General features: G+C 34.7%; 3 protein-coding genes and 2 pseudogenes across 5 annotated transcripts; 3 read left to right on the top strand and 2 right to left on the bottom strand.

The window, feature by feature from the left end:
* Positions 1–3,662: 3,662 nt before the first annotated feature.
* On the bottom strand, positions 3,663–76,376 carry IntS14 (integrator complex subunit 14). The gene is made up of 9 exons (XM_089097138.1): positions 76,188–76,376; positions 66,692–66,862; positions 65,039–65,263; positions 60,764–60,874; positions 53,740–53,881; positions 50,754–50,869; positions 38,711–38,822; positions 12,172–12,392; positions 3,663–4,563 (listed from the first exon to the last, which is right to left on the bottom strand). Exons 1-9 carry the CDS (start codon positions 76,338–76,340, stop codon positions 4,339–4,341), a joined length of 1,476 nt encoding a protein of 491 aa, XP_088953264.1. The 5' UTR covers positions 76,341–76,376; the 3' UTR covers positions 3,663–4,338.
* Positions 76,377–84,284: 7,908 nt separating this feature from the next.
* Abcd3 (ATP binding cassette subfamily D member Pmp70) lies at positions 84,285–175,594 on the top strand. Of its 3 annotated transcripts, none has more exons than XM_089096594.1 (16): positions 84,285–84,433; positions 105,995–106,031; positions 116,173–116,363; positions 119,605–119,674; positions 122,998–123,024; positions 124,952–125,022; positions 128,742–128,922; positions 134,326–134,538; positions 135,844–135,913; positions 142,860–142,954; positions 152,457–152,637; positions 157,316–157,539; positions 162,432–162,533; positions 167,075–167,248; positions 170,309–170,470; positions 175,394–175,594. In XM_089096594.1, exons 1-16 carry the CDS (start codon positions 84,324–84,326, stop codon positions 175,469–175,471), a joined length of 1,986 nt encoding a protein of 661 aa, XP_088952720.1. In that variant the 5' UTR covers positions 84,285–84,323; the 3' UTR covers positions 175,472–175,594. The 3 variants fall into 3 exon arrangements, with proteins under 3 accessions (XP_088952720.1, XP_088952718.1, XP_088952719.1); XM_089096592.1 differs by lacking the exon at positions 142,860–142,954 and adding an exon at positions 137,891–137,985; XM_089096593.1 differs by lacking the exons at positions 84,285–84,433; positions 142,860–142,954 and adding exons at positions 90,514–90,670; positions 137,891–137,985.
* Positions 143,300–146,665, top strand: LOC148946775 (general transcription and DNA repair factor IIH helicase/translocase subunit XPB pseudogene; annotated as a pseudogene).
* Positions 149,761–150,615, top strand: LOC148946774 (general transcription and DNA repair factor IIH helicase/translocase subunit XPB pseudogene; annotated as a pseudogene).
* An 11,243-nt stretch (positions 175,595–186,837) lies between the features above and the next one.
* Positions 186,838–235,844, bottom strand: stx (ubiquitin-like domain-containing protein stuxnet). Its single transcript, XM_089096591.1, has 7 exons — positions 235,582–235,844; positions 222,356–222,443; positions 205,711–205,767; positions 194,289–194,612; positions 192,282–192,366; positions 190,127–190,303; positions 186,838–187,637 (listed from the first exon to the last, which is right to left on the bottom strand). The coding sequence occupies exons 1-7, from the start codon at positions 235,809–235,811 to the stop codon at positions 187,348–187,350; spliced, it is 1,251 nt and encodes a 416-aa protein (XP_088952717.1). The 5' UTR covers positions 235,812–235,844; the 3' UTR covers positions 186,838–187,347.
* Between the last annotated feature and the right edge of the window lie 11,387 nt (positions 235,845–247,231).

The following is a 247,231-nucleotide window of genomic DNA, read 5'->3' as shown; positions in this document are numbered from 1 at the left end:
AAATTGTTTTTTTTTATTTAATTACTTTCTAAAACGAAACAACAGAGGACTAAATGTAGCTTGGACTTGGCTCGTTTTTACACCATCTAAGAACTTAAAAATAAATACAGGAATTGTTTCCTTCCAATGTCGTACAGGCTCATGGGCCCTCACAAAGTCTCCTCCCTCTGGAGAAAAATAGATTTTTGTAAAACTTAGGACGGTTCTGCAGCAAGGCCTGTATCAACGGAAACGGAGCACCCATTGAGGCAGTGGTGTACAACTTTTTGAAACGAATAAATAAAAAGCATTGTTCACAATCCAGGGAGGTTAAATTTGTTGTCTTTTCAATTTTACTATTCATGCAAACTATTCAATTCTTAAAAATACCACGAACATATTTTTTTTTTTTTTTTTTTTTTTTAATCTAGGACTTGCAAGAAAAACAAATCTTGCAGATAAAATGCCCACTCCGCCAGTTGACACAATTAGTATTGATCAATAACATCAATTCATAAAAATTGAAGGTGCTAGGTCATATCCTGTGCCCCCTCCCCCTCCGATATTTCTGTCTGATACGTTAAAACGTAACGCAATGTATTAAAAAAAGTTTTTGATGCTTTATTACTAACTTTTTTGTCCCCACCCCCCAAAAAAAAAAAATTCTTGAAACGGTCCTGGGGAGGTTGGGGGGGTCAAAAGAGTATTCTTCATAATCCAATGAGGGAAAATTCGTTTTTTTCAATTTCTTTAACAAAAATACGAAAAAAAACAAGCCTTTTTTCAAATAATAATAATAATACCACGAAAATTTTTTCTTGAATATCAGAGAGGAACGCAGAAAAAATCTTGTAGGAAAATACCCTCCTCCCCCTCCCTCAATTGAAGCTACTGGTATTCATACATGGTACTTGGTAATAATACAAGTTTTACTGTGACAAAAATGGCTATATCCAAATGTTGATCGAAAGTGTTTGGGGAAATGAAGGGTGGGTTGGGGGGGGGGCATTCGTCCTCTGACCGCTTTTGACTATTAATAAGGGCACTAGCCCTCTCAATTCCCAAATGAATGAGCCATTTTTGAAGTTTCTACGAAACTTTTTTTAAAGACCTTATATGCCCTCAGGGCATAACTTACAACTTTTGCCCTGGGGGATGTGGGGGGCTTGCCATCCTCAAAGACATAATTTCCGGACCTTTCAACTACGTTGAACAAAATGGCTATCTCAAAACTTTGATTGAATGTGTTCGGGGAAATGGTGGACGTGAGAGGGGGTTAGATGCCCTCCAATCACTTTCGACTATCAAAAAGGGCACTAGCCCTTTCAATTTCCAATCAAATGAGCCCTTTTTGAAGTTTTTACGACAACACTTTCTATAAAAACCTTATATGCCCCCAGGGTGTAACTTACAACCCTTGCCCTGAGGGTTGTAGGGGGGGGGTGTCATCCTCAAAGATCTAATTTCCAGAACTTTAAACTACGTTGAACAAAATGGCTATCTCAAAATTTTTATTGGATGTGTTTGGGGAAATGGTGGGCGTTGAAGGGGTGTTAGTTGCCCTCCAATCACTTTCGGCTATTGAAAATGGCACAATCCCTTCCAATTTCCAATCGAATGAACCCTTTTCAAAGCTTGTACGACAACTCCTTCGATATGAAGTGGTCTAAAAGAAACAAACAAACCAAAAAATAAATAAATAAATAAAACATTATGCCAACATCCTTCTTTACTTAGGCAGCGCTATTACGCTGCCTATGATTTCCGTTTGTTTTGGCTTTCATTTATTTATTGATGGTGATTTGTGATAGTTTTACGCTTGGAAGACAATTTCACTTTATTTCTGCTCATTTATGGTTAAATGGAGGTCTTTACTTTTCTTTGAAAAACTCGTTTTGCGGAAAGCTTTTTTTTAAAATTAATTGCAATAAAAGTCAATTAAGTTCCTGTATTTATATTCAGGGCAGAGCTCGTATTCCAAGAAGTCACCGAAAGCATGCAGCATGGGCTTATTCCGTTTTGCACCGAGTCAGAACATGCCTTTATTCCTCTGAGTCAAGATTTGGCTTGTTTTTGCTAAATAAAGACTTACCTCAGTTTTTGCAGGAAGTAAGTCTGGTGCTTAGCTCCGTAATGTTTTACTCTTACTCAGGGCTTGAGTTGTTTTTACCCTGAGTTAGTACTTGCACAATGTTTTACCAAATCAGAACTTAAGCTGCTTTTCACCGATAATTACTTCCTTTTTGCACCGAAAAAGTCGGCAGATTAAATTTCAGCACTGATTCAGGACTTCGCTGGTTTCTACACTACGGCTTCAGAAATCTGAAGCTTGAACACAGTCCATTTTCCATCAAGTAGGGATTTAACTCGCTTTTGTGCTACGGTAGAACTTAGCTTGTTTTGTACCAAATCAGTCTGCAGCTTGGATTTAGCTCATTTTTGCACAGAGGTTGGACTTATGTTGGTATTACATATTTAACCTCAGGTCCTAAAATTATTAGAAAACTACTAAGAAAACAAGCACAGGAGTTGGAGGTATCTTGGGCACGTGATTGGCGAGCCCAAAACCCGACTTCGCAAGGCTGTTCTTCCCTGCCAGCCATGGGGCTCCAGATGAAGTGGACGTCTAAAAACACCACATGACGCAGCTAAAAAACCTATATACAAAATCTCAATGCCTCACTTCAACCTGACTGGGAAGCCACGTGGAAGGCCGCATCAATGAGACATAACTGGCGACTCTTCTTGGAGACTAAACGCCTCTGAAAGGTCTAATATAAGACGCAAAGGTGATTATTTTGTAACCTCAGAGAACGATTTTTATTTACTATTCCCGTATGAAAAAGAGATTCAAATCCTAGCTTTACTTAAATCCTAGTATTAAATCCTAGATTTACTTTGACTTGAGTTCCATCCATCCTCGAAGGTCGGTTCGGCGTCCCTTCTTTCGCCATTCCATTTATGTTATTCCTACAAGAGCTTCTGTTTTCTATCAGGCGGAGAAAGAATAGCTTGTTGAGCGACGAAAAATCATCTTCCTATCTTTTTTTGTGGCTCCCTCTAGGGCGAAAGCCGTGTACAGAGCCTTCAAATACTATTTTCGGGAGACGAGTGCTTTCCATGTGTTCGGTGTGTTACAGCCATCTAAGGTATTTCAGTTATATTCTGTCAAGGATGGTATGTTTGACCATGAGACTTTGGAGAAGCTTGGTGTAGGAGACTATCATGGTATGTAGTACCAGCAATATATTGTAGTGATTTTGTTTCAGAAGACAATGATGCGGCACTGTCTTCCAAATTCTCACCAGTTTTAAAACTGGAGTTCGCAACTTTTAGGTGTCTCGCGAATCTTTGGAATTGTTTTTATCAGAGGTGAGTATTAAATAGCTAGTCTGATATTTTTAAATTTAATTTAATAATTTATACTTTTAAATGATTTATGATTAATTTCCTGCTTTAATGTCGGGCACCTCTTTCCATCTTCCTCACTCCACCGAATTCATTTAGCTTGTATTTTTGCAGTTTAAATACTATCAGTTGATTACTAGTTAAACTCAAAGGCTTTCGATTATTTTCTAGTTGTACATTAAGAGCTAAAAATATAATGGATATAATATAGAAGAAAAACATGGGAAAACGTAAAGTTACGTCAAGTAGGTAAGTAGCAGTGTGAACTAGTTTCCCGCTCAAAATGTGAACTCGTATGTCAACTAAAAAACCCTCCCCACTCCCAAAGAAGAAATATAAAATATTGGGTACCGCCCTGCAGAAATGCTGGCTTATTTTTGCTTATAATTTTAGAGTTCTTTCCGTTTAACAAGAAACAGACAAACCTAAACAGTTCGACAAAAACCTCCTCCAAACAACCATCAATGTTAAAAAGAAACAAAAAATAATAAATAAAAATTGTGGACTATCACCACAAAATCGAGGCAAATGAATACCGAATACCGAAAATTCATTTAGCATAATAATTAAAACAATTTTTTTTATTTGTAAGCCAAAAGACATTCCCCCTGGAAATTCGTGTCCCTGCCAACCGCTTCATTCACTCCCTCGACTCTCATGAATTGAGTTCTTGTTTCACTCAAGCCTATGGCTCTGGAAAACCAATTTGATTATGGAGTGTATAAAGTGTCAAGATACATGATTTTACCAAGTCAAGGCTCAAATAATAACGTATAAATTTGTTATTAACTTTTTTTCATATTTTTAGGCTAAATGTTTGACATTTTCATGTTTTTATACGAACAACACATTTATATAACTATAATTTTTTCAATGCTGATCTGTCAATATTATAAAGCCTAAAAAAAATAAAAATTTATTTATGATTAATGTGCGCAGCAAGAAAAAAATTTATTCATTTCCATAAGAAGTCCTCATAGGAACAATACTAGCGTGTCGAGGATCTTTCCCAGAAGGAAGTTTGAGTTGCTGAATAGCATGACCTAGTTGCAAGCTCGCCTCAGGATGAGCCGATCCCCTTAATATTTGTCCTTCTCGTTCCAGAAGAGAGGCAAGACTATCGAGTAACTCATGAAACCCCAAGGTTAAGGCTGCCTTTCTCAATTTATTCAGCTCCTGCAAGAAAAAAAAATTGTTTATCGGCTAACATTACTACATCAAGCTATAGAATCGTTTAAGCTGTATCATGGCTCGTATAGGACTAAAAATCCAGCGCTATATGCCGTAAAGTAATGCCAAGTATAAATAGATAAAAAACTAAAATTAATTTGATTTATTGACTGTTCTAAATTTTTAGTTTTATGTTGAATTTTTAACTCCTATAGATATTGGGCTGAATATTTTGACCACAAAACTGAGTTACAGACGAAGAACAATTATCAGCAGGGGAAATCGATATCACATTCATTACAGTTTATAAGTATATATTCAATTTAGTTTCATAAAATTTATTTAATCGAAACCAAGTCATCTTGGTTTCTAATATTTTTAATCAAGTTTCTATAAGCAGCTTTAGGTTTACTCTGAGATGTTAGAAAGCGTTGATGATCTTTCCCAGAGACTGACATGATCTAGTCCGAAAGCCCAGAATAGAAAACTTACTGTCTCTTGGCTTGAACAACAAGAGAAATATGTTGGCTTGAAAACAAAAAAAATTGGCTGAAACCACTGTATTCTGCATAAACGGCATCTTTTTTTTCTTTCTTTTCCTGCTCAGATAGCTTGGCACTTGAACATCGTAGAGAGTTGTTTAATGGCTCATTTTAAAGGAAATTGATTAGGTAAAACCTTTTGTAACATTTTCTAATAATAAAAATTTTTTTTTTTAATAAAATCAATCTTTTACGAAAAACTGCATTTTCGTATAAAACTGTAGTAGCTTATGTTATTAAAATCAGGAATTTGTCACATCTACGTGTCTTTGTAATTAACAAAAAAATATTTAACATAAAACTATAATAAGGAACGAACTCTAGCCCATAGTAACTAAATACGTTTGACACGTAGGCCTACGTTTGAAGAAGATAAAATTTAAAAAAATTCAAATGAATTTACAGAAAAAAATGTGCATTGCCAGTTTAATAAACATATGCTGATATTCATTCCTTAAAATCTTAATTAATTTTTGATTCCTAAAAGTTATAAAAGTGAAAATATTTAAAAGAAATGTTTTAAGTAAAGTACAAATAATATTCTGGCTTTTAGAAATCCTAAGGTTTAGAACCATACTCAGATTAATTTCCGCTCGTTTTGAATTTGACTTATTTTAATTTCTGTTTGTTTTGGGTTTCATTTATTTATTGATACTGATTGGTGGTAGCTGTATGCTTGGTAAATTATTTGATTCTATTTTTGTTCACTTTTGGTTTTATGGAGTTCTTTACTTTTTTTTTCGAAAAACTTCTTTAGCGCAAAAAGTTTTTTTTGATTAATTTCTGTTTGTTTTATACTGACATAGTCTTTTTCAGGGAGAAACACTGAGTCTCTCCTGAAGTTAAACAACCATCCCTTCCATAAAAAATTGAAAGGGCAATAGTCCTTTCAATTACCATTCGAATTAGCTCTTTCTGAAATTTTTACAACAACACTTTCAATAAAAACATTATATGGCCCAGGGCATAACTTACAACCTTAGCCCTGAGGGCTGTGGGGGGGGGGGGTGTAATCCTCAAAGACCTAATCTCCAGAACTTTCAACTACATTCAACAAAATGACATTCTCAAAATTTTGATTGGACGTGTTTGGGGAAATGTTGGGCATGAGAGGGGGGTTAGTTAACCTCTAATCACTTTCGGTTATTAAAAAGGGCACTAGCCCTCTCAATTTCCAATTGAATGAACCCCTTTTGAAGTTTCTACGACACTGCTATCTATACAAACCTTATATGCCCCCAGGACATAACTTACAACCTTTGCCCTGTGGGCTCTGGGGGGGGGTTGTCATCCTCAAATACATAATTTCCAGAACTTTCAACTACGTTGAACAAGATGGCTATCTCAAAACTTTGATTGGATGTGTTTAGGGAAATGGTGGACGTGAGAGGGGGATTATTTGCCATTCAATCGCTTTCGACCATTAAAAAGGGCACTAGCCCTTTCAATTTCCAATCGAATGAGCCCTTTTTGAAGTTTCTACAATATCACTATCTATAAAAACCTTATATGCCCCCAGGGCAAACTTACAACCCTTACCCTGAGGGCTGTGGAGGGTTGTCATCCTCAAAGACATAATTTCCAGAACTTTCAACTACGTTGAAAAAAATGGCTATCTCAAAACTTTGATTGTATGTGTTTGGGGAAATGGTGGCCGTGAGAGGGGATTAGTTGCCCTTCAATCATTTTCAACTGTTAAAAAGGGCACTAGCCATTTCAATTTCAAATTGAATGAGCCCTTTTTGAAGTTTCTATGACAACGCTTCCTATAAAAACCATATATACCCCCAAGGGCATAACTTACAACCCTTCCCCTGAGGACTGTGGGGAGGGGAGGGGTTGTCATCCTCAACGGCCTAATTTCCAAAACTTTCAACGACGTGGAACAAAATAGTTATATACAAATTTTGATTGGATGTGTTTGGGGAAAAGGTGGGCGTTAGAGGGGGTTTAGTTGCCCTCCAGTCACTTTCGACAATTAAAAAGAGCACTAGCCGTATGAATTTCCAATTGAATGAGCCCTCCTCAAAGACCAAATTTCCAGAACTTTCAACTACGTTGAACAAAATGAATATCTCAAAATTTTGATTGGATATGTTTTTGGAAATGATGGGCGTGAGAGGGGTGTTAGTTGCTCTCCAATTACTTTCAACTATTAAAAAGGACACTAGCCCTTTCAATTTCCAATCAAAGGAGCCCTTTTTGAAGTTTCTACGACAACTCTTTCTATAAAAAACCGTATATACCCCCAGGGCATAACTTACAACCCTTGCCCTGAGGGTTGTGGAGGGGGGGGATTGTCATCCTCAAAGACCTTATTTCAGAACTTCCAACTACGTTGAAAAAAATAGCTATCTCAAAATTTTGATTGTATGTGTTTGGGGAAATGGTAGGCGTGAGAGGGGGGTTAGTTGCTCTTCAATTACTTTCGACTACTAAACAGGGCACTAGCCATTTCAATTCCCAGTCGAATGAGCCCTTTTTGAAGTTTCTACGACATCGCTTTCTATGAAAACCTTATATGCTCCTAGGCCATAGCTTACAACCCTTGCCCTGAAAGACTGGGGGGGGGTTGTCATCCTCAAAGACCTAATTTCCAGAACTTTCAACTACGTTGAACAAAATGGCTATGATTGGATGTGTTTGGGGAAAAGATGGGCATGAGAGGAGGGTTAGTTACCCTCCAATCACTTTCGACTATTAAAAAGGGTACTAGCCCTTTGAATTTCCAATCGGATGAGCCCTTTTTGAAGTTTCTACGACAACGCCTTCTATAAAAACCTTATATGCCACTATGCCACCAGGGCATGACTTAAAATCGTTGCCCCGAGGGTTGGGAAGGGGGGGGGTGTCCTCCTCAAAAACATATTTTCTATCTGGAAATCAACTACGCTGAACAAAATGGCTATCTCAAAATTTTGATTGGATGTGTTTAAGGGAATGATGGGCATGGAGGGAGGGAGGGCTAGTTGCCCTCCAATCACTGTCGACTATTAAAAAGGACACTAGCCATTCCCCAATTTCCAATCGAATGAGCCCTTTCGAAGTTTCCACGACAACTCCTTCGATACGAAGTGCCCTGGTCTGAAAAAAATAATACATTTTTGTAATGTAGTGTGCCAACATCACTCTTACCACCATTAAATGGTGGGCGTGGAGGGGGCGTTAGTTGCCTTCCAATCTTTTTCGACTATTAAAAAGGGCACTAGCCCTTTCAATTTCCAATCGAATGAGCTCATTTTGAATTTTCTACGCCAACGCTTTCTATAAAAACCTTATAAGCCCCCAGGACATAACTTACAACCCTTGCCCTAAGGCTGTGGGGAGGAGGGGGGGTTGTCATCCTCAAAGACCTAATTTCCAGAACTTTCAACTACGTTGAACAAAGTGCCCAGGTATGGAAAAAAAATAATACATTGTGCCAACATCGTTCTTACCATCATTAAATGATGGGCGTGGAAGGGTTGTTAGTTGCCTTCCAATCACTTTCAACTATTAAAAAGGGCACTAGCCATTCCAATTTCCAATCGAATGAGCCCTTTCGAAGTTTCAACGACAACTCCTTCGATACGAAGTGCCCTGGTCTGAAAAAAATAATCCATTTTTGTAATGTAGTGTGCCAACATCACTCTTACCACCATTAAATGGTGGGCGTGGAGGGGGCGTTAGTTGCCTTCCAATCTTTTTCGACTATTAAAAATGGCACTAGCCATTTCAATTTCCAATCGAACGAGCCCTTTTGAAGTTTTTAAGACAGCGTTTTCTATAAAAACCTTATTTGCCCCCAGGACATTACTTAAAACCCCTGCCCCGAGGGCTGTGGGGGAGGGGGGTTGTCATCCTCAAAGACCTATTTCCAAATCTTTCAACTCTGTTCAACAAAAGGGCTATGATTGGATGTGTTTGGGGAAACGATGGGCATGAGAGGAGGGTTAGTTACCCTCCAATCACTTTCGACTATTAAAAAGGCACTAGCCCTTTGAATTTCCAATCGAATGAGCCCTTTTTCAAGTTTCACGGACAAAGCTTTCTATAAAAAAAACCTTATATGCCCCCAGGGCATAACTGACAACACTTGCCCTGAGGGCTCTGGGGGGAGTGTCCTCCTCAAAAACATTATTTCTATCTGGAAATCAACTACGCTAAACAAAATGGCCGTCTCAAGATTTTGATTGGATGTGTTTTGGGAAATGATGGGCGTTGAACTGGTGTTAGTTGCCTTTCAATCACTTTCGACTATCAAAAAGGGCACTAGCCATTCAAATTTCTAATCGAATGAGCCTTTTTCGAAGTTTCTACGACAACTCCTTCGATACGAAGTGCCCTGGCCAAAACCAGAAAATATAAATAATACATTGTGCCAACATCATTCTTTACTTAGGCAGCGCTATTGCACTGCCTATCATTGGCTATCGGTTATACGGTGAGATCTTAAATGATTCGATGAGTGTCCCAAATCAAAACACTGGAAGTACATATGTCATGCATGATGTTTTATTTGAGGACTTTTTGAAGTTACCGATCAAAGCTATAGGGTTAAAATACAATTTTGGCCGGAGACATGTCTGCAGTCCCCTGATTCTGACCCCCTAGTAATGCAAATAGCGAGTTTTAAACAAAATCTTCATTAATAAATTAACCTCTAGTAAAACAGGGGGAATGTTACGCCTTATAGAAACCAAAGGCATACAACAGTGTTTAAACTGTTTTGTTTGGGCTGCAAGTTGGGCCACTGGTCCCGTGTACCATCCCACACTCTCCAGCTTCAGATCTATAGACATATTTCACATATTTCGACACACGGTCATTCCAGGACTATTTACAGGATGGTGTTAAATGATTAGATGCTAATTATTAAAACCGTAGTACGACAGCCCTAAATCAAAACACTAAGTACATATTTCAAAATGTGTTATATTTCAGCTAGAGTAGATATTTAAGGTTTTCTGAACCTATTTCTGAGAAGTCTACTGCTTACACAAATAATAAGAAGTCACTGCTTACACAAAAGTTGGTATTTCAGGATCTCTTATATTGTTGATTGCAAATTCGAGGCTAACATTACAATGAAGAAGTCGAAGACATGACTTTCCTTTTTAAAACGGCACTAATATCTTTCAACGTCTTTGTCCTTTTAGACCCATTCCATAAAGCTTGTTTACTACTGTTAATACTGTAGTCATTATTGCTGTTAATATTTACAATAGTATGTCAACTGAAAAAGGCTACAGAACAAGCTAAAAAGAAAACACCGTTTTTCCATGAATAACTAATAAGGGCAATTATTTATACAAAAATTAAAACAACCAGAAAAGACAACAATGAAGAAATGAATCCAATCCGAACAGAAATTACAATGGCCAAAGAATTCAACCTTAAAACGAACGAGTCGCCAAAAACAAATGTGATATGCTCCCCCCCCCCCTCCTACAAAAGAAGAGAATATCGCTTACACTTTATTGACGACTTAGCTGATTGATTAGACTGAAAGTTTTGTTTGACTAGTTGATTTTGTCTATCAAATTTTGCAACTTAAGGAGAAAAACAGTGAAAAAACAAGGGTTTTTTAAAATAGTAAGACTGTATTAATTGTCAAAAATCTTTTTATGTTTATCTTTTTCTTTGAAATTTCATTAGTATTTTGTCCTTTTTTTCAATTTTGGTTTAAAAGTTCAATATCAATATGCAATGCATGGCTTAGTAGATTGCTTCAAATATTACCAATCGAAGTTTCTTTAAGTCTTTTTTTTCCTCTTTTTTGAAAGCTAAAAAAATTATTACGTATTTAAAAGAATGGAAGTTAAAATATAAACTCTTTGATGAAATGAGGGCCGTGTTAAAAATCTTAAGACTACATTGATTTTCACAATATAATTTACATCGATAGATGTTTTTGAGTAAAGTTCGAATAGTTTCAGATTTATTCTTTATTTTAATTTTTCCATAATGAGCAGAAAAAAGGAAAACTGTCAAAAATATACTTAGGTTTTCAATAGAGAGTAAATGGCAGGCAAAATCCTTGGGCCAAACCCTAAAAGCCCAGTGTAAAATATCTTATGCAGAAATTTGCGCTACTCCTTTTTTATTCAGTCAATTATTTCAGACTTTTTTATGACCTTTTTTTCCACTCATTGTAAGATTTATGAACATAGCAGCCAGCATAGGCCATTTTTTTCATAACTATGGAATTAATGAATTGGAAAATACTAATTCACAACTCAAATTGCTAAAATATGGTAATTTTTAACTAATTAATAGAGTGTAAAAAAATACATATACAATATATATTACCGTGAATGTTGGAGATTAGTAAATGTCGACATTCACCGATGAATGTCCGAAATTCCTTTTTCTCTACTTGAGTTCAATTAGCTTTGCGAATCAGGTTTTTCAGTCTTATGCAAGTTATTATGGTAAAAGTTAAAGTTAGGTTAGGTTAAATTTTGTTAGTTTAGGTTCGGTTAACCTAACCTGTTATCATCAAACCTTGCATTAAACTGAAAAAGTTGATTCGCAACGCTGACTAAATCCAAGGAGAAAAAAAAAGGAACTTCGGGGATTCACTAGTGAGTTTTGACATATTCACGAATTTTGGATATTCAAGATCAGATCTATTCTACAGTATAGAATATATATTTGTACGAGAGGGCCAGCGAATTAATACATTTCGGTCTTTGCTTCTAAGTGTTAAAACCGGCGGTTGTTTCTTACTTGTTACCTCTTCCCCAAAAATGTGACATAACTGGAAGAACCACCATACTAGGATACATGGAATCAATGCTAATACCTGTTGCCTGCATTTGTATTGGTATTACTAAAAAGTAAGTTGGTTAACGGGGGCCCACCAAGAAGATTTTCCCCGTGGCCCAATGATAGTTATCAAAGGCCTTGAAAAGTTTTCGCCAAATCCCAATTTTTTGGGATTTTTGTAGTTTTTGGTGCTTTTCGTATCAAAACTACTATTACTACTACTAATGGTTATTCGTTGCAGCACCAAGCCGCCTTAGGCCAACAAACACTGCTTTTCGCACGCTTACTATTGACACAAAAGTTAAAGAGCTGTCTTCCTTACCTTATAAAAATTATGTGTTTTTTCAGGGAGTTTCCGAGCATGTCTTACAACTTTTTGTACATCAGCTTGAAGTGAGCCAGGGCGGGACCAAGTAACAACATTAGTGGCATAGCTCCTCTTTTCGGATGGTCGCACAGGAAAAGGAGGATTTTCTAATGAAGGCAAATCACTAAGTGGGCCGAGTAGGTTCATGTCTCCATACCAAGGAACACTCCTTGATCCTATTGATAGAGCATCAATGTTGAATTACTTATTTCTTTATTTAAATTTTAGTTTTTCAGAGTGAAATCACACATCTATCAATTCATCCTTCATTCGCAACTACAAGTTTCCAATAGTACTAAAATCATACGAAAGTCTAAAAAGATTAAAGAGCCCAATAAACTATTGTGATTAATAACATAATAATATCAATAGACAAAAAATCTGTGTTATAGCCTATTTTGACATTTCTCCAAGCCATTTAAATTATGATTAGTGATTACCGCATAATCACACGTAACTACAATTGCGCCAGATAGGTTGGGTTGCACTGAGGAAGTTTCTTTTATTTTTTTTGTAAAATAGGAGCATACGGAATAACAGGTGTGTCTAGCCTTTAATATAATAGTAGGAATAGTACCATATTAAAAACATCAAGCCCTGGGGTAGGAGTAGGAGTAACCCGAAATTCACCCTCATACCCAACCCTATCCCCCTCATCCCCAACCCAATTTCCCCTCATCCCCAACCCATCCCCAAGGAATATAATGCTAAAGAAGAACTGACTCAGAAACTGTCGACATTTGACTGGCAAGTGATGAACAATACGGTACAAAGCACTTTACTAGACTTAGCATACTTTTTTTTTCGAGAGAGAGAAATAATTTATTAACCAAAATGACGTTTACATAATTATACGGGTAAGGAATAAGGGTTACTTTAAAAGGGGTAAGGGTTACGAAGTACCAGGTTATTTGGAAGACAAGTGCTTAAGTTTTAAATGTCTTATTGAAATCATGAACACTAATATAATGAAAAAAATAGTAAAAATTGCCCCCCCCCAAAAAAAAAATACATCAACTCTCTAATATTATTAACTTTTAGGCTTATTTGATTCACTGTATTTACGTTAACTTTTTCATTTAAAATGCAACAGATACGAGCACTGAAGGGTGGCAGATGGCATACTCAGATAACATAATTAGACTAATGTTCGAATTTTGTTCCAATGCTTTAACATTGACTCCTGAATCACAAAGGCCGTTTAATTAGAATAAATAGCTCTTTTGAAACTACTAATAAAAACTTTAGCGTAGAGAGCGAGGTATTGACGAAGGGGCAAACCGCCTTATTTACGTAATAATTTATGTTCGGTTTAAATTTTATTGTTGCTCCTTACTTTCAGTTGGAAAAACTTGTTTTTTGTTTTTTTTTAGTTTCTGCTCATTTTTTAAATAATGCTGGGAGATCCGGCGCACCCTTCATCAAAAATTCCCTTCCTCCATGAAAAATTCCTTCATGGAAAGATCCTTCCACATAACCCCTCCCCTCGCCCCCCCCCTCACCAGAAAAAATCCCCCCTGAAAACGTCTGCATACTTCCAATAACCAATACTATATGTAAACTATGGGCAAAGTTCATAACTCGCAGCCCTTGCAGACTCAAGAATATACTTATTAGGTTTGTCGACTACGCTGAATAAAATGCTTGTCTCAAAATTTTGATCGGGTGACTTTGGGACAAAGTGAGCGTGGAAGGGGGCGTAGTTGCCCTCCAATTTGTTTGGTGACTTAAAAAGGGCACTAGAACTTTTAATTTCCGTTCGAATGAACCCTCTTGCGATATTCTAGGACCACAGGGTCGATACGATCACCCCCGAAGGAAAAAAAAATCAAATAAACACGCATCCGTGATTTTTCTTCTGGGAAAAAATGCAAAATTCCACATTTTTGCAGATACGAGCTTGAAACCCCTTCACTAGGGTTCTCTGATACGCCGAATCTGATGGTATGATTTTCATTACGATTTTATGACTTTTAGGGGGGGGTTCTCCTTTTTTCGAAAATAAGACTAATTGTCTCAGGCTCGCGGCGACATAGTGCACCAGGCACTTTGACGATAAATCCTTTCAGCCCAGTTTTTATTAAGAAAAAAAAAATCACTCAGGGATAATTTATTGCGCCCCGCCTGGCATTATGTGCCCCTAGGCCCGGGCCTAGTGGGCCTATTGGTAAATCCAGGTCTGGGTGTGTATTAAAAAAAGAACAAAAATCTCACCTAATACTTATTTTAATTTTAGAATGGACTCAGCTATGCGCATGGAAAAGAGGAGGGAATTCAACCCCACACATCTAAAATTTTAAGATTATTATTTTTGGAAACAACTTCTAGTATTATTCATATAATAACTTTGCGTTCTTTTTCAATCCCCCTCCCTCCCTGAAGACTTTTGCCCATGAGACCCGACTGTTTATTATGCAGATATATATAGCCTGTGACAGCTTCAGAAGCAGACCTCGAATAATAGGCAGCGCGCTAGCGCTGCCTAAGTAAAGAACGATGTGGGCAACATGTGTTTTTTTTTCTCCATACCCAGGCACTTCGTATCGAAGGAGTCGTCGTAGAAACTTCGAAAAGGGCTCATTCGATTGGAAATTGGAGTGGCTAGTGCCCTTTTTAATAGTCAAAAGTGATTGGAGGGCAACTAGCCCCCCCTCCCCCACGCCCATTATTCCCCCAAATACGTCCAATCAAAATTTTGAGACAGCCATTTTGTTCAGCGTATTTGATTTCCAAATAGAAAATAACTTTTCGAGGAGGACACTCCCCCACAACCCACAGGGCAAGGGTTTTAAGTTATGCCCTGAGGGCATATAAGGTTTTTATAGAAGGCGTAGTCGTAGAGACTTCCAAAAAGGCTCATTCGACTGGAAATTCAAAGGGCTAGTGCCCTTTTTAATAGTCAAAAGTGATTGGAGGGCAACTAGCCCCCCCCCCCACCCATCATTTCCCCAAACACATCCAATCAAAATTTTGAGATAGCCATTTTGTTCAGCGTAGTTGATTTTCAAATAGAAAATACTTTTTTGTGGAGGAAACTCCCCCACAGCCCTCGGGGCAAGGGTTTTAGTTATGCCCTGGGGGCACATATAGTTTTTATAGAAGGCGTTGTCGTAGAAACTTTAAAAAAGGCTCATTCGATTAGAAATTCAAAGGGCTAGTGCAATTTTTAATAGTCGAAAGTGATTGGAGAGCAACTAGCCCCCCCCCCACACCCATCATTCCCCCAAACACATCAAATCAAAATTTTGATATAGCCATTTTGTTCAGCGTGGTTGATTTCCAGGTAGAAAATATCTTTTTGAGGAGGACACTCCCCCACAACCCACGGGGCAAGAGTTTTAAGTTATGCCCTGAGAGCATCTAAGGTTTTTATAGAAGGCGTTGTCGTAGAAACTTAAAAAGGGCTCATTCGATTGGAAATTCAAAGGTCTAGGGCCCGTTTTAATAGTCGAAAGTGAATGGAGGGCAACTAGCCCCCCCCCCCACGCACATCATTCCCCCAAACACATCCCATCAAAATTTTTAGATAGCCATTTTGTTCAGCGTACTTGATTTCCAGATAGAAAATATATTTTTGAGGAGAACACTCCCCCACAACCCTAAGGGCAAGGGTTTTAAGCTATGCCCTGGGGGCATATGAGGTTTTTATAGAAGGCGTTGTCGTAAAAGCTTCAAAACAGACTAATTCGATTGGAAGTTCAAAGTGCTAGTACCCTTTTTCATAGTCGAAAGTAATTGGAGGGCAACTAGCCCCCTCCCCCACTTCCATCATTCCTCCAAACACATCCAATCAAAATTTTGAGATAGCCATTTTGTTCAGCGTAGTTGATTTCCATATAGAAAATTTGCTTTTGAGGAGGACACTCCCCCACAACCCTCAGGGCAAGGGTTCTAATTCATGCCCTGGGGGCATACACGTTATATTTATAAAGCGGTTTATTATAATATTATCAACAGGCTAATTCTTTTTTTATTCAAACGGGAGATTACTCTTCTTAACAGGCTACATGGAGTTGATGGACCCTAGCCCCCCCCCCCCTCCCACCCATAAGTCCCCAAAAAATATCCAATCAAAATTTTGAAATAGCTATTTTGTTCAGCGAAGTTGATTTCCGGACAGAAAATATATTTTTGAGGAGGACACTAGTAGAATGTATCTATGGAATTTGCTTGCAGGTATAGGAATTACCATGCTATTTGCTTGCAGGTATAGGAATTACCATGCTATTTGCGTGAAGCTATAGGAAAACATTTCCAGAGCACGTATCTATGGAATTTGGGTAGATTATGTTCCTTCCAATGTTATTGGGGCCTCTACACGTGATTAAAAACATGTTTTGAAACTATAGTCAAGGTTGTATAAGAGAATTAGACTGTTTTTTTTTGTTTTTTTTGTTATTGATATCAATTACACAAGAACCGAGACAAGAAAATCCATACCTTAGACACTACATTTGCACGAAGAAATATTAATAAGCTACTGGCTTTTCTGTTTTTTGGAAGATTACCTTAACTCGAGAGTAGTTCGTTATTAAAAATTGGATAATACAATGAGACTTTTTTGATTGACATTTGAAGAAAGGGGTAAGGGATTTGCGAATTGGATTGTAACTCAAGAGTAGTTTGTTATTAAAAAATTGGATGCTACAATCAGAATTGGTTGATTGACATTTGCAAAAAAGGGGTAAGGGATTTGCGAATTGGAGTGTAACTCGAGAGTAGTTTGTTTTTGCTGTAAACTCTTAGTTTTTTGTAAGAAAATTATGGAAAATACAATTCTCTGGTGCAAATCTGAAACTTTAGTCTATTTTTGGATCGAAAAATAAACTATTTCTGTAAAATCTGAGCTAATAAGGGTTTTTGGCCGCAAACCCGTTTTTTGTAAGAAAATTATGGAAAATGCAATTCGTAGGCTCATAGGTGAAAAGGAAGTCCAGTAATGGATCAAAAAATAAACTATTTCTATAAAATTTGAGCTAATGAGGATTTTTTGCCGTACACTCTATTTTTTTGTAAGAAAATTATGGAAAATACAATTCTCTGGTGCAAATATGAAACTTTAGTCTATTTTTAGATCGAAAAATAAACTATTTTTGTAAAATATGAGCTAATAAGGGTTTTTTTGCAGTAGACTCTAGGTTTTTGTAAGAAAGATATGGAAAATACAATTGTCTGGCTCAAATCTCAACCTTTAGTCTATTTTTTGATCAAAAAATAATACTATTTCTGTAAAATCTGAGCTGATAAGGGTTTTTTGCCGTAAAATATTGTCTTTTCTAAGCAAATTATGGAAAATGTAATTCTCTGGTATAAATCTGAAACCTTAGTCAATTTTTGGATCGAAAACTAATATTTTTCTGTAAAATCTGAGCTAATAAGAGTTTTTGGTTGAGAACTCTAGTTTTTTGTAAGAAAATTATGGGAAATACAATTTGTTGGCTCATAGGTGAAAATTAAGTCCAGTTATGGATCGAAAAAGAAACTTTGTCTTTAAAATCTGAGCTAATAAGGTTTTTTTGCCATAGACTCTAGTTTTTTTGAAGAAAATTATGGAAAATACAATTGTCTGGTTCAAATCTGAAACTTTAGTCTATTTTTGGATCGAAAAATAAACTATTTCTGTAAAATCTGAGCTAATAAGGATTTTTGGTCGTAAACTCCTGTTTTTTGTAAGAAAATTATGGAAAATACAATTTTTTGGTTCAAATCTTAAACTTTAGTCTATTTTTGGATCGAAAAATAAACTATTTCTGTAAAATCTGATCTAATAAGGGTTTTTGGCCGTAAACTCTAGTTTTTTGTAAGAAAATTATTGAAAATACAATTGTCTGGTTCAAATCTGAAACTTTAGTCTATTTTTGGATTGAAAAATAAAACTATTTCTATAAAATCTGAGCTAAAAAAGAGTTTTTGACCGTAAACTCTAGTTTTTTTTGTAAAAAATTATGGAAAATACAATTCGTTGGCTCATAGGTGAAAATTAAGTCCAGTTATGGATCGAAAAATAAACTATTTCTATAAAATCTGAGCTAATAAGGGTTTTTGGCCGTAAACTCTAGTTTTTGTAAGAAAATTATGGAAAATACAATTTTCTGGTTCAAATCTGAAACTTTAGTCTATTTTTCGATCGAAAGATAAACTATTTCTGTAAAATCTGAGCTAATAAGGGTTTTTTGCAGTATACTCTAGTTTTTTGTAAGAAAATTATGGAAAATGCAAAACTCTGGTGCAAATCTGAAACTTTAGTTTATTTTTGGATCGAAAAATAATCTATTTCTGTAAAATCTGAGCTAATAAGGGTTTTTGGCCGAGAACTCTATTTTTTTCTAAGAAAATTATGGAAAATGCAATTTGTTGGCTCATAGGTGAAAATTAAGTCCAGTTATGGATCGAAAAATAAACTATTTCTATAAAATCTGAGCTAATAAGGATTTTTTGCCGTAAACTCTAGTTTTTTGTAAGAAAATTATGGAAAAATACAATTGTCTGGTTCCAATCTGAAACTTTAGTCAATTTTTGGATCGAAAAATAAACTATTTCTGTAAAATCTGAGCTAATAAGGGTTTTTGCCCGTAAACTCTAGTTTTTTGTATGTAAATTATGGAGAATGCAATTCTCTGGTACTAATCTCAAACTTTAGTCTATATATGGATTGAAAAATATTCTATTTCTGTAAAATCTGAGCTAATAAAGGTTTTTGGTCGTAAACTCTTGTTTTTTGTAAGAAAATTATGGAAAATACAATTTTCTGGTTCAAATATGAAACTTTAGTCTATTTTTGGATCGAAAAATAAAACTATTTTTATAAAATCCGAGCTAAAAAAGGATTTTTGACCGTAAACTCTATTTTTTTTTTGTCAGAAAATTATGGAAAACACAATTCGTTGGCTCATAGGTGAAAATTTAGTCCAGTTATGGATCGAAAAATTAACTATTTCTATAAAATCTGAGCTAATAAGGGTTTTTGCCAGTAAACTCTAGTTTTTTGTAAGAAAATTATGGAAATTACAATTCTCTGGTGCAAATCTGAAACTTTAGTCTATTTTTGGATCGAAAAATAAACTATTTCTGTAAAATCTGAGCTAAAAAGGGTTTTTGGCTGCAAACTCTAGTTTCTTGTAAGAAAATTATGGAAAATATAATTCGTTGGCTCATAGGTGAAAATTAAGTCCAGTTATGGATCGAAAAATAAACTATTTCTATAAAATCTGAGCTAATAAGTTTTTTTTGCAGTAAACTCCAGTTTTTTGTAAGAAAATTATGGAAAATGCAATTGCCTGGTTCAAACCTAAAACTTTATTCTATTTTTGGATCTAAAAATAAACTGTTTCTGTAAAATCTGAGCTAATAAGGGTTTTTTGCTGTAAACTCTAGTTTTTCTTATGAAAATTATGGAAAATACAATTTTCTGGTTGAAATCTGAAACTTTAGTCTATTTTTGGATTGAAAAATAAAACTATTTCTATAAAATCTAAGCTAATAAGGGTTTTTGGCCGTAAAGTCTAGTTTTTTGTAAGAAAATTATGGAAAATACAATTCGTTGGTTCATAGGTGAAACTTAACTCCAGTTATGGATCGAAAAATAAACTATTTCTGTAGAATCTGAGCTAATAAGGGTTTTTGACCATAAACTCTAGTTTCCTGTAAGCAAATTATGGAAAATACAATATTCTCTTTCAAATGTGAAACTTAGGTCCATTCTCTGGTTCAAATGTGAAACTTAAGTCCAGTTTTGGATACTCATAATGATGAGGACTGATGGTTCTAATTCAAAACTTTTTTTTTCATAAAAACAAACTATTTTTTTTTAAACTTCGAAATTATTCAACTTTGTTTATTTTTTTATTTTTTTTTTACGTATCTTAAAATGACAAAATATGCTTACGGCTCTAACATTTGAACTCTGTGATTGGTCAGAGACACGATGTGGCTTTCCCACTGGTATTCTATGTCCGGATATCGACACTACCTAGTCTATTCATTGTATTTAATCAGTATTTCGTACGCAGTGGAACAAGAAACACACAAGCCATATCTTTAAAAAAAACTGAAGATCGAGCATTTTAATAAAGTGTGTTCACATGTCAATGTTATTGTAGCATTGAATACCGACAAGGAGAAGTATTTAAACTATGAAACAAGTAAAAATGGTAGCACTATTGGAAATGTATACGAGCATTGTCATGACAGTAAGGAATTTAATTTCTTTGGAGTACCAAAAAAATTCAACTCTTCTTATGGTGGATATGCAAGAGTGAGATATCCAGAGATGATAACACTCAAAGAGAATGCCAAAATAAAAATAATAGTTGATGAAGAGGGACATGTTCTTGCCAGTGCTTGTGGTAACATGTTACCTCTTGTTGCACCCCATCGTCAACTTTCGAGTATTAGCATTCAACGGAAGATCAAAAGAAGACATGCATACTCTTCTACTAACATCATTAGCCATCTCTTGTCTAATTGCCGAAACTGTTACATTTGTAAATATAATGTTGTAATTGACAGTTAAATGGCCGGAAAAATAAAAATGGTGTTGGCGGAAAATATAACTAACGAATATGAAGATGAATTGATGAAAAACAAAGTGCCAGCAAACGTCACTACCATTAATGAACGAAATAATAGCAAAGATGAGATGCATATGGAAATTATAGATGACCCCCCCATTAGAAATGTGTTCACATGTTAGTGTTATTGTAGCATTGAATGCTGACAAGGAGAAGTATTTGAACTATGAAACAATTAAAAGTGGTAGCACTATCGGAAACGTATGCGTGCGTTGTCATGACACTAAGGAATTAAATTTCTTTGGAGTACCAAAATAATTCAATTATACAAATGGTGGATATGGGAAAGTATCATTTCCAGAGATGTTAGTACTCAAAGAAAATGCCAACATAAAAATAATAGGTGATGAAGAGGGGTATCTTCATGCTAGTGCTATAGGTAACATGCTACCCATTGATAGAACCTTTCGTCATCTTTTAGCTATTAGCATTCTAATGAAAGCAAAGGAGAAAAGAAAGGCCTACTCTTCTACTAATATCATAAACCATATCTTGTCTACGTGCCAAAACTGTTACCTTTGTAAAAATAAGGTTGTAATAGACAGTGAAATTGCCGGAAAAATAAAAAGGGCATTGGTAGAAAATATCACTAAGGAATATAAAGATGAATCAATGAAAAACAAAGTGTCAGCAAACGTTACTACCATTGATCAAACAGTCAATGAATCAAACAATACCAAAGATGAAACGTATATTGAACCTGTCGGTGACACACCAGTAAATATTGTGCATGACTCAAAATGGAATAATGATTATTCTACCGATTTCGAGTTAAGAGAAGATAATAGGTACAATATCAAGAGAGAACATGGTGAACTATTTTATGGAACAGATTCAAAATTTGCAAAGTTGATCATAGATATTAATAATGTATCATAATGTATTTTTTTATTAATGTTCTACATTGCATTATTTCATTAAAAATATATTATGCATTACATTGCTATCTGTTCATTATCGTTAGAGAAAGCTATCATATGAAACGTTTAGAATGTCTATTAAAATATTGGAAATGTAAGAAAAGGAATTCGCATACATCTATTGTCAGACACATGGGATAGAGTGAATAAATTTTATTTATCAACATCTTTTGTCAGATACATCATATAAAATTGACAGAATCTAAGTGTCAGAGTGAATAATTTTTTCTTTTATCAACATCCTTTATCAGTTACATCAAATAAAAATGACGAAATCTAAATTTCAGAATGAATAAATGCTTTAACAACATCCTTTATCAGATATGTCGGATAAAATTGACAAAATCTAAGTATCAGAGTGACTAAATTCTATATCAGCATCCTTTTCTCGGATACATAGGATAAAATATCGGATAAAATTGACAAAATCTAAGTAACAGATTGATTAAATTCTATATCAACATCCATTTCTCAGGTGCATGGGAATAACATTGACAAAATCTAGGTATCAGAATGAATAAATTCTTTATCAACATCCGTTGTTGGATATGTCATTATGTCATTATGAAAAAATTGTAAGTAAGTAAGTGAGTAAGTAGGTAAGTAAGTAAAAAACTCTTTCTTGAATTCACCTCTTGGATATACAATACAGAAATTTAATTCAGGAAATTATGAAAAAAAAATTTAGACGGGGTTACGTGCGCGCACGTAACGCATGTTGATAAAGAATTTATTCATTCTTTCCGAATTTATTCACTCCAATGTTTTAATAGACATTCTAAAAGTTTGATATGCTAGCTTACTCTAAAAATAATGAACACATAACAATGTAATGCATAATATATTTTTAATGAAATAATGCCATGTAGAATATTAATAAAAAAAATATATTATGATACATTATTAATATCAATGATCAACTTTGGAAATTTTGAATCTGTTCCATAAAATAGTTCACCATGTTCTCTCTTGATATTGTAGCTATTGTCTTCTCTTAACTCGTAATCGGTAGAATAATCATTATTCCATGTTGAGTCATACACAATATTTACTGGTGTGTCACTGATAGGTTCAATATACGTTTCATCTTTGGTATTATTTGATTCATTAACTGTTTGATCAATGGTAGTAACGTTTGCTGACACTTTGTTTTTCATCGATTCATCTTTATATTGCTTAGTGATATTTTCTACCAATGCCCTTTTTATTTTTCCGGCAATTTCACTGTCTATTGCAACGTTATTTTTACAAAGGTAACAGTTTCGGCACGTAGACAAGATATGGTTTATGATATTAGTAGAAGAGTAGGCCTTTCTTTTCCTCTTTGCTTCCATTTGAATGCTAATACTTAAAATATGACGATAGGTTATATCAATAGGTAGCATGTTACTTCTAGCACTAGCGCGAAGATACCCCTCTTTATCAACTTTTATTTCTATGTTGACATTCTCTTTGAGTACTAACATCTCTGGAAATGATACTTTCGCATATCCACCATTTGTATAATAGAATTTTTTTGGTACTCCAAAGAAATTTAATTCCTTAGTGTCATGACAACGCACGCATACATTTCCGATAGTGCTACCACTTGTACTTGTTTCATAGTTCAAATACTTCTCCATGTCAGCATTCAATGCTACAATAACACTAACATGTGAACCCTTTTCTAATGGGGGGTCATCCATATTTTCAATATGCATTTCATCTTTGCTATTATTTCGTTCATTAATGGTAGTGACGTTTGCTGGCACTTTGTTTTTCATCGATTCATCTTTATATTCCTTAGTGATATTTTCTGCCAATGCCCTTTTTATTTTCCGGCAATTTCACTGTCTATTACAACATACATGTTACTACATGTTACCACAAGCACTGGCAAAAAGATGTCCCTCTTCATCAACTATTATTTTTATGTTGGCATTCTCTTTGAGTGCTATCATCTCTGGATATCTCACTCTTGCATATCCACCATAATAAGATTTGAATTTTTTTGGTACTCCAAAGAAATTAAATTCCTTACTGTCATGACAATGCACGCATACATTTCCAATAGTGTTACCATTTTTACTTGTTTCATAGTTTAAATACTTCTCCTTGTCGGCATTCAATGCTACAATAACATTGACATGTGAACACACTATTAAAATGCTCCATCTTCACTTTTTTTTAAAGATATGACTTATGTGTTTATCGTTCCACTGCGTAAAAAATACTGATTTAATACATGCAATAGACTAGGTAGTGTCGATATCCGGACATAGAATACCAGTGGGAAAGCCACATCGTGTCTCTGACCAATCACAGAGTACAAATGTTAGAGCCGTAAGCATATTTTGTAAATTTAAGATACGTACAAAAAAAAAGTTGAATAATTTCTAAGTTTAAAAAAAAATAGTTTGTTTTTATGAAAAAAAAAAATATTGAATTAGAATCATCAGTCCTCATCATTATGAGTATCCAAAACTGGACTTAAGTTCCACATTTGAACTAGAGAATTGTATTTTCCATAATTTTCTTACAGGAAACTAGAGTTTATGGCCAAAAATCCTTATTAGCTCAGATTCTAAAGAAATAGTTCATTTTTTTATCCATTCCTGGAGATAAGTTTCACCTATGAACCAACAAATTGTATTTTCCTTAATTTTCTTACGAAAAACTAGAGTTTACGGTTAAAAACCCTTATTAGCTCATATTTTAAAGAAATTGTTTTATTTCTCGATCCAAAAATAGACTAAAGTTTCAGATTTGAACCAGAAAATTGTATTTTCCATAATTTTCATACAAAAAACTAGAGTTTACGGCCAAAAACCTTTATTAGCTCAGATTTTACAGAAATAGTTTATTTTTCGATCCAAAAATAGACTAAAGTTTCAGATTTGAACCAGACAATTGTATTTTCCGTAATTTTCTTACAAAAAACCAGAGTTTACGGCAAAAAAACCCTTATTAGCTCAGATTTTACAGAAATAGTTTATTTTTTGATCCAGAAATGGACGTAATTTTCACCTATGAGCCAACGAATTGTATTTTCCATAATTTTCTTACAAAAAACTAGAGTTTGCGGCCAAAAACCCTTATTAGCTCAGATTTTACAGAAATAGTTTATTTTTCGATCCAAAAATAGACTAAAGTTTCAGATTTGCACCAGAGAATTGTATTTTCTATAATTTTCTTACAAAAAAACTAGAGTTTACTACAAAAAACCCTTATTAGCTCAGATTTTATAGAAATAGTTTATTTTTCGATCCATAACTGGACTTAATTTTCACCTATGAGCCAACGAATTGTATTTTCCATAATTTTCTTACAAAAAAAACTAGAGTTTAATGTCAAAAACCCTTTTTTAGCTAAGATTTTATAGAAATAGTTTTATTTTTCAATCCAAAAATAGACTAAAGTTTCATATTTGAACCAGAAAATTGTATTTTCCATAATTTTCTTACAAAAAACTAGATTTTGCGGCCAAAAACCCTTATTAGCTCATATTTTACAGAAATAGTTTATTTTTCGATCTAAAAATAGACTAAAGTTTCAGATTTGAACCAGACAATTTTATTTTCCATAATTTTCTTACAAAAAACTAGAGTTTGAGGCCAAAAACCCTTATTAGCTCAGGTTTTATAGAAAAATATTATTTTTTGATCCAAAAAGAGACTAAAGTTTCAGATTTGTACCAGATAATTACATTTTCCATAATTTGCTTACAAAAAACATGAGTTTATGGCAAAAAACCATTATTAGCTCAGGTTTTATGGAAATAGCTTATTTTTCGATGCAAAAATAAACTAAAGTTTCATATTTGAACCAGAAAATTGCATTTTCCAGAATTTTATTACAAAAAACTAGAGTTTACGCCCAAAAACCCTTATTAGCTCAGATTTTATAGAAATAGTTTATTTTGATCATTGGATTTAATTTTCACCTATAAGCCAACGAATTGTATTTCCCATAATTTTCTTACAAAAAAACCTAGAGTTTACGGTCAAAAACCCTTTTTTAGCTCAGATTTTACAGAAATAGTTTATTTTTTGATCTAAAAATAGACTAAAGTTTCAGATTTGGACCAGACAATTGTATTTTCCATAATTTTCTTACAAAAAACTAAAGTTTTTTGCCAATAACCCTTATTAGCTCAGATTTTACAGAAATAGTATATTTTTCGATCCAAAAATAGACTAAAGTTTCAGATTTGAACCAGACAATTGTTTTTTCCATAATTTTCTTAAAGAAACTAGAGTTTAAGGCGAAAAACCCTTATTAGCTCAGATTTTACAGAAATAGTTAATTTTTCGATCCATAACTGGACTTAATTTTCACCTATGAGCCAACGAATTGTATTTTCCATAATTTTCTTACAAAACACTAGTTTGCGACCAAAAAACCTTATTAGCTCAGATTTTACAGAAATATATTATTTTTTGATCCACAAATAGACTAAAGTTTCAGATTTACACCAGAGAATTGCATTTTCCATAATTTGCTTACAAAAGATAAGAGTTTATGGCCAAAAACCATTACTACCTCAGATTTTACACAAATAGTTTTTTTTCGATCCAAAAAAAGACGAAAGGTTGAGATTTGAGCCAGTAAATTGTATTTTCCCTAACTTTCTTCCAAAGAACTAGAGTTTACTGCAAAAAACACTTTTAGCATCGATTTTATAGAAATATTTTTATTTTTCGATGCAAAATTAGACTAAAGTTTCAGATTTGAACCAGAAAATTGTATTTTCCATAATTTTCTTACAAAAAACTAGAGTTTACGGCAAAAAACCCTTATTAGCTCAGATTTTACAGAAATAGTTTATTTTTCGATCCATAAATGGACTTAATTTTCACCTATGAACCAACGAATTATATTTTCCATAATTTTCTTACAAAAAACTAGAGTTTGCGGCCAAAAACCCTTATTAGCTCAGATTTTACAGAAATAGTTTATTTTTCAATCCAAACATAGACTAAAGTTTCAGATTTGCACCAGAGAGTTGTATTTTTCATAATGTTCTTACAAAAAACTAGAGTTTACTGCAAAAAACCCTTATTAGCTCAGATTTGATAGAAATAGTTTATTTTTCGATTCATAACTGGAATTAATTTTCACCTATGAGCCAACGAATTGTATTTTCCATAATTTTCTTACAAAAAAAACTAGAGTTTACGGTCAAAAACCCTTTTTTAGCTCAGATTTTATAGAAATAGTTTTATTTTTCGATACAAAAATAGACTAAACTTTCAGATTTGAACCAAAAAATTGTATTTTCTATAATTTTCTTACAAAAACTAGAGTTAACGGTCAAAAACCCTCATTAGCTCAGATTTTACAGAAATAGTATTATTTTTAGATGTGAAAATAGACTAAAGTTTCAGATTTGAACCAGAAAGTTTTATTTTCCATAATTTTCTTAAAAAAAACTAGAGTATACGGCAAAAAACTCTTATTAGCTCAGATTTTATAGAAATAGTTTATTTTTCGATCCATAACTGGACTTAATTTTCACCTATGAGCCAACAAATTGTATTTTCCATAATTTTCTTAGAAAAAACTAGAGTTCGCGACCAAAAACCCTTATTAGCTCAGATTTTACAGAAATATATTATTTTTTGATCCACAAATAGACTAAAGTTTCAGATTTGCACCAGAGAATTACATTTTCTATAATTTGCTTACAAAAGACAAGATTTTATGACCAAAAACCATTATTAGCTCACATTTTACACAAATAGTTTTGTTTTTCGATCCAAAAATAGACTAAAGTTTGAGATTTGAACCAGACAATTGTATTTTCGATAATTTTCTTACAAAAAACTAGAGTTTACTGCAAAAAACCCTTATTAGCTCAGATTTTACAGAAATAGTTTATTTTTCGATCCAAAAATAGACTAAAGTTTCAGATTTGAACCAGACAATGGTATTTTCCATAATTTTCTTACAAAAAACTAGAGTTTACGGCAAAAAACCCTTATTAGCTCGGATTTTATAGAAATAGTTTATTTTTCGATCCATGACTGGATTTAATTTTCACCTATGAGCCAACAAATTGTAGCTCAGATTTTATAGAAATAGTTTATTTTTCGATCCATAACTGGACTTAATTTTCACCTATGAGCCAACGAATTGTATTTTCCATAATTTTCTTACAAAAAACTAGAGTTTGCGGCCAAAAACCCTTATTAGCTCAGATTTTACAGAAATAGATTATTTTTCGATCCAAAAATAGACTAAAGTTTGAGATTTGAACCAGAGAATTGTATTTTCCATAATTTTCTTACAAAAAACTAGAGTTTACTGCAGAAAACCCTTATTAGCTCAGATTTGATAGAAATAGTTTATTTTTCGATCCATAACTGGAATTAATTTTCACCTATGAGCCAACGAATTGTATTTTCCATAATTTTCTTACAAAAAAAAACTAGAGTTTACGGTCAAAAACCCTTTTTTAGCTCAGATTTTATAGAAATAGTTTTATTTTTCGATCCAAAAATAGACTAAAGTTTCAGATTTGAACCATAAAATTACATTTTCCATAATTTTCTTACAAAAAACTAGAGTTTACGGCCAAAAACGCTTATTAGCTCAGATTTTACAGAAATAGTTTATTTTTCGATCCAAAAATAGACTAAAGTTTCAGATTTGAACCAGACAATTGTATTTTGCATAATTTTCTTACAAAAAACTAGATTTTATGGCAAAAAACCCTTATTAGTTCAGTTTTTAAAGACAAAGTTTCTTTTTCGAGCCATAACTGGACTTAATATTCACCTATGAGCAAACGAAGTGTATTTCCAATATTTTTCTTACAAAAAACTAGAGTTTTAAACCAAAAACCTTTATTAGCTCATATTTTACAGATAAATATTATTTTTTGATCCACAAAGAGACTAAAGTTTCAGATTTGTACCAGATAAGTACATTTCTATAATTTTCTTAAACAAAACAAGATTTTATGACAAAAAGTCAATATTAGCTCAGATTTTACATAAATATTTTTGTTTTTCGATCCAAAAATAGACTAAAGTTTGAGATTTGAACCAGAAAATTGTATTTTCCATAATTTTCTTACAAAAAACTAGAGTTTACTTCAAAAAAACCCTTATTAGCTCAGATTTTACAGAAATAGTTTATTTTTCGATCCAAAAATAGACTAAAGTTTCAGATTTGAACCAGACAATTGTATTTTCCATAATTTTCTTACAAAAAACTAGAGTTTACGGCCAAAAACCCTTATTAGCTCAGATTTTATAGAAATAGGTTATGACTATTGGATTTAATTTTCACCTATGAGCCAACGAATTGTATTTCCCATAATTTTCTTACAAAAAAAAATAGAGTTTACGGTCAAAAACCCTTTTTTAGCTCAGATTTTACAGAAATAGTTTATTTTTCGATCTAAAAATAGACTAAAGTTTCAGATTTGGACCAGACAATTGTATTTTCCATAATTTTCTTACAAAAACTAGAGTTTATTACCAACAACCCTTATTAGCTCAGATTTTACAGAAATAGTTTTATTTTTCGATCCAAAAATAGACTAAAGTTTCAGATTTGAACCAGACAATTGTTTTTTCCATAATTTTCTTAAAAAAACTAGAGTTTACGGCGAAAAACCCTTATTAGCTCAGATTTTATAGAAATAGTTTATTTTTCGATCCATAACTGGACTTAATTTTCACCTATGAGCCAACGAATTGTATTTTCCATAATTTTCTTACAAAACACTAGTTTGCGACCAAAAACCCTTATTATCTCAGATTTTATAGAAATAGTTTATTTTTCGATCCAAAATAAGACTAAGGTTTCATATTTGTACCATAAAAGTACGTTTTCCATATTTAGTTTAGAAAAAACTAGATTTTATGAAACAAAAACCATATCAACTCAGATTTTAAAGAAATAGTTTATTTTTCGATCAAAAATTCTACCAAAAGTTGAGATTTGAAGAAGTCAATTGTGTTTTCCATAATTTTCTTACAAAAAACTAGAGTTTACTGCAAAAAACCCTTATTAGCTCAGATTTTACAGAAATAGTTTATTTTTCGATCCAAAAATAGACTAAAGTTTCAGATTTGAACCAGAAAATTGTATTTTCCATAATTTTCTTACAAAAAACTAGAGTTTACGGCAAAAAACCCTTATTAGCTCAGATTTTACAGAAATAGTTTATTTTTCGATCCATAACTGGACTTAATTTTCACCTATGAACCAACGAATTATATTTTCCATAATTTTCTTACAAAAAACTAGAGTTTGCGGCCAAAAACCCTTATTAGCTCAGATTTTACAGAAATAGTTTATTTTTCAATCCAAACATAGACTAAAGTTTCAGATTTGCACCAGAGAATTGCATTGTCCATAATGTTCTTACAGAAAACTAGAGTTTACTGCAAAAAACCCGTATTAGCTCATATTTTATAGAAATAGTTTATTTTTCGATTCATAACTGGAATTAATTTTCACCTATGAGCCAACGAATTGTATTTTCCATAATTTTCTTACAAAAAAAAATAGAGTTTACGGTCAAAAACCCTTTTTTAGCTCAGATTTTATAGAAATAGTTTTATTTTTCGATACAAAAATAGACTAAAGTTTCAGATTTGAACCAGAAAATTGCATTTTCTATAATTTTCTTACAAAAACAAGAGTTTACGGCCAAAAACCCTTATTAGCTCAGATTTTACAGAAATAGTTTATTTTTCGATCCAAAAATAGACTAAAGTTTCAGATTTGAACCAGACAATTGTATTTTCCATAATTTTCTTACAAAAAACTAGAGTTTAAGGCAAAAAAACCCTTATTAGCTCAGATTTTATAGAAATAGTTTATTTTTCGATCCATAACTGGACTTAATTTTCACCTATGAGCCAACAAATTGTATTTTCCATAATTTTCTTAGAAAAAACTAGAGTTCGCGACCAAAAACCCTTATTAGCTCAGATTTTACAGAAATATATTATTTTTCGATCCAAAAATAGACTAAAGTTTCAGATTTGCACCAGAGAATTGCATTTTCCATATTTTTCTTAAAAAAGACTAGAGTTTATGGCCAAAAGACCTTATTAGCTCATATTTTAAAGAAATAGTTTTATTTTTCGATCCAAAAATAGACTAAAGTTTGAGATTTGAACCAGTAAATTGTATTTTCCATAATTTTCTTACAAAAAACTAGAGTTTACTGCCAAAGACCCTTATTAGCTCAGATTTTACAGAAATAGTTTATTTTTCGATGCAAAAATAGACTAAAGTTTTAGATTTGAACCTGACAATTGTATTTTCCATAATTTTCTTACAAAAAACTAGAGTTTACGGCAGAAAACCCTTATTAGCTCAGATTTTATAGAAATAGTTTATTTTTCGATCCATAACTGGACTTAATTTTCACCTATGAGCCAACAAATTGTAGCTCAGTTTTTATAGAAATAGTTTATTTTTCGATCCATAACTGGACTTAATATTCACCTATGAGCCAACGAATTGTATTTTCCATAATTTTCATACAAAAAAACTAGAGTTTGCGGCCAAAAACCCTTATTAGCTCAGATTTTACAGAAATAGATTATTTTTCGATCCAAAAATAGACTAAAGTTTCAGATTTGCACCAGAGAATTGTATTTTCCATAATTTTCTTACAAAAAACTAGAGTTTACTGCAGAAAACCCTTATTAGCTCAAATTTTATAAAAATAGTTTGTTTTTCGATCCATAACTGGAATTAATTTTCACCTATGAGCCAACGCATTGTATTTTACATAATTTTCTTACAAAAAAAAACTAGAGTTTACGGTCAAAAACCCTTTTTAGCTCAGATTTTATAGAAATAGTTTTATTTTTCGATCCAAAAATAGACTAAAGTTTCAGATTTGAACCATAAAATTGTATTTTACATAATTTTCTTACAAAAAACTAGAGTTTACGGCCAAAAACGCTTATTAGCTCAGATTTTACAGAAATAGTTTATTTTTCGATCCAAAAATAGACTAAAAGTTTCAGATTTGAACCAGACAATTGTATTTTCCATAATTTTCTTTCAAAAAACTAGATTTTACGGCAAAAAACCCTTATTAGCTCAGATTTTATAGAAAAAGTTTATTTTTAGAGCCATAACTGGACTTAATTTTCACCTATGAGGCAACGAATTGTATTTTCCATAATTTTCTTACAAAAAACTAGAGTTTGCGGCCAAAAACCCTTATTAGCTCAGATTTTACAGAAATAGTTTATTTTTCGATCCAAAAAAAGACTAAAGTTTCAGATTTGCACCAGAGAATTGTATTCTCCATAATTTTATTACAAAAAACTAGAGTTTACTGCAAAAAAACCTTATTAGCTCAGATTTTACAGAAATAGTTTATTTTTCGATCCAAAAATAGACTAAAGTTTCAGATTTGAACCAGACAATTGTATTTTCCATAATTTTCTTACAAAAAACTAGAGTTTACGGCAAAAAACCCTTATTAGCTCAGATTTTATAGAAATAGTTTTTTTTTCGAGCCATAACTGGACTTAATTTTCACCTATGAGCCAACAAATTGCATTTTCCAAAATTTTCTTACAAAAAAAACTAGAGTTTACGGTCAAAAACCCTTTTTTAGCTCAGATTTTATAGAAATAGTTTTATTTTTCGATACAAAAATTGACTAAAGTTTCAGATTCGAACCAGAAAATTGCATTTTCCATAATTTTCTTACAAAAAAAAACTAGAGTTTACGGTCAAAAACCCATTTTTAGCTCAGATTTTATAGAAATAGTTTTATTTTTCGATACAAAAATAGACTAAAGTTTCAGATTTGAACCAGAAAATTGCATTTTCTATAATTTTCTTACAAAAAACTAGAATTTACGGCCAAATACCCTTATTAGCTCAGATTTTACAGAAATAGTTTATTTTTAGGTCCAAAAATAGACTAAAGTTTCAGATTTGAATCAGACAATTGTATTTTCCATAATTTTCTTACAAAAAACTAGAGTTTACTGCAAAAAACCCTTATTAGCTCAGATTTAATAGAAAAAGTTTATTTTTCGATCCACAACTGGACTGATTCTTCACCTATGAGCCAGCAAATTGTATTTTCTATAGTTTTCATACAAAAAATTAGAGTTTGCGGCAAAAAACCCTTATTAGCTCAGATTTTAAAGAAATTGTTTAGTTTTAGATTCAAAAATAGACTAAAGTTTCAGATTTGCACCAGAAAATTGTATTTTCCCTAATTTTCTTCCAAAAAACTAGAGTTTACTGCAAAAAACCCTTATTAGCTCAGATTTTACAGAAATATTTTATTTTTCGATCCAAAAATAGACTAAAGTTTCAGATTTGCACCAGAGAATTGCATTTTCCATAATTTTCTTACAAAAAACAAGAGTTTACGGCCAAAAACCCTTATTAGCTCAGATTTTAAACAAATATTTTTATTTTTCGATCCAAAAATAGACTAAAGTTTCAGATTTGAACCAGTAAATTATATTTTCCATAATTTTCTTCCAAAGAACTAGAGTTCACGGCAAAAAACCCTTATTAGCACAGATTTTACAGAAAAATTTTATTTTTCGATCCACAAATAGACTAAAGTTTCAGATTTGAACCAGACAATTGTATTTTCCATAATTTTCTTACAAAAAACTAGAGTTTACGGCAAAAAACCCTTATTAGCTCAGATTTTATAGAAATATTTTATTTTTCGATCCATGACTGGACTTAATTTTCACCTATGAGCCAACAAATTTTAGCTCAGATTTTATAGAAATAGTTTATTTTTCGATCCATAACTGGACTTAATTTTCACCTATGAGCCAACGAATTGTATTTCACATAATTTTCTTACAAAAAACTAGAGTTTGCGACCAAAAACCCTTATTAGCTCAGATTTTACAGAAATAGATTATTTTTCGATCCAAAAATAGACTAAAGTTTCAGATTTGCACCAGAGAATTGTATTTTCCATAATTTTCTTACAAAAAACTAGAGTTTACTGCAGAAAACCCTTATTAGCTCAAATTTGATAGAAATAGTTTATTTTTCGATTCATAACCGGACTTAATTTTCACCTATGAGCCAACGAATTGTATTTTCCATAATTTTCTTACAAAAAAAAATAGAGTTTACGGTCAAAAACCGTTTTTTAGCTCAGATTTTACATAAATAGTTTATTTTTCGATCCAAAAATAGACTTAAGTTTCAGATTTGAACCATAAAATTACATTTTCCATAATTTTCTTACAAAAAACTAGAGTTTACGGCCAAAAACGCTTATTAGCTCAGATTTTACAGAAATAGTTTATTTTTCGATCCAAAAATAGACTAAAGTTTCAGATTTGAACCAGACAATTGTATTTTCCATAATTTTCTTACAAAAAACTAGAGTTTACGGCAAAAAACCCTTATTATCTCAGATTTTATAGAAAAAGTTTATTTTTCGATCCATAACTGGACTTAATTTTCACCTATGAGCCAACGAATTGTATTTTCCATAATTTTCTTACAAAAAACTAGAGTTTGCGGCCAAAAACCCTTATTAGCTCAGATTTTACAGAAATAGTTTATTTTTCGATGCAAAAATAGACTAAAGTTTCAGATTTGCACCAGAGAATTGTATTTTCCATAATTTTCTTACAAAAAACTAGAGTCTACTACAAAAAACCCCTATTAGCTCAGATTTTACAGAAATAGTTTATTTTTCGATCCGAAAATAGACTAAAGTTTCAGATTTGCACCAGAGAATTGTATTTTCCATAATTTTCTTACAAAAAACTAGAGTTTACGGCAAAAAACCCTTATTAGCTCGGATTTTATAGAAATAGTTTATTTTTCGATCCATAACTGGACTTAATTTTCATCCTATGAGCCAACGAATTGAATTTTCCATAATTTTCTTACAAAAAAAAACTAGAGTTTACGGTCAAAAACCCTTTTTTAGCTCAGATTTTATAGAAATAGTTTTATTTTTCGATCCAAAAATAGACAAAAGTTTCAGATTTGAACCAGAAAATTGCATTTTCCATAATTTTCTTACAAAAAAAAACTAGAGTTTACGGTCAAAAACCCATTTTTAGCTCAGATTTTATAGAAATAGTTTTATTTTTCGATCCAAAAATAGACTAAAGTTTCAGATTTGAACCAGAAAATTGCATTTTCCATAATTTTCTTACAAAAAACTAGAGTTTACGGCCAAAAACCCTTATTGGCCCAGATTTTACAGAAATAGTTTATTTTTCGATCCTAAAATAGACGAAAGTTTCAGATTTGAACCAGAGAATTGTATTTTCCATAATTTTCTTACAAAAAACTAGAGTTTACGGGAAAAAACCCTTATTAGCTCGGATTTAATAGAAATAATTTATTTTTCAATCCATAACTGGACTTATTTTTCACCTATGAGCCAGCAAATTGTATTTTCCATAATTTTCTTACAAAAAACTAGAGTTTGCGGCCAAAAACCTTTATTAGCTCAGATTTTAAAGAAATAGTTTAGTTTTCGATCCAAAAAAAAAACTAAAGTTTCAGATTTGCAACAGAGAATTGTATTTTCCATAATTTTCTTACAAAAAACTAAGAGTTTACTGCAAAAAAACCTTATTAGCTCAGATTTTACAGAAATAGTTTATTTTTCGATCCAAAAATAGACTAAAGTTTCAGATTTGAACCATACAATTGTATTTTACACAATTTTCTTACAAAAAACTAGAGTTTATTGCAAAAATCCCTTATTAGCTCAGATTTTATAAGAATAGTTTATTTTTCGATCCATAACTGGACTTAATTTTCACCTATGAGCCAACGAATTGTATTTTCCATAATTTTCTTACAAAAAACTAGAGTTTGCGACCAAAAACCCTTATTAGCTCAGATTTTACAGAAATAGTTTATTTTTCGATCCAAAAATAGACTAAAGTTTCAGATTTGCACCAGAGAATTGTATTTTCCATAATTTTCTTACAAAAAACTAAGAGTTTACTGCAAAAACAAACTACTCTCGAGTTACATTCCAATTCGCAAATCCCTTACCCCTTTTTGCAAATGTCAGTCAAACAATTCTGATTGTAGCATCCAATTTTTTAATAACAAACTACTCTCGAGTTACACTCCAATTCGCAAATCCATTACCCCTTTTTTGCAAATGTCAATCAAACAATTCTTATTGTAGAATCCAATTTTCTAATAACAAACTACTCTCGAGTTACACTCCAATTCGCAAATCCCTTACCCCTTTTTGCAAATGTCAATCAAACAATTCTGATTGTAGCTTCCAATTTTTTAATAACAAACTACTCTCGAGTTAAGCCAATCTTCCAAAAAATCAGAAAAACCAGTCGTTTTTTAAAATGTCCACGTGTAACGTGTAACACAAATAGCATGGTAATTCCTATACCTGCAAGCAAATAGCATGGTAATTCCTATACCTGCAAGCAAATTCCATAGATACATTCTACGGACACTCGTTAGTATTCCCAGGGTTCGGGGCTTTAAGCTCTAATCTTGGGGTCTAAAAGGCTTCTATTAAAAACGTAGCATTAGGAATTCAATAGAAAGGTTATTTAACAAAAGATACAAAACTCTACGGCACAGTCTCATAGCTGAAAGGGATTGGAAGGCAACTAGCGCCCCCACACCCATCAGTCCCCCAAACACATCCAATTAAATTTTTGAGATAGCCATTTTGTTCAGGGTAGCTGATTTCCCGATAGAAAACATATTTCTGAGGACGACACTCTCCCACAACCCTCAGGGCAAGGATTAAAACTTATGCCCTGAGGGCATATAAGGTTTTTATTGAAATCTTTGTCGTAGAAACTTGAAAAAGGGCTCATTCGATTTGAAATTCAAAGTATTAGTACCATTTTTAATAGTCAAAAGTGATTTGAGGTCATCCAACCCCCCTCTCTCGCCCACCTTTTCCCAAAACACATCCAATCAAAATTTTTAGATAGTCATTTTATTCAACGTAGTTAAAAGTTTTGGAAATTAGGTCTTTAAGGATGACAACCCCCCCCACAGCCCTCAAGGCAGGGGTTGTAAGTTATTCCCTAGGGGCATATAAAGTTTTTATTGAAAGCGTTGTCGTAGAAACTTCAAAAGGGCTCGTTCAATTGGAAATTGAAAGGGCTAGTGCCTTTTTCAATAGTTGGAAGTGATTGGAGAGCGACTAATGTCCCACTCACGTCCGCCATTTTCCCAGACACATCCACTCAAAATTTTGATATATCCATTTTGTTCAACGTAGTCGAAAGTTCTGGAAATTAGGTCTTTTAGGATGATAACCCCCTAAGAGCCCTCAGTGCAAGGGTTGTAAGCTTTATTCTGGGGGCATATAAGATTTATATATAACGTTATTGCATAAGATTTATAGAATAGATTTTAGTCTTTCTCAATTCAAATTTATATAGGTTTAAGAAATAAATGTTGACTTAAAATTAAATCAAAATGCACTGTGATAATGCCAATTCCCAACAATGCTTTTCAGCACTATCCCAAGAACGACTGAGGGTATTATATTCAAACGTTCGGGGCTACTTCTGCCCTAAAAATTTAACCAAATCCAAATAGCGTAAGAGTATCCAAGCTATCAAAGAAAGTAAATAGATTTTTTTGGTATCAAGTTTTCCATTTCAGGTCAACTAGAGGAGTTATGAAACTAAATTAAACAGTACTATTTATGCCAGATTTTTAAAAGGGTGTATGCTGTTAAAAATTGCTGAAAATTTTTCTCCGGCATACAAATAGAAGGCCAAACTATAAAGTCTTAAAAAACGAAAAGATTTAAAGTATTATTTTCTTTTTCCCTGAAAAGACTATGTCAATATAAAAGGAACAGAAATTAATTAAAAAAACTTTTTCCACAAAATAAGTTTTTCAAAGAAAAGTAAAGAACTCCATTAAACAAAAAATGAGCAAAACTAAAATCAAATAATCTACCAAGCGTGAAACTACCACAAATCAGCATTGACAAATAAATGAAACCCAAAACGAACAGAAATTACAATAATTAGCCGAGTCAAACTCAAAACGAGCAGAAATTAACATAAGTTGGGCGCAAAACCCCTATGCCTTCCCAAGGCCAGAAAAAAATTTGCACTTTACTGAAAAAATACAAATGAGTGTGCATTGTCAGTTCAATACACATATACTGACATTTGGTAATCAAAATGTTAATATTATTTGATTTATTAAAGTTATAAAAGTAAAAACATTTATATTTTTTCAGTAAAGAGCAAATTTTGTTTTCGTTTCTTTACCTTTACCTTTCTTTTAGTTTTGCTCATTTTTTGTTTAATGGAGTTCTTTACCTTTCTTTGAAAAACTTATTTTGTGGAAAAAGTATTTTTAATTAATTATAAATAAATCAAATGCTTCAGGAGGCAATAAAATGTGTTGTTTTGTCCACTTTCCGGATAAATGAGGTGCTTTTTTTATTTTTACACTAAAGCTTTGACGATACAATTTTTTGCTGCAAAAGTCAAGTGGATATTGAAATCATCATTGAAATCAAAAGTTAATGGATTTCTTTACCTTTCTTTGAAAAACTTATTTTGTGGAAAAAGTATTTTTAATTAATTATAAATAAATCAAATGCTTCAGGAGGCAATAAAATGTGTTGTTTTGTCCACTTTCCGGATAAATGAGGTGCTTTTTTTATTTTTACACTAAAGCTTTGACGATACAATTTTTTGCTGCAAAAGTCAAGTACTTTAGAGGTGCACGCGGCAGCCATGAACATTAGATAATCTCTTGGACATCCGAGATAATAAGTTTAATCATTATCGTAAATGATCTTTGTCCTGTATGCAGTCCTTTTTTACTGCAACTATTATTTTTTCTTTTCTTACTATCTCAAAGATTTAGTAATACGTCGCCACATTTTTAGTGTCTACAATCTTTTTCTTTTTCAATTCTTTTCCCTCCCTTTTTTGCTCTCATATTATAATTTTTTTTTCTCTTGGTGTATCACCTTCTGTCGTTTCTAAATAAATAAACATTAACGTTTGACAAACCTTTGACAAAGAGAAGGGGTAACTATACCTAGTTCTAGAAGGCCGAGCATGAGATTAGACTTCTTTTTACTATCGGCCCAAGAAAAGATAACCCCAAACCAATCATCAGCAACTTGACAAAACGCAGCCATATTTTCTACCTAAAAAAAACAAAAAAAAAAAACTGTGACTGTTGAATCGATTTATCAGAACATGTGGAAATTTACTTACCTTTTTTCAGAGGGTTTATTTACTTAAGAAAAAAATATTTATTAACCATTAGAAAAATTTTATTAGAAATTTCAGAGAAATTTCTTAAACTCCTGAATAGCTTTTTTTAATTTTTTTTTTAGCTTTATCAAGACAACGTGAAGGCTGAATCCAAAAATCCTGTAAAATCACCATCTCTTTATACTGATTTTTGCCTTCGGTTTTGGCCATCAATGCGGAAAAATAATTATTTAATCATTTTTTCAGTGATTATAAATCAGGGAATTTTTTAAACGAACTATTTTCCATCAGCATTTTTTTTATCTGAATAAGAATTTTCTAATGTTAGAAAAGCACCATAGTTATCATATGTGTGTTCATACAAAACAACAGTAAATTAGTAACGATTTATCTGAATAAAATAAGATAAAAGAAATGCTTTTTGAAAAAAGCTAAAAAGCAATAGTAAAACGTAAAACGAGCAGGAATTAAGTTATATACGAAGTCAAACTTCAAAAAAACATAAAACACTATGAGAAAATAAAGGGAGCCCAAAATGGACATAAACTACGGATTTAAAAAGGAACAGAAATAGTGATGTAAATATGTGACCTTTTAAAACAGGAAAACTATAATAACAGGAAAACTATAATAACAGGAAAACAGGAAAACTATAACAGGAAAATATAAATGTTTTTATTTTTATAACTTTAATAAATCAAATAATATTAACATTTTGATTACTAAATATCAGTATATGTATATTAAACTGACAATGCACATTCATTTGCATTTTTTTCAGTAAAGTGCAAATTACGTTCTGGCCAGGCATAGGGGTTTAGAGCCCTACTCATGTTAATTTCTGCTCCTTTTGAGTTTGACTCGGTTATTTATTGTAATTCCTGTTCATTTTGGATTTCATTTATTTATCGATGCTGAGTTGTGGTAGTTTCAGGCTTGGTAGATTATCGAATTTTATTTTTGCTCATTTTTTATTTAATGGAGTTCTTTACTTTTCTTTGAAAAACTTATTTTGTGGAAAAAGTTTTTTTAATTAATTTCTGCTCGTTTTATATTGACATAGTCTTTTCAGAGAAAAAAAAATACTTTAAATCTTTTCGTTTTTTTAAGAATTTATAGTTTGGCCTGCTATTTATATGCTTGAGAAAAATTTTCAACAATTTTTAACAACATACACCCTTTTAAAAATCTGGACACAAATAGTAGTGATTAATTTAATTTCATACCTCCTCTAGTTGATCTGAAATGGAAAACATGATACCATTCGCAAAAAAATCTGTTTACTTTTTTTGATAGCTTGGATAAACTTACACTATTTTGATTTGGTTAAATTTTAAGAGCATAAGCATCCCCGAAAGTTTGACCATAATACCCTCAGTCGTTCTTGGGATACTGCTGAGATGCCTTATTGGGAATTAGCATTAACACAGTGCATTTTGATTTAATCTTATGGCAACATTCATTTTTTAAACATAAAGTCAAACGGAAGGGTGGGCGTGGGAGGGGGATTAGTTTCCCTCCAATCACTTTCGACTATTAAAAAGGGCGTCAGGCCTTTCTATTTTCAATCGAGAGCCCTTTTCAAAGCTCCTACGACAACTCCTTCGATATAAAGTGCCCTGGTCAGCAACAACAGCAACAACAAAAAAATAATACATTATACCCACGTCGATCTTTACTATAAAAATGTCAAGCCTTCCAATCACTTTCGAATATTACAAAGGGCAGTAGGCCTTTCGATTTCCAATCAAATGAGCCCTTTTTGAGTTTCTACGACAACACTTCCTATAAACAACTTATATGCCCCCAGGGCATAAATTACAACCCTTACCCTAAGGGCTGTGAGGTGATTGTCATCCTCTAAGACCTAATTCCCAGAACTTCCAACTACGTTAAACAAAATGGCTATCGCAAATTTTGATTGGATGTGTCTGGGAAAATGGTGGGCGTGAGAGGGGCGGTAGTCTTTCTCCAATCACTTTTAACTATTAAAAAAGGCACTAGCCATTTCAATTTCCAATGAAATGGGCCCTTTTGATGTTTCTACGACAACGCTTTTAATAAAAAACCTTATATGTCCCCAGGGGATAATTTACAACCCTCGCCCTGAGGCCTGGGGGGTGGTCATCCTCAAAGATCTAATTTCCAGAACCTTCTACTACGTTTAACAAAATGGCTATCTGAAAATATTGATTGGATGTGTTTGGGGGAATGGTGGGCGGAGAGTATTAATTACTCTCCACTAACTTTCGACTATTAAAAAGGACAATTTCGATTTCCAATCAAATGAGCCCCTTTTGAAATTTCTACAACAACTCTCTAAATAAACCTTATATGCTCCCAGGGCATAACTTACAACCCTTGCACTGAGGGCTCTGATGGGGTTATCATCCTAAAAACCCAATTTCCAGAACCTTCGACTACGTTGAACAAAATGGCTATCTCAAAATTTTGATTGGATTTCTAGGGAAATGGTGGGCGTGAGCGGGGGGTTAGTTGCCCTTCAATCAATTTTGACTATTAAAGGGGCACTAACCTTTTCAATTTTCAATTGAATGAGCCCTTTTTGATGTTTTTACAACATCGGTTTCTATAAAAACCTTACATGCTCCCAGGGCATAACTTACAACCCTTGCCCTGAGGGTTGTGAGGGGGATGGGTTGTCATCCTTAAACACCTAATTTCCAAAACTTTCAACTACGTTCAATAAAATGGCAATCTATAAATTTTGTTTGGATGCGGTTGGGGAAAAGGTGGGCGTGACAGGGGGGTTAGTTGCCCTCCAATTGTTTCCTACTAGTAAAAAGGGTACTAGCACTTTAATTTCAACTCAAATGAGCCCTTTTTCAAGTTTGTACGAAAAAGATTTCAATAAAAAGCTTCTTTGCGCCCAGGGTACAACTTATAACCCTTGCCCTGAAGACTGTGGGGGAGTGTCCTGCTCAAAGGTATAATTTCCTGAACTTTAAACTGCGTGGAACAAAATCGCTATTTAAAAATTTTTGATTGGATATGTTTGGGGAAATGGTGGGCATGGAAGGGGTGTTAGTGGCCTTCCAATCACTTTGGACTATTAAAAAGGGCACTAGCCCTTTTAATTTCCAAACGAATGAGCCTTTTTTGAAGTTTCTATGACAACGCCTTGTACAAAAACCTTATATGCCCCCAGGTCATAACTTACAACCCTTGCGATGAAGGCTGTGGGCCTTCCAATCACTTTCGACTATTAAAAAGGACACTAGGCCTTTCGATTTCCAATCGAATGAGCCCTTTTTGAGTTTCTACGACAAAACTTCCTATAAACAACTTATATGCCCCCAGGGCATAAATTACAACCCTTACCCTAAGGGCTGTGAGGGTGATTGTCATCCTCTAAGACCTAATTTCCAGAGCTTTCGACTACGTTGAACAAAATGGCTATATCAAAATTTTGATTGGATGTGTCTGGGAAAATGGTGGGCGTGACAGGGGCGTTGGTCTTTCTCCAATCAATTTCAACTATTAAAAAAGGCACTAGTCCTTTCAATTTCCAATCAAATGAGCCCTTTTGAAGTTTCTACGACAACGCTCTCAACAAAAACCTTATATGCCCCCAGGGGATAATTTACAACCCTCGCCCTGAGGGCTGGTCATCCTCAAAGACCTAATTTCCAGAACTTTCTACTACTTTGAACAAAATGGCTATCTGAAAATTTTAACTGGATGTTTGTGGTGGAATGGTGGGCGTGAAAGGGGGGTTAATTACATTCCACTAACTTTTAACTATTAAAAAGAGCAATTTCAATTTCCCATCAAATGAGCCTCTTTTGAAATTTCTACAACAACTTTCTATGTAAACCTTATATGCCCCCAGGGCATAACTTACAACCCTTGCACTGAGGGCTCTGATGGGGTTATCATCCTAAAAACCCAATTTCCAGAACCTTCGACTACGTTGAACAAAATGGCTATCTGAAAATATTGATTGGATGTGTTTGGGGAAATGGTGGGCGTGAGAGGGGGGTTATTTGCCCTTCAATCACTTTCGACTATTAAAAGGGCACTTGCCTTTTCAATTTTCAATTGAATGAGCCCTTTTTGATGTTTTTATAAAACCACTTTCTATAATAACCTTACATGCTCCTAGGGCATAACTTACAACCCTTGCACTGAGGATTGTGGGGGGGATGGGTTGTCATCCTTAGACCCCTAATTTCCAAAACTTTCAACTACGTTCAATAAAATGGCAATCTAAACATTTTGATTGTATGTGTTTGGGGAATAAGAGGCCGTGAGAGAGCGCTCAGCTCCCCTCAAATCACTTTCGACTATTAAAAAGGGCACTAGCCCTTTGAATTTCCAATCGAATGAGCCTTTTTTGAACTTTCTATGACAACACCTTGTATAAAAATTTTATATGCCCCCGGAGCATAACTTGCAACCCTTGCCCTGAAGGCTGTGGGGGAGTATCCTCCTCAAAAAAATAATTTATATGTGGAAATCAACTACGCTGAACAAAATGGCTACCTCAAAATTTTGATTGGGTGTGTTTGGGGGAAAGATGGACGTGGGGGGGGGGCTAGTTGCCCTCCAATCACTTTCGACTATTAAAAAGGGCAATAGCCCTTCCAATTTTCAATCGAATGAGTCGTTTTCGAAGTTTCTACGACAACTCCTTCGATACGAAGTGCCCGGGTATGGAGAAAATTTTACTTAATAACATATTCAAAATCGGCCGAAATCGCCCGTGCAGAAATGTCTTTTATTCAGGGAAAAGAGGGGGAGTCTCAAATTTTGATTTATAATTTTAGATTGAAAGAGTTTCTTATTAATTAGAGTCCAGGGAGACCAAAAACGATGTCAGAGAAACATCCTAAGCGAGTTCAGAAGGGATGAAAAATCATAATCTTAATTTGTGAAGTAATCGGTGGATTCAAAGATCGTTTCCAAGAAATTCAAGTATTTGAAATAAATATCTTATCTTATTTGTCGCTGAGCGCAACCATGTCAACATCTTAAAATAAACACCCAGGAAGTGCTACTTTGCAGCGGCAGGTATGGTCAGTAAGAATTTGGGGTGGACAAAACTAGTCGCACTGGCCACTTTTGATATGAACAGACGGTGCCAGAGTTCTGGTAAGAATTCGTCAGATCTAGCTCTGTACAAGCGTAATAGAGCCTTGTCGCCTGCTGCAATCAGTTTTTTCTTATTCGTTGAAGAGCGGTAGAACATCTGACTGGCTTCAAAAAACTTGGCATTAGTTGTTCAAGTTCAAGTTCTTTTAATTTCTCATTAAATCACTACAAGACAAAATAACACTTGTACAATATGAATCAATGGAAAAGAAAATATTTACAGAGGGGGCCTAAACAAAAAACGTTGTGGCGTTCAAGATTGAAACTTCGCTAACATCGTGCAATCGCGAAGCATTGTCATATCCTGAAGAGGCATGGACGAACAAAAGCGACTTTGTAATCTCTGATGGTAGCTTCATTCTCAAGTAGCAGATGTCAAAAATCTTTGCAGAGTCAGCAGGAACTCCAGTCTGGAAATAAAGAGGTGCTTGATCGGGTTTTGAATAGTGTGTCAGCAAGACTAACAAGTCGGTATCATTTCCAATCAAGCAAGTCTCTCTCTTCTCGACTGAAGCGTGTGCAGTCTCTACTATTATAATGTCAGCAACACCTTTGGCTTCTTGTGCTTAACACCTGGCTTCCACAAGTTTCCCAGTTATCAGCTTTATGATATTCAACTTATTGCCTGAGTTGAAAAGAGAAAGTAGTCTTCTTTCTTCCAAGCAATCTTCGTGGCAGAACTGAAACTGATGGTAGGGCACTGTTTTCCTTTTGTTTGCTCCTGATTGGCGTGATCTTTGATGGTCGACCCACTTACATAGCCGTTAAAAATGAGGTCAGCTAATGGACAATACTTCTGTATAAAATCTACACAAGATAGGGTACTTCTCCGTAAGTGGATAATTTGCCTCATCCTACCGAATGAAGTAGCCAACCACCATCAACGACATAGTGGCATGTATGTGTTTGCATTAGTTGAATCTCAGTTTTGTGCTGCTTCCATATATCAGCTGCAAGTGCAGCCTTATCTTCCAGGCGCATCGATTGATGAGACTCGAATAGGCAGGTGCAAATTTCGATAGTTCGTATTTGAGCGTATCGGCCAGATTTGAACCATCAGTGGACTATCATTCCTAGTCCATAGTCTGCTTTTCAGATGACACTAGATGACGCAGTCTATATTTGTGTGGGGTTTAAAGTGTGGGGATGTAGGAGGAGCTTGTGTAGCTGTGTTGGCCTCAGACTGTTTGGTGCTGCAGTGAGTTGCTAGTAGCAGTAGTTAAAAGTTAAGGTAGCTGTCACTGCGGGCTGAATATAAATAGGGGAAGAGGTGTCAGTGAAAGGGGGACTTTTGAGAAAATCGGGTTCAGGATAAAAGAGAAGAATCATCAGTTCAGATTTGAGTTCGTGAGGATAAAATTTCAGTGAAATGCTGTTCAGATTATAACATACCAGAAATGGTATTTTTACCCCTTCTGACCTCTATTAGGGGGGAAACGAGGAACTAGATAAGGGGGTTTTTCGATTCTAATGGCATTTTCGGTCTCCCCGGACTAGAATTAATAGGAAACGACCTTACAATCCAGAAAATATTGCAGAAATTAAGATTTTCCCCTCTTTTCCCTAAAAAAAAGGTATTTCTGAACGGGCTTTTTCGAGCGATTCTCGATATGTTATTAAACAATCTTTCTGAATATTTTGGTGTCCATTTGTGTGTGAATACTGCACAGATTAAGATTCCAATGTTTCAGTCCCCTCTGACTTGGCTTAGGAGGGAAATGGGGTACTAAATGATAGATTTTTCGATTCCGATATCATTTTCGGTCTCCTGGGACTTGGATTAATAGGAGACGACCTTTCGATCCAGAAAATATTCCAGAAATTAAATTCTAGATTTCCCCCTACCCCCCCCCCCCCCTAAGTTATTTTTTCCTAGTGACTCCATATACCCCCGGAAGCAATTGTAAAGACTTTTCGCAACTGTTTGGTGGGTTTGAGTAGACCTAGAACATGCTTCTTTCATTACCAGCTTCGGTTTTGGGAATAGCCATAACTCTACAGGAGCCCACCAGAGCTCTAGGGAACAGAGTGCATGGTTGCGCACCGGAACACTTTTATTGCCTAGAAAAGCACGAACAATTTTGGCAGTGTGTCCTGGTATAAATGATAAACGGGTACCGTTACTCGTAATAAGCACTGTTTTTTGCCAAGGTCAAAAGGTAGTGAATCACTACCTTTTCAGAGTTCAGTGAGGTAACACCAAAATTGAATTGGATATTATTCCTGTCTGGATTTATTTTGGTGAGGTCATAATTTATTCCAAGTGAGTTGTTGACCTGAGTTAACTTTAAGAGGATTATAAATTGGAATCTATTTTGCTTTTAGTTTGACCTATATTTCGATATTTATTAATTCAGTATTTTTTCTTGAATTAATATTGAGACTTTTTAATTTGTGTGGTGATTGCGATAGCCATGAAAAGCCCTGACGAAACGCCTGAACTTGTATATTCTCCGGTTCTGAATTTTATTCAAAGCTATTTGCTAAGCGGAATTGAGGAGGATATTATCAAAAGATATTGTATGGAGTTTTTTAGCGTGAATATAGTCAAAGAAGCTAAAAGTTTACTGTGGCAAATAAGTGCACCTGAATCAGATTGCCCAGTACGTAAGGGGAACAATGCACTTTCTAATCATTTTAGTGACATTATTTCTCTGTTAAGATCTCTTGAATGTAGCGACACTTTTGTACAGTAGCGTACAAAGTAGCGACAGTAGCGACATTTTTGTATGTTTGTGATAAAGCGACCTACAGAGGTGCCATGTCTCCCTACAAATGCTTATACTTCTTTACTCTCTAAGTTTAATGAGCTACAACAAGTGGTAGTTGAAATGTCAGGGAAACTTGACAATTATCAGTTGAATTTTCCTCAACTTCCCAAACCTACCCCAGCAATTGACACTCACACGACAGTTATCGTCTCTAAAGTGCCTTCAGGTCTGTCTGATCCGATTAAACGCAAATCTGCCCTCGATCAAATAGCTGGGCATGAATTAGTTTGTAGTGTGAAACCTGTTAATGACAGATGGTATGTCAATACTGATAAATCTGCAACTGAGGATTTTTGTACATCAGTTCAGAACTTTATTACCGGAGCAACAGTTAAAGTGCAATCCAAGCGCTTTTTTTGGATCCTCAGAGGTTTCCCAGTTGATGTCGACCTTTCAGTTATTAATAGACTGCAAGGTATAAAAAGTGCAAATCTACTGGGCCAGACTATGTCAGTCAAGCTTGAATTTGAAGAATCTTTCACTCAGTCTGCTTATTTCAAAGAAGGAATTAAAGTTGGATATGAATTTTTTCGAATTCATGAATTTAAGGAAATACCTAAATGCTGCTTCAAATGCCGATCATACGATCACTTTCAAAGTGCTTGCACCAGCAATGTCCCGAAATGTGCCAGATGTACTGGGCCACATCTTTCTACTAAGGATAGTCCTTGTAGCGCTGTTCCCAAGTGTGCTAACTGTGGTAAAAATCATGCTTCTTATAGCCTGTCCTGCCCTGTATCTAAGGAACTAATGTTTCGCTCCCATGTTTTGCAATGACTTTGGAGTTTTCAATAATATCGTTTAATATCAATGGTACAAAGGATAAGGACTTAGCTATTGATGAGCTCTACAATGATTTTGATTTGGTCTGTTTACAGGAGCATCTTCTTACAGACTTAAGCATTAACGTTTTACGTCGGAGCCTTCATCATGATGTGTTTTTTACTACTGCCAGAGCCACAAGAGGCCGCCCATCCGATGGGCTAGCTTGTGTTTTTAAGCGCAATCCTAATTTGGTTTCGCCGGTGATTTTTTACTCGGATGAGTTTTTTTTGGCTGTTGGTATGGGCACTATAGTTTTCATTAATTCTTATTTGCCTTATGATGACCGTTCTTTCAAATCGATGGCTAGATATGCTAAAGCTTGTAACACGTTGAATTTTTTAGTGGAATAAATTCTTTCTATTCCTCTAGATTATATGATCATTGGTGACTTTAATACAGATATAAATTACTCGTCATTGAGAAGTGATTTGTTGTTAGATTGCCTTCCATCTTATCATATGATGCGCAAAACTCATCCGTATTCTTATATTCACCATTCAGACAGTAAGAGCAATATTGATCACATTATTTGCTCACCTAGTATTACTACATCAACAGTGTTTGCACAGGCTGAAGAGGAAGACTTAGATCATCTCCCTATTTCACTTACTCTTACGCTGAACTTAAACCCTGCAAGTTTTTGTAAAGTACCCCGGTCTTCAAAATGGTTTGAAAAAAGTAATTGGAAGAAAGCTGATGTTCCTCTCTATGCGTTTACACTAACAAGCCTGCTGTCTGCTATACGAGTTCCCTATAATCTGCTTCAGAGCTCTATGCAAGTGAATTGCAAAAAGGACCTGGATTGCTATTATAACCAAATAATTAAATGTCTAAAAGATGCCCAGGCAGTTGCAGTACCGCTGCAACGTGTTAGATGTGGTACGCAAAAACCTATTTGGTCTTTAGATCCTAATTTTAAAACTTTGAAAAATAAAGCAAAGTTTTGGTTAAAAGTTTGTAATGAATGTGAAAGACCGCCTTGTGGAATTGTATCTGACCTTAAGCGTAAGACGCGCAGTGAATATAAAAATATCTTAAGTCAATGCGTTATCGTGGCATGGATTTTCCAGTGTCAAAGAGAGAATGGCGAAAAGTTATCAATTCTGAGTCGATTAAAAGTGATATGCCAAGTAGTGACTGTCTTCCTGCATCTGCTTGGCATGACCATTGCTCGTCTATTTTTTCTAATGTTAATTACCGTGTGCATTATTTATATACTCATTCTCTTTATGCTATTTTTTGTACCCCCCTATCTCAGCATCTTTGTGTTCCCATTTCTCTTTCATCCATAAATGAAGCAATTAAGAAACTCAAATCAGATAATTTTGATAATGATGGTATATCTAGATTTCTCCTTTTATTAGATTGCTCCCCCCCTTATTGGCCATATACACCTACTTCTTCAGATGTGTATTTTGTACTTCTAGTGTACCGGAGAGTTTTTTGTGTGGTATTGTCAGTTCAATTTTAAAGAAGGGAAATTCTTCTTTTATTTGCTCTTCTTATGGACATATGTATATCACTCTCACTTTCAATAAAGCTCTTGAGCTTGTATAGCTACTAATTGTAATTAACAATACGCTTGAGGGGGATAATAGGATTTGACTTTAGCCTAAATTAAGTTTTCAGCATACATGTTACGAACTATCAGCCTTGCTCCTTGAAAATCCTTCTAAGGGAAAGATCTTTGTACTTAGATCTATCAAAAGCTTTTGATAGTGTGTGTCATAGTCAGTTTTTTTCTGCTCTTCGTGGTTGCGGTGTCAATCTATCGGTTATTTTGCTTCTTTGGTACTGGTACTCTAATCTTTTCTTCGGCTGAAATCGGCACCAGCTTCTATTAATAAAGTGAAAAGAGGTTCAAGGGAAGGTGGAGTTTTATTCTCTGACCCTATTTAAATTATGTATTTCAGGATTTCTGGCAAAAATATCGGCTACCTATCTCTCCGGTTTTTCTGATGTTTCATACCTGGCCTACGCTGATGATCTGCTTCTTATAAGCCTTACTAAAACTGGTTTATCTAACATGGTTTCTCGTGTTGCCACTTCTTTTTCAGACATCGGCCTTTCTCTTAATGTAGATAAATGTAAATTTATTTCTTTCAATAACATTTCTAGTACTTCCCTTTGCTGTAATGGCTTTACTATCCCTCTCGTAAATTCTCTTCGATGGCTCGGTATTTCTATTACTAATAGTCTTCCAAGCTTGCGCCAGCGCACAGTCTCAGATATTAATATGAAAATTAAATTAGGATATGCTAAGATTGTGGCCAATAGAGGTAAATATAATAAACTCGCGTTGGCCAAGCTCTACTCAACTTTTTGTGACCATTCAATTGTTTTTGCTTCAGGAATTTTTCTCCTTCTTAAGAAAAATGAGTTAAAAAGAATCCGGATTAATTATATTAGATTTTGTAAATTTTTGTTGTTTCTTCCACCTTGGACCAAAAACCGGGTAATTATTAATAAATTTCTTGTTCCTAATATTACTGAAAAACTGGAAGCACTACACAGAAAACTTTCAAATACCGCTTGTATCCGTTTTTCTCCGCACCCTCGCCTTATCAGGTTTTTTCAGTCGTATGTTATTTTTCTTTTATTTGTTTATTAGTTTTTCTCTGTTTGGTCACTCCACATTTTTTGGTATTGTAAAGAGTGAGTAAAAATCAAATAATGATAATAATAATGACAGCCTGTGTACATATTTCTGTATATTACTGCTTATTAGATTCTGCAAGTTGTGAGCTTTTTTTTCTCTCTTCTTCTTTTCCCCCTCCTTTCATGTTATTTCTCTTTTGTTTTAGTTTCTTTTAAATTTTTATGCCTTACACTGTAACTGGTAATCTTTGATTTCTATATTGATTTGTGTTGCATTTTATGTGTTTTTCCTCGGGATACTCCACGTATTGTACCTCTGTACAGTGTGGGTTAGAAATAAATAATAATAATAATATTGGAATGAATTTTTGAGAAAATAGCAAAGAAGTGTCGCAAACTCAAGCAGAGATTAATTTGTAGATAAAACAGTAGGCGGTCATGACAAGGAACCAGTGACTTTTTCAGTGGAGCATACCTTGCAGATCCGACGACTGTGGCGTTGTGACAAGTTCTTAGGAATAATAATGGTACTATGTCAGAAAGAACACCTACTTTTAAAGATGCATGGAGAAGAACACAAAAAGATGGAATTTTCCCTTCATCTATAGATAGGTCTTCATCAGTACTAGCTTCTGATTTTAAAGTCTCACTAGGTACCACAGATGAACCTGCAAAAATATGCTCTCTATTAACAACTTCATGCACAACTCGTTGGAAATAACATTAAAAATTAACTATTTTCGGCAAATTGAAGTTTAGCTACCAAAAACATAATATTGAAAACCAATACTCACTAGTTTGATTTTAGTTGTGGTTTTGTAGCTTCATCATTCATTAAATCGTTGTTTTTTTTTCATTGTCTGCTACCATTTTCCTCGACACTTTGTATTTATTATTTTACTTTTTATCGAACTTGCACCTTTTTTTTACCTCTGACTCAAGTTGAAGATTTTCTTGTACTATTTAAGATACTTTTAAAATGAATTCATTTTTTCGGCTTTATTGTGCTTGTGATTCATAAGCGCAGAGCCTTAATGGTTGTGATTTTTGTTAGAATTACTTTTTTTAAAGATATTTCGTCATATATGCATTCAAAAATACATAAAAAGACCGTACTTCTATACTACTACTACTACTATCAACTCATCGCAGCACCAAGCCGCCTGAGGCCAACACAGCTACGCACGCTCCTCCTCTACCCCAATCTATTCAAAGCTTCCCTTTTTACACCCGCCCACGAAGTTCCCATTTCCTTAAAATCTTTCTTTATGACGTACTCCCACCCCAGACGGGGGCGACCTGCTTTCCGTTTAGCCCTAGATGGTTGGCCGAAAAGAACAATCTTCGGCAATCTGTCATCCTTCATCCGCACAACGTGCCCTAACCACCTCAACCTTTCTTTCATTATAGACCTAGAGAGCGGTATTGAACCACATTTTTCGCACAGCCTATTGTTTGAAATACGGTCAGTCAGCCGGGTACCCAGAACAATCTTTGAACAATTTCTGTGAAAAAAATCTAGAAAATCTTCATCTGTTTTTCGGAGCGTCAATGCTTCAGAGCCATATTTGACCACTGTCATCACTGTAGCTTCTAATATTCTAATCTTGGTTTGCAGACTTATCTTCCTATTCTTCCAGACTTTTTTTAACTTCACTGCTCCCACCATCTTTACTAATAATACTACCAAGGTAAGTGAAGCTGCCCACCTGATCGACCTTTTCATTACGCAACGTCACCTTTTCATCTTCACTTATTCCTAGCCTTAGTGACTTAGTCTTCCTAACATTAATTTTCAAACCAATACTAGCACCCTGAACTCGCAAAACCTCTAAAACTTGATTCATTTTGCTCACACTTTCATCTAGGATGCTTAAATCATCAGCATAATCCAAGTCCAGGAGACTTTTTCCTCCCCATTTGATTCCGTGGTCTCCCATTGCCTTTCCTGTGCTCCTTAAAACAAAGTCCATCAAAATAATCCATATAAAGGGAGATAGAACACAACTCTGCTTATCTCTTCATTTATTACAAAACTAGCTGTTAACCTCATTGCCTTCCTTAACTACAGCAGTGTTACTGTCGTACATAGCACTAATCACTTTAATGTATTTGTCTCGTATACCATACAAGGATAAAACCTTTACTAAAGCTCCTCTATCAACAGAATCGAACGCTTGCTCATATTCTATAAAACTGAGGACCAAAGCTGTTTGAAAACTCAGGCACTTCTCGATTATTAGCCTAAGAGTAAAAAAATGGTCGACACATCCTCTACCTTTTCTAAAACCGCACTGCTCTTCTCTTAAAACTTTGTCTACGGCATCTCTCAGTCTAAAAAGTATCATATTACTAAGTAATTTGCTACCTACCAGACTATGCTAGGCATAAACGACCAATCTCAAGAAATATTCCAGATTTCTACTATTTCAGGACTTGCCAATAAGAGAAATAGCCCCCTTAGGGAAGAAAACAGAAACTACAATATTTATGTATTCCCTGTAGTTTCTGTTTTCTTCCAAAAATGGGTTATTTCTCTTACTGTCAAATCCCGATACATAACATACAAACACGAAACGTCGATATGAATTTTTTTTTGGGGGGGGGGGGGATTATGCAAATGACATATACCTAACAATATATAAAAAAAAATCAGTCCAAGCCTTTCTTCTTCGCTTTACCCAGCGGATAAGTTTTAAAAAAAGATGAATTCAAAAATTATATTTTTAAATATTTAGTCTATTCAAATTTAGATTGATCAACAACTTCACTAATTTCCCATCAAACTGCAATCTCTTGCTCACGAGAGCTTAAGTATTTTGTCACCTTTACAAAAAAAGGAGACACCTTTACAGTGCTTATCATAGGGGTGAAAGAAAGCAACCTGTACAAATTTGAATTTCTCCTTAATGGCTAGATCGTAGGTAATGAATTCAAAAACTTTAACCTAACCATACAATACAATAATTTCTAAGATACGAGCTATCAAATTTAAAACTTCTATAGAAATGGTTCAGTTGTAAAAATAAAAACGTATTAACTTTAAACTTAATTTATTCAATTCTCGTTCTCAATAATATATTTACAGGCATCATGTATATCGTTGAAAAACTAATTGAGTAAGCTTACTCGAATGCTATAGCAGACTTGCCAAAGATACTAAAAAGAGACAATTTTTAAGGCGAGAACTAAAATAAAAAAAACTTCAAGCCTTTAATGCAAATTTAGAAAAGTATAAGAAATTATGGGTCTACCTGTAATATTTCCTTAAATGAAGTTCATTTTTTCGAGTGAAAAATTATATATTTATTTTTTCTGGAAGTTCCCTTTTTTATTTGAATTTTGACTTTTTTCTAAAGTTTTATGGTTTACTGAAAGTTTAGGAATTAGCCTTTGTAGTCACTTACCAGCCAATCTGTAAAGCTTACAGTATCTAATCTGCTTATATAGGACAGAAAAAGCATACAAGGTTAGGAAAGCATGTATTCAGGTTAAAAATTTAAAGATTATGATAATGAAAGGAAAAACCTTTAAATACCTGATTCAGGCCTTGGTACTATTAAATGTCTTGATAGAAGGGGCGGGTTTCCCAAATCAGCTAGCTGGACAAATCCAATCACTTTTAGATTTGAAGACATTTGAAGAGATCTACCTCCTGTGTCAGATGAAAGAACTGCAGGCTACAAGACAGAATAATTGAACAAGGCGCTTTTGCAACCGGCTTAAAAATAAAACAGCAGAAGCAAAGCCGTCTGAGGAAACTTGCATAAAAGAACACTTCATTCAGTTGACAAGATATAAACATAATGACAACAACCTACGAATAGTAGGGGAACAGCCTTCGTCACAAGTCTCTGAAATGACATCTAAATACTTAAAAAAAAAAAAAAAAAAAAAACAAGCAAGGTTCTATAACAAATGCTTTGAACATTCTTGTTGCCATACTCCAAAGTACATCCACGCAGCTCCTTTCCAGTACTCGTCAACGTAGTCTATTGAGGTCTATAGTTATAGTGCTTAAAGTTTGTCTCTCTAGATCTATGCCATAAGTTATGATTTTTCTAGCCATCTACTGATAGGACTGATATATTTATTTCTGTATATAGAGGCATCAGGCAAGGAGCTATCAGCTCCCCTCCTTTGTGTAATAATAGAGTTATTAAGCCGCAGTAGGTTGAATTACTCATTGGTGTGTTTGGTGGAATCCGTTGAAATTCGAAGCTCTTCTTTCACGTCTAAATTTGATTCAATAGGGGAGGTCGGGGTTGTTTCGAACACGGGTTGGTTCGGACACTGCTATTATAAAATCCAGATTCATCCGAAAAATTCTCCCAAAAATTAAGATCAAGTATTGACGAGTGGCCGACTTTGCGCAAAAGTTTCAAAAGTTTCCGAACACACGTTTCGAAGGTTCCCTTTGAACCACTTTTTAAGATATTACCTTTATTTCCACTAATATGCGCCAGGCTTTGTGGCTGTGTTATTTACGTGAATACATAGTTAAGTGTTGGCAGGTACTTAGCCTTATTATGTCACTGGCTACAGCTAGTCACAATTTGGACTCACCTTAACTATTTTTTTTTCTAGAAGACATTTTTTAAAAACGGTCTTTGTGGGTTGATTCGGACGCCATAGTCGGGTTGGTTCGGACGACTTTCTGAAAGTGTCCGAAACAACCCCGTTTTGTCAAATTAATCCCAGGAGGGGAGAGACAAGCCCAAAAAGCATGTATCGGATGCCATTTATAGCATCCGATACATCGCATTTGTGTTTAGCGCAACGATATAGGCTATGGCTTTGCTGTTGAGGTAAATATGGAGCAATCCCTGTTTCTGACCTGTGAATAAAGTGGACATACCACTCGATGACTTTTTTATGCTCTTTCCAAATATAACACTCGCTTTTGTCGCAATTTCAGTTTTAACATAACCTAAACTTCCTAACCTTACTCAAATATCTAGCCCATATTATTCATTTCCCATGCGTTTACTGATTCTTGATTTCGTCACCGTCGAATCAATTTGCGGGTAGACCGGTTTTAACAAGAGCAAAGCTTACAGTGGTATAGCCTACGAGCTGTATCTAAAATAAGAGAAAAAGGTATCATCTTTTTGGGTCCTTAATAGAATTAAAATTGAATTTGTGACAAAAGTGATTATCATATTCGGAAAAAGCATAAATAAGCCATTGAGTGCTATGTTCATTTTATTATTAGGTCAGAAACTGGGACCGCTCATCATTTACCGCTATTAAAACACAGATAAGTAACCTATTATCATTTCATATGCCAGTAAATTTTCAACGGAAACGTGACACTCCACCACCGAATATGGAGGATATGAAAAAGGCTACAGCAGCAGTTATCCTCGACAAAGATTCAATCCGAAAAACTGCTGAAGAGTTTGGCGTTAAGAAATCTACATTACAGGATTATGTTAAACGTTCAAAGAATTTATTAAACAATATAGCTGCAACAGCATTAGAAGACCAAGTAGGGACTTCCGCAACAGCAGAATCTCAAGCCCCAGAGTCTATACAATCTCTAGTCACAGGGAGAGCACCAGATCTTAACTTCACCTTTTCAGAGAAAATAGTTCATAACAGGCAAGTCTTCAATCCCAACGAGGAGAAGGCACTTTCAGACTACTTTCAAACAACTTTAGCAATGAATCACGGCTTAAGCACCATTGGAGCGCGCAAGCTCGCCTATCGTTTTGCTCAAGCAAATAAAATTAGATGCCCTTCATCCTGGGAAATCAAGGCACAAGCTCCGAAAGACTGGATGACTGCATTCCTCAAGTGGAATAATGAAATTTCTATCCGATCCGCCAAGGCAACAAGCAATAGAGCAAGTGGTTTCAACGAAGTGGTTGTGGGGAGATTCTTCGATAACCTTGCTTTAGTCTATGCTAAATACCAAATCCCTCCGGACCATATTTGGAATACAGATGAAGCAGGTGTTCCAACTGTATTACCACCTCTTAGACTGCTTGCCAAGAAGGGCCAGAAGCAAATGGCCCCGACAACATAACAGTAGAACGTGGTCGAAATGTAATGATGGTCTGTTTTGTTAGTGCGACAGGTAACCACGTACCTCTGGTTTTTGTCTATCCAAGGGTTAATTTCCAACAACGGATGCTGAAAGATGGGCCCTCTGGTGCTCTGGGACTAGCTCATCCAAGTAGTTGGATTAATCCTGACACCTTCTTGGAGACAATGAAACATTTTGTGAAGAATACCAGATCATTAAAAGAAACCGAAACTTTACTTTTACAGGACAACCCTGACAGTCATCAGGACATCAAAGTAGTCAACTACTGCAGAGAAAACGGAGTAACCTTACTTACCTTCCCACCTTACTGCTCGCACCGCTTACAACCTTTAGATGCTTCAGTCTATGGACCACTCAAAGTAGCGTTGAGAAGCAGCTTTAGTGAGTGGTTGAACTCATCCAGGCCAGCGTATTTCTATACATGACGTAGCAGAGCTCAGCCGTGTTCCATAACTCGAGAAGTTCAGCATGAGCAACATTGTAGCTGGCTTCAGAAAGCCCGGACTGTGGCCATTCGACCGCAACACTTTCTGCCATGCTGACTTTTCTGCCGCTTCACTTACAGATCGTCAATCGCTGGACAGCCAGTCTCAATTTGCTGTTCCTGATCCACATGAGCCAGACCAAAGTACTGACGAAACTCAAGGTCCTTCTGTATTCTTTTCCGTAGCTCCCGAGCAACTAAGACCGTTTCCCCGTGTACCACCTACAACTACCATGGGTATAGGGGTAAAACAAAGAGGAAAAACTAAAACACTTACAGAAACACCAGAAAAGGAAGAACTAGAACAAATGGCAGAAAATAGAAAAAGGTCTCAGAAGAAAGCTGTCGCCACCCTTCCAAAGAAAGTAAGAAAACCGAGGGCCGCTGACCAAGGTGAAGATAGTAAAGATAAGTTACAGGAATGTCTATTCTTGGATGATACTTCTCATGAATCTCTACATCTCGGAAAAACGGAACCGGACAATCTGTATGACGTAAATATCCTAGCCGCTAATGACTTTGTGCTCGTGAATTTCGTCGTTGGAAAAGGAAACACTTTTTATGTTGGACGTGTAGAACGACTTGTTGATGACGATGTGGAGGTGATGTTTCTAAAAAAAAATGGGACAAAATTCGTCTTTCCAGATCCTGTTGACCAGGCTTCAGTTTCAAAAATTGATATTATCTTGAAGCTTCCTTGTCCAGTTTCGACAGGTGGTACAAAAAGAGCTGCAAAAGCTCTCGGTTTAATTTTGATTTTTCTAAGTTTAACATTCGCTAAACATGTTTTGTATTAAGAATTTTAATAATAATTGAAATTTTTATATCTATATTACGGGGTGTCCGGAGCGACCCGTGTCATGTCCGAAAAAAACCGCACTCTGGGGTTGTTTCGGACGGTTTTTGTTTTGATTTCTAAACCGTTTCTGAAAAAAAAACCTGCAAAGATAAAAACTGGCAAAAATTCTCGTATGTGTGGAATTTCTGGACACAGATTGGGGTGCTTGAAGCGCCTAGATATATCTGCTAGTTAATGAGATTTTTGAGAAAGAAAAAATCTTCCTGATCAACCCCAACCTCCCCTATATCCTTTAAAAACTTCCCATCTCTGTATATATTTAGAATGAAAAAAAGGAAATTTTATCTTGCAACTATTTTTCTAGGTTTTTCAAGCCAGATAATTATTTATTGTTGTTGTTTTTTCATATTTTTTGTGTATTTTTTTTTTTACCAAATGATTGATTCAGTTTCCTACTTTCAACTATTTTATATGTGTACATGACCCAACAGGGACGTAATGTAACCTCGATAGTGGAGGGGATTGGGAAAAACTATTTATTGCTCTATTCTATGTCATTTCAATATTGCATAACTGCTATTTAATTCGCCTTTACTACAGCTATTCATTTTATAACAGAGTGAAGCAAACCCTAAAGCTAACTCCTCCTCCAGCCCGCTCAATTATGCTGCACAATAATGCACATGATATCCTAAGCCCTACAAAATTGTTTCCTTGGGTCGAGGAGAACTTTTACCGACTGGCATATGCGTATTTAAAGATTGTTTTTCCTTTAATGAGAATTGGAAACACTAGTGTTTGACTCACATTCTCAACAGCCCTTTACCGCTTTAGTTCGGCTTGGTAATCAAGTTTCTATCGCTTCTAGTACTTTTGCTTACAAAGAGCTTTTAATTGCACCGAAACTTAAATCGCCTCGTTTAGCTCTTGTTCAGCATTTTACACATGCTCCGTGTAATTAAGAACTCTTTTTTGCAATAAATTGCACCTTAATGTACTAACACACCTTTATAGTGTTTTATTATCCCACGTATTCTTTCGTTATCTCCCTTATGGCTCATCCTATCAGAAGGGGATAAACTAACTCTCGGTTCTTCTTACCATAAGCATTGTAAGTGTCTTCTTAATCTGCCATCCAGTGGCGTCAATTCATCGAAATTAAGATGAGGCCAAGGCTGTATCCGGAGGAGGGGAATGGGGGTTTAACCACCCCCCCCCCCCGAAAAGGTTTTCCGACTCGTAAAAAGGTAAAAAAAAAATGCATATAAATTTTTTTTTGATGTGTGTCTTAAGTTTTTTTACCCCCTCCCCTTCCGATCAAAAATCCTGCAAACGGCTCTAGAGGGGGAAAATGTATTCTTCAAAATTTAGAGTGGGGGCTATTTTTGTCGCTTTTATTTCAATTTTCCAATGAAAATACTAAAAACGGCATTTCTCAATATGAACACCTAAAAAAGGTAATATTCGAAATCTAAAAGGGGCCAAAAAAAAAACAGGGCGATCATAAGGAACCCCCCCCCCCCAATTGATAGAGCTGCTCCTACCTTGGGCTGATAATTGCGGAGCAACAGCCAGGTATGGAGCAATAGTCCCTTTTGTTGTCTTCATTGACAGGCCAAATAAGTTGAGACGTTTGTGTGATCCAAACCATGTTGTTTCCGTAAAGTGTAATAAAGGAAAAGCATTCAATACTGTTGACTACATAATTTTAAGGCAGAAGCTAGAAAATTAAGGAATTAGAGGAATTGTATTGAAGCTATTTGAATCCTTTTCGAGAGGTAGGACCCAGTTGTAGAAGTTTTCGACAATGGTAATTCTAGTGGTGTACTTTTCATTTCAATCCGATGCTATTTTCAAGTTTCAGGCTCTTTTTTAATTCCTGCGAATATGTCTTCAAAACAACATTTCTCTCTTAAGATTAATCATAATAATAGTCACCATTCCTGAACCAGCTAAAAATGGCAGTTTTTTCTCACTAGAATATATTTTTTTAACGCAATTTTAAATTTTTTGGCCGTGGTTCACTATAGGTTTTATTTTTTAAAACCTAGACTATAAAATTTTAAATTATAGAGTTTAAAATTTTAAACTCTATAATTTTTAATAGCTCTTTTTTAATTCCTGTGAATATGTCTTCAAAACAACATTTCTCTCTTAAGATTAATCAAAATAATAGTCACCATTCCTGAACCAGCTAAAAAAAGGCAGTTTTTTCTCACTTGAATATATTTTTTTAACGCAATTTTAAATTTTTTGGCTGTGGTTCACTAGGTTTTCGTGGTTTACTAGGTTGCAGCTACCGCTGCTATCCGCTGGCAACCAGGATTTCTTGTCAAGTCAATTTTATTTCCTAGTAATAGCTGTGTAATTTGCTGGCTGGTAATTTTATCTGCTGGTAATCAGGATTTCTTGTTAAGCCAATTTTATTAGCCAGTAACCGCTGTGCAATTTTCTGGCTGGTAATTTCATCTGCTGGTAAGCAGGATTTCTAAGTCTAGCAAATTGTATTGGCTGGTAACAGCTGTGTAATTTTCTGCGTGGTAACAGCAGTGTAGTTTTCTGGCTGGTAATTAGCTGCTAATTTTATCTCCTGGCAACCAAGATTTCTTGTCAAGCCAATTTTATTTGTTAATTCCTGTGCCTTTTTTTGGAAACCTTCACTATTTCGTCCAAGACAAAAAGAAAAAAATTGTAGTACGAATGTGCTGCAAATTGCAGCACGAAAGTATTTTCCGGGCTTTTGTCGTCACTCCTGAAATTCTCTAAGGTTAGCAACGGTTGTGTACAATCTAATTTCAGTTTACAATCCTGCTCCCTGTCTATGTGAAGGGTTTTTTTGGGGGGGGGATGGGAAAATCAGAGAATTTCAGGGAATTCTACAAAAATTTACCTTTCAACGATCGATTCCTCTAGAAAAATATAGACCTACACTGATTATGTTTTCATTATGACAAAGAAACCAAAAAACATTATTTCGCTTTTTTATATTTAATATTCCTTTTGATATCATATATATGAATGAAAAGGTATTTGATCCAGTGTGTCGGTATTAAATATCACACAAAAGTATACTATGAAAAGAAATACAGAGACTAAATACATGTTAAGGACTAAAAAAATAAACGAAAAAGGAGAATAAAACCAATAGGTCATTCATGAGGACAGATAAACAGCAACTAAGAACTTATGAAAAAAAAATAAATAAACAAAGAAAAATATAGTCATACCTGAGGTGGCGGACATAGAGAAATAGTTTCAGAAAGACAACCACAAGTGATTGTGCCTGTAAAAGGCGTGTAATATGCTTCACAGATTCGATGAAACATTGACATTACCGTCTGCAAGAACAAAACAAGAACGATAAAAAGAAAATAACAAAATCATATGCAATAAATATAAATGACTAATAATATGATATGAACCATGTGAATGACTAATAATACAATATGAACCATATAAATGACTAATAATATAATATGAACCATATAAATGACTAATAATATAATATGAACCTTATAAATGACTAATAATATAATATGAACCATATAAATGACTAATAATATAATATGAACCTTATAAATGACTAATAATATAATATGAACCATATAAATGACTAATAATATAATATGAACCATAAAAATGACTAATAATATAATATGAACCATAAAAATGACTAATAATATAATATGAACCATATAAATGACTAATAATATAATATGAACCTTATAAATGACTAATAATATAATATGAACCATATAAATGACTAATAATATAATATGAACCATAAAAATGACTAATAATATAATATGAACCATAAAAATGACTAATAATATAATATGAACCATAAAAATGACTAATAATATAATATGAACCATATAAATGACTAATAATATAATATGAACCATATAAATGACTAATAATATAATATGAACCATATAAATGACTAATAATATAATATGAACCTTATAAATGACTAATAATATAATATGAACCATATAAATGACTAATAATATAATATGAACCATAAAAATGACTAATAATATGATATGAACCATGTGAATGACTAATAATACAATATGAACCATATAAATGACTAATAATATAATATGAACCATATAAATGACTAATAATATAATATGAACCATATAAATGACTAATAATATAATATGAACCATATAAATGACTAATAATATAATATGAACCTTATAAATGACTAATAATATAATATGAACCATATAAATGACTAATAATATAATATGAACCATAAAAATGACTAATAATATAATATGAACCATAAAAATGACTAATAATATAATATGAACCATATAAATGACTAATAATATAATATGAACCATATAAATGACTAATAATATAATTTGAACCATATAAATGACTAATAATATAATATGAACCATATAAATGACTAATAATATAATATGAACCATATGAATGACTAATAATATAATATGAACCACATAAATGACTAATAATATAATATGAACCATATAAATGACTAATAGTATAATATGAACCATATTAATGACTAGGCATGCAACTAACGGGTCATTGATATTACAAAGCCTTTTTAACCTTTGGTAGGGTCACATTGGTCAACCAGTTTTTGTAATACGCGTTGTTACACAATGTCAGATGCGTTATACCCGTGTGAGTGCTTAAATTAGCCAAAAAAAACTACACAGGATGCAACAGACGCTTTTCCTGATTCTAAAAATCCAAAATCCTGATTCTAAAAGTCTACGCGATTAGTTTTAAGAAGTAAGAAAATCTTCCTCCTTTTAGAGAATATAAATAGCAAAATTAAAAGTGCAAGTCCCATTATGAAAACATAATTTGAGAGTCATTGTATTAGTCCTCCTCAATTTATTTCTCAAATTGACTTGTCATTCTGCATAGTGTCTAAAAACTGTACCAGCCGTAAAAGTATTAATAGGATATAAATTTGCTGCATTAAAAAAAAAAAAACTTCTATCCAAATTAGATCACACGAAGTATTTAGTTTATTAAAAGAGCATTGTGTACCGCCAAGTCAAATAATTGGAATACCAGTAGGGCTAAAATGTGGAAATGAGCCGAGTACCTTCTTGACTAAGTTTCTTAACTGGTTTGTGAATAATGCCTACTATGTTTTTTTTTCAACTGATTTCGTTCTATTTTCACTGCTCAGTCGGCGTTATAGAAATACTTTATGAGCTAGAAATGCATAAACAACCCGGAAGGACATGTCGAATGTCGAAGAATTTTGTTATATTACCGTATACCAATTGTGCAATTTTTCTGGTAAAGCACCTCTTAAGTCCAACAATTATTCAGGATTTTTCAGGAATATGATTAAGTGCGTCAGAAATACCATTAATAACACCTGGCATTGCCTTCTTTAAAAAAACAGATGGTGTTTTTGCTATTATTGCAGTTAGTTCGTTAAATAAAGGGTAGGTCATTGAAACTCATATTAGAATTGTTATCATATTGAAACACAACACGATCTTTCTCAATATCACATTTCTAATCTTGTTTGATACTTTCTTTAACAGACACAAAACATAATTCTCCTTACTCCTTCTTGCATGATTTTTTTTTTGTAAAATAAAACGGACCTGAAACGTACGGAAAAATTTCTTGTTCAAATTCACAGTTATTTCTTTGTAAATCTCTATTTCACAATGAAATACAATTAAATATCTACTAAAAGAAATAGTCAACAAACTTTTTATGACAAAACTCTAGAAAAATCCGGTACTATGAAGCCGGGCACACTACAAGATACGACAGTGACTAAACCAGGCGGAGACGAGGGTGCAGTTTATGGATAGATTATACTCACATTTATACGAATTTGTCTACCACCAAGACAGTTGCCTCCCACACCACTAGACTTGGGTGTGAATTATACATATCTGTTGAACAACAGCAAAAACAGTCACCAAAAAACTAGCCTCTGGGTGCATTCCAGAACACAATTATCACTAATTATCAATAATATTATTTATTATTACCTTTAACTAAAAATGGGAGATGTCAACAAATTTAGCTCTAAAATACTTAAAATGCATAAAAGAAGATAACACAGTGGCCCATTTTGCATTGATAAATGCCTTAATTTTCTGTTAACTAACCTCTTAAAATAAAATAATTAATTATCATTAATGAGAAACGATTTTTGAACACATCTCTGAATAAACGTATATAATATCATTAAATAAAAATAAAAAAAAACCTAAAAGTGGATAAGAGAAGAAAAGAAAGAAAGAAAAAATTCTGCTCTTCCCTAACTCTTGGTCACAACAACACTTCCTACGAACAACTCATTACACTTACAAAACTATTTTTTCTGTTCAACACAAAAAAGAATCATTTTTGTGGGGAACTTGAGAGCAAATCAATTTCTATTTAACTATACTTCAAAAAGCATTCAACCGGCACAAATTGCTTGTGATAAATTGACAAATTTTTACATTCAGTTTCACAAAGTATAACAACAGATAGCATGGGAAAATGTCTATTTGGGGGATTTTTCGTGTGCTTACCAACAACTTAACAGTTGCGTTCTTAGATTTTGAAATATTTTTTATTTTAGACTAAGTAAGCAGCAAAGAGATGGAATAGGTTAAGCAGCCAAATCTAATGTCTTTTATCACAAAACTATGTAATAAGCAAGTTTTAACTCTCTATTAAAACTTAAAAACAGCTTGTATGTATGCAGCCCAGCAACATCAGAGACATAGCAATAGCATGAATCCACATCTTCCTCTTCCGACTAACAAAAAGCAGAATTTCTCAAAAGGGGATATTAGTACTCTTTTCTATGTAATAATAAGGAATATTAGAAATATACTACCTCCACAACACTTTCTATTTGTAAATATTTATAAGAACAGTAGTTATCACAACTCAAGCCTTTGGAACATGGGAGAGGGAATGTCAAAATATTTTTCAAGGAGGGAACAATAGAAATTAAGAAAAAAGTACTTTTCAGGCAATAATATCTAAATTTTACAGGACAGGATGTCAAAAACAGTTTGGAGGGATTATCACTGGTTGCTACCCCCCATTTTTATAGGCATATATATATATATATATATATATATATATATATATATATATATATATATATATATATATATATATATATATATATATATATATATATATATATATATATATATATATATATATATATATATATATATATATATATATATATATATATATATATATATATATATATATATATATATATATATATATATATATATATATATATATATATATATATATATATATATATATATATATATATATATATATATATATATATATATATATATATATATATATATATATATATATATATATATATATATATATATATATATATATATATATATATATATATATATATATATATATATATATATATATATATATATATATATATATAATTTATAAATTGACAGCTCAATCAAACTCCATTCGATACTTACATCAATAGTTAAATCTCCATTAGGCGAAAAAACAGCTCCTTGTCCAGCTAGCTCAACCATTCTATTGTATGTGTGGATACTGGTAGCATACGTAACCTCAGAAGGGTCAATCAATAGAACAGGAATGAAGCAGAAACTTTCGTTGAAAGAAAACTGGTTTGAAGCTATTTTTGCTATCATTGAATTTCTACCAAACCCCAGGCTCCCGTCGGTAATAAATATAACCTAAAACAAAATGTGCCAAGGGATCTAATAATTTAAACAAAGAGTAACTCAAAGAGAATACAAAACAAGAATCTTATAAAGAGATTTAACTGCAAAAAATGTCACTTGCATAGGTTTTGCAATTGAAATTTCATTATTTATCTTCCATGACAGAATTAACTTCTTTGTGACAGCGCAGGGGATGAAGAACCGCCTGGGAACCTTGGTGACTGTGATTCGAACCACCTTATCACAAGGCCTTTTCTCTCACGCAACCCTTGATTGAAATATGAGCAAGAACTAAAATGGCTTAGTGCTGTGTTGGCTTAAGGCGGCTAAACCATTAAAATATTAAAAGTCGTTCAACCATTTAAATAACTAAAAATTACAATTCGCATGTATAAAATTTTATCATATAGCTCAATCTAATATGGATGTAGGTATAGGCCTATTCACAAAAAGGCCCAAGTCCAAATAAAACAGGCATTCAATTCTTTTTCTCTTTTTTTGTCCTGCAGCAAAAATATTAATTATATTTTCGATTTTATAGCAATAGCCATTCTATTTTGATTTAGCTTAAAGCTGAACGAAAAGATGCTGAGCTATCTTTAGATTTTAATGCGTTTTCTATACTTTCCTTGTGCTGCTCACCAAAACCTAGGAACACGGTTACAGAAGTACAAGAAAAGTATCAAAAAAGGCATTAAAATCCAATGATAGCTCAGCATCTTTTGATTCAGCTTTAAGCAACCATATTTTCGATAATCCAAACTATTCAGTGCTATTCGACGATACAACTTTAATTAGCAATGACATGGGAATCAAAAAAATGTTCGATGAAGTAATTGAAATCAAGCAAAACTTAATAATAATATATCCCTAAATAGAAACTTGGATGAGTACACACTCAATCCTATGTACAAAAAATTAATTATGTAAAATAATTCAATACACAATAAAATAAAATTAGGAGCCAATCAAAATAAAGCCGCTCCCAAAACAAATAGAAGATTAGCAGCACAAAAAGCAAAATTGCAATATGGAACTGTTCGAATTTTTTATCAATCCAGGCAGCTTGAATGAATAACTCTTCTGTTTTATCAGTCTTGGCTGAACCTATGTAAGGTGAGGAGGCCTGGACTCTGTTAAAAAAAAACTATGATTTTAGTTAAAATGTTTGTCTTTTTCGACGTGATTTTTGAGTAAATTTGTTTTCTTTTTATTTGTTTTATATTGTAATTCACTGATGACAGCTGTTGAATATATAGCCGAAACATTCGAATAGATCGTAACACTGTGTTATTTAAACTATAGTCATAATTTAAACCATGCAAGACAATGTGGTCTTAGATGTTAACTCAACTTTAGTTCTTTGGAGCTTGTGGTCAGCATATTTTCTAAATAAAATTTTATCTGAAAAAAATTAACAGCACGAAGAGTATAAAGTACCTGACAATTTCCAAGATGCCCCCATTCGTGAAAAATATAGCTTTGCATCCTTGATAAAGCTTCTTGTATACAGGAAACATCACATGCTTCAATAGTTTCCAAGTGTCTTTTAATTCCATCATAATCTCTGGAGAATGGAAAGACTACATCAAAACTTGAGGAGAATGCGGCCTTAAAAGAACATAGAAGAAAGTAAAAATAGATGCCATACATTCACAAATAAATATTGGATACCTGCTATGACATAAGAAAATAAAAGTTATTTTTTCTTTAAATGAGACAAGTACAAGGCCATCTTTATGGCACTATGGCCCAAATTACAACTGATAAAACTTGCTTAAAGCACCGTATTAGCAAAGAACTCTATGCTTGGGGAAACTCTAAACAAGTCTAAATTTTTTGTTTTAGTTTGGCTGTCTAGGGCTCTTTTTCTTCTAGGCTATGTGTAAAAAATAAGAATATTTTAGTTGACCTGATATTTTGCAAAGAATTAAGACTTGAAATCTCAAACTGTTCATCAAGAGAATTTTTGTTTTACTACTTTAATTATTCTGGGGGGGGGGGTGTCATTCAAGTCAATCTCAGGATGGATTCTCTCCTTTGTGCAGGTAGGAAAAAAATCTCTCAACTTTCCTACTTTTATAGTCGGTAGTTACCCTTAAAGGGGAAGTTAGCCTACAAGTACAGGCCTTAACGTAGGATTTATACATGGACTGCCTTAAAGAAGGCTCCAGGGCCAGGAGATGCAAAAAATAATCTCAGATCGTGCTAAAGCACTTACTGATCCACCCCCCCCCCTTAAAAAATTATAGTCATATTTAGCTTTGGGCTTATGAATAAATGTTAATTTTTGACCAACTTAGGTGTCAAATAAAACTCCTTTATAGAATACCAGAGGATTTGTTGTTTCCATGCATACATTCATACCTGCACACAGGAGGGGGGACAGAAAGAGGTATAGTTTTTATGGAGATCAGTCTTGAGGACTCTACCCCCCAGCCAAAAAAAAACAGCTGAGAAATAGTGGCCTAATTTTACAATTTGATAAAGTATCAGATTAGTGGTTTTTTGCTAACATTAAAATTGCTCTTTTGTCTTACTGGAAATTTGTTAAGAAATGGTAGCTTGCACAGTTGGTGCAAGATTTTCACCTTTTTATTAAAGAACATCTATGAGGTCTCTATTTTCTATAGACTATTTGCAAACTTTTGACAGTGAACATTTTTAAAACATGCTAAACCAAAACAAAGTTACAGGGATAGTTGTAGAAAAGAATGAAAAATCTTGTGACACTTTAAAAGTAAAAAAGCATTTATTTTGTGAGGAAGAATTAGTAACAGTGCTAAAAGGATTAAAAAATAACAAGGCTCCAGGTGCTGAAAGGGTAAATGATTTTTTTTATATATGGTGGTTGTGAAGTAAGAGATAAATTGCTGAAAATTATGAATATTATTTTTGAAAAAGGGGAGATACCTAACGATTTTAGGAAAACGTTGATTAAACCTGTCTATAAGAAAGGTGATAAGAGTGAGTGTGGTAATTATAGAGGGATTAGCTTGGTTTTTGTAGGAAGCAAATTCCTTAATATGACGATACTTTTTAGACTTAGCGATGCTGTAGATAAAGTTTTAAGAGAGAAGCAGTGCTGTTTTTGGAAGGGAGAAGGATGTGTCAACCAAATTTTTACTATTAAATTAATAATTAAGAAGTGCCTGAGTCATCGGACCCCTTTAATCCTCAGTTTTATAGATTATGAGCAAACACTTGATTTAGCTGATAGAAGACCTTTAGCAAAGGTCCTATCTTTGTATAGTATACCAGATAAATACATTTAAGTGATTAGTTCTATGTACAGGAATAACACTGCTGTGGTTAAGGTAGAGAATGAGGCTAGTGACTGATTTCGTTTTTAATCTGGTGCTAAGCAGGGTTGCGTTTTATCCCCATTTATATGGATAATTTGGTGAACTTAGTCCTAAGTGGCACAGCAGAGGAATCAAATGGGGAGGTAAAACTCTCCTTGGCTTAGATTATGCTAATGATTTGAGCATCCTAGTTGAAAATATCAGTAAAATGAATGAATTGTTGGAGGTTTTGAGAGTTCAAGGTGCAAGAATAGGTTTGAAAATTAATATTAAAAAGGCCAAGTTGCTAAGACTGTGAAAAAGTGAAGGTGAAGAAGAGGTGTTGGATAAAAAGAAGACTATTCAAGTGGACAGCTACACTTAACTTGGTAGCATTATCAGCAGGGGCAAAGCTAAAGCATTTTTATTTGGGGGGGGGGGGGCAAGTGGGGGTGCTATTGAAGTAGGTGCTATTCAATCGATAGTGAAGAAAAGTAACTATTTAACAAACGCGCTACTTGGTGAATTTACAAAGATCACGCAATACATTATAAACAATAAACACACATTAAACAATCATAAATATAAATGCTGCTGCTTGGCTTTCACTAAAATTGTCAGCAATCAGCAGCTGCAGACAACAGTGTTATAGCAAAAACAAGCTATTGGTAGGCAAAGGTAAATGTTGTATACACTTGGCTTTTTGGAGCCAGATTCACCACTAATGCTGCAGTACATACTCCCCCTCCACTTCCCCCAAACCCGACGCCCAGCACAGGATGGTCAATCTTATAATTGAGCAAAGCTCCATTCTAATAGCCAGGGATATTCATTTGCTCGTAATTTTTAATGGATTTCGACTCTGTAAGATTTAATTGGTTATACTAAACTTTTAAAATACTTTATTTATTGAAATATTATATATGATTTTCTATTAAGTTGATTTGTTTGTGGGTTTGCCAATTTATATTAATTAATAGCATTGATATCAGCAGGCCACATAAAGTCAAAACAAAAATCATAGGCAGCGCAAAAGCGCTGTCTAAGTAAAGATACAGGGTAAGTCACCACAGATTGTGTAACATTATATTGTGACATGTTCTTCACATTCAAATAGCGACTGTGTTTCAAATTTGAAAGTATTAAAAAAATAAAGTTAGAAATATTAACTTATCCATTGGGCATTGTTTAACAAAAAATATCCAGAAAACTGAACAATTCTTGGTGTCATTGCGGCAGAAACCTTAGATTAATTCAAAAAATGCCAATTACCTTCCCCTTTGTATCTCCGTTTAAAAAAAAACGAATTCTATTGAAATTACACAAAAGTTTTTTTTGTAAATCAGGGTATGGGGTAGTATAACATTTCCAGAGGGGGGTTACAAGGAATATCGTTTTTATGTCTATAATTCCTTTCACAAGCAAAGCTAGGTCTCCTAGTGTTCCATGATAAAACTGATAACAATAGACACTATGAGAATCAGTTAGCACCACTTATACATGCACAAAATTTTAAATTTCTAAATTGTGAGAAAAATATACATATTTTGTTTAAACTCACTTTATTCTGTTCTCAGCAGACATTTCGTACAGCATGCTGTTGCAGAGATAAATGTCCCATAAGCAGGACCGTCACGTATGGGGGAGGGGGGGGGGGGCACCCCCTCCCAATATTTTTGGTCACTCAGTAAAAAAAAGTCAGTAAAATCCTGGCGCTTCACGCCACGATTTTTCCGACGCCGCTAAAATTCTTTGTTCGGTTCAACAAAGACCACGAAAATACTGACATGTCATCTTCAGAAATTTCAAACTTGGTTGGTAAACGCAGCAGTTTTACCGACATCTGCCGTGATTTTACAGATGGTGCCACAATTTTCCAATTTGTTAAATAAACAGCATTAAAATAGTGACATGATATGTACCAAACTCTAAATCTCTATTGGTATTTACCAGCGGTTTAACCGAATCATGCAGTGATTTTATGTATTGTATTTGAAATGGACATTATGGTAATTTTTGACAAAAAACAGTTGGTAAAAATGATCAGCTGTTCGGTAAAATCTCTTGCTCCCCCTCCCAAAAAAAAAATATTTTGGCTTGTAACAACCCTGCCCACAAGAAGTGCTGGCGTTGTGTGAAACTCAATTAATTTCAGTCATAATGCTTAGCGCATTTAAGTTGATTTTTTTGGAACTGGATAAAAGAAATATTTAGAAAAGCAAAAATAGCAAAACATCAGCATGGTATTAAACATAGAGGCATTTCTACATTAATGGGTTAGTATGTGAATCTGGAACCTAAGGAATAGGATGCTATCCGTGCTTATTAGGTGTTTAATTATAAATAAGAGGATTTGGAGCTAAATTGGAGTTGTGATTAAAATATTTGAAGTATAAAATTAAAACAATTAAATGATTCCTGGAGTGGATACCCCACTACCAAATTCCATGATCAAACCACAACCGATTTGACCTATCTAGTTATGGTATGAATATCATTATAAAAAGCACTAAGTCTTATTTTCTTTTCAATGATTTCCCGTTTTTCATTCAGGGTATTATATTCACTGTATATCTACCTTTTCATTCTTCAATGATTCCATTTCTGTTCTACTTGTAGATGTAGAGGGTGTATTCATTTCGACTTTTGAAAGTTTTAAAATAAGAGAATCTAATCTTGAACTGATACATTTTAGGAAGTAAAAGCACCTTCAATAGCAGGGGAAATTTGACCAGAGCAAATGTGGCAAAACAGGAAGAATAGAATATTTTTCAATTTTGCCATTAACCAGGCTGATTATAATGTTTCAAAGGCAGTATATTTTGAAAAATATTAATGTGGAACAGGTTATGAAGTTTAATGGACGCCATATTTATCTCGTTTTCCTTATGTTAAAAACAAGCATGGATTAACTAAAAAAATTATCTGCAAGACTATTAAAAAGGGCTCTAGCCCTTTGAACTACCAATCGAATGAGCCCTTTTTCAAGTTTCTACAACAAAGATTTCAATAAAAACCTAACACGTCACCAGGCATAATTTATAATCATTGCCCAAAAGGCTGTGGGGGGATTGTCCTGCTCAATGATATAATTTTCTGAACTTTGAACTGCGTTGAACAAAATGGCGATCTTGAAATCTTTATTGTATGTGTTTGGGGAAATGGTGGGCGTGGAAGGTGTGTTAGTTGCTTTCCAATCACTTTCGACTATTAAAAAGTGGACTAGCCATGACAATATCCAATCGAATGAGCACTTTTTGAAGTTTCTATGACAACGCGCTATATAAGAACCTTATATGCCCCCTGGGAATAATTTACAACACTTTCCCTGAGGGCTATGGAGGTTTCATCCTCAAAGACTTATTTTCCAGAACTTAAATCTACGTTGAATAAAATGGCTACCTTAAAGTTTTGATTACATGTGCTCGGGTAAAAGGCGGGCGTGAGAGGCGGGTTAGGCCTAGTTGCCATCTAATCACTTTCGACTATTAAAAAAGGCACTAGCCATTTGAATTTCCAATCGAATGAGCGTTTTTGAAGTTTCTATGACAATACCTTCTATAAAAAACCTTATATGCTCCCAGGGAATAACTTACAACCCTTGCCCTAAGGGCTGTTGGGGACTATCCTCCTCAAAAACATAACTTCTATCTGGAAATCAACTATGCTGAACAAAATGGCTATCTCAAGATTTTGATTGGATTTGTTTTGGGAAATGGTGGCCACAGAAGGGGTGTTAGTTGCCTTCCAATCACTTTCAACTATTAAAAAGGGCACAATCCAATTTCCAATTGAATGAGCCCTTTTCAAAGTTTCTACAACAGCTTCTTCAATACAAAGTGCCCTGCTCTAAAGGAAAAAATTAATAAATAATACTTTGTGCCTCTAGGGCATAACTTAAAACCCTTGCACTGAGGCTTGTGGGGGAGTGTCCTCCTCTTTACTTAGTCCCCGTTTCTTGTCTTGTTCTCGAATGTCCCCGTTCTTTACTCAGGCAGCACAATCATGCTGCCTATGATTTATACAACAACTTTCTATATACGTAAACCTTATATGTCCCCAGGACAAAACTTATAACCCTTGCAATAAGGGCTCTGAGGGGGTTATCATCCTAAAAAACCTAATTTCCATAACCTTCAACTACGTTGAACAAAATGGATATCTCAAAATTTTGATTGGATGCGTTTTGGAAAATGGTGGGCATGAGTCGCTATTCAATCACTTTCAAGTATTAAAAAAGGCACTAGCCCTTTCAATTTCCAATTGAATGAGCCCTTTTGAAGTTTCTTTGACAACATTTCCAATAAAAACTTTATATGCCCCCAGGGCATAATGTACAACCCTTGCACTGAGGGCTCTGAGGGGGTTATCATCCCAAAAGACCTAATTTCCAGAACTTTCAAGTATGTTGAACAAAATGGATATCTGAAAATTTTGATTGGTTGTGTTTGGGAAAATGGTGGGCATGAGAGGGGTGTTAGTTGCTATCCAATCACTTTCAACTATTAAAAAAGACACTAGCCCTTTCAATTTCCAATTGAATGAGCCCTTTTGAAGTTTCTATGACAACGTTTTCAGTAAAAACTTTAGATGCCCCCAGGGCATAACTTACAAACCTTGCCCTGAGGGCTGTGGGGGGAGGGGTTGCCATTCTTAAAGATCTAATTTCCAAAACTTTAAACTATTTTGAATAAAACGGCTATCTAAAATTTTGATTGGATGTGTTTGGGGAAAAGGTGGGCATGAGAGGGGGGTTAGTTGCCCTCAGATCACTTTCAACTATTAAAATGGGTACTAGCCCTTTGAATTTCAAATCGAATGAGCCCATTTTCAAGTTTCTATGACAAAGATTGTAACAAAAACCTTAATTGCCACCAGGGCATAACTTATAACCCTTGCCCTGAAGACTGTGGAGGGGAGTGTCCTGCTCAAATGTATAATTTTCTGAACTTTGAACATCATGGGACAAATTGGCTATCTAAAAAATTTATTGGATGTGTTTGGGGAAATTGTAGGTATGGAATGGGTGTTAGTTGCCTTTCAATTACTTTCGACTATTAAAAAGGGTACTAGCCATTTCAATTTCCAATCGAACGAGCCCTTTTTGAAGTTTCTATGACAACAACATGTTCTATAAAAACCGTATATGCCCCCAGGGCATAACTTACAACCCTTGCCCTGAGGGTTGTGGGGGAGTGTCCTCCTCAAAACATATTTTCTATCTGGAAATCAACTAAGCTGAACAAAATGGCTATATCAAAATTTTGATTGGATGTGTTTGGGGTTATATAAGGCGTGGTGGGGGACTAGTTGGCTCCAATCACTTTTGACTATTAAAAAGGGCCCTAGACCTTTGAATTTCAAATTGAATAAGCCTTTTTTGAAGTTTCTATGACAACACCTTCAATAAAAACCCTATATGCCCCCAGGGCATAACTTATCACCCTTGCCCTAAAGGCTCTGGGGGAGTGTCCTCTGCAAAAACATATTTTCTATCTGGAAATCAACTATGCTGAACAAAATGGCTGTCTAAAAATTTGTATTGGATGTGTTTGGGGGAATGGTGGGCATGGGGGGGCTAGTTGCCCTCCAATCACTTTTGACTATTAAAAAGGGCACTATCCACTCCAATTTCCAATTGATTGAGCACTTTTTGAAGTTTCTATGACAACTCCTTTGATACAAAGTGCTGGGTATAGAGAAAGAAAAAAAAATAATGCATTGTGCCCACATCATTCTTTACTTAGGCAATGCTATTGCGCTGCCTATGATAATTAAAAAAAAAATTGCAAACCAACAAAATCAGTAAATTTCTGTATATAGCCAAGAGGTATATCTGGCCTAACTAGGTGGGGTGGGGGGCAGCTGGGATGCAATTGCATTAACAGTGATTATTGTATCAAGAGGTAATATCAGTATGGGAAACACAATACATTTCTTTTCTTCTATAGGATTTCCAATCCTATAAGAAAAATTTATAAAAATTTGGTAAAGTTTTAGTTTATTACTTCTTCTTTATTAAAAATAGGTTTGCTGCATTCTTGACCTGTGAAAATGACTCTGCCTAAGTGAAATCAATGAAACTTTTGGATATAAATTTATTTTAAAACAACTTAAAAATGTAGTAACAATGGAAGGAAACATGATAGTCTGAATTTAAAAAAAAATATGCTGTCCTTTGCAAAATTAGATTTTCATTGCTTTAGTGTTTTCTTCATGTTTTTTATATATCATAGGTTAGTGTAGTAAAAGCAACTATATTATTTGGAAATAGCACAAATAAGGAAACTAATCATGTTCATGGGCATAGGGAGGGGGCAGCTGCCCCCCCCCCTAGATCTTCAAATTGAAATTAGATATGGCTGAAAAAGCAGATGGTTTGGAAAAAGCAGTTGATAAAACTCCATCACACTATTGACTGCCCCCCTAGACAATATGCTGCCTAATGCTGCCTATGCCCATGATCATGCTAATTTTATTTGTTTAGCATATTTCCTTTAGAAGTGGTCAATGACTAAAATTACCATTGTCAGAAAAGTGACCATGACATTTGGAAAGAGAATAAAATGAGGAACCTAAGTTTACTATATTTATTCTTTTAATATTTTTCCTTCAGATGTTGTCAACCACTAAATATTTGACATTATCTTTTCTAGCTTTTTCACAGTAAAGAGCTAGAATTTGTGGGCTCAAAAGCAACATTTAATTAAGTAATACATCAGTTGGTAAATATTTACCAAATCATATTATTGACTTACAAATAAAGTGAATATACCACTCAATGCCTTTTGGTCAATATCTACCAAATCATATTATTGAGTTAGGACTAAAGTGAATACACCATTTGATGCCTTTTTTTATGCTGATTACGAATATAATAAGCATTTCCATCGGAAATTAATTTCAGCCCCCCCCCTATATATGCCAATTCAGGGTTAGGTTAGGTATAGCCTATATAGGGGGGGCTGAAATTTATTTCCAATAGAAATGCTTATTATATTCATAATCAGCATAAAAAAGGCATCAAATGGTGTATTCACTTTATTCCTAACTCAATAATATGATTTGGTAGATATTGACCTGCCTTTTTTTATGCTCTTTTCAAATATAATAATCATTTTTGTCAGAAATAAATTTTAGCCCCACCCCCATATATACCAATTCAGGGTATAGTATTTGCACATTAGGCTAGGGGAGTGGGGTAAAGTTCAAACTTACCTCCCATTTACATCAGAAATAAAATATAGCCTACCCCCACCCCCCTAATGTGCAAACATACACCCTGAATTTGTATATATAGGGGTGGGGGTAAAATTCATTTCCAACAAAAATGATTATTATATTTGGAAAGAGCATAAAAAAAGGCATCAAGTGGTATGTTTACTTTGTTTGTAAGTCAAAATATGATCTGGTAAATATTTATCCATCAGTTGATAACTTTTTTATACTTGTTCTAAATTCAATAGGTAGGCTAGGCTAATTGCATCTGCAGCAAATTCCATTATGGTTGTTTTTGGCCCCATTAAGTGCTCTAGACGGCATCAAGCAATGTCATTATGTTTTTCCTTGATAAAATAAATTTATATATGTACTTACCCTTTTAAAAGACAAATAAATAATTAAACAGATTGTATATATTTATAATGCCTTACCAATGACAATAATTCAAGCTTGTTACATAGACTAATATGAGCAAGAAACTTCTTTAGTCCTTGTAAAGCCAAAGAAAGCTTAGTTTCTCCAGGTTCTTTGATAACAGTTACTGACATAGATAAAGAAGCATCCAGTACAACTAACGTTGGCATTTTATTGATAAATATTTTAGCTTTTCAATTTCTCCAAGTTTTCCTCCTTCTCTAGATTTAAAATTTATTGCTTTTGAACGCCATCTAAGTAACAACTAGGGCCGGGTCTCCATTTTACGTCCTCACAACAGAAAGTGAAGCAGCCAAGTGAACTTGAGTTTGAGTTAAATCTTAGAAGTTGACTACTGTCAACTTCAAATTTTTGTAATCTATTTACCTTGAGGGTAATATGGTGACCGCTACTCGGAATTTTTTACTCTACAACCCAAGCTGCCTTTTCGTACCTCGTGTTATAAAAAAGAGCCAATGCATCATCATGTAAGGATGTTGCGTAAACACTGAAAGATGTCTTATGGAATTTAATTTCCTCTGATGATTTCTGAAATGGGTTGAAAAAATTTGAAACATCTACAATGACAAAATACATACTTTAAGTGTTTGGATCTGGATATAGCTACGTACGACTTGTTTAATGAGTGATTCAAGTAGCCAGTGGCATACTTTAATATCTGTAGCTAGAGCTATTTGACGATGCAAATAGAGAATATCATTGTATTATCGGGCTATGAAAATTGGACTTTTGTAAGATCAATTAAAAAAAAAAATTTCCGAAAAATAATTTTTTAAAAGAAAATTAAAGGCCATTTTAAACTTAAGCTCAGGATATACAAATACATCTTAAAATTCAAACTCAAAACGACCAGAAATTACTATTAAAGAATAAATGAAACCCAAAACGAACAGAAATTAAATAAACAATCAAAGCAAAAAACACACAACAAGTAATAATATAAATGAATAAATAGATCTTAAAGCGAGTAATGCTTGGATTGAATATGAAAATCAAGCTTAAAACGAAAACAAATATTTTGTTATTAAAGTATAAATGAAACTTAAAACGAACATACAATATATATTAATGTAAATGAATAAATAAATCTTAAAACGAGTGAAACTTAAATGGAATATGCAAATCAAGTTTGAATAAATTAAAAAAAACTACAAACAAGAGTTTGGGTATCGCCTCACTGCAGAAGCCTAAAACCTACTGCTTCATTGGTGCTCTACTGAAAACAATTCTTTCATTAATTAAGATTTTATGGAATAAACATCAGCACATGTATATTAAATTGACAATGCACATTTTTTTTCAGTAAACTCATGTGAATTTTTTTTTTCAGTAAAGCACAAATTGTATTCTGGTTTTTAGAATACATAGGGGTTTTGAACTCTACTAACATTAAGATATGTTCGTTATGAGTTTGACTAATATTTATTTTAATTTTTGTTCGTTTTGGGTTTTATTTATTTATTGCTACTGATTTGGGGTAGTTGTATGCTTGGTAGATTATATGATAGTCCGGACGCCAGGTGTTAAAAGTGTGAATCATACCACGACGGAATGGGGCTGCTGCGAGGATTAGCCTACCCTCCACCCCCTAAATTGACCATGCGAATTCAATGATACCAATGGCACTTGCTTGCGAGTGGTGGAACACTCCGAAACTTCACATTTTATTATATTTTGGGGCTCCATGCAAGAAAATGCATGTTCCACAAAGTTTGAGGAGCAGTTCTCCGCTCAAATAGAAATGCTTAGAAACCAGAATGTTTTCATGACAAACCAACACGATTAGTTAGAAAACATGGCAGAGTTAAAAACAAATGGCAAAACAATATGAGTCTTGAACAGTCTTGGAAAGTATAAATAAAATCAAATTGAATATTAGATATATAATGATATTAATTGTTGAAAGATCCATCAGTTCCAGATTTTTTTTTCACTGTAATTTTTATTTTCCAATTTCAATGCTGTAAGAACTGGAAAATAATAAATTTGTAATATACGAGTAATTCGTTTTCAGTGAAGCACCAATGACGCAGAAGGCTTGAGGTTTTTACAGTTAAAGAAGGGACCAGTATCCAAATTTTGTTTGTAGTGAAACTATATTTGTCTTGACTAATCTTGAAAAGAACTAATAAATTAAACTGAATATCTGATGCATAATGATATTAATTGCTAAAAGCTCATCAGTTCAAAATTTACCTGTAATTTTAATATTTATTTTCAATATTAAGTACAAAAGAAACATTTGTAATATAATTCGTTTTCAGTAAAGTGCCAATGACGCAGTAGGTTTTAGACTTCTGCAGTGAGGCGATACCCAAAATCTTGTTTGTAGGTATTTTTATTCGATTCAAACTTGATTTGCATATTCAATTTAAGTTTCACTCGTTTTAAGATTTATTTATTCATTTACATTAATATATATTGTGTTTTTGTTCGCATTGATTGTTTATTTATTTTCTGTTCGTTTTAAGTTTCATTTATACTTTAATAGCAAAATATTTGTTTCGTTTTAAGCTTGATTTTCATATTCAATTTGAGCATTACTCGCTTTAAGATCTATTTATTCATTTATATTATTACTTGTTGTATGTTTTTTGGCTATGATTGTTTATTTAATTTCTGTTCGTTTTGGGTATCATTTATTCTTTAATAATAATTTCTGGTCGTTTTGAGTTTTAATTTTAACAGGTATTTGTATATCCTAAGCTTAAGTTTAAAATGTCCTTTACTTTTATTTTAAAAACATATTTTTCGGAATTTTTTTTTTTATTAATTTTTTTTCGTTTTTGATTACAAAAAGTTTCAAGTTTGTATGGCATGGGGGGGGGATTCTTACTGTCCGATTATTCTTGACTTTAAAAAACGGATCTAGAACTTTCAATTTAAATTGAATGAGGCATTTTTCAAAGTCTATACGATTACCTCTTTGATAAAAACCTTATATATGAACAATAAACAGCTTGCATAACTTGTGGACAGCGATTGACAACAATGAATGGATTGAAAAAATAGCTCCAATAAGGGGGTTTGGACCATTTCACTTGCTGACACCGGATCACGACTGTTTGGAATTGACCTTAAATAGGATTTTGTGTGCCAAAGCAATTTTACATCTATCTCAGAGTATGTATTTTAACCTTATAATTGAATAATTATAATAGATTTCCTATGTGTTCTTCCCATACAAAACCCCTTCCCATAAGCTATAAACCCCCCTTAATAAGTTATGCCCCAGGGCATAACTTACAACGCCTACCCCCGGGCCCTAGTAGGCTGTGTCGACACTGGAGTTTTTTTTTTATCAGAACTTTGAACTATCTTTACAAAATGTCTATCTCAAAATTTATATCTCATGCATTTAGGGCGTGGAGGAGGGGGGCGGGGCTAGTTACCCTCCAATCTCTTTTGACTCTTAAAAATTGAACAAAAACTTTCAATTTCCAGTAAAATAAGCCCTCTCTAAAGTTTATACAAGCATCCCTTCCCTAAGAAATAATGGGAAGGATTAAGAGAATTCTTAAATTACAACCATTGCCCAGAGGGCTGCGGGGGAGTTGTCGTCCTCAGAGACATAATTTTCATAACTAAATACTACGTGTAATAAAATGGCTGTCTCAAAATTTTGATTGGATGGGTTTGAGGAAAAGGCGGCGTGAGAAGGGGGTTAGTTGCCCTCAAATCACTTTCGACTATTAAAAAGGGCACTAGCCCTTTGCATTTCCAATTGAATGAGCCTTTTTTGAAGTTTCTACGACACCTCCTTCTATAAAAACCTTATATGCCCCCAGGGCATAACTTAAAACCCTTGCCCTAAGGGTTGTGGGGGATTGTCCTCCTCAAAAATATATTTTCTATCTGGAAATCAACTATGCTGAACAAAATGGCTATCTCAAAATTTTGATTGGATGTGTTTGGGGGAATGATGGAAGTGGGGGGGGGGTAGTTGCCCTCCAATTACTTTCGACTATTAAAAAGGGCACTATCCCTTTGAATTTCCAATCGAATGAGCCTTTTTTGAAGTTTCTACGACAAAACCTTCTATAAAAACCTTACATGCCCCCAAGTCATATCTTAAAACCCTTGCCCTGAAGGTTGTGGGGGAGTTTCCTCCTCAAAAACATATTTTCTATCTGGAAATCAACTACGCTGAAAATTATGGCTATCTCAAAATTTTGAATGGATGTGTTTGGGGAAATGATGGGCTTCGGGGGGGGGGGCTCGGTGCACTCCAATCACTTTGGACTATTAAAAAGGGCAATAGCCCTTTAATTTCCAATCGAATTAGCCTGTTTTTGAAGTTTCTACGACAACGCCTTCTATAAAAACCTTTTATGCCCCCAGGGCATAGCTTAAAACCCTTGCCCTGAGGGTTGTGGGGGAGTTTCCTCTTCAAAAATATATTTTATATCTGGAAATCAACTACGCTTAACAAAATGGCTATCTCAAAATTTCGATTGGATGTGTTTGGGGGAATAATGGGCGTGGGGGGTTAGTTGCCCTCCAATCACTTTCGAATATTAAAAAGGGCACTAGTTTTTTGAATTCCCGATCGAATGAGCTTTTTTTGAAGTTTCTACAACAAGGCCTTCTACAAGAACCTTATATGTCCCCAGGTTAAAACTTATAATCCTCGCTCTGAGGGCTGTGGGGGATTGTCCTCCTCAAAATTGTATTTTCTATCAGAACATAAACTACGCTGAACACAATGGCTATCTCCATATTTTTATTGGATGTGTTTGGGGAAATGATGGGCGTGGGGGGGGGGGGCTAGTTACCCTTTAATCATTTTCGACTATTAAAAAGGGTACTAGAACTCTTGATTTCCAATCGAATGAGCCCCCTTTGAAGTTTTGACGACGATCCCTTCCATATGAAGTACCTCTGGCAAAAAAAATAAATAAATAATAAATAATAAAACATTGGAGCCGTATGGCCTTTACTATAAACAACGCTACAGCATTGCCTCTGATATGTTAATTTCAATTTTACAAGCTTCATTTAGTGGATAAAATCTAAATAAAACAACAAACTGCCTTTTCGCTGTGGTTGACTGAGATTCTTAAGTAGGTGCTAACAATTTTATTATATGGTTGTTTACCTGTTAAATTAAATGGACCCAGGGTCTCATAAGAGATTTAGCGTTTTATTCAGTTTTGTTTAGAGATAAGATATTTATTTCAAAGTAAAAAAGCCCGAAAAGCCAAATTCAAAATCTGGGGTAAAAAACAAAGGCGGCAAATACATAAAGAATGCAAAAATACAAAGTTTTTACGTTTAAATATGAAGGGGCAATAACATCTATGGTTTTGTTCCTCAGAATCAGAAGTATTCTCTATTTTTATTATATAATTGCTGTTATTTTGTGATCGCTATCAGACTGTTACATTTATGATTTTCTTGCTGTATTTTCCCATCATAATTGTAACGGGACAAGCCTATCGCCTGCTCCGTTTTGCTTAAGATGAAAAATTGATAATGAAATTTTATAAGCTAGCTAAGTAAAAGAGTAAGTTGCAAGTCATCAAAACTTCTTAAAATAACTTCAGTCCTTCAAACATATCTTTGTTTTCGTAATTTTTGTTGTTATGCTATTTTTGATCAGTCAGTTAAGTGTGGCGTATTTCCTGGGACACTAAAGATGACATATCCCATTACCATTACTAAGCTGGCTGATACAAGATTTCGTCTTAGCGCCAGCTAAGACAAAATCTTGCTGTATGCTGTATCATCCATATGCATATGATACATATGTTGTAAGTTCAACGCATTTTTGAGAATTTATCACTGTAAAATCCAAAATAGGGTAATATTTTTTAGCTTATCAGTAATTCAGGCATGATTTAGGAGTTCAATTTTAACTGAGAGGCTGAGATAACATCGGTAAGAAAGAGCAAGATAGAGCTGCGATCATACGTTGGCAAAACAGTCGACTATTAGCAAGTTTATTATAGTGTACTTGGTACTTAGAAGTGTGTTTGGCACTTGTGTGCCGACAAGGTTCTCAAAAAATATTTGACCAGTACTTGGAGCTGAAGTACTCTTGAAAAGATGTATCTAAGTACTTAAAACGTACTTAGTACGTAAAACGGTAATCCTAAATGGATTTTTTTGCGTCTAATTGCTGCCCCAAATGAGTCTGAAAAGATCATCCTATAATCTCAAATAATAAGATTACTTACGAAGCTAAATAACTATAATATAATATGCTAAACTATCAAATGTTATCGATCGAGCTTGAATTCTTCTTCTATTTAACAGCAGGCGGGCTTTTCAATAAAACTATTTAGCCCTTTTCCTTTTGCTTCACTCTGTGGGCTACAGAGCTACTGGCTTGATTGCCTCATATTTATTAGATATATTCAGATATCTTTCAGCAGATCTTTTGACTCTAGGAGTTCAAATATAAGATGATAGATCTCGATTTCTATGCTCTGTGTGTAGGTATAGTTGGCTAGGCTTTTGGCTGATAGTGGGATTTTGTAGTGTTTAAGTTATTTTAACAGTTTAGAAATCAAGTTCTGTTGTGCAGACGTCAGCATATTACATTCAAATAGGCAATGGTTAATTGTTTCATTATTCATATTATAATGCCTGCAAAGAGGGGACAGGGGAATTGAAACACTTGAACTAGAAAGCTTATATGAGAATGCAAGGAAATTTAGTCCATTTGTTCCAGAACGAATTCTATGATAAATTTTAGAAAGATACTTATTGGGAAAGGGGGAAAGGATAGGATTAATCTTATTAAAATTAATATCTGATAGCCTCCATCGGTAAATATCTCTAATTGGGATTGGTCTCCCACTTGGCTGGTCAATATTTATAGCATTTTTTGCTATTTCATCAACCTGATGATTACCACTTATGCCAGAGTGGCTAGGAATGTACTGAAAGTAAGTTTTTATGCCATTTGAAGCAATATTATCAATAATACTGAGACAATGATAAGTGTCAATGTCCAACTTATATTGAGGAGCTGAGGCCAGCAACTCAAGGCTTGATAAAGAGTCAGAATAGATGATAATATTATTCGAATTTTCAATCAAAGATTGGTTTTGCTTAAGGTGTTCTAATGCCATTATTATGGCATTTAACTCAGCAGACATTATAGATAAATTGTTAAATAATCTCTCACCCATTGCAATTTTCAGGTGAGGAAGGAAAACACCACGTACAACCTTCTCATTCATTTTTGACCCATCAACAAATATTTGGAAGTGATTTTTATAGGTAATTATATTAAGTTCTGCAAATTTTTCTGGACAAAAGCAATGGGGGTTAAATCTTTATTCCATTTTGAAAATTCAGTATTTATTATGGGAAATGACCAATTTCATAGAGGGGATTGGGGGAAAGTAGGTACGATAGACTTTGCTGGTACAGGGAACTTCTTTTGAATATTGGCATACTCATCTGCAATACCTCTATACATGGCTGGATTTCTTAACCAATTATGTAATGTGTGTGAGATATTTGATTCAATTTTTGTAAGATGTTTTATCAAGAGAAAGATACGTCTCTCCCTTATTGTTGTTAATAAAATCTACATAATCAGAAAATATATTCTTGTGTGTTTCATAATACCAAATATGATACTTATTATATCATTTTGTGTTCTTTCAATTTTTTGCATCTGGGTCTTTGCACATGCGCCATAGACATTGAGCCCATAGTCAATATGGGGTCTTATATGTGATTTATAAAATTGGAGTAAAGTTTTCTTCTTACAGCCCCAGGGTGTGGAAAGAAGTCTTTTTATTATATTTGCTTTTCTATAGTATTTTTTTATTGTGTTTGAAATGTGGAGGTGGAAATTGAGTTTTTGGTCAAGCATAAGACCTAGGTAATTAATATTATTATCTTCTGGAATAGTTGTTTTATTTAGAGTTAGTTTTGCATTAACATGGTTTCGCTTCCGGTGAAATTGAATTATTTTTGACTTGGTGGGTGCAATGGGTAAATCTGAATGTTGAGAGAATTTGTTCGAAAAAAAAACTGTTCAACAAGGTTATTGAATGTCTTCTACATATGATTCGTAAAGGAAAATATTCACAACTCTTTAAGTGACAACGCTGGGATTTCTTCCTTAGAAGAAGAAAATTTAAAACTAGAATAATCTAAGGAAGCATAAAATGGGGAGTCTAAGCAAACTACTGAAAAAACAAGATGCCCTGCTGATGATTGGAGCTGCAGCAAGTGTTTGCTCTTGGATTTTGCTGTCAAGGAGCAGCAAAAAATCAAGGTGAGCTAATCAGGGGAACTTCATCATACCAAAAAGGCTTAATAGCAAAAGCTATCAATACAAAATAAACAACAGAGTCACTATATTCTTTTAAATAGCAGGAGTTATATGCAGGAATCAAAGGAAGGGTGGTCTGGCATGCATCCAAACTGGATGTAATTCTAAAAATCAAAAGATTTGATTCAGGGATGAAATTGCTATTTGGCGGAAGGGCAACTGCCCCTCCCAGACATCAGTCCCCCCCACCCCAGCTGAAATGTAGTTTCTCTAAAATATTTTCAAAACAAAGATAAGCCTGAATAGGCTAATTCAAGCATCCACAGAAACAGTTTGGTAAATTTTTACCAAGTCATATTATTGACCTTTTGAATAATGTGAATATACCACTTGATGCCTATTTTTCTGCTCTTTCCATATATAATAATCATTTTTTTGGAAATGAATTTTAACCTCATCCCTAGGCCTATTTACCAATTCAGGGTATATATTTGCACATTACGGGGGGGAGGGGTGGGCCATCAGCCCGGATCACTCTGGGCTGATGGACAACAACAACAGCAACCGTACAAGAAAATCGAAATATATTTTCTTGATTATTATCGCTTCTAATCAGTAGTTGTACCAAACCTATCCTGCTCAAGTCATCCTCAGGGCTATACTGTGGTGTTTATCCTTCCCCTAGTATAGTGCAGACGGTTTGATATAATCTATTTTCCCTTCTTATTTTAGTTTTATATTTGTGTTTAAAGCTTTTTCCAATAGGCAATGTTCAGAAGTCCTCCAAAAAAACGTCCCCCCAGATCCCAAATCAAATTCCATAGTGAAAGATACCCATCCTGGCTGGTCAAGCACATTATCTGAAAGTTCTAATGATGGCTCCGATTCGGAGAATAGGACAATGATAACTGTAGGTCCTAATGCAACCATAAATGATGATAGTGGGTTTCTAGAGGTCCTCTCTAGAAGCTCTAAAAAAAGGAAAAAAATCTCCCCAATTAAAAGCATTTCCCCTCTCCCGGCCCAAGATCCTCCCTCCAAAAACTTACGAATTTACCTTAAAATTACTCCCACTACCCCCTTTGAAATAAAAATGATCACTGCAATAAGAGTTGCAATTTTTAAATTGCTAAAATCAATGTTCTCTCTTAACATTAACCGTGATGGATCTCTGCTTATAGCTGTAGAAGATCAAAAATCAGCAGATACAATAATTAACCTTAAATCCCTTCTGAATATCCCAATTATTGCATCTAATTGGAACCCAAAACAATCACCAACAAAAATTGTAGTTTACAATGTTCCCCCAGAGATATCTACTCAGGAGTTAAAAGAAGGCCTCTCAGATAGGGCTGGAAACACAATCCCAGCTGAGGATGTTACCCAACTTGGAAAACCTAACTCTACTGGCCTAAAAACTAGTAGATCCTTCTTATTCACACTAAAGGATAAAATTGATATCCCAGAAAAATTATTCCTATTTGGGCAAATCAAACCACACAAGGAATACAAACCTAAGCCTATTCAGTGTCAGAAGTGTTTCAAACTGGGACACACGACAAACAAATGCAATGAAATTCTCCAAGAGTGTAGTAATTGTAAATCTTTCCATCCTAAAGAGCTGACAACTTGCAAAAACACCCAGCCTACATGCATCAATTGCAAAGGTCCTCATGAATCTACAAATAAATCATTATGCCCTGAATACAAGAAAAGAGCTCTAACACTCCAAATATCAACATAGAAGTCCATCCCATACACCTTTTCAGCAATGGAAGCAAATGCTGCCCAACAATACCAAATAAAGCCTGTAATAAAATAAACAAAAACCCCCAAGTCAACTGCCCCAAATGCATCAAGCACCCCATATAAAACACTATCTTCTAAGCCCCCTAGCTCAAATCCCTATCAGAAGGAATCACCAAGCCAGCAAGCCTTGTTTTCCAGTGAGATGAGGCCAGCCTGGCCCTCCCTCCCAAGAAGAAACAAACCAGAAACACTACCTGGAATCAATCCCTTAACCAACAAACAGGATGCACTACCAAAAATGCAATCCCCAAATATATGCTTATTCATTCTAAACTGTAACGCAGTTCAGGCCATGAACATACATCAACTACAGAAAACAAAAATTATTGCAGAATTGGCAAAAATCTACATCCCAGATGATATGCTCATTCAAGCAAAAAAAGATCTTGCTTTACTTTTAACAAAGATGAACATTGATACACAGTCATATGAAGAATAAATCAACAACACAACATTTATCAATACTCCAATGGAATGTAAGATCACTCACAGATAATAAGCTAAATGAACTAATATCATTTATGAATAATAATTCCATTAATATTGCTTGCCTCCAGGAAACTCATTTAACCCAAAATCAACAAATTAAGTCTCTGGGATACACTATCCTGAGAAAGGATAGATCTTCAGAGAGAAAAGGAGGTGGTGTAGCTTTATTAGTTAATAATAATATAAAATTTTGTGGCATCAATTTTCCAGATTTTGAAAATGATGTTGATGTAATTGGTATAAGTATTTGGCTGAATAATTTAAAAACCTACATAATAAGCTTTTATAACCCTAATGGCCAAACTTCAGATGCCAAGGATTTCTTTAATTATATAAATAATTCTAATATGTTAAAAAACATCATTATTTGTGGTGATTTCAATGCCCACAGCCTTTTGTGGGGGAATAAACCAGCAAATAAAGCTGGTAAATTTATTGAGCATATGATTTCAAATAATAATGAATTAGCTGTTGCTACCCCTCCAAACCTAAATACATATTTTAACCCCAAAAGTGCCAAATTCTCCACAATTGACCTACAAATTGTGTCTTTGAATTTTTGAACAAAATTTACATAAATAAAATTGATAGTCTGTGTACAGACCACTTTGCTATAGTTTGCTCCCTAAATGAACCTGCTGAAAATTCTTCTCATAATTCCAAATATATCAACACTAAAGCAAATTGGTCTATTTTCCAAAATAAGCTAAATGATGAAATTACAAGTTTCACCCAAAGTTCATGCATTTCCAACACAACAGTTGATACACATGCTGAAGCCTTGACATCTTTACTAATAAATACAGCTAATCATGCTATCCCCAGGACAACACCTAAGAAAACATTCCCTCAACAAATTCCTAAAGCATGGTGGACAAATGAGTGCCTAAATAAATGGAAGATAAAAAAGGCAGCTAGGACAGAATTCATAAAAAAACCAACACCTACTACATATTTAAAAAAATTACAAGCAGAATCTAATCTAAAAAGGACTATAATAGATGCTAAATATAAATACTGTAATAATTTTGCAAATAATCTCTCCAGATAAACGCATGAGCCAATTATAAATAAAGTCATAAGCCACATATGTGGGAAAAAGACTTCTTCCAACCCACTCCTGTATGAGCTTATACATAATAATACCCATTATGACAATGATATTGAAAAGGCTAACCTATTTGCAACTCTTTTTGTTAATAAGCTAACATCAAACAATCAAAGCAATCTGTCCACAATTCCTATGAACCCTAGTTACCAACCACGCCCAGGATCCGAGTACATAACTAATCCATTTTCAATCCAGGAATTGAATAATGCAATACATCATATTAGGTCCAAAACTAGCAGCAGCTATGACAATATACACCCTACATGGATAAAGAATCTCACACCTTCATACAAACAAGAACTGCTAAATTGTTATAATCACGCTTGGGCATCCTCTAGGTTCCCCAATATATGGAAATGTTCGTCCCTCCTACCAATCCTAAAGAAAAATAAACCAAAAGATAACCCTGAGTCTTATAGGCCCATAATGATTACACCTGTGATGGGGAAAATAATGGAGAAATTGATTTATCACAGACTCCTCTTGTTTGTTGAGAAAAATAACATGATCCCACACACTCAAACTGGATTCAGGAAATACCACTCCTCAACAGATGCTTTCATTTTGCTAACAAATGCAATAAATGAATCTTTCTCAAAAAATAATATCCTAGTGGCAGTTTTCCTTGATTTTGAAGGAGCTTATGACAATGTGAACCACCAAATCCTTTTAAATAAACTTGCAAACCTTGGAGTACCTCCCAAGCTAGTATCCTTTATTAAATCCTTCGTAGAAGTGCGAAGTTTCATTGTTTGTGTTGGTTCAGCCTCTTCACCCCAAAAGACAATATCCAAAGGCCTACCTCAGGGAGCAGTCCTCAGTTGCCTCCTATTTGCCCTATATCTCTGGGACATGAACCTACCCCACACGAATCTACAATATGCTGATGATCTGGTGCTATGGTCATCTGGCAACACCTGTCAGATAGCACAGTCAAATCTGCAAAAGTCACTTTTCCAGTTTGAAAAATTCTCTCAACATTCAGATTTACCCATTGCACCCACCAAGTCAAAAATAATCCAATTTCACAGGAAGCGAAACCATGTTAATGCAAAACTAACTCTAAATAAAACAACTATTCCAGAAGATAATAATATTAATTACCTAGGTCTCATGCTTGACCAAAAACTTAATTTCCACCTCCACATTTCAAACACAATAAAAAAATGTTATAGAAAAGCAAATATACTAAAAAGACTTCTTTCCACACCCTGGGGTTGTAAGGAGAAAACCTTACTCCAGTTTTATAAATCACATATAAGACCCCATATTGACTATGGGCTCATTGTCTATGGTGCATGTGCAAAGACCCAGATGCAAAAAATTGAAACAACACAAAATGATATAATACGTCTCATATTTGGTCTTAGGAAACCCACAAGCACCAAGTTTCTGCTTATGGAGAGTGGATTAACAACAATAAGGGAGAGACGTAGCTTTCTCTTGATAAAACATCTTACAAAAATTGAATCAAATAGCTCACACACATTACATAATTGGTTAAGAAATCCAGCCATGTATAGAGGTATTGCAGATGAGTATGCCAATATTCAAAAGAAGTTCCCTGTACCAGCAAAGTCTATTGCACCTACTTTCCCCCAATCCCCTCCATGGAATTGGTCATTTCCCATAATAAATACTGAATTTTCAAAATGGAATAAAGATTTAACCCCCATTGCTTTTGTTCAGAAAAAATTTGCAGAACTTAATACAATTACCAATAAAAATCACTTCCAAATATTTGTTGATGGGTCGAAAATGAACGAGAAGGTTGCAAGTGGTGTTTTCCTTCCTCACCTGAAAATTGCAATGGGCGAGAGATTATTTAATAATTTATCTATAATGTCTGCTGAGTTAAATGCCATAATCATGGCATTAGAGCACCTTAAGCAAAACCAATCTTTGATTGAAAATTCGAACAATATGATCCTCTAGTCCGACTCTTTATCAAGCCTTGAGTTGCTGGCCTCTGCTCCTCAATATAAGTTGGACATTGACACTTATCATTGTCTCAGTATTATTGATAATCTTGCTTCAAGTGGCATAAAAACTTACTTTCAGTACATTCCTAGCCACTCTGGCATAAGTGGTAATCATCAGGTTGATGAAATAGCAAAAATGCTATAAATATTGACCAGCCAAGTGGGAGACCAATCCCAATTAGAGATATTTACCGATGGAGGCTATCAGATATTAATTTTAATAAGATTAATCCTATCCTTTCCCCCTTTCCCAATAAGTATCTTTCTAAAATTTATCATAGAATTCGTTCTGGAACAAATGGACTAAATTTCCTTGCATTCTCATATAAGCTTTCTAATTCAAGTGGTTCAATTCCCCTGTCCCCTCTTTGCAGGCATTGTAATATGAATAATGAAACAATTGACCATTGCCTATTTGAATGTAATATGCTGACGTCTGCACAACATACCTTGCTTTCTAAACTGTTAAAATACTTCAAACACCACAAAATCCCACTATCAGCCAAGAGCCTAGCCAACTATACCTGCACTCAGAGTATAGAAATCGACATCTATCATCTTATATTTGAACTCCTAGAGTCGAAAGATCTGCTGAAAGATATCTGAATATATCTAATAAATATGAGGCAATCAAGCCAGTAGCTCTGTAGCCCACAGAGTGAAGCAAAAGGAAAAGGGCTAAATAGTGTTACTGAAAAGCCCGCCTGCTGTTAAATAGAAGAAGAAGAAGAAGCATAAAATGGGGAGTCTAAGCAAACTTATGAAAAAACAAGATGCCCTGCTGATGATTGGAGCTGCAGCAAGTGTTTGCTCTTGGATTTTGCTGGCAAGGAGCAGCAAAAAATCAAGGTGAGCTAATCAGGGGAACTTCATCATACCAAAAAGGCTTAATAGCAAAAGCTATCAATACAAAATAAACAACAGAGTCACTATATTCTTTTAAATAGCAGGAGTTATATGCAGGAATCAAAGGAAGGGTGGTCTGGCATGCATCCAAACTGGATGTAATTCTAAAAATCAAAAGATTTGATTCAGGGATGAAATTGCTATTTGGCGGAAGGGCAACTGCCCCTCCCAGACATCAGTCCCCCCCCCCACCCCAGCTGAAATGTAGTTTCTCTAAAATATTTTCAAAACAAAGATAAGCCTGAATAGGCTAATTCAAGCATCCACAGAAACAGTTTGGTAAATTTTTACCAAGTCATATTATTGACCTTTTGAATAATGTGAATATACCACTTGATGCCTATTTTTCTGCTCTTTCCATATATAATAATCATTTTTTTGGAAATGAATTTTAACCTCATCCCTAGGCCTATTTACCAATTCAGGGTATATATTTGCACACTAGGGGGGGGGGGGTGGGTTGGCAAATTTTATTTCTGATGTAAATGGGAGGTAAGTTTAAACTTTACCCCCCCCTAATGTGCCAATATATACCCTGAATTAGGGTAAATATTTGTCAAATCATATTATTGAGTTAGCCTAGGGTAAAAGACCAGTATCCAATTGAGCAAAATTATGTAAAACTTAAAACCTCATATCTTGTAATCAAATTAGAGTTGAAAAGGTTTGTATAAGCAAATGAAGAGCTAAAAATCTAATCTATACAACAGCATGGTTATTATTAAAATTATTTAAGATCATTCACTGAAAATGATTAGTTTTTTGACTTACCAAGAAAGACCTCTTTTTGGAAATACTGATTATACAATTTTGATGTAAATATCATTTTAGTGTTTCAGTATTATTCACATATTAATAGAAAGCTGATTGTCTTCTGATTCTAAAAATACAACTCTTATTTCTTGATTTTTATTCTATAAATCACAAATAATAAACATGTATTTCTTTCATTTCACTTGCTTGTCAAAACAGAGACCACACATTGGATTTATGATGACAAATTACTCCCACTGGGCTGGTTCTAGTGAGAGATGATTGGGTCTACACTTGCATTGTGTCATACTGTAGTAAAAAAGGGGCAGTCCAAAAACCCATTGCTATTTTTCCAAAATGCCAAAGAAAAGTGGTCTTTCCCCAAAAGAGGTCTTTTACCCTATGACTAAAGTGAATAGCCTATACCACTTGATGCCTTTTTTTTATGTTCTTTATGAATATAATAATCATTTTTGTTGGAAATGAATTTTAGCTCCCACCCCTATATATACCAATTCAGGGTATATATTTGCACATTAGGGGGGGGAGTTTAAACTTACCTCTCATTTAAATCAGAAATAAAATTATCTCCACCCCCCTCCCCCCTAATGTGCAAATATATACCCTGAATTGGTATATATAGGGGTGGGGGATAAAATTCATTTTGATAAAAATGATGGTTATATTTGAAAAGAGCATAAAAAAGGCATCAAGTGGTATATTCACTTTATTCATAACTCAATAATATGATTTGGTAAATATTTACCTGAATCAGTATATAGGCTAGGGGTGGGTGTTAAATACATTTCCGACAAAAATGATTTTTACAAATTGAAAGAGCATAAAAAAGGCAGTGAATTGTATATACACTATGTTCATAAGTCAATAATATGATCTGGTAGAAATTTACCAACAGGTCAGTTTTCTTTAGAATACTTTTACCTTTTTTGTGGTAAAATTCTACTTTAACTACTTTTGGCTATCTTGGAAATGGGTTGGGTTAGGAAAATGAAACTTTCAGGGATGAGTACAGGTTAAAGTATGTCCAGGGAAGGTATTTTGATGTACCTACCTCCACTCCTTCTCCCTCTAGAGGGTCCTGACCTTTGATGACCTGTAAAAATCTGTGTGTTATAAAATTGAAACCTTGCAAAATAGATCTTCTGCTGAAATGAAATACAACAAAATTGTTTTTAGCTTCACAACTTTGCTCATTCCCAATTTATACAATTTTAAAAATAGCCTATGCAAATACATTTCCTAAGTTTTGAAAAAAAAAACTGATATGGCTTAAAATTCTACTAAAAAAAACAGGAATTGTATTTTCAGAACTAAAGCCAGAGAAAAAGAAACTGATAACAGAAAATTAAGGTAAATGTTGTTTTGTCAAAATTTCAATAGGTTACCTGTAATGTTGGCAAATTTCAGGATGCTCCAGAGGGAGATGGAGTGGAGTGGAGATAGGTACTTCAAAATACCTTCCTGGGACACACTTTAAAATGTAAACCTGTCCCTAGAAGTTTCATTTTCCTAACCCAATCCATTTCCAAAGTAGCCAAAGTAGAATTTTCCCTTTTTGTTATTATATGACTCATTTGGTAAATATTGAGCAGTTCATATTATTGACCTATAAATAAACTGAGCATAGCCTAGGCTTACCACTAGATACCATTTTTTATGCTCTTTCTGAATATAATAGAAACTTTTCTTGCAAATTCAGTTTTAAGCCTTTTTAGGATTCTTGAGAATGATAATTTCATTATAAACTCATCTTGTAGGCTAAAAGTTCTATAGTTCACAAACATTGATTTGTGAAGATTAAGCTGAATAAACAAAATATTCAAAACAAATCTGCCATGTTTTCTTCTTATTCTGTTAGGCTGCTTAAAACTGCTCTTTCACCTATATGGCAAAAAAAAATATTTAGCTAACAGAAGAAACATGACAGATGGGAAAATGGAGAAACTGTTTGGAATTTTTATCCAACTTAGTTATGACAAATCAATGCTTTCAGATTATGTAACTTGGACAAAATGGATTTCACAATGACATAGTAAGTTTTAAACCAATGTGTGAACCTTTTTTATACCAAAAATATAGAAAGAAGTTATTATTTTCAAGGATCCAAAAAAGGCTTAGAACTGAATTTGCAACAAAAGGGATCAGTATATTCAGAAATAGCATAAAAAATGGCATTTTGTGTTATCTTCACTTTATTTGTAGGTCAATAGTATGAACTGCTCATTTTTCAGTTTTGACTGTCATTTTTTTTTAAATTGGCTTCAACTCCCCCCCCCCCTCAGGATTTTGATGAAATTACACCACTGATTTGATGGTCAATTTTCTAGAGTATCCTGAGTATCTATTTTGTCCCAGAGTATCCTTTAGGCAGGTAATATAGGATAAGTGTTTGGATACTTTAAGACACCATGTTAAAAGAATAGATACTTTGTTTACTACTATATTCAAAAGGTAGAAAGGGTGCCGGCAGAAAATTTTCCAGGAGGGGGGGGCAGATTCCAAAATATCAGGTGCGGTTGGATGACAGGGAATATATTTCAGGATTTTTTTTCGTAGAAATGCGTTAATTTAAAAATTCTTTTAGTAAAAAACTCAAATAAAAAGGACAGTTAAATTGCAAGCAAAATGAAACAAAATACAGTAAATTTTAAATGACAAGGATTCCTGGTAAAGGGATCAATTTGTTTAATCAATAATATATTTAATTATTATAATTATTTATTATTATATAGATTAAAAAAAACTTACTATCCAGCTGGCAAATTGACCCTCTTTCTTTTTACTATCCTATTCAACTAAATAAAATGAACAGGTTCAAAAGATATTTTGTCACAGGAGAATCTTATTAAATAATTAAAGTAAAAAGTGACTTGGGTCAATATTCACCATAACTAAAAACGGAATTCTCATGACAATTGCTAAACCAGCAGTATTGGCTTTTTATGCTGTATTCTAAATATACAAAATTCTTTCAGTTTATTGTTACCCGACCCAAAGCTAAGAATCTGAGAAAATTTGCCTTATTTTTGAAAAGAAGGGAAACATCCCCATAAAAAACAAGCTATTTTATTCAGAATCCCTTTATTAGATACATCATATCAGAGAACCTTAACATAGAGGTTTCAAGCTCCAATCTTCAAAACATAGAGTTTTGCATTGTTTTTCAGAAGAAACATCGTCGGTACATGTTTATTTGTTTTGCTTTTTCCCAGGGGTGATTGTATCAAACCGAAGGTCCAAGATAATTGGGAGGGAACTCAATCAAACACAAATTTAAAGCTCTTTTTTAAGTGACTATACAGGTTGGGCCAGGGGAAAGTCTTGTTTTCCACCATTTTAGGGCACCAAACTAAAACTTTACCCCAAAGAGGACAAATTTGCAATCAATTTAAAATTCTGAGAAGCTAATCAAATTAAAAATATCAATAACTACATTTTACGGTTCCCAATTGCAAAAGAAGTAATGCCACATGATTGCAGTACCAGATTCAGCCAAGTTGATTTGCTTGATTAGTAATGCAATTAGGCAACATTTGGTGATCTGTAATTGCATATCAGCTATAATGAGGGGGAGGGGTGAGTCATTGTTTGTGTGGGGTTAGGGTAGATTCCTAAAAAAAGTACATTTTAATGGACAAACTGCTTACTCTTCATGAGGGTTCAAATAAATGTTGGAAGTTGTAGAGGGGAGTAGGAATTAATTAAAATGTTTCTCTATACAGCTAAAATGTTACATCCCAAATCTACCAGCACAGAGGTGGAAAAGGCAAGGCAGGCCATCATCAGCCTGGCCAGTAAGTTTCTTTGGGGTGACAAGTACTGCTAGGAACCTAGTTTTCAGCAATTTTAAATGGTAATATTTTTCTTTTTCTATTTATATGAAGTACTTAAATGTATTTAAACAAATTTATGTAATGTATTTATCGATAAGAAAATCCTATTATAGACGTTGCGATGGCTTCAGTTATGTAGAAGATCAAAAGTCTCACAGAATTTTCATCAACATAAACAATAATACTCCTTTTAACCCAACCGAAATTCTTTAGCAGTAATATTAACAAGGACATTTTACCAAAATTACTATTCATCACCAATTTTTTAAGTATATTCAAATTTCATCCAAAATTGAAATCGAAAATTTAAACGTAGAACAGTACTAATCAACGTGCAATTATTGATTTACACATTTTAAAAGCAACTAACCAGGGATTTAAGGGACCAGTACCTCAAATTATATCTTGGTTATGCCTGGGTATGATTTGGAAAACAATCAGAAATTGAATAAAAAAAGAGCTTTTCAACAGAAAGCAAGGAACAGACTTGAAACCTATTTGAACAGATTGTTCAAGATTTTTCAAAGCACTAAAAAACTTTTGTTTAATGAACAAGATGTTGAAATGACCCCCTAAGGTTAAAGGTTTTTAAGTTATAAAAATTGCCCATTAATCATGTATAGTATTTGTTATTGGGAAGTGTGCATACATTTTTTGGGTGGGGAGGGGAGGATAAATTTTCTGCTGGGAAGATTTTGCATGGGAAGAATTTTCCATGGAGAGGGAAGTTTCAAGGGAGTGAACTTCTCAGGGGAAATTTTACACCAGGTAAATTTGCCAGAACTCCTATACAAAATTTCTTGCTATCTCTTTACCAATTCACTTTTCTGCATAGAGATGTTAAGGGTAATTGCCTGGGGTAAATTTTCGCCAGGGTTGAATTGTCCAGCAGATATTTCAGTTAGGTAAGGAGATCTTCCTATGGAGGTGGAGCCAGATTTCCTGGCGTTATTTAAAAAACAATCGGTAATTAAATAAAAAAAAGTTCTTTCAACTTAAAGTAATGTTCTTTTAACATTAAAGCTTAAAGGAAACATAAATTATTACGTATATGAGGGGGTTATCTCCTCCTTGACACCTTGCTCTTTATGCTTAAGTTTAAATTTTTGTCCAAATCCTTTGAAAACAACTACTTAAACACAATATGTGTTTAATATATTAAACACAATATCATATAATTACTTTATAGTCCCAAGTTTCAAGGGGGGCATGCCCCCCTTGCCAGCGCCCATGAAAGGTAGCCTATATGAGTTAGCCTAGGCTACTATGAACAATAAAACTAAATGTTTACAACAGAACTTGAGATAAGCTCTAGATGAGGGTTTTTGATATCTTGGGTAATAGTTAAGTTTTAGAAGCTAAGTTAAGTTTTGGTAGTGAATCCAGGGCCTGAAATATACCCTGGTTAGGAAAGTGTTTTACTTTAAGTTACCTTAAATTGCAGCTGGGAGGGACAAGGGTTTTCTATCCTTATAATGCTCTGTTATGACTTCTCTAGGTTGTTTGATGTGGTTGCTTGCTTCATTTTGGTTGAGAACTCAACAGATTCCCAGTTGTGCAGGAACTCTTGCTGTTGTCATTCTTTTTCAAGATTTTGCTTGAATGCACCTGTCAAATCTGTAGCCACTGTATTTTCAGACAGTTGATTCCACAAGTTTGTTGATGGCTGAAGAAGTAGCTTCTTTCTCAGATTGAGGAGTGTTTCTTGAAGATTTTCTTGGAATGCCCTCCTGTCAGATCTTTCTGGGGGGGGGGGGATAAGGAAATCAGGGAGAATATTTTTGAAAATAATTTTGTGGGCCATAATCATGTCACCATGTTTCCTCCAGTATGTGAGAGTAGGAAGCTTCAAGTGACATAAATGCTCTTTGTATGGCATTTGTTTGAGGCCTATAATCATTTTGGTTGCTCTTTGATGTACTCTTTCTAATATTTCCTTGTCCTTCTTGAAGTAGGGTGATGCCAGGGACATTCCAACCTCTAGGCACAGGCAAACTAGTGCCTTGTAGAGCTTCATAAACACACTTGGGCATCTGCTGGAGATAGTTTTTTTTATCATTCCAAGGGATTGGGGTGCAGATAACAATACAGATTTTGCATGGGTGATGAACTTAAGTTAACAATCAACAATGACTCCAAGATCTATTTCTTCAGAGACTGCTAAAAAGGGGTTACCTTGAAGAGGGTACTGCTGATATGTATTGTGATTGCCAAAGTGGGCTACATGATATTTATCACAATTGAAAGAGAGGAACCATGTATCAGCCCAAGTCCCAAGAATGTCAAGGTCCTTTTGGATAGATTGCAGGTCAGACAGTGTAGCTGCTTTACCAACAAGTTTTAAATTGTCAGCATAAAGAGTGAGGAGGTCTGAGAGAAGATTGAGTTCATCATTTGTATAGAAATTGAAAAAACTTGGCCCAAGAATGGTTCTCAGGGGAATGCTGCTTAAAACAATTGTAGAAAAGGAGAAATGAGGGACACGTTGGTAGTCATGAACTCTTATGACTTGTGTTCTTTCTGAACGGAAACTTTGTATCCACTTGACAATAACATTATCAACAGCTGCTGCTTTTAGTTCAGTGATGAGGAATTTATGACGAACCCTGTCAAATGCTTTTGAGAGGTGCAGGAACACCATGTCAACAGGGAAATCTTTATCCAACAATGATGCAACATACTCATTTGTCTGGATCTTAAAAATCTGAAGCTATGTTGAGCAGGGCTTCCACTTCTAGGGAGATTACCCTATTTTTAGGAAGAAATCACTTCTTTTAGGGACGCTTATTTTGAATCTAGGGACACAGGGAAATATGGGGTAAAGTAAAGATTTTTAGGGAAATCTGGGGTAAAGTAAGGATTTTAAGGGAAAATTTTATTTTTTTCAAACAAAAGGCTGAAAAATTGTCAAAGATTGCATATGCTTGGTTTATGCAATAGCTTTGGTTGGTGCAAACTACTGACATAAGAGAGTATTAGTTAGGCTATGCAGCAATTGTGGGCAAGGTCTATATTAACGAATTATTCAGATAGCTAAGAATTAACTTACCTCTAAAGTCAGAATTGCATCCTGAGTCAAATTCTAATATGTATTTGTGTTGGAAATGAACTTTACCATCACTAAAATGAATTTAGTGATGAATTGGCTGAGAGTCTTACTAACTGTATCAAACAAGTCATTGAAAAAGACTTGATTCCCTAGCAGAATATTGTTGGATTTTTTACAAATACTACTAACGTCAGGTTTGTAGCCAATAGATCTGCTTCAATGCTAATGAAAGCCATGGTGTCCCATATATTGAATGTGAAATGCTCATGCCTTCTTATTCACTTATGTTCATCCTATGCATGCTTGTCACTTCCCAAGACACTAGATGACTTGGTGCGAAATATTTATGCCCACTTTTCCAGATGCGCTTCCATACAAGATAAGTATGCTGAATTTCAGGAGTTCTTTCAATCCAAAGCACTCTCGTTTCTTGCACCAGGATAAGCCTGTTGGTTGTTCCTTCAGGCCTGCATAAAGAGGCTTATTGAGCATTGGGTTGCTATTAGCCTACTCAGTATTTCATAGAAACCACGTTTGACAACCCAACTGCAACCAATGACCTTATCTTGTCAATATTACAAATCAAGTTGACAAAGTCATACCTTGAATCATGGACTACTCTCTTGGCCTCTCCAACGTATTCAACAAGTTTTTCAATTTGAGCTTCCAGTTCTTCACTCCCTAAAGGCAAGTGTCAGCAAACTTGTTAAAGATGTTGTATCTAACTTCATGAAACTGGACTATATTCGCAGTATTCCTTTATTTACTGAACTGGATCCTTACCTTTCAAGTAAGTACCTGCCTTTAAACCAGACATATGTGGGAATAGCTGCAAACAATTCAATGCAGGGACTTGTAGATGCTCAAGGGCCAAATGATAATATTTGTCTCTTTTATCAGTCTTGTTGAAAATACTATATAGTCCTAATCAAGCACATCTAAGACCCTTCCAAGACACTTTGGTTGAACCAAGGAATGCAAGAAATTTGAAACCAAAATCTCTAAGGCCAATGTTTGTGAGATTCTCTGTTCTAAGAGAAAAGTGTTGCCTCCAGAAAATGGACATCACAGGCAATGACTGATGTCACTGAGCTTCACTGAGCTTTGGGAGATGTCCAAATCGAAAACCTGTCAGTTGAGCAGGACTGGATAAAGATATTTAGCGTGGAGACTCGCAGTGGCAAAATCAAGTATCCAGAATTATGGAAGCGCTTATCACTGATCTTCTCTTTACCTTTTAGCAATGTACCAACTGAGCATTTGTTTAGTCCCCTGAAATTCATCAAAAGAGACATTCAAAATAGTCTTGAGAATGTCACACTAGTGTTACCTGTTTGAGTCAATTACTGGTTGAAAAACGAAGATAAAACTTTATCAAATGTCAGCATACCAAAAGCTGTCACTGGCTTCAAGACAAAGGCAAACGCCAAGTGTGATGAAGTGCTGGAGATGACGCCTAATTAAACTTTCTTATATGTTTTAGATAGTGGAAAACATGTTATATATATATCATTATCTGAAGTAAAAATAACAATTTGATTCTGCGCTGTGCAGCATCAAATCATGCAATCATGTAGATTGTGTGGAAATGTAAAGTAAAATATCCCTTAGGAAAAATCAGACCTAAACATAGGGAATTTAAGGGAAAATTGATATAAATACAGGGAAAATTGAAATCGAAAAGTGGAAGCACTGATTTTGAGTGGAAGTGAGAATGTTGTTAATTTCCAAGTGCTGAATTAGAGCTCTGTTGACATATCTCTTGAACACCTTTACAACTACAGAAGTGATGCTGAAAGGATGGTAATTTTCTGTATGATCCTTGGGGCCTTTTTTGTGGATTAGTGTCATATAGGCTGTTTTCCAATAAGACAGTTGTTGTCCATTTTATAGGGACAGCTGGAAGAGTCTACACAGGGGAGAACTGAGAACATTTCTGACAATTTAGACATTTGATCATATTAAAATTAATGGTGCTGCAGGGATAGTTGGACGAGATCATATGGTGAAGGTAGAGGCAAACTGGGTATTCAATACCTTAGCTTTATCTAGTGGCAGTGAGTGGTTTACACCATTATGTTTGAGGTCAGGAATGGTGTGATGGTTGGGGTTTTAGCAGAAACATGTCTCCCAAAGGATTTAGGGCTTGCCTTAATATTTGTGGCAAGCTTCTCCTTATGTTTAGACTTCAGTTTCCTAACTACATTGGAGGCAAGGCTATGAGCCTTTGCATATCTCTACCAATTTTCTAGTGTTTTTTCCTTTGTGTACCTTTTCCAGGCTTTGGTTTTCCTGTTGATTATTCTCCTTGTATCCTTAGTGAGGAATTGAAGTGTTTTCAGCTGTTTTTGGTAGATGACATAGAAGTGTTATTCCTCAGTTGATAGGAGGGCTTTCTTCACATTTGTCCATGATATGTTGATATCAGAAATGATTAGTTCTGACTAATTTACTGAGGCTAGTTCCTTCTGTGTTGCTTGATAGTCAATAAAAGTTTAAGGACAAAGATTAGGATGCGGATGATTATTGAAGGATAACACAGATAGGATGACTGAGTGGTCACTGTTGCCAACTGGAGGAAGAAATTCATTTCGGATTAGGGAATCTGGATTGCTCAAAATTACAAGATCTAACAAGGAAGGATTCTGGTCACCATTATGCCTTGTTGGCTTATCCACCGTTTGATGAAGGAAGTTATCACATAGACAAGACACACATGATGAATCTCCAGTATTATATACTGAATGACCCTGACCATCAATCCACTCGATTAATGGGAAGTTTAAATCACCAAAAATTATCAAGTCCAATGCAACAATTGGTGATACTGAAGAGGCCATTTCATCAATGATTGTTTTGAGATATATTTCACAATCATCAGGACTGGGTGCACTAGGGCTTCTATATGCACACCCAATATGTATTTTTGTATTGTGTTGAAGAGAAATGTCAAGCCATAAACCTTCCACCCATGGTACATTGAAAATTAGACTGTTAATAAGACTAGCCTGGAAACCTTTTCTGACATAGATACCAACTCCTCTTCTGCAGTTTTTCTGCCCCAGATTAGTGAAGCACTGAAATCCAGACAACAGGTATTATAGTAAATCTTGGCAGAATCTCCACTAACCCAACAATATCTGCTTCTTGATCTTTTAAGAGCACTTGGATATTTAGAAGCTTATTTCTAAGAGAATTAACATTGCTAGAGATGATATGCAGGTTACTATTGTTCCAAGACGTTCAAGACCTGTCGGCCAGTGGCAGAAGTACTATAGCTGTGACCACATTTGACAAAGGTAGTGTAGAGGTTAATTCAGAAGTTGCACCAAAGAAGCTTAAGTTACTGAAACTATCACATGAAAAAAAAAGTTTACTAAGCTCATTTTCTAAGAGGATACACTAGGATAAACACTTAAAGTTCTACACAACGAAGATAATAATCGCAAGAAATCAGGGCTATTTACAGGCGGTGAGGTACAAAATATTATATCTCCATTGTGGCAGGGTTCAGTGGTGGCTTTGGAACTTTCCAAACACACTGTGAAGCAATTTTTTTTGCCATAATTTGGCCTGTTGAAAATGGCTTGAAAATGACGGGATGAAGCTAAGACAAAACATAAGTTCCAGTTTTGTATTTGTTTGTGGAACTCTTTAGAGAGCAAGTGATGTCATATAACAGGCCAATCGAATTCGTTTGGAAATTGTTGATGCAAGAATGCAATTTGACCAAGTAGGCAGCAGTCCCCAAGGCAGCAGTCCCCAAGTAAATCACCTTTGTTGGCTACTTTTCCTGGGGGATAATGGTGGGCTCCACGGTGAATAGATAAGATTAACAGCCATATTTTATGGGCACCAGTAAGGTAGCTTGCAGGGTTTACTTCAGTATAGATAACCATAATATGATTTTTGGGAATTCCTAGGAATAGATACTTATCAATAAATTTTGAAACAAAAAAATTATTTTTATTGCAGCTCCTATCAGAGTCTTTTTCAGTACAGCTTTCGGGACTACTTGTGAGGTGTAGAAGATTCTATGAACAAATTTCTTTACTTTTGTTTTGATATAATATAGAAATCAGATAGCAAAAAAAAAGAGCAGCACCATTTGATTCCCCATTCAACACTCTTGCGAAATATGATAATTGCTAACATTATAATTGTGTCTCAGCACATTTATCCTATAAAAGGGTTCCTGTTTTAGCTGATTTGCTTTGTTTTAGGTAACATCAGTATTTGAAATTTAAATGCCAAGAATTTTCAAACAATGGGTCATTTAGTTGGGTATATGATACAGAAGTAGACTTTGGTCAAAATAGGTTTGTTCTATTTCTTGTTCAAAATCTATAGAACTGTATATCATTTCAATGCCTTCAGTGTGCTGCTTATTATTCTGGCCAAAGTATGTATATCTAGACAGAAATGACTGAATAAACCCCTTTTGTCCTATCTTCCATCTCCTCTCAAAGAAGAGGTGGAACAATTGAAGTGATTTCATAGGTTCCTTATACTAAGATTTATCCCAACAAAAATAGATTGCCAACGTTCTAAGCTCACAGGCTGTATAATCTGGTCTGTTGTGCCTTCCAAGTTTGATGCCTCTCAAGACAATGTATGAAGAGTCAGGTTTCGTTTGATCTGGAAACGCAGCCAAAACAACAGTTCTGAAATCTACTTGCCATGGGTTTTCAAACAAGGTTTTCAAAACGTGAGTTGCCACTTGACTGCATGTGAATGCAGTGATGGGTTGGTCCTTTTCCTCTCTCCAAATCTGAAATCTTTGTCAGAATTGTTTTTGTTTGATCTTCCACTTCCTCTCGAAGTCTCTTCTTTACCCTAGAACAATCAAAATGACAATAATACTGCTACTACTAGTACTACTGCTAACAACTCACTTCAGCACTAAGCGGCCTAAGACCAGCTTTGCTGCGCACACTTCTCCATCCCGATCTATTCAAAACCTCCCTTTTTATACCTGCACAAGAAGTTCCCATTTCCCTTAAATCTTTCCTTACAGGATCCTCCCACCCCATTCAGGGATGACTTGCTTTCATTTTTTCCTAGAATGTTGGCTGACAAGGACAATTTTTGGCAATCGGTTATCCTTCAGCTGCAGAACATGTCCTAGCCATATCATTTCTCTCATTATAGCCCTAGAAACCAGGATTGGACCACATCTTTTGTACAGTTTACTGTTTGAGATACAGTTAGTCAGTTGGGTACCCAAAACAATCTGTAGGTAATTTCTTGGGAAAACATCTAGCAAATCCTCCTCCATCTTTTGGAGTGCCCATGCTTCAGAACCACAATTGTACTAAACCATTATCATAAATCTAGCTTCCAATATTCTAATCTTGGTTTGAAGACTTATCTTTATACTCTTCCAAACTTTTTTCAACCGTGAAAAACACCCTGGGCCTTGGCTATTCTACTTTTAAACACTTCATTGCACCCTTTGTGTTTACTAATAATACTACCCAGGTAAGTGAAGCTGTCCACTTGATTGATCTTGTTGTTACCTCACCTTCACTTTCACTTGTTCCTAGTCTTAGGAACTTAGTCTTCTTAACATTAATTTTCAAACCTTTTCTTGCACCCTGAATTCTCAAACCCCCCAAAAAATGATTAATTCTGCTAATATTTTGATCTATGATGCTTAAATCACCAGCATAATGCTAAGTCTGGGAAAATTTTACTTCCCCAATTGATTTCGTGTTCCACCTTTGCCATTGCTATGCTCATTAGGACAAAATCCATAAAAAGAATCATATTAATGGAAATAGAATGCAACCCTGCTTAACCCCTGATTTAATACAAAACCAGCTACTAACCTCATTTCCCACCACAATTTAAAACATAAGAAATTGGATTTTTTTTTTTTTTTTTTGTTCTGGAACTTAACTTACTTGACTCTAGTCACTGTCTAGCCTTTTTGGCTTTATTGGGGTTTCTACTCTTCTTGTAGGAAGCCCAAGTAAAGATGCTTGGGTTGGTGCTAGGGCAGTTCCTTTAAACAAATGGCCACTTTTATTTCTTGCCCAAAATTCAAAGAACTGCATATCATTTGAAAGCTCTCAGTCTGTTGGATATGATTCCGGACAAAATTTCCACATCCAGACAGAAATGATTGAATAAAAGGTTTCCTCTTGCAAACTTTTCTCTAATTTTGAATTTTTGAAGAAATAAGAGGTTCATTGGGGCCAAAAGCTACCTCCCCAACTCTCGCCCAACCACATACGTATTCAAATATGGTCAAGTTACCCCTTCTTTGAAAGCTCTTGGCAAGTATATTTTGAGATCTGTTGTTTTAACTGGGTTTACAGAACAAAAAAATAAAATCCTAGTGTTTTGTCTTTTGTGTCATGAAATTAGTGAGGCACGGTAGTTTATACAGCCTATAAGGGGTGGAACATCTATCATGTATTGCATAGACCTTAGCACTGGGAATCTGTTTTTTTTTTCTAACTGTTCTAGAGTAAAGGGAAAGTGAGAGATAGAACATATTGGAGGGTTTATGCAGCCATTTCTGTGCAGATTTGAAAAACAGTGGCTAGAAGACTAAAGTGTCAATAATGTAAAGTTCTGTATATTTTGAACAAATTACTTTGGACAAAAACCTTCCCTAACACATACCCAACTACGTTTATATTCTGATGTATTCAATTTACATCTCATTTAAGGGCTCTTTGCAAGTGGATTCTGGATACAGGTATTGTTTCATAAAGTTTTTCCATTTTCTTAAGATATTTAAATTTTCACATTTATATTCTTACTTTTATGCAAAACTTTAAAAATAACAAGAGAATACAAAATACACATATATACCTCATTTGAAAGCTGAATGGTTAAGTTATCTGTTTGAAGAAAAACTTTAATTGTTGGACATTGGAGTAAAATTTTTTTGATATGCTAAATAATCCAGGAGATTGTCAGGACAGGGAGAGAGGGACAATTTCACCCCCATAGACTCTAGTGTAATGGGTTTTAAAATCTTGAAAAGAGTTTTTATACCTAGTGAATAAGACTTACTAGAAATCTAAGCTTGTATTTCCATCCCTTCTCTTTAGCTAAGGTTTTAGAGATTTTATGATAACATGTCAAGGTTAAATCATTTGCTTTTTTGCTACCACGTTCCTAAGATTTAATCAAAATCATATAATAAACCAAAGAGAAGGAATAGAAAAAAGTCTTAAACATACCTCAGTATTATAGCCTCTAATATTGACCACAATAGCACAATCAACACCTTCAATCTTTTCAACAAATTAAACGATTTTAATTTAACAATTGCCAACTTAACAGGTAATTTAGCAACTCGCCTGAACTATGGAACAAAACAAGGTGAAAACACTGTAGAAGCTTTTGGAGATAAATGAATTTTGTTGTGTGCATTCCTAGGCATGTGAATTCTTGAAGTGTAATTTGTTTACATTAAACAAATAATGTAATCATTAATTTTTTTCAGAATTAGAAGTTATTAAAATAAAAATATAGTATGAATTCCATATAAATTTTTAAATACCCTGTACAAGTTTTCTTTATCTTCTGTGAGACATACTTCTGTATTTATGTTAATTATATAATATTTGTACTTTTTCTTTTACCTTTTAGGCAGAAAGTCAAAGAGATGCAGTATGTTATTAACCAGGTAATATACACTTTATTTCTTTATTTGGTTAGTTTTTAATCAATTATTATAACTATTTTATGTTAAGATATGAAAATAAGGCTATATCCTACTTACTTCAGAACTGTTATCTGTGCTGGCATTAGAGCTCGAAAATAGGATTTTAAGAAAAATCCTAAATTTTGCCTCTATTATCAAGTAATTTTTATCATTATTCCCATTCTCCTGAAAAATTCCTGCTTATCTGCCTCTCCAGAAGCTAGGCCTGGAAAAAGAGACAAAAATGAGAATAACTGTCACACCCACATATACAAAAAAAAGGAGAAACCAACTTTATTATCAACAGGAATAGACAACAAGGAAATATGCAAATTAAATCAGAGAGATTATTGAATATTCCCAGATCGAAATACTGATAAAGCTAACAACACTATATAAAAGATATTACACATAAATGTTCTAGTTCTTAGCACCCAGAATCAAGCTCAAGAACAATATTATAGGCTATATATTTTAGGGTCAGCTCTTCCCTCAACGTCTCACAGCTTATGACTAAGCTTGACAGGTGCTTTTCTGAAATTATTTTAACACATTTGTGTTCCCTTTAAGTTTTAATGCTGTCCTTTAGTTTTATTTGGAAAATTCCCTAGTAAGAGTGTAACTATCATCCCATTACAAATACATTTATCCCTGAGAAGGGAGCTAAGGTCCATGTTGATCTGAAAGGACTTTTATGGTCAAATTGATAATTTTAGCATCAAACACATTTCTTGACAAAAAGCTAGTCTAAATGTACTTTCTAATAAGTCTTAAAAAAAGATATACTAGCCACTCTCCCTCTGAATTGCTAATAGGTAACTTTTGAGCATTTTATGACTATCAGTATTACTGTATTTTCTGCAAAGTGGATAGATTTTTAGGGACAAATGCACCACCGCATTGGAGTGATGTCTCTGAAACTGGGAGGTTATATAAATAGGTTTTAAAACTGATTAGCTATTGTATAGTTCTGGCTTAATAGAATTTTGACTTAGTCGGGCCAAAATCGTTACTTTGCATTACAATATGGTAGAAGGTACACTGCTGTGGTGTTGTATCTTTTGTAACTTAAAAAGGCAGTAAAACTTTAAATTTACATTTGGACAACACAATATTCTAGGACATATGATTGTATATTCTAGAATTTTTTTTTCTAATGCAATAAGTCCTGGAGAAAAACTCCTTACTAAACAGCCAGAACATAATTTGCACTATACTGAAAAAAATATAAATGTTCTTACTTTTATAACTTTAATAAATCAAATAACATTAACATTTTGATTACTAAATATCAGTATATGTATATTAAACTGAGTATGCACATTCATTTGTATTTTTTTAATAAAGTCAAATTATGTTCTGGCCTTGGGAAGGCATTGGGGTTTTGCACAAATTATGTTAATTTCAATTCGTTTTGAGCTTGATTCGGTTATTTATTGTAATTTCTGTTCGTTTTGGGTTTCATTTATTTATCGATGCTGATTTGCGGTAGTTTCACGCTTCGTAGATTATTTGATTTATTTTTGTTCATTTTTGTTTAATGGAATTCTTTACTTTTCTTTGAAAACTTATTTTGTGGAAAAACTTTTTTTAATTCATCTCTGTTCGTTTTATATTGACATAGTCTTTTCAGGGAAGAAGAAGATAATACTTTAATTTTTTTTAGACTTTATAGTTTGGTCTGCTATTTGTATGCTGGAGAAATTGTTCTAGCAATTTTTAACAACATACACCCTTTTAAAAATCTGGACACAAATAGTAGTGTTTCATTTCGTTTCATACCTCCTCTAGTTGACCTGAAATGGAAAACTTGATACCATTCGCAAAAAAAATCTGCTTACTTTCTTTGATAGTTTGAATACACTTATGCTCTATTTTGACTTGGTTAAATTTTAAGAGCAGAAGTAGCCCCTAAAGTGTGAACAAAATACCCTCAGTCGTTCTTGGGATACTGCTGAGATGCCTTATTGGGAATTAGCATTATCACAGTGCACTTTGATTTAATCTTATGGCAACATTTAGTTTTTAAACATAAAGGCAAATGGGTGGGTGGGCGTGGGAGGGGGATTAGTTGCTCTCCAATCACTTTCGACTATTAAAAAGGGCATTATCTCTTTCTATTTTCAATCAAATGAGCCCTTTTCAATCAAAATGGTGGGCATGAGAGGGGCGTTTGACGCTCTCCCATCACTTTCAACTATTAAAAAAAGGTACTAGCCTTTGCAATTTCCAATCGAAAGAGCCCTTTTGAAGTTTCTACGACAACGCTTTCAATAAAAACCTTATATACCCCAAGGGCATAACTTACAACCCTGGCCCTGAGGACTGGGGGGAGGGGTTGTCATCCTCAAATACCTAATTTTCAGAACTTTCTACTATGTTGAACACAATGGCTATCTGAAAATTTTCATTGGATGTGTTTAGGGGAATGGTGTGCATGAGAGGGTGGTTAGTTACACTTCAATCACTTTCGACTATTAAAAAGGGCACTAGCCCTCTCAATTCCCAATTGAATGAGCCCCTTTTGAAGTTTATACAACAACTCTAACTATAAAAACCTTATATGACCCCAGGGCATAACTTACAACCTTTGCCCTGGGGGCTGTGGGGGGTTTTTCATCCTTAAATGCATAATTTCCAGAACTTTCAACTACGTTGAACAAAATGGCTATCTCTAACTCTTGATTGAATGTGTTTGAGGAAATGGTGGGCGTGGGAGGGGGGTCAATTACTTTCCACTCGCTTTCGACTATTAAAAAGGGCAATTTCAATTTCCAAACAAATGAACCCTTTTTGAAATTTCTACAACAACTTTCTATTTTAACCTTATATGCCCCCAGGGCATAACTTACAACCCTTGCATTGAGGGCTCTGAGGGGGGTATCATCCTAAAGGACCTAATTTCCAGATCTTTCGACTACGCTGAACAAAATGGATATCTCACAATTTTGATTGGATGTGCTTGGGGAATGGGTGGGCGTGAGAAAGGGGTTAGTTGCCCTTGATAAAACGAAAAAACTATTTAAAAAGAAAAAAAACGAGGATTATACAAGCCAGTGAAAAATGTGGACTAAAATGCAAATATTTCGGTCTCGACCTCTGCTTGACCGTCCTCAGTGCGCGATAATAAAATAAAAATTACTAATAAAAATCCAAGGATACTATACAAAATTTCAAACCTTAAAACAAATCAGAACTAAAATTTGACGACCCTTTCCATGTAACAGTGTATCCTTTCACCGTTACATGGAAAGGGTCGTCAAATTTCAGTTGTGTTTTGTTTTAAGGCTTTAAATTTTTTCACTGGCTTGTATAATCCTCGTTTTTCTCTTTTTAAATATTTTTTTCGTTTTATCATGATTAGCCAGTGTGGTCTCGGAAATTATTTAGAAATTATTGCCCTTCAATCACTTTCGACTATTAAAAGGGCACTAGCCCTTTCAATTTCCAATTGTAGGAGCCCTTTTTGAAGTTTCTATAAAATTGCTTTCTATGAGAAGAATATACACTTCCATGCCATAAATTACACCCCTTGCCGTGAGGGATGTGGGTGAGGGGTGTTGTCATCCTGCCAACCATAATTTTCAAAAGTCTTAACTACGTTGAATAAAATGGTTGCCTAAAAATGTTGAGTGGAGGTGTTTGGGGAAAAGGTGGTCATGAGAGGGGGGTTAGTTGCCCTCAAATCACTTTCGACTAGTACAAAGGGCACTAGCCCATTGAATTTCCAATCGAAAAAGCTATTTTTCAAATTTCTACGACAAAGATTTCGATAAAAACTTATATGCCCCCAGGGAATAACTTATAACGCTTGCCCTAAAGACTGTGGGGGGGAGTGTCCTGCTCAAAGGTATAATTTCCTGAACTTTAAACTGCGTGGAACAAAAATGGCGATCTAAAAATTTTGATTGGATATGTTTGGGGAAATGGTGTGCGTGGAAGGGGTGTTAGTTGCCCTCAAATCATTTCCGACTATTAAAAAGGGAACTAACCATTTCAATTTCCAATTAAATAAGCCCATTTTGAAGTGTCTACGACAGCGCTTTCTATGGAAACCTTGCATGCCCCAAGGGTATAACTTACAACACATGCCCTGAGGGCTGTGCGGGAGTGTCCTTCTCAAAAACATAATTTCTATATGGAAATCAACTACGCTGAAGAAAATGGCTATCTAAAAATTTTGATTGGGTGTGTTTGGGGAAAAGGTGGGCGTGAGAGGTGGGTTAGTTGCCCTCAAATAACTTTCGACTATTAAAAAGGGCACTAGACCTTTGAATTTCCAACCGAATGAGCTCTTTTTGAAGTTTCTATGACAAAGATTTCAATAAAAACTTGTTTGCCCCCAGGGCATAACCTATAACTCTTGCCCTGAAGACTGTTGGGAGTGTCGTGCTGAAATGTATAATTTCCTGAACTTTAAACTGCGTGGAACAAAATGGATATCTCAAAATTTAGATTGGATGTGTTTGGGGAAATGGTCGGCGTGGAAGCGGTGTTACTTGCCTTCCAATTACTTTCGACTATTAAAAAGGGCACTAGCCATTTCAATTTCCAATCGAATAAGCTTTTTTTTGAAGTTTATACCACAAGGGGTTCTATAAAAAACCTTATATGCCCTCAGGGCATAACTTACAACCCTTGCCCTGCGGGCTTTGGTGGGGGGGGGGGGTTGTCATCCTCAAAGACCTAATTTCCAGAACTTTAAACGACGTTGAATAAAATGGCTATTTCAAAAATTTTGATTGGATGTGTTTGGGGAAAAGGTGGGCGTGAGAGGGGGGTTAATTGCCCTACAATCACTTTCGACTATTAAAAGGGCACTAGCCCATTGAATTTCCAATCAAATGAGCCCTTTTTGAAGTTTCTATGACAATGCCTTCTACAAAAACCTTATATGACCCCAGCGCATAACTTACAACCCTTGCCCTAAAGGCTCTGGGGAGTGTTCTCCTCGAAAACGTAATTTCTATCGGGAAATCAACTATATCGAATGAAATGTCTATCCCAAAATTTTTATTTGATGTATTTTGGGAAATAATGGACTTGAAAGGGGTGTTAGTTGCTTTCTAATCACTTTCGACTATTAAAAAGGGCACAAGCCACTTCAATTTCCAATTGAATGAGCCCTTTTCGAAGTTTCTACGACAGCTTCTTCGATACGAAGTGATTGAATTATTTATTTCACAATGAAATAAATAATTCATTGTGCCAACATCGTTCTTATATGCCCCCAGGGCATAAGTTAAAACCCTTACCATGAGGGTTGTAGGGGGGGGGTGTCCTCCTCAAAAACATATTTTCTATCTGGAAATCAAAGTATAATCCTCTACTGAACAAGTACTGACAAAACTCTCCAAAAGTGACCCCGCGTACCTCAGCGCCTCTAGACGCAAAATGTTGTACTACTTAATCGCTCCGAGCCAAAGTACTTTGCTCCCAGCCAATAAATTATCCCAGCCAATCGCCCCAGCCAATAGAGCGTGATTCTGGCGACGACTTACCTGGAAATTTGTATTGAATTGTGTAACTAAGGGTCTTGAAAATAACCTAAGGGTCTGTGTAAATTGTGTAACAAAGGGTCACTTTTATTGTGTGGAGAGGATAGGTTTTGTAAGTACTTGTTCAGTAGATGATTATACTTTGCTGGAAATCAACTACGTTGAACAAAATGGCTATCTCAAAATTTTGATTGGATGTGTGTGGGGGAATGATAGCCGTGGGGGGGGGGGGGGCTAGTTGCCCTCCAATCACTTCGACTATTAAAAAGGGCACTAGCCACTCCAATTTCCAATCGAATTAGCCCTTTTCGAAGTTTCTACGACAACTCCTTTGATACGAAGTGTCCCGGTATGAAAAAAAAAATACATTATGCCAAATGGTGGGCGTGAGTGTGGCGTTAGTCGCTCTCCCATCACTTTCAATTATTAAAAAAGGCCCTAGCCTTTTCAATTTCCTATCAAATGAGCCCTTTTGAAGTTTCTACGACAAGGCTTTCAATAAAAACTTTATATGTCCCCAGGGCATAATTTACAACCCTTGCCATGAGGGCTGGGGGGGGGTTGTCATCCTCAAAGACCTAATTTCCAGAATTTTCTACTATGTTGAACACTATGGCTATCTGAAAATTTTCATTGGATGTGTTTGGGGGGATGGTGTGCATGAGAGGATGGTTAGTTACCCTCCAATCACTTTCGACTATCAAAGAAGGCACTAGGCCTCTCAATTCCGATTTGAATGACCCCCTTTTGAAGTTTTTACGACAACTCTATCTATAAAAACCTTATATGCCCCCAGGGCATAACTTACAACCTTCTCCCTGGGGACTCTGGGGGTTTTTTCATCCTTAAATACATAATTTCCAGAACTTTCAATTACGTTGAACAAAATGGCTGTCTCTAAACTTTGATTGAATGTGTTTGGGGAAATGGTCGGCGTGAGAGGGGGGTCAATTACTCTCCACTCACTATTGACTATTAAAAAGGGCCATTTCAATTTCCAAACAAATGAGCCCTTTCTGAAATTTTTACAACAACTTTCTATATAAACCTTATATGCCCCCAGGGCATGATTTACAACCCTTGCATTGAGGGCTCTGAGGGGGTTATCATCCTAAAATACCTAATTTCTAGAACTTTCGACAACGTTGAACAAAATGAATATCTCAAAATTTTCATTGGATGTGGTTGGGGAAAGAGGGGATGTGGATGTGGTGGGCGTGAGAGAGGGGTTAGTTGCCCTTCAATCACTTTCGACCATTAAAAGGGCACTAGCCCTTTCAATTTTTAGTTGAATGAGCCCTTTTTGATGTTTTTACAACATTGCTCTCTATAAAATTCTTACATGCTCCCAGGGCATAACTTACAACACTTGCCCCGAGGGTTGTGGGGGGATGGGTTGTCATCCTTAAATACCTAATTTCCAAAACTTTCAACTACGTTGAATAAAATGGCTATCTAAAAATGTTCATTGAATGTGTTAGGGGAAAAGATGGGCGTGACAGGGGGGTTAGTTGCCCTCAAATCACTTTCGACTATTAAAAAGGGCACTAGCCCTTTGAATTTCCAATCGAATGATCCCTTTTTCAAGTTTCTACGACACAGACTTCAATAAAAACATTATATGCACCCAGGGCATAACTTATAACCATTGCCCTGAAGAGGGAGTATCCTGTGGGGGGAGTGTCCTGCTCAAAGGTATAATTTCCTGAACTTTAAACTGCGTGGAACAAAATGGGTATCTAAAAATTTTGATTGGATATTTTTGGGGAAATAGTTGGCGTGGAAGGGGTGTTAGTTGCCTTCCAATCACTTTCGAGTTTTAAAAAGGCACTAGCCATTTCAATTTCCAATCGAATGATTCCTTTTTGAAGTTTCTACGACAACGCGTTCTATAAACCTTATATGCCCCCAGGGCATAAATTACAACCCTTGCCCTGAATGCTGTGGGGGAGTGTCCTCCTCATAAACATAATTTATATCTCGAAATCAACAACGCTGAACAAAATGGCTATCTAACAATTTTGATTGGATGTGTTTGGGGAAAAGGTGGGCGAGAGAGGGGGCTAGTTGCCCTTAAATCCCTTTCGACTGTTAAAAAGGGCACTAGACCTTTGAATTTCCAATCGAATGAGCCATTTTTCAAGTTTCTACAACAAAGATTTTAATAAAAACTCATATGCCCCCTGGGCATAACTTATAACCCTTCCCCAGAAGACTGGGGGGGGGAGTGTCCTGCTCAAAGGTATAATTTCCTGAACTTTAAACTGCATGGAACAAAATGGCTATCTCAAAATTTGGATTGGATGTGTTTGGGGAAATGGTGGGCATGGAAGGGGTGTTATTTGCTTTCCAATCACTTTTGACTATTAAAAAGGGCACTATCCATTTTAATTTCTAATCCAATGAGCCCTTGTTGAAGTTTCTACGACAATGAGTTCTATTAAAACTTTATATGCCCCCACGGCATAACTTACAACCCTTGCCCTGAGGGTTATGAGGGGGTTGTCATCCTCAAAGACATAATTTACAGGACTTAAAACTATGTTGAATAATATGGCTCTCTTAAAATTTTTATTGGATGTGTTTGAGGAAAAGGTGGGCGTGAGGGGGGGTTAGTTGCCCTCCAATCACTTTCGACTATTGAAAAGGACACTAGCCCTTTGAATTTCCAATCGGATGAGCCCTTTTTGAAGTTTCTACGACAACGCCTTCTATAAAAACCTTATATGCTCCCAGGGCATAACTTACAACCCTTGCCCTAAAGGCTGTGGGTGAGTGTCCTCCTCAAAAACATAATTTCCATCTGGAAATCAACTACGCTGAACAGAATGGCTATCTCAAAATATTGATTGGACTGTTTTCGGGAAATGGTGGGCGTGGAAGGGGTGTTAGTTGCCTTCCAATCACTTTCGACTATTAAAAAGTGCACAAGCCACTCCAATTTCCAATTTAATGAGCCCTTTCCGAAGTTTCTACGACAACTTCTTCGATACGAAGTGTCCTGCTCTAAAGGAAAAAAATAATAAATAATATATTGTGTCAACATCGTTCTTATATGCCCTCTGGGCATAACTGAAACCCTAGCCCCGAGGGTTGTGGGGGTGGGTCATCCTAAAAAACATAATATCTATTTGGCAAAAAACTCCAATGAGCAAAAGGACCATATTAATATTCGGATGGGATGTGTTTGGGGGAATGAGGGGCGTGGGGGGGGGCTAGTGGCCCCCTAGTCACTTTCGACATATAAAAAGGGCACAAGCCACTCCAATTTCCAATTGAATGAGCCCTTTTCGAAGTTTCTACGGCAAATACTTCAATACGAAGTGTCCAGGTATGAAAACCAAAATAAAAAAAAAAAAATAAAAATAATACATTGTGCCAACATCGTTCTTTACTTAGGCAGCGCTATTGCGCTGCCTATGATACACGTTGGAACCTGACATTTACGTAATGGTCTTAACCCGCTCCCTTCCCCATCAAACCTTATGTATTAATCACTGTCTGTTTATTGTCTAACAAGTTTCCTTTGTTAATTGGACATACCCTCTTAAAACTAACCTGCATTAAAATAGTTAAAATAAAGAAATGCTCCTATATCCTGGCAAAAATTTGTCTTTTCCAACATAAACATCAACAACAAGAAGAACAACAGGGAATTATTTTTGCAAGACAGTGAAATTCTATATTTGAACGAATATTTTGATCCTATGTCCAAGGGCTGTCCTCAGCAGAACATAAATATCTAAAAGAAAAGAGACTTATATTAAAATCTGACCATTAAAACTAAAGTGAAAAATTTTAAAACACGCCTTACTTCAGTGAAGTTCAGCCAGGACTGATAAATAAAGTAAGGTGAAATAAGGCAATTCATTGGAGTGAAAGAAAAATAATTAAAAACACTCTTTCAGTGCTGATCTTGCCTTTTTGGCTGCTAACCTTGAAGGTCTTTTTGTAACTGGTTCTGTCTTAGTGTCTACTGGTTTTTTAATAAATTTCGTTAAATCATTTGTAATCAAATTTGTGTAAAAAGCATTTAGTGAATACTCCCCCAAATCTCTATTTAAGGATTTCAATTGCTTCTTGAACAACGTATTTTATGCCTAGGTCATTGCTAGTAAGGGTGGATTCTTCAAAAAGTATGGTGTGGTTGGGGTTATCAAAAACATGGCTACTTAAAGCAGAATCTAAAGAAGTGCAGAATCTAAAGAATCTAAATTCATGGTGATATTTCGGATGTGTGGAAGATAGATTATGTTTGAGGACTTCTTGGGAGTCTTAAATGGTAAAATATCGTTGATTTTACCGGAGGGTTTTCAGTCTACAGCTAGATGTATTATTAATAAAATGGGATACCTGTTTCCAGAAAGTATGTTTCTGATGCAGTTTAATTCTAATGTTATGTGAGAATCGGAACAAATTTTTAGGGCACGATCGCCATTTATGTCTTTTCCAACAATTTTTTTTTTAAAGAATAACGTGAGCTGTGATTAAAGATCGTAGTTCTTTGGTAAGCAAGAGTTATATGTGATTATCATTTACTTTGAATATCCAGTAAAAGGCTGTGAATTTTGTCTTTGTTAGTCTTCAAATCTTTTTTTGAATTTTGTATTTTTGTTTCTTTTTAGAAACAAAGTGGACGTAGTGAAAAAATCCGGTTAGATGGAAGATTTTTTGCCCAATTAAAACATTTACTTGGAGTAGTTATACCTAGTCCGTTTTCGTGTGAGTTCGGGTTCTTGGTTCTTGTTGCAGCCACTCTTGTAAGCCGTTCTATGTGTGACATATGGATCATTCAAAATAGTACAGCAATAGAAAGGTATGTATGAAAGTGTAAACGCTAGAGTCTAATATAGCCTAGAAGATTGCTGCTTGACCCAGCACCAGGTAGTTGACAAAACTTGCAGGGTCACAAAAAAAAACAAAAATATTTTTTGTACATATTGTTTTTTGGGAAACTTTTGAAGAATATGTCAAGTTCTTAAATTACATAAAATCCAGTCCATCAAAAAGCAGATTTTTTCCCAAATTATGCAAAGAAATGAGGAGTGATCATAAACACCTTTTTTGTTGTAATTCACAATGACTCTCAAAAGCAAGTGTTTTAGAACGTCTGTTTGAACTGAAAGATGGAAATTTTTAATTTCTGAATGAGCACTCACCATCTAGGAAAGATTTTATTTTCTATTTAAGGATAGATTTAGTCATTTTAAGTGGCTAATTAAAGTAGCTTATTCTTGTATAATAGGCTATATTTGCTCAATTCTGTGAGTTGAATTTAAATTTGAAAGGCTTTAGTATAAATATCTTCAAATTATTGGAAAGCATTGCTGCCATAATTAAAAAATGATTATAAAACCATCTTTTAAAAGCCAATTTTAAACGTTTTGAAATATTACACAAACTAATTAAGGCCTATGCAATATATGATATAGGAGATTTACATCTAGAAACGTTATCAGTTTTGCGAAACACGGAAGATAACGAGGAAATTTGTGAAGAAAGTGAATACAAGTTAAGCAGATATTTTGGCTATATATGGAATTGAACCATATATTTCCAAGATGGTAAATAATTTAGAAATTACTTCCCATATATTCTGTGAAATAATATATGGATTTAAGGTCCGTTGTCTTTCAAGTTGAAAAGGAAGAAATATTTAAACCCTACTAAACGAAAAGTTGATAATTTAATTAAAATTTTCATTCAACATCAATCTGGAAAAAAGCGTTTGAAAGTCTGCTGCAAATTATTTGTTTTTTCTCGGGCTGTCTAAAAGAGTATCTAAGCGTAAGCAAAAAAGTGATACAATTTTTAGTGCTCTTTATCAAAACTTGTACGTGTGAAGCTTCGTTCTCGGCGTAGGTGTCCTTTAAAAAAATAATAAGCATCAAAATAGATTGGATGTCGAACCTAATTTGAGGTCAAAGTTATAATTATCTCTTGATTCGGGATTATTATTTGATAGCAAGCAACAACATCCTTTGAATTGGTGACAAAACATATAGAATCAAAGTGTACTTCATTACTAAAAATATAAATAGATATAGTGTCTAATTTTTAGTAAATTATGTTTTCCTTGTTTACTTATTTTGAAATTTATATGTATAAAAAGAGCAAACAAATAGATGGATTTTTATTGAAATGTGTAATCTGTTTTGTAAATAAGTATTTATTTTTTTTTGTTCTTGCGGTGGGTTGCAAAAAAAATTAAACCTTTTACAAGGCTGCAGTCTGTAGATATGAGCTACTGAAAACTTAAAAACATGCGTATATGCCTTATGCACTATCCAATGGGGGGCCGAGGTAAGTTATGTGATTCACTGGTTTGATCACGCTGTTTCCATGAGGAATATTATTTGGAGACTGCTTCTTTCGGTTAAAATAGAAAATAATAAATAACTTGTATGATTTCAGTCTTTTTGGCGTTAAGTTCAAGATCAAGCTCCGCATGTTTAGATTGTTGCGAGACAATTCTCGAAAAAGTAAAATACTGGTGGGAATCAGTCAGTCGAAGGCTTCACTTAGACTTGTACATACAAACGCAGAAGTTTTTCTAACTTATCACCATCGATTAGTACGTCAAAAACAGTGGAAAGAGCGTGGGTAATTTTGTTCCAAATTTGAATTCCAACCTTGACGAGGTTGGAATTCCTAATTTGTTTGGCGGGACATTGCATTTTGAATTTGGATGGTTAATAAAAATCCCTTCGAAAAGTCTTAAATGCAGAACAGCTTGCGCTACTGACTCCATAAAAACTTTAAGATTGCAACTTAATAGAAAAATTTCTAGCTGCTTTTCGTACTCCAACTGAATTTCCATCTTCCAGTGAAGAAAATTAAGCAGAAATTGCGAGATCCGCTCAAAATCGGGAATGTCTTTGGCAGCCAGGCGCGTGCTCGGATGGTTTACAGTTACACTTCTCCAAAAGAAAGTCTTGGACTGAGAAGCTTGGTGAGACATATCTTTAACTGTCTGGCTTTCTAGCCATTCCTTTTTAGTTGAAAGGCGGATTTTGCAGACCCAAACACAGCGAGGGTGATCACACTTGGAGTCAAAGCTCTTGCCAAAATTCATATTTCGTTCAAGTTTCTATCTCTGATTACTTGAAACCGCCGTATTCAGTGAACGCCCTCCTGACGGCTAAGTTTCAAAAGATTTGTCCATAGCGTAGGACAGGTCAGCGCAAGATATTTATTAAGATATAGCCGTAGGTCATTTGCAAACACAAACACAGCGAGGGTGATCACACTTGGAGTCAAAGTTCATGCCAAAATTCATATTTCGTTCGAGTTCCTATCTCTGATTACTTGAAACCCCCATATTTAATGAACGCCCTCTTGACGGCTATGTTTGAAGAGAATTGTCCATAGAGTAGGACAGGTCAGCGCCATATATCTATCAAGATAGAGCCGTAGTTCATTTGCATCTTTATGCAGGTGCATGGTAGTTTATCAGGAGAGTGAGGTCAAAACTAAAAAAATTGCATGGAATTATATAGAATAAAAGAAAATTATGGTGGAAATTGCCAAAATAATGATTTGAGGAGGGGGGAAGTAGATCCACCACCCCAATTATATGCATAAGTAAGACCATGCTTCCCATGCGAGCTGTTGAAACCAAGATTCCAGACAACATGCTTGACATGGAATAAATTCCGGTTCTTACATTCCTTCGGAATCCAAAATTTCGATGAATCTGAGTTATAAGGCCTAGAACTAAATTGTTCGAATTTTTAGTGTTGGATATTTTCCGGCCAACTGTGTTATTTTTATTACATATTCTGGTTATTTGAAGATTTTTAAAGTATTATATTTTTTTGTTTGATCTTTCAATCCATCGTTACCAGGTTTGCTTAATTCTAGGCAATTGCCCTTGTTAGTTCTAATTTGACTACCAAATGTTTCCAAAACCTGTCTAGCTGAAAATAATGCGAAACGGTTTGATTAGCCTGATTAAAAAAAAAAAAAAAAAAAAAAAAAAAACACTTGAGCAATTGGACTAAAATGTCCCAATGTGTTTGTCTGAAATTTTAACAGTTCTGTGCTCTTTTTTCTAGTGCGATCATTGGTGCTAACTACGAATTGTTTAAGAAAAACCTTGGAAGGTTTCTTACAGCTATGCCAATTGTAAGTAATTTTTAAACAGGAACACTATTTTATTAGTATTATTGATTTCTTCCATATGATACAAAACTAGCTATAATATCAATTATTCCAGTTAAAACATGTTAGAAAATGTAGCAATCCGGACTGAATTTTTTTTTAATAAGGTACAGAAACAGTGTAGTTTTCATCATTGATCCATAACAGTTGGTTTTCTTGTTAATTTAACGAAGGAGCTAGAAAAAATAAATAAATAACTGTTTGAACTGTATAAATCCAACGCCTTGTTTCTTGCCATGAAGTATCTCTCTGCCTCATCAAGAAACTGTGATATGATAATGTTTGGTATCAGTGGCATTTTGTTTCATTTTATAATCACATTTTTGGCACTTGCATAGATATTCTCCCTTACATCTAACCCCTCAGTTAGAAAACTATTTTACTGCAGGTGTGAGGGGGGGGGGGGCACTAATTAAATTATTCATAGTCTTGTGTTTTCGACTTTATCTTAACCATTTGATTATTATTGTACAGTCTAATTTTAATTGCAGTTGAATTTTGCTTTTATATATTAAGGCAGAAGCACAATTTCTTAGAGTCCTGAGAAATAAGAAGATGGGGAAATTATAGAGCTATATCAATATATTTCTGGTTAGTTTGTTTGGTCTCTTGAAATTCCTTTGAACTATTGGTATATTGGTGATACTGCTAAAAAGATTTACGCTAAGGTTTTAACTTGCAGAATTATTCAAAGAGACTGAAGCCCTTGTTCCGAAGAACTTCAGAATTTCAGCAAAATTTCTTTTTCCGCGTTTACTGAACAAAAATAAAATACTCTAAAATTTGTATAAATGTTTATCCCAATGAAGGTGATTCCTTCGCGAAGTCCAGCTTGGCTTTATTTGCTATTAAAGGAAGTTCGAGCTTTACTTTTTCAAAATTTTAAATACACTGCACTAGGTATTTCAACTAAACTATTTCCTTAGAGCTTTAAATGTTTAATCTGGCTATATTATTATTCCGTCTAAAATGATTTCTGGCCAAAATTTTGTAAGAAAACGGCCATGGAAAGAACTTGGAACCTTAATCTTCACTAATTATAGTCAAATATATGTAAATACAATTAGGGCTGTGATAAGACAAAAGTGAGCTTTAATCAAAAACGAATAAAAGAAAAGCTTTCTAGTTGCTAATGCAAAATCTGATTCAAGAAAATTTTGGGCTGTTTAGAGCGTGATATTTTAAGGGTAAAAAGTTTGGGTTGAATAACTGTAGACATTTGTATATGATTTCGTGTGACATATTCAATGAATCTGTTTATCGCCGTTTTAAATTAATTCCAAAACCAAAATACAGCCGTTATTTATAAAGTAGAGCTTTATAATAATGGATTTGCAGCCATCGTAAACAAACCTTCGGGTTTTTATAGATGGCCGCTGTAAATTTGTTTGTATTTTTTTATGTTAAATAAATTAATTTGAATTAATTTGAATTATAGGACTAAGTCACACGAAGGCAAGTTAGTTGCGCACCCTCATTTTCCATCCCAGTTCATTCAAAGCCTTTTCCTTTTTTATGACCTCTTCTCATCCCATTGGCCATGACACTGGGCAGTGGCAGTGTCATTGGCCAACGTCTAACCCCAGCCGGATAGTCAGACAGCACAATCTTTGGCAATTGTCATCTTTCAACTGTAAAATATAGACTTGTCGTCTTAACTTTTCTTTCAATATAGCCCTAAAAAATAGGATCAAACAACATGGTTCGTACAGTTTATTATTTGATTTACAGTCAATCCGGTGAGTGTCAGAAACTTGTCCTGAAACAATTCCGACGTTTCAGAGCAATACATTACCATTGATATTAAAGTGGTTTCTAATGTTAAAATCTTAGTTTGCCGACTTGTCTTCTTATTTTTTCGAACCTTTGTCAACTTAGAAAAAACACCCTGAGCCTTGCCTATTTTACTTTTTAAATCTTCACTAGATCCACCGTTTTTGCTAACAGCAGTAACCCGGTAAGTTAACCCATCCGCTTGATCGATTCTTTTGTTAACTATCATCACTTCTTCATCATTATTTATTCGATGTGACTTAGTCTTCTCAACTTTAATTTTCAACTCTATTTTTGAGCCCTAACCCTCAAAATATTCAAAATTTCATTCAGGTTTACGATATTTTTTTTTATCTCGGCTACTTAAATCGTCTGACTACTTTAAGTTTAGTAGAGCCTTACGCTCCCATTTGATACCATGTTCTCCAATAGCCTTTGCCTTGTTCCTTTTGGACAAATTGCATCGAAATTATCTATATGAACGCATTAACTAACTAAACTACATACCTTAACTGCAATAATATTGTTCTTGTACATAACACTAATCACCTTAATATATGATTAAGGTATCAAGGTATGAAGGTCTATGAACGGATAGGACGTTCACTAAAGCTTTTCTATCAGCTGAATCAAATGCGTATTTTATTGTAGCCACTCAATAGAATCCAGATGCTGTTTCCAAATGAACTGGCTATTAATGAACTTAAGCCGCTTTTATAGTTTATAAAATAAATAGTATCACGTGGTTTCTTAGTTTTTACTCCATTGACGAAATGTACAAAAGCCGTATCTCCTGTTTTCCCTCCTTGTTTTCTTACAGTTAATGTATATAATTATTTATATAATTATTATATATATATATATATATATATATATATATATATATATATATATATATATATATATATATATATTTAGAATTGTTTCTAAAGAAAAAAATAAATATATAATTATATTTGGTTTCTAAAGAAAAAAAATAAATATATAATTATATTTTGTTTCTAAAAAAAAAAAAAGAAATATGTAATTATATTTGGTTGCCCAAGTAGGACTTAACAAAACCGTTGATTGTTGATCAGGGTATTCAAGTCTAGCATGGCCTCGCCTAGATTGAATAGTTCTTATGCCATCTTAAGTTAGAAGAGTACTTGTTAATGGCACAAGTTCCGACCCAGAAGGGGGTACCCATTTTTGTACGCATTAAATCTAGTAGAATATAGAAGAATGCATGTTAATTTAAAACGAAATCGATTCGTAAGAGCTGAAGATGAACTAGCATGTTTTCCATTACGTATACATTAGGGTGTCTATATTCTTGTGACAGGGGGCTGGGTCCTTTTGGCTACCCCAGTTGGGGTACTGTTTTTAATTTTTAAGAATTTTACCTTTTTTTCTAATTATACTTATTATTGCCTTTCTTACTATAAATTTTAAGCTAATTTTTCACCTAAAATATTGTGTTTAAAAGCGATATTTTGATTCCTAATTCTAATTCTGGTTATTTTATTTTCTAGATGTCTGTAGTAAACAATCTACTTAAGGTAAGGTTTTATTCGTCTATTCATCTTTACTATCTTTTCACACTTTGTTTTCCAAATTTTCTTGTAAATATTCTTCCGTTTTCTCGTATATATGCCTATATGTTTTTTTTTGTACTTTTATGACCGCTTTCAATTCATACTATAAGCGGTGTGATTTGTTGTAGTGTATTTTGCAACACTTTACACTTTAGTTTCTAGTTTATTTATTGTTATTCACCATTTGTGCTACAAGACCATAAACTTTTTGATTTTATTTGTGTAATTTGGATTATAGACTCTTATCTAAATTCGCTTAAGGGATGACGTTTCTTTGTTTTCTTTGTTTCTGTATTACAGGATTATGCTAAATTTTGTTCTTTCAAATATCCTAGCTGCAAAGAAAAGATTATAAAGGAAAAGTATAATCAAAGCTTTATATAACAAATATTATCTGTTATCTAGCCTTGTTCTTAAGAATACATTTAAACTGGAAGTGACTGAAATCGAATAAATTGGATAAAATTGAAATTGATTTCATAAATATTATAAAGTGAGAATTTTGGTGTTACACTTTTAGCGTTAGCTCACTGTTTCCAGACTGAGGACCAGATCCATAGAAAAATCGATTGCAACTCTGGTGAATTGGGAGGGTGCCCCTGTCTCCTTGAAATATGACTAATTTTAGCGATTTTTCTTCGTGTTATTAATGATGCCTTTTATAAGACGTAGCGTGCTCCTATAGACTTATTAACGTCAGTGTTACAAGATATCAGATCCAAAAAAAAAATAGCATGGAGTGAGTCTGAGCCTTTTAAAGCTCAAAGCAGATACTTTCAGAGTAATAAAATCAGGTGTTGGCTTCTCCTTCACGCTTGTACAGTAATCGTAAAACTCTTTGTATCTTCATGTGATACATTTGCAGAAAATTTATCACATGAAGATACGTCCGGAAATTTTCATGTGATGTCCGGAAATTTCCGGACATCATTACTGGATTAAAGTTTTTTTTTGTGTGTTTTAATTGACACTTCTGCATCAACTTGCTCCAGTTGGTGATTCTCATTGCGTAGTTTATGCTGGGTGAATGCTGCAAGGTGTCGTCTTATTACTCATCTGGGGGTTATCACCAACACTGCTGAGTATAGGATCGTAACCCCTCTTTATCTTATGGAGCAATGTGGACTTTCGAGAATTTTTTCTCTGTTGAAGGAGCCAAACACCGATGCTGCGCGTAATTGTCTAATTAACAAGATTAGCGGTATATCATCAAATAATGAATAATACTGCGAATCTTGATGATATAAATAGTTGCTACTTTTTGCTTAAAACAAGGCTGAAAACTTCCATCCTCGCTCATGGAAATTCACAATCGTTTCGATTCCCCCGAGCCCCTCTAAGGTTTTCGCATCCTTTTTCTTTTTGATTACTTTGATAAAAAAAAACTTTTTAGCTGAACGTTTTTTAATCAAAAGACATCTTCCTGTGATCAGACACATTTTAGAATAACCTTACGGAAGATGATCTTTTAATACTTTAAAACGGGTGTCATCCGCTTCGTAAAGTTAAAAAAGAACATAAAATGACAAGAGTAGTCGCATTTCATCGTATTCCCGGTAATATGGCAAAAAGGACCTCCTTCTCCCTCTTGGCAAAATCCTGGTAATGTCTCTAGGGAACCATGATGTTTTTTTCACCTGAATATCTAGGCTTCAGCGCTAACAGCCAATGGAAAGCAATCTCTAAGCCGAAGTTATGTACTGTATTATTTTTTGCAGATAGTATTGAATTGAGTCAAAACAGTGTCTGTAATAAATATTATTTTTTGATATTATTTTCCCTGTGTTCTTGAACCCTCAAAAGGCTCTCATCCATCTTCGGGCCCAGTGTCATTTGCTATAAGTTTTGCTTTATTTATCTTGACAATTAATGTGAAATTTTTGCATTTCAGTATGGACTTGACGAACTAAAGCTGCGGTTTCGAACCCGTCTTACCAACTATTTGTATGAGCAATATTTTAAGTAAGTATTGATGATGTTTATTTTAAATATAACTTTTCTGTGCCTCAGGTATACTCGCAGGAAAGTGGACTTTGACCCCCTCCCCCCTCAAAAAAAAGTATATTGAGTTTAACGATTTTATTTCATTTTTCCTAGATTTCTCATATTATTCATAGATCTTTTGCAGTTCTATTGGATCCACCTAGAAAATCTGGGCCCTCAAAAGGAATCCCTGTGCTTGCCTAGAGCGCCTAAAGAAGGTCCTTAAGCCATGCTTAAATGTCTGGGCACTAGTTCCATTTCTTCTAGTTTATTGACTATTAGGATATTTTTGTTGCTTAGAAGATTGTCCGGATAAAAAGAAATAATAAAAAAAAAATCCGAGTTCTTTCAGGACGCAGGCTACTAGGACTACGGTATTAAACCCTTGAAATTTTTAAATTTTTGAAATTTTCTAAGATTTTTAAATTTGGTGGTTATGGAGTTGCTGAAGTAAGTGATTATAAGGTGCTGACAATTTTAAATGGGATTTTTGATGAAAATGAAGTATCTAGGGAGTTAGTGAATTCTTTAATTAAACATATTATATAAGATAGGTGATAAGAGTGAACGCGGTAAATATGGAGACATTGGCTTGATTCTGGTTGGAAACAAATTCCTTAGGATGATGATGCTTATTAGACTAAGAGATGGAGCGGATGAAGTTTCAGGGAATAACAATTTGGTTTCAGGAAAGGGAGAGGAAGCGTTAACCAAAATTTCCTGCCTAGATGAAAAATTAATTAAGTGCCTGAGTTATCTGACCCCTTGAGTTCTCAGTTTAATAGATTATGAGCAGGCATTTGATTTAGCTGATAGAAAAGCATAGTGAAAGCTTACCTTTGTATGGTATACTATTCAATTACTTTGAAGTGATTAGTTGCACGTACTAGAATAATATTGATACGGTTAAGATGGAAGGAAGGTTAGTAGTTGTTTTAGTGTGGTATCAGGAGTTAAGGAGGGATGTGCCCTATCCCTGTTTATATGGATTATTTTGATAGGTTATGTCCTATGGAACACAGAAAAGGCTATTGGGGAACATGACATTAAACGGGAAGTAAAAATCTTCTTGACTTAGATTGTGAAAATGATTTATTTTGTTTTTTAATGTGTTTATTCACAAAATGAACCCAAAATCAGTGTTCAATTTCGAACTTTCCTAAGGATGAGATAATGTCTTGTGCAAATTCATAAGACCTTTTATGCAAGCATAATAACAATGGTGGCATGTCCTGAGTTAAGAAAAACAAAACGGACTAATAGGTTTTATGTACGATTACGTAGCCACCCAAGTCCTTAACGAGTTCCTTAAACACGAACCAGACGTTGGTATGTCTTTTTGTCCGATCAGAGGTTGATAATGTTAGCTCAAATCCACATGTATCTAAAGATAAGCGCTAGAGACGCTTTAGGAGTATATAATTTTGCTTTGTGGATGAAATGAATCGTGATCTTGCTTTAAAGGCTGGCCTGAAAGCGTACTATGCAGTACTTCAAGTCTTAAATTTTAAGCCAATTCCCAAAAGATGTTTCAGGTGTTTGTCCTTTGATCGTCTGGCTAAGGACTGTTCCAAATCACAAAAGTGTTCTAGATGTTCTATAGTGAAGATGCTGTTTATAATGCCTGCTAAATACGAATGCAATTGCAGTGGAAGTGGTTATTATAATTTGGAAAGAGCATTGATCAGGGAAGGGGAATTGAATAGTAAATTTTTTCTATCTGGTTTCTGCCCCGCACTGAAAACGTACCCATAGAGTTAGCTTTGTTGCTTGTAAGCGATATGATTCTATGTCTGTCATTGTGGCAGGTACGGCAGTAAATGACTACTTTGCCAACATTTCTTGACCTTGCTTATGAGCAAGATAAGTGTAATACTCGAACACTGGAGCATTGAGTTGCTGGCTTCCGCGACAGCTATACTAAACTTGCTCCGCTAGAGTATAGTTGTAACAAACGTAAATTTGCTGAATAGAGATATCTCCCTTCTGTGGAGGGACTATCTATCGAAGACTTAAGGCTCGGTCAGGGTTTTGTTGTTATTTGAAATTTACGTTAAATTGCCTATATGAAATTTACGTTAAATTGCTAAATTACCTATGCAAATATTGCACGAAAGTGCAATATTTGGAAGAGACATCTAGATCATTCGTCCTATTATTTTTTTTCATAATTAATAAGAGCGTTGCTTAGAATATGTTTGTATTCTGGATTTCTGTTGTCAAGAAGTTGTTTTTACTTAAGTTTTTTTTTTATTAATTACCTCGAATGGAGTGAGAGGTGGCAGTAAGAAACGATTTAAGGGAATTAGGAACTTCTCGTGAAAAGCGATGGCGTGAACAGAGTGGGATGAAGGAGGAGTATGTGAAGCTTTTTTGGCAGCAGGTGGCTTGGTGATTTAATGAGTTGTCAGTAGCAGTAATAATGGTACCCTGGGTGTATAAATATGAGCCTAAAATATATCCTTGCATAATTTTTTAGCTACGGTACCCATCAGTCTGGCACTAATTTCTGGAGACTTTTGTAATCAAAAATATTAGAGACAACTGTGTTAGAAATATAACCGAACTGACTCTAAAAGCTGCACCAAATTAAAGCTAGGTGACAGGGTACATACAGCAAACATCCCAATAAGGGGGGAGGGATGACGCTGAAAGGTTTCCATTGCTCAGTTAGTGGATATTTTTTTTTTTTTTTTGAAAACAAACAGATTTCAGTTTGTATCAACGGTAAGTTCCACTCGGCAATCTAAAATCAAAAACCTGTAAAAAAAACGAAAAAAAACAGACATGTGCAATTTTCAATTCGGGGTTACTTAGCTGCATATATATTAGTTGCAAGTATTTATTTCGAACAGGGACAAATCGTAAAGCAGATTTTGTAGACATTGCCTATTTATACTCGTACAGTAGAGCTAAAATCCAAATATGGTCTGTCTAGCTCAAAATGTATTTATAGGGGTGTGTGTTTGAGTTTTGAATAGCCCAACTGAATTGTCATCGACGGGTACGAAAATTGTTATTAACAACTTGATTGAGATGAAATGGATGGAAGGTCAAGGCACGCGCATAACCGGTATTTGCATAGTTAGAGTCATGAAAACTATCAAGACTGGTAGAATATCGCTGTCATTTCTGAATCACTGTCAATGTCATTTCATGAAAACTATCAAGACTAGTAGAATATCACTGTCATTTCTGGCGGAGCAGGTCATTTCAGCAAGCAAAGTATCTGGGCTAAAAAAAAAAACAACTATAAAATACTGCCGTGAAACCATTTTGAGAAACCAAACCGTTTGCATTCTGGGTTCGTTATCCAGTATTTTGCAGGGATAATAAAGGAGGAAATTTCATTGCATTAAATTGAAAAATTCGAGCCACAATTCATCAAAAGAAGGTAAAACATAATGGGTCTTCTTTGGCTGAACATATTATTCCATACTGGCGGTTTTCAACCTACATAGGTGTTTTTTCTTGACTTTTTTTTATAAAATAACATGATTTCTTCTAGTCAGATTATAGTTTCTAAATGCATTGGGTCTTTGCAAAAAATATTTATTTCTGACTCTTGTGTGTAAAGAAGAAAATTCTATGTGACGTATTTTATAGCATATTTACTTTTCTTCTGCATTTTTCATTGAAACTATTTAATCTCTTTGTAACTATTTTATGTTTTTAATGATTTTTTTTTCTTTTTAAAGGGGCTTTACTTACTACAAGATCAACAACCTTGACAACCGTATCGCAAATCCTGATCAGTTGCTTACAGCAGATGTAGATAAGTTCTGTTCAAGTGTGGCAGACCTCTATTCGAACATAAGTAAACCACTCTTGGATATTGTTATTTATGTTCAAAGATTAACTGCCGCCATCGGAGCTCAGGTAAAAAAATTAAAAAGTATATTAAAAGATAAATTTGGTGTCGTTCCTATATCCAAGCCGCTGAAAAAATTTATATATATAAAAATATATTATTTGGATCAGAATTTGTCTATAATTGTAAATAAATGCAAAGGAATTGTAAATGAACAGATATTATGAAAAAATACAAGTGATATATATATATATATATATATATATATATATATATATATATATATATATATATATATATATATATATATATATATATGTATGTATGTATATATATATTTTGCTCTTGCTGCTGATCCAGCTACTGCCCAAGCAATGCTAAATGAAATAGTATATTTATCTCAGCCACTGGGTATGAAGATACGGTCAAAACTAAAGTCATGGACCTAAATGTACAGTTGGATTATCAGCTTGTGCTTTACGGACAGGAATTGTAAAAATGCATTAGTTTCACTTATCTTGGCTCGTTAATAGAGTCTCGTGGAGCTTGTGACCTTAGCGTACAGAACAGTAGCAACAAAGCCCAAGCCATATCGGCAGATCAGTTTGTGTCTATAAATTTGTGTCTATAAAGCGTCTGTTAGATCTGGTCTCTTCTATGCAGTTGAGACTTGGCCACTGAAGGCGCTTCATTTCCATGGTATTAAAGCCTTTGACCACCGCTGTTTACGAAAAATCATGATGATTCGATACTCTGACAGAATCTGAAATGCTGGTGGGCGTCACCGCTGCTTTAACATCCAGCCCATAGCCATGATTGTCAAACAGAGAAGACTTGCGTTGGCTTGGCCATGTCCTGAGAAGACTTAATGACTGCGTCATCAAGCAAGTGCTTCTAGCTGCCCCTCTGTCAGATTGGCGCAGATGTCCGGGCAGTCAATTGATGAATTGGTCGGCTACTGTCAAAAACGACCTCGATATTATTGGTGGATTTTGGAAGTTTACGTCTGGTCCCGCAGCAATTACAAGTAAATAAGTATATATATATATATATATATATATATATATATATATATATATATATATATATATATATATATATATATATATATATATATATATATATATATATATATATATATATGTATATATATGTATATATATATATATATATATATATATATATATATATATATATGTATATATATATATATATATATATATATACATATATTTGATTGAATATTTGTATTCAGTATAAAGGCTCAGTATTAATTAAGATGACATATTTTGGTTCTTGAAAAATGAAACAAATCATAATATTATTTGTTTTTCAATCTCATCATTGCTGTCTTCTACACCAAATTGTGTGGAAAGGCTAGACTTACTTGTAGCAATCATGGTCAATGGGCTCAAGGCAATATCGAGAGGGGGGACGTTGCTAGGTGCCCCCCCCCCACCCAGAATTTTTTGTCCGATTCGTAAAAACGTATAAAAGTACATATAAACAAATTTTTGATGCGTTTTTTAAAGTTTTTTGTAGGCCCCCGAACGAATACCCCCCTGCCCTGAAAAAAAAATCCTGGATACGCCCATGAATGGGCTACAGTTGCAATTATGCTTTTCAACTAGAAACATGTATGTTCAGTTTCACCATTGGCGTGGAAATGGACCAAGTCTTGATATGGATCGTATGTGGATAAAGCACCAATAAAACAGATACACTGTAGAGCAAGTACCGTACATATCGGTATTTAGAAAGCTTCTTATGTCAGGGCTTCCAATACTAAGGCTCTGAAAAATGCTCTATAGATATGGACCATCGGTAAACCGTTGGTTTATGGCTGTAATGACAAATCTTAACCAGCGAGACTAAAAGATCATATGGCATATGTATAACCAATCAGTGGACCCAAACTTTTTATAGACGCAACCTCAACCACTCCCAATAATTCCTGCCAAGTTTAATTAACATCTGACGAATATGGATGGCATCAATGTAGGCCCTTATTCCAAAGAGGTCAAATCGAACACAAACATACAAACCATAATTGTAACTGTTGATTGGGTTTGACTGAGCTCAAACAGCCCACCTAGTAATTAGATTGATGACAAGGTATTTTGGAATGTGCTGATGATGTTCCATTTCCTCCTCCATCACAAAGTTAAAGTCGATACCTGACCCCGAAAAGAAATAAATAGGGCATGTTGCACCTGGTTTGATGCCAATTCATGCAAAGATTTTTATATGTATGATTGAAGGACGAAAGACACGCACTCACTCCCTTTCTTTTAACTGAAATGTTTGGCAGGTTGCCTTGTTTTTTTTTTAAACTGGAATCGTGGGGAATTTTCAATCTTCGAAGTACAAAGTCGTCGTTATCGCAACATTTCACGTTAGCCAGGCAACTTAAGTTTAGTTTCTGTTCAATTTCTGCATTTCGCTGTTAAACAATTCAAAACAACGGTAGAAAAGTTGGCGTAAAGTTTCTATTTTGAATAAACGATGTATGTCACCAATAAGTAAATTTTTGAATAGTCTTTTTGGCAAATTCTCGTACCACATTATTATTTTGAGCTTAATTCTAATTAATGCCTATTTTAATTTGGCTTTTACTGCGAATAATTCATTTTTGTGACGTAGCGTATTTTTCGTCTTTGTATACGTATTCGTTTATTTAAATAGCTACCATAGCACTCAAGAATGAACACTAAATTCTGCTACTTCTTCTACAATCCCAAAGAAAACCCAAAAAAGGGTCACCTCAGTAATTTACTAACGAAATAGGGAACGAAGGAATTTTGCAAATTTGTTCGTATGGCATTTGGCAGTATTGCCCGTAAGTGGTATTCAACCTTTCAGAAGATAATAAGCCTAATTTCGGGGCGAAGAAACATGCGTATCTTATATGTTCTTCAGTTTAATGATTGATAATATAAACTTGGCAATTTGTAAAAAAAAAAAAAATTGCAGCGCGTTCAAGTGTAAATAATTTCTTAGACCACACTGCTTTTCCATTTACGAAAAATTAAGCAAGAAAAACCGGGTTTTAATTTTGATAAAGCAGTGAAAATTACAACAATATAAACACCTAATTAAACAAACACACTCCGAATATTTCGGCCCCACATCCGGGAACCTTTCTCAAGGGAAAAAAAATATTTCTTAATTTACATCGAAAAACAACATACTAAGCGCACAAAGAGAAAAAAAAGAAATATAAATAAATAAATAGGAATCAAAACTCACATATTAAATAACACTTCCATGCACTGGCGTATAAACAAAATCGAATGTCTATAATGATACACACGTCTCCTCACAATGTATAAGTGGAAATCTATCAAAAAATGAAGAATATATTTATACTTGAACAAAACAATAAAGGTCAGCTAACCCCCGGCCCATAACCAGTATCTAAATCTCACAAGTTCATCAACCCATTCATCAAGTCCATCAACCCCAACAAGTTCACCAGAAACAAATTTTTTTAAACCTAAATTTTGGGGCAGATATATGGATGATGTTTTAGTTATTTGGAATTATGGGGAATCACAAATCGAAGGTTTTTTGGAACAATTAAATAATTTGGGATGAGAATTAATTTTTACAATTGAAAAGGAAACAAAGAATAAGTTACCTTTTGTAGATGTTTTGATTCATAGAAATAATAATGAATTAGCGTTTTCAATTTACCGTAAACTGACTAATAACAACCGTTATTTGTCTTTCGCATCAAATCATCCGATCCAAGTAAAAACGAGTGTGGTTATTTCTTTAGTTGATAGGGTATTAAAATTAGCATCACCAGAATACATGAGTAATGAACTAATTTGTATTAAGGACATTCTAGTAGGTGATGGCTATCCGGAAAATAGGATTTATCAAATAATTGAAAAAAGAAAAAAAATGTTAATGGAACCAGAAATATTAGAAGAAGATACAAATTACATTGCATAACTTTGAAAGAAGAAACAAATTACATTACTTTGCCTTTTATCCCAATATTGTCACAAAAATTAAGAAGAGAACTTTCAGTCGCAGGTGCCGGTTTTCTGAAATCTCCAGGTATTTCCTTTGTGATACGATAGACTGTCCGACTGGCAGCTGCCTCTGCTTGTGCCGCCTTTGTCTCAAGAAAGAGCCGTTTGTCAGTTCTGGTAGACCGCTTTACGGCCTTGTGGGCTTCCTTATATTTAGATTTCAAAAAATCTTTGTACTCAACAGTGGACTCACTCTCGCATGATTCCATAATTCTCACATTCATAAGTTTCCAAGATTTGTCGCTGATCCACTGCTCACTTTTCTTTTTTGCATACCCGATGTTTTCTTAACCGGTACCCCGCACACATTGTACAATAGACTCCCATCTCTTGTTTACTGTCACAATTGTGTCTTCAGTTGAAAGACTTACAAACCTATTAGCAAGATTCACACAGTACGCTTGTCGAAGACTCTTGTCCTGGAGCTTCCGGATGTCAAAGGACTTGATAGGGTTTTATATTTCTTCATGGTCTTCAGCTTAAGTTTTGATCCTACAACAGCTATGCATATTGGAGTAATCCGATGTTGAGCAAAGTTCTACAACGACATTAGACACTTCTGTCAGACTAAGAAGAGCATCAAGAAGTGGCACAATATGCTTTTTCCCTATGTGCTATGAATGGAGGGCGTCTGAGACAACATCAACTATCAAATGTTAGAATGTTTGGAATTTAGAGTTTAAATATTACTAATATAACACAGCGCTCTGTATGAATGTCCTGTCCGTAGCACAATTGTCAATTAACACACACAAAATATAGGTTGGAGAAAGACAATGGGTATTTGTATAAGCCCGCTCTGAATACTCGTAGTGCACTAATTTTATGGAAATTGACAGAAAATATCATATTGGGATAAAAAAAGGCTATAAAAAGAATATTTATAGAAACTCGATTTTTCTTTTAAAAAAAATTCATGTCAATAATGTATTGCATTCATGAAAAATTTGGAATTTAATATTGGGTTAGTTTTCTTTCGTGTTTGTAATTTTGATGCCATAATAACGACGAATTTTAAAACTCCTTTGAGAAAAGGTGGGGGAATTGACTGGTTAACGAAGTTCAAAGATTGTCTTTAATGCTAAGAACAAAAAGAAGAAATCCCCGCAGCACAAATGTTACGAGATTCAAAAATAAAGCAGACGGAAAATTGTCATTTTGGATCCTCCAAAGTAATACCAGCAGCTTGTAATATTGGACCGATAATATCGGTTGTAATATTGTACAAATTATGCCAGTTATGTCAGTGGTATGTTATGTTATGTCTTCTTTTTCTTTCCCCATATAAGCCTAGAACTAAGTTATTTGGAATCTTAATTAGGTAAAATGGTGTACTTTGAATTATTTGTTGTAATGAGTTTGTGAATAGGTTTCAATGCTTCTCCTTAACACATTATATTTCGACTCTGTTTTTTTCGCTTTTTTTAGGGGCCTGGATTGATGATTTTATACTTGATTATGTCTGGCATGTTTCTCACTTATTTAAGAAGGCCGGCTGGTAAACTGACAGCTGCTGAACAAAAACTAGAAGGTGAATTCCGATACGTAAATAGTCGAGTTATTACGAACTCAGAAGAAATCGCCTTCTATCAAGGGAACATCAAAGAAAAATTGACTACACTTAGTGCATTCGATAAACTGGTAAGTTTGATGCCTATAAATTGTGTGGGGACTGATTTTTTTTTTATGATAAATTTAACCACTAGCTTCTTTTGCTACTGAAGAACTGTAGTATGTTCCATTTTGTCAGAGGGTTAGTTTCAACTTTCACCGATCAACTGGAACCGAAATTGAAACCGTCATAATTCTATAGCCATTCGGCATGGATATATCTGGGAAATTTTGTGACAACATTTTCAATTTTCCACCTGAGGCTCTACAAATTAAATGACCTTCCGTCGTAAATCTTATAGAGAGTAAAAAAATGGGATAGTGCAATTTATTAGCGAAAATCTTGAATTGCACCCGTGCATGGCCACCTTGTATAGGTATTCTTAAGATGTTCTTATGAGCCATCCGGGAGTTTGGCAACGAAATGATCCTACCGGATTTGTTTAACAGAGATCAGTAAATGAGATTGTTACATAGGGAAACGTAATACGCACATCTTAAATTTTTTTAAAGGTTTCTTTTTATTTCAATTAAAGTACCTTAGTAGCACTTAAATATTGTTTTTTTTTTTTTTTTTTTTTTTTTTGTGCGTGTTTTCATATTTGATCATTTTGAATTCTGTTCCAGCATCAATATTTACGTTTAGATGTTTCATTTTCGTTTTTCATCTGATGCAACGAAATTGAATATTGCCCAGCACAAAGCTATTGAAAAAAAAAAAGAACAGAACCGAATTTCGGGGGTGAAATTTTGTTCCTAAGTGTTTCATCGAAAAAACATAATTGAAGGGAATTTTTTAAACAGACCTTTCTTATTTCGATGTGGAAATAGTTTTTCTATGCTTACAATGAAGTTGAGAGTCAAATGTTTATAAGTAAGACGCCCCCAACCTAGTAATTTTCATTCCTGTAGAGGCTTTATCAGCTGCTCAATTATAAATATGTTTTGAATTGTAGCCATGATTTCCTATTGTGGAATTGCCAATAGGGATAAAAGGTAGTTTCTTAATCCATAATTTCCTTTTTGCTTAATTATTATGGCCAGTAGTCGGACTTGAACCCTAATAAATGCAAAGGGCACTTGGGCTTTAATGTGAGATAATTGAACCAGAAATTTCTAGTCAACTCAGAACTTCTTTGAAGCTGGAATCTAGGTGTATAAGAATCTAGACACTTGGAGACTACCTTGTATTCAAAGTTTGTCCTGTGCAATAATTTTTATCATGCTCTTGTATTTTCAGAATTTTTTTTTATTATTTTAGCTAAAGTATTTCACGATAAATCTTCTGGCAGCAAAAAGTATCTCTTGGTATTAATATTTTCTATCATTTTGTAGGTTGACCACTTGAGGAAGTTTCTTCAGTTCAGATTTTCTATGGGTTTCATAGACAACGTAGTGGCAAAATGTAAGTTGATTTCATAGTTTCTCGGTTAATCATGGTTCTCGGAATTTAGGACAAAATTTGTGCAACATCATTAAACGTAAATAATGGAGCCTAATGTTGCAGAAAGGGGTTTAGCCCTCTAAAATAAATTCAGAAGTTGAGATGTTTTTCTCCCTTTTTTACTTTTATTCCCTCATCCTGAGTTCACACAGATATGTTTTCATGCAAAGTATGAAGACTATCCCAAGAGGGATTTGACCCCTGAGACGCTCATAGCTTCGAAACGTTATTATTCGCTAATTTTTACCCTTTTCCTTCTTTCTAAGTCCAAAGGGAGTCCAATTGACTTTTTCTTTCAATCTAATGTTCTGTTTTAACTGTTTGTGTTTTAACAGATACAATTGATCGATTTGGTGGAAAGAGCTCTGCGCATATTATGCACAAACCGTTTTCTGTTAGAATAGGAACCAAAGATGTGTGAATCCAGGGTCAGAGAAATGTTATAATGTTTTGCTTCCTTTGAAATAATATTTTCGTAAACTATAGATATTCTGTAGCATTTTCCGATTTTATACAAATAATAATAATAATAAATTAGGCTCAACCCCTTTTAGTATGAATTATTCTTTTTGCATTTTTCCGTATAAGTAATAGATTTTGGCGCAAGAAACAATATAGAACCATGTTGTAAATTCGGGTTGGAGTTTCGATTGAGACCTTTTCCACCGGAGGGGGGGGGTAGTCTTTGGGCTGAATAGTAGCTCTTAGAAAATATTTTTCAGACTTGAAATTTTTAACCTTCGAACATCGGATATGAATGAAATCAGTCATACAAGCCTTTTGAAGCCCATCAGGTTGACAAAAATATGCCTCTGTATAGCCGTTTTTAATTTTTTCAAAGAAGAGAGGCTAAGACAGCTCAAGCGTCTCGTTACTAAGCCCTAATCGTGTTACTATCTACTCCATCTGCCCGGATCTTTCCCTGGAAATTCTGGAGACCGTGGTTCAAAACTATCTGTAACTAAATATATCCTAGAAACTGACTTGATTTTGAATTCACTGTTGGCCCCATGTGGATTTGTACTATGATGACATGTTAGTAATAGTGATATTCTCGAAGTGCGCGTGGAGGAGTAAATATACAAAAAGACTGTATGTCACATATTCATATACTTGTAAACTATGCAAAAAAGTTATTATTTGTTTTCTTTAACACTCGCTTACTTACTTTTGTAAGGTAGTCGAAATTTTTTTTTTTTCTACACGAGTCTAGCACCTTGTATATTTAAATGTGAATACGAAAAGAATTCCTTCAATTTCTTTTTTTCCCAAGTATTACTGTAGATTAGTTGTCCTTAAGCAGCCCATACACATGACACGCTATTAACATCACTTCGATGATTTGTGCACAATGAACTTGAGAGAACAACCTTGATTTAGCTAAGTTTCATATCAAAGTTCTAGTTTACTCGGTAAAAATTTATCTCTGTACTATGGCTTGCAATAAACACCATTGAAGAATACATTCTTGATAATATTCTTGAGCATACTGGACCTTAATTACTACTAAATCAGCCTCGGGGGCAGCAAAGTTTAGAGTATATAATTTAGAGAAATAAAGAAAATAAGTAAATGGGCTATAAGTAATATCAGTAAAAAAGCAACGCAAAAATTTTTGTCTGTCCCTCCAAATACTGAAATAGTATGGTGTATAAACCAGTAGGAGCTTTTCCAAATGATCTTTTATTGAACATATCCCCTTATTGCGAAATAATTTCACTTCGCCAAACCTGCCGAATCATAGAAATTACGTCTTAGTTTGTGTTAGATTTAATAAAATTTATTTTCACACTACCTGCTTTTGCATTCGTTCTATAGGTAAGCTTTCTCTTCAAGTTTGTTTATTTTTCTAGATTTAACTTGGAGGATATTCAACTTTTTACAATTTGTAATGCTTATTTTTATGTTGTTTTTTCTTTATTTTAATTTTTATACTAGATTTTGCCACTGTCATTGGTTTTACTGTGGTTAGTCGACCGTTTCTTGATAAGATGAATCCTCTTGCACAGAAATCTCACTCGGAGAGGCTAGAGGTACAGTGTTTTATTGCGAACGTTTGTGCTTTTTATTAACTATGATAGGTATGATATGATTAACAAGCAAGGCCGTATCCAGGGGGGTAAGGGGGTTTGAACCCCACGCCCCGAGAAATGTTTGTCTGACTCGTAAAAACGTAAAAAAAAGGAATCTTAACAAATTTTTGATGCGTTTTTAAAAAAAATTTGTACCCCCCCCCCCCTAGAAAAAATCCTTTTGTAAAATACCCCCGAAAAAAAAAATCCTGGATACGGCCCTGTTAACAATGTCCCTTTTTTACTATTAGCGATGTCAAAAATGGTAGTCACTTTTTCACAGCGCTTTTGTGTCCTCATTTGAAGAGCTGGTTTTGTCTGCAAGACTGTACTATCATATACGGCCATCATATATTTCTCCCTGAATGGGACGGGACCAGGTCATAAGGGAAGATTTAAGGAAAATTGGAACTTCTTGGAAGGGTGTAAAGAGAGAGGCTTTGAATAAATTGGGGCGGAGAAGGTACATGCGTAGCTGTGTTAGCCTCGGGTGACTTAATGCTGCAATGAGTTAGTAGTAGTAGTAATAGAATATATTAGTTATTGTATAAGGTGTACACAGGCCTGACTAGACGAGGTATATAGACTTCTTATAATGCGTATTGCTTACTCTGATGATTTTGTTTTATATAAATTTTATAATAGATCTTGCCATTGTCATTGGTTTTACTGTGGTCAGTCGACCGTTTCTTGGTAAGAGGAATCCTCTTGCACGGAAATCTCACTCGGAGAGGCTTGAGGTAGGATGTCTTATTGCGAACATCTGTGCTTTTTATTAACTATGATAGGTGATATTAACAAGGTCTCTGTTTTTAATATTACCGATATAAAAAAAACGGTTGTCACTTTTTCACAGCCCTTTTTTTCCTCATTTTAAGAGCTTGCTCTGTGTGCAAGGCTCTGATAGCTCCATCATATGTAAGTTATTCTATAACCAGTTGTGCAGGCATTACCAGACGAGAGGCAGGGAGGGCCAAATCCCAGAGCCTGGGCTTCAAAGGGGCTTGGCATATTGGCCGAATTATGATTTTATTTTTTATGATTCTTCAAGTATTAAGTATGTCCTCAAGGACTGGACAAGGCTCCATGGACCTGCCTGCGCATTTGACCTGGAGGGTGGACTCATCCATAAGGTATGTTCAAGATCCTACGTACCTTAGAAACTATTAAGAAAAGCATGTTAAAATGATTGAAGATGAGGATATTGGTGGTTAAAAAGCTTCTTTTTATCCTAGCACCATACCCTTCCCATCAGAACAACCTCATCTTCTCCTCTAAAGCTATATGCTACGTGTGTCTTTGGTTTGCATGTCATGAAGACATTGATATTCGCTGTAAGAACGATGCTCGTACTTTGGTCAGAATTAGTTAGACCTGGGTAGCGAATCTGGTCCGATAGTGGAAAGTACTCTTGGCTAGTGGTTTTAGCGTCTGATTCATATTATTAGCGGGTGCGCTATGGAGGACGCTGTCTTTGTACATTTGCTAATACCAACTTGTTGGGTTGAAAGTAACAACAAAATCAAGTTGATTTTTAAATAAATTGCCTTTCTAGTCAATTTCAACTGCAGTTTCTGTCCCAGCTTGACTTTTTGATGATTCTAGCATTTTAACTTTTCTTATCGCTATGGCATGGCTTATAATCCTGTTTAGGCGTTTTACGGGTATTTTCAGGAGGAATCTTAATAGTCTCTTGGTGAAGCATCATCAACGCAATGCCTTAATGTCGCATAAACTGCCTACTGTGTTTAAACTCAAATGCTTGAAAAACCGCAAAGGTACTTCCACAACGATAAATATAAAAAGAGGTTAGGTCCTTGATTTGTACGAATAGTCGGTCTACATGGAGGGAAACGGGGGTTTACTGATGTAAATTCTAGGGACCTTCGATCCCACCCGTCATGGAGGCAAAGGGAATCAGCGCTGATGTCAAATGACCTAATTTGTCCGTGTAAACTTATAGCTGTTTAGATTCTACGAGGGAAAGGCAGTGCATTTTACCGTGTTTTTTTTGGGGGGGTGGCTATATCAAAAGGTGAAATTTGAAGCTTAATTTGAAACTTAAATTAGAACTTGGCCTTTGTTGTGTATTTACATTGTCAAGCCCACTTGTAAGTTTCAAAGGCTTAACTCTTGGATTAGAGTATTTTAGGAAGCCATTGCGCATACAAAAGGTGTTCCGTTTATCTTTAGGATTCAAATTTATAACCATTTGCAGGGGCTAAAATTATGAATAATGAAAATGTTTTAGTGCCTCCAATACGGGGGTAAAGGTCTATTTACAGATGTTATTGTTCCAAGGCTTTCCAGTTTTTTTTTTTTTTTCACAAAGTTTTCCCTGTCAAATACTTCATTTTCACAGATTTTGCACATGCCTGTGCAGCTAAGTTAGGGTTCATGCAATTTAGGCTTATTTATACTAAGTCTTGAATTATTGTATTTTTTTCTGGAATATTTTTCAAACAAATTGGTTTAATCTTTCCCCACGCAGCATTCCAATTTGCCAAAACAAATTGCAAATTGATATTTAAAATTCCCCACAGCCCCAAGAGAGGGTTGGTGTGGGGGTAATAGAACCCCTAGAGTTTGTATCTATATAGTTATGTGTAGATTTTGCATTATAAGAATAAAGGGAACGTTTTGTACTTATCGGACCAATCAGTTTTTGGGAAATAGTACCAGATACTCCACTCTGAGTACCTTCTGATACAGTTGAAGTATTCAGTTCATGAAGGTTTTATTCCAAGATTGTCGAGATGTAAATAAGCGTCATCAAACAGTTCGTGGTAACGAAATGTAAGTAAGGAGCGACCCGGCTCAATGGCAACCGAAATTGTAGAAAACGGAATTTTGATACCAATAGATACATCAAACGAATCAAATTTTAATGCTGATTTCAAATATATAAGTTTCATCAAGTTTAGTCCTACCTATCAAAAGTTACTTGCCTGAGAAAATTTAGCTGATTTTCGAAAAAAGGGGGAAAGACACCCCAAGAGATATTTAACCTTAATGAAAATCGCACCATAATATTCAGCATAACAGAGAACACTGCTTCGGAGGTTTCAAGCTCCTATCTACAAAATTGTGGAATTTTGCATTTTCTGCCAGAAGAAAGATCACGGCTGCGTGTTTATTTGTTTGTTTGTTGTTTTCCCAGGGGTGATCGTATTGACCCAGTGGTCCTAGAATATCGTGGGAGGGCTCATTCGAACTGAAATTAAAAGTTCTAGTGCCCTTTTTAAGTGACCAAAAAATGGACGGCAACTAGGCCCCCTCCCACGCTCATTTTCTCCTAAAGTCACCTAATCAAAATTTTGAGATAGCTATTTTGTTCAACGTAGTCGAAAATATAATAGCTATGTGTCTTAGGATGACGTAATTCCTCCAAGTTCCAGGAAAGAGGGCTTTCAGCTATGAACTTTCACGAATGTTAACATAAAGTATTGGTTATTGAGAAGCATGCAGACTTTTTTAGAGAGGATTTTTTTTCGGGTCGTGGGGGGGATTGGGTTGGGGGTTTTGTGGGAGGATCTTACCATGAAGGAATTTTTCATGGGAGAAGGGAAATTACTATGGAGGGGGCGCCAGATTTCCCAGCATTATTTAAATAAAGATTAGAAATTATATATAAAAAAAACAAGTTTTTTAACTGAAAGTAAGGAGCAACATCAAAACTTAAAACGATACAAAACATTACGTTTATGATTGGGTTCATCCCCTAGTCAATACCTCGCTCTTTAAGCCAAAGATTATTTAGTACTTTCATAAGAGCTATTTATTCTAATTAACGGCATTTGTGATTAAGGGGTGATTTTTAAAGAATTGGAACAAAATTCGAACTTTAGCTTTAAGAGCAAGGTATTTACTAGGGGGCGAACCCTCTAATATACGCATTAAAAATATAAGAATATAGAGGTTCGTTACGTAAGTTAATTCGTAAGTTACGTATATTTATTACTAATAAAAACGTTCGTAAATAAAATTAAACAGGTTTCAAGAAAGCCATTTAACCAAATAAAAGTAAAATTAATATTCAATTTTTTTTTATTATTCATGTACGGTGACCCAAAATCAAAACTTGCATTAATTCAAAAACGTTCAAAAATTAAATTAAAAAAAACAAGTTTTTTTTTAACTGAAAGTAAGGAACGACGTTAAAACTTAAAAAAGTTTTAACGCCGTTCCTTACTTTCAGTTAAAAAAACTTGTTTTTTTTTATTTAATTTCAAGTTAAGGTCGGTTATGGGCTTATAGTTCCATTTGTAAATGACAATTAAAAAAAGAAAAAACTTGTAATTTCAAGCCTTTTTTGTCTAAAAATTTACTTATTGTCAGAGTTCATGGTAGAACAATAGCAAGTGTCGTATTGATAGGATAAATCATTTTGAAGCTAAATTTTATTTTAGGTATCTTGCTCATATTGATGCTTGTTAATCAAGGGTATGAAACAAAGATAAAAAAAATACCATTTTGTTTACTAATTAACTATTTTCGACTCGATTTTCCAAAAAAGTGCAAATTTTTATTACCTAATTTGTGGGATTAAGTGGACTCTATCATGGGAATTTTGGAATACAATGGAATATTGTTTTGCATATTTACAAATATGTATAACATGTAGTTGCACAGTGTTGCTAGGTATAAGCTGTTAGAAGGCTATTACCGCGTGATAAATCTCGTCTGTAAATGAATAATGCTCAGTCATTATGACTGGCTGATCTTTTCAGAGTGGTTTTCAAGGAAATTTATAATCTGTTGGATGTGCCTGTGAAAAAGTGAACCAAAGACTGTATTTTGTGTAAATAAAAGTTACTACTGCATGCTTTTTCTAGATGTTGCTTTGGTTGTGGGATTTATCACCGTTAGTATTCCATTTTTCTCGCCTACTCATCCTTTGGCCAAACAACCCACATCTAAGCGCCTTGAGGTAGTGTATATTTTTTGTGATTCATGTCTTACGTCCCGAGTGAAACAAAATTTTGAGCTATTGTTAGTAAAACTTGCTATTGAGTTAATTTTTGTAAATCCGTCTGCCATCAAATCTACTGGGAAATTGGTAGTGTCGCCAAAGGCAAATATTGAAAGTATTGTATAAGTTCTTTATGGTGCTTTTAATAATGCTAAACAGTCAGAATATTTTTCATTTGCAACAGATACATTTTGTATTTGTTTTTTTGTTGTTTTTCCTTCTGAAGGAATATTGTGCTACTAATGCATACTGCAGCTTTAAAAATTTATTATGCTAATGTAATATGTTATAAAATTTTAGATAATGCCCTTAAATCGTTCATTATTGACAAGTAGTACCCCATTACTCTAATGCCTAAAGTGCTCACTAGATATACCCGCTATGTCTACCAGTTTATTGGGGGATCTACCCAATAAGGGCTGTCCACTTTGGTCTTATTTATTAGAGGCTTATTTATTAGAGCTTAGCTTCAAAATTCATCTCTTCTTATTTGGTGCATCTACATCAATAGTCAACGTTGGCCGTTGACTATTTTAAACACCCAATTTTACCAGTTTGCGAGTTTGCTTTGCAAGTTTAGTGTGAAAATTTCTTGGCTTGGACTGGTTAAAATAAACATGAAAATATACCCAAATTCTGGCATTTTGGACAGCCATTATTTAAAATACAATGCAGAATAGTAAATAAGGAAATAATGGATAATTTTATGGTAAATAGGATATAAATTTTATTTTGATAGGTCATCTGCGTGAAAATTGTGATTTGAGCAGGGGATAGGGCACAGTTTCGACACGTTCCCAATTTAAAGGGAAGAGGTAGGTAGGTAGGGTAAAGAACCTTTCAGTATCATTAAAGATAAATTTTTAATCAAGTGTTTTACTATGAAGAGCCAAATGCAGCTGGTACAGTCAAAATTGCTTGTTTGCACAAAGGCTAACTTCAAATGCGTAGGATTTTGATGAAACCCTTTAAGGATATTTTCGCTATTTTCAACTTAAAGTTTCTTCAAGATATCCTATTAAGTTGATAAGAAAAATGCAATTTTTTTTTTATAGTTTTCCATTCTATCTAATCAAAAGCCAATAGGATTTCTTGAAAGATTTATCGTATTTGTTTTGAGTTTGTTATTTTATGTTGATTTGAGTAGTTTTTTTTACGGTATTATTCCTCAATTTTTTGTATTTATGAAGGAAATAAAAGTATACTAATTATGTTTTGGTACTTACAAAAGCACATAGGTATTGCAATTTTCTTTCAGATGAGCTCTTAAACTGCTATCTCTGATTTTCTAGGGTCCCGCTAGGAGTAAAGAAGGGAAAGGAGGGAAAAAAGAGGACACATCAGTGCTACCCATGCAAAAAAAAGTGATTATCCTTGTTGTTCAACCCAAGGAACTGTAAGTTTCCTAAAAAACGTTTTTGGCAATGGCAAATCCAATGGGGAACTTTTTTTTAGATCCAATGCCGTTTATGGGAGGCTATTTTCCGAAGTTCCCATAAATTTGTTTTCGAAGCGAATTTTTACTATCGAGATTACTAATCTCGATTACAGTCACCATTGTCGAGAGACTATATAGTCACATATCGAGAGACTAATCGAGATTATAGTCCCATTCCTGAATCAGCTACAAGTAGCAATCTTTCTCACTACATGTTTTTTTAACGCATTTTTAAGTTTTGGCTGGTCAGGGCCTTGGTTCGTTCTTTACGAGGGTGCAGCTGTTGCTGCAACCATGACAACATCTTTCAAATGCTCCCCGTAAGCTTAACATAAATACTTTCTATAACCACACTAAGAAAATAACTAAGAAACGAGGGTAATTTTTATCCATGGGGAAAAAACGAAGCGAAACGACAAAAGCAGATATTTGGAAAGGACTTCCGCCAAGCCGTCCAAGGAGGATAAGTAGAAACAGAAGGAGAATAAGTGAAACCTCCGGCTAGAATTCATCAGAAAAGTGTTCCTTCTTCAATGCTAGTGGGTCACTGGAATATCAAATAGAGCTGTTTAAGGGTTTATTTTAAAGGAAATTGCTGTACCTACATGCTTTTGTAAGTACCAAAAAATGATGCTAAAAATAAGATTCATCTTTCGACAAGAACCGCCTGTTCATATACAACATGAGGAATAGGTTACAACCATAGCTAAACGGAAGTAAAACCGAGAAAAGGGTCAAAGCCAGGCAACCGAAGTATGTACTGGAAGAAAACAGCACTACAACAAAAATACAGATAGCATCCTAGAAATTGGGAAAAACAGATTTAAAAGAGATAAGAAAAAAGTTGCTGAAAGGGACAGTACTTGAGCACACATAAGGATGGTTACTAAGTTGTCTTCTTAGCCTGATTTTCAGAAATTATCAGTTACGGAAATTGGCATTTATCGCGTGGAAAAGATAAAGGTAGAAGAGAGAAAGGAAATGGAAGAGATATTGAAGTAGAATTTGATGAATCTCTTCAATATTTCTATGTTTCTGAGGGTCTTCCTGGAGCTGCGAAACAAGATATTGATTGCATAGATTTTTCTGCTCAAGACGATACATTTATTTCTAAAGGTTATAAAAATGACATGACAATCAAGCCAAATAACGAATCTCGTCCTCTGTGTTCTCAAATGGTCACATTTTCCTTGAGTCTTTCTCTCCAGTGTGCAAACACGCCCTTGTCTTTTTGATTGCCATTGCTAAACCAGTTTCACAACCCAAGTATATAAAAGAGTATAAGTTGACTGTATATTCGTTTTACGCTGCCGTTAGCGTAGGACTGGAGACTAAAGACAATTTAATATTTTAAAAGACTGAGTAAGACAACAGTGCCTAAAGGAATTTAGAAAGAAATTTATGACCCTTTGTCCATTATCCTAAGGCCAAGGTAAGCTTCACTTACCTTGGTAGTAGTATTAGTAAAGATGGTGGGTGCAGTGAAGATTTTAAAAGTAGAATAGCCAAGGCTCAGGGTGTTTTTTCACAATTAAAAAAAGTTGGGAAGAATAGGAAGATAAGTCTGCAAAGCAAGATTAGAATATTAGAAGCTACAGTGATGACAGTAGTCAAATATGACTCTGAAGCATAGGCGCTTCGAAAAGCGGATGAAGATTTGCTAAATAGTTTCCAGAGAAATTGCGTAAGAATTGTTCTGGGCACCCGGCTGACTGTTCGTTTTTCAACCAATAGGCTGCGCGAAAAATGAGGTCTAATACCGCTATCTAGGGCTATAATGGTAGAAAAGTTGAGATGGCTAGGGCACGTTGTGAGGATGAAGGATTACCAATTGCCGAAGATTGTTCTTTTTGGCCAACTGTCTAAGGCTAAGCGGTGAGCTGGTTATCTTTAATTAAGGCGGGAAGACGACCGAAGCATTTTAATGAAATGGGAAATTCATGTGAGGGTGTAAAAAGAGAGGTTTAGCACATGCTAGGACGGAGGAAGAGCACGTGCGGGTCTGCTTGCCACTGGTCGCTGTGTACTGTGGTGAGCTGGTAGTAGTAGTAGTAGTTATTATATGGAGTCTCAGTATATTGATGTCTTTCAGAAGCTGTTGAAAAACCGCAAAATACAAGAAACCCATGCAACTCGAGGTTCAGCAGATGAGGTTATTGGAAGTAGTCAGGAATGAGTTTCAGTCGTGACCTTTGGATCATAGGCTGGTTTGGTTGGACCAAGTAGTGATGCTCTCATTGCCGGCACTGGAACTGAACCTAGACCCCAAATCTACGTCAAATAGGCGGCAGTATAGCGCCGAAAAAAAAACGATGGAGTGCTCCTTAGCTCGCAGCAGCGCACTGTCGCCACCGCGGAGTCTTTCGGCGGCGGCAGCACTCATACGCCGCCGTTTTTTTCTCTGTTTTTTGCTCATCGATATCGACCTCCGAGCTTCAACCGTCATCCTGGCTAATCTGTTTCTTAAAGATAAATACTGTTATCTTGGGCTCGCCATGTATATCGGTTCGTAGGAAGGAGAAGAAGAAATTTTTCTTGAAAAAAAATTCTACCTTCCACTTTAAAATTCTGTTCATTTTTCTTTCTGATTTTTGGATAAAAAGATGTAGGTAAAAGATCATTCGGCAGTTAAGGATTTTATCATAGGTAGCGCAATCGCGCTGCCTAAGCAAAGAACAATGTTGGCACAATGTATTTTTTTTTTTTTTTTTTTTCATACCAGGGCAATTCGTGTCGAAGGAGTTGTCGTAGAAACTTTGAAAAGAGCTCATTCGATTGGAAATTCGAATAGCTAGTGCCCTTTTTAATAGTCGAAAGTGATTGGAAGGCAGCTAACACCCCTTCAACGCCCACCGTTTCCCCAAACACATCAAATCAAAATTTTAAGATAGCCATTTTGTTCAGAGTAACTGATCTCCAGAGAGAAAATATGTTTTTGAGGAGGTTACTCCCCCACAATCCTTAGGGCAAGGGTTTTAAGTTATGCCCTGGGGGTATATAAGAACGATGTTGGCACAATATATTATTTTTTTTTTTTTTAGACCAGGGCACTTTGTATCGAAGAAGTTGTCGTAGAAACTTCGAAAAGGGCTCATTTAATTAGAAACTGGAGTGGTTTGTGCTCTTTTTAATAGTCGAAAGTGATTGGAAGGCAACTAACACCCCTTCCACGCCCACCATTTCCCCAAACACATCCAATCAAAATTTTGAGACAGCCATTTTTTTTAACGTAGTTGAGAGTTCTGGAAGTTAGGTCTTAGAGGATGACAACCACCCTAACAGCCCTCAGGGAAAGCGTTGTAATTTATGCCCTATGGGAATATAAGGTGTTAATAGAAAGCATTGTCGTAGAAACCCAAAAAGGGATCATTCTATTGGAAATCGAAAGGCCTAGTGCCCTTTTTAACAATCGAAAGTGATTGGAAGGCATGACATTTTTATAGTAAAGATAGATGTGGGTATAATGTATCATTTTTGTTGTTGTTGTTGTTGTTTAGACCAGGGCACTTCGTATCGAAGGAGTTGTAGAAACTTCGAAAAGGGCTCATTCGATTGAAATTAGAAAGGGCTGATGCCCTTTTTAACATTCAAAAGTGATTGGAGGGAAACTAACCCCCGTCCCACGCCCATCCTCCCATTTTCCTTTATGTTTGAAAAGTTAATGTTGCCTTAATATTAAATTAAAATGCACTGTGTTAATGCTAATTCCCAATAAGACATCTCAACAGTATCCCAAGAACGACCGAAGGTATTATGTTCAAACTTTCGGGGCTACTTCTGCTCTTTAAATTTAACCAAATCAAAATATCGTAAGTGTATCCAAGCAATGAAAGAAAGTAAACAGATTTTTTTGCGAATGGTATCAAGTTTTCCATTTCATGTCAACTAGACGAGGTATGAAACTAAATTAAACGCTACTATTTGTAACCAGATTTTAAAAAGGGTATGTGTTGTTAAAAATTGCTGAAAATTTTTTTCCAGCATACAAATAGCAGGCCAAACTATAAATTCTTAATTAAACGAAAAGATTTAAAGTATTATTTTCCATTTCCATGAAAAGACTATGTCAATATAAAACGAACAGAAATTAATTAAAAAAACTGTTTACACAAAATAAGCTTTTCAAAGAAAAGTAAAGAACTCCGTTAAACAAAAATGAGCAAAAATAAAACCAAATAATCTACCAAGCATGAAACTACCACAACTCAGCATCAATAAATAAATGAAACCAAAAACAAACAGAAATTACAATAAATAACCAAGTCAAACTCAAAACGAGCAGAAATTAACATGAATAGGGATCAAAATCCATATGCCTTCCCAAGGCCAGAATATAATTTGCCCTTTACTGAAAAAAATACAAATGAATGTGCATAGTCATTTTAATATACATATACTGATATTTAGTAATCAAAATGTTAATATTATTTGATTTATTTAAGTCATAAAAGTGAAAACATTTATATTTTTTGAATAAACTGCAAATTATGCTCTGGCCTTGGGAAGGCATATGGGTTTTGAGCCCAACTAATGTTAATTTTTGCTCGTTTTGAGTTTGACTCGGTTAGTTATTGTAATTTCTGTTTGTTTTGGGTTTCATGTATTTATTGATGCTCAATGGCTCCAGGCAGAGCGAACAAACTCACTTTTGTTGCATCAGTTGTAACTGAAGTGATGTAACCGCTGATTTAAAATAGTTGGTGTTGTTAAGCCATGGTATCTGACTTGTATACAGTGTTTTTTCGATGTTGTTATTGTTTTTTTTGTTTTTTTTTTACTTCCTTTTCGTATGTATTTGATGAACAGGAGATGTTTGAACCTCAAACTTTGAAAGTTATACACACATTAGCTGAAATCATTAACAAGAAGAAAATGACTAAATACAAGATTTTATAGGAACAATGCGATGTTAAACATAAACACAACATAGGTTTTCCTGGGTCTAGTGGCTAAAAATGAGGATTCTACTTGGTCTGATCGATGGTGAACATAAACACTTTCCGCACGGCCCAACAAATTCCTGTTTTGCCATATTGTTCTTGTACGTTCTCAGCCAACCATTTAAAAATTACTATTAAGATCGAGGTTGAAGGTGTTTGGTGAAGTAGAATTTTTATCTTTTTTTAATTAAAAAAATCGGCGCGCCACTAAATAAATTTAAGTACGTCTGGCGGCGCGCCGCCACCAATACTGAATTACACATACGCCACCGTTATTTTGGCGTGGTACGGCTTCGGGGACTAACTGAACCTGATGAGCCTGCAGCACTGTTGGTCAGTGCTGCAGAAATTTCTGAAGATATTTCGAATTTTTATGCAAAAATTGACAAGGACGATGATGACGAATATTTATCCAAAGAAATTAATTCATTTGATATAGATCAGTCATTTGGCAACTGAATTCTACGAAGAACATCTGTCGTCCGAGTTTCCGGTTCCTAAGTGAATGCTGTGTGTGATGAATCCAAATAAGTACAGAACTTGTCAGTTTTTTATCAAATACTATGAGGAGAGGCAAGACAAAATTATTGTTTTCTCTGACAATGTGTAGGCCTGGGCACTCAAGGACTACTTTTTAAAAACCTTTCCTATCTGTCTCTACTTCACAGGCTGAACGACTCGAAGTTCTTCAAGTGTTTAAGAGCAATCCAGATGTAAACACAATTTTCATCTTCAAAATTGCTGGCACATCTTTTGACTTGCCAGATGCAAATATCCTTATCCAGATATCTGCTGATGGTGGTCCTAGACGTCAGGAGGCACAGAAGTTAGGAAAAATTTTTAGAGCCAAAAAGGTGCCGTTTCAGAAGATTATAATGCGTTCTTTTGCACCAATGGTATTCCGTGACACCACCGAAATGGGATATTCTCAGAAACGTCAACGATTTTTGGTTAACCAAGGCTACAGCTACAAGGTCGTTACACATCTTAGCGGAATGGAAGAGGGGTATTCACTATTTAAAACAAAAGAAGACCAGATTATTTTACTTCAACAAGAATTGACCGCTAATGATACAGGAGTTCAGGAGAAAATTTGGGTGGGTGGAAAGACGTTCGCCTACCTGCGGAAGACTGGGGCTCCTTATTCCCTTAGTGGTGCTGATGATGCGATTTATTCAGGAAGTAAAAGACGCGGAGGTGGATCAAAGCATCCGTTGTTTAAAAAGCTTTGGTCAAAGTAACACTTTTACGACTCACTTTTACGTCTTTCAGTTATTTATACGCAATAAATTCCTTCCTTAAAAAAAAGGGATGGCTTGGCGGGGATTCTTGCCGAAATATCGGCTTTTGTCTCTGTTCGCTTCTTTTTTTTCCACTGGCTGAGAATCACCCTCGTTTACTAGGTTGTTTTCAATGATATTATTATTATATTTGCTTCTTTTTTTTTAGTTGTCATGTATAGCCAGGTTTCCATATTTTTCCCGAATCATATATCACCATCAGGAAAAAGACCAACTTTTTCTTAGCTGAATATAGTAAAGAACGAACTCAAGGGAATTAGGCAGCAGAAACAGTCAAATATGACATCATACCCAATATAACATCGTCTTGTATACGACGATGCAGTTTTTGTAAAAAATTGTATTTTGTTTAAATATTGTGTTTAGCTAATTGCAAAAGCACTAGATTTAACACTTTCCTCTCTAGGATATTCCGATGCCCTACTAGCAGTGGAGGAAAATAAAGAGAACACATCAGTGCTACCCATGCAAAAAAGGGATTTCTCTTGTTGTACAAGCCAGGGGATTGTAATTATCCTTTATATAGTTTTCTGTTATGTAGATTCCAAGGGTGTACTTTTCATTTCGACCCGACGCTATGTTTGAGGGATTTCGGTTTTTTTTTTTTATTCCCATAAATTGGTTTTCAAAATAACATTTTAATATTAAGACTAATCGAGATAGTAGTTACCATTCCTGAATCAGCTTCAAATGACAATTTTTTTCTCACTAGCCAGTTGTTTTTTTGTTGTTGTTTTTTTTTTCAAAGTGTTTTTCAATTATTGGTCACTATGGGCCCTGGTCCGTTCTTTACTAGGTTACTGTTGGCTTCGGTTCATCGTCGTCAAACTGCGGCTCTTGGGGAACTATTTCCCATTTTTGTTATCATTTTACATAACCAAAGTGGGAAACAAAAAAAAAGAAGAAAAAACGTTAAAATTTATCCCCACGAATCTGTCAACATGAATAACTGGAAATCGAAGGTACTCCACGAAATTCATATCCATATTTCCATCCCAACGGATTTAAAGTTTTGTTATTGATTTATTTCCAAGAAAAACTGGTGTACGATCCGTGAGCAACATTACTGCTTTACTCTCACATGCATCATCCCACATCGTTCTATTATATTACATATAGGAGAATTTTCGCCTGTAGTTTGCTGGGGGGGGGGGGACGAAAGAAAATAGACCGGGGACGAAGTTCGAGAAGTAGCTTTGAGCGTCAGGTGTAGCAGTCCTACGTGTGTAATAACACATTTTATTTATATCAATAAAATGTTACCGATTATCGTCTATATTTAGTATTAAGTTGAAAATACGTAGAAATTTGTTTGATATTTGGAGGTTTGTTTTAGAAAGGGTTGTGAGCGTTTGGAAACGCAGATGTAAATCATCTTCATACATTTTTCTTACCGGGTCTCCGTTTGTTTAAGCTGGAAAAAATAAGTTTATGATAAATTATCAGTTTGATTATATATTTAGTTTTGATTAGATATGTTTGTCTGATAATTGCGGTTACAAAATGAAGAATTTATACGTTTTGTGGACAATATTTTACATTCTGACTGCAGTTCTTCACTCGTAAAATGGTTATTTGACTCTTTGAGCTAAAAAGATTTCTGATTACTGATATAGGCTATTGGTTTTTGTGAACAAGAAGTTCACAGACCCCCAATTAGTAAAAAAAATAATAATAATGATAATTTTTACTGAGCTAACTTCTGCTAATAGAGGTGAGACTAGATATTATCATATAATAAGCAATTGTCAATACTAATCGTTTTTTTTCTTTGTGTGCAGGATTACTATAAGAGCGGTAGAATGTTAGTAAAATTAGCCGAAGCAATTGGACGTTTAGTTTTGGCTGGCCGAGAAATGACAAGATTAGCGGGATACACCGCTCGAGTTACTGAACTCTCCCAAGTTCTTAAAGAGCTGAATGCTGGCAAATATCAAAGAACTATGGTTTCAGATGCAACTGGTAAGTTAGCTTTATTATATGAAAGTTATCAAACAGTTTGTGGTAACGAACTGTAAGTAAGAATTGAATAGTGGCAATAGCAGCCGAAACTCTTAATAAAAATGAGTTTTCATAAAAGGGTACATATCGAAAGAATTTCCGTTTCATTGTGATCCTAAATAAAAAAAAAAAATATTAAGTTTAATGTTATCCACCAAAAGTTATGAGTCTGAGGAAATTTACTTGAATTTGAAAAAAAAGGTGGAATCTTGGTGAAAATTAAATCGTTAAACTTAGCAACTCACAGAACACTAGTGCAGAGGTTTCAAGCACCTATCTAAAGGAATGCGAATTTGTTTTTCCGAGAAGGATGATCACGAAAGCGTATTTATTCGTTTTTTTGTGTTTTTTTTTTGGCTAGATGCTGATCGTACCGAGTCAAAGGTCCTAGAATATAAAAGAAAATTATTATCGGAACGAATATCGAAATTCTAGTGCTGTTTTTACGTAGGCAAAAGATTGTGCCACGGTAAAGTGTGTTTTCTACCATTTTGTGGCACAAAACAATAATTCTGGCTAAAAGAGGGCAAGAAATTTATCAAGTGAAAAATTTGAGATTGATTATTCTTTTAAAACTGTCGATAAACTATATATTGAGCGTCCAAGTGCTATATAATTGTGCATCAGCTTTTATAGAAAAGGACCTTTGGATCTTTGTGTAGATGGGTTAGGGCAGTGTACCTGAAGCGTCAAAAAGCGCGTTCTATACCCAAATTTTCTAGCTCTTCGTGAACCTTCAGATAAATATAGAATGAGGTTTAAGGGGGGGGTATAAATTATTCTCTATTCTTCTTCTTTCCTTAGAATATTTTTGGACTATGTCTGTATGGGGAGTGCTATGGGGCTATAGTTTCCCTATTTTGCAGAAATAAATTGTAATACTAAAGATTATATTCATATGTTTACCTAAACTAAAGGTAGAGAGGTTTGAAACGAGGTTTAAATTGGAGTATTTTCGATTTCGTGAATACTTTTGATTTAAATGGAAATAATTAGCTTTTTGACATTAAAGGCCCTCATAATTATTGGAGTGGTGCGATTTTTCAAGGATGATTATAACCATCAATCTGATGATTATCAATCTAGAAGCATTGTTATGCGAACATTAAACTTGAATGTAAAAACCGGGGGTTGAATTAAGGAGGAATAGCCTTCCTCGTATTTAAGAGTGCCTTGGATCAAACAGTTCATAGTAATTAAATGCAAGTAAAGAATGACCCTCATCAATGAAAACTAAAGTTTTAAAAATGACGTTTTTGGTTACTATATTTACAAAAATAAATGTATTATCTATGCTGATTCTAAATATGTAAAATGTGTTAATCTTAAGTCTGCTCTTAATTGATTATCCCATGAAAATTTGTCTAATTTATGAAATAGGAACTGTCCCAGAAATAGGTGCGACCATGATGGAAATTATGTAATAGAATTGTGGTAGGGAAGTGATGCATTTTAGCATTTTGCTCTGAATAGGACGAAAGGTTTGATCAAGGGTAAATTCTGAGAACTAATGAAGGGGCACTTGTATAGCTTCTCAGTCTCATTGGCAATACTGGCATGCGATGCCATTGCATGCGCAATATTATTTTACTATTAAGACTAGTTTCAATAATAGGTTTCATTCCAGAATCAGCTATAAATGGAAATATTTTCTCCCTAGTCAATTTTTTTAAACATATTTTTTCTTTTTGTCTACTATGGGCCTTGGCTCTTCGTATGCCACGATGCAGCCGATAAAATGCATACTCTTACAGTTGTTAAAGCGGGTTATGATCGCTTGGTAGGGTCTGAGAAATGTATACAACTAGTAGTATTTTCAGTTTATAATGTCAATCACGGTCAGGACTTAAATTTGAGGCCGGATTTCAGCGCACAAAAATATCTGGGACATAATAAGCATGGATAAGGCTTCAGAAAGAGATTAACAACGGAAAATGCGCCAATGGCCAGGAATTATTTAAGAAGCTTGAGGAAACAAAAAAGAGACATATTTTTAGGGGGTGATAAAGACCCAGCAGACGTCAAACACTTTTCACATGGATTATTTCACTATAACAAAAGTTCGGACCAGTTTATAGGGCATGGTCGAAGATACTGTCAAAAATATTGAAAAGATAATGTCAAAAAATTGAGAGGAAACAGTCAATCTGGACTTGTCCTAGTTAAAGATAAGAACGGGGGCACTGTTTGTGATAAGGAAAGAGATAAAGAGAAATGCCAGAACATTTAAAAAACGTTCTAAAATGTGATAAAGCTACAGAAAAGAAAGAAAGGTTGTGACACTTTGGAACTGAATAAAATTCTATTTCCCGAGGAAGAACTATTCTGGAATAGACCTTGCCTCTGGAAAATGGAAAAAGATGTAAAATAGTCGGAAATTTTAATTGCTCGTTTACTTTAAAGAGCGGGTTGATATAAGTGATGACAACGTGATCAGAAAAAGGGTTTACAGATTTCGGTTCTTTTCCAATTTCTCTATCGCTCCATATTAATCACATGTTCAATGTTGCATTGCGTGTTAATAGTTACCGCAGTATAGTGGCTAGGAGACTCATCAAACCTTTGCAAAAGAGTAGGTTTTATTGTTGTTCAAGTGACTAATAAGGATGTGAGTTCAAGCCACCTTGCGGTAATGATGTCTACGGATTCGTCTTGTCGCGCTAGATTGTACAGGTTGTTGGACAAAAAAATTTTTCAGTCGGACTTTATATGTTGACATTACATTCGATATTGATTGTCCTGGAATTCTATCCCATTAAATTCTGGACATTAGATTGTTCAGGTCGTTGTTCTTCTAATGACGCATCATTTTCAACAATTGTGAATTTGCTTTTTTTGGATCATCCTCTAGGCATATTTCAAATTTTAAACTCTTGATTTGACAGCGTCCTACATAGGTATTGTTCAAGACAAGGAACTGTAAGTTTCGTGGAAAGGGTTATCGGTCAGCGATTCTAATGATGTAATTTTTGTTTCGATTCGCTGCTATCTTTTAGGAATTTCAGCAGGGGCGTATCCAGGGGGGTCAACCCCCCTCCTCAATATTTAACAGCCACCCTCAACATAATATTTAAGATATAATCAATTCTTGGAAAAAAATTACATTTTTGTATAAAAGATGATGAACGGCGTCAAAAACGTAGGTTGCAATCATATTTTATATATATTTATATTATATTTTATAATTTATTTTATTACAACCATGATTTGATGTTGCAGCTTCAGTCCAAATGAACCCTTAAACAATTGTCTGTGTTTTCCAGTTCCCCGCTAGAAGTAATGAAAAAAAGAACAAGAATAAAAGAGGACACATCAAACCCATGCAAAAGATTATTTTTTTTTATTGTTGTTCAACATAGGGGCTGTGACTCTACTGTTGGGTTTTTCGACAATGGCGAGAAGTTTTTCCCAAATACCAAAGTGATTTTAAAAATCTAGGGGGGGTGGAAATTATGAATGAATGCCCCCCCCCCCCCTAGCCCCCTCAATTGGTGCCAAAACACACGGTGCGTGTTTATTTTGTTTTGTTTTTCCATTGGTGATAGTTTTGAACCAATGGTCCTAGAATATCTGGAAAGGGCTCATTAGAACGAAATTTAAAAGTTCTATTGCCGTTTTTAAGACACCAAAAAGATTGGAGGGCATCTAGCACCCCTCCCGTACCCCTTTATTCACCAAAGTCGGTCGATTAAAATTTTGTGATAGCGACATTGTTCAGCATAGTTGAAGGGTGCAATATCAATGTCTTCGGAGATAACATGATCCCCCATAGCCCCTGGGGAAAGGTATTTAAGCTATGAAATTTGCCCATTGTTTACGTAGGGAACTTTTCTGTGGGAAATTGCCATAATTCCTATACAGAATTCTTTTTATTCGTCTTACTTTCTTTTTGCCGAATCAATCTTGCACGTGGAGATGTTAATGGTAACTGTCCGAGATAAATTTTCACCGAGATTGAATTCTCTAGGGGATCTTCCCGTAGAAGGCGAGCCGAATTTCCCGGCATTATTTAAAAAATCGGCCAGAAATTAAATTAAAAAAAACAAGTTTTTTCCAGCTGAAAGTAAGGAGCAACATTAAAACTTAAAACGAGTAGAAATTATTAAGTATATAAGGGGATTCGCCCCCTTCTTAATACCTCACTCTTTATGCTAGAGTTTGACTTTTTGTCCCAATTCTTTAAGAACGACTCCTGAAACATAATGGTCGTTTGATTAGAACAAAAAAAGCTTTTTTAAAAGTACTAAAACACTTAAGCGGGAAGAGTGAGTTATTAAGAAGGGGGCAATCCCTCATATACGTAATATATATATATATATATATATATATATATATATATATATATATATATATATATATATATTTATATATATATATATATATATATATTTATATATATGTATGTATATATATTAAGATATCAAAGAAAATCCATCGAAGTGAAAGATGATCTATAGTTGGTTTTTCTGTTTACGCTGATTACAAAACGGAAAATCTTCTAACAAACCGGTTGTCAATTTTTGCTTTAAGATTGTGCTCTTATTATTTTCGTACAATTTTTACTATTGACGAATGTTCTAGCCCGCTTAAGGAAGGGTGTAGCTACGTCTAAATTCTTCTAAACAACCTTGAATTTCAGATGAAGCGGGCAATAAAATATCAAGGAAAATCCCTCTAATTCCGGGTTCAGGGAAGATGATTACACAGGATAGGATTATCAAGTTTGAGCACGTACCTCTCGTTACTCCCAATGGGGACGTACTTATCGAAGATATGTCTTTTGAAGTCCACTCTGGTATGAATGTTCTGGTCTGTGGTCCTAATGGTTGTGGCAAATCTTCGCTATTCAGGATTCTGGGAGAGGTTAGCATAAAAATCTGTTGAATAACCCTTATTTGTAGTTGTGAAACGATTTTCTGCTCTAGAGTGTATTTTAAGCTATAAAATATTACTGGCTCTATTTTGCCTCAACAAAGCGGCCAATTTAATCCGTGCAGTAAATCTAGATCTGAGCTCTTTATGTAATTTTTATTTTTAGAGGTATATTAGTTTTCAGTAATATGGGTCTCATCATCACAAAATTATGTAAACATGAGTTTTTCTTTACCCGCATGTTGGAAACCCGAAGGTAAATCTTAAGGGCCACATTTTTCTAGGTTATGGAAATCTTTAAATCAATACTGGGGGTGGAACCTTCAACCTCTCCTTCCTTTATACAGAAAAAAAACCATATTACTGGAAGCTACTGAAAGAAAAAAAACGAGTTAAAAACCAGTAGAGTGGGTTTCCCATTCGTCTCAATGACAAATTAACCTTATTAGTTCAGTTCTTAAAATATATATATATATATATATATATATATATATATATATATATATATATATATATATATATATATATATATATATATATATATATATATATATATATATATATATATATATATATATATATATATATATATATGTATATATATGCATTTTAAGAAAGAGAGAGAGAGAGGGGGAGTTAGCGTAGACAGAGGCTGGAACGGGTCCTAAATACCATCATCAATGATAAGCTTTTATTATTTATTCGTAGTCAAAGATGAATGCTATGAGTCATAATTGTACGAAAAAAAATTATCATTGTTTACTAAATGATAAACTTGTTTTCGCCACTTTAATTATACAATTTCATTAGAAGATTACGCAACTATACAAAGGAAACAGGAGGACTAATCCAAGAAAATCCACAGATATGCTAATCTTGTCTAGGGATCGATTACTCCAAATAATGGGATTGTGGGAGGGGGCTAAAAATTGTCTCCTTTTATCACTGTCAGAAACCACTTTGAACAACGTTCAGGTCATAAGCAAAAGAAAACTGTCCGGTTAGATTACGGGCAAAAAAACAAAACAAATAGTAACAGTGTTGAGAGACTGAATAAGCAATATGATTGGCTCTGGAAAAGTGGTAGAGGGCATCAGAGGCAACGCTATAGCGTTGCCTATAGTAAAGGCCATACGGCTTCAATGTTTTGTCAAATTTTTTTCCCAGAGGCACCTCATATGGAAGGGGTCGTCGTATAAACTTCATAGGGGGCTCATTTGATTGGAAATTGAAAGTTGTAATTAAGTTTTAAGAGTCAAAGGTGATCGGAGGGCAGCTAGCCTTCCTCCACACTCCATTTATTTTTTCCCAGAGGCACTTCATATAGAAGGGATCGTCGTATAAACTTCAAAGGGGGCTCATTCGAATCGAAATCGAGAGTTCTAGTGCCCTTTTTAAGAGTCAAAAGTGATTGGATGGCAACTAGCCCCCCCCCCTCCCCCAACCCCTATTCCCCAAATACATCTGATAAAAAATTTAAGGTAGCCATTTTTTTTGAAAATAGTTCGAAGATCGTACAACAAAAAACTCCTTTACGTATGGCCATTTCGTTAAAAATAGTTCAAAGGTCAGATAAAAAAATTTCTGTCCGACGCAACCCCCCAGGGCCCGGGGCAGGCGTTGTAAGTATTGCTCTGGGGGCATATATGGTTCCTACGGAAAGTATGCTTGTATAAACTTCGGAGAGGGCTCATTTGATTGGAAATTGAAAGTTCTAGTTCACTTTTAAAGACTCAAAAGATATCGGAGGGCAACTAGCAACCACCCCCCCCCTCCATGCCCTTTTTTCCTCAAACCCATCCGATAAAGACTTAGAGATAGTCATTTTTTGTTTTTTAATAGTTCAAAGATCATTTAATGAAAACTCTGGGGTCGATACAACCCTTCAGGGCCCAGAGGCAGGCATTGTAAGTAATGGTCTGGGGGCATATATAGTTGTTATGGAAGGGATGCTCGTATAACATTCGGAGAGGGCTCATATGATTGGAAATTGAAAGTTCTCGTTCACCTTCATAGAGTCAAAGAGATTGAAGCGCAACCACCCCACCCGCCTCTCCACGCTCTATTTCCTCAAACACATCCGATAAGAACTTTGAGAGAGCCATTTTTTCAAAATGGGTCAAAGATCATATAACAAAAACTCAGGGGTCGACACAATCCTTCAGGGCCTGGGGTAGGCGTTGTAAGTTATGCCTGGGGGTATATATAGCTGTCGTGGAAGGGTTGCTTGTATAAACATCACAGAGGGCTCATTTGATTGTAAACTGAAAATTCTAGTTCAGTTTTTAAGAGTCAAAAGAGATCAGAGGGCAAAGATACCCCTCACGCCCCTTTTCCCCCAAATGCATCCGATAAAAATTTTGAGATAGCCACTTTTTTAAACCTAATTCAAAGGTCAGATAAAAAAAAAAACTCCGGTGTCGATAAAACCACCCGGACCCTGGGACCAGGCGTTGCAAGTTATGCCGTGGGGGCATATGTGGTTCTTATGGAAGGGAAGCTCGTATATACTTCAGAGAGGGCTGATTTGAATGGAAATAGAAACTTCTAGTTCAATTTTCAAAAGTCAAAAGAGATCTGAAGGCCCCGAGCCCCCCCCCCCCCCCGCGCCTTTTTTCCCCAAACCCATCCTATACAAATTTTGAGATAGCCATTTTTTTAAATAGTTCAAAGGTCAGATCACAAAAACTCCAGTGTCGACACAACCCCCGAGGGCCAGGCATTGTAAGCTATGTCCTGGGGTCGTATATGGTTCTCATGAAAGGGATGCTCGTATAAACTTCAGAGAGGGCTCATTTGAATGGTAATTAAGAGTTCTGGTTCGTTTTCTCAGAGTAAAAAATGATCGGAGGGCAACTAGCCCCTCCCTCCCTCCACTCCTTTGGGTTTATCGGATGGATAAACAAATCCGATAAAAATTTGAGGTGACCATTTTGTTAAAAATAGTTCAAACATCAGATTTCAAAACTCCGGGGCCGATAAAAACCGCCTGGGGCCCAGGGAAAGGCGTTGTAAATTATACTCTGGGGCTATATATGGTTCTTATAGAAGGGATGCTCGTATAAACTTCAGAGAGGGCTCACTAGATTGAAAATAGAAATTCAAGTTAATTTTTAAAGAGTCAAAAGATATCGAAGGGCAATTAGCCCCCCCCCCCTCCCCACGCTCTTTTTTCCCCCAAACCCATCTGATAAACATTTTTATATAGCCATTTGTTAAAAATAGTTCAAACATCAGGTAATAAAAACTCCGAGGTTGACACAAAGCCATTTTTTCACTTTGATGAATATTTGATTTTTTTTTATTTTTTTTTTAAGTGATTTTGAAATAAGGAATTTTTAAAGATTTGAAACTTTTTGCAGTCAAAAACGAATAAAAATTAATTAAAAAAAAAACTTTCCGAAAAATAAGGTTTTCAAAGAAAAGTCAAGGCACAAAAATCACTACAAACAAGATTTCCTTCTCTCTCTGTAAAAGTATAAAACCTACTGCGTCATTGGTGCTTTACTAAAACCAATTTTATCACAAATATTTTCTTTTGTACTTGATATTAAAAATAAACATTAAAATTATAGTAAAATTTTGAACTGATCAGCTTTCCGCAATTAATATCATTATACATCAAATATTCAGTCTAATTTATTAGTTCTTTCAAAAGTTGCTCAAGACAAATATAGTTTCACTACAAACAAGAGTTTGGATACTGTACCCTTCCTTAATTGTAACTAAAAACCAAAAACCTACTGCGTGATTGGCGCTTCACTGAAAATGAATAATATCACAAATATTTTCTTTCCCAGTTATTACAGCATTAAAAATAAAAATAAAATTACGGTAAAATAAAATCTTGAACTCATGATCTTTCAATCATTAATATCATTATTTATCAAATATTAAATTTAATGTTGTTTATACTTTCCAAGACTGTTCAAGACTCATATAGTTTTCAGTAAGGCGCCAATGAAGCAGTAGGTTTTAGGCTTCTGCAGTGAGGCGATACCCAAACTCTTGTTTGTAGTTATTTTTATTCGATTCAAACTAAATTTGCATATTCAATTTAAGTCTCACTCGTTTTAAGATTTACTTATGCATTTACACTAATATCTATTGTATGTTTGATTGCATTGATTGTTTATTTATTTCTGTTCGTTTTAAGTTTCATTTATACTTCAATAGCAAAATATTTATTTTTTGGTTTTAAGCTTGATTTTCATAATCAATCTAAGCATTACTAACTTTAAGATCTATTTATTCATTTATATTATTACTTGTTGTATTTTTTTTGCTATGATTGTTTATTTAATTTCTGGTCGTTTTGAGTTTGTATTTAACATGTATTTCTATCTGCTGATCTTAAGTTTAAAATGGCCTTTAATTTTCTTTGAAAAACGTATTTTTCGGAAAGTTTTTTTTTAATTAATTTAAAGAAAAAAAGGCCTTTTCTTATGTTTCCAGTGTTATTGAGATTTTTTTTAGCGCTTTTGGAGATCAAAGCCTGTAATACAGGTTCAAAACCAGGAATACAAGTGCCATCTTTGACTGCGCGATGCCTGTGTGTTGTCGAATAACTGAATTTATTTTTAATGTTTTTATTCTTTTCTTTTAGTGTATTTTTTAAAATTTAAGGTTGTTAGTTGTTTTATAAAATATCAAAAATATTAGTCCTTGTTCTAATTTGTAAACTAGCTAACCCATACCTCAGGTTAGGTTTAATTTTACAATGAGAATAATATCATTAATTCTACGTCGTAATATTTCGCGGATTAGCTTAACCTTGGTTCGCTCTAAATTCCTATCTTTCTGTTTCTTTTTTGAAGTCAGTTAGTGGAATATTTTCTTTTCTTTATTATATCTTCTTTTTTAACTCACGTTTTAAATTTTAGCTGTGGCCAATATTTGGAGGTACGTTAACAAAACCAGAAAAAGGCAAACTTTTTTACATTCCACAACGTCCTTACATGACGCTGGGAACTTTGAGGGACCAGGTAGGTAGAAGACTATTTTGTGCCGGTTTTTTAAAAACATAAATATAAAAATGTCCTTTCTACTTTAAGAATTTAAAACCCCCTATTTAGGGTCGTATCCAGGATTTTTTTTGTTGCGGGGGGGGGGGGCTACAAAAAAAAATGAAAAACGCATCGAAATTTTTTGGTATTTACTTTTGTTACGTTTTTACTTGTTCGACAAACATTTATTGTGGGGGGGGGAGGGGGGTTCGAACCTCCTAATCCCCCCCCCCACTGGGGACAGCCTTTCCCTCATTCTTTGTACAACCGAATAAAAGAAAATAATTATGTTTGTATACACAATTGGGGTAATTTTTATTTTAATGAAGTTATCTATTACACCTAGTTACTACACATTTTTTTTTCGTAAATAAAGTCCTAAGTTACACTATACAGACGAAGATTTTCAGCCAGGGAAATAAAACTATGAAAGAACAACTAGATATTTCACTAAGAGTCTTTAGAGGTAATAATAATAAAAGACTAAATTTCAAAAGAAACAAACAAGTGATGAAACACAATGCTAGAAAAAATACGAAAAAAAAGATGAAAAAACTAACCACCTTACTAATTGATTCACTACCCCTTTTTGATTCACTTGACCTATTTTATCCTTTCTTATAAGGTAGTAAAATGCACTGTGCCTCTTTTTACTTAAATTTTCTTAGATGGGGCCTTAGGCCCTGCCGGTAGGGTATGGCAAAATTTTGGTAGGTCATGGGTAGAACGTGTAACCTTCGGCTGAAAGCCTACTTAGAGCATTAATGGGAAAAAAAACATTGTTCATGTGAATAACGTAACAATTATCAAAAATGGTACACGATAGTATTGTAATGACATCACACATTTTATAAAAGAGGTGTATTCAGACTATATTTTTCCTTAGCATAAAATATGCCTATAGGACGACGTCGACCCGTAAAAATTTACCAAGCTAATGGCCTTTTAAGCTTCTTTCAGGCAAATAGACGTACAATTTTGAATAACAAAATTTAAATATGAGGAGGGGATCAAGATCAGGATTTTAGATATGGTTAGGTGGGGCATGGCCCAAAATCGGTTTAGAACCACTGCTTTATGTGTTTATCTTTTTGTTTCTGTAAAACATTGTGGCAAACAATTTTCTGTTGAGGCTAATTTTTTCTCATCAAAAAGGACAAAATAAATTGGGTTATCAAAGGCTTCGAAAGACAGTGTAGCTTCTAACGCCTTGTAAGACATATTTGTTTTTTCTATTAATGAATAATGTAGATTGACTCCTTGACTGCCATCTTAACCCTGAAAATGGTAGATGTCTTGAGCGGGAGGGGTGGGGCGATGCTCAGCCCAAAAGACAACTAAAGTGCCCAAATCCACTTGAAATAATGTTATGTTTTCGAGAAGAAGAAAAAATAATCTTAAATAGGGCAAGCTGATTGAAAAAAAAAAATGTAGATGAAGAATTGGATAAAACAGTGATGAATTGCGCTTGTTTTGATTAACTTCACGTAATTACAGGGCTGTATCCAGGGGTGTGGTGGTAGGTTACCCGATAGGAACTGCCCCATCCCGAAATATTTCTCCGACTCGCAAACTGGTCTTTAAAATGCCGGTAAAAAAAAATATGTATTTCTCCCAAGAAAACAAAAATGTTTTCCGACGTATGAATTGCTCTTAACAAATGAAACTCAGAGAGGAATGAAACTAACAAAATGAAAAATAAAATCAAAAAAGGTGAAAAAACGAGGATTTTGTCAGCCAGTGGCGAAACCATGAAGAAGAAGAAATAAGCAAATATTTCGACAAGGACCTCCGCCGAGTCGTCCTCAGTGCTAAACAAAAAAGAAAGAATAGAAAAAGAAACCAACGAAAATCGAACCTTTCGAAGTTTACTTTACAAAAACAGAACAAAAACTGAGTTTTTGTTCACTTTTTTGTTCACATCCTCGTTTTTTCACCTTTTTTGATTTTATTTTTCATTTTGTTATTTTCTCTCCTCTCTGAGTTTCATTTGTCATGTATAGCCAGTGTGGTCTTAGAATGTATTTATGTATTTATTGCTCTTAACAAAAGCGAGTAAAAAAGACAAAACATATTTGAGACCGTTAGACAAGGTCCACAGGAAGTAAACCCCTTCTTCTTAATTCTTTTGGTAACCCTCCGCCTCTCCTACAAAAATGGAGGATATTAGTCCGCTTAATTAAGCTAATTTTGAATTATTTTTAGTAAGTAACACTGCCAGAGGACTGCCAGTAGCACTGCCAGAGTCGCTAGTAGTTTTAGTTTTTATTAAAGGCACATTAAAGCGAGTTTCCTCTTTTATTAATCTCTCAAACTCTGAGCACAATAGTATAAGGAACAAAGTATCAGTATCAGGACATATGTATTTAGAGCAACGGAACGGTTTGTGTAAGTGTGTTAATGATTATAAAAATAGTTTCAGAATTGGAACGTTAATATGCTAAGGTTTATAACATCATAAAATATAATAGTTTAGATATGTGTTTATAGAAATTCAGGTAAAGCACAAGTGCAATGAAACGTATTTAAGGACCACCATTGACCGTTAAACTGGAAGGATATAACCTCTATTATTCAAGAATTTGAACACAATTAAAAATAAACAAAAAATGAAACAAGTGTCAAGTTGTTGTCAGTCAAGTTTAGCGTGAACGTCCCCAGGTTCAGTTTAGTTTAGACTTAGTCTTTTTATCCTTTTTTTATAATACTGGCATTCAATGACAAAAAGGTTTTCGTCAATTCTTTTAGAATACATATAATCTTATATAAATATTAGGTTATATTTATTCGCTATAGTGTGTGACAAGCTTTCTAGAGCTTAAGGCATTTGGTATTTATAAATGAAAGAAAGACAAGTAAAATCCAAAGTAGTAAGCACTACTTCAAGGTCAACACCATATCATATAATGAAAACGTCTAGCAATAAAATTGATAGTTAAAATGGTAAATAGAAAACTGCACAAAGGAAATACGATATCTTTCTGTTGCCGAAGTGAGATTCTCTTTAAGTAAAAGTCTAGTGGCATTCTTTCTAATTGATATAGTTGCCAAGTTGTCATAATAGGGAAGGGGGAGAATGGAAAGGTGAAAGTTCAACAGCAGGCATTTGTGTCCGAACACCATGGCAAGTTTAAGTCGTCTTTTTCCTTGGAAATTCAGATGAAGCAGATATTAGTCATATACATCAGTAGTAAAGGAAGTCCCAAGAATTATTTTAAAGCCCTTTTTTGAATATTTTTAATTAATGTCTAATCTTCGATGAAACATAATTGCCAAACAGGACAAGTTTATTAATGTGAGGGTTAAGAACAATGAATAGTTCCTAAACTATTAGTTGAAATACTAAATACTTTAAAGCCCAAGAACTAAATCTTGGAAGAAAAACGGGTCTATAGCCAGGCAGAAAAAGAAAAAAAGAATTATTAATCTTCTTCCAATTTTTTAAAATTCTTTTTCCTCATGTTTTTCTAACTTTTAAATTTTGAAATTTCCTAAATCCTTTTTCTAATTATTTTTAGAAAAAGAAGAAGAAGAAACAAAAAGAATTTTTGCACACAAGGCCATGTATCACAACAAGGCCTCCCTAGCCTCGAAAGGTGGAAAGAAATCAAACTAAAACAAAAAGAAATAACGAAATTATAAATAATTAAAATCAAAAGAGATTACCGTAAGAGAATCGTAAATCATAAAGTAACAAAATCATAAGAGAATCGAACCAATATGTACAATAACTACTCCAAGCAAAAAATTATAAAGCAAAAAAAAATTATTGTATAATATGTAAAATTTGGCAAAGCAGCCCAAACACAAACTTTGGGTTTTTACCTTAAATTAATGTTGTCATTTATATAGTGTGGATATAGGAGATTCATATCCTCATCTCCATTCTATGCATGGGTGTACCTAGAAATCCGGTCAGGGTAGGGGGCTTCAACTTGTTTCTTAACGAATGTGTTTAAACAAAAAAAAGGCAAAATCGTAAGTAATGCTCAGCTACGCAGTTTGAAGGAGCATATTTTCGATTTTCAGGTCTTATTTGTCTTAAAATAAAATATGGTATTAAAAATTTCCTTGGGGGAAGGGACTCATTTGTTTTGTTTTTTTTCGAATTTTTCTAACCAAAAAATGTCAAATCGTAATTAGTTGTACAAATATGCAGCTTAAAGAAAGCAGTCATTCTATTTTTGAAAATTTTAAAGAAGAATATACTAATAAAAATACCAAAGCACCAAATTTCTAGTATTTGTGGCACATTCTTGAAAGGCAGGTATGGTCAGGGGGGGGGGCGGTGATGCTTTAGGCCTCAAATTCTCCTCCCCAGTCTCTTGTATGCTTTGCTTATCCCAACCAAGATATTTCTCACAGTAAATAAGAGAGTTGCTTCTCCTTAAAGGAAGAAGCCGGTAATGTCTTACTTATCTCTTCTGCGAGCCTCGAAAACCAAAGCTCGGATTCAAAAAACTGATGAAATCGGTCATTTTAATTATACAGTTGTCGGCTAATTTCTTTCTTTGTTTTAGATTATTTATCCTCATACAGAGAGTTTAATGCGACACTGTGGCAAGAAAGATGCTGACCTCATTCACTTTTTGAAATGTGTTGAGCTGGGCTATATTGCTGAAAGAGAAGGTGGACTTGATGCTGTTGCCGATTGGATGGACGTTCTTAGTGGCGGTGAAAAGCAACGTATTGCTGTGAGTTTTTTTCGTTTAATTAAAGCCGTCGTGGTGTTGAAGCCCAAAGCACGTTTGAATTGGTTAGTAACTGGTTTTAATTGGCGAATCGCGTTAAAAAAATCGTCCTTTTTTTCGGCAGTAAGTAAGGCGTATAGTGTTAATAACGTTAAAGTCGTCTAGAGTACCGTTCTATCTATATTCTTATTCATCTTTGTATTGAAGCAATACCTGGCTGCTGCTTTAGAATGGCTATTAGTTCGGAAGAAAAAATGCCATGGTCTCATCTAATACAAAAGATTTATTCATAGCAGTTCTTTTGGTAAATTCCGTCAGCTTACAAAGTTAAAAAATGTTCATAGAAGGAAAACGAGTTACAAGAAGTTCAGGTGTTCAAAAAGCGAAGTTGTAAGCCCTAAATATGATTAACAGCGGTGCATCCACTTCTTTGAAAATATACCTATTAGGTTATCCTGCAAGGCTGTATCCAGGAGGGGGGTAGGGGGTTTGACCCCCCCCCCCCCCGAAATGTTTGTCTAACTCGTAAAAACGTAACAAAAATGGACATAAACAAATTTTATATGTGTTTTTGAGGGTTTTTTTGTGTAAAACCCCCCAATTTTTTTATAGTAAAACCCCCTCCGAAAAAAAATCCTGAGTACGGCCTTGTTATCCTGAAAACTAAATCAAGGAACTAGAAAAAGTGGATAAATGAAAATCACCAAACAGCGCAAAAAAGTTATAAACTTGATTAATATACACAAGAAAAGGGAGAAAAAAAAGAAAAATAATTATTTAGGAAAGGATTCTACCAAAACGGCACTTTAAAGACGGTTTATGTAAGGTGAAACAAAGCTTATGTGTATCCTTCTCTTTTGAGGGAATAGGTTTCAGTTTTGGAATGGGTTGAAACTCTTTTCTCCCAGAATCATGATTCCTTATAAGCATATTTTCCGCGCCCCATGTTGGGTGCCAATATTGGTAAGGTAGACTCGCCATTTCAGAAAAGGAGCTGTAGTACAGCTTGAAGTGCTTTAATTAAAAATCTTCACTTTGTTATAAAAGCAGTAGAGGAAGAAGGAAAAAAAGGAACGAACACTTAAGACTTGGCAGTACTGCTCATTTCATTCTCATTATTTTCTATCACAATTGTGACTGATATTTTATTAACAAACGAACTTTAACAACATCAAACTGCCCAATTTGTCGTTTTCTGTCAGGTAGCCTACACTATACAAAAAAATATAACGTTCTAAAAACATTGTTGCTCTTCATCAGGTACATTACAAAAACATACAGCGATGGTCCCGAGCGGGTTGTCAATTCAAAATGCTAATAAACAAACTGACACGTTAACAATATACGTGACATGAACAATTTTCATTTATTTATGCTTTTAACGAACGCTGGCACAAAGCTCTTTCTGTAACGTTCAGTTCTTGCATTAATAGGATTTAGAACCAGGATTTTTTTGCTTTTGATCGTGGTAAATGGGGCTTTGGTTGGCAATAAGGGGCTGGGAGTAAATATTGAAAACGTGGGTTACGACGCAGATTATTCCTGAAATTACTGTAAAGAGGAATACGTCGGCTCGCCAAGGTAGGGAGGCGGAATTCCTTGCGGAGGAGAATGTAGGGCACTTTGCCCCGACCGTAAATAATTTTCAGGGCTCTCTTCAGGATAATTTATAGCCTCTCAAACTGATCCACCGTAAGGTCAAAATGCCATACTGGGCAAGCATACTCAAGTAGTAGGCGGATAAAAGACAAGTAAAGGCGGAGGATATACGCTTTTGGGCATTAATATTTAGCAAATAGCTTAAGGAGAGACAGAGGCACACTAGCCTTTGATTTTGAATCGCTCGTCAGTATGACCCCTAACAGTTTAGTTTTTAATGTGATTATTTCATTAGGTATTAAATTACTATGTGTTCAGCACCATTACTTAATGTCCTACTAAAAATAGACCTTATTTTCCGGTATATTTTCTTAGAGACCTACTAGCTTTATTGAAGTTTTATACATACTGATTTAATGAAGACCTATTCATTTTACGTAACATTTCTAATCCAAAATTTTGTCAAAATCTCTACTAAACAATATAGAAAATTCTCACTTATTGATTTATAAACATCCACTTAGCAAAAGCACAAGCCGCTTCGGTGTACTAGTGCAACTAAACCATTTAAGTGGCAAACATTAATCACTTAAATCCACTGCATTGCATCATTATGAAAAATAAAATCAATAGCGCCAACAATGGGATTATGCAGAAGACAATAGGGAACAAATTTCCAAATGAGTAGCAACAATCAAAGCGGTGATGGAATAATATGCAACATTAACATTTGTCTTCACAACAATTGTAGTATGTTAGGTTATTTCATTATGTTACGCTATTGGTACACTATTTAGTTCGTTATTGTTCTGCGCTAGTACGATTTTAATGTATCAACTAAAGACAAATATATGGCTATCATTCCGTAGCTCAGGTTCAGTTCTGTCCATCTACCGAATTACATTTTTGAAGTTGTGTTTAAATGGTTTTTTAGATTGAAAGTACGTAGAATATCCGTTGAAAATTGTTGTTATATTTATTAGAATATTCTGTTCTGTTTTCCACTCTCAGTCCCTTTCTTCTTTTTTGAAATATAAAAAAAACATATTGTTGAAAAATTCGTGCGGAGGAAGCCTGAGATAAATAATGGTTTACCGGAAAGTTTTTTTATATTAAGAATAGCTAGTTGAAATGAAACTTTAAAGGTTTGCAGTATTTGATATTTTCTCTTGGGCTCTTTATTTTCTCTGGATTTCCTGGGATATTTGATTTTGTCCTTGGATATTTCATTCCGGATTTTTTTCTGTTCACTTGGCTATACTAATTTCGTTCAAAAATCAAGGAAAGTTTGTCCAGAAAGCTATTCGTCACTCTAAAATTTACCCCGTATGTTATCTAGTAACCCCCCTCAAAAGTCCCAACCCCCACCTACGAGGCCGATGTCCCGCGTATTGAACCATGGTTTAACCTAAATTCAGTGGTCAAATATTTTTTAGTCTGTAACTACTTAATTTTGTGTTACAGATGGCACGTCTATTTTACCACTGCCCCCAGTTTGCCATTCTTGATGAATGCACGAGTGCTGTAAGTGTTGACGTAGAAGGCAAACTGTATGCCTATTGCCGCGATGTGGGAATCACTTTATTTACAGTCAGCCATAGGAAATCCCTTTGGGTTCATCACGAGGTAATAATAAAATAATATCACAGGAGAAGTCATTGTGTTTCTTGTGATATGTTTTATCCACAGTTTATAGAATTAGCAGTATGATCATACCCTATCTCACCCATTATAAAAACCTGGACCAAGGTGTGAGTGCTTCAGAGAACGTTTTTGCAGATATAAACATAAGCGGCATTAGATCTTTTCACGGGTAGACAAGTCAGATTTTTCTTGGACATGAAACAAGTGGAAACCCACTGTTACGAATAATGCACTTTGTAACCATTTCTCATTGATTGACGGAAACAGACTAACCCGCTAATGTAGAAATAAGTTGGAGGAGCTTTTTGTTCGTACCGAGAATGAAGACCCGAAATGATCTGCGATAAACCTACTGGATAATTCTATAAACTGTGGTTTGATTACAGGAGGAGTCATTGTATTTCTTTTTGAAAGGAGTCGCTTTTTAAAAGTTCGCTTTTTAGGTTCTTCAGCTAAAAAGGTGCCTTGTAAGAACGAAGTAAAGCTATCACTATTCAATCTAAGATATTTGTCTATTCACTTTGTTGTATATACTGTAATATTTGTTTGTTCCTCATGAGCTTTTGTTCTCAGTTATCATTCATTTGAGAACGATCATTGATTTTCTTTTTTTATTATGTTTTTAATATTATTATTTATATTTATATATTATATTTTATTATTATTTATATATTATTGATATTTATATATTGTATTTTATTATTATATAAAATACCACTACTCAATCTAATATATTAGTCTATTAACTTGGTTGTATCAATCAATCAATCAATCAATTTATTCAATCAATAAAGTTAACAAAATACACTTCAATATAAACTCCCCCGTAAGGCTCTATGGCCAGGAAAAAACAGGGGAGAAGATAATGTACTATAATGTCTTGCGAGTTCTTCATGAGCTTTTGTTCTCAGTTATCATTCATATGAGAACGATCATTGATTTTTATTTTCATTTTATTATTATTATTTTTACTCGTCCTCTCATTATTTGAAACGCTACCTTGCTTTAAATGCTGAGATCGATTAAAGAAATAAATATTTGCTACTATGTTAGTTTATTAACCTTAGCAAAAGAGATGCTGTGTAGTTAGTTTCTTTGTTTACCCAAAAAAGAGGATACTTATCAAACTAAGCTAGGTTAATACTATTGTAGTGGATCTTGTAGTGTCTTTGGAGTAAAACTATTAATAATGTCACTTTTCATTATATATATTACAAGGATCAACTGCTTAATTATCAGTTTAGATATTGGTTTTTATATATTAAAAAAAATTGGATTTTACAAGTATATTATTTATATAACTAACAAAAAGTGACATATTGATTTTCCCCTCTTTTATAAGAATGTCTAAATATATGCCAAAAACATCTGTAAGTTTTTTTTATGATGTAAGGTCTCTATGCAAGCAGGATATCTTCAGTTATTAAAAATATTCAACATAAGTTAAAATATACAAAATAAATAACTTATTATGTAAAACGAATTTGGTTCTTTATTTTAAATAAGTTTCACCAGGATTTACAGTATTTTAGGATGGTCTCTAGGGATTTCTTAGAAGTAATTGTGGAAATTAAAACTTATGCTAAAAAAAAAAAAATAAGGGCATGTCTAGGATTTTGTTGTGGGGGGGGGGGCAAAAAAAACTTTAAGAAGAGCAAATAAATTTGCTTATATGCATTTTGTTACTTTTTTACCAGTCGAGCAAAGATTTTGAGGGGGGAAGAACCCCGGCCCCCCCCCCACCAGGCTACAGCCGTGCTTATAATGCTTGATTTTGTGGGATACCAAAATTACACAAAATAAAGCTTTCCAAGTTGTACTTTTCCAAGCACCCTCTCAGTAATAAGGTGAAGACTATAACCATTCATCAAAACGATCTTTTTAGACCAGATAAAATAAAACTGCAAAGATCAATCAGGTAAAATTGTATTGCTCTACAACAAAGAAAAAAACAACAAAAGAACTCATATCGGTCTAGTGTACAATATTCTGTCACTATAAGGACTTTATTAGAATTCCTACTAAAAAGAACATTTTCTTGGTTGTATTTTCTTTATGCATTTTTTCATCTTTTTATGTTATTTTCTTCTATCTTTTCTATTTCCTTTTTCTTTTTTTCCCGTTAATAAAAGCTCCAGGCCGCGAAATCGAAATATTCACATGCCTTTAGTTTATTTTTCACCGTCTTATTTGAATGTTTAATCCGTTTGCCTATCTATATTTCATTGTATTTATAAACCCTAGCTGATTATTTCTTTTATCAATTTGTCTTTACTTTTTCCTCACCAACCACGTTAAAAATCACTAACAATTAACAACTTATGGATATTTACAACATGCTGAAGGTTATGAATATAATTTTTGAAAAGGGGAAGTACCTAGCGATTTTAGGAAAACCTTAATTAAACCACTGTAAAAGAAAGGGGATAAGAGTGAGTGTGTTAATTATTGAGGCTTTACCCTGGTCTCTGTAGGTAGTAAATTACTTAGTCATATGATACTTTATAGACTGAGATATGTGTAGACACAGTTTTAAGAGAAGAACAGTGCAGTTTTAGAAAAGGTAGAGGATGTGTCGACGAAAATTTCACTCTTAGGTTAATAATTAAGAAGTCCCTAAGTTGTCAAACACCTTTGGTCCTCAGTTTTATAATTATGAGCAAGCGTTCGATTCTGTTCATAGAAGAGATCTAGCAAAGGTCTTGTATGGTATACCAGACAAATACATTAAAGTCATTAGTGCTATGTACGAGAATAACACTGCTGCGTTTAAGGTAGGAAATGAGGTAAGCAGCTTGTTTTGTATTAAATCAGGAACTAAGCAGGGTTGTGTTCTATCCCCCTTTATATGGAACATTTTGATGGATTTTGTCTTAAGGAGCAAGCAATGGGAGACCACGGAATCAAATGGGAAAGAAAAACTCTCCTGGACTTAGATTATGCTGATGATTTAAGCATCCTAGAAGAAAGTGTAAGCAAAATGAATGAACTTTAGAGGTTTTGCGAGTTCAGGGTGCTAGATTAGGTTTGAAAATTAATGTTAAGAAGACTAAGTCACTAAGGCTAGGAATAACTGAAGATGAAAAGGTGACGTTGGGTAACGACAAGATTGATCAGGTGGACAGGTTCAATTACCTTGGTAGTATTATTAGTAAAGACGGTGGGAGCAGCGAATTTGTTTGAAGTAGAATAGCCAAGGCTCAGGGTGTTTTTTCGCAATTAAAAAAAGTTTGGAAGAATAGGAAGATAAGTCTGCTAGCCAAGATTAGAATATTTGAAGCTACAATAATGACAGTGGTCAAATATGGTCCTGAAGCATGGGCGCTGCAATAAGTGGATGAAGATTTGCTAGATGTTTTCCAGAGAATTTGCCTACGGATTGTTCTGGGTACCCGGCTGACTGACCGTATTTCAAATAGTACGCTGTACGAAAAATGTGGTTTCAATGCCGCTTTCTAGGGCTATAATGAAAGAAAGGTTGAGATGGCTAGGGCACGTTGTGCGGATGAAGGATGAGAGATTTCTGAAGATTGTCCTTTTTGGCCAACCATCGAGGGCTAAGCGGAAAGGAAGTTGTCCTCATCTGGGGTGGTAGGACGTCATAAAGAAAGATTGAAAGGAAATGGGAACTTCCTGGGAGGGTGTAAAAAGGGAAGTTTTGAATAAATTGGGACGGAGGAGGAGCGTGCGTAGCTGTGTTGGTCTCAGGCGGCTTGGCGCTGCAGTGAGTTGTTAGTAGTAGTAGTAGATATTTACGATAAGACGAGAAAACCCTCCAAAATATTAGCATCATTAAAAGCACTTGACTGATATAATGATTTATCTTTGGTTATTTCTACACTTTCGAAATAAAAACAAAAAAAACACTACTCTAGCCATGTGACAGAATTCAACAAATGAAAACATAGAGAGAAAAAAACGGGTATAGTATTTAAACAAAGCAGTGGACAAAACAAAAAAATCTTCAAATATTGGAAATCTGAATATTTCGACTCGACGTCCGGGAGCCTTTATCAACGGAACAAAATGAATTAAGCTAAATTAAACACAACATAAAGAAAAAAGCGCAAATAAATAAAACTCACATCTTAATAACTTCCAAAATCACTATATCAATATCACTTCCAATAGACTGATAGTCGCGGCTGCTGTCTACACTCCTCGTATAATCTATTTTTACCGAAAATGACTTTTTATATGCGTCTGATGCAGTTTTTCATGCTGCGTTGTCTGGTGACAACGAAAAAAATCCATCTCTGATACTTACATGGCAAAATAAGAGAGACACATCTTGTAATATCTCTGATAATTTTATGTCAGAGATATAAATTACACCTCGTAATGCCTCGTAATATCTCTGATAATGTATCGTATATCTCTGATCTATATATATATATAAAAAACTCTGAGTCATGTTGAATTATTTGGTATTTTTATGTAAAAAATTGCACCATCAAATTAGTTTTTATCGTCTCCTGGACAATTTGATTTCTCCATTATACGAGGTGTGCACGCAGCAGCTGCGTAGTGCAAAAAAAAAAAAAACACGAAATAGCTTGAATTTTGCGTATTCGTGTTCTTTTTTTTTGTTCTTTTTTTTTTTTTTGTTTTTTTTTTTTTTTTTTTTTTTGATAAAGGACGTGGAGTCTAAATTTTCGGATTTATGTTATTCAAAGTTTTTTTTTCTTTTTATTTCACTTCTATGTTTAAATATTATACCCGTTTTTTCTTTATATTTTTATTTGTTAGATTCTGTGAACGGAAAAGCAGTGTGGTCATGTGGTCTTATAAATCATCTAGCCATGTGGTTACTTAATGGTGTATGGATTCTTTAATTTTCAATTTTCTTTATCGACCCCAGTTTGAAATTTGAATTCCATTAGATACTAATTAATTCTATTCTAGTTCTGCCTGCATATGGATGGAAGAGGTTCATATGAATTCAAGAAAATAGATGGCGATACCATTGAATTTGGCTCTTAAATTGTAACTTTAATCATTATTTACTGGATTTTTTTTTCTTTCTTGTTCTATTCCGGGACTTTTTAAGCTGTTATTTGTTGTTGTATCATTATATGCTTATTATTACAATGGAATTCTCTGATACTGAAGTAGTATTGTTCCTAGTATTTGAATCAGAAATATTTAATAAACGTTTCGTTTATTTCTGTAAGGTAAAGGACTCCGACATATAATTTAATCGAAAAACGCATGGAAATCCAGTTGAGGGTTCAAACTATGCAATATTGTGCATAATTAATTTTCAAGTGAATCAACTCATTCAAATGAAGCTATTATCGTAAGTGGACCCCACATAGGATTAGGGACGGGTCACGCCATCTATTGCCTCATGTCGTCAGAAAGTGAAGCATATTTTACAAGGGTTTTAGATGGCTTTAACTAATTGGCTATCTTAGAAGTTTGATCGGTAGCATTGACGTTTGGAAGATGTGAGCCTGAGCTATGGGTTATGCTTGATTGCATCTGAAATGTGATTGGTGGACATCTATCTTTTAGGCATTCGTATCACCAAAAAACCTATAAGAATTGGTTATACGTGGAAAAAGGTTTTAGGTCCATCCCCCCTCCCTCCAAAACCTGACGTTCTTTCAATTATTGCAACTGCGATCCAGTCGTGTGTCTTAATACCACGGCGAAATACTGTCAGTTTTTAAACCTCTATGGCGTTATTTAAAGTTTCTAAGTATGGTATATTCACAGATAATATCTAAATTAATTTGAATATTTTAGGATAGAGTAATGTAAGATCGTTAGATGGTAGCATATTTGGTAATATAAACGAAATAAATGACAGTTAGCAATTTCATTTGTTTGATTACTCAAGAACATATACTGACGTTATAAGGTTACCAACACTAATCCCGTCGAAATGTAATTGACCCAAAAACGACCGATATAAAAGAGAACAAAACTGAGAAACTTTTTGAAATACTATTTGCATAATAGAAAAAGACTGAGAAGGGAATGAATACTTGATTTACCGACACTGCAGCTAAACCATTTTGCACTTTACTGAAAAAAAATACATTATAAATGTTTTCACTTTTTTTAACTTTGATAAATTAAAAATCATTAAGACTTTAAGGGATAAATATCAGCATATGTATATTATGTATACATATGCTGTGTATATATATGCTTACGTATACATATGCTGTATACATATCAGTTTGGTATTTTAAACTGACATTGTATATTCATTTGTTTTTTTTTTCAGTAAAGTGCAAGTTATGTTCTGGCCTTGAGAAGGCATAGGGGTTTTGAGCCCTAGTAGTGTTAATCTCTGCCCGTTTCGAGTTTGACTCGGTTGTTTATTGTAATTTCTGTTCGTTTTGGATTTCATTTATTTATTGATGCTGATTTGGGGTAGTTTTACCCTGGGTAGATTATTGTATTTATTTTTGCTCATTTTTGGTTAATGGAGTTCTTTACTTTTCTTTAAAAACTTATTTTATGGAAAAGCTTTTTAAATTAATTTCCGTTCGTTTTATATTTACATAGTCTTTTTCAGGGAAAAAGAAAATAATAATTTAAATCTTTTCGGTTTTCCTGTAAGAATTAATAGTTTGTCCTGCTATTTGTAAGCTGAAGAAACTTTTTCAACAATTTTTAACAACAAACACTCTTTTGAAAATGTTGCTAATTTAGTTTTATACATCCTCTAGTTAACCTGAAAAAATAAAACGTAATGCCATTCCCAAAAAATCATGTGTATGCTCTTTGACAGCCTGCATGCGCTGACACTCTTTTGATTTTGTTAAATTGTAAGAGTAGAAGTAATAATAGAAGAAGGAAACTCTTTAACTTAAACAATTTAAAGGTGTAATCTACCCAATGAGAGAGCACATATAAGGTGCTCTTAGCCAAGGGTATGGATACCAAAGTCACACAAACACGCTTAGGAAGGAAAGCAGTGCTACCATCAAAAAATAAATGACAGGACATTTTCCTTGAAATATTTTTGTCTGTGCTTATGCTTTTTCCATAAGATCAGAGGCGCAAATACAGCTATTGCCATTCTTCAACTTAGGATATGTTTTCTAGATTTGTGACTTTTCAGGTTGTCAACTGTTCATTAACAGAAGATAATATTTTAATAAAATGTACTTTTTGCCAAAAATGCGCATTCACATACAGCATAACAAGATGATTGCATGGGGTTCAGGGTATTTTTTGAAATGCCCATAAAGTAGTTTTCGCAACAAACTTTTACTATTAAGATTAACGGAAATAACAGTTGCCATTCCTGAATCAGCTTCAAATGGTGATTCTTCTTCACATGAAACCTTTTTTTTTAAAACGCGTGTTTAAATTTTTGGTTACTGTGGGCCAGAATCCGTTCTTCAATAAGTTTTGCTGGTTGCGCAAACATGATATTGTGATTACGATTACCATTTAGTTAGAATTTATTCTTGACTACGCAGCTTGTATGAATAAAATAATTCCGAGTTTCAGAACTAATCTTTTTATAACAAAAAAGAAGAACAAATAATGATCACATCGATATTTGATTAACAAAATCTTCTATATCCACCTTGATTATTTTACTTTGAACTATTATTTCATGTTCTTTCTATGACCATGTAAACAGTGAATCATTATTTATTACCAAATTGTAAACAGTGAATCATTATTTATTACCAAATTCGAAACATGTTGCTTTGAAAATAATTCGACGCCTTATCTAAGGAATTTGACCTGTAAAAAAAGAAGAATAAACACCTACTAGACTTTGGTTTTGAAATACGAACGTTTTATAATGAAAAGTATTTGGATAACTATTGCGCTCTTTTTTTTTAAGATAAGACGAAAGTAAATGACGCAATTTTCTCCTATTTGCGCAATATTTTTGATGGGACCCTTAGTAAATACAAATAAAATAGAAATGACATCCATAAAAAAGGTGACAGGAACAGAGCTTTTTGAGTTTTAAGGACTCGATTTTTACTTAATTTCACCGGTTGGATTAAGGGGCTGCTCCAAAATTTCGCCTTGGGAAATTTCAGTTATCATGGTAAGTGATTGTAGGAATAACTATGAGTGGACGCTTGTGTTAGTTTTTGTTATTTAAACCCTTCATATTTTGATGTAACTAACCAACCTAGAGGAAACAGCAACCATAAATCCTCAATGTATGATAAATTGGAAGCTAACTTGTAGTTTCTTTTGAATTTCTGTGCATACACCAATAGACGATACTTGTGCGTTATTCAGTACTCACTCGCGAAGTGAATTTAGGTTAATCCTGATGAAATAAACCAAAATATGTTGAAAATACAATACTTTAGTAACAAAATTATGGAAACTACAACCAAAGAATGGGGGACCGCAGAGAACACATTATATTAAATACATAACCTAACCCAACCAAAATACCATCTCTATGTATTAAATATTTAATCGAAATATTTCCTGCAACGTAGATTCCAACTGAACATGAGCTAATTTTCTTGAATAGTGACAGATATAAACCGGTTACTGTCGGATCTGTAGATCCAAATTCTCAAGTGTATACCATATAATACACAAGTACCTAATAGAGTAACACTGGGCAATAATCCCTTAAACTTCAAATCAGCCAAAGAAATCCTCAGAATGGTCCTTAACCAAGAAAGAAATCCTTGTTTGAAAGCTGGTGTAAAAATATGCCTTTACTGAATAAATAAGCCGTTTTTAGCTGGAAAGGCGTTACGTCTGCCTAGCCTCTTACTTTCTTAGTTTAAGGCTCGTGTGAGTTCAGATGCTAGGTGAGGTGGAAAATCCAAATGCCAGGCGAGGCAGGAAAAGGTACCTGAATAGGTACCTATGTGTATTTATGTCTATAAATACACATAGATTCAAAACATTGTTTTAAACACAACGCATGGTTAGTAATTACGTTCACATGCCATGGTGAGACATAGTTGACTATGATAAACGGGTCAGAGCAAAAATAGTAACGAAACGGAGCTAAATGCTTAAAATTCTAAAAGTTGGAGCGATTATAGGAAACAAAACAAAGAACTTGTCTGAAGACTGGCATAAAAAAGAAGGAAACAGTGTAGGCTATACACTTTTGTGAGGCTGGAGATAAATTATCCCCCTTTCTTAACAGAAAATTATAAGTATCCCTCGTGTTTCAACGAAATGTTAAACGAATTTTTCATAAATTAACTGATTCATATCATGTTTCTAATTCATAGTTGTTCATTATTTTAGTATACATCTATATTTGTTTGTACACATTTATACTCCACTGTAAAGTAGTATTTTGGTTAGTTTTATAGTATTAATGATGTTAATTCTATAATAAAACGCAAGCTATCTTATTGTGTTATTTAATTTACTAAATTCGACAAACATAAAAACATTCTAAACATAAAATTTAGAATCTTATCGTTGGATTTGTCGGATAACAAGGTACCCCTGTTCAAAAAAATAATCCTGACAATAGAGAGTCTTAGCCATTAGCCTATTCCATGATCCGATAGTAAATTCGATAATTCAACGCTGCCCTACAAAACGATTGTCGGATTATCGGGGGTCCGCTGTTATGTCACGATAGGTTTATGTCACGATAAATTTCAAATCTACTAAAGAAGCATCTTAGACCTGCAGCTGAGTAGTTAGTACTTAATTTTTCTCGTTTCTTGCACTCAAATTCTTGTTTTTCGTATTTTCGTTTGTGCACTCATAGTTTTCAGCATTAAGAACATAGGCGATTTCTGCGTCACTGCAGAACAAAATTACTACATATATTTGTTGCAAATAAAATGTTCTACTCTACTATGTGCTACCAACTTTCACAAGCTCGACTTTCTTTTAGGATTTTATTGTTGGGACATAAGGCAAATAAAATAGAATTGTTGGCCAAAATGTGCGCATTGGAATCATTTGAAAAACACGTGTGCATGTTGATAAAAAGACTTTTCACGAAATCAAATTCTATTCGAGCATATTTACGAAGGTTTTTTGCAGACTGTTAATGTCAATTACCGACGTAAAGATATTGAAATTAATGGGGTTTATTTCTTCTGAAAATATGACGTTATATGTGTATGAGTTATTTTAGATTTGACAACATTGCGTTCATTTAATGTTATTTAAATGTCTTTAGTTTTTCAAGTCTTTATTTTCGTAATTCTTAAGTATTCGTTCCATTTAAGCCTTCTCGACCAGTACAGCATCTTAATCGATCTTGCGTAAATTATTTAGTTCAATTACTTACCAGTAAGAAGGCATAAATGGAAAATTGCTAGAATTAGTTTTCTTCTGGAGAGTTAACGTTGTCTGTGTCAAAACTACGTTTTATTTAGCGCTTGAAAAATGTTTTTCGTATTTTCAAGCCTGTTTCTCAAATATTCGTTGCAAATATCCGTCTTTCTCGACCAGTAGAGCATCCTAATCGAGTTTGCAAAAATTGTGTAATTCAATTACTTACCAGTAAGAATGCACAAATAGAAAATTGCCGTGATTAGTTTTTTTTTCTGGAAAGTTAACGTTGTCTGTGTCAAAATGGCGTTCTACTTGGCGTTTGAACATTTCTTTCGTATTGTTAAGCCTGTTTCTCAAATTTTCGTTCCATTAAGTCTTTCTCGACCAGTAGAGCATCCTAATCGAGTTTGCAAAATTTGTATAATTCAATTACTTACCAGTAAGAATGCACAAATAGAAAATTGCTGCGATTAGTAGTCTTCGGGAAAATTAACGATTTCTGTTTCAAAATTGCGTTCTATTTAGCTTTTGAACATTTCTTTCATATTTTCAGGCCTGTTTATCAAATGTTCGTTCCATTTAATCTTTTTTTACCAGTAGCCTACAACATCCTAATCGAGCTTACACAAATTGTATAATTCAATTACAAGTAAGAATGCAGATATAGAAAATTGCTGCGTTTTTTTCTTCTTCTGGAAAGTTAACGTCGTCTGTGTCAAAATTGCGTTCTATTTAGCGTCTGAACGTTTCTTTCGTATTTTCAAGTCTGTTTCTCAAATATTCGTTTCATTTAATCTTTCTCGATCAGTACGGCTTCCTAATCAAGCTTGCACAAATTGTATACCAATTACTTACCAGAAGAATGCATAAATAGAAAATTGCTGTGATTAGTATTCTTCTTCCTTCTGGAAAATTAACGCTTTCTTTGTCAAAATTGGTTCTATTTGACGTGAACGTTTCTTTTGTATTTTCAAGCCAGTTTCTCAAATGTTCGTCCCATTTTAGCTTTATTGTCAGGCTCAGCGACAGTATTAAGGTCACGCAAGTTATTTGATGACTTACCAGTAAAAATGCGTAAATAGAAAAATTCGTCGGAATATTTATTTTTCTTTTTGCCACACGAGCACCTTACAGTCAGTTACAGCAATTTAAAAGGTTCTGTGTGACGTCAAATACTTATAATTTAATTTTACAGCCTTCAAATTAAGCAAGTTCCATTGATTTTTTTTCATTATATTCCATCTTATTTGGTTCTCAGGTTATTTAGAAGTTTCAGTTGTTTTTGTTTCAAAATGTGTTGCACCCTCTTCCCTCATTCACAAACATTGGGAAATGGAACTTCATTTTGCCGCATCATGGATACTTAAATAAGCCTTCAAAGAACAAAAATCCCAGTCCATAATGAAAATAATAAGAAAAAACTTAAGTTTTCTAATGGAAGTAAAGAGCAAAGTCGAAAACTGAAACAAGATAAAAATTATTGCTTCGGGAATTACACGAAATATATCTAAAAAACTAGCTCAAATATACTGACAACATATTTTTCTATACCTATCGATTTCCAAAAACTAGCGCTTTCCTGAAAACACAAAACCGATCTAGAAAAAAGCAGGATGTTTTCTTTGGAGCAGAAAATTCCATAAGTAGCCTTCAGAAAACAGAAGACTAATTTATAAGGCTTTTAATGGTCTTTCACTGAGAATGAGACAATTCCAAATCTATCAAAAAATTCAACTAAGTTGTTTTCAGTAGTGCCATTTTATTTATTGAAAAATATCTCAAAACAGAACCTTTTCGAAGAGTTTCAGACGGTTTTTCGACCTCATAAATCTGTTTTCGCAACAGACTTCATCGAAATAATAGCTACCATTCCCGAATTGACTTCAAACAATCCTTTTAAACGCGTTTTTAAACTTTCAGTTACTATGGACCATGGTTCGTTCTTTATTATGTTAGGTATATCGTTGCAACCCTGACTGTCAAAACACTCGATGCGATTTTTCCACTCTCCTTCAGAATTTGTGTTGAGTATAGCCTACTGCCTTCTGAGTTACCACAGTTTTTGGTTTCATTTAAGCGATTCTTTTTTTATTTCGAGGAATCCCAAAACATTAGGCATTTTTTCCAAAACCAGACGGATTGTGCTTAAAAACAAAAACACTCAAAACAGTTGTCTTGCAAAGAATGTCAACACAATTAGGTAAAATGAATGCCGATGGGGCAGGTGTCTTAATTGCAGTTTAATATTTGTATCTATAAGTAATAAAAAGGGGGTAAATTTATTCCCAATTCTTTTCTAGGTGAAAGCCTCTTTGTGGGACGTAGTATATATTAGCATCTGGTTACTTGTAGAATCGATACTTTGATATCATCTGATGTGTTCTGTACTTATAAATTTCAGTCTTTGAAGATGAATTATAACGTATATAATATTCATTGTCACAAAAGAGAAAAAAAAATTATAATAGCTCACACATTTTGTTTTTCTTTGTCAAATATATCATTTAGTTTCTGAATACCATCTATCTTAGAAGGAAATTACCAGCAATTTTCATTACCGAAATTTTCCTACTGCAAGATTAGAAGTGTCAGAAAACAATACTTGCAAACAAGGTCATATCTAGGAATTTGTACGTGGGGGGGGGGTTACAAAGAACTCTAAAACAGATCAAAAAATTGTTAATCTACATCTTTGTTACTTCTTACGAGTCGGACTTTTTCATAAGGGAGGGAGGGGTCACCACCCCCACCCTCCCCCAACGGATAAGACCTTGCTACCCTCGAAGTATTCTGTGTGCAACAGTTAAAAGGTATTTAAATTAGTATCCGACCGCAAAACCATGTAGCAAATTTGTCTACCTGTCAATACTCTGCTCTCTACCCCTGAGCACAGGTTCCTGGATACGGTTACGGTTCTAGTGCTTCACGATAAAAGCCCCGAAAACTATCACTTAAGAAGTCAGCTTGTTAAGGCGAGGGGGAGGGTTGAAGTTTTACCCCCAAGGAAGTAGGTAAATGCTGCAGGATAACAGATGAAAAAAAGAACCGATTTCGTCGAGAAAGCTAGCTTTTTAAGCGACATGCATTCCAAACTTAAATACCAAACATTCACATGGATTCTAAATGTAACTCATCAAGGCCAATTTCAAGGAATGAAACTTTATTCGAGGTCTGAATCGCTGGTGAACACAAAAAAAAGGAAAAAAGCTTACTCATTTTTCCATATCTACACAGAATAAACATGTTCGATGCTCATAGGTCCTAAAACTATATAGTGAACAAAACACGCCGAAAAAGGCCTATAAAATTCTTAACTTAGCCTATATACAAGATAAATCACGGGATAGCAGATCACTTAATTCTCCAATTTCCCGCCAGAAAGACTTTCATCTGACTACATGAATTTATTTCATACAATCGTTGTCATTAAGAATATCTACCCATACTTTTTTAGATTATAGCACGTTCCAGACCTCGACGATTTACTTACCCCTCCCCCCATGTTTTCTCACTAAAAACCATGAATCTAGAATTTCCTCAGGAATACTCGGTTCTTAAACTAGTCAACCAAGGAAGAAAACCAAGAGTAAAATTCCGCATTTCAGTTATATTTAATTTCTAACTTTTTCGATTATGAGAGATGCAATCAGACTGTAGTTATTCAAAAGGCGTCTTACAAGACTTTTAAGCGAGAACCAAAACTAAAATCGAGTTTTCTTCTATCTTCAATAATAAGCAGTTATCTGAATAAGGGTCGTTTCAAGATTTTGAGATACATCAAATGCAAACTTGGTATCAAAGTCTTCGCTTTTCTTTCACTCCTGCAGAGAAAGAGCACATTTTGGAAAAAAATAAAACCTCCAAGGATCGAAAGACTAATGGATCCTGCTTGTAGTTTTGTTGACAGTGTACATTTGTATAGCCATTATGTATGGTTTTGTTCTATAGAAAATGTAGCATAAAGCCATAGATTACATTGTAATTCAAAAAACCTGGTGGGACATTTTTGTTTATGTTACCTAACATTTATAGCACATCCCCTAAAATTAGCAACTATTTTGACCTTTTTTTTTCATCGGTTTTGGCTGTTCTTTTTTTACTGTTGTCGACACATTAAAAATTTTAGTTTGTTTCAAAATACTCTGAGCGTACTACTTTTATCTACGTAGTACTTTTATCTTCAAATTCGTAAAAAAGTCCAAAAAAGTTCGGCCATTTATCTCGATTTAGCAATTTCGCACACAAGACTCTTGCTTAGCAGGTAATCTATGGAGGTCTTAGTATCAAAGCAAACGTATGTACACATACATACATATATTTATGTATATGTATATGTACACATAGCGTATTTTGATGTACTCAGGTACTTGTGTAGTCTCAAGAGCATACAGCCTTGGGATATTCTGGGAAATCTTGGCCTAGCGAATGATCTCCAAGAGCTGTAAGTTGATCGACCCAGTTGCAGATTTAAATTGACGTTTTACGTACAACTGAAATTTGTCCTGGAAGACTGGTTCAAGGACAGGGGGTGGCTATTATTAACATCACTAAAACTGGCTAGGAAGCGGTTATAAGTAGATTTATACAAAGTTAGAACTATCTGGAAAGCAGAGGAGAGTGAACCTCTGAATAGTTGGGTTAAGGAGGAAAATACGTAATTTTGTTGGTCTCAGACAGCTATGTGCCGCGACGACATCACCCCGTAGCCAAGAAAGAAAAAAAAAAGATTTTAAGCAATTTTTTGGATCTTCATATTACCAAGAGGACGTAAGGAGGAAAACTGAAAGGTTTTGTGGGAAATTTGATTAACGAAGCTCGTATATAGCTTGTCGATATGGGAGGGATGGGTTTTCCAAGTAACGATTTGTCCATACTTAAGAATAGTAAAACCAAAAATGAGAAGTCGTGGTAACCAAAGGCCGTAACTGGTACTTTCTTCAAACAACCGCAACTAAAAATCTGCATTTACTGCTTTTAAGGGAAGAGGCCTACATAAAAACACGAATTGTAAAATTTTTTCTGATTTTTCTTCTCCCACAGTAGTCATATTTGCTTTTAGCAAACAGAATGAGCAGAACTATGCAAAGAAGATATTTCTGAAAAATTGTCAGTTAAGGCAAAAATAGGGAAAATACGTTAGATCGCCATAAGATTATTTGGATAAGTAAGTCCTCGATGTAAGGAACGAGCAGTTCATAAATAATAATAAAAATTCAAAAGATACACAAATTCATAGGACAACTGAAATTAGGATAGCAAATAAAATATGTAGCTCACTGAAAGTGTTTAAAACTGAGCTCCTCAAAGCCTGACTTATCTAGGTAGCGTCAATAATTATATTTATAACAATGACACAACCCCCCCCCCCAAAAAAAAAAATTAAACGCAAATTAAACCTATCGTTCAGAAATAAAAAAAAATCCTATCTGAGCTATGCGCAATTTTTATCAGTTAATTACACCTACCTGATAAGAGGTGTTCTAGATTCTAACTTCCAAAGCCAAATTCTAGAAATTACTACGATATCGTTCAGCCATTACATTTTACAAATATATAAAAATTCACTCAGTACCAAAGACTTCTTCTTTTGTGTTTCTTTTTAATCAATCAATCTCCCATACCTTAAGCTTCAAAATTTATGACTGCATCACAGACATTCGGGCCAATAAGTTTGTTTAATTCGATTTGACCAGAATCCCCCCCCCTTTGAAATAATCTGGCTTCTATAGTTTATAACCACTCTACAGTTCCAATTTGTTCATGCAGCCAACAGGCAAGGAAACCTCACGCGAAGATTCAGGCTGAATTTTCAAATTAAAATTTTAGCGCCTATTCCTGCACAAGGCGGAGTTACAGGTGAGGGGAAGCGGAACCTCTTCTCACCTTGAATTTTCTTATGGAAAAAAACATTAAAACATGTGAAATTGAGACAATTTGGGCTAATATTGCAATTTTTCTTTTTAAGACCCCCCCCCCCCTCTAAAAAAAAAAAAATTAAAACTCCAAACACAAGTTTCGCAATGACCATTTTGCACATTGTAAATTTGATAACCTAACCTTAAAAAAATATGACTATATCTACCAACACAGAAAGAAGAAGTTTTACCCACTTAAAAACTACCCCCCCCCCCCCCCCCAATTAGTCGATTGTGTACACCATACGCTTAATTTTCAATAAAAAAAATATTGCCACATATTCCACTTGAATTACGTTTATTTACAAACAATATTACTTAATGTAATTTCAAAAATAAAAAAATTATGTAGTTAAATTAAATGTATGCAATTTTAAACCAAATATGACCCACAAGGTTGGCAGCAGAACCAAATTGGGTTTAGGGAACCAAATAAAGTTATAAGTTCTTTTTTAATGTTGTCATTTAATATTACACAGTGAAAAACGACAAAAAAGAAAAAAACGGTGGGTAAAACGAATTAAGGCAACACAATACTGCACTTCGTTATGCAATAAACCCAATCACTATTTTCACATTTTTTACACAAAATAACAACGTTCGTTCCACAATAATAATTGATGGTCTAATATTAGAAAGTTGAGACTAGATTGCACTATCTGCAAACTTATGGCTCTTCTACACTGAACACATCTTGGCAGCTATACGAATTTATCACAAATAACTAATTCAAGCTAAAAGTGGCTCCGAGGTCATTTCTATTAGATCTGAACTGTCATTGGTTTCCATTCTACTAGTTGTCTCTTCTGTATCATCACTAACAGCTGCATCACAGTTTAGTGTGGCGGAAAGGGGTGTGGACTGAACCTGAGGTTGCCATTGGCTAGATGGCGAATACGGAGATACTCGTGCTTCTCTTCGAGCACGACGTCTCGCACGGCGCTCTTCCATGATCATTCGAAGCTGTTCAAGTTTTCCACGTGTAGCTTGATTTTCCTCAGCCAATCTTTCTGCTTCTTCTAAAATAGAACGTGAAAAAAAAAATTATACAAACATCAATTTGATGGAAACTGTTTAGAAATCGATAGAAACTGTATAAGCACACACTGCTTTTCCAGTGAGTTTCTTAGATCCATATAATCAAAATATTACTAACCTATATGAACCGTTCAGTAGTCAATTTGACCAACTTCGTAGAGCAAACAGTAGGTAAAGTTAAAAAAGAATAAAGCAGCATATGCATAGGAATAGGCTAAATCAAATTATAAAAGCCGTGAAAAATGACCAAAGGGCTAACCTGTATTGGCTTAGGCTAGCTGTACCTAATTAAAAATACAATTCTTATCTTCTATGAGCATTCCTCTGGAAATATCCCCCCCAGGCTTCAAGAGCTATAATCTGAATTAAAAGCGCATGACCCTCATGTTCTTTGTCAAATATTAACAGAAAAATTATGATAAATATGGTTAGTTTCAAAGTTACTTACAAATTTATGGTTCTAAAAAGCTTTCATTTCAGAATAACGGATGCAATTTTCTACGGCTCAGTAGAAATATTTCAGCGCAGCCGCTGAACCGTTACGACGTATAAAGTTGCAGCAAAAAAAAAACGGAGGAAATTTGATAGATCACACAGAAACGGCCGTTTTTGCGTGAAAATGCATCAGGGGGGACCCAGGGTTAATCTCATTTGTAGAAAATGTTATTTTGACTGTGCAAGGTCAATGAGTCAATGAAATCCTTTGTCGCCTAACACACTGGCAAACATTAAAAACAGTTGGCGTTTGAAAATTTCATATCGTCCCATCCATACGACAAAGGGAACGTTTTAACTTTCTTTCCCTTATGAAATTTGTAATGATGGTCAAACCAATTTTGACATAGTAAGTTTTTGACAGTTTTGTCAGAAATTTTCAAGTCAAAATATTCAAAATTTCTGACAACAGTTTGTCAGTTCTCGGTATATTTAGAAGGAAAAATCTATCGAAAAAAAAACTGGTTTGCGTGGCCTTTTTGAATGAATTAAAAACACTGTAAAATCTGTTGACAAAGGAAACAATTACAAGTGCGCATATATACTCTTTCATAGCATAGATAACAAAAGGAAAAATAATTAAAAAATACTAACATTAATTCTTGTCTACTAAGTCCTTTTTGTCTATGGAAAAATCTGAAGAGTTTAGAAAGCTAGATGTTAAGTTGGCAATTAAAAGTGCCAAATAAATGTACAATAAAATTTAGGAAGCTAGGCCGGTCCTTGGGAAGAGACTGATTTTCCATAAAATGAAGTTTTTTTCTAACATCAACAAAATCGTAGCCATTCAACTAGCTGACAGGCAAAAAAAAAAAAAACATAAATAAGTTGTACTTATTGCGGGTAATATTTCCTCAACACTTCAGGCCAGAATTAACAAGGACAGTTGACAAAAAGTTATCTAGATTATAGTTGACAACGAAATAATAAATATAGTTGTTGTCAAACATTAAAATACTATAAATGCTCTACAACAGAATAGAATCGTGGCACCGGTAGCAGCATCCTAGTGAAAGACGAACCACGGCCCATATTAACCAAAACTTAAAAAACTCATAAAAAAAATACAAGTGAGAAAAGATTGCCATTTCTAGCTGATTCAGGAATGGTAACTATTATCTAAACTAGTCTTAATAGTAAAATATTAATTTTGAAAACAAATTTTCAGTATTAAATCGGCATAACAGCAACGATGTAATAGCAGAGAAAACGAAGCTCATTTATTAAAAAATTGTCTTCTTCAAATATCAGCAAAGAAACTGTGCCATAGAAACACTTGCACTGATGCCAGATACTAGCTTCAAAGTTGGCATCGAGTTTGGAAATGCTTAGACACCAAAGAAAAGAAAAAACTTACAGCCGAATAAATCTATTTTTGGCCTCTCAGTTTTTTAATAGATTTATTTATTGTACCAATTTTGAAACTTTATTTTTGTGCATTTCTTATTGCAACGTCGTTATAATAAGCAAAGTAAATTTCTAATAGCGCGGGCAAAATTCAACTAAATCCGCCGTTTTTTTTTTTTTTTTTTTTTTTTTTTTAGATGTCTATATTTCATTAAAAGTCATTCCCGGGCTACACATTCATAAAAAAAGAAAGAAAAAAGAAAAAACAGCATTAGTTCTTAGATAAAGTTGACTTTTCCTCATCCTCACTCATTATTAGCACGGAACCAAAATAAATGATGAGCTTTTTTCATTAGCTATCTCCAGGTCAGTGGGGGATCCAGGGGGGGCTCCCTCCTAGCGTAGTCTAAAGTAGTGTAATTTACTTAATTAACTCAAGTTTGCGTTAATTAAACTTGCCCATAACGCAAGTTTACCGGATCAACCTATTTTGCCCCCCCCCTAAAAAATCCTAGATTCGCCCCTGCTCCAGGTATAGCTATCCTCAAACCCAAGACCAGTTTAACTAACGAAATCAGATCTACATAGTAACACTGTATATATTCAACATATACAATAAAAAACTTACTTGGTGGAACTTGTTGAGTGGAAGACCGAATAGCTTCTTCAGCCGTTTTCCTCAGTAATTCTCCATTTTTTCTGTATTGTGGTGCTGCACATAAGAGATCGTTCAAAATGTGAATGATTGTACTAATATCACGTTTAGGTCGCCCATTCTTATCCTGTAAGGCTGGATTTAGTGTCCCTGAAATTAAACATTTTTTAGCCACATTTCTCGGTTTCTCAACGTACATATGTTAAAGATGTGGTTGGAGCGTTTTAAGAGAGGTCACCTTCATTGCTAAGGAGTGCAGGTTGGAAGCAGTGCTTGGCGTGTCCTCGATATGAGATGAAACAAGCACAGATATTTTTGTTCGATACAGAGGGACAACCTATTGAGTGGGGGTACGTATGTTTCTTCGCGGATTACTAATAGTGCAAAATGGGCGAAAATCTGGAACGTGTTTGGCTAAAATTTGGTTTCAATACCGGGAAATCTGCTTAGAACTTTTATAAACTCTTTAAAATCAGCTTTTGGAGATAAAGTCCTGACCAGGTCAAATATTTTTATCGGTTTTAACGGATTCAAAGATGGACGCGAGTCGGTCAATGATGACTATCGGTCCGGCCAGCCTTCTACACCAAAAACCGACGAAAACAATGAAAGTTCGCAACTCAATGTGCTCAGACTGTAAACTAAATTGGTGAAATAGCTTAAGATCTGAATTTGAGTATGCGCGGTTCAGTCTATTTTAACTAAGGATTTGGACATCCACAGAGAATGTACGAAGTTCATTCCAAAATTATTCAATCGAGCCGAAACGGACCTAGAATCTTATAAATAGGGTAACAAGTGGTGACAAACCACGGATGTTGCGTATAACACAAAAAGGGACCAATCTTCTCACTGGAAGAGAATAGATCCATCACGACCGAAGAAAGCGAAACAAAGTGGGTCGAAGACAATTGATTTTTATTTTTTCGATTCTACGGGTGTCATAAATCATGATTTTCCCTCAGTCCACAGGGGACAAACAGTCAACCAGGAATGCTAGAAACATCCTTAGACGTGCGTGCTAAACATTTAGTAGAAAATGTCTGCCCTCTAAAACGACAAAAATAGTAACCTTCACCACGACAACGCGCCCGTGTTCTTGATCCAGAAGACGTGGGTCCAATTCAACATTCCAGTGCTTCCGCAGCCTATTATTCCCCTAATTGGGCGACTGCCGACTTCTCCATGTTTCCTAAATTTAAATTATTACTGAAAGGGAAGAAATGACTGAATTGAGGACATCAAAGCAAATACGCAGTCGCACTCTTACCGAAGGCATTTTTAAGGAATGTTTCCAGAAGTGAAAACATCCGAGTCAGTGTGTTCATTCAGCAGGGGACTACTTTGAAGAAAGTCCATCGTAGCAGCCTGTAAGTGCTGCCGTTTTTAGGTTACAGTCCCCGTCTTAAAACTTTCCAAACACACCTAATGATTACCTGATTCAATTAAATTAAATTCAATTTATTTTATTTGTTTTCCATATAATATAGTCAACAAAAGCTTCAATTTGTATCTTGTCAAGCTTGGTTCTATTCTCTTGAACTTTATTTTAACAGCAGGGAATCTACTCAGCACTCATCCACCTCACTCCCTCATCTTCTATTCTTCCATTTTTCAATTAAATAAATATATTATATTTCTTTTCTTCGTTTGTATCAATTCTGTCCATCCTTGCTTAATCTTTCCTTCATTTTGGGCTCATTTTTTGAACAATTTTCCATCTTCCGGTTTTTCCCTTTTTCTAAATTCTTTGATCTAGGCTTGCTTCTTTTTATTTGTCATAACAGACGCCACACTCCCACCTAAAGCCTTACGTCGAACTCAAGCCCGTAACATGAGCTAGTCGAACTTTTAATTGATTTTTACACCTTTGCTGTATTAACATAAACAAATAATTGGGTTTTCTCTAACGTTACGGACACTTAGTAATTATGTAAGGAAAGATGCGTTTAGACGAACATAAATTCACCTGAATGTAAGTGTAAATTACAAACTAGCACGAATTCAATATATCACAAGAAATACATTCAGATGAAAGCCAAACTCGACAACAATAATAAATGCACGAATATGTAAGTGTTCCACAAAATTAAGAAAGTAAATAGAAAATTGAGAGCAGGGATCTAACCTGAGAAAGTCCCTGAGTAAACTCCCTTGCCATGGTGATGCATTGATTCTATAATAGCTCCTTGCTTCTTCCGACGGTTCGAATCCTGTAAGTAAATAATTTAGAAAACTCCTCATTTCAAGGAGGGGCCGAAATTTCAAGGAGAGTCAAATCTTGAAATAAACAGACAGACTATACAAAAACATACTAAATTATAGGCCAATTTGTAACAAAATTACCCCCCCCCCTCTGAGTGTGTGATTCCTATATACGTTATAACTGTGAGGGTCCTAGAGCAGGCTAAAACTCGGGGGTAATCCGATAAGATACTTGTAAATGTATGATTAAATAAAAACAAAAAGATGTGATGAAATTCTTTGCTTAAAATATCTGGAAAATATTGTTATATAAGAAAAGTAATTATCAACTAATTGAAAAAATACGAGGACAGCATCAAAATGTTTCATAGGATTCTAAAAAAAATATTGAAAATATTTGCAAAAAATTTTAAGATAAAAATAGGAATGTGCTTTTTTTATCGGTTTAATTAGTTTTTGGTGCTTGGTACTTTTCCCCTATTTTGCGTGCAGGTGTGGTTGAAAAGGTTCATATTTATGTAGTTTATGAGAATTAAGGTGTACTCAGAGATGCAAAAGATTGCAACCACCAAGGAGTCTGCGAGAACTATTCCATACTCATTTTTAGATAGATAAGGCCAAAGTAAACAATAGGGAGAAGGGAAAACTTCGGTATTTTGATACTTTTTCAAGCATTACATTTCACGAAATTCCTCAAAAAATTGGGATATGTTACTTTCTACATGTTTGAGTACTTGAAAACGTGTTAGGGGACATGATCTCAAGCTGAGGTTTTACATACCCAAAAAAAATCAATTTATAAATCCATCCAGATGTCTCATTTTGTTCTCAATGGCACCCGAAGAATTATTTGCTTTGCCAAACTGCGCTACCTCTCATACCTGCTACGAAGGGAATCCACACTGGGATGAACCCGAAGAACTCCCACACCTGCAGAAACTGAGCATCAGTGGTATAGAATTAATATCATATTTAAAACCCCCTTGTCTAAGGGGGATTATTCTCCCTTCCCCACCCTTAGGGCTCAAACCTACGTACACACATGTTTTCTCTCCTTTTCTCGTTTTGGCAAGCAGTAAAAACGTCTGCTATGACTTGAAGGCAGTGTTGCCACATGTAGCACGAAAGTGCTATTTTAGCACTATTACGGTAAATTTTTTGGCTGTACCACCAAAAATCGCTGTGTAGCATGCAAATTTAGGCAATTGTAGCAGTTTAGGTGGTGGCAAACCTGCTTAAAGGCCTAAGAAACCCTCCTTCTTTAAGCGAATGGTCCATAATAACAAATCAGAAAACTCCTAATTTGTTCTTCTTCTATAAAATTGATGTTTTCTGATTAAACACCTTTTGAATTACCGTAGCCAAAATGTGACGACACATCTACAATCACATTCAAACATGACGCTATCAAGCTGCTTTTACTTTAGTGTGTATTAATCTGATATGAAATCCTAAGAATGCCAGAATACAATTAGGAAGACAGGAAGAAGTCAGCAAAGCAAACTGCTCGAATCAATTCATGTAGGCTTAAGAGGTAAATAATCAATCCGTAAATGTTCCCTGTTAACGACTTACCCTACTGTTAATCAAACTTTTAAGTAATAAGGTGCACAAGAGCTTATGTCTCTGAGTAAACAAAAAGACAATAAATTTATTTTCCTGAAGGGGTTTTTACTGTGCATTTGAGTGTCCCCAGATTCGATGTCTAATATTCAAACACTGAGTTTGGCAACATTGACAAAAAACACTGAGTTTGGCAACATTGACAAAAAACACGATTTGGAACATTTAATTACAGATGTTTGCTGCTATTATGCACATTTAATACTGAAGAGCTACGCTAAAATGATACTGCCTTTTTTGTTGGAATTTCGATCCCACTTTACCATCGTATTACACAAAATCTGCTATTAAGTTAATAAGTAAGCACCTCCGAAGACAGCTGCTTTAGAGTTTGAGTTAAATTTCTTGATGCTTCTGCCAGTGCTCTGCTATCTAGTAACTTCTTCCCAGAGCACTCACTGCATCCGGAGCAGGACTCTACACACGGTGTCTCACTTACACGAGGGCATGGATCATCACTAACTACTGGCAGACTTTGAGGTTGCTCTATTGTCACTTGTCGACTCTTTCTAGATGCTGCTGCCGCACTGCCCGGTGCTACTGCTGACAATTGAAGTTGAATAAGCATCATGTGATCGCCCAATCGCATTGTGAGATTAAGAGGAGCTTTTCCAGATAGAAAATCGTTTACCTGAAAAAAGTACGGCTATATAGATCTAGACGTTCCCTTGTAAAAATTACTAGGCAGACAGTTGTGAAGATAGACAGTTTCTCTAATTTTGGCAATTTTTGTTCATTTTCCGTTTGAATTAAGCTATTTACTTTTCGCTGAAAGACATTATCCTTTATTATTTGTTTTTTATTTAACTAAGAAGAACAATCTTATAAAGTTTATATCTTTTCTAAAGTTTTATCATAATTCTTAGTTTAAATTATGCTTTGACAAAGTAAACAAGCTCATATCTATTCATTTCCTATTTCTAGGGCTTAGACAATTGCATAGAAGACAGTTCTCTATGCCTTCCTTAGCCTTGACGAAAGTGTTTCTTAATCTTCCTTCTAATCAAACTTTTTTACCCAAGGTTTGAAAACATACTTCTAATGATTTGGGTAGGATTTGAACCTATTACAATTTTTTTTCAAATTTAAGATACACTTTTCAGAGTTCTTTAAAACCTTATAAATCAGGATTTATCAAAGTTTGGAAGCTCAAAATTTTTGGAATTGTCTGTGTTTTCCATTTATTTCTTAAAGATTCACAAACTTAACATAAACTTTGTCCAAATTCACCTAAGGTCAGCAGCGCCCGTTGGAGGGGGAAGATTCTTTCACACTTCTTTTGTTTTTGAAGTTCTGACTAACAAAAAAAATAATAAATAAATAAATAAAAAAAATGCAACCTACGGAAATTACATACATTTTTATATTCTTTAAGTGACTAAATATGTTTATATAAAAAAGTATTTAAACATGTATATTAAGGAGAGAATTGAAGAACATACTCGTTATGGATTACAACCGCAAATAGTCGGAAAAAAAAAATAGTTGAAAAAATTTAAAGGAGTAGATTGCGATATCGCCATCCGTATGGGCGATTGCAGGCTCCCCCATGATGTTTGGTGTTGCCCCCCCCGTTATTAGAAGATGTGGACGTCAGAGAACAACACGTGGCCAATTCCTGGAGAAAAAGGCTAGTATAACAAGGATATTTTTGGAAGATATGTGGTTTTGAGCTCTTCAGAAGTCGTCATGGAGAGGCACCGTTGTCGCCTTATGCGCCAGACGGCGTGGGAGGAACTAAGTCCAAGTAAGTCATTATTGATATAGGTTAGCAATTATAAAATAAAAATCTGTAATTCCTTTCAGTAACAAATAAGAGAAGTCTTAAAAGTACAAACAAGTCTTCAGTAGTACAATTCGATAATTATAATTATTTTATTAGGCTACATGGAGATTATACATTTTCATTGAAATCAACCCAAAAACTTAGAAATAAAACCGGTGAGTTAACGAATTTTAAACCAAGAAATTCTAGGAAAGCATTAATAATTTAAAAAAAAATTATTTAAAAATTTCACCATCTGACTAAGGTAATCCAAGATTATTGAACACACAATTTCCTAATCTCATTTCTAGAAAAAAAAGAGCGGAGATAAAAGAAAACTAGTTCTGGAAAGTTCTTCTTAAAACATTTCATCACTTCTAGTTATGAGAATATACGTTATAAAGCAATCAAATCTTAAGCCCCATTGACTGGCATGTTTCATTCATACACTGGCAAATGTATCAGTAATATATTCGGAAGATAATTTCCTACAGGAGAGGATCAGACAAGGCCGTACCAAAGATTCGAGTTGTTCAAGCCATCAGGGGAAGAGCAGTGGCAATAATTCATCGAAATCGAGTGAGGGAGGGGGCAAAATTTATATTCCAAAATCTAGAGGGGGAGGGATTTTGTTGTCTTTCTATTTTTTTATGAAAATACCAAAACAGGTATTTCTTAAAATCCAGGGAGTGGAACACCCCAATTGGCACCACTGAGGGAGGGGAAGGATATGAGTTATGGAAAGTAATCCTTATGTCTATTCTAGTGATCAGAAATTACAAATGTTCTTCACATTTTAGGGAATTTGTTCAAACCGGCGACTAGGACTTCCCCTAACTGAGTACAGCCTTGGGGTTAACACTACTATTCCCTTCACGAACTGTCCAAGCAGCTTCTAGAAAAGTTTCAAAACATTAAAAATTGAGGAAAATGGACATATTTACCCCCTCCCCCTACAAAATGAAAAATATTGCGTCCTCCCTAACGGCCATGACAGTGTGCAAATACATCACTAGAATCAAAACTTTGAGTAATTTGCTTGATACGTTGTTTTGACAAATCTATCCACCCAAAGCAAATCACAATGTACGTGCCTGATAGCATAATCGTTATAAGGAACTGAAATAGTAATAGTATAAACAATTATTTCTTTAAACCATATCTTCGCAATTCATGGTTCTAATGGGATTAAATGTTTTCTGCCAAATAAATATAAATCCATTTATCGTATTATCTTTATTACTATTCCACATATTGGATTAATAGGCACTCGCTCGCCTTGACGCAAATTCATAAAGTCTGCAATGTTAATTATTATATTTGTTATTGTCAAATTATATTTGTAAACAAAAACATTCTTTTCAACGGGAGAGAAACTGCTAGGTGAATGAGAGTAGATCTGTGCATTAATATGACATTAAATCGCGAATACTTGAGCTGAATGAGCGGAAAACAAAAATATTTGCTTGATTTTTCCACGAACACTTTCACTGTTTTCACTCTATTTGTCGAGGCTACGGTAACTCAGTTGATAAATTTATAACTGAATTTGAATACGTGATGGCAAACACTAATTAGAAAAAGTGTTTTATTGCTCAATTTAACCTAGTTAGACAGAAAGAATCCACCCCACATGAACTGTGATCTCAGAAAATTAGGTTCGAAGATATAATAAAACAAAAATAAAAAATCCTCTCGTGGGATTATTTTGTACCAAATTGTGCAAAAAACATGAGAGGGCCAGGGCCCCAATAACATCTCACAATTTTTCCCATTTCTTATATAATCTCCTATAATTGAACTATGGGTAAGCCATCTTGACCAAGTCCAGAAATGAACCAGATAAATCAAAAATAAAAATTAATCTTGTCTTTCCTTCTATGCTGGAAAATATGGAAACGTTTCCAAGTGTATTTAAAAATAGACTTTGAAAAATAACTTTCTGCTTATAAAAAAAGTATTGATAGCAAATAACATTTTTTGTTCACTAATCGTTAAGTTGGGCCATATTCTTTTAACTCCATAAAGTTAAGTCAATCAAATTCTTTGACACTGAAATTTAAAACGGACTTGGTCCAATCCGCCTTTAAAGACTCGATTTTGATATAAATTGACTATTTTGCTGAATCTACCCTTTTCCCCAAATTGTCTGAAATAATAATGAAAAACACTTAAACCAAAATAAAACCAAGAAAATTAATTGAATTAACTTTCATCAATTGAGTTCTTCGAATTCAGCATGTAAGGCTGAGCTTCTTATTAGAGCTGACCAGGGGCGTCGTCAATTGGGATGGAGGGGCATTTACCCTCCCCCCTTATTTTGAAAAATACATTTTTTGTGATACTTGTATTATTTTTGGTGGTATTTTCTATGAACATTAAAAAAATTACCCCCGCCCAGATTTTGAAAAATACACCGCTCACCCCTATATTTTCGTGAATTGACACCACGGCGGATAGAAGAATGGACGTTTTCTGCATAGCCACAAATTGACCATGGAATGGGTTTAATGCGTTCAGCGGAGCTATTTCGATTTAAAATATGTACGCATGATGGTGTATTATACTAAAAGTTCCTTCGAAGCTCCATTTATTAATTTATACTTGTTACTTTTAAGGACACAACACTAGCGCCTCTAGTGACCGTCCATGACTGATGAGATTGGTGACCTCTGACTTCCGAAGTCGGGATGCAATGGCCTCTAGCTCAATGCACAGGAAAACCTGTCAGGCAACTTTTTTTTGGTTCATCAAACAATAACGGGTATCTTTTCTAAAAATCGTTTATTTCCTGTTCTTTCAGCTTTTTTCCCTCTAATGACACGGAGCTAGACACTTGTTGGTGTACACATATTCCTCGATTTTATGCAGCCTGGTTTCGAATCGTTTACACAAAGCGGATGACAGTCGTGAATAGACAAATAAAAAGGTTGACCATTATAAAACTCGATGAAAGAGTAAGAGAAATTTCAGGGCAACAAACAAATTGTAACCAAGTTAAGAAATAACAAAAATTCCCCATATACAGTTTCTTATAGACAATACTATCAAGTACTTGAATCGGTGGATGAAAGATAGTAAAACAGGCCGGTTTGAATTATTTATGCTTAGCTTACTTATGGATACGACCAAATATTCTGTTTTAAGCCATATTGTTGATACATTCTTCTACCACCCCACTTTTTTTCTCATTTTGTCTTCATTGTATCCCTTGTTAATGACACATATGGTAGTTGTGTATTTTGTTGTAATTGTTTGCTAATAGATTAATGTGTTGAATAAATTAATTTATATGTAATGTAAGTTTCTTTAAAAGTATTCTATAGAAATATAAGCTGATGCAGTTAGTCCTCTCTTCAACAAATCTTATCACCGTAGCGGATTACCTAGTTTGCCCATTTCGAAGGACGGCCGAGTGAAAGTAATGTAAATAGCAAATATAGGTCAAAATATCGAGTTGATATGCTTCCAACAACTGTATTGATCTGTTTGCTTTCCTGACTTGTCGATTTTTCAAAAATCCGAAACTGTGCATAAACGCTCCTAAACACAAAAATTACAACAAGACACCTTGATCAAGATTTCCTGCTCTTCAAGCAGGTCCAACGAAAGGGGATGGGCTTTGGGGTAATGTTCCCAAAGAATAATCAAGATTTCTCTTTCAGATTTTGCAAGATTTCCTACATTTACGGGACTACATTTTCCGGGACTTTAATTCGGGCTCTCCCTCCGAAATCAGTCTGCGTATACGCCTGTCTCCAAGTTAGTGTTTCTTGAGATAGTCTGCACCTTCCAGGCTTATGAGGACAATATTTATGTAGGCCTCTTCAAGGGCTTATTCAGGATTTGTGTTCCTTTTTACGGGGGGAGGGGACCAAAAAAATTTCCCAAACTTTTTTTTTATATGCATTTTTGTTAAGTTTTTACGAGTGAGACAAAAATTTTGGGGGGAGGGGTTCAAAACCTGAATCCCCCCCCCATTCTGGATACGACCTTGGGTCTCTTACTGTTTCAACATTTAGAATGTTTAAATTATATTTTAAGAGTAAATTAGAATATTGTCCTATAAAGATTTCAAATTGAATTTAAAGTTTTCAACTTCTCAAGGCATCTAAAACATCACCAGGGTCAGATCTGTAATTTTAGCAAATGTGAAAGTCGCGTACTTCCTGTATATTAGGGCCTTAAAATCAAGCAAATAAAATACTTTATTCTAAAGGACATATGAAATCCTACATGATTATAATACTTAATACACCTTAATTTCCGCTTTGAGAGAAATCTTTCATGTGCTTGCTTAGAGATAGAAATACAACTTAGGATTTCTTTTCGTATTCAGAGGCTCCTTAGAAAGGAAAATCATAGCATTTGAAATGATTTACTATACTGGAAGAAATATTCATTAAGTCTTTTTTACAAACGGAATAAGTATAACGTCGCAAGATAGAAGAAAATATAATTCTGAATAGACAAAACTCAACCAAGGTGAGCGGATGGTATCAGGTTTGACCCCCCCCCCTTTCCGAAGAAAAAAAATGAAGATTTACGAACATATCTTTGGGTATGTAATAACTAAAGACATAGGACAATTAATGTTAATAGTTTGAGCCCACCCACGGAATAGTTCCCCCTTCACCAGAATCAAAATCAAGTATATGCCCCTACAACCAGTCAATTTTTGTCATTAATCAAAATTCGACTACACTATTTTACTTGGAGGCCACATGAGCAATATTAGAAAACTTCTATAAATACTATGGACAACATTTCCAGAGCCTATTGATTTATTTCGTGCATTTTTGGACGTGTTGAAGAGGAGGTGATGGAATCGCAAATGTGGAACAAGTGACAGTGGATACACTGGGCATTTAAAGTGAATGTACAGCTTACACTACAAACGTTATTTTGTGGTTCCATTGAGGATGAATGGGGGTAGAGAAAGGGGGTCAGGTCCGGGCCCCATCTGATATGCCAAGATTTAAACGATTTCCCAATGGCTTCTTATAAATCACTTGGATACTCCTGTATTATTCAGAACAAACTCTAGAAGTTTGCTAAATGTACGATCTATGACAGCCAATTTCATAGCCACAAAGACAAAACGGGTGACAGAATGCATTGGACTTGTATAATTTCGGCTATATATTCGCACATTAGGGTGGGGGGGGGAGGTTAGGTTAAGTTACTCTACCCCCATACCCCCTAATGTGCAAATATATAGCCCAAATTATATTATATAAACTTAAGTATTATATTTTCATCATATTTTGGTATATTTCACTAGGATTAACCTAACTTCACTTCTCGAGTGTGTTCTCAATAATACAGGAGTATTATCGCCTGCTATGGCAGTTTTCTAAATAGTAACCTACAAAAAAAATGTCTATGCGCCTGCATGATTGGTCACTGTTTTTTGCTTCCTCGGAGATCCTTTCAAAATATTGGTTAACTATTAGATTGGTCTACTTGAATAACCAGGTGAGTTCAAGAAGTTTTCGCCATTTATTATCAAGAATATTCCATATAGCTTCTTATTATTAGTAATATTTGAATAATTAATAACACTTTTAGAAGTTACGACCTTCAGAAACAGCACCCACGATTTGAATTTTATTATTTCAATAAACTTTTCGAAAAATTAACAACTGCAACATAAACAACAGTTAATACAATTTAGGTGACAGAAATCCAAGAAAAAAGGCTGACCCGATAATCCCAACTAAGTTCTATTTGTTGTCTGCCCTACATAGGCTAGCTATACATTTATTTTCATAGGGTCATAGCGGTTTTTTAGCTATGGTCTGCGTAAGCCAATCCAGCTACGGATCGACAAAGGTAGTGAAAGTGGTTTGGTCTTTGGAGTAGCGGTTTTGAAGCTCTGAATCTTTGAACTTTTTGAGAAAACCTATTGCTCAAGTATATTAACTTTCTCTAGTGATTTCTTTTTTTTTCTCTCAACATGAAGTCGTAATTCCTATCACGAATAGCTGTCATATAAATATACTAAAAAAACATTTTTTAAGCACAAAGCCTTGTTTAGAAGCCAAGTAATTAAAACAATTTTTTAATCAGTTTCGCAAAAATATCCTGTCTGATACTAAAATCCGAAAGTATATTTGAATTCAGCATGAAAACTATTTCTTGGTAATTTGATTTCTTATTCAAAGGGAGAGATTTTCTGAACAGCTTTCAAACCCACTCCACACTTCTTTTTTTTAGAGATTTGTCCAAAAAGCCTACATTCTCTGTATTATTTACTTATTTTTGTGTTTTCCCCCGATGTTGTGCACCCCACCCCGAAACAAATCCTTATGTACGTGCCTACAAGGCCGTATCCAGGGGGGGGTTACCCGGATTGAACCCCCTCCCCCGAAATTTTTGACCGAGTCGAAAATAAGTCGAAAATTAGTAAAACCTAGGTAAAAATCAGTAAAATTAGTCGATCACTGAGTCAAAAAATAGTACCCCCCCCCCCAAAAAAAATCCTGGATCCGTCCTTGCGTGCCTGACTGGTCCAACCTCTTGGCGTATCATTAGCACTTCTGACATATTTTAACGGCCTGTTCAGTTCTGCATCACGTTCCTCTTACAACCTATTGATTACGAATCTTATTTACAGAAAGGGGGTGCTACCATTTCGACTAACCATCACAAGCACTAAGCGTCATAACATCTAAAACGAAAATCCGTCAGACCCCTAACCGTCATAACATCGACAAAAAGATTTATAATAACCTAGCCTAGGTACCTTTTCCCCCCTAAACCCCAAAAAACTAAAGTTTTAAAATTTTAGATGTTATGACGGTTAGTGGTTCTGACGGACTTTTTTGTCGACGTTATGATGGATTTTGTCCATGTCCTGACCTTAGTGCTCTTGACGGTTAGATGTTATGATGCCTTCCCCACAGAAAGCAATAACGTTTTTGCTTGAGAAAATATCCAGAGAAAAAGGTTAATATTGACCGACAAAAAACCAGCTATAACTAAATACTAAGGACAACACCGTTGTCCTTTCGTTGATATCAAATAAAGTGTTTTGGGGCATTTACTGGGCACTCAATTCAAGTTTACAAATATTTATTACTAATAATTGCGGTTTTTTGCGGAATAATATTTAAAGGACGGACTTTAGAAGAAATTCGACGTTTCAGACCAAAGTAAAATCAACTTAATTCCATAATTTCGTTGAATACAATTTAGCATGCAGAATTCAAAACTGAGTAATCCATTTTTCCTGCATAGAGCTTTTTGATTTTGTTTTAATTTTTATTCTGAAAAACAAGAAGTTCAATCAATAAAAGTTTCAAAAAATCAGTACGTCAAAAGTATGGGTGACAAAAGAAAACATCATAGCCTTTCTGTGCTTAGCGTACAAGTCGCACGAGGCAACATTAAACATGTAAACTCTTCCAGTCATTCAAATAACGCATTTTCTACCCCCCTCCCCCCAAAAAAATCTAAAGACTTGGGCGAAAACTTTGGATGATCCAAATAAAATCTCGAGATACCTACTCTTCAAAAGCCACCAGAAAGGCCAAATCTAGCGAACATAAGCGATAAGTTAGGCGTGAAATATGAAGCATGTTTTTTGTCTTAATTATTTGCCTAAAAAATAGTTCAAGCAGCAGAACTTTCATGTGGAAAATTTAGTTACATAGAAATTCCTTTTTTTCAGCTACCTCCGAATATTCGACTGAAATTCCTTTTCATGTTTTATTTAGGTTTTAGTGTCAAAGCAGGCACTCGATTGACTCTTAATACAATCACAAGCATGTTTTTAGATGATAAGAATGAATGCTTAAAAAGAAGGATAAAAAAAATTGTTCTTCAATTTGTTTAAGTTTATTCTAAAAAGCATGTGTGAACCATTGCCGGCGTTCATACCCCCTTATTAAAATAGTCTAGCTTTTATCTAAGAAATTTGCGTTTATAGAAACCCTTTTTTCTTTCAGCTGTCTCAAGTATTTAGTAAAAATATATTGCAAAAAATACATTATTTGTTTTGTACTTGGCACATATGCCTTTACTTCAGTTTGTCGGATGTTACAACAAAACCAATAAACTGGGGAGGCGGTTACCGCCTCTACAGGCCTACGAGCCTTCAGGAGTGAAGTTGACCTAGTCTATCCTTCTTATGCGTTTTTGCATAGCATTTTGCAGAGCAAAAATTCTTCAAAAATGTTTATTCTACCAAATGATCGGTGCGTCATGATAAAAAAAACGAATTCTTTTTTTTGAATTTCTCCGTAGGTTTTATTATGGAACTTGGTCAAACTGGCCTTCTAAACTGTTAATACTACTGACTTGAGTACTAGCGAAACATTTTTTTTTTTTTTTTTTAAAGCCATCGAGATAATCTTAGTTAGCAGTCCCGGACGTTATCTTAAAGTACGAACTTTAAAAAGGCCCCAAATACCCCATTAATCAAATAATATCCCCCTTATTTGACAAAGATTAGTGGGAATCTTCAGAAACCAAACCAACGAAGTCCTTTACAAATACAAAAGTACAAGGAACTTAGTTCTGCTTACACAAAATAGAAGTGGGTCTGAAATACGGTGGATTATTAAAAGAAAGAATACAACAAGAGGAATTTAAAATCAACGTGGGAACGTTACTGGAAAATGGGGAAACCAGATGTGCTGCATTTAGTGGTTTAACAGGTGGTGGGCGTGGCAAACTTATGATATGAATCGGTCCGTGTATCAAGTTATTTAAAAGTTTATTTATTGCTGAAATCCAAATCAAATTGTGGACATGACTTCTTAAACGACCAAGGACGAGACAAAAACTCGCTTTTAACGATTGTACGGTAGAAGATGCATAAGAGTATACCTATAATTTTCACGCTGCCATGAAACTATTGCGTAAAATGACCCTCATAATCAAACTGATGTTCAATATGGTTGTCAAAACAATTTTTTTTTACTAATTGAAAAAAAAACAGGATGTAAGAGCCAAGTATAACTGTGTAGCTATCAATCATACATGTACAAAGGAATTTATTTCAGGGTAACGGGGGTGCATCTAAAAATAAGCAAATTGAGTACTTTTTTAATAACCGGGCAACATGCGAGAAGTGAATTTTGGTTAATGCTAATGAAATAAAACAAGGTATGATAAAAATATAATAGTTTAGAAATAAATCTGGGCTATATATTTCAACATTAGGGGGTGGAGGTTAGGCATAGGATATATTAAATACGTAACCTAACCAAACCTAGGTACCATTTTTGCCCCTTTAACCCCAAAAAACTCAAGTTTAAATATTTTTCACAGAGTGAGCGGAAACCTGTTTTTCACAAGCCAGCGGAAACCTGTTTTTCAATAGCATCTTTGAGATACAAGCGGTTCTTCTTGCGTGTTGCCCTGCTACTAAAAAAATACCGCAAATTGCATCAAAATTTAGGAAACTGTAGGGGAAATTGTGACTTGATTTTGTTTGGAAGGAACGATAATCCCCCTCCTTGGACAAGCACTTTATATTGGTTATTGAACTATTAGTAAACACTTGTGGTATATAATCAAATAATTGATGGTAATGCTAATCTTGCCACGGAAAGCATTTATCGCATCGATAGTGAAGAACGACATATTCGCATCTTTATTTTTTCAACTCTTCACGAGTGCGTCTGCTTTCATTTTTTTTTTTTTTTTTTTATTTATTTCATTTTTTTTTTTTTTGACGCTTAGGACGGACCTCCAAATATAGGCCCAATCATATGCCATTTATTCGGTTCAACCCTGTTTACGTAATTTTAAAATCTTTCTTGTCACCTTTTGAATTACGAACGCCAAGTCTTGTCCCAGTTTGTCTATTAAATTCCACATCAAGCAGGGCAAATCAATAATGTCATAAATTCCCGCTTCGAAGCCTTGTTGGTTCCCAGAAAATGGTCCAGTTTAGACGATCTCATAAAGAGAAAAATTATTTACAATTTATTGAGAGAAAATTTTGTCTTACCTGATTATCATTTAAACTTTCTAATGCTTGCATAACACTCTGTTCGGGCTTCTGTGTCTAAAAAAAAAGAAGATACAGTTAATTTTAATTATCATATAACTTTACCGAAGATGAAAGTGTAGGTCTATATCGCGAAATATAACCGCGCTTAATCGAAAAAAAAATAGGCGATCAATAATCCATATTTCAGAAAGTAAGCGAATCCGAAGCAAATCAAGCTTTCTAACATGAATTTAACAGAAATTGGAAATACTGTCACCACTGTTGCCAAGCAGGACTAGAAGAAATCAAAGCCCGTTTAATTCTAGTTTAATTAAATTGAAATGCAAAAACCTTGCCAATACTAAACTCCAAATCATAAGGTATTCCGTATTTTTTTTTGTTTTTATTTTTTACATCCCCTTCTGATTTATCCTAATCTGAAAGGCATTGTGTTTAGACAAATTGTTCCACCAACCTTAGCTATTTCAAGTTTCAAACGAATTATTCATATAGACTGTACAAGACATACGCTTTTAGAAGGTCACACGATTCAAGATAACGTTTTTGGTTTCTTCCGTGCATAAACCTTCAAAAGCTAAGTTCTTTTCTGTGAAATACTCTTTTGCAGGGAATGCGTTATGAAAAAATAGGGTCGCGTGAAGATTAGTAGGTCTGTTCCTTCTTCTTTAAGCTACATCCAGAGAAAGTAGACAAAACAACCAGAGATTATACAACAGTCAATTGTCAATAGGTCTTTTGGACAAACGAACATCTGAAAATCAATGGCAGATCAATACCTTTCAATTTGTTCAAGGAGCTCACCTCACTTTTTTTCGTTCAATGGAAGGTTCGCATGAGCTTATAAAAAATGACAAACTTCTACCTATAAAGCTTGGGCGTTTCAATTCAATGAACGAGTGTAAAATAGAAATTGATTTTTATAACATTAAGAAGACAGGCGATAGCTTTGTCTTTCACAATCGAAAATAATGCATCTTCCTCTTACACCATCGTTGCGGATGGGGAGGGAGTGAATAACTATGGATTTCCAATGCTAAGATAGGCCAGACAAGGAGACTAGAGAGAAAAGGGAAGTAGATTCCCTTAGTGGAAAAAGGAACAAGTCGATACCAGGATTTCCTATGGAAACAACGATCTCGTTTCCAACTAACAAAAAAGACCCTAAGCTCGAAGCGGCAGGGAAGCAGGGGGAAAGGGAACAAAGGGATGCCCTTCTCAGGGAAAAAGATAAATTTAACTGAAATCCAAAGGCTAGGAAATAATTATGGAACATCGGTTAAATATTATTGCTATCTCGATTCAAAACACAACAATCAATTTCCTCCTGGTGATACTGATGCATCAATTGCTGAAGTTAGATGAACCACACTAGATATTTTTATGATTTTTCTGATTCAAAACTTAAATGATTTCACACTGTCATTCCACAACATAAGCTATTTAAAGCAAGAATGTAAAATTGTTGGTGATTGGTCGACTAAAAATAATCCACCAAACAGAAACAAGTTAGATTCTTATGGACCTTAAAGAAACCAATGTCATAGGCCTACTTAGCCAATACCATAATTTCCCATAAAACCTAGGAGCCTCAAATAGTAGCTTCCCGTTTTTTTATCCTTTGATTTTGACTGCTGTTTATATTTGAAAAAAAACTGCCTGTTTCTTATATAGCAGTCTTATCTCCCAGGTGGTTTGAGGAATATAAAGATTTAATATACCCCAAATTAGAAAAATCATTGTTTTCTCGGAACGGAAACTTGAAGAGATAAAGCTTTTCTAAAAAAAAAATGAGTCAAAAACTCTAAAGATGAAAATTTAAACTTTAAAATAATGCCATACATAAAATTATAAAAATCAAAACAAAGAATTTAACTAGATTACTAAGAAAAGACACATGTATGCGTTTGTTTAAGCGTGTATCTAACGTTTTGCCCGAGTGGTCGTCGACTTTCCGCCACCTGGTGCACATGTCGGAACGCCACGTGTACCACCAGTTCCACTAGACGTGATACACTTTCGCCATAAGTTGCTCAGTACACGCAACACTTGGCACAGTTCCACCACGCTTGGCACGCTTTCACCAAGCTTGGAACGCGCCACCTGGTGTTGGTTACTTCTGCAAGTTGGCAACCCCTCGATTTTGTCCTTGCTTGCAGTTAAAATACATTTTTTTTAGGTAATTGATGAAGAGCCTGAGAAAAGTATCGCAGAACTACGTTAGAAAAAATCAATGGCATGTTCAAAAGCTTCAGCCTAGATCAAAACAAGCGTAGGCCTAATTACGAATATAAAAATAGTAGGTTTAAATTAGTTTCCAACAATATATATATATATATATATTAATTATTTTTTATGATTAAAAACCGAAAAGATAAATTGTACTGCTAGGATTAAAAAAAAAAACAAATAAAAATACTATTTTTAGTTATATATTATTCTTGACAATTTCAACCTTAATGAATGTAATAGCCCACATGATTACTAAGTAAAATAAAATTTAAACGTGCGAATAAGAAAAGGAGGAGTTAGGGAATTTACTCCTCAATAGGTGATACCATATCCCATTGATGACTAAATAATAGCTGAATAGTTTCAAGGGTGCTATAGAGCTTCACCTAACTCGAAACACTAACTGGAATTCCAGAAAAAAACGAGATCGAGTTCGAAGACTATCTCTTGCATGTCTTAGTCAGGACTTGAATTCGAGTCAAGCTTAAACCCAAGTATCATTCCTAAGCATCTCAATTACATAACTTTTTCAATATGGAGCTCTTTCAGAAGAGAAAACTATATGCGTGTGATGGCTATATTCCCCATACCCTTTGAACGCAGGTATAGAATTTTAAGTCAATCTCCAGCAACAATTATTAGATTGCAGCGTACGTAAGCCCTTAATTTTGAATGAATCTCCGTTCTCTGCTACGGGACAAAGTGATCAAGTATAATTTTAATATATATCTCAGGAATTCTTTTTTTTTTCACATGAGAGCTGTTTCAAAGGAGGGCCAATAAGAACAATCTGCATGTTATAGTTAGGCCTCAGTTTCCATACAATGAAATGATGTCAGCCCATGTAGTTTGTGCAATTACATACAATTTTTTACAAAGAAATCTTTGTTTTAACAAATAGGCCTTTACTGCTCACAAGAAGAAAACATTTTTTTTCAGCTGGTAACGACGAAGGTCTAAACGCAAGGCAATGATGCCAGATTTAAGTCATTTGATTTTTCAATAGAGCACGAGGGATTTGGAATCGATTCAAATAGCTTGTGATAATTTAGTTTGGCTCTGGATATCGTCTCAACTTGAAAATAACCAAATGTCTGTTCTGGGGCGGACTGTAAAAAAAAAAAATGAAAAAAAAAAAAAAAAAAACTGAGAGGACACTGAAATCGTCGTAAGTTAAGTTGAGCATTTCTGGAGTCATCCCAAAGAGAACAATCTTAGATCGAGGGCAATGGCTCCTATCCACAGTAAGTATGAACATAATATGCATAGCGGATTGAAGTATCGATAGAGCCTAGTCAGCAGACAATACCGGCGGTAGAATTCAGGATGAAGAAATTTTTCCAGATTTATTCCCAAGAAATTGAAGGTTATTTTCAAACCATCGAGTGCATTATGATGATATAAGTATCTTTCTATTTGTATCCTTGCTGATTTACATGGTCCAGTGAATTTGACCAATTCTTCAATTCCTCTGAAAACATTAAAACCGCTGAAGGCTGCGCGCGTAAGAATCCCAGACATTCCCTGGTAGGGCGGAGGGGCTTCGGTCCCAATCCCTCTATATTCATTGATTTTGGTAATTACTTTATATCAATCTTATAATTCACCATGTGGTTGAGCTTTTTTAACCCCCTCCCCTCTCATAATAAAGAATAGAACATTTACAGGCTCTTACGCATAAGGATCCCATGTTGAATTCAACCCCGAGTCAGCCTGCCCCTACGATTGTGAGTTATTAGGAATAGACAGGAGTAAGTAATGGCAGCAGAAACAATATCACTTAATTGTGATATGTCATTTTGATTCTAGTTTGGTAGGGCGATGACGATAGAAAACGCGGATTTTTGTATTCAACATAGTTTTCAAGATACGTGCACGTTTTTCACTTTCTATGACCATTCGAGACTTAAGGGGGGGGGAAATGGGTTTGGTCCACCTCTTCATGGCGTCATTAATATAAATTTCTTCATTACATGTCGATATCAGGCGAAAACATAGTCCCATCCTTGTTCAAGTCCATTGATTTAGTCCTTTTTTCCCTCTATTGCGAAGGACATGCCTAGAAGCCAAGCGACGACGGTCGATCTTTTAGCTAGAACACGGTATTGATATTTCCACGGGAGCCACTACTATAGATTTTCTCTTTATTTATCCTTTCCCCCAAATGAAGCCCTGGCTCGCTCCAAGCATCGACTTCCCCTAGGTCCTGGAAGAAGCGTTTCCAAGTATGATTTCCCTAGCAAAGGGAATTCATGATATTGAATCTCTTTATATCCCTCGTCCCGGAAGTGTTAGGCGACCGGAGAGAAATAGGTTTCCCCTTGAAGATAAATAAAAGAATATCGAATATTGAAACAGACATAATAATTTACCATTGAAAATGTCTAATAATAGGAAACTAGGTTAATTTTTCTTTTAATGTGAATCAACTCTTATCAAAGATAACAATTTTAGGGACTTTTTAGAATGCAAGAAATTGCAAGAATTTTGTTTTACGTTACCGTTAATTGCAAAAGAAATATGAGCTTTCTAGACAATTCTGCAGAATTACCTGAGCTCTTTCCTTTCTGTTCCCAATCATCGACAAACTAAATTAGAAAGCTATTGATCGTCCGAGGTAAAATACAACGGATTTTTTTTTACAAACACACACTATTTTACAAAAATTAGGATTTACGAATATTAGAGGACATAATTCACATCTAATATAATAAACCTAATATCATAATATTACCTAAAAATTCAATTTTTCTTCTTTTTTTATGTGATGCATTAAGGGCATTTTATTTCTTATTAAACTTTTCGTGAGGTTGAGGGGGAGTAGACTCCTTTAATATTAGGTAATGTTTACTCATTTTTATGTTTTAACCACCCCGGGGGCTAAGCCGCTCCAAAACTTATAATTGTTGACGGCCAGTAATCTACCTTTTATATATATATATATATAAAACGGTACTGGGGCATTATATTTAACACATCGTTATAGACTGTACAAGGATAAACCAGACAAGCGGGTATTTGCTAGATAAATGGATTGCAAAGCGTGATTTCTTATCTCGTTTACAATATTTAAACTGTTGTTTTTGTGGTTTAGGGGGGCGAGGAAGGTACCTAGGTTAGGTTAGGTTACGTATTTAATATATGCTATGCTTTACCCCCCCCCCTAATTTGCAACTATATAGCTCAAATTTGTTTCTAAACAATTATATTTTCGGCCTATTTTATTTTATTTCATTAGCATTAACCAAACTTGACTTCTTTCGTGTATAGCAGTGTGTTAGATATAATGCACAAATACCAAAAAAAAACTTGCTTTTTATTTGATTTTGTGACCGCTTTTTCTAGTTCCAATATCAAAATGCATCATTTCTAACTTAGCATGCCACAAAAGTATGCTTTGAGGGTCTAAAACTCTTGCCTTGCTTAGGTGGATGATTGGGCCTTTGTTCCTAGATAACAGCACCTACTTACAATGGAATCCTCGCTGATAGTTGGGAGGTTAAACAACATCTTAATAAAAATTGTTTAGGTTGGAGGGAGAAGTAATTTTCCCTCCATATTGTTCTTTAAGTACGTGAATTACTGTATAGAACATCCACAGTATATCAATTATAGGCAGTATGATCTTTCCCTATCTCACCCATTATAAAAACCCGGGCCGAGGTGCGAGTGCTACAGAGAACGTAAAAACATAGGCGACATTAGATCTTTTCACGGGTAGACAAGTCAGATTTCTCTTGAACGCGAGACTTGGCTTCAACGTTGGAACACTAAATTTTGAAGAAACTAATTTTAAATTAATTTATTGCAATACATATATGAAAATCGGTAACTAGTAGTGCAATGTTATTATTAGATTCCAGGGTAATTGGACCGCTGATGGCAGATCAAATGAGAGGAGCTGTTTGAGCACGCTAATGCAAGAATAAGTGGGAGGAGCTGTTTGTTCGCACCGAGAATGAAGAGCCAGAAATTATCTGCGGTAAACTTACTGCTATATCTTCATACTGTGAGAACATTCAACAGCCTTTAGCATCCAAAACATGGCTAGGCTAACCCCACATTTTTGCATCGATATCAGCTCCATGCTTACGGAAACTAAGCACCACGACTTGGCAGCATGTCACTGGAATGGTGATATAACAAATAAACAACTTTTCGGCTCTTTTGGATTGACTGTCTCAGAATTTGTGTTAAATAATGTAACAGGTAAAAAGGGAATTTTCAATGTTTGAAAGATGGCGTTGAAAAGTCGAGCAATATATTGACATAAGTCTCCTGTGTACGGGGTTCAGCCATTGCAATGCCAATTGTGTACTTTTTGTTACGATCTGACACCATTTTCTTGGGATTTCAGGCTATTTTCCAAAATTCCCAAACATTTGTTGTCACAACAAGCTTTTACTATTAAGACTAATCGAAATAATAGTTACCATTCCTGAATAAACTACAAATGGCAGTTTTTTCTCACTAGCCAGTTTTTTTTAAGCGCTTTTTAATTTTTGGTGACTATGGACCGTGGTTCGTTTTTTACTAGATAGCTGCTACCAGAGCCATTTAAGGGGGGGGGTGCAACTGGAGCAGCTGCCCAGGGGCCGTAGTTGGGGAGAAAAGCTGGGGAGTTGCTCACTTTGGTTAAATCTTTCACTTTGATTCGTCTTTTTTTGCTTATATTTCAGTCGGGAGGGGGCGCTGTAACTAATTTTCCCCGGGCACTACAAAACCTAGGAACGGCTCTGGCAGCTACCAGTGCCACCAGGATGGTAAATTCAATAGTTTAACTTCAGCCATGATCTGATAAATTCTTCAGAAGAGTTTCTACAGTCTTGGGAAATGTAACGGACTTTTTTTTAATTACTTAATCTAAGTGCGGCACTCCGCACTCCGAATTATATACTGAGAATCCGTGTAAAAATTAGAATGTATTTGACAACGCATTTTCCTTTAGCCTGTAACTTTAATGGCTACAAAAGGGATGTAAATTACATTGCTAGACGTACAAGTTACAGTACTCCCTGATATATTTTTTTTCTAAACCAAACGATAAAAAAAAAGAACGATAAAAAAACGAAGCAAATTATCAAATAATAATTATAAAATAGAAGTGATATTTTATAATAAATTATTGATTTTAATTATTTTATTGTTTTTTCTTAATATCCAATCTAGAATTAGCAAGTTTAAACGATGCACTTGATTAAATATAGTATTTATTTTAATTTTAATAAACGAGAAAAAAGGCATATTTTTGAATAACAGCGCATATTGCGAAACAAATGTAAGTAAAACTTTGTCCAAATAAATCCTATGAGCTTAGGCTTTATTTAAATAATTACTAGCCAAATAGTTGTTTTTATGCGTATATATGAATGTAGGCTGTTGTTTACTTATATTTATTAATATATGAAACTTAACTAAAGGACTATATGGCGGAATAAGTACCCATGATCTGCGCTATAACTGTCAATTGAAAATTCAAAATAAAAAAATAGCTATTAAACAAGCGATTGACAGCTTAAACAAATGCAGAGTAGAACACTGCAATTATCCAACTCGAGGCTAACTCTGGGATGTCCATTTAGAGGTAATGCCCAAGGGCCCTGAAAAAGAGCTCAATTTGTACTTTTTTAAGCTTAATTTGTGTACTCACAAAAGAAATAATTGGTAATACCTTTTTACATCTCCCCCCAAATAAAGTACTCAAAAGCAAATGTGAAGGTGGGTTGTAACATGGCGGTAATTTGCCTTTCCATAAGAAAAATCGGTACTTTTCAAGGTACTTATGCATTATACGGTAGCCACGAAAGAAGTCAAGTTTGGTTAATGCTAATGAAATAAAATGAAATAAGCTGAATATATAATAGTTTAGATACAATTGGGCCATATATTTGCACATGGGGGGGGGGGGGGTAAAGCATAGCATATATTAAATACGTAACCTAACCTAGGTACCTCCCCCCCCTAAATCCCAAAACAATAGTTTAAATATTGTAAACTCAATAAGAAACCACGCTTTGCGATCCATTTGTCTATTGCAAATACCCGTTTGACTGGTTTCCTTTAGTGTTTCCTTATACAGCATATAACGGTTACGTTGAGTAGGCTACCGTATAATGCATAAGTACCCTTTTCAATTAGTTGGTACCCACGCGAGAAGTCAAGTTTGGTTAATGCTTATGAAATAAACAAAATATGATGAAAATGTAATAGTTTACAAACAAATTTGGGCTATATATTTTTACACTAGGGGGGGGGAGGTAAAGCATAGCATATATTAAATACGTAACCTGACCTAACCTAGGTCCCTCCCCCCCCAAACTCCAAAAAACAATAGTTTAAATATTGTAAACGCAATGGCAAACCACAGTTTCCGATCCAATTCTCTATTGACAGATACCTTTTTGACTAATTTTCTTTTGCATCTTCCCTATACAATATATCGCGTGGGTACCAGCTAATTGAAAAATACCGAAAGATCCCTAGATTTTCCCATGCAGCAGAATCTAACTATTAAAAAAAATAATAATAATAATATGTAGGATGAAGTATATATTTTTACGATAATCCTTAGGAAAATCCGATGGAAGACTAAGTTAGTTCAACAAATCTCAAAACTAATTCGTGCCACTACGTTCTAACAAATCTATTTTTTTCACAGGTTACAATGAAACCTTAAGGTCCTCCTTATCCAATTGATTCTGCCTTTTTTCAGGGTTTTCTCACTACCAAAAAATATGTAGGGTGTCCAGATGTGCGGTATCCAGGAGGATGTACATCAGTGGTCTCGAGTAAGCAGCCCATTGTTGTTTTTTACATTATAAACTGAAGCTGGCCTATACACGGTCTAGACAATTCAGTCGCTTGATTCAAGTAGCCTACGCATCCGAGCATTTCCACTGAAATTTCATGTTGAGCCCGCCAGAATCAAATTCTTCACGGCAAGGCTCTCGCATCGTAAACCAATTGGTGTAATGACCTCGGCCCAAGGCTATTTCAGACATACATTCAAGAAAAAGATGCAAAGGCCAGGAAACTCTGATGTCAATAACTATTTCAAAGAAAGATTGTATAGAAGAGAACGTGACCATTTAAATCTAAAAATACATCGCACAAGTCCAATGCATTTGCATAGTTTGGCGAAATCAGGAGGGGGTATACCACTAAAGTTTATTAAGAAGGCGGGGATACCAAGTGGGGAGGGGGGCAATTTCCCCCTATATTTTGAAAAAAAGTTCATTTGAAAAAAAACGAAAATACCACCCGGGTTTTCAACACTCTTTCGTGTCTTCCTTTTAAAAAATCCCCCACCCCCCTGTATTTCCGTGAATTGGCGCCACAGGATATTTAAGGAGCTAAATCGAAACTAAAAAAACGAATATTTTGCTTATATGCTCAAAGTCCATCATCAATAGGCGAGCGACTTGAAGAACTTTAGGTTATTGGCAAGAGCGGATCGAGGATTTTTTCGGGGGGGGGGGGGTACTAATTTTTGACTCAGTTTTCGACTAATTTTACTGATTTTTACCTAGGTTTTACTAATTTTCGACTTATTTTCGACTCGGTCAAAAATTTCGGGGGGGGGGGGGGGGTTCAAACCGGGTACCCCCCCCCCAGATACGGCCTTGGTTATTGGTTTGATTTAGCCCGCAAAAATAAAATGCAGGTTTTACCGCAAAATTGGTTTCCAATATTTATGTTGCAGCAAAATTGTTTAGATTTCGCATTTCAATAGCTATTTTAGAGCAGAAATATCAGAATCACTCCCAAAAAATCAAAACTTCCGATTTGTTGTTAAATGTTCAAAAAGTATTACATTTTTAAATAACTCCCGCCCAGACCCAGAGAGAATTACTATCCGTTAAAATCCGGTTGATCGGCTTTCGTTCCTCCAGCTCTAAAAGATAACATATTTCCAACCTTACATTGTTGAAATGTTTACTATGGCATCATGAGCTGTGTATTATTTGTACATATTCAATATCGCACGTTCTTACTAAGAACTGTTTAACATCATATTTTGTAACCTGACATTGTTTATGGTTTTAGATCACACATTTTTGCAAATTTATTTATATTTTTGATGAATTTGGTCAAATGGTGCTGCCCGTGGAGATGAGTCCAAAATTTTAATAAACATTACTTTTTAATTTGCCAGAATTACAGAGACATATAAATAAATCCGACATTGGATAACATTTTAGTCAGATAAAATCTGAAATGTATAGTGTTTGAGGCAGGTAAAACTCGAAGTCTTCATGTTTGGCTCAAAGCATGTGACACTTGGACATAGATAACGTAATTCAAATGATTTTGAGCTGGATTTTAAGTCAAAAATGAATTGTCGAAAAAGAAATTTAAACATATTTTTCAAGAATATTTCAAATTTTACAAGCGGATGGTTGGCGGTACAAAAAAAATGAAGTTTATGAAGCCAATGTCATAGAGGGGGAGGGGAAATGGGGGCTTGGAAATACCTGTTCACTTCTTGGATCCCCATTTAGATTGCCAATTCTTTCCGAAGTCTAATCCACCTATCAACAACAACAACAAAAATTCCATGGAACAAATTAGCAAGAGCAATCAGTCAGTACCTTCAACCCTTCAATGAACCTCGATGAAAACAAGGCCTCAACAATTTCTGATACAAAAACAAGGTTTCAACATAATTTCCCTCCCTTGTGCAAATCCGTTAGTTGAGCAGCAAAGCTATCACCCTTCGAGGAATCTAGGTGGCTGTTTTCAATGTAACATTGAAAATATTTGTACATCCAGTTCATCGTCAATATTTTGAACTTTCTGTCTGTTTTGCTATTATCCGCGTCTCCCCTGCATACACCAGCGGAAACAAGGCAACATTGAACTGGCCTAGCCTTGAACCCCAAGCTGAAAATGAATACTACTTCGAAACATGACTCTTTGAGAAGATGGTGGAAAATTCATAAATTAAATATTCAAGTGTATGTATGGTCTATCGCATCGATTTCAAAAATGAGATTGGCCACCTTATGGGAGAGGGGGATTGGCATCCTTCAATGTTAATACTTATTCTTAATAAGCATTAAAATGCCTTAAGAAAAAATGTATTGATTATTACAGAAACGTAACACGTCTAAAAATAAAAAATTCAAAGCAGGAAAGCGGAAATTATTTTTCTAGACACTTAACTCAAAAGTAACATACTTCCTTGGTATTGAATTCCCAATTCATTTAATAATGGGATCACATTTTACTTCACTAAGAAGTGCCTACTCTTTATAGTTTTGGACACAACTAGTATTGAACTAAATCAAGAGTGACTGTTTCCCGGTTGTCAAAATGGCATAGTAGGAATAGAATTTTTGGTACAGGTGCATTAAACGTACTCTTATATACTGCTAAAGAAGTCGAGTTTGCAAGGCCGTATCCAGGGGGGGGGGAATTAGTAAAATTAGTCAAAAACCGAGTCAAAAATTAGTCCCCCCCCCCCGAACAAAGATCCTGGATCCTCTCTTGCAAATTTGGTTAATGCTAATGAAATAAAATAAAACAGGATGGATATAATAGTTCAGAAACAAATTTGGGCTATATATTTGCACATTAGGGGGGGGGGTAAAGCATACCATATATTAAATACGTAACCTAGGTGCCCCCCCCCCCAAAAAAAAATAGTTTAAATATCACAAACGCAATGAAAACTACTCTTTTCATTCCAATTCTTAATAGCAGTGTTTGAAATAACCAGTCTGGCGGGTATCTGTCTCGGTATCAAAAGCATCTCCAGTTTGACATTCCATATACAGTATATACAGAGTACGTTTAATGCACTAATACCGAATTTTTCTTCTGCAGTAAGCGATCCCAAAACGCTATTTTGCTTCTTTTTTTTAAGTTAGTTTAAGACTAGTTAGTTAGTTTTAATCAGTTAAATCAACTTTACAGGGACATTAGCAATTCCTAACTAAAACAGCATGCACTCTCAAATTTCAGGAATCTTATGATCGCTCACTCAAGAACGTGAGTGAACATTTTAGGATCAGTTACACCATGGACATAATTTTGAATGTGCGAATTGAGGATTGCGCAAAATATTGACACCTGCAGAAAAACTTAGAACTCAATATTCTTTTTACACTTTTTTACAGGTAAGGCCCCAAAATAGGCTTTTAACACTAATTCGTATCTAAATCCCAATATCTTTGGATTGGGTTGACCTAACAGTTATAAAAATGCATGACGTTAGTTTACTAGGTACTCACGTATTATAGCCACCACACTTGGACAGCGTCACTTGGAATACAGCCATAAAACTCATTTATTTTGCAATGTATAGCGATAGTTGAAAGGTTAGGTTAGATTAGTGCACTAGGTTACTTTGTCCACATTTGTGTTATATAGGAAAGGTTTGGAGTTTTTTTTCTTTTCATGGTAACGGATTTTTGTTCGAGAATTTAACAAGAAAATCTCAAAATCCCACGATGCAACTGAATACAGTGCCTTAAAGTACATTAAATTATGTTAGGTGTTTTCTGACCTTGATAAAATGTGTTCTTTGCCCACTCATTCCAACCCCCCCCTCCCCTATCTCAATAGGAGCAAATATACCTCTGCAAAAGAAGATGAAGATCCAATAGAAGAATCTTTCCAACTTTCAATCTCATTTTCGCAGTCTGATACACTCTTAGGTTTGGGCGAGGCTACATCTCGATGAGCTGGATTTACATAAACAAAGAATCCGCGCATGGCTCATCCTGAGACTTGATGAGAACATGTTATGAAAAATTCAATCGAGAGCAGGTAAATACCTTTTATTTCTGTAATAATGATTAAAGAGAGAAGATAAAAACAGCATAATTCCTCAAGCCAAATCCATATATTGCTCTATGGCTGCTGATGAATTTCCATTATAAATCGCCCAACTAGACCCCACGGAGAAAAGGTGTAGCACACAATTCCGGGCAGTTGGGCTTACAAACAAGTTTTTTTTTCCCAAGTTTCAGACCCTGTGCTCAATTAAACCCTCTGTTACCCCTGATCAATATCAGGTTTAGTGCATATCAATATGCACTAAAACATGACTGTCGGCAAAGGGCAAATGAAACGGCTCTAATTAGTCCTGGCAACTATCAGTTAATATTTAGGCCTAATATCATGACATCATTGTCTCCTCTACATTTTCAATGGTAAAAGTAATCGGTCGAATAAGCGGGTAACGTCGACCTACTTTCACAATCCGACAGATAGCACATACACAAATTTGCATCCGTGTAAGAAAGAGAAAATAGTTCACGGGAAAAGTTGACTAACAAGAAGAAATCTTTGACAAACTGCCTATGCATGTTGGCGATGATTCTGCAAAGTTAAAAAGGGGCTAGTTACATCATAATAAAATTGCAAATGACTTTCAATTTGAAAACCATGAAACTAATCGAGTAATATTCCTATCGAAGTATTGTTTGATATCTTAGATGAATTTATAGCTTCATTGTTCTTTTTAGCAATAAGATATTTTTAGCAATGATATTCAGCATGATGTTTTTAGCAATGCCAAAGTTGCCATTACAATAAACCGCCGATAAAAATCATGATAAATATTTTGAAGTTGCCAATATATATGGATGAATCTAGTACCTATCATGGATGAATTCAAGTTCCACATCGACACGGTGACTGCATTTTTTTATTATTACTAAAATATAATTCTGCAATATGAATTATACGGCGGAAACTGAGATCAGCATCCGGATACCTGAACAATACCAACTTTTCTAAATTTTGGCTTCATTTCCGAATGCCTGTTCAGCAAGGTGATAGCATTCACCGTGGGATTACCAACAGGTGCAAAGCTCGCGATATTTGATCACCGCTCTCGGCATCCTGGCTCCATTGTCTGGTAGAAAGAGATAGCAACATAACTGATGTCGTGCATACATTTCGTTGGCCAACAAACTCTACATGATAAGAATGGAATACAAATGCTGAACACTTATCAAAAACTTGGAAAATTTTCAAGACAGGTCATAACCATAGAAGGTTTCAGCTCTCGATAAAAAAAACCTACCACCAAAAAGATTTACTTTTTTTACATCTGATAACAATTTAATGCACCTTTAAAAAAATCCAGGTGCGAATGAAGATGCTGAGTAAATCAAATGCATCTAAGTCAGTAGTTGATGCATTCATATAGGCGGGGGCCATCCGGTCCCCTGTTCCCCCTCCAAATCCAAGAAAGACTGAAAAAAGGTGAAGCAACATTAGAGATATTTAACGCAGTAATTGATGCAGACATGTACCCAAGGGAAGCTTTTCATTTTTGGTAGGTTTTCTTTTAATTCTTCGATGAATAAAGATGATATTCTACAAAAAAAAAAACTCACTATAGAGGCTGATGACAATTATTTCAATCAGTGGAGAGAAAAAGTAACCCAATTCCTTATGCAAGCAAACTTATCATTAGATTTTGTAAATTCTTATGATTTTAGCGATTCAACTTTGCAAATATTTCAAGATCATCCACTCATCAGCATGGAAATGAATGATTTTGTATAAAATTTATGAAAAAGGTTTTGGCCAACTTTATTCTTAAGACAAAAAACCGAAGGATTATCATAGAAAATAACGAAATAACACTCTGGATTATATCTCCTGAGTTTAAATGACGTTATTGGTACAGTTTAACATACTCATGCAGCTGATGTATTACACTTAAATTCTTTTCTAAGGGCAAACAAGGAGCATCTGTGACGGAGAGTTATAGAAAATTTGGGTACTTTCGCATTATATGGGCCTCTCTAAAAAGTCAAGTTTGGTTAATGCTAATGAGATAAAATAAAATAGGATGACTATATAATAGTTTAGAAACAAATTTGGGCTATGTATTTACACATTAAGGGTGGGGGTTGGGGGCAAAGCATAGCATATATTAAATGCCTAACCTAACCTAGGTACCTCCCCCTAACATCAAAGAACAACACTTTAAATATCTTAAAACCACGCTATACAATGTATTTCTCTACTAAGGTGTATTAAATCATCTTGTAAAAACGGGTTTTTCATTACGTCTTTCCCGTTTGATTGTAGCATCTCTTGTTGGGCTTCTTTAGAGGGGCCCATATAAAACGAAAGTACCAAAATTTGTCTTGTATTATTTATATTTTTGAGCACTTTCGACCTTTCTGCACTTGTCAATCAGAAATAATATCAAAATCTTGCTTCCAAGTCAATAGTATCCTCTATTGTATCAAGGACTTTTAAATCAAATAAGAAAAAAGCTTTAAATAAAATCCGGCCTTGTTTTCCTGGCGCGGTGTAATACAACGACCGAAAATACCTAACCGTCAACTCAAGGCAAGTTAAGGCGAGGACATCCTGTAAATCTAACAAAGAGAAGAAATTATTTCGATGCATACTCAGGACAGAAAAAAAAAATTGCACATGCGACTAGTTCAGTGAACTGGTGTTCCCAAAATTCGAATCCAAATCTCCAGTGTATAAAGGGGTATACATAAGTTAAGGTAGGACTGGGATCTATTTGAACCCGGAAATAGATAACCTATTTTGACAGACCAACTTCAAAAACACAACAGGATTTCTTAAATTGTCATTATAAATTTCAATGGGAGAAGTAACCGCCTTAGATTACATCTAAGACTTTTGGAGGAACGGCTTCATAGAATCCGTGAGCAATGACCCTGGTAAATCTTATGCTGCTCAATCAGAACTTCGTATATAGAAAATTTACTTTCTAGCTGAATATCATCTGTGACATTTTTTTTAAACCGTTTAAGAGTCGGTGAACATGGCTCCCGCCAGGGAAGATTTTAAATAATTTTTAATCTTCATAGAAGTCCAAGTTTTGTCTTTTTGAGGCTATAGTCACAATATGAGCCTCTTAAAGCCGAATAACGTAAGAATACATATTCCACAAATGGCTTCCTATTTCCACCACAGTTTGTAATCAAGGGTGTCTGAACTTGTATGGCTACATGACAGAGATAACTAATATATTCACCATTCTATTTACAAGACTAATGATGCAATAAGCAATTCTAAAATCAAAGCAAGGTCAGTGCTAGGCTGTTTCAGAATTGCTGGTTTGATTTTTATAGAAATTGGGACATTTTTTATGGAAATTATTGAAATATGCATTTAAGCGTTTTTTTTTTTAATTAGGTAACAATAAATGGGAGACAACGTTGCTCTTTACAAAGTCTACAGTAGCGTGTAAATTATACTATATAAAAAAATAAGAAAGCTTTAACAACTCTATCCAGTTTATTACTGATGAAATTTAATGCAACTCAACTACAACGATATTTTTCATAATAGTTCCTAAGACAGGGTGGCTTTTGCCAGTTAAACCATATAATTTGATTTTTTTTAACAACAGCTTTGTTTTTCCAAACATCTGCAAATATTCCAAGAAAAAAAGACATACCATTAGACCTGTTTCGACGGAGGGTAGCAGGGTAATTCGACATCCCTCTGTTATCCCGTTTTCTTTCAGTAGGCCATCTTTTAGTTGCCTGTAAAAGGAAGACATATCATTTGTCATTATGACAATTTTCCTCTTATACGCTCCATAGAAATTCAAAAAGAAAAAACGTTTTAGGGGAAAATGCAGAGCATTCAACAAAAAAGCTGAATTCTTAAGTTTTTGTGTGTACTGGTCCACAGGGGGTTTTCATTATAGCTTAGATTAGGATATAGGGATAGACGAAAATAGCTGATATTTCCCATAAATTTTTGAAGTAAGCTGAACTGAAAAACTGAAGAAACGAATATTAATCTAAGTAGACAATTTTGGACGGATCCAATTTTTAAAGTGAAGCGAATTTAATTCTGGATTTTCCCGAGGGAGTCGAATGAGAAATATATTGAATTTAACGTGCTTTTTTTAGAGTGAGGGAGTCTTGTCAAGTATTATCCCACTTTCAAAAATCGTCTGCACCAGGCGGCACGCGCCACATATGGCCGCGAACTACGCGAAGGGGCATAGCGAGGTGGAAGTGTTCCATGGGTGGCGGAAAAAATGACTAACGACTGGAACAAAATTTTCGTCCGTTCATATTGCGACTGCCTAAGCGACCCGTTGTCATACAATATGTTACCGAGGATAAGTTCGTTTTTATAAAAATGAGGAATCTCGCGACCTTTGAAATCTAATTCCCCAGCGCGATTTAGACCAAGTCAAACTTGAAAGAAGTCAAAAATCAAAGCTCTTGATTCTGATTTATTTCAAGTCTTGAAGATGCAAGTGACAAAATTGACAATTTATGATAGCATAAAAAAGACAAGTAAGAAAAAGGATTAACGTCCATTTTGAAAAACTGAGACTTCAGCAAGTGGGTATACCCAAGTTCTATAGAAGAAGGTTCCAAAATTTACTTAGAAGAGAATTCTAAAATTTCCGCTACGGAGGCGTCAAATAAACAAAAATAAACACATCAAAAATAGTATTTTTCAAAATCTAGGGGAGTAAAATCTAGGAGAGGAGGCTAAATCAAACCAAAATGGAAGTACTACAACTTGTCGCAGAATTACGCCAGTCACCAAATGTCGAGACAAAGGCAAAAAACTTTCCGACATCCTAACGCCCACCCTGTTCAAAGCTTTGCTTTGACCACTTTGAACCTAAACACCTAAAAAAAATGCTGTGTTCTTTATACTACCAAATTATCAAAGCCTTAGTTAAGGCGCTCAGTCCGTAATATATTAATAGAACCGCAATTGGACCAGGTTGGAATATTGAATACTTTATATTCAATATTAAGTACCATCTGAGCCATAGTTGGGGTGCTGTGTCCATATTGTAATTATAATAGAAGTCAAGACGGTACTTGTATGATAAACGCCCTACCGCTCAAGTTGTTCATTCATTGACGCGTCATAGGAACCTTTTTTTTAGTTTCTTTCAGCTTAGCGTGAGACAAGACAAAGAAAAGTGACAGGATAGATGGAAAATATTTAATTCGGGCTATTATTTGCACATTAGGGGGTGGGGCATGGGTAAAGTATTTGGACACTGTGATGTAAAAAAACAATTCTTACTACATCCGCTATACTTTACCCCCCCCCCCCTAATGTGCAAATATATAGCCCAAATTTGTTTCTTAAGTATTATATTTTTATCTTACTTTGGTATATAACATTAGGATTGAGTGTCAGAGTAACATGTTAGAAGAACATTGGGTAGGACGTATATCATACAAGTACCATCAAGACATGTTGAATTAATGCGAGGGAAGAATTAGTGATAGTCTAGGTAATTATCCTGAACGTTACTATTATCTCAAAACCAGGAAATTACAACGGTAAAATTTGAGTATGTTTCAAAATACGCTAACGGACTGAATGTCAAGCATTTGTCGACGAAACTACTGATCTATTTACAATAATGAATCAGAACTGCAGTCGTTAAATCAGATACTAATCAATTCAACTGTACCATACTAGTACAATCATCGAACGACTGGCAAGCGTGAGTTTATTGATCTAGCAAAATACAGCTTAAAATCAGAGAAAAATAAATGTTGTTGCAATTAGAAAAAGAACCCGAAGCTTTTTCAAATAAAAGCATAGTCTTTTATCACTTTTTTTTAAAGATCATGCCGGAAAATTGAAAGAAACTTGATTGAAAAGTTGAGGTAATTTCCTACTAATATTATATTTAAAATTTCTAATATATCTCTTTTTAGTCTCAAATCACTATAAAATTCTAAAGTAGACGAGTTGAACATAAGAATGTTTGTAAAAATGAGTTTATGCCAGTCGAAAGCTTCCAAAATGAAATTATTTTAATGTCAAAAAGGTCCCATTTCACTCGTCCAAAACCCAAACCCGGTTTATTTGTATTTTTATTCATTTTAGATTTTGAGTTAGATTTACCATTTATTATTATTGCTCTCGCTATATTGATTGGGAAAGGGTACTTAAGTGTTCTAGCGACTACACCAAAGAAGTGAAGTTAGGTTAATCCTAATGAAATATACCAAAATATGATGAAAATATAATACTTTAGTAACAAAACTACGGAAAATACAACAGAGAATTATGGAAAGCAGACCGCCCAGAACGCATTATATTAAATGCCTAACCTAAGCAACTCTATATATTAAATATTTTATTAAAATATACCTGCATAGTAGTTTACCTCACTGAGACTAAGCTAATTATCTCCAAATGCAGAGAGTGAGCATCCGGTATAACTCAGATCAAGAACTTGAGTGTGGTCGCTATAACACGTAAGTAACTGAGAAAGTATGTGATAAAAAAAAACTAAACCTCTATCCTGAATTTTAGCTAAAATCTTGGGAAATAACGGGTCCAGAACTGAGTGTCTTTGCCCGTTTGTATATACTGAACATAATCATTATTCATGTTTTAACTGCTTTCAAATGTAATAACTTTTTAAGCAGGGTAGTTATGATCTGTTTCTTTAAGTGTTAAGATCAGATTCGACCAAGTAAATGGGTACCGCCAGGGATGGAGAAACAAATCTCCTCAGTAGAAGGAATACGATAAAGCAATTCTCGTTGAAACCTAGGCCCCTGTGCATGTACACTCTTTGTCCTCGGGCCATTTAAAATCAATCAGTTTTCATTTTAAGGAAAATATTGCAACATGTATATATTGCAAACGCATTGCCAGTGCCACACAGTTCTGATGCACAAGGCGAAGCTCTGCAATGCGTGATATAGTCCCCGCAACTCTTGACACAGTTCGGCCACGCTTCGCAAATGGACACACTTGGTACGCATTACCTGGTGCAACGGATTTTTTTTTGTCGACACTCCCTCGTAATTGTTTTAGGCAATTGTACTGTTTCTTCTTCACTTAGTTCGCTTTATTCCGAACAATCGAGTTGCCTTTTATAAGCCTACTCGTACATACATTACAACTTCATCATCATATTACTAGCCTATTCATATTCAACTGCAAACGACCGTTGGATCTTTTTTTTCTCCATTAATCGGTTGAGAATACGGGCCCCTTAAAGAACCCCTTGAATGGGAAAAACGTTAAGATGAACACCACCCTTTCAAAAAAGCACAACTTTGACGGGTAAAAGGCGTCGGTTACAAAAATAATTTATCTTTAACTCTGGGAAAACCAGATTCTATACAGAAATTCCCTAAATTTTCTAAAGAGTTAGTAGAAAAGGGGAGAATATTCCCACAGCAGAACTAAGAACACAATTGATATTGTAAAGGTATATCCCAAACTTCTAAAAGGGGAAAGATGAAGGAAGCAATCCAGAATCTAATTTTATTACCCTACCAGGTGAAAGGGAAATCAACCCTCCGCTGAGTTGTCATGGCGAGTAGCACACATTAAAGATTCTTTGTTGAGAATCAGACAACAGACAAAAAGAAGTCGTAAGCAGGGATGACTTTCAATAAACCATTGAAACAGGGATTCGTTTCACGAAAACCTGGAGGGAGGAGAAAGGCACATATTGACATGAAATTGTCATATTTAACTAAAAGCAACCTTTTACAGAAAACATAGCAGGGCCATAGCCCGATGACAAACACGCACCCATAGCACCTTCGATCTAGGTATACACCTTACAATTTATTTTTTGGCTGTTTTAAGCCGCGTTTTCAGGCTCAGCAGGTTCGAACACGGCCTGTCCTCGTCTAGTTTCAAGTTTTTCGTCTAGTTTCAGCGGGTTCGAAGTTTCAACCCCGTGTTTGATGCACTAGATGAACTGATGCACAACGCTTGATGCACTAGACGAGAACAACCCGTGTTCGAAGACGGGTTGTTCACGGCTCAGCGGGTTCGAACACGGGTTGTTCACGGCTCCGCGGGTTTAAAGATGGGTTGTTTTTGTCCAGTGCATAAGGTTCTGTGAAACAGCGCACCTAGTATATCAAATAAGGGGATAGACCTACGAACCCGCTGAAACTAGAAAAACAACTAGAGTCTTGAAATTCGACGAGAATGACCCGTGTTCGAACCTTCTGAGCCTGAAAACGCGGCTTTAGTAAGTTAGTCTTTCAGGTCCAACTCCTTCAAATGCCTCTTGCAAAAGCCTTAAATGAAGCCCAGAGCTTTGTTGAAGGGGGTAGGCGAGGGGGGGGGGTCAACTACGGAAGAGATTATTTTTTGAATATTTTTTTTTAAGCAAATCGGAAACAATCCTAAAACGTTAACTTTAGCTTGGATATGACTGGTAATTACACCTTGTTGTGACACATAAATTCAACAGTTTTAAAAAAAAATCAGTTATATAAAACAATCAATCATGACAAATTATTTCTTTGCACTTCAATTGATCTTTAACTACAATAATAGGAATAAACTGTTTATAGTCATTAAGGAAAAATAAGAATAAACAACACCTTTAGCCATCATTTAGCATAGGTGCGTGACCTCTGGCTGCATTGAGAGGTCGTTGAAAAAATCAATTCTGTAGAGCGATGCTCCAAAGTGCTAATTGTCCTTGAAATGAGTTTATTTACATGATCATTAAGGTAGGCCAATGAAACCTGACGATTTTGAACGTTGCATAGATAATTTACTTAAGACCAACCATTAAGCCAAGATTAGGTTTTTACGTGGAAATTTGCAAAAAAAAAAATCACTGTTTGTATTATAAATTCGAATGAATTTATGAATGAATGAATGAATGAAGACTCCTCACAAGAGAGGGGGGAAGAGTCATACAGTTGTATGGATATCCATGACAATGATTATCATTCAGGCCCTATCAACTATCAGGGAGGTAAGACCTAGGTCTGGCATAGACTGGCTAGAGCAGTCGTAGGCCCCAGGGGGCAACCTTACGTCCTGTTGATACGTATTTTTAGAAGTGATATTTGAGATACCGCATCAAAATTGAAGATGATTCAAACGGGTACATTTTCTAGGGGCTCAGTACCGTCAAGTACCAGTACGTGACACTTTTGGCCTTGTCTCAGGGACGTACGCAGGGGAGGGGCCTCCGGGCCCGGGCCCCACCGAAATCTCATGATTTTTTTTCATTTTCCCATAATTTTCTGATTTTTCTCAAAGAATAATGGGTTTGAAAGATTTGCCATCCCCCCCCCCCGAAACAAATTCCTGCGTACGTAACTGCTTGTCCTGGCTCCTTTAGACGAAAACACAAGGTATTCCATGGCTACTATTTATATTTCGCCTTGAACAATGTGATTTGGTATCCAAACTTTGACATTATTAAAAATATAACAACGTCTTCCTTCCTCTCTTTCTGTACTATAGATTAGATGTAACGTTTACAGCACAACTATTGCCATAGCATAACATTAAAAACCGGATTTTAAGCAAACCACAGCTTGCTTGAATAGTACCCACAGAATAAAACAATAAATTTTGAAGTCAATAGTTTACCTTGATTTTCCGGGTAATTAGATAGGCTATTTCTTTGAGTACGACGACATAGAAAAAAAAGGCATTTTATATATGTTGGCTTAATAAGGAAAGTTATCTCTCTAGAATTGATTTTAGCTGTGAGTAGTACAAGCACCATTTTTATGTGTGTGTTCACTGAGCGGGTAAATACCATAGTTTATTGGGTACTGAATAAGAATCCGGTAAGTACGCGAAAAGGGAAGTTTCATTAATGCTAATGAAATAAAACAAAATAGAATGAAAATATAATAGTTCATGTTTTTGGGGTTTAGGGGGGGGTACCTAGGTTAGGTTAGGTTACGAATATATGCTATGTTTTGCCCCCCACTCCCCCTAATATGCAAATATATAGCCCAAATTAGTTTCTAAACTATTATACTTTCATCCTATTTTATGTTATTTCATTAGCATTAACCAAACTTGACTTCTTTCGTGTGTTATATATAAAGCATAAGTACCCTTTGAGGTCTTCAGCAGAAAATACAAGAATGTAGCCATATCAGCTCTGGTTGAATAAGAAATTATTCCCTTGTCTGTTGTGGATTCCTTCTTTTTATTATGTTGTCATATCAGTTCACCATTAATAATTATTTTTAAAGAATTCCAACTAATTTAGATAATCACAAAAACTTCTTCAATTGCTGGTATGTAGAACTTAGGTATGAATCACGCTTTAGCGTGATTTGCAAAAACGAATTAATATAAATGAACAGTACATGAAGGCGCAATTTTTTACAAGGTTTCCAGGTGCAGTAGTTCCCAACAACAATGTCTTTGGGTCATATGTGTATATTGTATATAATTATGGGGGGATCATTTGATGTCAGGAGAGCCTTTGGTTGAGCTGACCAGGGGTCTGTTGTGCAGTACATGAGAGGAAAAATGAATGAAAAGGGCCACGGGTCTATTTTTGAAAAGCCAATGCCTTTTGGATTCGATGGGATCAAAACGAACAAAACATTTCTCTTAAAGGACCCAAAGCTTCGTTAGGGACTGAGTCTAATATTTGCTTTGAACAAATAAAAAAACAGAATATTATTTTTCCAGGAGAGCAAAAACTGAAACATCACTCATTTATTGGCTGCTTAAAATAATCATTTGTCTTTCTTTTATTAGGAAGTTTGTCCAAAACCTTGTCCAAAGCCAGAAAAAAACATTCGTATATCTGCAAGAGAGAAAATTGGACATCACATTTTGGAAAAGAAGCCAAGTATCTAAAAAAACAAATTAGACCATTGAAAATACAACAGAGCATCAATCAGCATCATCTGTTTAAAAGGTAATGTGTTAGATTCAATTCAATTAGACAGCATATATTAGGGTGTTCCCTTGTTTACAGCGGTGCTTCACATTTTTTGAACCCATTTTCCTAATTTTTACTAATTCCCCCACACCCATTTACGGTCAGCAGACTTGTAATTAATAAAAAAGTAAATGAAAAACAATCAGACAGTATACTTAACAGTTTTACCGTAATCATCAACAATTTCACTATGCAAAAAAACGAGTTGGCGTTATTGAACCAGTTTAGCTTCCGAATAAGGTATTAAGGCACCAACAAATTGGCCCAATCACCTCATCCGTTGGAACAAGTTTTAATATCCCAAAACAATGAAACCTGATACTTTTTCGAGAATTCAAAAAAAAGGAATAACCCCACCTGTTGCTAACTCTAAAAGCTCAATCAGTCATGCTCTAACAAACAAAATTGTCTTTCAATTCGACACAAGCAAAAAGATTTGCTTCAAAAGACAATCAATCCGTAAGATTTGTGCCCATTTCCTCGGTCAGGCTTAAAAAAAAGGAAGAAAAAAAAGCCTATCGGTCCAGACGGCTGAAACCCTAAAAGCTTCGCCTCAAGACAACATTCAAAATGTCTGAAGGGAGAGAACCCTTGACAGCGGGAATAAATATTGCCGTCTGCGTCTGGACCAAACAGGGAGGTACTAACTGACTTTATGATGTACATAATTATCGTTGATGTAAAACTTGACAGTCTGAAATAAATCAGCATATCTAGTGCAACATCCACATTTTGACACGTTGCAGTTCGAAACTAATCAGTTAGGAGTAAAATGACGAATCCTTGTAATCAAGAAGAACCAAAAGAAACATCTAGTAACAAGATAGTGCCCATGGGTTTGACTATCCCCCCCATACGCAAATGAACATTCGAAGACGTATTTTTGGCTATTCAATAGGTAAGAAAAGCTTCTTTCATAGTTAAGCCTCACCCCCCCCCCCCCTCTCCGAACAAAGATCGTGGAAAAGGGCCTTCGTATCCGCAAAGCTTGGCACGGTCCCAAAAGTGCTTGGCAAACGCCACCTGGTGTATATGATTTCTGAGAGAGCAACCCCTTGGATGAGCCCCATAGAAAATTGCTTTCAGCCGATAAAAACATCCAACCACCAGGAATGGAATCGGTAATGACTAACCACAGTGTTTTAGTGATTTGTTTTCCCGCGTAAATTTTTCCTGCAGCGGTTTTCAAACCATATTTCTTTCTCTATTTTTTATCACATTAGATGTGACGTGTACTGAAATTTCTAGTCTATAAACGTTAAAAAAACATTCAAAATCACTACAAATGAGAATTGTAGTTGACTACTTGTTTTCATCTTTTCTTTTTCTTTATTTTTAATAGTAAAACTGTGAATTTCTATGAAGGGCGGTAAATACAAGCGATTAGGCTTCAATTAACCAACTTCTATAAAAACAGGGTGAAGGAATTCTAAAAGGTTGCTTTTCTTCATTGCCCCTTGAAGGTCCAGAAAGACTCAATTTACAATAGAGAATAATGTCCTACACAACACCACACCGGAAAAAATTATCAAATAATTTTTTTCTTTCATAGAACATTTTTCTACCAGAAAACATAGTAGAGATAACACAAAAAGAAAATACGATTTCACAATTTAATTTGAATTATGGCCAAAAGATAAGCTTGAATAGGTTTATCTATTATCAAAAGTGGGACAATTACTACATTTTATTTGACCTAGAAAATAGTACAGCATTAGTCACATAAAAGTAATGCGACGTGACTTTTGATGTATCCGGGCCTTGTTCTGATTAAAAAAAAATCATAAATCAAGGAGTATTCGAAAATTATAGGGTATCTAAGTACTAGCCTTGGTTTTCTAGAAAGGGCTAAGGCCAGGGATGGTCGTCATTGGGTGTTCACCACCACATCCCTAAAATAAACTATTCTATCAACTACTATGAGCTAGTAAATATTATATATTTTTTACGAAAAGTTAAATAATCCCTGATAATTGTCAGAAAAAATAATAAACCTGGTTATCTAAAAAAAAGACGCAGAAAGTTGAAGACCCCTGAAAATTGTTTCAGCCACTTCTTTGTTCAAACTAGTGATAATATCTATCACATTAAAATCATACTAATATTGACAATAAGAGTAATACTTAATGCTCCTACAAACTACAAGTCGTAAAACACAAAACAGAGTTTGAAATCCCTGACTATTAAATAGAACATTCCCAGACACAAGGACCTATGAACTGGAAATCTGGTCTTGTAGTCAAAACAAAGGAAAAGAGTCTGAAGCACTTCTTTGGGAAGAAAAAAAAAACAAAAAAGAAATTGAGTGAGAAGAACTGGTCTAGCCGACAATAACATCTTTTTTTATCCAGTATTTTTAAAGAGAAGAAATAAGAGTCACTGGGAAACAACTAGGGAAATTATTAGCTCCTCTAGACACGAGTTAACTGAGAAAAACGGAATACCAATATTTATTTTCCTTTTCCTAGTTGTACTAATACTAGAACCCCACTCCTCTCCTGAACAACGCATAAGCCCATTAGTATAGAATTATATAATGTCTAAGAACCTGCTAAAGAAGTATGGCAGTGAATAACAGATTCTGGAAATTGTCCATTCAGACTGATCTTTCTTTTCTGATAGCCTCTTAATCATATTTCTTAAATAACACCTACATAACAAACAAGTAATAATACAAATTAAAAGGAAATATTTTGGCAGACTGCCAAATGATAAGATTTTAACATAAAATCTGAAGAGACAGTCCCTACATGCGATTGATATTCTTTTAGTTACCATGCAAACGAGCATTTTTATTGCTCTTTTTATTGATAGTCAATATCCACTAATTTTGTAAGGGAATGCACATGTTTAGGCTTTATTAAAATTGACGTAACAACATTTTAAAATAAATGTTTCCAGTACCTCAGATATCCAAAATCAAAATTGGGTGAATGAAACTTTCAGGAATAGACTCCAGAAGCAAATTATGGCAATGGGTCTTTTGAAGTATGGTAAATACTTCTACCCCTCGCCCTATGAAAGGACACTGGTCCTTATTGAACTTGGACAAATTTTGTGTTACAGAAGTGATAAATTCAGAACGACCTACAGCACAACTGATATTCAAAGAAGTGTTCCAAACTAATGAAAACAATTTTTAGCCTAACTTGACAGATAGTCTAAATTAAGAGAAGCAGCGAATCACGAAAATGTGGCAAAGATTTGTATTCACTTTTTTTACGGGGAGGATTTTCCTTGACTTTTTTCACTTTTTTTGTTTATGCATCTTCATGGCATACATAAACAAAACTAAGGAAAACACTGAAACAGTGGAATTCTCACTTTATAATATGCATGATTTTACATTAATCAGATTGTCACGTTTCCTTCAGAAGAGGCAAACACGAAATATTCACCCAAAAGCTTGCTAATTTTGTGGATGTGTGTGTCAGTTTTTGTCCATATTTCTCATTAATTCTCATCAACGGTTTTTGTTTCATAACGCCAAATAGACAATTTGAAAAAAAAAATTGGATAGACTTCCTTTTGCATACAATTTAGCTATAAAGAAAGTGAATACCTCACTTGATATCTCTTTCGTGCTCTTTTAAAATGAAATAATTGTTTTTGGGGGAAATTGCATTCTGAGTCTTTAATAGGGCCCAGAAATGTAACTTATTTATCTTATCCAGTTTTTATATTGATATAAAGTTAAAACATTAGGCTAGTTAAAACTCAAAATTCAATGGCAAAGACTAACAAAATAATAATTTTCATTCCTGAATCAATTACAGGCGAGTCTTTCTCACCAGACAGTTTTTATTAGAAACGTATTTTTAAACCTTTGGTTAATATGGACTGTTTTACCTTTTGGGGCCCCATTAAGGGTTCAAGATGTATTTTTCCCCAGAAGCAATAATTGAGTTATGAAAGAAGATAAGAAAAGACATCAAGGGACGTATTCACTTTCATCCTAACTATATTATACCCCCCTCTATTGTATAAATACCAAAATTTCTAAAAGCTTATTAGGCCTGGGCCTAAAACTTAAATGAAATTATGAAAACAACTATAAAAAAGATAAATAAGAAAGAAAACATTTCTCTGTTGATGCATTTGCAAAATAACATGATTAATCCAAATAAATTTGATAAGCCACACAGAAATAATGAATTTGATAAACCCGCCGATATTTGTTTACACCTTTTGTTTGTTGCTATTATTAGAAGGCTAGTAATCTGTTATCTTATGCTTCTTTTTTATCACTATCATTAGGTTACTGCTAAGTTAATTGCACAGAAAACGCATCCTTTTCTACAAACGTCAGGAAAACATCTGACATTTTAAAATACAATTTATAAATTCAAATTATTGCGGAATTAAACGGTTATAGTGTCTTTGAAATATATTGGGTAAAATTCTACTTTAGCTACTTTTGGGTATCTTGGAAAGGGATTGGGTTAGGAAAATGCAACTTACAGAGACGAGTCTACAGGCTAAAGTATGTCCTGGGAAGATACTTCGAAGTACCTGCCTCCACTTCTTCTCTCTCTAGAGGGTCCTAAAATTTGCCTACATGACAGGTCCTACACCTATTGAAATTTTGATAAAACAACATTTTACTTGAATTTTCAGTTATCAGTTTGTTTTTCTCTGGCTTTAGTTCTGATAATGCAATTTCTATTATATGAGTAGAATTTTAAGTCATATCAATGTTGTTGTTTTTTGTTTTTTTATTTAGGAAATGTTTTTTGCATATCTTTAAGACTTTATAAGTTGGGATTGAGCAAAGTTGTGGATCTGAAAACAATTTTGTTGTACTTCATTTAAGCAGAAGATCGATTTTGTAACACACAGATTAAAGGTCAGGACCCTTTAGAGGGAGAAGGAGTGGAAGTAGATACTTCAAAATACCTTTCCAGGACATATTTTAGCCTGTAGACCCATCCCTGAAGGTTTTATTTTCCTAGCCAAACCCCTTTTCAAGATAGGCAACCCAAAAGTAGCTAAAGTAGAATTTTACCATATATTGCTTTTGAATAGGCTAATTGATTGGCTAGACAGGAATGGCATGTTGGTAAATACTGAGCAGTTCATAGGCTATTACTGACCTACAAATAAAGTGAAATGCCTTTTTTATGCTCTTTCTGAATATAATAATCGCTTTTGGTGCAAATGAACTTTACCCCTGCCTCAATATAGGCTCTATACAAATTCAGGGTATATATTTGCAAATTAAGGGGGGGGGGTAAAGTTTAAACTTATCTCTATAGTCAGAATTGCATCCTGACTCATTTGCGTCCGAAATAAACTTTACCCCTAACCCCCTTAACGAACAAATATATAGCCTACCCTGAACTGGTATAGCCTATATAGGGGTGGGGCTAAAGTTCATTGCACCAAAACCAATTCTTGTATTCAGAAAGAGCACGGGCATGGGCGTAGGGAGGTAGGGGGCAGCTGTCCCCCTTCAAATTTACATTAGATATAGCTGAAAAAGCAGATGGTTGGAAAAGCAGTTGATAAAAGGCCCTCCATCACACTATCGAGTGCCCCCCTAGACAATATGCTGCCTACGCCCATGAGCATAGGCCTATTCTAGTTGATGAAATTTAGTTTCTTCCAAAATCTTGTCAGATAAACCTGCATGATTCAAGCATCAACAAAAACATCAGTTTTTTTTGCTAGCTAGCTAAAGTAAATCAGAAATAAAATTTGCCCCCCCCCCCAATGTGCAAATATATAGCCTACCCTGAATTGGTATATATAGGGGTAGGGGTAAAATTCATTTCCGACAAAAATGATTATTATATTTGGAAAGAGCATAGAAAAAGGCATAGAGTGGTATATTCACTTTATTTGTAAGTCAATAATATGATTTGGTAAAAGTTTAAGCTTAAGTTAAATTCAGGCTGCATTGCCTAAATTTAACACTCATTAAAATCAGTGCAGCCGAGCTGATTATTTCAACGAATCATTTATTAATTTAATTTACTAACCTGTCTCTAAACAACAAACAAATTCTTTCTTTGGCCACTTTGAGCCTTTTTGATATGATCCTCTTCAAACTTTCAACCGAGTCTGATTTACTAACTTTAACTTCAAAATTTCCTCCAGTCGTGGGACTGACAATAACTGAATAAATATCACTCCTATGACCACATGAACAACCTGGTGTCTCATTTTCGCCATTATCAACTATCTTTTCTGTGTCTTCTAAGTTATTCATCCTGTATAACCTTTACTACTCCTTACTGTTCGAGCGCCAAGAGCCAACTGACTGTTAGATTTGAAAACAAGGACGCACGGAAGTAAAACGGCTCACCGCTATGACGTACCAGTCAAAGTTCATCTACAGTTTGATGACGTCTCCAGAATAAATATATTCTTATTTTCGATAATTTTCAATGACAATTATTAACGAGTAGGCTAGTTATATCTCGAGTATCAATAAATCCAAGAGACTCTTGCGTCATAAGGTGCCTCTCATCGGTTCTCCAATATAAAAAAACATTCCACACCATGGGTCTCTCTATCGACAGTACCTTAAAGGCAGCGCCAGCAACAGGCTTTTTGGTGAATGTGCAACTATGGCACCCTAACCCTCCTTTCACCTTACACCTACCATGTTTTCGTAATTCATATTTTAATACTTGTCCATTATTCATAACACACACAAGTTGATTCAATTTACAGGTACAAGGGTTGAGACAACTGAGACGCTTGGGAGATAGATGTGATATTTCTAAGGACTATATATTTGCACATTAAGAGGGAGGGGTGAGGATTAACTATAGCGGGGCTGTATGCAAAATGTAACCTAACCAAAATACCAACCCTATATATTAAATATTTAATTAAAATATTCTGCAACCATGGGCGCCCATAAGCTGAGTTCCAGGGGGGGCAAACTTCGTCTAATTGCTACTTTTAATGCTATATAATAGAAATCTCAGAACAAAAATATAAAAATAAGGCAGCATCATTCAGCCAGGGGGGGCAAGAGCCCCCCTGCCCCCCTATATGGGCGCCCATGCCTGCAACGTAGTTTTTCCCTCGAGCCTAAGCTAATAATCTCCGAATACATACAGCTATAAACCGGTTTTTGTCTCATCTTGCAAATCCAAATTCCTGGGCTTGTTCTGAACAATTGACCCATATCTTTAACATATTTCACATTTCACATAATTAACAATTTTCATAATTTTATTACATTTTCACGTCTTCTTTGAAATCATGCTCCCCTTTCCCACGATGTGCCCCATCTAAAAATTCTGTATGGAAGCCAAGCCATACTCTAATAATAATAAAGAAAAAACAGGAAATTTACCGTAGAAGAGAAGATTGTCGAAAATACGATCAAAATTAGATTTCTTCAGAATTGAGGTCTCTGGGTCATTGCAATTCAACTGTTCCAAAAGCGGTCGCTCGAGCATCAGAAAAGCTAAGTTGATTTATTTGTGTCGGTAATAGCCTAAGTTTATTTGAGAGTTTAGACGGAAATATTGCAGACATTGATAATTTTCTTTTGTATTCATCCCTTTATCCTAATATCCCTTGGGAAAGGTCAAACCTGATGGTTTGCACAAAAGAAACATCTTTCTACGAGGCGACCAACCATGTTTCAGTTCAGCCAGGGGTGCATCTAGAGCAAAATATTGGGGGGAATGTGACAAGGGTGTCAATAATTGACGAAATTGACAAATTAATTAAAAAAAAAGTGAAAAACAGAAAAAAAAGGAATGAGGGCGCCAGAAAAAATATTGGGGGCCCAAGGTCGCCGGACCCCTAGATCCGCCAGTTCAGCAGCACTATACAGACGAGATTTGATCAGTCCCCCTTTTCCTCCCCGTCATCACTGGTTAAGCGGCTCTCATTATTAATTCGTAAGATCAAAAATAATGTGTATTGATAAAAATGTTAAATTCTTCCTTTCATTAACGAATAATGAGCTATCTTGTCATTATTTGTCGTAAAACGTAAAGTTTATTCTCTTGCAGTGACTGATTCGCAAGTGTCTGCAGCAAGGGCGGATCCAGAATTTTTTTTCGGGGGGGGGAAGGGGTTACTAATTTTTGACTTTTTCGGGGGGGGGTTACTAAATTTTGACTCAGTTTTCGACTACTTTTACTGATTTTTACCTAGGTTTTACTAATTTTCGACTTATTTTCGACTCGGTCAAAAATTTCGGGGGGGGGGGGTTCAAACCGTGTAACCCCCCCCCCTGGATACGGCCTTGGTCTGCAGCCTCTTCTTTGCTGCGCTAAAAACAATGCTATCTACTTACGGTAAAAAAAGTATTCCGCACTATCCCGTGAATAAAAAATCGCTAAACGAAGAAAATAACTGTAAATCTAAAATTTGACTTTTTTCTATTTGAAGACAGAGAAAAGGCGTAACTTTCAATTATCTAGGTCTTTAAAATGTTTAAGGCAGTGTTCCTTTAGAAATACGAGACCCAAAGAAAACGTGCTTGTTGATAATTTAACAAAAAAAAATCAAAACTATTAATTTTGGTTCGAATCAGCCCTCTTCCGATCTTATACAATCACATTTTTGTAAATTGAAACCTCTACAGTTGGCTTCTCTGATATGAAGAATCTAATGGTGTGGTTTTCATTAATGTCACTTAAACTTTAAGTGGTGTTTTCCCCCTCTATCAAAAATCTCAAAATTGTATCGTTTGATGGGTAATATTAAACTAAGCGAAGATTAGATATTTGGAATCAGCAAAAAAGCCAGTTTTTAATTTATTAATTGCTATTGAAAGTATCTTTTTTTGGAATTTCAGCTACAATTGGCCCAAGTCACTCTTTTGGCTCGAGTTATAGTGCTATGGGTAAGAAACATTGTCATCTGATTGGGGGACAAGAGAAAGTACGGAAATCATCATCGCAGCAGAAACTATGTCGGCGTCACCGCAGCTCTACAGAGGGCAGCACTCAAAATGTCAAAATGTTTGGGGGTGAGGGCAGTTAATTTTGCTAGCTTTTTGGTCATTTTTACCAACATGTTGTATTTAACCAATAATTCACGCAATACCCATATCTTTCATACCTTATAACCTGCAAATGAATTACTTCCTGTGTTGTCATAGTTGCAGCAGCAGCTGCAACCTAGTAAAGAGCGAACCACAGCCCATAGTAATAAAAAGTTGAAAAACATGTCTTCAAAAGAACTGTCTTGTGAAAATAAATTGTCATCTGACACTGAATCAGGAATGGTAACTATTGTTTCGGTTAATCTTACAGGTAAAAGTTTATTGCGAAAAGAAATTTTTGTTGATTTCGAAAAAGAGCCTGAAACCCCTTGAAAATGGCGTCAAATCGAAAAAAAGAGTGCATCATTGAAATTAGGATGGTCCAAAACCTATTGAAGGATAATTACAGTCCCCCACCTTGAACACCAAGGAAAATGACTTTTTAGCATGGGTAGCACTGATCTGTCTCCTTTTTTTTCTCTTTTTTTTTCTAGCAGGGCTAGGGGGTGGCCACAGCATCATAGAGAGGTGCATAATAGCTCATTCAAAAGGGAATAAAATTTTTAAGTGCCCTTTTTAAGTAACCAAAAAGATTGGAGGGCAAATAACCCCCCTCCCTACGGGCCCCCTCCCCCAAACTAGTCCTGTAAAATTTTGAGATAGCCATTTCGTTTAACATAGTTCAAAGGTCCAATATCGATGGTTTTGATGATGATATGGCCCTCCATAGTCCCTGGGGAAGGGCTGTATGTGGTATCGGGCGTATCGATATCGCGCGTATTGGTATCGCATGTATCGTATCGGGAATATCGGTATCGGTATCCGCTATTGTTTTTTTCAGTCATTTTCTAGGCTCATTTTTTAAAGCATGTTCCGGCAAGGTATCATGGTTGCAGCGGCAGCTGCAACCTAGCAAAGAGCGAACCACAGCCCATAGTAACCAAAAGTTAAAAAACGTGTTTTGAAAAAAACTGCCTTGTGAAAAAAAAATTCCCATCTGACACTGACTCAGGAACGTTAACTATTATTTCGGTTCGTCTTAAAAGTAAAAGTTTATTGCAAAAAGAAATTTATGGTGATTTCGAAAAAAAGGCTCAAACCCATCGAGAATGGCGTCAGATCAAAACTTAAAGTGTACCATTGAAATCAACATGGTCAAAACCTTGTACAGGGAAGTTACAGTCCCCATCCCTGAACAACAAGGAAAACCACTTTTTTGCATCGGTAGCACTGATCTGTCTCCCCTGGTTTTGTTCTTTTTTTCTTTCTTTTTTCAACAGGTCTAGCGGGCTACCAGAACATCATAGAGAGATTCTTAATGGCTCATTCAAAAGCTATTTCTCATACTTAAGTGTTTTTTTTAATTCTGCCGTCTGTAAGTGCCATTTGACACTAAATTGGCACTTTTTGTGCTATTTCTCAAAGGGTGGCACTAGCAGGCTACCAGAACATCGTTGACAGATCTTTTTTAGCTCATATAAAAGATATTGCACATGTCTACGTCTTTCATATAAATTCCACCATCATCAAGTTCAAATGGCACTAAAAACGGCACTTTTTGATGTCGTTTCTCAAGTGGAAAAGCTGCACTGTAAAACAAAATTTGATTTTCAACAAAGTATTTTGCTTGAATTCAAACAATTAAAAAAAAAAACCAATTTTTCTGTTGGAATTGTGACTTGTTTATTGAATTCAAACAAGTCATAAAAAAAAAATCAATTTTTCGGTTGGAATTGTGACTTGCTTATTGAACCCCAACAAATTATTGAAATTATTAAGATTTATATACTTTTCAATAGAAAAAAATGTAATTTTCACCGTAAATAGGTTTAAGCAATCAACACGGTTTGAACTTCATCAGTAGATTGAAGTTTCTTGAATATCATTTTAAATTTGACTATAGGACCATTGAAAGTAATATGTTCAGTATAAGTTCAATTCAGATATTTGAGTTATGGCAGAAAAAGGGGAATACTAATTGAATTTTGAGTATAAAAAGATAATCATAAAAATAAGAAAATATATTTTTACTTTGAAATAAGTTGGGCTTTCTTGTCTGCAAAATGAGCACGCAGAAATGTATGTACAAAAATTATCTTTTAACTTTTACAATCGCTTTTTTTAAATACATTTGTTGTGATTTTCTGTTGGTAGAAAATCTCTTAAGATGCTACCCTAACCTTAACAGTACTAACGGTGAAAAAATATTACTTTCTGAATTCAATTTTTTCTAATTAATAACAAAAATCCTTCTGTGGGAACAACTTATATTTTTGCGATGAACGTCATTTTTGTAATGAGACCCAAAAACCGTTTCAAAAAAATTCTGCCCTGGATTCGCCATAAATTTGCTGCTTACGCTGAATAACCAAGTAAGCAAATATATCGAAGAAAAGAAGAGGCCTGTAAGGGTATTTCAGTCCTTTATGTACGCGTAAAGGAACCAAAAGCTGTCCCAAAAAAGAGAATTTTCTAAAATGGTGCACATTTCAACTGGACTCAGAAATACTAGTAGTAATCAAGGTACCATTTTGCGTTCGCCCCTGTACCAGACAGGTTTCTGGTGGGTCTAGTCTGGTTTGATGGGTATAATCTGGTTAGGCGGGTCAGTCACCTATTACTACGAACGGTACTTGCCTTACCAGACGGGTTTCTAATGGGTACGATCTGGTTTGGTGGGTACAATCTGGTTTGGTGGGTATAATCTGGTTTGGTGGGTATAATCTGGTTTGGTGGATACAGTCTGGTTTGGTGGGGTATAGTCTGGTTTGGTGGGTATAGTCTGGTTTGGTGGGTATAGTCTGGTTTGATGGGTATACTCTGGTTTGGTTTTTCAAAGAGAGTGACTATCCCAATGCATAAAGTAAATAATTCTACAGGGCATTACACCTTTTCAAAGAGAGTGAAAGCTATGCGTGTCAGAAAACTGTTGCGTCGTGTTTAGCTGCCGATATATTCAATTATTTTTTTGTATATATTAAGGTTTCAGATTAGAATTTTTTACAGTTTGAATAGTTCATTCTAGCAGTATCAAATATTTTTGCAATCATTTACACGGATATGGAATATTCTAAGCGACTTCTGGTGAGTAAAATTTTCTAATTATTATAATAAAAAGAAATCTATTTGTTGTCTCGTCATTAAGTTAAGGAAGAATTTCCTTACTTACGCTTTTTTTTACCGTGCTGTTAGCTCTTTTAAAAAGCTTCATATGTTAATTAAACAGTCTATGTGTTTCAATTTTAGTAAATATTCAAAAAAGAGAGAGGCAGGTTCACTTTGATTTTAGCTCATTGTATATGAAAAATTAAAATAGAATTTGCATATTAGTTTCGGCAGATATAAAAGGTCGCCCCTCTCATCAATATCTTGCTCTTTACGCTAAAGCTGTTAGCGCTTTCAAAAAAAGCTTCCTATTCTAATTAAAAAGTCCCTGTTTTTTTTTTCATCAAATTTCGGTAAAAATTCAAAAACAGGGCCAGTCAGTTTCGCTATAAAAATAATCAAATCATTTTTCATCCTTTCCACCTGAAAAAAGGTGTTAATATTCAAACAGGACGGGTAGTTTCACCAATAAAATAATCAAATCACTACGTTCTTCTACCTGTAAAGGGATGTTTTCTCACTATCTGATTAAGAAGAGCATGTTTACAAATTTGTTGGCTAAAAATGGCTTTCTCACAATTGAGTTATGAATTAACTTACGAATTAACTTACATAACGAAACTTCTATATTTATATGTTTTTATCACATGTATTAATGGGTTTACCCCCTAGTCAATACCTCGCTCTTTACGCTAAAGTTCGAATTTTGTTCAAATCACGAACTCTTGAATCATAAAGGCCGGTTAATTAGAATAGATACCTCTTTTGAAAGTGCTAAAAAAAAACTTTAGCGTAAAGGGGCGAGATATTGACTAGAGGGCGACCCCCTTTATATACTTAATAATTTTTTGGTTTAGGTTATGTCGGAGTCTTCCTTCTTCCTTTTTTCTGTGATTTTAAGTATTTCGCAATTTAGGTATATAAAAAGTTTTAAAAGCTATGCATATAAAAAAAAAATCTATAATTGTCAACTTTTTGTGTTTGGTACTAAGGAATTGATAGGGTCAGTGCCCTCCATTAATATTCTGAATAAGTAAAAATTGAAGTACCTAATTAAATTGTGTCATTTTAGAATGTTGTTGATCAACCATCGCAGCAAAAACGCGCAAAATTGGATGAAACTCTGGATAAGACTGAGACGGGATTAATTGAATCATTGAATGCAAAAAGATCAAGTGTAATTCGTCTCGCACCCCATTCCAAAGCAGAGAAGGAATCTGGCAACCTAGCTGTGATTATCGACGTAAGTTTTAAACAGATATTCTAAAAATATTTTAATAATTTAGTAAATCGATTCCTTATATGCATGCGGTGAATAATGCTATTTCATGATTGACATGTAAAAAATTTGCGGCACATTATAACTGAATTAGCATGCATATATTTAGGCTAATGAGATACAGGAACCTTCAGGGTGTTAAAAATTTTACAGGCCAGTATACAATTGAAAAATTACCAGTTTTATTGGAACTCAAACATCGTCTGTGGGACATGTACTCGCCTTGTTTTACCTGTTTTAATGGATTTAAGCTATTACTAAAACCTTTATAAACATCAACTTTGGTGAAAATCAACGCTACCAGTGGAATACCAAATAAAATATATAAATATGAAATAAAATCCTGATTAATACAGTCTTGAGCATACTCAAATTCAATGAGGAAGATTATTCTAGTTGATTTGTACACATACATGTCTCGTGTGTGGAGATCTATTTATTTCTTAGAAGGTGGGGGAGGGGGATTAGAAGTGTGGATCTAGATCCTGAATTTGGACCAAATTTTGAATGCAGGAAGTTCAAACTGGACCTCAACAGCTCATTATGTTATTTTTATTATTATAAAACAATTTCAATTAAATACCAATATAAAAGGGTTACAAAAACTTATTTTGTAGAAAAAGTCAATATAAAAGGGTTATTCAAATTCTTCCTTGAGTAGCTACCACTGTGAGGGATCTAAGCCCTTTTTGGCCCTTGATGCAATAGGCAATGGGATATTATAGTGAACATAGCTATAAAATTAATAACATAAAATATTTGATTCAAGATGTGAAAGGCATTAAGAACCTTACCTCTTTTCAGAGGTTAAGAGACGTATTGTTTAATTAAAATAGGAAGCTTTTTTAAAAGTATAAAACGCTTTAATTTAGAGAGTATCATATTAAAAATATGCTTGGTTTAGCCTCTATCTAGGACTTCCGCTCTTTCCTTTATGTGTTTAAGTAGCTTGAAATTTAGGTCTTTTAGCTTGCAAGCTACTTACTGAGAAAACTGAAAATAATTTTATTTTAGGAAGTTGTTGATCAAACCCCCCAGAAAAAGCGAGCAAAGTTGGATGTCACCCCTGACAGCAATGTGAGTCATAGCAAAATACACCATGAAAATACCCCCTTGCACATTTTCGAAGATTCCAGTGCTAAAAGAAAACAGTTAAGGTTGCTTATAAAAACACAAGAAAAAGATAGACATTCACTTCTATTTAAAGGAAGAGATGTGAGGCGCTATGCTCAGTTAAACAATGCAAGGAAGTATCCTATAGTGTTGTTAAGCTAAACTTCCAATTGTTCTGTGAATGTTCGTTTCTAAAAGTAGTATATTTTTATTATTTCAAATGAAGTCCGTCAACTTTTTAATACCCCCACTGCTCAAGGAGCTAAGAGATTCTTTGAACATATTTTATAACATAGGCCCCTCTGAAATAAACTCTTCATCACTTGAAAATGCTTTATATCTGTTAGTCACTGATATTTTTTTATCAAGGAATTATCTGAATGCATTTAAGGTATAGTATGAACGGCTTGCGAAAAACACGAAAGTACTACTATTAGTAACAACTCACTGCACTAGAAAACCAGTTCTTTCATTAAAATGCAAGAGTTGGAATATTTCAGTAGTGTTATGTATTGGTTAACCTTGTCACAGAATGGTTTCCCATGTCACAGTTACATTCTTTTGATTTTTTAAAGTTCATTTTGAATTTTTTTCTTTGAAATGCAAGAGTTGAAATATTTCAGGAGTGTTTTGTTGCGGTTTACCTTGTCACAGTTACATTCTCTTAATTTTTCAAAGTTTATTTTGAATTTCTATCATTGAAATGCAAGAGTTGGAATATCTCGGTAGTGTTCTGTCATGGTTTACCTTGTCACAGTTACATTCTCTTGATTTTTCAAAGTTCATTTCGAATTTCTTTCATTGAAATGCAAGAGTTGGAATATTCCAGTAGTGTTTTGTCGTGGTTTAGCTTGTCACAGTTACATTCTCTTGATCTTTCAAAATTCACTTTGGTTTATTTCATTGAAATGCAAGAGTTGGAATATTTCAGTAGTGTTCTGTCGTGGTTTACCTTGTCACAGATACATTCTCTTGATTTTTCAAAGTTCATTTCGAATTTCTTTCATTGAAATGCAAGAGTTCTTGTCCCAGTGACATTCTCTTGATCTTTTAAAGTTCCACTTTGGATTTATTTCATTATAATGCAAGAGCTGTAATAATTCAGTAGTGTTCTGTCATGGTTTACGGTGTAAAAGATTGGTTTACAAAGTAAAAGTTACATTATCTTGATTTTTCAAAGTTAATTTTAAATTTCTTTCATTGAAATGCAAGAGTTGGAATATTTCAGTAGTGTTTTGTTACGGTTTACCCTGTCACAGTTACATTGTCTTAATTTTTCAAAGTTCATTTTGAATTTCTATAATTGAAATGCAATAGTTGGAATATTTCAGTAGTGTTTTGTCGTCGTTTACCTTGTCACAGTTACATTCTCTTAATTTTTCAAACTTCATTTTGAATTTCTTTCCTTGAAATGCCAGAGTTGGAATATTTCAATAGTGTTTGCTCCTGGTTTACCTTTTCACAGTTATATTTTCATAATTTTTCAAATTTTATTTCGAATTTCTTTCGTTGAAATAAAAGAGTTGGAATATTTCAGTAGTGTTTTTTTATGGCTCAACTTCTGACAATTACATTTTCTAGAGTTTTCTAAGTTCAATTCGAATTTATTTCATTGAAATGCGAGAGTTGGAATATTTCAGTAGTGTTCTGACGTGGTTTACCTTGTCACAGTTACATTCTCTTGATCTTTCAAAGTTCACTTTGGTTTTATTTCATTGAAATGCAAGAGTTGAAATATTTTAGTAGCGTCCTATCGTGGTTTACCCTGTCACAGATACATTCTCTTGATTTTTCAAAGTTCATTTCGAATTTCGTTCATTGAAATGCAAGAGTTGGAATATTTCAGTAGTGTTTTGTTGTGCTTTACTACATTCTCTTGATCTTTCAAAGTTCACTTTGGTTTTATTTCATTGAAATGCAAGAGTTGGAATATTTCAGTAGTGTTCTGTCGTGGTTTACATTGTCACAGATACATTCTCTTGATTTTTCAAAGTTCATTTTGAATTTCTTTCATTGAAATGCAAGAGTTGGATTATTCCAGTAGTGTTTTGTTGTGCTTTACATTGTCACAGTTACATTCTCTTAATTTTTCAAAGTTCATTTACACATACACAGAGATGACACACACAGAGAGAGACTATACACAAACACACACACACATAGAAACAACAAACACACAGAGAGACGACACACACACACACACAACTAGAAGAAACACACACACACAGATACAACACAAACATAGAGACGATACACGCACAGAGTGTACACACACACAAACACAACAAGCACAGAGACAACGCGCATACAGAGACAACACACACACACACACACACACACAAAAAAGACACACACATAGCGACGACACACGCACATAGACGACACACTCACAGAGACGACAACACACAGAGAGAAGACACAAGCACAGAGACGACACACACACACACAGAGAGAAGATCGACCTAGTGGTACTAAAATATCGTAAGGCGCGCCACTCTAAGTGAACCTAGATCAACCCAACTTTTTGGATATCTCTCTCACTATGACTCTGTTTGTGTGTCGTGTCAAATTTTGACTGCACGATTTCGGAAAAAAGAGGCGTGAGAGGCGGCGCAGTTACCATCCAATCTTTTTGTTCACTTAAAAATGGCACTAGAACTTTTTATTTCCAGTCAAATGAGCCCTCTTACGATATTTTAGTACCACTAGGTCGATAGACCAAAAATTTTTGAAACAAAATTTTAGTAACACACTCTACACTGTGAGCAGTGTAAAAACAAATCCTCTTGATATTATTTGAAGAAATCATTACATAAAAATTAAATTAAAAAAACATATTTTTCCAATTGAAAGTAAGGAGCATCATTAGAACTTAAAACAAATGAAAATTATTACATATATGAACGAGATTGCACCGCTCCGCAACACCTCACTCTTTGCGTTAAAATCTTAGTACTTTTAAAAGAGCTTCTTATTGATCTAATTAAACAAACCTTGTGTTTTAGCAGTCGTTCTTAAGGAATTGGAACAAAAATCAAAATTTAGTTCAAAGAGTGAGGTTATTAGATGGAAATCCCCGTTGTATAAATAATATTTCTCTTCTTTTAAGTTTTAATTTTGCTCCTTACTTTCAGTTAAAAAAACTTAAAAATGGCACTAAAACTTTTAATTT

Source organism: Artemia sp. Qi Xiang Cuo, chromosome 11, assembly GCF_049724085.1.
Source record: "Artemia sp. Qi Xiang Cuo chromosome 11, ASM4972408v1, whole genome shotgun sequence".
NCBI classification, from domain to species: Eukaryota; Metazoa; Arthropoda; class Branchiopoda; order Anostraca; family Artemiidae; genus Artemia; species Artemia sp. Qi Xiang Cuo.
This window is presented reverse-complemented; position numbering and strand designations above follow the sequence as displayed.

Excerpts from the sequence above, each read along its gene's own strand:
- IntS14 (XM_089097138.1), bottom strand. The coding sequence starts at position 76,340 with ATGCCAACGTTAGTTGTACTGGATGCTTCTTTATCTATGTCAGTAACT. Across the intron at positions 66,863-76,187 it reads AGCTTGAATTATTGTCATTG|GCCGCATTCTCCTCAAGTTT; the intron begins GTAAGGCATTAT and ends TGTTCTTTTAAG. Across the intron at positions 50,870-53,739 it reads AGTACCAAGGCCTGAATCAG|GTTCATCTGTGGTACCTAGT; the intron begins GTATTTAAAGGT and ends ATATTTTTGCAG.
- Abcd3 (XM_089096594.1), top strand. The coding sequence starts at position 84,324 with ATGGGGAGTCTAAGCAAACTACTGAAAAAACAAGATGCCCTGCTGATG. Across the intron at positions 123,025-124,951 it reads TAGTAAACAATCTACTTAAG|TATGGACTTGACGAACTAAA; the intron begins GTAAGGTTTTAT and ends TTTGCATTTCAG. Across the intron at positions 157,540-162,431 it reads TATTCAGGATTCTGGGAGAG|CTGTGGCCAATATTTGGAGG; the intron begins GTTAGCATAAAA and ends TTTAAATTTTAG.
- stx (XM_089096591.1), bottom strand. The coding sequence starts at position 235,811 with ATGAATAACTTAGAAGACACAGAAAAGATAGTTGATAATGGCGAAAAT. Across the intron at positions 222,444-235,581 it reads TGTTTGTTGTTTAGAGACAG|GCAACTAAAAGATGGCCTAC; the intron begins GTTAGTAAATTA and ends TTCCTTTTACAG. Across the intron at positions 190,304-192,281 it reads TTACTCAGGGACTTTCTCAG|GGACACTAAATCCAGCCTTA; the intron begins GTTAGATCCCTG and ends GTTTAATTTCAG.